This window comes from Uranotaenia lowii, chromosome 2 (assembly GCF_029784155.1).
Source record: "Uranotaenia lowii strain MFRU-FL chromosome 2, ASM2978415v1, whole genome shotgun sequence".
NCBI lineage: Eukaryota > Metazoa > Arthropoda > Insecta > Diptera > Culicidae > Uranotaenia > Uranotaenia lowii.
Genome location: NC_073692.1, coordinates 378,399,990 through 378,616,415, shown reverse-complemented (window position 1 = coordinate 378,616,415; position 216,426 = coordinate 378,399,990). Strand labels below are relative to the sequence as shown.

General features: G+C 35.0%; 6 protein-coding genes and 1 long non-coding RNA gene across 13 annotated transcripts; 3 read left to right on the top strand and 4 right to left on the bottom strand.

Moving 5' to 3' along the window:
* Window positions 1-13,284: 13,284 nt before the first annotated feature.
* Window positions 13,285-23,482, bottom strand: LOC129743218 (neuropeptide receptor npr-1). Its single transcript, XM_055735197.1, has 3 exons — window positions 23,173-23,482; window positions 14,403-14,523; window positions 13,285-14,325 (listed from the first exon to the last, which is right to left on the bottom strand). Exons 1-3 carry the CDS (start codon window positions 23,469-23,471, stop codon window positions 13,285-13,287), a joined length of 1,461 nt encoding a protein of 486 aa, XP_055591172.1. The 5' UTR covers window positions 23,472-23,482.
* Window positions 23,483-31,702: 8,220 nt separating this feature from the next.
* LOC129747527 (sphingomyelin phosphodiesterase) lies at window positions 31,703-109,879 on the top strand. Of its 7 annotated transcripts, none has more exons than XR_008737520.1 (9): window positions 31,703-31,906; window positions 32,210-32,753; window positions 97,120-97,312; window positions 97,391-98,923; window positions 98,976-99,085; window positions 108,092-108,276; window positions 108,349-108,531; window positions 108,794-109,093; window positions 109,158-109,879. XR_008737520.1 is itself a non-coding variant. In XM_055741790.1 (8 exons), the coding sequence occupies exons 2-7, from the start codon at window positions 97,249-97,251 to the stop codon at window positions 108,693-108,695; spliced, it is 2,109 nt and encodes a 702-aa protein (XP_055597765.1). In that variant the 5' UTR covers window positions 31,703-32,753; window positions 97,120-97,248; the 3' UTR covers window positions 108,696-108,727; window positions 108,794-108,933. The 7 variants fall into 7 exon arrangements, 3 of the variants coding, with proteins under 3 accessions (XP_055597765.1, XP_055597764.1, XP_055597763.1); XR_008737519.1 differs by having other exon boundaries at window positions 32,059-32,753; XR_008737518.1 differs by having other exon boundaries at window positions 31,703-32,753; window positions 108,794-108,965; window positions 109,067-109,093.
* Window positions 109,880-111,950: 2,071 nt separating this feature from the next.
* On the top strand, window positions 111,951-150,224 carry LOC129747060 (lamin Dm0-like). Its single transcript, XM_055741074.1, has 6 exons — window positions 111,951-112,749; window positions 142,190-142,637; window positions 142,706-143,164; window positions 143,232-143,453; window positions 143,532-143,636; window positions 148,578-150,224. The coding sequence occupies exons 1-6, from the start codon at window positions 112,340-112,342 to the stop codon at window positions 148,614-148,616; spliced, it is 1,683 nt and encodes a 560-aa protein (XP_055597049.1). The 5' UTR covers window positions 111,951-112,339; the 3' UTR covers window positions 148,617-150,224.
* Window positions 116,829-117,500, top strand: LOC129747061 (uncharacterized). The gene is made up of 3 exons (XR_008737438.1): window positions 116,829-117,061; window positions 117,136-117,267; window positions 117,332-117,500. It is a non-coding gene; the product is annotated as an uncharacterized LOC129747061 (long non-coding RNA).
* Window positions 150,225-150,749: 525 nt separating the features above from the next.
* On the bottom strand, window positions 150,750-156,187 carry LOC129744466 (structural maintenance of chromosomes protein 2). The gene is made up of 5 exons (XM_055736988.1): window positions 155,847-156,187; window positions 155,360-155,782; window positions 152,492-154,002; window positions 152,274-152,422; window positions 150,750-152,212 (listed from the first exon to the last, which is right to left on the bottom strand). The coding sequence occupies exons 1-5, from the start codon at window positions 156,012-156,014 to the stop codon at window positions 150,927-150,929; spliced, it is 3,537 nt and encodes a 1,178-aa protein (XP_055592963.1). The 5' UTR covers window positions 156,015-156,187; the 3' UTR covers window positions 150,750-150,926.
* Window positions 156,188-177,236: 21,049 nt separating this feature from the next.
* Window positions 177,237-189,528, bottom strand: LOC129745565 (sialin). Its single transcript, XM_055738705.1, has 6 exons — window positions 188,880-189,528; window positions 179,256-179,501; window positions 179,115-179,199; window positions 178,667-179,046; window positions 178,229-178,603; window positions 177,237-178,167 (listed from the first exon to the last, which is right to left on the bottom strand). The coding sequence occupies exons 1-6, from the start codon at window positions 189,231-189,233 to the stop codon at window positions 177,874-177,876; spliced, it is 1,734 nt and encodes a 577-aa protein (XP_055594680.1). The 5' UTR covers window positions 189,234-189,528; the 3' UTR covers window positions 177,237-177,873.
* Window positions 189,529-195,162: 5,634 nt separating this feature from the next.
* LOC129743217 (uncharacterized) lies at window positions 195,163-196,993 on the bottom strand. The gene is made up of 4 exons (XM_055735196.1): window positions 196,600-196,993; window positions 196,405-196,535; window positions 196,013-196,355; window positions 195,163-195,959 (listed from the first exon to the last, which is right to left on the bottom strand). The coding sequence occupies exons 1-4, from the start codon at window positions 196,991-196,993 to the stop codon at window positions 195,163-195,165; spliced, it is 1,665 nt and encodes a 554-aa protein (XP_055591171.1).
* Window positions 196,994-216,426: the final 19,433 nt, after the last annotated feature.

Genomic DNA, 216,426 nt, shown 5'->3' with positions numbered 1-216,426 from the left:
AACTTTCTATCCACCAATTTTTGGAATCTTGAAAATTTTCTACTAAACCAACTTAACTTTCACCAGAAAGGTCGATAAATTAAATTAAAAAATAAAATCATGATGGCTTCAAAAATTTGTCTAAAATATGAAGATAAAAAATATAAGTTTTAAACAATCAGTTTTGAGTAAAGTCAATCATTGATATCTCATGCTCACAAACCCACTTGAAAGAATAAACTGATTCTGATTTTTTTACGAAAATTTACTCAATGAAGAAATAGTATTTTGATGGTGATGTTGATTTGAAAAAATCGAATTCTTCAGTTTTTTTTTTAATTTGAAATAACAAGTTTTTCACATCTCAAGAAATTTTCAAAAACAAAAGTTTTATTTAATTTAACTAATTTGTTGGAATTTGCTAAACGATTTGATTTTTGCTTTTTTTTCATATCCGAAGTTCAATGTAGTTAATACTTCTTTGAAAATTCTTCAACAATCAAATATTTCACAGAATTGGGAAAATTAAGTAATTTGTGACCTTAAGTAATTTGGCAAAATCTATTTGAATTTGGAATTGAGGATTTTGAAAAACAAAAATCACAAAATAGTATTGAGGCTGAAATTGGTTTCTTCAAGAATATTTCATATCTGCATGAAACTTGTAATGATATAAACGATTTAAGCCAACATAAACCAATTTTTAAGCCGAGGTAGGGTTCATGACACACAGATTTGAGTTGTAATACAAAAGGTTTATTAAATTGAAAATTGAAATGGAGAATTCAAAATTAGTTTTAATTCTTGAACGTCTTAGATTATCGTTCAATGAAATGTCTCCGGCATAGAGTAAGATAGGATTAAATACCGCCGGAAACATTGTTTTCTAAACACCTTTTCATTTATTGAACTGAAAATTTCACTTGTAAAAAATCTTAAAAGGGGGAGGGGGGTTAAATCTCCTAAATCCCTCCGTCCCCCATTTCGCACGGCCTTGTTTTAAGAGCATATTAGAGAAGTTGCTAACTTAATTTTGCAGATTCTTCTTCAGCTCAAAACAAACTAGCTGAACTCTGTTTTGGTGCGATCTGAAAGTCAACTTTGGGTAATTTATGTTCCGAGTGTTCTCAAATGTTGATAAACAGAATCTTCAGCAACAGCTGAGTTACTCACCTTAGTGCTACTAGACGGTGCTGTTTTGAAAAGGCCGACTATTCATATTCTTACACACGGAATCGAAAATCAAAATGGCCAAAGATTATAAGCATCCTGGAAAATGAAAGACTTGCGCCCATTATTTTTATATTATACATAATTTTGCTTTAATTTCCAATTCATGATGATTATGATTATGATTATTCGGACAAATTTTGTCAAAACCCAGAAATAACTCCATAAAAATCAAGAAAAAAAATCAAAAAAAACTTTTGACAGACTTTGAATCATATTTTAGGCTTCTATAAAACCTTTCGAGATTATTTTTGTATAACTTGCTCAAAAAATTTGTTTTGAAGGCATAAGTATAAAAAAAATACAAACCCATTTTTTTTATTGATTTGCCGAATAAAGTGAATAATCCGGGTAAAATCCGGAGTCCGGACATTTTTCAATTAAATCCGGTCATCTGGGCCGGCCCCGGATTGTTCCCAAATTTTGTATTAATCCCAAATTGTATTATCCAGGAAAACCCGGTAAAATCGGGCAATCTGGCAACCTCATTATCACTAATCACTAATCACTAATCGTACTTCCACAGCCAGAACTTAAGTCTGAGTCCCGAAGAATAATAAACACATGTTATTATTCATCTTGTCTTTGTTTATGCTTTTAATTATGTTAACATAGAAACATTAAAATAATTTAAAACATAAAATGGTCGGGCCTACTGTGGAGCAGAGAACGCAGAGACGTCAGGAACAAAGAAAAGGAAGGAGCGTGGACCACCAGTACCATACGCTCCGAGGGGCATTGCGGTGGAAGCACGAGCTAAAAAGTGCTTCTTGATGATAAGGGAACCTATGAAACATGACCTTTCCTTCAACGGCTGGAAATGAGTTATTTTGTACACAGAAATCTTTAAACAAGGTTCATCATCAGCAAACAAGGTTAATCATCTGGAGAACTAAAAATCATTTAATATTAAAAATGGTGATATCATTTATTGATTTCTGTGTACCATCATTTCTGGTCATCGACCAAGGATAAAGCGCCTTTACTCGCTCTTGAAAGTAAAAAAGAACAAAAAAAAAACCAAAAACCTTTCGAGGTCTTCGAGAGCTCGAAAGGTTTATACAATAATTTAGGTAAGATACAAAAGTATTTTACTTATTGATTTTTCTGTAAGTTTAGTAAAGTTCAAAGTAAATTCAATATAATCAGACCCATCACAAATAAATTGTGTGTTCTGAACACAATGAACAAGTAGAAGCATTCCGTTCAAATTCTAAAAGCAGAATTATTATAAAAGTATTAAATAAACGGCATCTTAGAATTATTTGTTTAAAAAAAGTTTTTAAAAATTTACATTTAATGATACTTATCTTAGTGCAGCTACCTCCCTCAAAACTTCATTGGTACATCAGAAAATGCCGTTTGAACATGACCACCGAAAAAAAAACATAGCATGCCTTTAACCTCCATTGGCAACCAAAGGACGAGCGTGTGGCAAACACATTTCATGGGAAGGAAACAAAGAAACGCACTACCCAAAGTCACCAAAAATTCATTATTTTCAACCGCAGTTTATATCCGGACACTCAAATTTTTAAATATAAGCCCGCACTCTGATATTTTTCGCCTGTTGAATCAATATTGGATGCAATCGTGCATTCCCCTTAATTGGCACAACAGTTTGTTTTCCAAAAACAAAATCTTCGATGCACAAACCCAAAATCACAAAACCACTATTTTTAACATTAGCCTAACACAACTAATGCAACCCGTTCCCGATCACACGGCGATAGTATTTTTCGCGTATACAACCGATAGTTTCACTTGAAAACTGCCCATTTTCTGGAAAAATATGACGAGCACGAAAAAAACACGTTGCTGGCTGGAACCTGATAAGAAAAACCAAGACCCACCCGTTGAGCTACCTTTTTATGTCGTTGAATGTGATAAAATATATTTTACCGGGATTTCTCCGGTAGAAACTTTTACACATTATCCCAGCCTTCACTTTAATACACTTTAAAACGATTTTATTTCCATATTTCGATTTTAAATTTAGTATTTTATAGAATTTTCGCGGACAAAGAGAAAAACGCGTGCGGTCGGCAACAGGCATCGCCTACTCCCCGGGCAATCTGGCAACCTCATTATAGACACTTACTTTAAGCATAATTTGGTTTTCAATTCTGAAAGCGCTTGTTAACACGTTCGTCGCCACCGCACCCATATTCGATTGACGGGTGTATTTCCTGGGGTGTCCCGTCACATCAAAAAGCGTGTGACGCTCTCTTACTTGAGTTTACCGCTCAGTTTCGCCACACGTTTCAAATATGGGAGTTCTCCCTCTTTGCTTTCTCTCTCTGGGCCCGGCTAGTAAAACTACTAAAATGAGCGTGGCGACGAACGTGTTAAAATGAAAGGAAGGTTAATTTGGTGTACCAAAATGTTGTTTTTTTTTTACTGTGTACCGTCAAACGGGGCATCATGCAAAAGCAGGGTTAGATGTAACATTTTTATACCACGACACTCATTCAATTTTTATTTCAATATACAAATTGATGATGACATAGTTTTAAACATCCTGAAAGAGTTTTTAAAAGTTTCTGGTTCTCATAAAAAATTAAAAAAATGGAGCAATAAATGTCCAAATTTTTACATTTTTCAATGCCGTAAACAACTTTACCCAGTATGACGGATTGGCTTAATGATATCACCTACAAACTTCATATTGCTTTCATTATCCTATAGCAACACTGTTGGAGTAAAAATATTTTTCGGACCATTTTTTTTTTAAATAAATATTTTTATAATTCACTTATCAGTCTGGCGCAAAAGGCAACAAAATGAAAATCAGAACTAAACCTCATAAATATCATAATCATATGCTGGGATATGATGCATTATGTGTTTGTTAACATTCAAATTTCATCCATCCTAATATTTATTTTCATGATTTAAGCTAATAGAATATTTGTAGTATTTTTTACCTCTAAATTTATGCAGCAAATTTACACTTTTTCCTTAAAAACATTTTTGATAAAAAAAATGCAAAATTTAATTCGAACAAAACAGAAAAATTACTGCAATTGGTGCATTATGCGTTATGACATCACAAATGTATCAAAAACTTTACATTTTCAAACGTTTTCTTTTGATTTTTCATTAATAACAGAGTTTGTTGCAACTTACGCCTTTTTCTTAGTAGGGTGAAAATCGCATGTTTTTGAAAATTTAAAAATAACTGGTAAAACTAATAATTTTTCTGACTACGTTAATTTGGTGTCCATCAACCTTAAAACTTTTGATGTACAAGAGGAATGATTATCTGTAGGCATTAAGATTTTAGAAGCCTTTGAAGTTGAAAAGTGTTGCATGTTGCCCCAGTTGCGGTACCACCTTTATTGAGGCTAAGTGAAAGAAAAATCAAGTTTGTATCGTTTCTACACCAAATTATCAAAATCACTTCACTTTGAGCTCCTTATTCTGATCTCATATTGAAATCATTTAAAAATCAAATCAAACCACATTGATGTTAAGTGGCTACTGGCTAGCAACACCAAGATGATGCTATCAGTTTGATGTGGGAACCATAATTTTGTTTATGAAACAACAGTTTTGTTGATTCGTATTTTGACGGATATATCGGTGAAATTAAATCCATTAAATAAAAATATTTGAAGTATTGAATATTTTAGACGGATAAATTATTAGAAGAAATGTGGTGTGTAAAAAGAGCAATGAATAATTTTATTGTAGAAACTTTTCACATAATCTTATGTAATTTCCAAAACATGAATTATTCTTAACACAAGTAGGCACTTCAGCACTTTGGGTAAGAACTTTCGAAAAAGAATATTGATCCAATTTCAAAATATGGTTCTCGATTTTATTAATCCACAATCAATTTAAAAAAAGAAAGCTTCTCACTTTTTGCCAAGGCATTTCGTTTCCATTCAATTATCATCTATTTTTTACTTTGGTTTTATTATGGCATTTTATATGCATCTAGTTTTATAACTGTTTTATTATTGTTATGCAAAATGCTTAGATTCTTGATTCAACCATTTGTTTTCAGGTAGTTCTGAAAACGCTTACAAACCTTTTACAAAATATACTGTTTAAGTTGTTTAGAATGAGTTCTAAATGCTCTCTTAAAACTACAACAAAACATAAACTAATAATCATAAAAATTACGGCGATTAAAATCATATAACAAACATAAACTAAGAAGTTTGTTTCAAGCTTTTGTTCGCATGCTTAAAAAGGCACGCATTGCCTGATTTTGAAACCGTAATAAAATTAGTTGACAATTCTCGATCAATATGTCAGAATAGGACACGCTCAGGCTAGATTGCATATATTTGAACTGAAATTCTTATTTTTACACATTTTTGATAAATCATTTGTGTGTTTTTTTTTGAGTTAAGGAAAATATATAAAAATCTTTTAAATACTTCAAATCACCGAAAGAGGTATGAATATCTAAACAACATGAGTTTTGTTTGAAGGGTTCAGCTAGTAGGAGAAAAAAAAATTTGCTTGACGCTATTATTAATCCAAGATGGCGGCTTCCACTTTTTTTTCAAAGCTGTAAATTAATGGAAATCTCATGTAATATCCACAATATGGGTATTGGGTAAAAGGGCTCAACGAGTAGACGTCGAATTTCGCTGTCCGACGCCATCTTTAACTGAAGTCCGATCCTGTATGTTCTATATATGTTGGAAATCCACCAAGGGTGCACGGATTCACCGCAGTTTCTCCCTAAGTATGTGGTCACATGCATTCTTTTAGAGTCTTGAACTTAGGTTTGATCCTCAATCTTAATTTCGATTGTTTAAAATGTTCCATGTTTTGAGTTTGATATTTGTCCCTAAATATACAAATAAGTACTGAAAACACGTTGTTCAAAGATAGTTTAATGAGCTCATGGTTATACTTTCTTGATTTTATTACTGAACTATAAACCTTCCATAGATCATTTCTAACTTTAATCATTCTTAATTCAAAACCTGACATTGAATTCATCTGGTATCACTGTTAGCTGAGTATTTTCTCCCAACTGTCGTCGTATGTACCAAACGTTTATTGGCAGTCGGAACATTTTGGCGGGTACTTAGAACGGCGAGATTTACGACTATGCGGTACCTTCTAGCTCCCCAGGACAACTGCTGCTGCTAGCCTATAAGCTTCCCCTAATAGTAGAAAAATGTAAAACACTTTTAGCGCCTCCCCAACCCCAAACTTTAGATTTCTCACAAGTGTAATGCCAAATGTGTAGTGTACACGAATGTCACTCGTCCCAGGACAAATTGTGCGACAACTCCAACTACAAAAAAAGGGAAAAATTGTCAACTAGTTGGTAGTAAACATAAAAATATATTCACAACAGCAGGAAAAGCACAAAAATTCTACATGAGAGAGAAAGTGAACAACATTTTCATTACAATGTATTGCTTTAATAAATTAGGGATGAACGACAGGATGATGGTTGTGCTTTTCGGTATCGCCTCATATAGGGTTACACATTTCGAGGGACCGAGAAAAGCTAGCCTAGTGGATTGTTTTTTCATTGTATGATTTTTTTCTGCTGATGATAGTGATTTCAAATATTTCGTTGCTAGCAGCGAAAAATTGTCCCGGTAGGATTTATGACAACCGGAAGGATGCTGTTATACGGTGCTACATAGTTGCTTTCAGCAGTAGGATGATTCACCGAATGGGATTGTAATTGTGTATATGTGAATTTGTATGTTTGTGCACGTGAGTATACTCACTTAATGGTGATACTCCAGTTTAGTCAGTTAGGAAAGGGATGATTTGGCAGAGCGCATTAATAATATTCCTACGTCAACCCATGACAGATATGTATGAAACAAAATTGAGAAAGCTTTATCCAGACTTCTAGTTTTAAGTTGTACAGTAGAATCTAAAACACAAATAATTAAAAAAAAACTTTACCTAAAATGTTGCTACACTGTACTTAAATAAAGAAAAAAAAAATGCTATCTTTAATACTTATATGAATAACGAAATACTCTGTATGAACTACATACTAAATATTTGCTTGTATCGTGTACTTTACGAGCCATGACCTAATAACTATTCTTTGAAAGAATATTTATTCACAGCTACACTTATTTTGCAAAACATAAGACATTGTACTTAAAAGTCTATTGATTCAATAAAAATCCGTAAAAAAAATATAAATAGTTGATTGATTGAAATTCGTGTCCGAAAAACTTTCATACTGATGAATGAAGATAATCCATTTCAATTCGAAAAATAACAAAAATGACAAAAATGACAAAAATTAAAAAAATGACAAAAATGACACACATGACAAAAATGACAAAAATGACAAAAATGACAAAAATGACAAAAATGACAAAAATGACAAAAATGACAAAAATGACAAAAATGACGAAAATGACAAAAATGACAAAAATGACAAAAATGACAACAATGACAAAAATGACAAAAATGACAAAAATGACAAAAATGACAAAAATGACAAAAATGACAAAAATGACAAAAATGACAAAAATGACAAAAATGACAAAAATGACAAAAATGACAAAAATGACAAAAATGACAAAAATGACAAAAATGACAAAAATGACAAAAATGACAAAAATGACAAAAATGACAAAAATGACAAAAATGACAAAAATGACAAAAATGACAAAAATGACAAAAATGACAAAAATGACAAAAATGACAAAAATGGCAAAAATGGCAAAAATGGCAAAAATGACAAAAATGACAAAAATGGCAAAAATGACAAAAATGACAAAAATGACAAAAATGACAAAAATGACAAAAATGACAAAAATGACAAAAATGACAAAAATGACAAAAATGACAAAAATGACAAAAATGACAAAAATGACAAAAATGACAAAAATGACAAAAATGACAAAAATGACAAAAATGACAAAAATGACAAAAATGACAAAAATGACAAAAATGACAAAAATGACAAAAATGACAAAAATGACAAAAATGACAAAAATAACAAAAATGACAAAAATGACAAAAATGACAAAAATGACAAAAATGACAAAAATGACAAAAATGACAAAAATGACAAAAATGACAAAAATGACAAAAATGACAAAAATGACAAAAATGACAAAAATGACAAAAATGACAAAAATGACAAAAATGACAAAAATGACAAAAATGACAAAAATGACAAAAATGACAAAAATGACAAAAATGACAAAAATGACAAAAATGACAAAAATGACAAAAATGACAAAAATGACAAAAATGACAAAAATGACAAAAATGACAAAAATGACAAAAATGACAAAAATGACAAAAATGACAAAAATGACAAAAATGACAAAAATGACAAAAATGACAAAAATGACAAAAATGACAAAAATGACAAAAATGACAAAAATGACAAAAATGACAAAAATGACAAAAATGACAAAAATGACAAAAATGACAAAAATGACAAAAATGACAAAATGACAAAAATGACAAAAATGACAAAAATGACAAAAATGACAAAAATGACAAAAATGACAAAAATGACAAAAATGACAAAAATGACAAAAATGACAAAAATGACAAAAATGACAAAAATGACAAAAATGACAAAAATGACAAAAATGACAAAAATGACAAAAATGACAAAAATGACAAAAATGACAAAAATGACAAAAATGACAAAAATGACAAAAATGACAAAAATGACAAAAATGACAAAAATGACAAAAATGACAAAAATGACAAAAATGACAAAAATGACAAAAATGACAAAAATGACAAAAATGACAAAAATGACAAAAATGACAAAAATGACAAAAATGACAAAAATGACAAAAATGACAAAAATGACAAAAATGACAAAAATGACAAAAATGACAAAAATGACAAAAATGACAAAAATGACAAAAATGACAAAAATGACAAAAATGACAAAAATGACAAAAATGACAAAAATGACAAAAATGACAAAAATGACAAAAATGACAAAAATGACAAAAATGACAAAAATGACAAAATGACAAAAATGACAAAAATGACAAAAATGACAAAAATGACAAAAATGACAAAAATGACAAAAATGACAAAAATAACAAAAATGACAAAAATGACAAAAATGACAAAAATGACAAAAAAAAAATGACAAAAATGACAAAAATGACAAAAATGACAAAAATGACAAAAATGACAAAAATGACAAAAATGACAAAAATGACAAAAATGACAAAAATGACAAAAATGACAAAAATGACAAAAATGACAAAAATGACAAAAATGACAAAAATGACAAAAATGACAAAAATGACAAAAATGACAAAAATGACAAAAATGACAAAAATGACAAAAATGACAAAAATGACAAAAATGACAAAAATGACAAAAATGACAAAAATGACAAAAATGACAAAAATGACAAAAATGACAAAAATGACAAAAATGACAAAAATGACAAAAATGACAAAAATGACAAAAATGACAAAAATGACAAAAATGACAAAAATGACAAAAATGACAAAAATGACAAAAATGACAAAAATGACAAAAATGACAAAAATGACAAAAATGACAAAAATGACAAAAATGACAAAAATGACAAAAATGACAAAAATGACAAAAATGACAAAAATGACAAAAATGACAAAAATGACAAAAATGACAAAAATGACAAAAATGACAAAAATGACAAAAATGACAAAAATGACAAAAATGACAAAAATGACAAAAATGACAAAAATGACAAAAATGACAAAAATGACAAAAATGACAAAAATGACAAAAATGACAAAAATGACAAAAATGACAAAAATGACAAAAATGACAAAAATGACAAAAATGACAAAAATGACAAAAATGACAAAAATGACAAAAATGACAAAAATGACAAAAATGACAAAAATGACAAAAATGACAAAAATGACAAAAATGACAAAAATGACTAAAATGACAAAAATGACAAAAATGACAAAAATGACAAAAATGAAAAAAAATGACAAAAATGACAAAAATGACAAAAATGACAAAAATGACAAAAATGACAAAAATGACAAAAATGACAAAAATGACAAAAATGACAAAAATGACAAAAATGACAAAAATGACAAAAATGACAAAAATGACAAAAATGACAAAAATGACAAAAATGACAAAAATGACAAAAATGACAAAAATGACCAAAATGACAAAAATGACAAAAATGACAAAAATGACAAAAATGACAAAAATGACAAAAATGACAAAAATGACAAAAATGACAAAAATGACAAAAATGACAAAAATGACAAAAATGACAAAAATGACAAAAATGACAATAATGACAAAAATGACAAAAATGACAAAAATGACAAAAATGACAAAAATGACAAAAATGACAAAAATGACAAAAATGACAAAAATGACAAAAATGACAAAAATGACAAAAATGGCAAAAAGAGGCAAAAATGACAAAAATGACAAAAATGACAAAAATGATAAAAATGACAAAAATGACAAAAATGACAAAAATGACAAAAATGACAAAAATGACAAAAATGACAAAAATGACAAAAATGACAAAAATGAAAAAAATGACAAAAATGACAAAAATGACAAAAATGACAAAAATGACAAAAATGACAAAAATGACAAAAATGACAAAAATGACAAAAATGACAAAAATGACAAAAATGACAAAAATGACAAAAATGACAAAAATGACAAAAATGACAAAAATGACAAAAATGACAAAAATGACAAAAATGACAAAAATGACAAAAATGACAAAAATGACAAAAATGACAAAAATGACAAAAATGACAAAAATGACAAAAATGACAAAAATGACAAAAATGACAAAAATGACAAAAATGACAAAAATGACAAAAATGACAAAAATGACAAAAATGACAAAAATGACAAAAATGACAAAAATGACAAAAATGACAAAAATGACAAAAATGACAAAAATGACAAAAATGACAAAAATGACAAAAATGACAAAAATGACAAAAATGACAAAAATGACAAAAATGACAAAAATGACAAAAATGGCAAAAAGAGGCAAAAATGGCAAAAATGACAAAATATGACAAAAATGATAAAAATGACAAAAATGACAAAAATGACAAAAATGACAAAAATGACAAAAATGACAAAAATGACAAAAATGACAAAAATGACAAAAATGACAAAAATGACAAAAATGACAAAAATGACAAAAATGACAAAAATGACAAAAATGACAAAAATGACAAAAATGACAAAAATGACAAAAATGACAAAAATGACAAAAATGACAAAAATGACAAAAATGACAAAAATGACAAAAATGACAAAAATGACAAAAATGACAAAAATGACAAAAATGACAAAAATGACAAAAATGACAAAAATGACAAAAATGACAAAAATGACAAAAATGACAAAAATGACAAAAATGACAAAAATGACAAAAATGACAAAAATGACAAAAATGACAAAAATGACAATAATGACAAAAATGACAAAAATGACAAAAATGACAAAAATGACAAAAATGACAAAAAGGACAAAAATGACAAAATTGACAAAAATGACAGAAAACCCAATCTTATCGAGGGGGGCGCATTCTTCAGCGAGGCCCAACAAAGATCGACAACGATATCGCGCTGAACTTAGGTTTATACCTGGGTATTTTTTTTTTTTTTTTTTGAATATCGGTTGTCCTGTTTTTTTTTTATCATCTGACGATTCGCGCCGGGGGTCTTAGGATCTTCCCCAAAATTGAATATTTGGTTCATTTTTATGACTTCAGAATGGGGGTAGGCACGTTATCAAAACATGCGGGAAAATTGTGCTTAATGTTTTGTTTCATTTTTACGTTTTAAAAACACATGTAAAAATACATGTGTTTCTTAAATTGTTATTTTTTTGAGAACCGGTTACATTTTCTTGTAAAATAAAATAAAACCATATTTCAAAGCTACATAACTCTGTCTATTTTCAACGGAAATCATAAAATAGTACATCGAAACGTATTTAAAATTTAACAGCTTTCCAATTAAACTACTTTGCAAATTTTTTAAGGCAGTTTTCTGTAAACACTCTACAAAGCACAAAAAGCAGTATTTTTTTACCTGATTTGATAAACACTTTTGTTATTCGTTGTTAGAAGCGCGCGCTATATTAGAGTTATATTATCATTATTTCTGTCATAACTCTTAAAGGAGTTGTTTCCCTTTGGTGTCTTCAGATGAAAGTTGCATCATAAAAAAAGATGAAAGTTGCATCATGATGTACGTCTCGGTGGTCTAGTGATTAGCGTGGTATGACGGTAATCGCTGGTCCACTGATGACATGGGTTCGATTCCCATCTCGGTACTGGGTGTTAAATGTTAATCTTAAGTTGTCCACGTCATTTATTCAGTCTGTAAAGACTAAATCGGCTAAGACGGTGTATGTCTTTTTATTCGGTGATTCGGGGATGCAGACGGTACTTTTAAACGCCATTTAAAGCTTATTAACAATTTTCCATATTAAAGGTCATTACATGAATTTAGAAATATTTTATTTGGAAAGCTGATAAAATTTCAATGCGCATCAAGCTCTATTTTATGATTTCTGTTGACGAATAACAGAGTTGTGTAGCTTTGAAATATGGTTTTATTTTGTTTACAAAAAATCTAATTGAATCTAACTCGAAAAATAAAAATGTAGGAAATCTGAAAAAATATAGGCGTTTTAAAGTCGCAAAAATGAACCAAATTATCAACTTTGGGGAAGATCTGAAGACCCCCGGCGAAAACCCGCCAGATAAAAACAAAAATCCCCACCTTTGAACATAAACATGTATTTAATTTTTTTTTATTAAAAACTAATTTTCAAGTTAAGACAAAACAAAATACACTTCATCAGTAAGTGTGTTGACTCCAGAATTTTTTGATGAAGGTGCAATTTTTTATTGAAAATAAATAAATTTTGAACACCCCAACCAAAGACTTCCACCAGATTCGCCAGCGTTTTCGTAGTCTACCTTTAGGCGATTTAAATTGGCGTATGGAATTTCTTTTCCTATTTCTCGAGTAACTAATGTTCAATCTGAAACGAACATTACCGGTGCTGATATATTTGAAAATTGTTGCAATTTACAGACTTTTCCCCTTATTATTAACTCCAGTTTCAATCTCCGAAGAATATTCCATCTCGGTGAGATTTTTTCCGGGACGTAGAATGTTTTCGAGTTTGACTGTTAAAACCGGACTTTACCCAACGAACAGTTCGACGGCACGGTTCAACAGTCAACTGTATGCACTTAGTTTTCAGAAACATAGACACCTTGATGGTTTCCCCTAGGAAGGTGTACAGCAGCGGATTTAAGGCTCCGTTGAGCATAGCCATAATGCCAAAAGTGTAGTGCAGCACCCAGTATAGGTTAGTGTTGGCCACTCCATAGAGTTTGACCAGGAGGAAAACCCACGTGGGCAATCGACAAACTAGGAACATAACCATGAGCACAACAATGACTTTGAACATCCGGAGCTGGCGTTTCTTGCGGGTGTTGGTTGCTGAGCTGCGAGCCGTTGATGGATGTGGGGGTGGTGGAGGAGGTGGAGGCTCACGTGGTGGGCTATTGGCATCCAGACAGTTGGAACAGGTGCATCTGTTCTGTTGAATTGTGAAAATTCGGTTCCGATCGTTTGGGGGACATGAACTCAAATTGGTGGTCGTGGTTTTCCGATCGCTAGAACTTTCGTTTGGTGTAGGTTTCTTCCCTTTCTTGCTACGATCAACCGGATTTCTACGTTTCCAAATTTCCTTCGCTATCACTGTGTTAAGCCAGAGAAATGCCAACACCAAAGGTAGAAAAATGATTGCGAAAATTATTCCAAAGTAGTACCCGTTTTTGGTCTTATCAGTAGCACACATTTCAGCCATGAAAAAGTCGGTGATTACATTCGGTTGTTGAGGGTCGGAGATCAGGATGAACACGTGGTAAATTTCGTACAACGTCAACATAGGACTAGATATACCAGCTGCAAGTCCCCAAATCAAAACAGCACACGTCACACAAAACAATCCACTTGGCTGCCAAGTGCCCTTCGTTATTCTCACTACGGCCATGTATCGATCCAGGGCAATCGCCACCAGAGTTATGCTGTTGACCAGAATTGCCAGTGTTTGGAAAAACGGCGCGAAAGTGCACATCAGCTCGCCGAGACTCTATAATTTGGAAAAAAAAAAAGAAATTGTTTACATACGAAATTGAATGATTTGTTCAGTTGAATATTGGAACTAACCCATAATGGACTGTATTCGGTATCGAATTGTGACAGATATACAACGGTTGTAATAGTCACGAACGATATGTCACTCAATGCCAGGGACAGCAAACAAATGCGAAACAAATGACGTTGTTCTCTAGAAATAGAAAAATTCAATTAAAAATTAATTTTTCAATTCATAAGATGCCTTAAATTTTTAAATTACATACATATAACAGCAAAGCAATTTTTACCAATCTTCATTATAGATTGTTGTGCCAATTAAACTATAATTGATCATGACTTGAAGCTACAGATTGTACTCTTGATCAAATTGTTCATTCACGAAAAACTCATGTTAAGCCAATAATAAGCCTATTATAGTCTGCAGCCAAGCTTATCAACTAGAAAGCGAATAACTGTCGATGAAATTTTTAACATTTTCCAAACTTAATTTTGAGCATTTGTGGTTATCGCAAAATGAGATGAACAGGAACTGTAGTGTCTGGTGAAAATGGATTTTTTTCAAAGTTAGAGAAATTCAACTTCTCACAAATCTGAATCAAATTTTTCACAATTTTGATTCAAACAAAAATCTAGTTCTTAAAAAGTGTCGATAAAATATTCGTACTGTAAATTTGTTTGAAAATAAATGTTAATCAGTCTGGTTTACAATTTTAAAATCAATATTTTAGAAATAGAAACCAGAAAGAGAATGCGAATGAAAATTTCAAATACAACCAGAATTTAAAGCATCGGACATAAGAATCAGTGCAGAGAAATATGATATTATTGCCCTTCCTTTTTTTTTCTTCTTAAAAAATATTGACTTAAGTAATAATTGTATAAATAAAAAAAACGAGTGCAACTTCTAAAAGATTAAAGGAAAAGGGTGATACGGTCAAAATTTGGTCAAGGGAAAAAGCATGTAAATCGGTGGAATCGTGTATTTAAAAAATCAAATTAAATTTCTTTTTCAAGTTTAATTAGTATATAATTCAGGAAAAATATTCAGTTAGGCTTCCGTTTTTCCAAATCCGAATTGCCGGGCCTTACGCTTAACCTCTGCCATCAGATTTTGTACAGCCCCCTTGTTCACCTTCTTCGCCGCAGAAAGCCAGTTTGCCTTGAACTGCTGCTCGTCCTTTGCAGTTTTTTTGGTCTTCTTTAGGTTCCGCTTGACAATAGCCCAGTATTTATCAATTGGACGGAGCTCTGGCGTGTTGGGAGGGTTCTTGTCCTTGGGAACCACCTGCATCTTGTTGGCGGCGTACCACCCCATGGCCTTTTTACCGTAATGTCAAGATGCCAAATCCAGTACGGAACAATCGTGTTTCTTCAGGAAAGGCAGCAGGCAAACACTCTTTCACGTAAATTTGACGAACTTTGACAGTTTCATGTGCTTGAAAATATCTGCTACCTTTCCCCTTCCTTTTGCCGTATAAAACTCCTGTCCCGGAAGCTGCCTGTAGTCGGCTTTGACGTAGGTTTCGTCGTCCATTACCACGCAGTCAAACTTCGTCAGCGTCGTCGTGTACAGCCTCCGAGATCGCGCTTTGACCGTCGTATTTTGTTTATCATCGCGATTTGGAGTCACTACCTTCTTGTAAGTCGATAGTCCGGCTCGTTTTTTTTGGATCGATGCACGGTTGTAGACGATACACCCAGCTTATTTGCGGCATCTCGGAGAGAGATGTTAGGGTTTCGCTTGAACCTATCAGCAACTCTCTTTGTCGTCTCAGCGGCTTCCGGTTTTCGATTCCCCCGATCCAGACTTCCTGGCTGTCGACAAACGTTCCCCAAACACTTTAATAACATTTGTAACGGTTGATTTGGCAACTTTTAGCGATTTTGCCAGCTTTGCGTGCGAGTAGCTCGGCTGCTCTTCTTCCTTGGACGGCATTTTGACAACTGAAGAGTGAATTCCAAAATCAAAATAGGAGCAACATTCTACACACACACCTTTAAAATGAGAGGTGTTCAGGTTTTTCAAATGCAAAATTGAAAGAAATACGTCAAGTTGATATTGACCAAATTTTGACCGTATCACCCTTTATGAGGTATTTCAAATAGAATGGTTTTAAAAAAGAAATAGAATTTATAAAATATTACACCAGATTGAAAAAGAAATCAAATCCAAATTGTAACATACATCTCAGACCAGGTTCGAAATAAACCATGATTCAAAGTAAACAACATGTGAAATTTGTCATTTAAATAATCATTTTGTTACTTCGAATCCTTTTCCGAACTTTTCATAGGTTATTTAAAAAATTATTTTCAAGTATTAAGTAAAAAATTATAATTTTCAAGCGCTGGATTTTTAGTTCTAAATTTCAAGCTCTAAATATTTTGTCGCTCTCTATTGGAATATTGAGTCCTAGAAAAGACAATAAGAAGAAACAATTTTTTTTTATCAAAAATTTAGATTTCTAGGCTTTCAAGAAGATTATTTTTTCAACGCACAGAATGAAAAACAAAGAAAAATCTATTGAAATATCACAAACAATTTAAACAGTTTGACTTAACAAATCAGTAAAACTAAAAAAGCGATTCTATAAAATTCGGTAAACTTCTTTGAAATTTGAAACAAATTAAAGAAGAAAAACATTTTTAATACTTTAGAAGGATTTTTTTTAATAATGATGGTATGGTGTTTATAAATTGCTATGATGTTTAGTTGTAGAATGAGTTGAGTTGAGTTTTGAGTTGAATCAATCATTAATAACTGATGAACTAACAAATCTACATCCTACAAAATAAAACTGAACTTGAATATTGTTTATTCATTACTCAAATTGGTTGAAAATTCTTTGAAACTTCCGTTTTTTACAGAATGGGCTGTAGGAACAAATAGAAATTTTCTTTAACTTTTTTTTAGCAGAAGTTTAATGTTACTTCCGTGTGGAAAATATGTCCAGGCAAAATATTAAATATAAATAATGTCACTTATCATTTAAAAAGAATCATTCAATACTGGATTGAAACAGCCATAATTCATCGATTTTTTTTTAAATGAATAGTAACATAATTATTTTATCTAAGACTATTTTGACAAAATCTTAAAAACTCGGAATCATTTTTCCGAGCATTTCGACTTTGATGTTTCGAGAAATTTGTTCCGAAGGAAACATTTAGACGTGTTCAAAACTGTGTCGAGTGGATTTTAATTTTAACTCTGATAAGTTATTTATGTTTAAGGTATCATTTGGATCAACATGTGATCCGTTGATTTTTTATACAGATAAACAAATGTACAAATTCATATTTCATCTTTGCCTGTGCATATCTACTACATTGCGGTCTTGATAAAAGTTGATAATTGGTTTAAACCTTAATTTTAAATTTTTAAGGTTCAATGAAAAAAGGCAGACTTTTCATAAATGATTTTTTTACCATTTTTCAAAAGTTATTAAAAAAATAAAAGTCTGGAAAATAAAACTAATAACATATTTGGATTCAAGGCACCCAAATCAATCAAAATAAGTTCTTCAACACTTTGCACTTTGGAAAAATGTTGCCTTGCGTAATTTTTCAAACCCCTCTGGAATGTGGAGTTGAGCATTTAGGAGAACAAAATTGATTTGTGGTTTAAATTGGTCGAAATATTCTTCAATATTTCAAATAAGCATAAAATTTGAAATTACATTACCATACTACCATAATGCATTACCATTTCCATTTTTGGTAAAATATTACATTTTGCTCTTTTTTAACACCACACAGCACCATTAATTTAATACCGTCAAACGTGGCATCATGCAAAAGCAGGGTTAGATGCAACATTTGTATACCACAACTCTCATTCAATTTTTATTTCAATATACTGTAATAAAGTTATCATTGAATGATAACAAATTGATGATAACATAGTTTTCAACATCGTGAAAGAGTTTTTTAAAGTTTTTGATTCTCATAAAAAAATAAAAAAATCGAGCAATAGATGTACAAATTTTTACATTTTTCGATGCCGTAAAAAACTTTACCTCGTATGACGGATTGGCTTTATGAAATCACCTACAAACTTTATAATGCTTTCGTTATACAATACCAACACTGTTCATGTATAAATATTTTTCGGACAATCACCAAATTTTTATAAATAAATATTTGTATAATTCAGTTAGCTGACTGGGGCAAAATGCAACAAAATGCAAATCAGAACTATATCTCATGAATCGCGTTTCGATATGCTGGAATATCATTGTTTTGCATTATGCGTTTGTTAACATTAAAATTTCATTCATCCTTAGATTTAATACATGATTCAAGATAATAGAATATTTTGTAGTATTTTTTACCCCTAAATGTATGCAGCAGATTAACACTTTTTTCTTAAAAACATTTTTGACAGAAAAAATGTAAAATTTTATTCGAACAAAACAAAAAACTACTGTAATTAGTACTTTATGCGTTATGACATCACAAATGTATAAAAAAAAACTTAAAAATTTTCAAACGTTTTCATAAGTTTTTTTCAATAATAACTAGAGATGTACCGAATATTCGGTCGGCCGAATATTCGGCGCCGAATATCGCCAAAAAACCGTTAAGCCGAATATTCGGCTCACCGAATAGTTGAGCTAAGTATTCGGCCGAATAGGCCGAATAGGCCGAATATTTATTATTTGAAATTTTTCTTAAAACAGACTTCTCAAATTTTTCAACTGATGTTGGGAAATTTATTTAATATGCAAAGGTAATGTTGAACAATCTTCAAAATCATCAAAAACTTATGATTTCAGTTGAACATTTCAGATGAATCAGTGAATGTTTCACTGAAGATAGCTATATACTTTGATTATCGTTTTATCCAAATTTTCTTGATATATTCAGGCTTGCCCATAAACCAAATGAAGAATTCGAAAAAAAGTTAAACAGTCAGAATCAGGATGACCACATATTTTTTTAAACTTTCCGGATTTTACCAGGGTTCATCAAGATTTTTAGCGTGATCAAATAAAAAAAAATCAAAAAATCTTTTTGAAATTTTTTAGATTTTCTGTTACAAAACGATTCTTAAAGTAAATTTATTCGTTTGATACGATTTGAACACTGCTGTTGTAATTCGATGAAAACTTTGAATTTCAAGTAATTTCATTTCTTTTTCCTCTTGTATGTTTAAGAATAATGCTTAGTTTCTGGTCAAATTTCCCTTTTTTTACAAGTTTTTAAAAAAAAATGTTCAGACCCAGCCGTGTGGATACATGTCGTAGAAGGTACAGTATGCCTAAGCTTAAAGATCATCGTCAACTTTTTTGATCACATCTAGCAAAAGTTAGACATCTAATTCTAAGCTTAACACCTGTTTTAACATGTTTTGTCCCCGATTTCACTGGAATCTAATCTCTTTTGTGATAAACGTCCTAGAAGCGACAAGTCATCTAATGTCGTTTCAGCTAATGGTGACATTTTAGAAATCAAAGAGACATCTACTTAATGAAGTTCTGATACATCTGGTTGGAAATAATCGACTGAAAAGCAAGAGGGACATTAAGATGGCAGAAAAAGAAGATTTCTATTGTAAATAGCAGTAGAAATAAAGTATTTGTATTGAAAACTCAATAAAATATTCGACCGAATATTCGGCCGAATATTCGTTTGGCCGAATAGTTGAAAAGGTCAATATTCGGTATTCGGCCGTTCGCCGAATACCACTATTCGGTACATCTCTAATAATAACTGAGTTTGTTACAACTTACCCCATTTTCTTAATAGGGTGAAAATCGCATGTTTTTGAAAATTTAAAAATAACTGGTAAAACCAATCATTTTTCTGACTACTTCAATTTGGTGTCCCATCAACCTTAAAACTTTTGATGTACAAGAGGAATGATTATCTGTAGGCATTAAGATTTTAGAAGCCATTGAAGTTGAAAAATGTTGCATGATGCCCCAGTTGACAGTATATAATCATTATCTGTGTTTCAAAAACATAGTCGACAATTTTTAAAGCGCCTTGAGATGTAATGTTATATTGGCCTTTATACTAACTTCAAAGATTCAGCATTGGATTTGTCAGATTTATATATTTGAAGAAATTACTCGTCTATTTCTCGCTGAGGACTCACTGGAAAATCACTCATTTTCACCGAGCCATGCTTTGCTATATTCAGAGACAAAAGAATCGTAGCAGTTCGTTAGTTTTTTTTTTCAACTTTCTAAAATCACAACCGATAGTTAGGGGAAAACTATACAAGACAAACCAGTTAAGGATAATTGCTGTTTAACTTGCTGTTTGTCTAAGAACCAAATTGAAAGTTTACGACGACTCAGGGATCAGATTTACGTATTATCAAAAAGAATGAATATGATAAAAACACGATTTTGATAATATTTTGAATGCCAAAACAAGTGGACATACCGAACGCACCATACCGAAAGGGTGGTAATAAATGGAACAATGATTAAAAAATCCTCAGCTATATCTCGAAACTGGAATGTCTTACAAAGATCAAATGTTCTAGAAAAATGTGCCAAAATGAGCGAAATAACAATGCTTGTAGTTTAATAAATTTTAACAAAATAATTGCTTGAGTAATTGAACTTTGTTTGAAAAATTTCAAAAATGAAACTTGAAGATCTTTTTTCATCATTTTAAAATGTTCCTTACATGGGATAAATATGAAAAAAATATTTGTTCCAATGTATCAATCGTTCGAGCGTAAAATGAACTTCATAATGCCATATTTTCAAAGCAATGGAAAACTCTCAACTTTTTCAGAAAAAGTTTTCTAAAATGTTGATTATGGGTAGAATTGATCCCCTAGAGTTGGGTACAATTGATCCCCCTTCCAAATAGCATATTCTTCTTCTGAATTGATCGTTATGATTGCTGATTACGAAATTACTAATATTTATCCAAAAACTAATATTTATCAAACATTTGTATGAAGAAAAGAACAAAAATAATTAATTTTCTCTTTTCATTATAAAAAAAATAGCACCTTCAAGTATGCAATGTTATTAGCGTTGAGACAAAGTTATAGAATTTTCTTCTTATGTCTGCTATAAATTGTGAAATGAGAACAAACATGACCAAAATAGTCAATTAACATTCTATCTTGGGGTTTTGTTTGATTTTTATACAAGGATTAGGGCTTCCTGAATAAAAGATCAAGTCTTCTTCAATAGGGGATCAAGTCTCCCCTAACTTAAAAAAAATCGCAATTTTTTTACTCCCACGAAAATGCTTCTAGTTCATCAACGGGTTCAAGTATCGTTCAAAATTTTTGGAGCATAGAAACTTGAAGTTACAAGCTGTCAGAAAATGTCAAAGACGGCGAGTTGCTAAATTTTTCCAAAAAGATATGGTGAAAATAAGAAAAGGGGATCAAGTATCCCCAATCTCCCCTACACTTTTTTATATCCTGATAGGTAAAACGCCTTCAGGTAGGCAACGAAATTCATGGCAAACATGGTGGCAGTTAATTTTTCCCAGTCGAATATTGCACCTTTTTATTTCGAACAAGGACGAAATTTGTTTGTGTTTTCTCGAAAGTTAGCAGCATTCAAAGTTTGAGCGTAAAACACGTGGTCTTGTGGGCATTCTGCCCCAATTTTGGTATGACTGATTATAGTTCAAATTTGTGGGAAGTTAAAGATAAAACAAAATATTTTTAGTCTTATATAGAAGGTACACAGCAAACTTTTTTGTGCTGGAAACCAGCAAAATTCTTTCAGTAACTATCCGGCCAGAATTTAAAAATTGAATAAGTCTGTAAAGTAAGAAAAACATTGTCAGCATTCTTATCAAATTTATGCTAAACAATCTACTTACCGAATGATTAGCTTTGAGAGTTTTTTTTATATTGGACAACTTCAAACTTCGAACTCTTTCTTTTCTATCACCTAAAGTTAACTCTCCAAAATTACAAAGTTCCGAATCTGACAGATCGATTGCTGGTTTTCCAGCAATATGGATCAATTGCTGGAAAATTTCCACAAAAAAGAACAAGCGCTGGAAAAGTCAGCAAAACGAATCATATTAGCTGGTTTCCAGCAAAAATTTTAATTGATCCTGGATTTCCAGCAATTTTTTTGCTGGAAACCGAGGCGAAAATTTACTGTGTATATATATGTAGTAGAGACAACAGGTCTATTATTTTGTTCTATTTGTCAAATTTTTCTAGAACGTTTGATGTATGTGAGATATTCTAGTTTCGAGATATAGCTGAGGAATCAAGTATCCAGGGATAATGTTTATATGTATAATAAAAAAAAAAAGGAAAAACTCTTAGTAAATACCTCCTTTCTGAAATGGCATTCGTTTATCTAAATGTTGCTTGTTTTCCTGAGCTATGTTTTATGTGAGATCAAAAGGTGCCAAAAGGTTATAATTTTTTTTATTTAAATTACCTCATGTGTTCTGGTATCAGCAGTAGTTTATTTTCAGATACACAGTTACGCCTACGCATGGTGCAATCTGTTATCTATTTTGAAAAAGTTAAAATTGTTTCAACTTGAAGAACTTAAAAAATATGAATTACACAATGAAATGAAAATCTAACATGGCTGTTCATGTGATTCGAAAATTCTTAATAGTTTTATAGATTATGGTTTATAAATTATGACGATAGTGAGATTTAGCTCGCCGATTTTTTTTTATAAATTTTCGGTCCATTTAGATTTTCTCGCATTTTTGTGTACTGTGTAAGTTTTTGGTAATTTCTCATTTTTTCAAGTTATTTGATTTATTGATAAATTTTCTTTGCCCTAGAAATAAATGCTTAGTATTGTTGGTGTTCCATGAAAATATGATAAATATGGATGAAAGCTCACAAGTTCCGATTGCAATTATTTCTTACCTGCGAATGTTGGTTATGATCGTCAGAACATTTCCGAAGATAGCCAACACCATAATAAGAATAACCACCACAGTAAAAGACGTCCGCTGCTGCGTGGTCAGAATTTTCACCGAATGTTCCCAATATCCAAGGATTTCCCGCGATTGCGATTTCGACACCATATTGTTTGACGCCCTAGCTTTCCATTCATTTTTCCAACGGCTGGAACTTTCACTATTATTAAGAATCCCAATGATATCCATCCGAGCTGCGAGTAGAATATTTCTTTCAAGAACACTACCGGAACTGATCAGTGGCATCGAAGAGCCGACCGTACTTATTTATCGACTGCCATTGTTAAGAATTTTTCAAACCAGCAGACAATCCGCAACGGAGAGTTTCCCGGAGGCAACGTCCTAAGCCTACAACAATCCAGCGAGATTTACAACCGGATTCCAATATAATCGGTAATATATTGGCATATCGTACTTGCGATTTATATTTAGGGGGCGACGATGGTTGGAAGGTAAACCAGTTGGATTTAGAGATACTTTCTACCAGAACAAAAAAAATTTAAAATTTATTTTCATTAAACCCAATTATAATAGTATGGGTATGAAATTTTCTTTGAAGTTTTCTTTTGTAAAGTATGCTTAGTTTCTCAATGGAAAAACATTAAAAATTACACAAATAGCTCTATAGGACATTCTTCGGCCCATCAAAGATATTTCCGAAAGTTATTATCACTGAATTGCTCGGTTATCGGAAAAACACAGCTGATAACACCAGTTTTCCCCGTTATCGTAGAGGGGAAAAAACTTTTCCTATGGGACAAAACCAGCCACATAATCATCGACAAAGGAGTGTTGTTTTTTCCTGTTATCGGTAGCATTTTATCAATAGGGTACAAATACCCCCAGGTGATAGGCATATTTATTGGTCGTTCTTTGAGGTGTGAGCAATGATAACGATAGTTATCTACCGAACTATTATAATATTTGGATCTAGAATATGTACGTTAAAATCTGCAATTAACAAACCCTTTAAATGAAAGTTTGTGTATTTCAAAAAAAGTTTACTTCAATAAACACTAACAAGTTATCCTAATGCTGTTACAATTTTTTTTGAAGAACGAAACAACTAACAATAGTGCTGATTTGAATTCATGCTTAGCTTACTCAAATTAAACTTTTCAAACTTTAATGTGTAAATAATATCATCCTTGTCATTTTTGTCATTTTTGTCATTTTTGTCATTTTTGTCATTTTTGTCATTTTTGTCATTTTTGTCATTTTTGTCATTTTTGTCATTTTTGTCATTTTTGTCATTTTTGTCATTTTTGTCATTTTTGTCATTTTTGTCATTTTTGTCATTTTTGTCATTTTTGTCATTTTTGTCATTTTTGTCATTTTTGTCATTTTTGTCATTTTTGTCATTTTTGTCATTTTTGTCATTTTTGTCATTTTTGTCATTTTTGTCATTTTTGTCATTTTTGTCATTTTTGTCATTTTTGTCATTTTTGTCATTTTTGTCATTTTTGTCATTTTTGTCATTTTTGTCATTTTTGTCATTTTTGTCATTTTTGTCATTTTTGTCATTTTTGTCATTTTTGTCATTTTTGTCATTTTTGTCATTTTTGTCATTTTTGTCATTTTTGTCATTTTTGTCATTTTTGTCATTTTTGTCATTTTTGTCATTTTTGTCATATTTGTCATTTTTGTCATTTTTGTCATTTTTGTCATTTTTGTCATTTTTGTCATTTTTGTCATTTTTGTCATTTTTGTCATTTTTGTCATTTTTGTCATTTTTGTCATTTTTGTCATTTTTGTCATTTTTGTCATTTTTGTCATTTTTGTCATTTTTGTCATTTTTGTCAGTTTTGTCATTTTTGTCATTTTTGTCATTTTTGTCATTTTTGTCATTTTTGTCATTTTTGTCATTTTTGTCATTTTTGTCATTTTTGTCATTTTTGTCATTTTTGTCATTTTTGTCATTTTTGTCATTTTTGTCATTTTTGTCATTTTTGTCATTTTTGTCATTTTTGTCATTTTTGTCATTTTTGTCATTTTTGTCATTTTTGTCATTTTTGTCATTTTTGTCATTTTTGTCATTTTTGTCATTTTTGTCATTTTTGTCATTTTTGTCATTTTTGTCATTTTTGTCATTTTTGTCATTTTTGTCATTTTTGTCATTTTTGTCATTTTTGTCATTTTTGTCATTTTTGTCATTTTTGTCATTTTTGTCATTTTTGTCATTTTTGTCATTTTTGTCATTTTTGTCATTTTTGTCATTTTGTCATTTTTGTCATTTTTGTCATTTTTGTCATTTTTGTCATTTTTGTCATTTTTGTCATTTTTGTCATTTTTGTCATTTTTGTCATTTTTGTCATTTTTGTCATTTTTGTCATTTTTGTCATTTTTGTCATTTTTGTCATTTGTGTCATTTTTGTCATTTGTGTCATTTTTGTCATTTGTGTCATTTTTGTCATTTTTGTCATTTTTGTCATTTTTGTCATTTTTGTTATTTTTGTCATTTTTGTCATTTTTGTCATTTTTGTCATTTTTGTCATTTTTGTCATTTTTGTCATTTTTGTCATTTTTGTCATTTTTGTCATTTTTGTCATTTTTGTCATTTTTGTCATTTTTGTCGTTTTTGTCATTTTTGTCATTTTTGTCATTTTTGTCATTTTTGTCATTTTTGTCATTTTTGTCATTTTCGTCATTTTCGTCATTTTTGTCATTTTTGTCATTTTTGTCATTTTTGTCATTTTTGTCATTTTTGTCATTTTTGTCATTTTTGTCATTTTTGTCATTTTTGTCATTTTTGTCATTTTTGTCATTTTTGTCATTTTTGTCATTTTTGTCATTTTTGTCATTTTTGTCATTTTTGTCATTTTTGTCATTTTTTGTCATTTTTGTCATTTTTGTCATTTTTGTCATTTTTGTCATTTTTGTCATTTTTGTCATTTTTGTCATTTTTGTCATTTTTGTCATTTTTGTCATTTTTGTCATTTTTGTCATTTTTGTCATTTTTGTCATTTTTGTCATTTTTGTCATTTTTGTCATTTTTGTCATTTTTGTCATTTTTGTCATTTTTGTCATTTTTGTCATTTTTGTCATTTTTGTCATTTTTGTCATTTTTGTCATTTTTGTCATTTTTGTCATTTTTGTCATTTTTGTCATTTTTGTCATTTTTGTCATTTTTGTCATTTTTGTCATTTTTGTCATTTTTGTCATTTTTGTCATTTTTGTCATTTTTGTCATTTTTGTCATTTTTGTCATTTTTGTCATTTTTGTCATTTTTGTCATTTTTGTCATTTTTGTCATTTTTGTCATTTTTGTCATTTTTGTCATTTTTGTCATTTTTGTCATTTTTGTCATTTTTGTCATTTTTGTCATTTTTGTCATTTTTGTCATTTTTGTCATTTTTGTCATTTTTGTCATTTTTGTCATTTTTGTCATTTTTGTCATTTTTGTCATTTTTGTCATTTTTGTCATTTTTGTCATTTTTGTCATTTTTGTCATTTTTGTCATTTTTGTCATTTTTGTCATTTTTGTCATTTTTGTCATTTTTGTCATTTTTGTCATTTTTGTCATTTTTGTCATTTTTGTCATTTTTGTCATTTTTGTCATTTTTGTCATTTTTGTCATTTTTGTCATTTTTGTCATTTTTGTCATTTTTGTCATTTTTGTCATTTTTGTCATTTTTGTCATTTTTGTCATTTTTGTCATTTTTGTCATTTTTGTCATTTTTGTCATTTTTGTCATTTTTGTCATTTTTGTCATTTTTGTCATTTTTGTCATTTTTGTCATTTTTGTCATTTTTGTCATTTTTGTCATTTTTGTCATTTTTGTCATTTTTGTCATTTTTGTCATTTTTGTCATTTTTGTCATTTTTGTCATTTTTGTCATTTTTGTCATTTTTGTCATTTTTGTCATTTTTGTCATTTTTGTCATTTTTGTCATTTTTGTCATTTTTGTCATTTTTGTCATTTTTGTCATTTTTGTCATTTTTGTCATTTTTGTCATTTTTGTCATTTTTGTCATTTTTGTCATTTTTGTCATTTTTGTCATTTTTGTCATTTTTGTCATTTTTGTCATTTTTGTCATTTTTGTCATTTTTGTCATTTTTGTCATTTTTGTCATTTTTGTCATTTTTGTCATTTTTGTCATTTTTGTCATTTTTGTCATTTTTGTCATTTTTGTCATTTTTGTCATTTTTGTCATTTTTGTCATTTTTGTCATTTTTGTCATTTTTGTCATTTTTGTCATTTTTGTCATTTTTGTCATTTTTGTCATTTTTGTCATTTTTGTCATTTTTGTCATTTTTGTCATTTTTGTCATTTTTGTCATTTTTGTCATTTTTGTCATTTTTGTCATTTTTGTCATTTTTGTCATTTTTGTCATTTTTGTCATTTTTGTCATTTTTGTCATTTTTGTCATTTTTGTCATTTTTGTCATTTTTGTCATTTTTGTCATTTTTGTCATTTTTGTCATTTTTGTCATTTTTGTCATTTTGTCATTTTTGTCATTTTTGTCATTTTTGTCATTTTTGTCATTTTTGTCATTTTTGTCATTTTTGTCATTTTTGTCATTTTTGTCATTTTTGTCATTTTTGTCATTTTTGTCATTTTTGTCATTTTTGTCATTTTTGTCATTTTTGTCATTTTTGTCATTTTTGTCATTTTTGTCATTTTTGTCATTTTTGTCATTTTTGTCATTTTTGTCATTTTTGTCATTTTTGTCATTTTTGTCATTTTTGTCATTTTTGTCATTTTTGTCATTTTTGTCATTTTTGTCATTTTTGTCATTTTTGTCATTTTTGTCATTTTTGTCATTTTTGTCATTTTTGTCATTTTTGTCATTTTTGTCATTTTTGTCATTTTTGTCATTTTTGTCATTTTTGTCATTTTTGTCATTTTTGTCATTTTTGTCATTTTTGTCATTTTGTCATTTTTGTCATTTTTGTCATTTTTGTCATTTTTGTCATTTTTGTCATTTTTGTCATTTTTGTCATTTTTGTCATTTTTATCATTTTTATCATTTTTATCATTTTTTTCATTTTTGTCATTTTTGTCATTTTTGTCATTTTTGTCATTTTTGTCATTTTTGTCATTTTTGTCATTTTTGTCATTTTTGTCATTTTTGTCATTTTTGTCATTTTTGTCATTTTTGTCATTTTTGTCATTTTTGTCATTTTTGTCATTTTTGTCATTTTTGTCATTTTTGTCATTTTTGTCATTTTTGTCATTTTTGTCATTTTTGTCATTTTTGTCATTTTTGTCATTTTTGTCATTTTTGTCATTTTTGTCATTTTTGTCATTTTTGTCATTTTTGTCATTTTTGTCATTTTTGTCATTTTTGTCATTTTTGTCATTTTTGTCATTTTTGTCATTTTTGTCATTTTTGTCATTTTTGTCATTTTTGTCATTTTTGTCATTTTTGTCATTTTTGTCATTTTTGTCATTTTTGTCATTTTTGTCATTTTTGTCATTTTTGTCATTTTTGTCATTTTTGTCATTTTTGTCATTTTTGTCATTTTTGTCATTTTTGTCATTTTTGTCATTTTTGTCATTTTTGTCATTTTTGTCATTTTTGTCATTTTTGTCATTTTTGTCATTTTTGTCATTTTTGTCATTTTTGTCATTTTTGTCATTTTTGTCATTTTTGTCATTTTTGTCATTTTTGTCATTTTTGTCATTTTTGTCATTTTTGTCATTTTTGTCATTTTTGTCATTTTTGTCATTTTTGTCATTTTTGTCATTTTTGTCATTTTTGTCATTTTTGTCATTTTTGTCATTTTTGTCATTTTTGTCATTTTTGTCATTTTTGTCATTTTTGTCATTTTTGTCATTTTTGTCATTTTTGTCATTTTTGTCATTTTTGTCATTTTTGTCATTTTTGTCATTTTTGTCATTTTTGTCATTTTTGTCATTTTTGTCATTTTTGTCATTTTTGTCATTTTTGTCATTTTTGTCATTTTTGTCATTTTTGTCATTTTTGTCATTTTTGTCATTTTTGTCATTTTTGTCATTTTTGTCATTTTTGTCATTTTTGTCATTTTTGTCATTTTTGTCATTTTTGTCATTTTTGTCATTTTTGTCATTTTTGTCATTTTTGTCATTTTTGTCATTTTTGTCATTTTTGTCATTTTTGTCATTTTTGTCATTTTTGTCATTTTTGTCATTTTTGTCATTTTTGTCATTTTTGTCATTTTTGTCATTTTTTGTCATTTTTGTCATTTTTGTCATTTTTGTCATTTTTGTCATTTTTGTCATTTTTGTCATTTTTGTCATTTTTGTCATTTTTGTCATTTTTGTCATTTTTGTCATTTTTGTCATTTTTGTCATTTTTGTCATTTTTGTCATTTTTGTCATTTTTGTCATTTTTGTCATTTTTGTCATTTTTGTCATTTTTGTCATTTTTGTCATTTTTGTCATTTTTGTCATTTTTGTCATTTTTGTCATTTTTGTCATTTTTGTCATTTTTGTCATTTTTGTCATTTTTGTCATTTTTGTCATTTTTGTCATTTTTGTCATTTTTGTCATTTTTGTCATTTTTGTCATTTTTGTCATTTTTGTCATTTTTGTCATTTGTCATTTTTGTCATTTTTGTCATTTTTGTCATTTTTGTCATTTTTGTCATTTTTGTCATTTTTGTCATTTTTGTCATTTTTGTCATTTTTGTCATTTTTGTCATTTTTGTCATTTTTGTCATTTTTTGTCATTTTTGTCATTTTTGTCATTTTGCCATTTTTGTCATTTTTGTCATTTTTGTCATTTTTGTCATTTTTGTCATTTTTGTCATTTTTGTCATTTTTATCATTTTTATCATTTTTGTCATTTTTGTCATTTTTGTCATTTTTGTCATTTTTGTCATTTTTATCATTTTTGTCATTTTTGTCATTTTTGTCATTTTTGTCATTTTTGTCATTTTTGTCATTTTTGTCATTTTTGTCATTTTTTGTCATTTTTGTCATTTTTGTCATTTTTGTCATTTTTGTCATTTTTGTCATTTTTGTCATTTTTGTCATTTTTGTCATTTTTGTCATTTTTGTCATTTTTGTCATTTTTGTCATTTTTGTCATTTTTGTCATTTTTGTCATTTTTGTCATTTTTGTCATTTTTGTCATTTTTGTCATTTTTGTCATTTTTGTCATTTTTGTCATTTTTGTCATTTTTGTCATTTTTGTCATTTTTGTCATTTTTGTCATTTTTGTCATTTTTGTCATTTTTGTCATTTTTGTCATTTTTTTCATTTTTGTCATTTTTGTCATTTTTGTCATTTTTGTCATTTTTGTCATTTTTGTCATTTTTGTCATTTTTGTCATTTTTGTCATTTTTGTCATTTTTGTCATTTTTGTCATTTTTGTCATTTTTGTCATTTTTGTCATTTTTGTCATTTTTGTCATTTTTGTCATTTTTGTCATTTTTGTCATTTTTGTCATTTTTGTCATTTTTGTCATTTTTGTCATTTTTGTCATTTTTGTCATTTTTGTCATTTTTGTCATTTTTGTCATTTTTGTCATTTTTGTCATTTTTGTCATTTTTGTCATTTTTGTCATTTTTGTCATTTTTGTCATTTTTGTCATTTTTGTCATTTTTGTCATTTTTGTCATTTTTGTCATTTTTGTCATTTTTGTCATTTTTGTCATTTTTGTCATTTTTGTCATTTTTGTCATTTTTGTCATTTTTGTCATTTTTGTCATTTTTGTCATTTTTGTCATTTTTGTCATTTTTGTCATTTTTGTCATTTTTGTCATTTTTGTCATTTTTGTCATTTTTGTCATTTTTGTCATTTTTGTCATTTTTGTCATTTTTGTCATTTTTGTCATTTTTGTCATTTTTGTCATTTTTGTCATTTTTGTCATTTTTGTCATTTTTGTCATTTTTGTCATTTTTGTCATTTTTGTCATTTTTGTCATTTTTGTCATTTTTGTCATTTTTGTCATTTTTGTCATTTTTGTCATTTTTGTCATTTTTGTCATTTTTGTCATTTTTGTCATTTTTGTCATTTTTGTCATTTTTGTCATTTTTGTCATTTTTGTCATGTTTGTCATTTTTGTCAATTTTGTCATTTTTGTCATTTTTGTCATTTTTGTCATTTTTGTCATTTTTGTCATTTTTGTCATTTTTGTCATTTTTGCCATTTCTGTCATTTTTTTTTACATTTTTGTTATTTTTGTCATTTTTGTCATTTTTGTCATTTTTGTCATTTTTGTCATTTTTGTCATTTTTGTCATTTGTGTCATTTTTGTCATTTTGAAAATTTGTGAAAGATAAAACTTTTCGATCATCCCCACACCCAAAAAGCTCTCTTCTCCACACATGTGCTGATCCGGCTGATCCGCGCCACGCTCTTTCTCCAGATTTTGTGCGCGCGGTTTTGTTTTGGATCCCGTCCCCGTGCTCCCCAAGAGAGCTTCAAACTTGCTATGATGGGCAGGCCCAGGCTGATGATTGGGGCCGTCCTCACATATGCTGGACTGGGCAATCATCATCACTACTCGCCTTGACGATCGATGGATGACGATCTTCAGTCGAGTGTTGACCGCCGTTCGAAGCGGATGACACCGTGCACCGTGCCTCTCGTAGTTTTGAACCCGTTTTCGATACGAATTCCGTAAATCAGTCAGTGCTTTCTCCCACTTCTCATAGCCGCGAGTCGCGATCGTCGTCCGTCATACCTCGATTCCGGGTTTGCTGCAGCTTCCTCGCTCTTTTTTTCTGCTTTTTTGTTCAATCCGTTTGTCTCCGGTAAGTTTGGTTCAATGCAGCCAGCCAGTCCAGTGTTGATTGCTCGCTGTTCGATCGCGGTTGTTTTGTGCGACTTTGAGCTCTGATCTATTTAATAGTTTTTTTCTCTCGGATTTTTTTTTGTTTATTGTATGGGGAAACGTGTGCTCCAGTAACCATTGACTGGAAGATTACAACGGACTCGGGAGCCGTTTGTTGATTATCTTTTCGACCAGAGATCTCCGATTTTGATTGTTTGGGAAAGTCGAAAATCAGGTAGCTACGGGGTGATAAAGTGATTAACGATTGATATCTTTCTAATAGCCTTTTGAACCTGTGTCTGGGTACGAGTGTTGATGATCATCGCTCATCAAGTGTGGTACCCATAAAGAGATGGTAAAAGCGGGCCAATCGGTCGATCAAGTGAAGAAATCGGGTGTTTCTTTGGTGTAGCAAGAAATTTGGAGTTGGGAGTTCATCAATTCGCAGTTTGTTAGATCAGTGACACTGATCTTGGATGTGGCAAGTGGTTTGTGGATGGTGAAAATTGCGAACATTGATTGGCTCGATCGATCAAGGCAGTGTCGGTGTGAAGAGCATCGGAAAAGTGTTCAAGCCGCTGACGAGAGGCTGGGATCCTTGTGAAGAAGAAGATCTGCAGCATCCAACGAGCGAAGAGTCTTTAACAGGTCGTTCTCAGCTGAGGTTTGACGAGCTTGACCTAGCCCCTGGCAGTGTGTGATAATTGGTGTTGCAAACGATAACAACTATCTAGGTCGTTACGAGAGCTCTGGTGTCTGTGAAGAAGATCCAGCTCCAGCAGAAGAGGCTTGTCTATACTCGGCAGTTCTCCTCAGCTCTACTCAAAGTAAGTGTAACCTAACAAAGAGAATACCATTACATGACAGATACGGGACATTTTGTTCTCTCAACGGCAGAGTGCTTGCTTGGTCTTATCACTCTCGGGAGGTTCCTGACTTCTTAACGATCAACGTGTGTTCTGTAGTCTGTTCCAAGAATAACAGAGGCCACCGCTGTCAATGATCTCTAATCTGGTTCGGTTCGGTGCTTAAGCCATCAGACGCATATACTCATTACCGCAATCAGCTCAAGGTTCAAAGAAAGAAACATTCCTCCAAAAGGTGACAGTTTTACCAACTCCACATTAAGACAACCTGACGATTCAAAGTACCCAGCTTTGTAGTTAGTCATGCGGTCCAAGTCCCAAGTCGTTCGCTTGTTGGCTGATGGTCTGGTCTGGCACAATGAAATCGCCTCGGATCAAATACCGAATAATTGTGGGGCCTCGACGACGAACGAACGAGCGGGATACGGGCGTGTGAGCTCGAAAAAGAAAAGTAACTTCACTTTAGCTGAAGCCGAAAGCAGAAATATGAAAAGCGAATTAAAATGCCCAGCCAACCGATATCGACAGTGAATTAATAATGTGTGGTAGTGTAGTGTTGTTGGTTTGTTGTTACTGGGTAGTGTAGATCTTCATCGGCTCAGGGGTGTCAAGGTGGAAAAAGTTTCGAAACACGTTTTTACGAAACTTTTGAGAGCTGTCCTCAAAATAAGATCTCGAAATTTAATTTCGAAAACTTCATAGTCATTTTAAAATTTGAAAAATCTCCTTCAGGCTCCTTTTTAAACGTTTTTTGCTCTTATACCCACCTAGACAAACCGTGAAAAGGTCCCAGGAACCGTGGCATAGCGAAGGAAAAAGTGAATTTGATTATGACGATGTGCTCGAGGTATGAATGAATGAATGAATGGACCTTACATATGTAAGGTACTATATAGACAGACGTTCCGAACCGATCGGTAGCTAGCTACCGTACCTGAACAAATCGGAATCACATTGGAACGCGGTACTCTGGAGAAGTGATATTTTTTCCATTTAAATAGTGGCTTCATGATTCAAAGTGAAATACAATGCGAATCGCAAGTGCACAGGGAGTTCTTTATTGAAGAGTATAAAGGTTACTAGTTGGGAATGTCCGATTCCCATGTGCTAACAACAAGTAGGATTTGTCATGAGAACGTTTTCTAGCAAGAATGTAGACTCGCAGTAGTTCAATTGCATTCCTTGTTACGAGTAGTTGAAGTTAAAATAGACGCAAAACCCAAGCGACAAGCTATAAGACATTCTCCTAAGGAACATCTAAAAGCTTTAAGTGCTGTCACAAAGCCGCAGTTCCGATGAAAAGTTACAATACAAGCGCATGATAAAACCAGAGGGGAAACAGAGGAACGGATTTCCCTGAATTTACATGATTATTCGGCCATGTATCTTGTGACCTGAATATTGTAAAAAAAAAAAGTCAGTCTGGAAATATTTGTCTTTAAAAAAAACATTTGTAAACAGATCAAACGAATTTAAAAAGCAGTTAACTTTATTCGAAAAACTTTCAATGAAAGTTCATTCAAATCTGATTTTCAGTATTTGTAACGAAATGTTCAAAAAGTAGTTGCGTGCCGGTAAATTTCATCAAAATGGTAGAGTATAGAATAAATAAACATTAAAAATGAAAGAAAAACATGTGCCTGTGGAACTTTGTATTAAGTTTACATTGGTTATTTGTTGTCCTTTTGCGTTCTTTTGAATGTAGTTTTTATCGTTATTGGTCATCTCATACAAAAAAAACTAGTTACTGGAAATTTTAACTTGACAAAAAGGTCTCTAGCCTTTCAAATATAACTTTCTTGGTCGTTTAGTTATATCCTACATGTTGACGAGCATTAACAAATGCAAGAACTCTATTTTGACTTCATATAAAATCGTTGTCATTCATATGAGGAATGAAATGTCCATAACAGAGGGGTAAGCCGCGTATGATGAACTTCAGAAAACTTTCAAGCTCGTTACGATGCACACCGCAGATTTTCGAACAAATAAAGGTCATTTTAAAACACATCGAGAGTGGTTAATTCATTTAAACTATTTTTTCTTATGTGAAAAAATGCAAGGAATCGAATGATGTAAAACAGGCATGTCAAACTGGGGGTTTGCGGGCCGCATGCGGCCCGCGTAGCCCCGTCTCAAATTGTCACAAAAAAAAACACCACTGATTTTTATATAAAATATGAAAGGATGTTTTCGACAAACTACAAGAGGATATATTACAGTATAATTTACCTTTGGAAAAGCTAGCTAGTTTAGTATTTAACGGATAGTGCACCAACTATGTTTGGGGCTAAAAATGGTGTTGGTGCAAAACTGCTTGTGGAAATAAGGGAGACCGATAGAAATTTCAAATTTGCTAATTTTCAATGTATTATTCACCAAAAGGCATTATGCGCAAAGCAATTAAAGTTCCAACATGTGTTAAAACCAGTTTCAGATACTATAAATTTTATCCGTTCCCGTGGCTTGAATCATCGTCAATTTTTGAAATTTTTGGAAGACATTGGACATGAATTCGATTGTGTTCCCTACTACACAGAAGTGAGCTGGCTTTTCTTCTTCTTCTTCTTCTTCTTCTTACATCAACATGGCCAAAACATGTAGGCATCCTGGAAAATGAGAGACTTGCGTCTATCATTTTTCTTTTCAACGTATTACCTGTTACATATTCCTATGCATTGCAGATATTACTACGGCCAGGCCAACCATGTGATGAAAACCGCGAAAGATACAGGATACAGGGGCGGAATGAAGCGTGGAGATCCCTACCAAACGCTTCATATAATATTTTGAATATGGAAAGACCTAAATATGAATTTATGTTATTTGGGAAAGTGTATATGGAATATTGATTCCTTAAATGCTGCTTAAATACTTACCAAACATTATACTCACCGCAATAATATTTAGAATATAGAATATTACATTTGAGTTTGAACTGTTCATACATATCTTATCAAAGTTATTTAAATTTATTTCAATGCATAGTTTATGAAGCTACTTAAATGCTTATTTTATATGCGTTGCTAGATGACTGTCGTTCAGTAACGCATTGATTTACTAACAATACCAGCAATCGATACAGTGAGCACACTTTAGCGCACGCAGCCCTCACAAAAGAAATTAAAATGAAAATTGTTATCATTAAAAAATGGTGTGAAATTATGATAAGTCTTAACTCTTAAATGCTTAACTATGTATTTCGGATTTCTGCATTGAGCATTTTTAAGATCAAAGCAATCGATGGATGTTACGACCACCTGCTGGAAAAAAAAATCAAAATTCCTCGGTCGTGGAAATCGAACTTCTGACACATCTTGAATAAATTCATTCACCAAATAAAAACAGGTACTTATCTTATTGTTCCGAATCAGTCAAGAGTTTCTGGGTGTCTTCTAAGAATGGTCCTGGACCGGTCCGGATAGCGTAGTACCAGCCACTTTGATTCGGCCACTTTCAACAACTTCACAAACCGTTACGAAAAGCATTTATTTCACTCCACTGAAGGTTTCAAATTTATAACCAACTTAATATCTTTGAATTAACGATATACATAAAAGATTTTACCGCTGTTTTACTTAGATATTGAAAAATGGTAAGGGAAATATAAATTTAAATAAATCACGAAGTAAAACACGACCGCGGAAAAAAAACAGAAGTGAGCTGGCTTTTCTGCCACAAAATACAAAAAAGGTTTTTTTTTGCTACGAGAATATTATTTTTGGAAATGAAAGGTGAACCTGTTGAACATTCTCAGGCAGACGAGTGGGTTCAGGATTTTGCATTTGCCGTTGATCTCACTGGCCACCTTCAAGCTTTGAACTTAAAACTTCAAAGAAAAAATAATCATAACTGCTTGTGATGATTTAAAAAACATTCAAGCGAAGTTACGGTTATGAATCAACCAAATTTCCAAAACAAACCTTGTGCACTTCTCTACGTGTCAAGAACTGAAAAGATCAAATGAGGCTGCATCATTTGGTAAATACGTACTTCACCTAGAATCGTTACTAGATGCATTCAAAAGCCGTTTTCGTGACTTTAATTCATACGAGCAAGAATTTTCGTTGTTTGTATCTCCATTTTCGTTTGCTCCTAAAAATGCTGCTGATAATTTGCAACTAGAGTTGATAGAGCTGCAGTGCGATTCTTTATTAAAAGCGAAATACATTGAAACAGCCACTTCAATGTATTTCGCTTTTAATTAAACCAAAATTTTACAGCTATTTGCCTGAACGCTACGTTGAGTTACGAAAATTTGTTGCCAGAATTCTTGCTATGTTTGCAAGTACCTATCTATGTGAGCAGTTTTTTTTCATAATGCAAGCTAATAGAGAATATCTGATACAAATGTATCATCAATAATGACAGTGTCAGTGACAAATAAACTTCAACCTGAAATTTTTAAACTAGTATCTCAGAAAAGATGTCAAGCATCAGGACAATTAAACATTAAAAGCTTTAATAAAAATTTAAGGCAAAATATCATTTCAAGTTTACTTATAACTATTTTCTATTGTATTCTACCTAATCTTCGCGAAAATAATAGATATGTTATGTTTTCTAACTGCGGCCCTCTACGTCATAGAAATTTTCAATGCGGCCCGCACACCTAAACCTTTTCCGTGTCATTTTGCGCCACTGGCCACTGAATCCTCTTACAATTAGCACAGTTCGTTCCATTTCTGGCCAGTTGGGGGATAATATTGGCTAATTGGCTGGAATGATGAGGAAAACACTTCGTAGTTCAGTAGGCCAATCTGTAGTAGTATAGTTCTTTGATGTCAACTAGCACAACAAAATGCAATCTAATACTAAATTTATCTTTCTGTTTCTATTCTCATGTATTGCGCACGAAATAAAGCTTATTCCTAAATGAAAAAACAACTCAACCTCAATAAACGAGTTCAGAAAATAGTTACCTTTATTTCGAGGTTAATTGTACCGTTTCGTTCAGCGCAATCCAGGTCAAATCACCTCGCTACCCTCAACCTTTACCTCGAAGAGGTAGAAAGTACTTTTTTTTGGATTTACCTTTTTTTTTGTAGATGAATTTTACCTTTTTTGTCTGCTCGATTCAGGTTAATTTGACCTCGTTGTGAGGTGAGTTTCACCTCGGTGAGGTAAAAATTAACCTTTTTGGATTTCACAAGCATTCACCTGTTTATCTCGGTAATTTTTACCTTTTTATTTTTTTCCGTGGAGGAAGTCGAAGCGGGTGAAGCAGGGGAATGGCATCCCTATCCTTTGTCATTGAATTTGACAACCATCAAAATAACTGGCACACGATTTTGTGGGCCCATAACAAACCTGACATTTTGCTGTCAAGGAACCGGACTAAATGTCAAATCTTAGAGAATTATGAATGATTGCACACTAACACAACTATCATTCTGGTTCCTCATTGGTTGAAATTTTGACTTTTTCTACTCCGTACTGCTTAGAGAGAAAACACCATAGACGTCTCTCCATAAAAAGAAAAAGATTCTTGTTCGCAAGAAGACCCATGTTGTCATCTTCCAGGAGTGAAGCGTTTATACACGAAAAATAATCTTCACGTCGTGGCTACGTGAAAAACTACATAATTTTTATCCAATTGATTTCCACGTAAATGCTACGAAATAAATATGAATGTCACCTACAACATACGTGAATTGTTAGTATATTGGATGCGATGTGATGATGAATGCTGCGTGAAATGTGTATACCACTGAAATGATATTGGGGTATATTCTTTTTTTTGTTTTCTGTAACGGAAACTTAACAAATTTTTACCATTTATAAAATTTATTATCACTTGTTACATTACTTAACACTATCACTACACTGATTTCACTATCACTACACCTAATTTCGGAGGCCTCTAGACAGCGTTTCGGTTTGAAAATTATTTCTGAGAAAAAAATTCAAAATCTTTCAATAATAAAGAATAATTTATGTAAATGATAAATAATTTACCTTGTCAACTAATTCCATATCGTTTTCTGAATGACATTATGCTGGACATTCAATAACAAATATTGATCAGGAACATATCTAGATGACCTGATTGAATAAAACCAATTTGGGTCTTCCTACGGTTTTGCTTAACTATCATCCAATATTTTTTGATTGGGAGAAGTTCTGGTGTGTTATGAGAGTTCTGAACCTGAATGTTGTAAGCGGCATACCACTCCATAGCTTTTTTTCATAATGTCATGACAAGTCATATTTCTTTAGGAAAGGCAGCAAACACTTTCAAATACACTCTTTTAAATACGTAAATTTCCTGGTTGACGGTCCGGGCTTCAACGAAAATGTCGCTTTACAAGCCTCAAATACAGATAACTACCCAAACGAGATATCTTGGCAAACTTTGATAGTTTAATATGCATGAAAATGTCTGCCACCTTTCCCCATCCGGTTGCTGTATAAAATTCTTGTCCCGGAAGCTGTCCGAAGTCTGTCTTGGCGTGGGTTTCGTCGTCCACGCAATCAAACTTTGTCAACAATAGCTTTCAAGATCTTGTTTTTGCTGTAAGGTTTTGCTTTTTATTACGATAAGCAGTCACTACCTTCATATAAGTCGATAGTTCGGATCGTTTTGCACTTTTTGTCGTGCACTTTTTTTTTGTTTCGATTATGGTCGTTTCAACATCTTTATGCCATTTATTGGCAACATCTCGAACGGAGAGATAGGAGTTTCGCTTGAAAATGCTAGCCACCCAAGCAACACAAAGTCTCGTTAAAAAGGTCAAACACAGCTTAATCAGCATAATCAATGTGCTGAAGTTTGTTTCAGTAAAAATGTAAGTTCTTATTGAAACTTTGAAGTTCCATTACAGATGTTAACGGCCTCCTGTCCAGATCTCAAGAAATCGTTTAATCAGCAAAAACAAAAACAAAAATTCTCCTCTTCTCTTTTACTTCGGTCACCACAAGCCCATGTAGTGCTGCTGGTTTCTCGGCATCCATCTTTTTTCCTCCCATCACCTTAATTCAGCTGACTTAATTGCTTTGTTTTTTACTTTGTTCAACCTAGTGAAAAAAAAAATAGTCCTGATACCAGATTTGAACCGCGACCCTTCGAGGTCTTAGCTAAACACGCTGCCACGAAGTCACGCCTAGATGTTGCCTTACAAGCAGCTAAAATTCGTATTTAGTAGTAATAAGCTTTCCTATAATACCTAAAAAAGGCCAGCAGCGAAGACGCAGGTTAATTATTACTCAAAAACATTACGAAACGACATATAAATCAAACATCCTTTTAAATAATATCGGTTTTAAACAAATTGGGATTCCATATTTATAACTTTTAAGCGTGAAATTATACAAATTCTTGAGTTTATATAGATATTTAATTCATGCATTGCTTCAACTGACTTTCAATGTCATAAATTTGTGGTATGAAGTACAGTTGGACGAAATATTTTAAAGTGAAAAATTTACTCTTTTCAAAAACAATACTTTGCAAGTTATCTTAAAGTTGTTCTGAGTTGAAATTTCAATATAAATTATACATTTCAACAATTTCCAAGCTACAGAAAAGGATTTATTGTTTATGTGCCCTTTTGTGATGTTCGTTCACATTTCATATTCATGAAATGGCGGACATGTCTCAAAAAAGGACTATTTGAGGGATTTTTCGGAACTTCAAGTCCATAGAAGGCTATTTGAGGCCCAATTTGTAACTTTTATACTGAATTGATGTGTTTGACATGTCACAAAAAAGGCTATTTGAGGAACTTTTGGGAACTTCAAGCCCATAGAAGGCTATTTGAGACCCCATTTGTAACTTTGATACTGAGAGATGCGATTGACGTATCACATAAAGGCTATTTGAGGAACATTTTGTAACTATCATGCTCGCATTCGAGAAAATTCGGTACCAATTCCCTTTGGAATCTTTGTTCAGCGAAATTCTAATTTTGGAAGCATGTGTTTAAGTAGATATGGGCCTTTTGATTGCTTGGATTCCTAATCTACATTCTACAAAATATTACACCAAGTTATAAATTTTGAGCAGAAGAACAACTCCGAAATTATAAGGTTTTGTTTGACCATCGATTGATGTAGCTTTTGAACAAACAAACTTTCTATAAAATTTTTTCGTCCTGTAAACCAAGGTTACCAAAATCTAGAAAAATCTGTTAATTCAAAGAATTTTAAAGAAAATTCCAATCACAGAATCTGTGTCTCAGATCACTGAATTTTAAAAAATCACAGATTTAACAGACTGTTTTTATTGTTTTTCCCACGCATACATCACTTTCTTATGACTTTTTATCAGGATCATATTAAAAAAATAAGTTTTGTGAATGACTGGACCAAAGAAAGGGAAGTGATAAAATTTTTAAATCAGTGTGAACTATTTCATCGAATTATAAACACAATCACCATTTATTTTTTCTGAGGTTAAAGCATAAATTTTTCATTAGTTTTCTGAATTCAGAACCTAATGAGACCTGTACGGCATCGACAGACAGATAGTCAGAAACTATAATGTTAATCTTTGAAGCTGTTCTTTAATTCCTTGAGCCACGCAATAACAATATTAATAGACGAATTATGCCAATGCATGGACTTTAAATTGTTCGACTTGGAATAAAACTTAATAAGTTTTTGATCGCTACGGAAACACTTAAAGGAAAACACTAACTCACTAACTACGGAAACACTAACTCACTGAATATTAAGTGTCACGTTCTGCGTGGTCAAACCATTATTTAACTATTCGTTTACATTTACAATAAACTAGGTATCACTATAACAGTTTTTCCATATACATTAGACTGAGTCGATTTGGGGTCATTTTTGAATTTCTCAAACCCTGGGGTCTAAAAAGCTTTGTCTTGGTCCAAAACTCATCCATGATTTTTTGTAGAACTTTTAAGCAACGTTTACATGAGTAAATTTTAACTTTTAGGTTTGTATGGGAAAATTGAATATTTTGTACTGAAAAATCATCATAATTTTTTTTTCTCCTGTGGAACCGGACCAGCTAATTGTTATTGTGCTAATTTATAAAATTATTAAAGGAAATTTTCCGCTGAACAACTTTGTCGTAGACCAGTGGTTTTCAAACTTTTTTCACTCATCGCCCCCTTTTGCAAGATTTTCGAGCTCAAAGCCCCCCTGGGTTAACTTTTAGAAAATCTTTAAAAAATGATAATCTGGATCGTTGAAGAGTCATTAACTTTTGGCTTTATTTTGATGTAAGAATTAATTCAAAATTCATTCAAACTTATATGAGGCTCTCAGAGCAAAAGGGTTGGGGGTATTATAAGTGTAAAACTGATCGATTTTGATTTAATAATGTCAAACGATTCTCCATATTTCAAATTATATCTCGTGATTTTTCAGATTTTTGGAATTTTATTTACATACTATTTCCTTCGAAATAAAAATGCATTTTTTTTTCGAAATAAAATTGCAAAGTTTCCTAGACAATGACTTGAACTATATAATTGGTATAAAATCATAACTCTTAAATTTTGGGTAAACAAAATTCTATATTTACCATTAATTTGTATTATTGAATACAGTCTTTTCGTATATGTTTAAGAGTTTTTTATCAAAACCATTATTTTTGGCAAGTTAAAAAATACAATCTAATAACTGTCCAGCCAGTGAAATAACGTAAAAAATACTATAATTTTTTGATATCTGAAATTGAGTCCTGTTCAAAGTTATACAGCATTCACAGGTCTGAAGTTTAAATTAAATTCGAATAACTAAATTCCGGTAATGTTAGTGATAACCGAATATTTTTTTAAGGTTTTATTAATGACACTTTACAAAGGATAACCGAATAGATTAAAAGTTAATCCATTGCAAATGGCACAATTGATTTTTTCAACCAATAGAAATAAAGATGAATGAGTAAATTCTCTTACCTAAAATAATTCTTTCATATTTTCGTTCCAAAAAACTGACTCCTTTTTACACAGATTTTTTCGAAGCTTTTTTTTCTGTTAAAATTTTTTCTGTTAAGTCAATACATTTTAAAAATCACCAAGCATTGCCATCTGAAATTATTCTTTTTAAGTATAACCCAAAATAACCTGACAAAACAAAACCTGTGTCAATTTCAAAGAATATTTTAGATATATTTTTAGAAAAAAATACTGAGATACTGGAACAAAAATTTGCTGACAGCTCTGTGAAATTATCGATATTTAAATCTTCAGCCTGATGTTTAGTTTTGTAACGTAATTTCATTGTTTGGCATCGAATTTACTCGTTGTTATTCAAAATCTACGTTGTTTCGTGATTTGTGAATGTGAATTACGACATCCCCGTCCCCTTGAGCCTTTCCAACGCCCCCCAAATTTCAAAATTGAGCTCACCGCCCCCCCTCGAAGCTCTCAACGCCCCCAAGGGGGCGGTAGAGACCACTTTGAAAACCACTGTCGTAGACCGTATCTTCGTATCTCATTAGACAGAAAAGTTATTAGGTGTTGAATGGGGATATGTCTTTTCGCATTGATAAACAATAAATTCAATTGACATCGTTGCAGGGTGCCTAGCGAGGTATTGCATGACTACTTTTCATGCATACTTGGCGAGGCTCGAGCAGTGATGCCAATTGAATTTATTGTTTACTAGCTGATCCCGTACGAACTTCGTTTCGCTTTAAATCATTGGTACGTCAAAATGAGTTTAGAAAATGAATTCGAAACATTCTTTCGACAATTTTGGGGAAAAAATTCAACAGTGTTTAAAGTCGCTACTATTACTATTACTTGAAATTCAAATTAAACAGTTGATTAGCTTTTTATTAAAATTTATGTGAGAGTGTTTTCTTTTCGATCGATTGCAAAATCTAGACATTATGGCAGAAACATGTACTATTTGTTTATGTGCACGACTCTTCACACTTAAATTCTCATCAATTAACTGCTTCCAACAAAATTATTGCACAAAACACTAAACATTCGATGAAACCCTCTTTTTCTGTCCCATGGCCCGAAATTCGATAATTGAAACCAATTTTACGTTCCTCAAAACTCCCTTGTGCCATTTTTTCTTTTGAAATTATATGTAAAATAACGTCAGGAACTTGAAAACAGTGAACAGTGAATATAGACGCCCCTTTCGCCGAGTCAATTGCTCATAGTTTATAACCCTCATCTGAACATTTTCATCTCAATCCGATGCATGGTCACGACAATATCGCGAAAACAGTGAGCATCTAACATGGACGGCATTTTTTTGATCACGATTCAAAACTTGACACCTGAAATCAATTATCTTTTCTGTTAAACTCCCATGTGTCAATTTTCATTACATTTCTATGCTCAATCAAGAGAATATCGTAAAAACAGTGAACAGATAATAACCTCTTTTGCCGACCCCTGAGTCAAGATTTGAAACCTGAAAGCAAAAGAGCGTCCCTAAAAACTTCTATGCTGCAATTTTCATCTCAATCCAATGTAGAATAACGTCAATATCGCAAAAACATTAAAGTTGGGTATGGACGACTCCTTCAGCCGGCTTCTCCGCATTTCGAAACTTGAAATCGATTGCTCGTCCCTCAAAACACTCATGTGCTAATTTTCATCACAATACGATCTATAATAACACCAATATCGCAAAAATATTAATCAGTAGATATGGACGACCCCTTTGGCCGACCCCTGACCCTAAGTTTGATAACTGTAATCGATTGCTCGTCTCTCAAAACACTCATGTGCAAGTTTTTATCACAATCCAATGTAAAATAAAGCCAATATCGCAAAAACATTAATCAGTGGATATGGACGACCCCTTTGGCCGACCCCTGACCCTAAATTTGATAACTGTAATCGATTGTTCGTCTCTCAAAACACTCATGTGCAAATTTTCATCACAATCCAATGTAAAATAAAGCCAATATCGCAAAAACATTAATCAGTGGATATGGACGACCCCTTTGGCCGACCCCTGACCCTAAATTTGATAACTGTAATCGATTGTTCGTCTCTCAAAACACTCATGTGCAAATTTTCATCACAATCCGATGTATAATAACGTCAATATCGCAAAAACATAAATCAGTGAATATGGATGACCCCTTTTGCCGACCCCTATCTTTAAATTTGATAACTGTAATCGATTGCTCGTCTTTCAAAACACTCATGTGCAAATTTTCATCACAATCCGACGGAAAATAACGTCAATAACGTGAAAACAATATTTGTCTTGTATGGACGACCCCCTTCAAAAGGGGTCGTCCAAAATCTAAAAACATTTTTCATCATTCCTGGTCCTAATGAGCATCCATGCCAAATTTCAGATCTCTAGCTCTTAAGACGGCTGAGTCTATAGAGGACAAACAAACAAACAAACAAACAAACAAACAAACAAACAAACATACAGATAATTGCTTTTTATATATATAGATCAATGCTAAAAGACATACTCCTGTTAAACAGCTAATAACTTTTTTTCCTAATAAGATACGAAGTTACGGTCTTCGACAAAATTGTTCAGTGGAAAATTTCCTTTAGGAATTTTATAAATTGGCACAAAAACCATTAGTTGGTCCGGTACCACACAAGAAACAAAAATGATGTTGATTTTTCAGAACAAAATATTCAATTTTCCCATACAAACCTAAAAGTTCAAATTTATTCATTGTAATTAAAATTCTACAAAAAATCATGGATGAGTTTTGGACCAAGACAAAGCTTTTTAGACCCCAGGGTTTGAGAAATTCGAAATTCAAAAATGACCCCGAATCGATTCAGTCTAATATACATACAGTCTTGTTTCCCATTCGATATTCACGAAAGGAGCATTTTTTCTGCAGTTCTTATTACAACTCCCGGGAAAATAAAGATTTTAAAACGTCATGTCCCCCCCTTATGGTTAGGTATAATCTTATTAAATTCTTACAAAATCTTATAGGCAAAACCTGTTTTTCTCTCTAAAATGGTTTAAAATCTTTTTTCTTCATTTCCAATAACAAACAACTCAATTTGAGCAAAAATTTTATTTTTCAGTATTTTTTTTGCACTGCAAACAGTCAATCATGTATCAGAAATAATTATAAGTAACATTTTTAAACAGACGAACTACATAAACAAATAGTATAGAATTTCTCCAAAATATTCCACTATTTTGTTAAGTTTTTCTACTACAGGTGTTTTCCAATAAATAATCACAATTTAAGCGTCAATTTATTGCACTTTGGTCCAGAAATGAAATTTAGCGGGAAACAATTATAAGCGTCTTCCCCTTAAGTTCGATGCATTTGATGTCTTTGACAAACTTTTACAACAACTTAAGGCGGTCATTTTAATTGCCATATTTTTGGGGTGATTCATAAGATTTCTTAAATCCAAAAACTATTTCCTAGCTGTGATAAGATAGAGGCTTACATTATTCTACAATATTGTAGAACATAATAATTCATTAAACTTTGTCGAAGACGACACACATTTATCTCTTGAACTGAAATTTTATGACAACTTGTTGTCCTATAAAATAAGTTTTTTCTTGATATCATTTCATGGTGATATTTTATCAAAATTATTTATTCTGCAACTTTTTAGATAAATATAATGCGCAATAACTTTCTGACAACCCAAAAACCAGCAAATTTTAGATTTTTTTTTTGTAAAGTTATTAATTTGAGGTTTTGACCACATTTTGAGCCGAAATACTCCTGTGTGCGCCGTCCCTTAAATCAAAAGTTCCAAGCAAAATTGAAAATAGCAAAAGTACTAAACAAAGCAAAACAAATCGAAGGCGCTAAACTCCGTTTGCGCGAAAAAGAGGCGCCAACAAATAACTGACAACCAGGGAATGTTTCTTACACGTGGTGTCTGTCGAAGTCGAGAGTTAGCTACCTGCTGCTTACGATTACTACCTAAAGCGCACATCACATGAATCTCTTACAAATGAAAACAAAACAACAACCACTCCGCGAGCCGCGAAACCGGGCGGAAAATATGTTTTCCCACATTTGCTTTGCCCAGCGGTTATCTTGTTTTTTCTTCTTTGAGCACCTTTCGCTATCTATAAGTACTGTGTTTGTGTGAAGTAGGAAAAATGCATCTTCACATTTTGAGAAGTTTTTCGTTCGGAATATTTTAGGGGTCCAAATGGGTTGAAAAAATTTCTCGGAAACCAACTGAAGTATAAACAATTTCGACCTATAAAAATGGCCGCTTATAATGGTGGTGTGTAAGACGGAAAAGTAACTCTCGTTGAATATTAATTACCAGTTATGTTTACACACCGGCCATAAAGCTGCAGGTACCTACCTTTATGAATATGATCGACATGTTGCAACCACATTCAAGTGTAAGAAGCCTCTCTGGTTCGGCGCCTCGCCAAGAGAGGTCGCTGTCCTTCGATTAAGTAGTTTGTCAAGACTGGGGTGGAACCGTTACTTAGCAAGTGGGCCTTTTGCTATTTCTCTCTCTCGGTGTTCACTCTCGTCCTCAACTCAATGAACAGCGCGCGTGGCACTTTTGTTAGTTACGTTAATATGCAAAGCCGCATTCGATCCATTTTGTTGCACTATGGAACGGAATGGCTCGGCACTTTTTTTTTGTGCAAGCCATCAATTATCTATGAACTTGAGTCAGTTGATTGAATCCAATGTTGACATCCGATCAACAAAGTCGGTGCAGTGTGTGTTTCGTCAGTTCCGAATAGACTTATTGCTGATCAACTCTAAATCATCCTAACTTGTTGAAACCCGAAACCTAATCCACTCCAACTACAGTGACTGGAAATTAATCCACGAGATTTTCCACCCACGCTATCGCAGAGCGTGTTTAAAGTGAAAGTACTAAATACCTTTTTTACGAATCAGCTGCATACTTCTGTTTCTCGGCTCCAAACATGTCACTTTGAAAGGCTGCCTTGCCTAAGCATCTTAACTCGTTTTAAGGTTTTTAAATTGACCTATTCTTCGTCCTAAGGGAAATATTTGGTATAGATTTTTCAGCTCGTACATACATAAGGTTGAGTCATATGTTGACATACTGACACTAACTCATGCCTAAACCCATTACGAGTAGTGATATCATCCACAGTGCCATAGCTTATCGTACATCCGGGGAAAATTCGAATAAATACTAAGGTTGTTACAGTTGCAGAATGTCAACTACCAGAAATGAGCCCGAAGCATGCAAAAGATCAACTTGTTTTTCAATTCATATATCCATCATATATTACTACCTCATGTTGTCACGCAACAAAGCTTCCGCTAACATCGCCGATTAGTAACAGCTGCAGTTGCTAGTAGGTTGATGAATCTGGGACAACTTACTTATTACTTAATCTGTGCATCTGCATCTGCCACTCGGATCTGGAAGTACCAGCAACAGATGCGCCATGGAAAGTTAACGAACCGTTCGGTCATTTGCCATAATTTCTCCGCCAAACGTTCTCTCTTAGTGTCAGTTTCTGCCATAACGGTATAATTTGAAGATTTCAATTGACGGAAGTCGTCTGCACTTTTCGGGCGATTAATTCCGAAGAACGTCTCATTGAACATGTTAGGGAGACACGCTTTGAACTGCCGCAAAATGAGACAAGTTGACGATTGTGAGACAAGTTTCAGACATTTCGGTCAGCCAAAATTCCTGACTGGTAATAAGACACTTGTTCAAGTGACATGTAAAACATTGACATTCCCCCTGAATGTGGTAATAGTAAATATGACTTTTTTGGTATGGTTTATTTAAAGATGAACAACTCCAATAATGTTGAATTTTTTTTTAATTGATCTTTGAAGGGGGGAAGGTGTAGAGGGTTGTAGGAGCGATATTTTCATTAAAATCAAAGCTAAGTTTTGTTGACTACCAAATCAACCTTAAATCATTAAACTTGAAGAACTTAGACATGACCATTTATTTCAAACTCCAGATAGCGAATTTGATAAGCCGTTGCTCAACTTACGCACTTCAAATTCCATGATCGCTGGCGTGGCTAAGCAGAACCAGTTCTACCTCGCCAATGGTTGCTACTCCGAGTTTATCGAGGCCATCAATTTTGTGCAAGGGAGAATGAAAAAGGCGCGGGACTAGCAGTTGATTCACAATGCACAACACTCATGCTCTTCCATTGAAAATGATCAATAACGGCGCCGGCCACGTCCTAGTAGGCAATGAGGAATGAAGTAAGGATTGCACAGTGGTCCAGAACAAACATTTATCGTGACAAAATTAATTACGCAAAATGTATATGTTTTAGACATATCATGTTCTCTGCAAAGTTGTTCACAATTATAAGGGCCGTATTTTGGAAGAATAATTTATTAGAGCGTGTCATCCTCCTGGGAATTCGTAATGCTAATTTCTTTCAGGAGCTAGATAGAGCAAAAATATGTTCTACAATGTTGTAGATTTTAACATTTTAGCAAACTTTGCTGAACACTTAAAAGTCGTTGTCGTTTTATGATTTTTTTAAGATTTACATATTAGAACGTGTCGAAAAAAACAGTTTTTTGACCATAACTTTTTCTAATGAAGTTGTACAGTATTAGTGTATTCTAAACAATTGATCAACATATTAATGCGCACGTTTTTTTTCGAAGACTATAGGGAGCTATTGTTTCATTTGCCAAAGTTAGGAGCACAAATGTGTTCAAATTTGACCATTTTTGAGCTGCAATATCTCTGATTTGTGCAAACTTAAAAATCTTAAATTTATTGCAAAATGTAGCTTAAGATATGAATATTCAATGCTGAAAAAATTGGAGATAGGTTTTTCTTTAAATTCGAGATTTATAATTTTGAAAATCGTAATTTATCATGATTTTTTTTATGAAATTTTATCCAATTTTAATCAATGAAATAAGCTGATCAGAAAGTAATCAGCAACCTTTTGAAGACATCTGTACCAACACGTGAAAAGGATCTATCTCCAAAAGTTAACAAAAACCATTCTCAGTACCTCTTGATAGGCCATTATTTGCACTACTTAACGGTAAAACCCTTTTGAGAAAATAATATTTCGTTACATTAAAAACTCAATTTGAGTAAAGGATCTATAAACATTCTAAAACCAGAACTGCCATCACATTGATATACACTTTTTACTCCGGAACAATTTTTCGAATGCGAGGTAAAAATAAGAAAATAGCAAAGGGTGTATAAACAGGTTAGACAAAATATTACGTGAGCTAGGTTCTATCTACGATAGCGCGTTTTTTTTTGTTCATGAAAATTGATGTTCCTAACATATAGAGGATGAAAAATCGTTTGTCTTTCATAAAATGCAAAAATTTCAAGTTATTTTTAATTAGCGATTTAAAATAGGCTGTATTATTTTCAAATGCGTTTTTCTCGATTCGCCATATATGGAGATACATCCTTTTCATGTGTTGGTACAGACATCTTCGATGTTTGCAACCTTACTGAATTTGCGTGCATGATGTTCTCTGAAACTCTTATCGATTTGTTCCTTGTTTCCTGGTTAAAATACTTGATAAACCCTGACTTTTCCCAAACAGGCATTGAAATAAGCCCATCATCAGTCTCGATTCTTTTGCAAAATTAAGTGGATCTTACTATAAAGAAACTCATGATCTTTCTAGAAAGGTCAACGGATTTAGACAATATATCCGAATCAACGGTCATCTTTAAGTGGAGTTGCGATGGAAGCTCAAACCACTCGAGGTACAAGCAAGTAACTTTGGATAGCAACGCGGATGGAGACTTTGTAGAGTACATATAATGATTCCCATATATTTGCTTGTACTTTGGTGCTACTACGTGTATGAACGGAATTTGTACAATTTGGAACAATGATTATCCATTATCAACAACATTGTGTCGACCAATATAATAGCTTAAAAAAAACTAGTGCGCTCACACAAAGCGAAGTGGGAAAAATTGAAACAGAGATAAAATCGCTGTGACCATTATGCCGCATATCCTCTATCACCTACAGTTGAATTTTCTTAGAGCAATTGAATTTCGTTAATTTTGTTCCAAATATTTTTATAAATAATTAAATGTTTAAGATAATTGTAAAATAAGAAGCTGAACAATTCTTAACAATATCATGCCTCATGGTAGGCTTGTGTATTGGTACTGATTGTGTTTCTGATAAAAAAAGGATTGAAATTGGATAAAATTTCATAAAAAAATCATGATAAATTACGATTTTCAAAATTATAAATCTCGAATTTAAAGAAAAACCTATCTCCAATTTTTTCAGCATTGAATATTCATATATTAAGCTACATTTTGCAATAAATTTAAGATTTTTAAGTTTGCACAAATCAGAGATATTGCAGCTCAAAAATGGTCAAATTTGAACACATTTGTGCTCCTAACTTTGGCAAATGAAACAATAGCTCCCTATAGTCTTCGAAAAAAAACGTGCGCATTAATATGTTGATCAATTGTTTAGAATACACTAATACTGTACAACTTCATTAGAAAAAGTTATGGTCAAAAAACTGTTTTTTTCGACACGTTCTAATATGTAAATCTTAAAAAAATCATAAAACGACAACGACTTTTAAGTGTTCAGCAAAGTTTTAAAATGTTAAAATCTACAACATTGTAGAACATATTTTTGCTCTATCTAGCTCCTGAAAGAAATTAGCATTACGAATTCCCAGGAGGATGACACGCTCTAATAAATTATTCTTCCAAAATACGGCCCTTATAATTGTGAACAACTTTGCAGAGAACATGATATGTCTAAAACGTATATATTTTGCGTAATTAATTTTGTCACGATAAATGTTTGTTCTGGACCACTGTGGATTGTTAGTAGGATACTTTCTAGAATCCTTTATATATTCCAAAGAGTTATTTTGAAAAAAAAAGAAACAAGGTAAGTTAATATCATCAACTACAGAAACTGCCTAGACGTCTGCGAATCTATATTTAAATATACAAGGAAAAGGGTTGTGTGAATAGGTAAAAGATTGTAGATCAGGATCCATTTTGTTGAATGTTGCGATCGAGTTTTCCTTCACCTCCATTGCTCCTAGATTCTTCCTATGGAAACTCCTATTTCGATATTTGAGGAAGTGATAAATAGCTAAATAGTAAAGTGAAAAGTATGTTTCAATTTTCTTTAAACTAACTCATTTTCCTCATTCTTATTCCTGATACACTTCTGTATTTTCAAAAACGACCATTCAAATACGTCCATCGAACTTCGAAGAATATAATAAAAGAAAATATTTTAAAACATTTATTAATGGATGAAGTGATTGTGCTTTTTAGTTCCTTTTAATTTTTAAATTGTTATGTAGGTTGTGATAATTGAATAAGATCGATTTTGGAAACTCGTCGGCGCAATTCAACTCTTCGCCTCATATTGATTTTGCGATTGTACGGAGAAAACAAATCAAATAAAATAGTTTGTTTTTTCCATAGTAAACAAGGCTATTTCATTAATTAAATCAGACCAAAAAACAGCACACTTTTGATTAGAGATAATTTTTTTTATTAGTGTTGATAGAATAAAATTATTGATAATAAATTAAAGATATACTAGGGTTGCCATCCATCCCGTAAAAGCGGAACATGTCCCGCTTTTTTGTTGAATGTCCCGCCGTCCCGGTTTTTCTTTAAAATGTTCCGCTTTTTTCTTGGAAAACTTTCACAAAGTTTATTTCTTGTGTAAGTCAGTGGCACTTAAAAATAATTAAACTTCAGCCTCAATAGGTTCTACACAGGAAAGCTTTCAACTATGCATTTTTTCTCAAAATAAGCACTATTTTTCATAGTTTATACAAGACAATAATGAATAACTCTAATGTTCTTTGCATTACAGTAAGATTCTCATATTCAGTTAACCGTTCTAGTAGCACGTTTAAATTTGGTATGAAGAAAATATTGTTTAGGTTGCTTTTAAATGATTATAGATCTTAATTTAGACTCAATTATCCAAAGTATTCAATTATGAAAGTTTGTTGAAGTTTTCAAATTTTTCAAACAAACTTGAAAAATTTGATATTACAGAACGGTTCTAAATACGCAGTATCAAATCCATCGTTTATATGTAAGACTTAAAATATTTTCTCTTAAATAACGTGTTAATTTGCGGGAACTTTGGAAAATAAAAGTGCCTATTGTAAAAACCTGTATAAAATAAGGTGAAAAGAAAAACTAAACAAAATCAATCCGCGTAAAACAAAACCTTTGTGGACTTTCTAAGAACAACTTTGGCCTATGGCATACGTAGAAGTTTGGTTGAACAATTAAACCTTTTTATGAATTTCTGAAATGTCCCGCTCGTGAAATGTCCCATTTTCTTCTGAAAGTATCTGGCAAGCCTAAGATATACCCTTTTTTGGGGCAATCTCTTGTCATTGAGTAGTTTCAGTTTGTTTTTAAAAATGGGAACACATTCCGTTTTTTTTTGTATTAAAATAACCTTCAATAAAATTTGCGTGTAACTTACATAAGTTGTAACATTTTATCTTTTTCGATATTGTTCAAATTAATTTCAAAAAATAATCAAAATTTCAAAACTTGATCATTGAAATCAATTTAATATTTTAACAGATTTTATAATTTCATTTCAATTTAATTTTCATTTCTCTTTCTACATTTGAACCATTTTAGCACAAGCTCTACTTTTCAGGTAAAGAAAACGATACTTATCTGTTGGTTTTGTAAAAGCTGAATTCTGATTACGCCGTTTTAATTCCGGTCCCAGTCCTGCCGGGTTGAAGATATTACTTTCTACGTCTGATTCTTGCAAATCTAAATTCAATATTTTAGTTTGAAATGTGACTATCTAAAAAGCTGCTATTTGAAAATAAACGAATCAAAACACCGAGAAAATATGAAACTACCTGCAGATTTTTTCTCGTGAAGATCAGCAAACGTCTTTATCAGCAAACATTCTTCATTTAAAATCAATTCCAAATCAAAAATCCATTGGATGATTTTTTGAACCTGCATTCAAAAATTGAATTTTTAATCTGTTTCCAAACTTCAATACGCTTTCTAAAACTTAATTCAAATTCATAATAAAAAAATGAACCAAGATGTGAAATAAATTCCGGAGCCCTCAAGCATGAATCTATAATTATAGATTTTTTTTTTCATCCGACTTGCGAATCTGAATTTAAATATGAGTTTCCAGTTGTGGATGGCCATTTTAAAGCTTGGATATACCTGAATTTAGCATCAGAATTAAGTTCAAGAATTTTTAATCTTAAAACAAAACAAATACTCAGAACGGTGTCTAATATTCTTTTTTTTCGCTATTCTGAAAATAAACCTTTTTAATTTCGAAAATGCATATGAATTGTGAAATTCGTGGATCAAATTTTGTATGAACCACGATTTCCAAACTTTATCTTTCTATCAAAAGTTACCAATAATTATTCAAATTTCAAATCTAAAATCGTAAACTCGTAACAAAAAAAAAATAGAAACAGAAATACAGTAATGATTTTGACAGTTTGGAACCAAAATTGCTGGAATACCAAAAATTGAGTGTTGAGTAAAAATCCTCGCTTGTTTTTCTTGGACCCTCATGGGAGAGGGTTTAACCCCCAAAACGTCCCCCGTTCTTACGGCCATTAACATTCCAATTTAACGCTTCAACCGGGGCTTGCCCAGATTTTTAAAGAAAAAATTTGATGATGCCAGGCCCAGTATGGTTGCCGTATATCGAGGAAAAACGCCCGGTTTTTTCCAGGATTTTTCACAATTTTTTTTATGAAATTCCAAATTATCCACTAATTTTACAAAATAAATTTGCATGCATTTTTTGAAATTGTTAAATAAGATTTACGATTGAGAGTTAATCATTGTAGATTTATTTTAATTAATTTTTTTTTTAACTTAAAAATATTGATAAAAACTTATTTTTGCCAGTTCAAATTTACTGTTTCTTTATGATTTGTCACGGTTTTTACATGAAGGCTACATAATTTCCTTTTTAGAGATTTATACTGGTCAAACAACATTCTACTCCAACAAACTAAGCTTTGACAAGCATTGATGAATAATATTTAATGTATCAAATTGTATTTTTCATCGAATTGGGCGCACAATAAATACTAAAGAATCACATGTGACATGAAATGAGACAATTGAATTTTCCAGATGCATAAAATTCTTAAGACTCGTTCACTTGATGTCATATAATAATTATGGTGAGTGTCCTAAAAAAGCTTTTATAAATAATTTCAAATCCTTCGCATTATCATCATGCAAAGTATTCATATAAACTTTAAATGCACTTAAAACATTGTTGACTCGATTTTGCAAGCGTATTCAAATTGATATACATTCAAACCATGTCAGAAAAGTGGACGATCCAGAAGAGAATCCATGTTCTTGAAGATAATCAGAAACAGAATGAAAAGAAAAATCCAATAGTTAGGAAAAAAAACTCTAACGCATTTGAAGTTACTTTCGTAAACAACTGTTCATTAATTTTGTTTTTTTTTTTTTGCTATTAAAAAATAATAAACCTTTAATGTGGCTCTTTTAAACTCCAAAATTTTGAAAATTTGATGTTTACCAATTATCGAAGTGTAGTTGATTTTTGCGCATCCAACTAGAAATATAAAAATTCAACTACAAACTGATGATTGACCTTACGTAATCAACTATGAATATAAAGTGATCGATCTCGATCGTATTGGTCATCTTGATTTGAGTTATTAGTGATTTTATCGGAACCCCTCGTACTGTTCGCCATAATTTGAATTCTAAATGTTGCCAGCTCGTTATTGTTTTCTGTATTTGTATAAATATTTGAAGCGCCAAAAACTGTAATTTTAGGAAGAAATAAAAGGAACGATCTCTTTCGTTCAACAAGTCGACTAGATAACAAGTTATCCGATTCGCATTCAAACCCCATCCAAAATAGTCTGCCCAAACATAAAGGATTCAAGGCTATTGCTATAAATTATTCAATTGTAAATATGATAGATTCAACAACAATTGTATGATTTATTTTAGGCATTCAACTATAAATATATTTGATTCAACTACAAACTGCAGATTGACCATACGCAATCAACTATGAATATAATAAATTCAACTGTAATGGTATAATCGATTCATTTTTTTATATAATAGATTCAATTACAATTGTATGCTGGATATTAAGTATTCAACTATAAAAATGATAGAATCAACTATACAACTCTGGTTGACATCTCACATTTAACTATAAATATGATAGATTCAATTGTAATGGAATAATTGATTCAACTGTAAATGTGATAAATTCAACTACAATTGTATGATTCATTTCAGGCTTTCAACTATAAATATGATTAATTCAACTATACCTTTCTGGTTGACTTCTAACATTTAACTATAGATATGATTTATTCAACAGTAGTGGTGTTCATGCCAATTGAAATGAGCTTGAAGAATTTCAAAGTTCTAAAATATTCTAGAATTTCCTTGCCGAATTTAGCCATGTGTTTTTGAAGCTTCTGGAATCTTATTTGCTTCGTAAGCATTGGAAAAGGTTCCAAAATCACCTTGTATCTTCAAGAGTGGAGTGCCGGGAACATTCTAGAAAGTTTGATGTGCTAATAAAAGGAGCGCGCTGTTGAGTTTCATTTAAGATTCGCTCGCGTCTGCTTTTCCGTAGTTCGTCGAAAAGTTAACTTTCCAAGTTTTAGAGAATCATTGTCAATTCATATGTAAATTGAAGACTAGACAATAAAGAGAAATTTTTAAGCTGAAGTGATGTCCTATCTCATTTGAAGAGCGATCCCAAGTTACAGTCCACTGCCCAAACAAGTGGTATAATTGATCCAACTGTAAATATGATAGATACACTTACTATTCAATACAATTTATTATTATACATGCAGAAGAAAACTCAATTATGAGCGCTGATACCATAGCAGGCATGCCTACTAGCGACACGTGTCGCGACGTTAAAAATTATAACGACGTACTGCGTGTTTCCTTGGAGACTGGAAACATAGGGACAATTTTCAGTGAATAAAGTAAACGACTACATTGAAATCGAGTACTACATTAGACTGAGTCGATTTGGGATCATTTTTGAATTTCTCAAACCCTGGGGTCTCAAAAGCTTCGTTTTGGTCCACAACTCATCCATGATTTTTTGCAGAATTTTTAAGTAACGTTTACATGAGTAAATTTGGACTTTTAGGTGGACAGCTAATAACTTTTTTGTCTAATAAGATACGAATTTTCGGTCTTCGACAAAGTTGTTTAGCGGAAAATTTCCTTTGAAAAATTTATAAATTGGCACAAAAACCAATAGCAGGCTCGGTTGCACAGAAGAAACAAGAATGATGTTGATTTTTCAGTACAAAATATTAAATTTTCCCATACAAACCTAAAAGTCCAAATTTACTCATGTAAACGTTACTTACAAATTCTGCAAAAAATCATGGATGAGTTTTGGACCAAAACGAAGCTTTTGAGACCCCAGGGTTTGAGAAATTCAAAAATGACCCCAAATCGACTCAGTCTAGTACTACATATCAATCTGCGAATGACAGGAGTCTCGCTAGTAAAAATGTGTCTCTAGTCCAACTGTTGTTATTCGGTTTGGTGATATACACATAATGTATTTATGATTGATTCAATCATACAATTGTAGTTGGACGTATCATATTTAAAGTTGAATGTATGAAGCCAATCATACAAATATAGTTGAATCTATATATATAAAAATGAATTTCTGTCTGTCTGTCTGTCTGTCTGTCTGTCTGTTCCCTATAGACTCGGAAACTACTGAATCGATTTGCGTGAAACTTGGCAGGTGGGGGTATTGGAGGCAGGGGAAGGTTCCTATTGTGGTTTGAGACCCCTCCCTCTCTCATGAAGGGGGGGAGGGGCCTCCCAAACAAAAGACAATTTTTTGCATAACTCGAGAACCCATCAAGCAAATGGTATCATATTTGGCATGGGGTGGTATTTGGGATCGAGGAATATTTCTATGAATATTTGGTACCCCTCCCTCCTTTCAGTGGCGTGATAGGAAGGGGGGAGGGGGGCTACCTTACAATTTTTCATATAACTCGAGAACTAATCAAGATATTGGATCCAAATTTGGCATGTGAAGGTATTTGGATACGAAAAATATTTCAATGATTATTTGAGACCCCTCCCTCTTTCCAGTTGAAAGGGGGAGGGGCCTCTTTCATATTTTTTTATATAGTTCAAAAACTAATAAAGCAATTTGAACCAAATTTGGCATGGGAGGGTATTTGGATACGAAAAATATTTCTATGATAATTTGAGACCCCTCCCTCTTTCCAGTAGGGAGATATAAAGGGGGAGGGGCCTCTTTTATAGTTTTCAACATAACTAAGAAAGTAATTAAGCAAATGGAACCAAACTTGGCATGGGCGGGTATTTGGGAACGTGACATGTTCCAATGATTGTTTGAGACCCCTTCCTTCTTACAGCGGGGAGGAAGGAAAGAGGGAGGGGAGTTTCATACAATTTTTACTGCATAACTCAAGAACTAAAACAGCAAATGGAACCAAATTTGGCATGGAACGATATTTGGGTACGAGAAATGCTTCTATGAATATTTGGTATCCCTCACTCTTTCGAAGAGGTGGATGAAAAGGGGGAGGCGAGGTCTCCCTTACATTTTTCAGTATAACTGGAGAGCTGATCAAGCAAATTGAACCATATTTGACATGTGAGTGTATTTGGATACGAGAAATGTTTCTATTATTAATTGAAGCCGTACCTTTTAAGCGGTAAGATTTAAAGGAAGAAGGGGGGGTTTCCATTTTTTTCCCATAACTCGAGAATTAATCGAGCAAATGAAACCAAATTTGGCATCAAAAAGTATTTGAGTACGAAAAATACTTTTATGAATATTAAGTTATCACCCCTCTATTGAAAGAAGAGAACGGAAAGGGGGATGGTACTCCCTTTCAAGTTTATACAAAACTCAAAAATTTACTACGTTAATAAAACCAAATTTGCCATGGCATGGAATATAGGAAGGGAAGAGGGAAGCTTACATTTAACTTTTATTTTACAAAATCCGAGAAATGGAAAATACTTAACATGGAAAATCATTTTGGTATGACTCTATGATTATTTGACACATCATCCTCCTTTCAGTGAGAAGGTACATGGGAGGAGGGAGGTGAGCCCAAAACAATTTTGATAGCATATGTTCTCAATTTATGCTTACGAAGCCAACAAATGGAAACAAATATGGCATGGAAAGGTACTTGGTTACGAGATATGTTTTTACGATTGTTATAGACTCTTATGCTTTACAGTGTAGAGAGGAAAAGATAGAAAGGGGCTCCATACAATTTTTGTTGTAAAGCTTAAATACTTATCAACCAATGGAACTATATTTGATTTAAGAGGATTTTTGGGAACGAAAAAAATATTTATTAAAGATTACAATCTCCATTCAGCAAGGGGTGAAGGGACGGGCAGGAGGTGAAGGGATGGGCAGGGGGTGAAGGGAAGGGCAGGGGAGGCTCTCTAATCAGTTTTTTAGCATAAATCCAGAACATATCAAGCAAAAACAACCATACTTTAAAAGTTAGATTATTTACGAACGATTAATTTGGGACCCTTCTTTTTTAGGGCGAAACTTAAGAAAACAGATGAAAATTATCAGATCTTTAAAACAAATTTATAAATCAAGATTCAGAATATAAGTTATGGATTGTGTTGCAATTTGAAACTCCAGCTGAAGCTCTCATTTTATAGTGGTTGCTTATTAATTTCGTCATAATTTTATTTAAAATAATACCGAAAACAATAAAAATTTGAATGATTTCTGAAAACATTGATTCTGAAAGGTGTAGCAAAGCACACCGGGTCAGCTAGTATTCAATAAATATAATTGTACGAGAATCAATTAACAATATTATTAAATATAGGCAGAATATTGTTGATCAAACTGTACTTTTTTCTCCGTGGTATCATTTATATAGCTTAGTTCATTTAGAAATGGGACACTTTCTTTTGCTGGTAAACTTATTTTCAAAATTTTAAAATTAACGCATTTTTGAGATAATTACGAGGCAAGAGGAAAACAATAAAAACATATTTTGCACAGTTTCCTGAAAATCTCATCTTTATCAAATCGATATCTGGCAAACCGTCGATTATTTAAAAATTTCCTGTTTGTTTGTGGTGGAAAAGTATTCAAACACTTTTAAAAATGTCCACAAAGCTCAAATCATGCGTTGAAGTGAAGCACATGATCGACAACAACAGTTAAGGGTAATCAGGGAATTCAAGGCTCATACCAAAATGTTTTATATTGAATAAGCGAAATCTTAAGTGAAGATCGCTGAAATGTCCCGCAAACTTTTATCCGATAAGCTAAAAGTGTTGCCTAGCTATAAGTCATTAAAACCTTACCTCAAACACCAATTTTTTGCAAGTTTCAGGAAAACTATCTGAAGGTTTCAAGAGTTTTTTTTACGCAGTACAATGTATGCTTTGAATGCTCGTATTGTAATGTTACTTGTAACTCGATTTCAAAGCTCTGAATTAGAGATGTACCGAATAGTGGTATTCGGCGAACGGCCGAATACCGAATATTGACCTTTTCAACTATTCGGCCAAACGAATATTCGGCCGAATATTCGGTCGAATGTTCTGTTGAGTTTTAAATAGAAATACTTCTATTTTTACAGCAATTTCTAATAGAAATCTTCTATTTCTGCCACTTTAATATCCCTCATGTTTTTAAGTCGATTATTTCCAACCAGATGTATCAGATATTTTTAAGTAGAGGTCTCTTTGATTTAAAAAATGTCACCATTGGCTGAAAGGATATCAAATGACTTGTCGCTTCTACGACGTTTATCACAAAAGAGATTGGATTCTAGTGAAATCTGGGACAAAACATGTCAAAACAGGTATTAAACTATTTGAAATTGCTAATTTTAGCTAGATGTCATCAAAATAATTGTCAAAAATAACGATGATCTTTAACCTTAAACATACAATCTACAACACGTATTCACATGGCCGGGTGTGAACGATTTTTTGAAAAACTTGTAAAAAAAGGAAACATTTGAACAGAAACTAAGCATTATTCTCAAACATACAAGAGTTAAATGAAATAAAATTTCTTGAAATTTTAAGTTTTCATCGAATTACAACAGCAGTGTTCAAACCGTATCTAACAAATAAATTTACTCGATAAAATCGTTGGTAACAGAAAATTTAAAAAACTTTTAGAAGATAGTTGATTTTTTTTAATTTGATTTAGCAAAAATCTGAATAAACTCAGGTAAAATCCGGAAAGTTTGAAAAAAACTTGTGGCTATCCCAGTTAGATTAAACTTTTCTCAAATTCTTTATTTGGTTTATGGGCAAGCCTGGATAAATTAAGAAAATTTGGAATAAATGATAATCAAAGTATAAAGCTATCTACAGTGAAAAATACTCCAATACGTCTAAAAATTTTAACTGAAACCATACGTTTTTGATGATTTTGAAGGTTTTCCAACATTACTTTTGGATATTTAATGAATTATCCAACACCAGTTGAAAAATTTGAGAAGTCTGTTTTTGTATAAATTTCAAATAATAAATATTCGGCCTATTCGGCCGAATATTCGGCCGACCGAATATTCGGTACATCTCTACTCTGAATTGAAAAATAACTACCAGTGTTTTGCTTTTGGTTTACTTTCAAAAATAATTTTTCAGTTTTAAGCACTAAATATCATTCTTTTTGATGATGACATAAATTAATTAAACTAATCCATCTATAGCTATTTATCATCGATCGGTGCAAATGTACGATCATTATTACTGTTCTGATTGCCAAAACAGAACTCACTCACCCGTATAACATTGGCAGACTAATAGGGTAAAATACCATGCATTTCGTAGGATTATTACGGAACACATTTCTTTATACATTTTTCTGATTTACTAGATGTTATATTTTTCGTAACATGTCATAGCATCAATTAGATTACTGAAACATGAGCTCTTACCCTTGAATGGATTAGAGTTACAAAAAAAACAGAAAATCGCCACCCGGCTGAGCAAGGTCGAAAATAACACATGTTTTGGGGCGGTGCTTTACAACAGGAGCAAAAAAAACGTACATTTGGTGTCAAGCATTAGCTAAACGATTAACTACAACGAAAGGTACATGGATACAATTTTTCATTTTTTTATCTTCTTAACCCAAACCGGAAGTTCGTACAACAAGCATTCAAATGACTTCGAAAAGCTTCGAAAATTGTAACATATTGTTAGTGAAAACTACGTAGTAATTTGTTAATTTTAGAATCATAACGTAAACATGACCTTGAAAAAATGTATGACTGAACCTGTATGTCGTTTCTATTTTCAATTCGGAATTTTGATCGACTGTAATGGCGAATTAACATGGAGCGGTTACGGTCGAGAGCTTCCGTTCTTTTGTACCTGGCTATTAGATGATAATCCATTTTCTAATTTGAAATTGAATGGTTAATGCTCCTTAACCGAATTGAAGATCTACATGTGAGCCTTAGTTGTTCTCAGTAATTTTTCGAATTGAAAACATATCCATACATAAAGCCGGCTGAATCACTCAGCGAGCGTCAATGAACGGGATCGCTGATATTTACTATTGATTCTCACCTTTGCAACGCGAATAGCAATGCGGAAGAGCGAGCATTGCAAAACCAAACTGGTATTAATCCTATTTATTTCAGAAGCATTCTCCGTCTTGATGAACCTGCAGCTGTCAGGTATGGTAGATAATTTTCTCATGTAGTAGGACTACGACGATAATTTTCGATTATTTTAAACTATAAATGTGTTCAAATTGAATGAATACGACTTTTTGATTTTTAAGGTGTTATTTTTGCACTATAGGTTTAAACACCTTAAAACTATCCAAACGAAATTCCAGAGCAGCAATTTTTTGCTAGCTTTCTAAAACGAGACCCCAGATTCCACGACGAGTGTGGGAAGAGATTGTAATTGCTTTTCACTGACCGTGTTTTGTTTTTTATTCGAGCTCGAACAGAATGTTTTGTTATTCTTTTTGCTTGTTTATTTTTATCTCAAGATAAACCGGTAATGACCTTAATAAGCGCCAAACAACAGAAAAGTGCCAATTCATCCGTTCCGATAGCGAGATGCTACCGGGTTCGGAGTTACTTCTTCTGTTTCCGATATAAACCTGCCATGAATGACATTTTACTCCTCCTCCGTTTGCGTAGCGTTTTGAATGCTAGCTGCTCAATAAATTTAATCTTAAGCCCCCGAACCGAACTCATTACCATTTTCACGCTCTTCAAGTTTCGCGAAATCGTAGCCACAAAATGAAAGTGATAAAAACTAGCCACCGGAATGAAGCCGCGCATCACCATGTTTCATAATCGCTGGCTGCTGGTGAATATTTAAGTGATGTGATAATTATTAAATTAGTGTGTATTCGTGAGGCTTTCATCGGATTAACTTTCGTCAGGCCTATATCAACACTAATTTGGGTGTATGATTTGCCTTTTATTTAATGGTTTTCGGACAGGGAGCTTCAAACCAGCAATACATGTAACTAAAAGTTTAAAAAAATGGGTTAAAAAACCCTAGAACGTTAATTTTTTTTTATTTTGACAGCTTGTCAAATTTTGACAATTTTGACAATCTTGACAATTTTGACAATTTTGACAATTTTGACAATTTTGACAATTTTGACAATTTTGACAATTTTGACAATTTTGACAATTTTGACAATTTTGACAATTTTGACAATTTTGACAATTTTGACAATTTTGACAATTTTGACAATTTTGACAAATTTGACAATAATGACAAATTTGACAATTTTGACAAATTTGACAATTTTGACAATTTTGACAATTTTGACTATTTTGACAATTTTGACAATTTTAACAATTATGATAATTTTGACAATTTTGACAATTTTTACAATTTTGACAATTTTGACAATTTTGACAATATTGACAATTTTGACAAATTTTGACAATTTTGGCAATTTTGACAATTTTGACAATTTTGACAATTTTGACAATTTTGACAATTTTGACAATTTTTAAAACTGTGACAATTTTGACAACTTTGACAATTTTGACAATTTTGACAATTTTAACGATTTTGACAATTTTGACAATTTTGACAATTTTGACAATTTTGACAATTTTGACAATTTTGACAATTTTGACAATTTTGACAATTTTGACAATTTTGACAATTTTGACAATTTTGACAATTTTGACAATTTTGACAATTTTGACAATTTTGACAATTTTGACAAATTTGACAATAATGACAAATTTGACAATTTTGACAAATTTGACAATTTTGACAATTTTGACAATTTTGACTATTTTGACAATTTTGACAATTTTAACAATTATGATAATTTTGACAATTTTGACAATTTTTACAATTTTGACAATTTTGACAATTTTGACAATATTGACAATTTTGACAAATTTTGACAATTTTGGCAATTTTGACAATTTTGACAATTTTGACAATTTTGACAATTTTGACAATTTTGACAATTTTGACAATTTTGACAATTTTGACAATTTTGACAATTTTGACAATTTTGACAATTTTGACAATTTTGACAATTTTGACAATTTTGACAATTTTGACAATTTTGACAATTTTGACAATTTTGACAATTTTGACAATTTTTACAATTTTGACAATTTTGACAATTTTGACAATTTTGACAATTTTGACAATTTTGACAATTTTGACAATTTTGACAAATTTGACAATTTTGACAATTTTGACAATTTTGACAATTTTGACAGCTTGTCAAATTTTGACAATTTTGACAATCTTGACAATTTTGACAATTTTGACAATTTTGACAATTTTGACAATTTTGACAATTTTGACAATTTTGACAATTTTGACAATTTTGACAATTTTGACAATTTTGACAATTTTGACAATTTTGACAATTTTGACAATTTTGACAATTTTGACAATTTTGACAATTTTGACAATTTTGACAATTTTGACAATTTTGACAATTTTGACAATTTTGACAATTTTGACAATTTTGACAATTTTGACAATTTTGACAATTTTGACAATTTTGACAATTTTGACAATTTTGACAATTTTGACAATTTTGACAATTTTGACAATTTTGACAATTTTGACAAATTTGACAATAATGACAAATTTCACAATTTTGACAAATTTGACAATTTTGACAATTTTGACAATTTTGACAATTTTGACAATTTTGACAATTTTGACAATTTTGACAATTTTGACAATTTTGACAATTTTGACAATTTTGACAATTTTGACAATTTTGACAATTTTGACAATTTTGACAATTTTGACAATTTTGACAATTTTGACAATTTTGACAATTTTGACAATTTTGACAATTTTGACAATTTTAACAATTTTGATAATTTTGACAATTTTGACAATTTTGACAATTTTGACAATTTTGACAATTTTGACAATTTTGACAATTTTGACAATTTTGACAATTTTGACAATTTTGACAATTTTGACAATTTTGACAATTTTGACAAATTTTGACAATTTTGACAATTTTGACAATTTTGACAATTTTGACAATTTTGACAATTTTGACAATTTTGACAATTTTGACAATTTTGACAATTTTGACAATTTTGACAATTTTGACAATTTTGACAATTTTGACCATTTTGACCATTTTGACAATTTTGACAATTTTGACAATTTTGACAATTTTGACAATTTTGACAATTTCGACAATTTCGACAATTTTGACAATTTTGACAATTTTGACAATTTTGACAATTTTGACAATTTTGACAATTTTGACAATTTTGACAATTTTGACAATTTTGACAATTTCGACAATTTTGACAATTTTGACAATTTTGACAATTTTGACAATTTTGACAATTTTGACAATTTTGACAATTTTGACAATTTTGACAATTTTGACAATTTTGACAATTTTGACAATTTTGACAATTTTGACAATTTTGACAATTTTGACAATTTTGACAATTTTGACAATTTTGACAATGTTGACAGTTTTGACAATATTGACAATTTTGACAATTTTGACAATTTTGACAATTTTGACAATTTTGACAATTTTGACAATTTTGACAATTTTGACAATTTTGTCAATTTTGACAATTTTTACAATTTTGACAATTTTGACAATTTTGACAATTTTGACAATTTTGACAATTTTGACAATTTTGACAATTTTGACAATTTTGACAATTTTGACAATTTTGACAATTTTGACAATTTTGACAATTTTGACAATTTTGACAATTTTGACAATTTTGACAATTTTGACAATTTTGACAATTTTGACAATTTTGACAATTTTGACAATTTTGACAATTTTGACAATTTTGACAATTTTGACAATTTTGACCATTTTGAGAATTTTGAGAATTTTGACAATTTTGACAATTTTGACAATTTTAACAATTTTGACAATTTTGACAATTTTGACAATTTTGACAATTTTGACAATTTTGACAATTTTGACAATTTTGACAATTTTGACAATTTTGACAATTTTGACAATTTTGACAATTTTGACAATTTTTAAAACTGTGACAATTTTGACAACTTTGACAATTTTGACAATTTTGACAATTTTGACCATTTTGATCATTTTGACCATTTTGACCATTTTGACAATTTTGACAATTTTAACAATTTTGACAATTTTGACAATTTTGACAATTTTGACAATTTTGACAATTTTGACAATTTTGACAATTTTGACAATTTTGACAATTTTGACAATTTTGAAAACTGTGACAATTTTGACAACTTTGACAATTTTGACAATTTTGACAATTTTGACCATTTTGACCATTTTGACCATTTTGACCATTTTGACCATTTTGACAATTTTGACAATTTTGACAATTTTGACAATTTGGACCATTTTGGCAATTTTCAATCGAATCTTTCTTCCATCTCTCAACATATTGAAAATATTTTTTACTTGTGTTTTCTTCGAATCGGTTTATGCAATAGCTAAATATAGTTTTTCGTAAAGCAACGCATTTTGCACAAACAACTGATAACGATTGTTTATTGTGCAAAATAAAAGGAATGAGAGATTTCTTCTCCCTTTCTTGTTTTCATATCAAGTTCCGGCATTATTTGCAATTTGAATGAGCTCTACAGAAGAAAACAAAACAACAACATCAACACCAACTACTTGTTTAATTGATAAGCGCTACTCAGCGGATCTAAATGCTTGCTAAATAAAGCCTTCATTAGGGTGGCAGCCAAATGGGTCGTGTCGAATTTCGTAAACCGAGTAGTAACATTTTGTAGATAGGACCGAAATAAGACCTGTGCAAAATTTCACCTCAAGCGAAATTAATTCAGGGATGTCTCAAAGTGCGCAAAGTTTTGGTGTTTTTTGACCCTCAAAAATCACCTAAGGAAGAACCAAAGGAAATCGGTAAAATAGAAATTTTAATTTTGATGCCAAATGACTTAAAAATGCATGAAACGTCGAGAGCTGGTGTTATCTCGAAAGAATTTTTTTTGCCATAAATCGACTTTCTGGGACTTCGGGAAACCGTTTTTTCGTAAAATGCGACCGGTTTTACACAGGTCAGTTTTGGGCCAATCTACAAAATGTATATGGTCGGATTTAAAAATTCGATCATGAAATTCTTCCCATACATCCATTGCCACCCTAACCTACATGTATGTCTTTATTAACTAACGAGAGCAATTTGAACTATCAACGAAAGGTCTTTGAGCAGATGTTTATTGCATTTTAATATGGTAAATTTATGTTTCTTGTGAGAAAATAGTTGCCCAAGTAACACAGATCAAGCTAACTAGCATTTCGATGTTTTATTATGGTTTTATTATGGCTTTTTTGTGCAGCACGTTTTATGATGGTTTTATTATGGTCATGCAAAATGCTTATATTCTTGAATCGACCATCTGTTTTTAGATAGTTTTGAAAACACTCATAAATCTTCCATTAAACATACTGTTTTAGTTATTTAGAAAGAGTTAGGAATGCTATGTTTAAACTATAATAAAACACAAACTTAGAAGTTTGCTCCAAGCTTTCTTTTGCATGTTCTATAATAGCACTCAGTGCCTGATTATTAAACCGCCATAAAACTTAGTGACAGTTCTCGATCAAGATGTCAAATCAGGACACGCTCAGATTAGATAGCACATATTTGAATTAGAATTCCCATTTTTACACATTTTTGATAAGTTCTGTGTGTTGATTTTGAGTTAAAATAATAATAAAATATAAAAATCTATGAAAACTTCGAATTATTGGAAGTGGAATGAATAACTCTACAATATGAGTATTGAGTGAAAGAGTTCAAATAGGAGGAACAAAATTTGTTGCTTCACGCCATCATTAATAAAAGATGGCGGCTTCCGCTTTTATTTTCAAAGTTGTAAATAACTGAAAATATCATGAAACCTTATTAAAATTGTTATTAGGTGAAAGTAATAAACGAGTAGAAGTCGAATTTCGTTGTCCGTCGCCATCTTAAATTCCAAGATGGCGGCTACCACTCAACTTGAAAATACTGTAAATTACTGAAAATCGCCTCAAACCCTTACAATATGGGTATTAGTTGAAAGAAATGAACCAGTAAAAGTCGAAGTTCGTTATTTGACGCCATCCGAATTCAAGATGGTGGTTTCCGCTTAACTTAAAAATGTTGTATATGACTTATAATCGTATGAAACCTCAACAATATTGGTATTGGGTAAAAGGGATAAACGAGTAGTAGTCGATTTTCTCTTTCCGCTTTGCTCTGAAATGCTGTATGTGACCCAAAATCGCAAAAAGCAACCACAATACAGACCCCGAGCGTTTTTGGCAACATTCGATTTTGGAAACATCCGATTTTGGCACATGTCCCTAAATCAAACAAATAACAGAAACAACATAACCTTATAGTTTTTGCTTTAATAGGATCAATATAATTTAGACATATTAGCATGATAGACATAATACAATGACATAAATAGCAAATGGCAAAAAACAAAAACTATCGACAAAACACGAAAAGTGCTAAGTACATCGAAAACATGATAAAAAATGTAGTACAAAGTAAAAACAAAGTTGGGGAAAAAATCGTTCGATTTGAACAACACAAAATGTTCGAGCGGGTTGCCAAAACAATCAGGGTCTGGTTCTTCTAGTTTATCCCTTTCAACGAATAACAATATTGTAAAGCTTTCTTGCGGTTTTTAGTCATTTGCAGAATTTTAAAGCTCAGTGGAAGCCGCCATCTTGGATTTCAAGATGTTGATAGAAAACTTCGACTTCTACTCGTTTGGTCCTTTCACACAATGCCTATATTGTGGGAGTTTCATGCGATTTTCAGTGTTTAACAGCATTTTAAAGTTCAGTGAAAGCCGCCATCTTGGATTTCGAGATGCACCTTATAGCAAAATTTGACTTCTTCTATGTTAGCCCTTTTAGCCAATACCCATATTGTGGGTGTTTCATGCGGTTTTTTAGTTATTTACAGCATTTAAAGGTTCAGCGAAAGTCGCCATCTTGGATTTCAAGAGGATCTGATACAGAAATTCCACTTAAACTGATTAAGCCATTTTACCCAATGACCATATTGTGGGAATTTCTAGTGACTTTCAATGATTTCAATCATTTTATAGTTCAGTCGAAGCCGCAATCTTGGATTTCAAGATGACGCCTAATTGCAAAATTTGTATTCTACTCGTTGATCCTTTTCAACTTATACCCATATTGTGGGAGTTTCATGTGATTTTCAGTGATTAACAGCATTTTAAAGTTCAGTGGAAGCCGCCATCTTGGATTTCAAGTTGACGTCCGATAGCGAAATTTGACTTCTTATAGTTTAGCCCTTTCACCAAATACCAATATTGTGGGCCTTTCATGCGATTCTCAGTGACTAACAGCATTTCAAATATCAGCGGAAGACGCCATCTTGGATTTCAAGATGGTGTCGAAAAGAAAAAAAACCGGCTTCTTCTAGTTTAGCCTTTTCAACCAATACCCATATAGTGGTTGTTTAATGCGACTTTTTGTCATTTACAGCATTAAAAGTTCAGCGGATGCCGCCATCTTGAATTTCAAGATGGCGTCTGATAGCGAAATTCGACTTCTAATCGTTTAGCCCTTTCACCCAATACCAATATTGATGGGGTTTCATGCGATTTTAAGTCATTTACAACATTTGAAAGATCAGCGGAAGCCGCCATCTTGGATTTCAAGATGGCTTTAGACAACGAAATTTGCCTTCAACTCATGATTTATTCCACGGGTGATTAACAACCAATCCGTTTTTAATTTAAAATGTCTGTCCTCATTTACTGTACTAAGGATTAACAACTCAGAAATGAGGAACTCGTCCTTAGCGTGTAATTGGTTGGCTTGCGAGAGAAACGTCAAATCGTAGCTTTTTTTGGGGTCATCATTAAACCATAATAAAACTATGAATTGACTCACGCCATGTTGGTTGCAAAATCGAAGCAGAGCTATTAAATAGCCCTGAATCGAAGGGCACAAAATGACATGTTTTATAATAGCTTTTTAAAAGCTTTGGTGACTAATATTGATGACCAACAATGATTGGTCATGATGACGTTCCTAGGATAGGGCCAAATAGCCTGATTTTGGCTTTATTAGAGTCCAGATGATGTTATAGAATTTGCTTTAGCTTTTTATGAAGATTAATGCTATGGTCCAAACGACATTTTGCTGACCATAATAAAGCTAAAATTGTTACTTGGGTGAAGATGGTTTGAATCTAACAAAACGAAGTTTCTATTGTATTTTGAAGTTGATTGAATCATAGTGTTGAAAAAATATCGCTCAATCATTGGTTTTGTGAGAAAATTTGTTGAATCGGCTAAACATGTCTTTTGGCAAAAGACCCTTAAATTTATGTAATAGTCTATTTTGCACCACCTACTAAATGCAACAATTTACACCTTGACCGAAAATGAAGTCTGATTTATCGCCATTTTCATATTTATCGAATTCAAAATCTTTGTTTTCATATTTACTAGAACTAGATCAAAACAAACCTAATAGCAGCTTAATAAAAGAATAAGAGATATTTAGGTCCAACTCATCAATTTTGTATTTTTGGTCCCAAAGTACGTCATTGTTTCCAAAAAAAAGGTTTCCAAAAATCACTATTACAAAATTGACTCGTTTAATCGACATAACAAATCGATTGGATCCTAATTTGTAAGGTCCAAGCCCGCGTACAAACCAATACATTCCACTGCTGTACGCGCAAATATTTCATAACCTCTTACTCAAGCCGGTGAACCAGCTGAGCTGCCAAGACCCATTTTAGGCCACATCTCCATATCGAAAGCTGAATTTGGGTCTACTATTTAGGGGCAGCAGCAAAAAATTTCGACTGCTGTCTGCCAGACGTCTGACGAACGAGGCTTTCACCACACTTTGGACACGGTTCCGGTTTGCGTTCGCGGATTTATATCCCAATTGTTCGCGCCTTTGACGAGCGGAAATAAAGTGTGTCTTTCAAGAGGCGCGCGCGCCCCGACCGTTTGACCTGGGCCAAAGTTGAATGTTAACTCCTCTCGATCAGAGCTGAATGGAGCTGACTTTTAAGCCGAAAAAGAAAAATAGAAAACAAAAATAACTGTGAAGGGGCCCCGGCTTTGTCCATCTCTGGAGCCCGAGGATGAATGGGAAGAAATTTTTTTATCTTCTGTTCAATTACTTTGACGAATAAATTGTTGACATTTTGCAAAACTGCTCAAGCCACCGCGGTGAAAGCTTTCGAATTTCGTAACTATTGTTGTTGAACGAGTTACGTAAAATAAATCATATGGAAATATGAGACAGCTGTGACGACCTAACGGTATTTTTGAGCAGTACTTGACACTATGAAAGCCACAAAGTTGTGCAAGTAGAGCAAACATTTGAAAATCCTAAAAAAAACTTTTATTACAGAAAATCTGCCATCATTGGATACAGAGTCAAAACCTTGTTTCGAATGTCCCAAACAAAATTTATAGCTAATTGAAGTTCTTGTTTTCTCATTACAAAACTTTTTTCATCATTTTTAATAGAAGTATTATGTGGTACCAATACCAGTTTCCATAGTAAATGATAAAAATATATAAGTTTTACAAATCATATGGAAAAATATAATAAACTGTTCCGCCCACCAGAGGGCGGTAGAATTTATGACATTCATTGTCGTTCAAATCGTTTCTTCGAAAAAACACTAACCGAATGTCATTCAGAGACTTCAACAGGAGCAGTGATTTCGAGAATTGTTTGTTATTCAGCTTCAGTATTTAGTCGCTTGTGCTTCTGCCGCTTAATGATTGATTCAGCAGAGAGCAGCATTCCATAAACGATCGAGTGTGGCTTTTGTCACCTGCTCTAGAGCTAGAGAGAACCGTAGATTGGAATCGTTGCGGAAATAGTCTAGCGGGCATTTTGCTAACTAAGAAGTGATACCTACCGCATGGCAAGCGTAGTAAAGTGTTTTTCTGCTTGAGAATACAAAGAAACTGTCACGTAATTTTCAACCGCTGATGGCATTCATGTGAATTGGTATTTTTAATTTTAGAGAACATTTTCCATCAGCTAATAATGTTAGTTAGTTTTTAGATATAATCTATTACCAAGAAAAAACAAATTTTTTCACTAAGCGACATACCAAATTAAGATGCTTTAAATCGCTGTTATCTTCAGATGAGCCTATGGAGGTCACGCGAAGACGCCATTTTTTATTATTTCATCTAAATGACAACAACATCAAGATCGTTGACCTTTTTTTTACAAATTTATCTCCATATCGAAAGCAAAATTTTTACAAATTTAGGGAAATGATGTTATGATATCCAAATTGTTTGTTTCCACTAAAAGTGTTCTTCAACTGCATAAATACACATATAATCAAAGTTTGAAAATGATAAATATGATCTATATTTGTGCGTTTGCTCAGTAGCAGTAGTTTTGGAAGTTTGCTCCTGCTCCTCAATCTCGATTGCAATTTTCCAATCATATCCAGCGTCGCCATCGTACGGTCGAAACTGTCTACACTCAGTTCAAAAACTCCTCAGCGAAGTCACGATTTTCTCATTAGTCGATTGCTGTACCTTCAAAAGTACAATCCCTATCAGGGGGGAAAATTTGCTTTTTGCAAAGTGAACGGAGTGATTCCCAAGGCTGCTAAATATATAGTGAGTAATCTTGTTGTTTATTGTTCTTTTCAAACAACTATTTTACCCATAAACTCATAACAGTGTGGTTCCAAAAAGGATCAAAGGAAACAAAACCTTGAGAGCTGGCTAAAATTGTTCTTTTTAGAAGGCTTTTAGATCATTTTCAGCTCATTTGTAAAATTTGTATAGAATTTTGACATTATTTGTACTAGGCAACCAACCTGTATACACATCTCAGGTGGCGATGGAAATCCCGTACTAAGTGTTATGATTTAATTGAATGATTAATGGCATTTCGGTGAACTATACATTCTAATAGGAAGAATATAAAATGAAAGTAATGAAAATTATAGACGGATAGATTAGATTAGGAAGCATGAAAGGTGTTGAAAATGAGCCAAGAACGTGATTTGAGAAAACTTCTTGCCGCACAAGACCATTTGTCCCACACCGTATTATTGTCTAGAAGAAGCAAAGTCGATAGGCTGACTTTGCATTGATCTATACAATGATACATGGATGGATCGAAGCACGTGTTTTTCGTACCCCGATCGGACAAAAGGAAATGTACGGCCGGCTCAAATGAAGTTTTCTATTGCGAGTGCTGGTTCGATCGATGTGTAAGCTGTTTTCGGGTTCTCGTTGTTTGCACGGCAGCGCTACTACTTTATTGTTTCACGCATTTGAGTAACCGTCAACGTCAACGTCAACGAGAACCCGAAAACAGCTTACACATCGATTGAACCAGCACTCGCAATAGAAAACTTCATTTGAGCCGGCCGTACATTTCCTTTTGTCCGATCGGGGTACGAAAAACACGTGCTTCGATCCATCCATGTATCATTGTATAGATCAATGCAAAGTCAGCCTATCGACTTTGCTTCTTCTAGACAATAATACGATGTGGGACAAATGGTCTTGTGCGGCAATAAGTTTTCTCAAATCACGCTCTTGGCTCATTTTCAACACCTTTCATGCTTCCTAATCAAATCTATCCGTCTTTAATTTTCATTACTTTCATTTGATATTCTTCCTATTAGAATGTATAGTTCACCGAAATGCCATTAATCATTCAATTAAATCATAAAACCAGCGGTGATAATCTGTTAACACAGTACTAAGTGTTAGTAAAAATTTTTTTTTATAAACATTGAAACCATGACAATTCGTGACGTCAGTTGCATTTCCAAACCAACAACCAACAGCGAAAACTATAGAGAAAAAAACATTGCCAACTGCTGATTACGATTCTCGTCTAGGATACATAAACATCCTGGCAAGTGACGTAGGCTTTGTTTACCTTTTTACTTCTTGAATAACGAGTTCTGTATTAGTGTGCGTGTTTCTTCATCACCTTCTTTCCACCACATTGCTAGGCAACATGCTCTGTTCTTATTTTGTTTACTCTTAGGCTTGAAGCCACGCCGATCAGCTCAGAAGGCATGTGTTTTACCATTGAGCTACGGCCCGAGCCACTAAAGGGTGATACGGTCAAAATTTGGTCAATATCCACTTGACGTATTTCTTTCAATTTTGCATTTAAAAACCTGAACACCCCTCATTTTGAAGGTGTGTGTGTGTGTGTGTGTGTGTGTGTGTGTAGAATGTTGCTCCAATTTTGATTTTGGAATTCACTCTTCAGTTGTCAAAATGCCGTCCAAGGAAGAAGAGCAGCGTATCAAAATTTTGCTCGCGCATCGCGAAAATCCGAGCTATTTGCACGCAAAGCTGGCAAAATCGCTAAAAGTTGCCAAATCAACCGTTACAAATGTAATTAAAGTGTTTGGGGAACGTTTGTCGACAGCCAGGAAATCTGGATCGGGAGAAAATGGAAAACCGGAAGCCGCTGAGACGACAAAGAGAGTTGCCGGTAGTTTCAAGCGAAACCCTAACCTGTCTCTCCGAGATGCCGCAAATAAGCTGGGTGTATCGTCTACAACCGTGCATCGAGCCAAAAAACTAGCCCGACTATCGACTTACAAGAAGGTAGTGACTCCAAATCGCGATGATAAACAAAATACGACGGCCAAAGCGCGATCCCGGAGGCTGTACACGACGATGCTGACGAAGTTTGACTGCGTGGTAATGGACGACGAAACCTACGTCAAAGCCGACTACAAGCAGCTTCCGGGACAGGAGTTTTATACGGCAAAAGGAAGGGGAAAGGTAGCAGATATTTTCAAGCACATGAAACTGTCAAAGTTCGCGAAGACATATCTGATTTGGCAAGCCATCTGTACCTGTGGCTTGAAAAGCAGCATTTTCATAGCTTCCGGGACTGTCAACCGAGAAATTTACGTGAAAGAGTGTTTGAATAAACGTCTGCTGCCTGTCCTGAAGAAACACGGTTGTTCCGTACTGTTTTGGCCGGATTTGGCATCTTACCATTACGGTAAAATGGCCATGGAGTGGTACGCCGCCAACAACGTGCAGGTGGTTCCCAAGGACAAAAACCCTCCCAACACGCCAGACCTCCGCCCAATTGAGAATTATTGGGCTATTGTCAAGCGAAACCTAAAGAAGACCAAAAAAAAAGTTAAGGACGAGCAGCAGTTCAAGGCAAACCGGCTTTCTGCGGCGAAGAAGGTGGACAAGGTGGCTGTACAAAATCTGATGGCAGGGGTTAAGCGTAAGGCCCAGCAAGCAATTCGGATTTGGATTTGGAAAAGCGGAAGCCTTACTGAATATTTTTCCTGAATTTTATACTAATTAAACTTGAAAAAGAAATTTAATTTGATTTTTTAAAATAAACGATTTCACCGATTTACACGCGTTTTCCCTTGACCAAATTTTGACCGTATCACCCTTTAGAGCTACGGCCCGAGCCACTGCACTGGTTTTTCGTTTCTTATGAGAAATTTATATTCAACTTAAAGTTATTGTCATTTTTACATAATATTTAATTGAAGAAAAACAAGTATTCCAATTGGATATTCAACACTATAATAACCTTCAGGGCCGCTGATGAGTTTTTGTAAATATCCCTTCAAAAAAATTTTCTGTTCACCGCTGCATTGAAAAGGCAAGTATGCGGCAACAATCATAATTTTCCCCATAGAAGTTTCTAATTCAATTCCAATTGTTTCTAAGACTTTTGTATTGAAAGAAGGAAAAAGTCTAAATTTGAGACGACTATTGATGACAATAGCTACACCCCCACCTTGTCGATCAAGTCGATCATTTCCCAAAATTTTGAAGAAAGTATTGCTTTTCAAGTTATTGTCTGGCTTTAAAAAAGTTTCAGAGATGGCAGCAATATGTACGTTTTGGGTTTTCAAAAATAAAAAGAACTCATCATGGTTAGCCAGCAAAGATCAAGCGTTCCAATTCATAATATTTAAACATCTATTTGGATCCATGAGGGAATCGTAAAGTCATAATAATTTTGTTAGAATAATTAAAAGAAGTTTGGAAGGCTTTAAACATTGAATTTTCATTCAACATAAGTTGCATCATTTCCATTAAATTTTGGTGCAAAAATTTTGATTTTTCCTCAGAAAATGATGGAAAAGAACAAGTATTTGAATTTCGGGGGTTTTCCCAAGCCTTCGCATAAACGTTGAGACTTGGTTTTTTTCCCATTTTTATAAGTTAAACCTGAAGAGGGTAACCCATTTTCAACCACCTCTGAGAACGATAAACAACGAGTCTGTGGCGCAGAATCAGCGCAGGTAACATTAAAATCACTTAGAGCATTACCCAGTCGTGATTCCAATGTAGGCCGAGGCTGACCGCGAACAGGCAGATTGTTTGCCGGCATGACGTGTGGAGACGAAAAAGAGGAAGGAGGAGAAGAAACTTTTCTGAAAATTTGGGATTTTTCCAAGAAGCAATAATTTTTGCCCTAACGGGACCGTCCATGCAATTCGAAGAATGATTACCTGGGCAATTCGCACACTTGAAAAATTCTGTTTGTGGTTTATCACCACCAAAAAGGCATTTAGATTTTTCATGATCGGGTGAGCCGCAAAGCATGCATCTGGCATTCATTCTACAATTTTCAGTGCCGTGACGAAAAGCTTGACAACGACGACATTGCGTAGTATTTGGTAGAAAATACGAAAAGGTTTACGAAAAGGTTCAAATTTGACTCGACAATGAAACATAAGACGAGCCTTTTCAAGAATTCGCAAATTATTCACCTGATCCTTTTTAAAATGGATTAAATAAAGCTCTGGAGCAAAACCAACACCACTGATATTATTCGTGTTGGTTCTTTTCCTCATTTGAATTACTTGAATCGGAGAAAAACCTAACAAAGAATTTAATTAAGTTGTGATCTCATCCGGTGTCTGATCGCCGGTGAGATCACGAAGTACAACTTTAAATGGACGATCACTTTTAGTGTCGTAAGTAAAAAATTGATGTTTTTTATTATTCCTATAATTTATATTTTTTTGAAAATCATTAAAAGATTCCGCCAATATTCGAGCAGTTCCCCTTCGACCGATCTGAAAAGAAATCTTCACATCCTTGACGGAAGTGACGATTTCTTTCCGAAAGGCATTGAAGTCCGGAATCGTGACCGTAATTGGTGGAACCTTTTCGTTTTTAAGAGTGTAAGAAGAAGAAGGTTTCTTAGTACTTTTATCAGAATTAAATATGAATATTTCCTCATCACCGATGTTATGAAGGACATCGAATGAATTGGAAATTTCAATTTTTTTTGGGCGATGGACCTGAATTAGGTTTGGCAATCCGTTTTCTTTCGGCTCTTGAGCCGGCCGATGACTTCCTCATGCTAGAGAGAAAAGAGAAAAATATGAATAAAATAAAATGAAAATAATTTTAGCACTGAAAAGTGCTTATTTAAAAACAGGTAAGGATAAAATAAATAATGTAAAATGTTCCTGCAGGTACACAGCAACGATACGATGCTCCGGCGTACATGTTGACGGCTCAACGGTACAGATGGAAGTGACTTAATTGCTTTGTTTTTGACTTTATTCGACGCACGTCAGTTCTGCTACAAAATCAAACAACCTAATGAAATAAATTAGTCCTGGTACCAGATTTGAACCGCGACCCTTCGAGATGATAGCCAAACACACTGCCACGAGGTCGAGGCAATAAGCTTTCCTGGAATACCTGCAAGGACAACCAACGGCCAGTAGCGAAGACGCATGGTTATTATTACTCAGAAACATAACGAAACGGCATTTAAATCAAACATTCGTTAAAATAATATTTAAAAAAAAAATCGAAATTCCATGTATAAAACTTTCAAACATAAAATTATACAAATTCTTGAGTTTATCTAGATATTTAATTCATGAATTGCTTCAACTGAATTTCAATGTGAGATAATTTCGTGGTAAGTAAATTCAGTTGGACCAAATTGTTTAATGAGAAAAAAATTTCTCTTTTTAAAAACAATCGTTTGCGAGATAGCTTTAAGTTGTTCTGAGTTGAAATTTCAATATAAATAATATATTTCAACAATTTTCACTACAAATAATGATTTATTGATTATATGCCCTTTTGTGATGTTCGTTCACATTTCATATTCATGAAATGGCGGACATGGCTAAAGGCTATTTAAGAACTTTTTGGAACTTCGAGTCCATAGAAGGCTATTTGAGACCCATTTTGTAACTTTCATCCTGAATGGATGCGATTGACATTGATTTTTGGAAATTCAAGTCCATAAAAGGCTATTTGAGGCCCTATTTGTAGCTTTAACACTGAGTGATGTGATTGATGTGTCACGAAAAGGCTATTTGAGGAACATTTTGTATCTTTCATGCTCGTATTCGAGAAACTTTGGTACCAAATCCCTTTGTTCAGCGAACTTCTAACTTTGGATGCACGCGTTTAAGTAGATATGGGGCTGGTTGTTTAGGTATCTAACGACTCCCTCTAAGTTCAAGCCAGAACCAAATTGAAATTGTTACTTGGGATTTCTACCTTACTAGTTTTGATGTTCAAGCCTCATGATTGTCTGTAGACATAATTTTTTAAGAAGTCATTGAACAATTTCCAAGACATCGATTGTTTTGAAGTTATTCATCATTCCATTTATGTTTATGACAACAATTTTTTTTCCACGTGGATGATCATCAACCGCAATCATCCTGAAATCATCGTGAAGGCAGACTCACCACTGAATCATTTCAATTTAGTTCATCCTTCACAATACTCAAAATAATTGAAATGCGGAAGAAAAATTAGTCCCCGAAATATCAGAATTTATAGCTATAAATGTTTAATCAATCCCCATTTTACGGTGCATCGCTCGAATGCAATCGTATTTTGTCCGAAAAAAGCTCACCCAACCAGTCCCTTGCATAACGTGCACACTCATATGTCGCTGTGGACGTTTCCACGCGCTTACCTACTCTCTCCCAAGCGTGTGCGCGCCACTGCTACTTACTTAGTAGCTGCTGATGGCCTTAATTTTTCGCGCGCCAAAATCGTTCACCAGTAATATGGCCTCCCTTCTTCTACGTTTTCTTAACTTTGAAGAAAAAAGTTGCCCTCGCACATAAACGACTGGACACCTTGACAAGTTGACCACATTAAAATCGGTTTTCCATTTCAATTAGTTCCGTCATAGCCGAGGGAACCCGATATTATGGCAGCACTAATTTGAATTTCGAGAGACCGAATTATGGCTGTGGGAATGGAACAAATAAAAAAATCAAAATCTTAACAGCTTCAGCTGACCGGAAGACCAATAGGGGTCATCAAATTTGTCTTATTTAACCTAGGTATCCCACATTTATCGATACCGGTTTTCCGCCCCCTGGGCTTGGGGTCTCGACCGAAGGAAATGTTCGGTCAGCTAGGGGGAATCGCTCAGACTTAGACTCAGACACAGAGAGCGAGAGACACGTAGCGCGCATTTTAATAAGTGGGTCACCGGGCGATAAATAAGGCATCCATACATGATGGGAGCGTCACCGGATTCCTGCCGCAGCAGCACAGAAAGTAAAAATATGTTTGTAAAGATGAAAAATTATGCGAAGCATCCGTCGCCGCCCTTTTCTTCTGCTGACAGACCTCTCAATTTCTCGACTTTAAAAGTTGCAAACTGGTTGTTGTTTGTGGAAGATGGCTACGTTTGCGGATCCGCGATCGATTGAGGTGATGAGTTTACGAGTGTTCGATGAGTAATGGCACATATTTTGCGGTGCTCTTTGGGTGGGACGGCAGAGAAAGTGAAATTTTGACTGGAGATTTACTGGAATGCTAGAAAAGTCAAATAAACAATTTTAATTGAAAATATAAACAGGTAAGCCTATAACTTTCAGACGGATAGAATTTATCATACCTACAATAAATTTACTGGCAATATTATTCAAACAAATATAAGTAACTAATTAGTGCACGAACCTATTTGTCTGGTTATTCACACTCAAACATAAGAATGGAACGTACCTAAACAGCTCGGACAGTTTATGTACCAATCACTTTAAATGAGCTACGCATTGTTTATTCGCTACCTCACAGCATAAGAGTGATTTCCACTACGCGTCATGCCATGTGCAAGACACGAACCCCCTTCTAAATAGCGACAAAATGTTTCGACTTCGACGGAGCTGTTTTATGCAAACAATAATCCGATTCATTCCGCTAATCGATGTGTGTAACCCAGCCCCCAGCTAATGGGTGCGTTTCTTGGGGCAAATGAATCCCTATACCATCATAAAAAAGTACCCCTTATTGTGGGTGGATGACGCTGTTGATGACGCTTGAAATTTCAATGATGGTATAGTAGCAGTAGGTTAGCACCGTTGCGTGACTTGAGTCGGTTGTCGTAACGCGTGTTTACACTCATACGGGCATCACTTTCGGCCCTTGCTGAATGTTTGGAAAATTTACCCCGGTACTCCTAGCAACGCGTCTAAATAACGAGGTCTTTGTTTTTGTGGTGATTAGCTGACCTTCCGGCCATGATGGTGCGGAAGCAATTTTAGGCAGTTTATCAGAAATTGGAATGAGTGTGAAAATTCTTTTAATTGTGGGTTTTAGTCACGAACAATTCACGATTAGAAGTGTTAATTATCGCATTCATTTTTCAACAAAAAAAAAGTTCGTACACCTATACGGAAGTATACTAAAAAATCTTTTTTTTTTCCAGGTACGAGAAAATTATAATTTTCGAGCTCTAGAAAATATCCTTTTTAGATTGATTCACTATCTAAAACTTTAAACTGTCTAGTCTTGTCACAGCTAAAATATCTGAATCTGATCTGATCTGATCTGAAATTTGACATGGATTCTCATTAGGACCAGAAATGATGAAAAATGTTTTCAGATTTTCGCATGACCCCTTCTGAAGGAAGTCGTCCATCCAAAACAAATATTGTTTTCGTGATATTGACGTTTTTTTTTTAAATATGTCTTTATTTGTATTAATTCATCATTACATTTATATTACATTATTACATTAAATTAGGTGTTCAGTTCAATAATGAACTGTCCAGAGCCCTATAGTTATCTAAATAATAAAAATTTATTTATAAGATTTAATTTGCTGAGCGCAGTCAAGTATTTAATGTAGGAGAACATCCTGTAGTGGCAAAAATATTTTAAACTTAAAACTAAACACTATCCTAAAATTAAACTAATTATAAAGAGAACGAATCTCTGCGGTGGAAGACTGCATCGATTTTCCTCTGAAGTTAGAGATGATTTTGTTGGCCATCTCTTCGATCGATTCAATGCACGCAATCCGATGAAGATCGGTGGAAGGTGGAAGCCGCAAAATCATTTTCAGAACCTTGTTCTGAATCCTCTGGATGGCTTTTTTCCTCGTCGCGCAGCAGCTAGACCAAATCGGAACTGCATACATTATCGCTGGTCGGAACACCTGTTTAAAGATGAGCAACTTATTCCTCAGGCACAGCTTTGATTTCCTGTTGATGAGAGAATAAAGAGATTTAGTGTATTTATTACATTGAGATTGAATATCTTCAATGTGATTTTTAAAAGTAAGATTCCGATCAAGTGTAAGTCCCAATTACTTCACGTGATCAGACCATTCTAATGAAACCCCATTAAAAGTTATGGAATGATTTTCATTTGGTTTTATAAAATTTGCTCTTAGCTCATGGGGAAATAAAATAAGTTGAGTTTTGGAAGCGTTAGGAAAAATTTTCCACATTTTCAAGTTATTCAAAAATGAATTTAAATTTTGTTACAATCCACTGCGTACCACCCGTAAGTTCCGACCTTTGGCTGAAGGCAAAGTATCATCAGCAAATAATCTTCTACCTTTTCCTTCTGGTACATCAGGAAGATCATAAGTAAAAATATTGTATAAAATTGGCCCAAGTATACTACCCTGAGGGACACCATGTTACGGATAGATGAGCAGCGGCTAGACCAGCCAAGGCAAGGTACTCTAAGAGTACGGAACCTCAGGGCCGGCTGACTACTGGGTAACCAAGGACATTTACGGATAAAATACAGAAATCGGAAATTTCATGTTTCTATGTTTTTTTATTAAAGCTTTCTTGTGGCGTGTTGTCTGTGTGTATAAACAATGTTCTGTGTCTTGTGTGGCGTGTAAACTCTCACTAACCGTGGGTTTGCTGCTGCTGTTGCTGTTCTGTCGGGACGTCGCAGTTCCGGAAATCCAGTTCCGGAAGCAGGAGGGCCGTCAATGTATTGGCGTATTGACGGGGTGCCGAAACCGTCGGCGCCAGCGGGCGTTGCTGGACTCGGTCGTTGCAGGCGTCTTCCTTCGTTGGCTATTAATCGGCCTGCCCACGAGAGTGCCCCGTATCCGGACAGGCCGAGAAGGATAGTCCTCCTTAATAATTAAGGATCCGCAGAACCCGAGGACGTAGATGCTGATCCTTTACGTTTTAGGCGCGAGACCACAAAGGGTCTGCGGGCCGACCCGTGCCGAAGACACACCGGTATTCGGGTGAATTCCGTGGACGTTCGCAAACACTTTACAGGACTATGACTTCACACACGGACGCCTGATATAGAAGAGACCGATTTTTACGGAAGCAAGCTTCCTTTTCGCCTTCCATTATCTCCTTTTCTTTCCTCCTTTTCCTCCTCTGTGAAATGACAGCAGCCAGCAGTAAAATGTAGCCTACTGTGGTGCTATCTTGTTGTGAGACAGACTGGACAAAGAACATGAATTTTCTAGAGCTAAATATACAAAACTACAAAATGAAAACAAAAACCAAACGATTTGTAACCAACCGGTTAAAACCAGCTCTAATGGGTGTCTTTGCAGAGCATGAATTTTGATAGCTTACTTGTAAGGTTCGGCTAGTCAAATAATTTTGAATAATTTTGGTGAGATATTCAGGAATTCAAATCGAGCGAATTTAGCTACTGAACCTTTGTGCCAAACACTGTCAAAAGCTTTTTCAATATCAAGAAGAGCAACACCAGTTGAATAACTTCAGATTTCCTAGCGTTAATCATATTAGTTACACTCAAAAGTTAATGTGTAGTAGAATGTCCATGACGAAAACCAAATTGTTCATCAGGGAAAATAGAATTCTGATTAATGTGAATCATCATTCTATTCAAAATAACTCTCTCAAATAGTTTTTCCAGGTTTAAAAATTTTTCCAGGTTTAAAAATTTTTCCATTTATTGGGAAAATAAACCATGTAAAAACATTTATTGAAGATTTTGACTAAAAAATTTAAAGTGCTTTCAGGAAACTTTTTAATGAGAATATAGAAAATTCCATCTTCCCCCGGAGCTTTCATATTTTTAATTTTTTTGAAAATCAATTTAAGTTCATCAATATTTGTCTCACAAGAGCTTTCAAATACATTTTGTTTAGAAAGAATTTCATCAAATTCAAGGGAAATTTGAGCACCAAAAAACTGAAATTTCGATGGTGTGAAGATAAAAATTAAAAAATATAAATTCTGCCTCAATTGAAAATTGACGAAGATCCTAGAGACAGTTTTTGCGACGCCGTTCTGGTTGAATCCCGTTATAAAATAGAACGACTGTTTGGCCTTAAAAAAGTATTAGACTCTCTCAATGAAACCCTTTAATGAGTGTAACGCTATAAAATTGATATTTTATATGCTTTGCCTTTGAGAAAAAATCGTATGGAGATGCGTTTCATGAACTCAACACGATTCATTGCCCTAGGTAAACTACCATAAATATCGTAAACTGGGGGAACTTTGATCACCGGGGTTACTTTGATCAACATAAAATTTATTGCAGATAATCATCATTAACTAAGTTTGAAGTTAAAATATCTGAAAACTGCTTTCTACGTTTGAAAACCTTGAGTTTCAAATAGGATAAATTTGGTTTGTAGTTGGAGTTTTTTTTATATTACTTAAAATGTTTTAAAGTTTTAAAATATCAGTTTTTTCGGAGACTCACAAACAAACGCCTCTCCTGATAAAATTATAGCATTTAGAAGAAAATGGGTTGTTTTATATGAAAGTTGAACTTTTTCCTTTGTATAGGTTTAGTTTTAGAGTTATTTTGATGATCATTATATGATAATTTTTGAATATTAAAAAAACGGACATTTTCTATTAGAAAGCCAGTATAGAAAAAATGGCTTAAATTTGGTTAAGTGGTAAGGTTACAATGATAAAAGAAAATAGGAACAGTGAGAGGACCTAGGATATTGCATAATGGTAAAACTTCATTAGTTTTCGAGGCCAAAAAAGATTGAAAAATGTTTATAATTTATGCCCCTAAATGTATGCAGTAACATTGTCCGTCTTTCGAGTATATTTGTTTTTGAAAGAAAACGTTTACAAATTCGATTGAGTCTAAACCAAAAATTACCTTTGTTGATGTTTTAAGACTTAAGTGCTAATTGGCATCAAAACAATAAATTCGAAGATGTTGGGATACGTTAAAACCATAGTGATAAAAGTTACCTCTAAACATGAAATCTGGTTTTAGAACAAAAATTTAGTTATGGCCACTAATGTCGTTTGAATATTCTGCTATCAATGATCATGCTTTATACTCCTTAAGTATTTTAAAATTTTTTAGTGTAACAAAAAAGCAACCCCTTCCAAAATATTCGAAAATGAATTAAAAAAGTGATCAAAGTTCTCCCAGTTTACGGTACATGAATGATCAAAACTGATTGATACCAAACCTGTATGCTACTTAGGGCACTATAATTAATCTTTAAAAACAATAACATTAAGGGAGAGTGGGGCAACGTGGGCCACTCTGAATATCTCAGGTGCGTATTGAGATAAAAATCTCAATCCCACTACTGTCATCGCCGTCGCTTTGCGTAAGCATATTTTTCTATAATTTGTTGACTTAAATACCCATCATATGCTTCTTATACTTAAATAAAAAAAAAATAAATAAAACTCACTTACATAATTAAACAAGCACCCGCTAATTGCATCGATGGAGAACCTAAAGTTTATAACAAAAGGTGTGCTCATTCGCTTATGATCTTCGTTTTGTCATGTTCTTTCACGTGGAAAAGGAATTTTTGAAGAAACATCAATAAGTCACACAAACGAAACCAATTTGCAAATCATAGTTTGTGAGGTATCTTGGGCCACCTATATTTTTATGTTTTAATACACATTCAGAACCAAAAATACGTTTTTTCTATCTGTTTTCTTATGCCAAATGAAGAGTTATGAAAAATATTTTGTCCATCCTCTATAAGAAATTTCGCCAAAACGTTCGCGAGCCATGTTTTTGGAATTATTCGATCATACACAACTCTCTTTTGTATTTCCTCATCTGAAATAGCTTTAAAATAACTAGATGAATAATGAAGTTTCGGTTTTGGGTCAACTCGTAAACTTTGCACGTTATCTAGTCAATTTGGATTTGGACAGAACTCGAGGAAATTTATTTATTTAAAAATAAAAAAAAATGACTGATAATACCTTAAGAATGTAGAAAACCTTTCCATCAATTTTTTTCATTTTATCTTTTTTAATAAAGAAGTTTTGAAGCAAATAAAAAAGTGGCCCATGATACCCCACACTCTCCTACTAATTTTTTGCATTTTTTTTTGTTTCGCCAAATTAACTGTTTTGCCATTTTCACGGTGAAATTTTTTTAAGCGTGCTAAAATCGAAAAAGTACTGTATGTATATTTATAAAATTAACAGCTCAAAGTGTTTGGAATCAAATTACAGCTTATTGCATTTTTAAACGCTTTTCAACTCAACGATCGCATTTGAACGAATGCATGAAGTAGCAATCATTTATGCAGGCATCGTATAAGCCGAAGGTCAAATGTCTGACTACTGCCATTACGATTGTAGCATCAATCAGATAACCGAATCGCGACACATAACACAGGAGCATATAGAAAAAACTTCTCGATCCACCCACGCTTTTGAATCGAATTCGCTGCAAAAGACATGACATGGCAAAATGCTATCAATAAAGTTTTTTTTTCTGCTTTGAGTATTCTTCATTGTATCAAATAGTATAAACAAAAGTATTATGTAGGAATCCATAAATCTGCGTTAAATTGTCTTTCCGTGGTTTTTTTCCTAATTGATCGAATTTCGTGATGAAAAATTGAATTTCTTTACTGTACCATAGAAATGTCAAAAATATTGTCTGTCTAGTAGTGCGAATGTCCTAAACATTCGATACGATCAATCACGATGACCACGTGCTGGCTGATGCTTGAGACACACTACCATCATATACTGATATTTACCAATAACTTGTGTGTAAAATGTGCAATGTGAATGGTATTAACCCAGATTTCTTTATGTTCATTGCTAAACACGTATTTTCGACAAAAAAATGATTACCCTCTGAATTGAATCGAATCAAATGAGAAATATCGCCGGCAAAAAAACCTTAAACCTTTTGGCGATTGGCGCTGAAATAGGCGTAGGAAATCGTTTCTACTTGGATGATCTTCGAACGGTGACGATATTGTAGAGTCAATTTTACGTTCGAATTGACTTTCAATCGTTTTGGAAAGGGATTTCAAACACCGATTCTAAATAAGCATTGATTTAGAATGATATTAGTTTTGATCAACAATTTGCAATCAACCATTTTTAACGAGAATAAAAATCAAAGAGAAATATTAAAAGTGTCTATATGACTTCCTACTTTGTTAATACAGCCGGCAACAACTATGCCGGCTTGAGTGCAGTCAGACAAAGTCCAAATAAGGGTCCCCGGTATGGAGGTTATCGTTTTTTCCCGGCTCATATTTGCTTCCTGATCGAAAGAAGAGGCCTTGCGAAGACGCAAAAAAATGGTAGGTAGTATACTGAATCAATAAAGACGAGATGATGATCTTGATTATCAACATATTTTTCACTCTTCCTTCAATCGTGGTTGCAGACCCACGATCAAGTTTGGATGGTTTCACTTTCGCAGATTCGTATTGCATGCTCTCGTTGTTGTTGTAGTCGGCAAACCAAACCAACTGGACCTTGGATTACTCTCACTGACTATTAACATTACCGATGTGATCCGTTAACAGGACCGAACTTAAGGCAGAATTCATAAGGGTTTCTTTTTTACTCTAGTTCACTTTTTTCTCGGATCCAGTGAAATTAAGAAAAAAAAAATAAACTATTACAATTTTTATTAAAGAACACAAACACATACAGGATCTTAATGAAGCTTGATGTTTCCTCGAAAAGATCCCTTTTTCTTAACTCTAGGCGTACAACTTTCGAGGATATGATAACTTGTATCTTACAAATGTTAAAACCACCAACCCACAGAACGTGTATTATGTATGCCGTGACCGGGATTCGATCTCACGACCATTGGCTTAGAAGACTCCTGTACGCCACGGGTTGCGGCTCTCAAAACAAATGAGTCTGGCTAGATAAAAATTAAGACAGCAGTTCCAAATTATCAAATCCAATTGAAAAGAAATAAAAATTTAAACCTATTGAAAAATAAATTTGCGTTTTGCTATTCAATGTATTTTTTTTTTATTTAATCTAACTAATTTACTCATGGAGGGTTCATTAGAGCAAACAGTGGATTTTTAACTCTTTTAAGTTTCCCAAACATGAACTTCCAGATATTATTCGTAGCCTTCCAGACACACAAAAAAAAGTTGCGGACATGATAGCCACTAAAGAGCCTATATGAAGTAAACAAAGCGACGAAATGTCACGATTGGATTTTCGATTTTCTCTCAGTGCCAAACCACTTAGACCAAAAGAATTCTAAAGTATGGTTATCGTTTGAATGGTTTGAATGAAAAATAGCATAAGCAAATCATTGCTTAGTTATTTCTTATCAATTTCAAACAAAGTGAATGAAGAGCAGTAATGAAGTAAAAGAATATTGATCAACTTTATCCGTTCATACGAAACAACAGTTACAAGAAGTTTAATTAATGGCAATCCTGGACCAAAACTGCCGCCAGCATGGTTGCTGATTGTATTATTTTGAAAGGGATCAGATGGATCCTTTTTGTTTACTATAGTCTCTTTAATAGCCAGCATAATAAAGATTTGCTATCTGATGATTATTCAGTATGTTGAATAACTGTCGATGAAGTCGATGAAAACAACAAACGATTATTGAATATGTTTTGCATGACTTAGGTTAAGTTTTTTTTCAATCCATCAGTCAAATACACACTACATTAAATTAACCCTAATCCGCACTTGAGTGCCAATATGACACTATTGGAAGTTTTTCTGAAAATAATCTTTTGGGACCCGCAATGAAATCATGAAATCTTTAATTTTTTTATGGATTGGATGGATTTCTTATTACTTTTTTACGGACGCTCCCTGAAAGCCCAGACAAAAAACTCTCTAATCCGTCCATGAGAGTCCGTTCGACACTACTTGCTTAAAATCGCTAAATCTCTCATTTTCTCAACCGATTTGTGCAAAGTTTATAATTTTAGAAAACTCGAAATGTAATTCAAATATGATTTTTACACAATATTCAGCTACATCGCTTTAGTTTTTCGTTAATCAAAGTCTAAAACTAAATCCGTAAAAACATGCTTTAGAGCAAGTTCACTGATGTTGGGAAAAAGTGGTAGAAATTTCGACACTTACGGCACATTTTGAAAATTTTGCCATGCAAAAACATTTTCAAGATCTGTGGCCTTCTAGTTTTTTTACAACATGTGTTGTATTTTCGCATGCTATGGTGCAAAAATAGCAATATTTCTATCACATACGGCTGAAATAGAAACAGTGTTGGAAAAAAAACAACGCCCCAAGATCTTGAAAACATTTTTGCATGGTAAAATTTTCAAAATGTCAAAATTTCTACCACTTTTTCCCAACACCAGTGAGCTTGCTCTTAGACTGTAGATCAGCTAAGAAATGCTAATAAAAAATTCACAGTGGCCAAGAAAGCTAAAGTTATGAGCTAAATATACGTTGCGCACAAGGATATATTTTCTGAAATTTTTGATGGTTCGCATTCGCATTCGCCTAAAACTTCGGTTGGCGCTACGCAACAACTCTCCGTTTTATGAAATTATAGTCGGTCGGAATTGCAACATCTTCTCTTTCGAGATTGTGGTACATTTCCTGACTTATAACACACCTTATCTCTAATTTCAATAGAAGTTAGGTCCCTATCTTGCTGTCTCAGGTTATAAAATCTCTTAAAATGGAAAACCGGCCCCATCAGAATGTAGAGACTGTGTGAAGAAGAGGGGAAAGAATGTTAGTCAACGTTTACTTTACAGGCAGATGCAGATATCTCTACGATCGATAAACGTGAGGAGGTTTTGGAGCATTGTTAGTAAAGTTGGGGAAGGTTAACCCAAGGAGATGCTAGGCCAGCATTGCGGGCGAATTTTTTTAAAATTTTTGATGATGACCACAAAAATGTAAAAAACTGATGTAGAAACCGTATTTTGCAATCAATGAACTGTCAAAATTGTTTAGGTCACACCAGATAAATTTAGAAAAGACAATTGAAAAGTTGATATAATTTGGCACATTTTTTGCATTTTTAGATTGTCAAAATATGAACAGAGAATTTTTGACAGATTTTTAAAGATAACTATGGACCCGAATGATAAAAAAGGTCCTCAATAAAAAAAAAACAAAGATGGCTGTTTTTCGAACTTTTTGTCAATTTGTAATTTCTCAAATTTTCTAAGACTTGAAATCAACTTTGCTCTGCAAATTGATTATATAAACGCAATATTTTCGCAATAAATTAATTTACATCAGAAAGACAATTTCATACCAATTCAAATATAGTTATTATTATTATTATTTTTATTAAAGACATTTTACATGGCATGGCATTCGTGTCTGTTCAAATATAGTGGTTTTTGTCAGGAACTCTAACGGGTCAAATTTTTTGGGACGAATGAGGGTTAAGAAAAAATTAAAAATTAAAAATTGTTCAACTTACACGTAAAACTGTATCAAACTTTAAAAACATAAATAACCTATGAAAACTATGTAACGAGCAATTTAAAAAATTTAAAATCTTAATTTAACAATACAATTTGTTTCAAAATATAATCTATTTCAAGCAATGTTTATTTCAATCCTCAGTGCATTTTGACTGCGTCGATGAAAAAAAAAATGTTCATAATCTTGTCAAAACTGTCTGTAGCTACGAAGAACATCAAACTTTTTCCCTATGATAGTGTGTTAGTTTTTCCACGTTGCTCCAAATTTGTACGTACACACAGTAAATTTTTGCCTCAGTTTCCAGCAAAAAAAAAATGCTGGAAACGTTCAGCAATCCAAATGTTTGCTGGGAACCAGCAATCGGTTTTCGAATTGCTGGACTTTCCAGCAATTGATCTAGTTTGCTGGAAAATCAGCAATCGAGTTGTCACATTGGACTTTGTTTTCGTATGCTGAAGCAAGGTGAGACTCTATTTTACGAATTTTGGTTAGATTAATGTAATTATTTTTATTTTTCTCTATGTTCTAGCAACCAGACATAAGTCAAGGGTGAGTTTTTATTGGGCAAATTTCATAAAAGGTACTAATCAGAACTCTTTTCTCAGGTGGCGAATGATCAACACTTTGGCACAAAGCTGCCACTCCAGGACCGGTGTTGGAAAATTTAAAAAAATAAGTCCTTGAAAATAAATGCAAACATAATTTAAAAATGAAAGAAGCATATTCTTTTTCATTGCTCATTATATGCACAGGCAGTAATCAATATTTAATTTAGAATTGAAATAGAAATTTGAAATAGAAAGCGGGACAAAAACCAGCAAAATTTTGCTGGTTTCCAGCAAAAATAAATTTGCTGTGCAGGTTAAATCTGAATTTGACTTTAGTTGTGGATTTTACGCTGTTGTCGTTTTCAAACCCTTATTATGAGTTCTCGATTTAAATTTTCGTACACTAATATTGATTATTCAATTCCATTATATTCGAATAGTTTTTCAAGTTTATTCAGAACAAATTTAGTTTTGATATTTTTAATTTTAATGTTTTTAAGATTCCGTTTCTCTAACTTATTTTAAATGTGAAGTGATTTTTGTTGAAATTTCGTTCCAAAATACTCGTTCACATTATCAATTATATGTGATTAAGATGGATTTATACCTGATTTTCAGTTTCATGGCTTTTAATTGATAATTATCAAGATAGAATGAATTATCTATAATTTTCATAAATAATTATAATGTTTTGATAGGAAAACTCAAGAGTTTTTTCAAGAGTTTCAAAGCTTGAAACTTAACGACATTATATGATCAATAATTTTTTTTTGAAAAGCAATTCCTTAATTTAGATTATACCTTAAAGAAAAGACAATCTTATCTATCTACGACAATTTTATGCATTCAGTTCATTTCTAGGATATTTTCCTTTGAACATCAAACAAAACCTTAAAATGAAGTTTTTGTCCCAAGGAGTGTGACAAATGAAAGCTGTGAAAAAGCTATGCAAAATTTTCCGGTTTTTTTTTTTTGTTAACGTGCCACAATTAATACCTGATACCCGATAATTGAAAGGGATGATTTTTGTCCTGACCATTTTTTGGCTAATTCGTTACTTACCGTCGGAGCATATTTTGGTATACAAATTTTAGAAAAGAGGTCCACCGATAACGAAATAAAAATGCTAATTTTTTATTATTCAAATTAGGGTTTTGATGTTTTTTACATAGTTGTTTATCTTATTAAAACACAATAATTTATCAAATATTTATTACATCACCCTCAATAGTCAAGCCGTCAAAGTAAAAAAAACCTTGAAAATATCATGGAATTTTTTATCTCACCAGTTGTATATTGCATAAAATGGTTCGCTGTCTTCGAAACAAAGTTGTAAAAAGCCAAGATCTACAATTGTCTGATACATTTTGATGATTTTAGAAGTTGTTGAAGCTCTATAGAAAGCAGTGGTTTTCAAAGTGGTCCCTACTGCCCCCTTGGGAGCGTTGAGAGCTTTCAGGGGGGCGGTGAGCTTAATTTTGAAATTTGGGGGGCGTTGGAAGGGCTCAGGGGGGCGGTGAGGTCATAATTCATAAATCACGTAACAACGTAGATTTGAAATGACAACGAGTAAGTTTAATGCAAAACAATGAAATTACGTTTCAGAACTAAAAATCAGATTCCAGACTAAAATTTTTATAACTTTACAGAGCTGCAAGCAAATTTTGTTCCAGTATCTCAATAATTTTTTTTAAATGTATCTAAAAGATATTTTTAAGTTCTCACAGATTTTGTATATGCTCTACATATTGGGGGGCATCATGCAACAGCGGGGTTCGATGCAACATTTATATAACACTACATTATATCAGATTTTTATTTAATGTATTGTAATAAAATTATCTTTTAATGATCACAAAATGATGATGACATAATTTCTCACATCTTAAGCTAGTTTTCTTAAGTTTTTTATTTTTATGTGAAATTTGAAAAATCGTGCAATAAATGTACAAATTTTAACATTTTTTTATGCCGAAAAAACTTTACCCAGTATGACGGATCGGCTTGATAATATTACCTACAAACTTTTTACTGTGCAACAAATGCAACAAATGCAACAAAATGCAAATCAAAGAAATACCTTGTAAATCTCGTTTCCATGTGTTGGAATATGAATGTTTTGCATCACGCGTTTGTAAACATTGGAATTTCATTCATACAAACATTTATTTTAATGATTTCAGCTTTAAGAATTTTTCGTAATATTATTTAACCCCTAAATGTATGCAGCATCTTCATTTTCAGAAAAAAATGTGAAAATTAGTTATTACAGACCCAAAACCTACTGCAATTGGTGTTGTCATGCGTAATGATCTTTTAGGCATCGCTAATATATTAAAAACTATAAATTTTCGTATGTGTTCATAAGATTTTTCATTAAAAACAAAGTTTGTTGCAAGTTACCCCATTTTCTAAGGAGGGTGAAAATCGTATGTTTTAGAAAATTTAAAAAAACTGAAGAAACCTATAATTTTTCTAACTACACCAATTTGATACCCCAGCATCCTTAAAACTTTTGATGCATAAGGGGTAGGATTAATTGTGAACATAAGTTTTTTAGAAGCCATTGAAGTTGAAAATTGTTGCATGTTGCCCCAGTTGACGGTACTAAAAAAGATAAATTAAATCTGTGAGAAAAGGAGTCATCTGTGATTCAGTGATAGAATTTTTGGAAAAAAAATTGAAGGATTTCTTAGGTAAGAGACTTTTTATATTTTGTTTTTATTTGTTCATCTTTATTTCAGTCGATTCAAAAAATCAATTGTGTCATTCGCCATGGATAAACTTTTAATCTATACGGTTGTCACTAACATTGCTGGAATTCAGTCATTAGAATCTAAGTTTAACTTCAAAACTCGCTGCATGACTTTAAAACAGGACTCAAATTCAGATACCATTTTACTATATACTATACTATTTTTAACGTTATTTCAATGGCTTGATAGAAATTAGTTTGAATCTAATAATGCAAATTAATATTGGATATATAAATTTCTTTACCAAAATTTGAGGTATATGATTTTATATCAAAACAAACTAATCAATCAAATGAACCTTTCGTTTTATAAAGAAACAAATTTTCAACAATTCATGTATGGAAAAAGTGAAAAATCGTATTTTATTTTAATTTTCTTTCCTAATTTACCCATCATTACTGACTGTGATGAAATTATTTTTTAGGAAAATAAAAAAAATCATGAAATGAAGGGTTTAGCGATTGTCCAGGAAAATTTTACATAAAATAAAGTTTTTACTGAAGGTTTGATGCGATATGAAGCCTTTGGAGCCAAAACGATATAAGTGCATAAATGCTAATTTCAAGAAAAACGCTTTTAAGTTGTTATGTTGGGTCATTTTCCATATATTTTTCAAAAATTGTCATTTTTCTTTCAAACGAAACAGTATGTAAATAAAATTCCAAAAATCAGAAAAATCACGAAATATTGTTTGAAGTATGAAGAATCTTCTATTATTAAATAAAAATCGAACATTTTTACACTTAAAATTCTCCCTACTTTAATGGCTCAGAGGGCCTCATATGAATTTCAATGGATTTTGAGTTAAGTCTCACAACTAACTACAACATTAAGCCAAAAGCCAATGGTTTTTTAACGATCCAGATTATCATTTTTTTAAGGATTTTCTAAAGGTTTGACCAGGGGGGCGTTGAACTTAAAAAAATTAAAAAAGGGGCGGTAAATAGAAAAAGTTGAAAATACACTGATAGAAAGTATTTAGTTTATTTTATTGGCAATTTTGGAAGGCTCGTCCATCAAAAAGTGCACATTTTTGCAACAATACATTTTTAGTGATTATTTTTTATGATAAGCGAAACCATTTCCATTTCAAATTAGCGAAAATTCTAAAAGAACCATTTCTCGTGCTCTAATCCTTTTCCACGTGAAGGTTGGTATGGTATGAGTATGGGCTCCCTTTTCCTATATCCCCAATGAAATAATGGAGGGGTTTCAAATAATCATATAACGGTAATTAATTCTCGTATCATATCCTCTCCCATGCCAAATTTCGTTTCATTTGCTTGATAAATTCTCAAGTTATGCAAAAAATTGTAAAGGAGCCCTTTTCCAGCTCCTCACTGGAAGGAGGGAGTGATACCAAATATCGATAGTAACTGTTGCTTCAGGCGCATCGAAGAAAGCGCCCTTAAATAGGCTAGCGGGAAGCACACAATCACGTGCTTGCGCCAGATGGAACCTCCTAGAAATTTCTAGCGAGAGCAGCCGTGTTGCTCATTTCGTTCGGTTCTCTCGCGGTCATTCATCGTCGCTCTCGCGTTCTTCAGTCGACTCGTCGGACTGAACAGTAACTTTTTTTTTTATCTCAATCTCCTTCCATGCCAAATTTGTTTCCATTTGCACGATTTGTTCTTCAATTATGTAAAAAATCGTAAGGAAGGACACCTCTCCCTATCCTATTTCCCCATTGGAAGGAGGGAGGGTTCTCATATAGGTACTCAAAAAATGATTTTTCATTATCATTTGGATCAATATATGATCTGTTGATTTAATAATAAATAATAATTATCAAACACCCCCTCATGCCAAATTTGTATCCATTTTTTCGATTAGTTCTCCAGTTATGTTTAAAAATTATATGGGAGTTATCTTCCTCTCTCCCTACTGGAAGGAGTGATTGCTGCGAAATATTCATTCAAACAATGTACAATGTACAATGTACAAATGTATAATGTACAAAATTGTAAGAAAGGCCTCCACCCTCCTTCCTATCCACCTACTTGAAAGAAGGAGGGGGTTTAAAAAAAATCATAGAAAAAATTTCTCGTACCCAAATACCACCCCATGCCGAATTTGATACCATTTGCTTGATAGGTTCTCGAGTCATGCAAACATTTTTTGTTTGTTTGGGAGTCCCCTCCTCGCTACCTGTAAGTGAGAAGATCTCGAACCATAAGGTTCCCCGGCCCCCAATACCCTCACCTGCCAAGTTTCATACAAATCGCTTCAGCAGTTTCCAAGTCTATAAGGAACAGACATACAAACATTCATTTTTATATATAGTTAGATCGATTCATGAACCCGTAGATGAACTACAAGCGTTTTCGTGGGACTAAAAATTTGTGATATGTTGAATGTTAAAGGAGACTCTATCCTTTATTAAAGGAGACTTGATCCTTTCATCATCCTTAGCTTTGGCAAAACTATGCAAAATCTAGAGTTAAAAGTTCTATTGATTTTTTGGCCGTATTAGTTTATATTTCATAGTTTGTAAGTGTCAGAAAAAAAGAATTCTGAAAGCTTATCTACTACCCTATATTTACTGCATTTTTAAAGCCGCAATTTTATAATTTTTAGATAAAAGCAATATTTTTAGGAGTTTTTATCAGGAAATTATTGAATAAATATTAGTCATTGGATAAATATTAATAATTTAGTGCTTAGCATTCAGAAAAAAAATATACTTTTTTGGACTCGAGGGATCAAGTGAACTCATAGCATACATTTTGGAAACCTTCAAATCACATTTTGTTAGATTTTTCAAACAAAGAACAATAACTCAAACAATTAAATTTAATTTTTTTTTTTACATAACAGGTTTGTTGTTTTGTTCTATTAGCTAAATTTTTCTAGAACATTTGATCTATTTATGAAAGATATTCCAGTTTCGAGATAAAGAGCTGAGGAATCAACTATCCTCAGGGTTCAAGTATCCTCATTCTTCCCTATAGATTAATATTATGATATATACATAATGGGGAATCAATATGAAAATTTTCAAAGTTATGTTAATTACAAAAAACAAACCAAATTATAGCTGTATGTATTTAGTTCTATTGCCTCTCAACGAAATTCGCCACTTTTATGGGGTTCCCGCTATTTTTTCTGTACAGGTTTATATTTGAAAGAACTAAGTGAATTTACCTTTTTTAGTACATATCCAACCGAATTACCTATACCACAACTTTACTAGAATTCAAACACTAAAACTATAATCAAACGAAGCTAAAAAGTTAAAAAAAAACTTTTACGCGTAGTTGATGATTTCCTTCCAAATGCTTCTTTCTCATCAGCAATAGTGTTTGTATTAGAGTTTCATACCAATATTTTTTTGGGATTTGGAACTCCGAATTGAACAGTTCTAAAAATTGTTGAATAAAAATCAAATTTTATTTATTTAAAGCTGGATGAATTTTTTAGCTTTCAAACGAAGAAAACATTTTAAAATTTATAAACTTAAAAGATGATTATTGATGATCGTCTGTAGTATTGTATGCTTTACATTTTTTTTTCTTTTTTCTATATTATATTTAAATAAACAAAACTAGCATCTATTACAGAATAAATTTCTACCAATATACCTAGTATTTAAAAAATTTAAAAATTATAAACAAAAAAACTTTCATGTCGGTGCGATAATCCGACCCTGACTAATGTGGTTGTTTCCTGTTTTATTTGCTTTCCAGGGCTTCGGGGAACGTGTATGCTGACGAAGATCAGCAATTGATCACAGCGCCGCGTTGGTTTGATTTGAAGTCGAGGGTCCGTCTGTTGCTGCAGTCACAAATGATAAGGCTAAGCGTTTCGAGATAATCATGAGTCAGTACTACTTCCCGATTGTCCTGGTTTTTCTGCTGGAACTGTTACGAATAACTCACTGTAAGTGCACTTGATTGGGGACGATTTTATGTAGTTATTTCTAAGTGAGAGAAGATAACATTATCCTATTTATTTTAGCACATCCATTCATCTTCAGTGCGTCGTCGGGTCAAACTTCGCGAAGATCTTTAATTGAATGGGTTCAACCGGAGGATAATTGGGACATTCAGACGGTGCCCAGGAGCATACACCCGGTGATAGAGAAACGCCAAAATGATCATCAGTTACCACCGACCACCTATCAGGTGATCGATTCCGAGAATCACGATGAAAAATTGTTGAAGAAAATGCTACAGGCCCGAGATAATGCTACAGCTAGGACCCTTTTCTATTACAACAAGGAAGAGTCACACCTGCCGCCACTTCTAACGAAAACGATAAAGTATTTCAACCTACAACAGGTTGCTTTCGAACTTGAAACCAGTGTAATGTCCCAGGTGTCGTGTACGGCATGCAAAGCTGGTGCTGGTCTGCTACAACATTATATCAAAACTGGAAAGAGCAAAGAAGAGATAATTAAAACGATCTACCACTACTGTGTCAACTTAAAAATTCAATCTCCTCGCGTCTGTGAAGGCGTTAGTCAGCTGTTCGGAGTTGAAGTTATCTATGTGCTGAAACGAGTAACCATAGGACCGGATGAGATCTGTAGCTTCATCATTGGTGATGCTTGTGGTGACATCTACAATCCTTACCACGAATGGGAAGTTGAGTTTCCACCGGTTGCGAAGCCAGAAGTTAAAGAACTTACTCTTCCTACTGAATCTGCTCCGGTGTTCAAGGTGCTGCACATCTCCGATACCCATTACGATCCTTACTATGCCGAGGGTTCCAATGCCGATTGCAACGAACCTCTGTGCTGCAGACTTACAAATGGGCGACCCACAACTCCCAACGGAGCTGCTGGAAAATGGGGTGACTACAGGAAATGCGACACTCCTCAACGAACAGTAGATCACATGCTGAACCACATCGCAGAAACACACTCCGACATCGATTTCATCATTTGGACTGGAGACCTGCCACCTCACGATGTCTGGAACCAAACCAAGGAGGAAAACCTCAAAGTCCTCAAAGAAACGGTAAAGCAAATGTCCGAGAAATTCCCCGGTATCCCAATCTTTCCTGCCCTCGGAAACCACGAGAGCGCTCCGGTCAACAGCTTCCCACCACCATACGTTCAACAGGTGGACACCTCAATATCCTGGCTGTACGACGAACTAGACGTACAATGGCGACGATGGCTGCCGGCTAGCGTATCTCACACGGTCCGTCGAGGTGCCTTCTATTCGGTCCTGGTCCGGCCCGGCTACCGGATCATCTCCATGAACATGAACTACTGTAACAACAAAAACTGGTGGCTTCTGCTGAACTCCACCGATCCTGCTACCGAGCTACAGTGGTTCATCTACGAGCTACAGAGTGCAGAATTCGCCAACGAGAAGGTGCACGTCATCGGTCACATTCCACCAGGGCATTCAGACTGTCTGAAAGTGTGGAGCAGAAACTACTACAAAATCATATCCCGCTACGAGAGTACGATCGTGGCACAGTTCTTCGGGCATACGCACTTCGATGAGTTCGAGGTGTTCTATGATCCTAATGACCTAAGTATGGCGGTCATCTGATGATGTAAATGGGTTTTTAAAGATTTTTATTTTAGGTCGAGCTACAAGCATTGCGTACATTGGACCTTCGGTTTCGCCATATTACAATCTCAATCCAGGTTATCGAATTTACTACGTCGATGGTGATCATGAGCAGACTACACGGGTGAGTTGAGGTTCAGAGATTTTATTGTAAGTACATGTAGAAGAAAACGAGATATTGCCGTGGACTAAATCTGTACGGAATCATGTGATTTGCAATCGTCTACAATTTTTAGAATTTTCTATAATGTTTTATGGATTAATAATCTAGGCCTCTCTAAATGTCCTTATTTGCTTCTCTGGTAAGAAATTTATATTGCAGTAAAATTTCCATTACGAATGATGAATTTTCCTGTGCCACTATTTTCGCATTTTATTTTTTTATTTTGTTTCATAAAGTAACAAAATAACAACAGTTATGCTTAACATTGAATAGGCGACCTTTTTTTCAATTTTATATCTTTTGGTTTCGTATATCATTCATGTTAAAAATAATATAAAAGACAAAATTGAAGGTTTAAATTAGTTTGCAATAAATTTAAAATAATCTTCTTTTACAGAATGCATCCGAAAACTCTATTCCTTTTTAACGTTGAAGATAGCGAAAGTAACTTGACGCTTTATAAGAAAAAACATTCTAATCTCAGAATATCACAAAATAAAAGTTTAAGAAAAACCAATTTAAGGAATTGAGAATTAACTCAAATCGAACAAGTATGGCTTTCAAAAACTCATAATAGATTCATTTTTCTCACGCAATTGTTTGGATATCTACATTTATTTTGGCACCCCTTAGTTTGTATTGGCCCCGGTGTACCTAAGCTTGCCAGATTGCCCGGTTTCACCCGAACTTGCCCGGATATTTGACTTAAAGTATAGGAAAAGTCTGTTCCAGCCCGGTTGTCCCAATTTCGTTGAAAAAAAAAACGGATTTTGTCCGGATTGATCGGATTCACTTTATTAGATAAATCTTACCAAACATTTTAAATTGAGTTAATACTTTTATTGAATTTTGCGTCCAAAATCAATTTTTTGAACAGGCTTTATCTAAATCATGGTGTAGAGGATAGATGAAATAAAGATAATGAAAAGGAAATAAAAAAAATATTAACAACTAAATGAAAGAAATACACATTTTATTAAAAAATATCGAAAAGGTTATAAAATAAGGTTTAAATAAGCATCGTAGTATTATCGTGCATACTAAGATTGTGTGAAAATGAACAAGAGTGCATAAGCAGAAGAAATGGTCAGTTGATTCGCGGCTATTGATGAAAACGGTTGTGTTTCCAGTTGTTTAATTTGTGACTGTGGTGAGGTCAAAGTTAAGAAAAATTCAAATGACTCAACCGGCGAATTCGACACATGGGTGGCCAAATCACGGCATGCGGGCCACATGTGGCTTGTGACCAACATTTTGTGGCCCGCGAAGCTCATTTTGAAAAGGCCATGTTCTAATAGTTTGTCGGTTTCCTTGATCTGCGTATATCATTTGAAAAAATATATTAGAATCTACTCGTACTAAAATCAAAACAAACATCTGAAAATCTCTTTGAACTGATATGAGCCAAAGGGGTAAGAGTGTATAATAACTGATTTCGAGGAAACACGCATGAGCGGGCCTCATACAGTGAGCGAAATAAGAATAGCACCACTATGTGTTTTGCTTGTTAAAATATGAATGATTGATAGTTACGAAAATTTTTCTTCCACAGATTGTTCTGAATTGCTTAACGGATAAATCAAGCATAAGTTTACATTTTTTGGACGTAACAATTGGCGTTGAGGACCAAAAATGTGGAAAAGGGGTGCGAAATAAGAATAGAACCACTTGAGTTTTTCTAACAAAAACAAGATTATTTTCAAAAATTTACTGTGTAAAAAGGAATAATAATGCTTCTACGAGTTATTTGAATAGATAACTGCATTTTAGGAGTTTTCCAGAATTCCAAAGGATTTCAAAGGTTTTAAAATGGGGGTTTTAAAAGATGCTCCTCTAGCGTTCAGGAATTAAATATTTGAGCTGTAATTCTTCATCAAATTACTAACTTTCTTCATTAAAATGGCGTGAAATGATGAAACAAACATTCGGGATTAATTTTTGATCAGAAAAAATAGGATGGAAATCAAACATTTTGATTTTGTTCAGTAAACCACACTTTTTTCCAGTTTCAAGTCGTAGATGGCAGCACTATCTTCAAGTTAACACCAAATTTTGTCTCAATATTGATTTTCCAGGTTTATTTAGGCCCATATTCATCATTTTGAGGTATTTTCCCATTACAGTTTTGTGTAAGTTTACGCTGCAGAAAGCTTTTCCGGACTTGCAAAAGAATCACCAGCACAAAAATGTTCAACCGCCAAAATTCCTGCTCATCTCAACTTCCAATTCAATTGCAAATCATACCAATAATATTGCTAGCCGTCTGGTCCATTAAGCTGCATCCCAAAGTATAACTTTATTCTGATAATCGGTCCAAAAAATTCTCTTTTAGTGACCTTGATGCAATTCAATTTTTTTTTTTTTTAGTGATCTTAAAATTTTCCAAAGTGTTCACACGGTACATGTATTTATTTCTTAACCAAAATCGTCCAGCACTTCCTTATTAATCCCAAATATTCGAAAATGGGCATGAATTTGGTTTAATGGAAAGATAGGGCTGCCATCTATGACTTAAAACTAGAGAAATAGTGTTTGATTATCAAAAAACATTAGTATTTTTGAATTCCAACCTGCTTTTTGGATTCAAACTCAGCCTCAAATCTTTGTTTCATCATTTCGCATCATACTTATGAATGTTAATGAAAAAATCAAGCAGTTTGATAAAGTTTTATAGCTCAACTATCTAATTCCTTAACGCTAGAGGAGCATCTTTTAAAACCTTTGAAATCCTTTGGAATTCTGGAAAACTCCTAAAATGCAGTTACCTATTCAAATAACTCGTAGAAGCATTATTATTCCTTTTTACACAGTAAATTTTTAAAAATAATCTAGTTTTTGTTGGAAAAACTCAAGTGGTTCTATTTTTATTTCGCACCCCTTTTTCACATTATTGGTCCTCAACGCCAATTGCTACGTCCAAAAAAAGTAAACTTATGCTTGATTTATCCGTTAAGCAATTCAGAACAATCTGTGGAAGAAAATTTTCGTAATTTTCAATCATTCATATTTTAACAAGCAAAACACATAGTGGTGCTATTCTTATTTCGCTCACTGTATAATTTTACAAAAAAGGTAACCGTTACTGTATAAAAACAATTACAATTAAAATTTTTGAATTATCAAAATTCAAATTCAAATTAATTCAAATTATACTTTTACAACAACTTCAACCATTCGTAACATGAATTTTATATCAGTAACTTCGTTCATCCATCCGAATTAAATAACTTTGGCAAGTATAATCTGTATTTTTTGTTGTTGTTTTTTAAGCTTTAACAAAAGGGGTACTAAAACCAAATCCAAATATAGTATAATTGGCATCTTGCTCTGTATTTATGAAGGTCAATAATGAAAAACTAGACCGAATTTACTGTTAGGTAGTAAAATTCAACTAGAACCGGTTTGGTACTGACAAATCTCTCAGAAGAACGATTTTTTTTTTAGCAAAATTTGACTTGAAAAAGGTACAATGATTAAAAAAGACTCAAAATCCTATTTATTTTGTTCATAGAAGGCCTGCCAAATTCACGTGTCAAGTCGAGATATTGAAAAATTTGGAAAGAGTTGGATTGAGTTGAGGTTGAGGTCCGTACTTTGAAAAATCAATATTTTTTATGATGCAACTAGAGTTTGTTGAAAAAATTATTCATTTAAATGTCAATACCTGGTAAACGCTTTTTAATCAACAATACCATTCTGCGTTTTTTATTAATTTTTGTCTATCAATTTTTTCAAGGAAAACGGTGAACTAGAAAACTTTTGAAAATGGGCGGTCAATTTCTTATATTTGGAAACCATAAAATTGACTTTATGTCCATTGTAAACCGATGAGATTTTAAATGCCTTGGAAGAGATTGACGTACATATGTTAGGAGGCATAATTCATTTCGTATTGCGTTATATCTATACTATTTTTTAAATGGAGCAAAATTTGTAAAAATATGCAAGTAACAAAAACGACTTGATGAATCTATGATAACGTTGCCAGAGTTCTTTCAGCACGTATCCGAGCCGGAAAAATCCGGACTATTTTCATCTAAAAACCTGGCAAAATCCGGGCATTTGATTTCAAATTGTCGACCAAAACTCCAGGTAATATCAATAGCAAAAAAACTTGAAAAAAATGTCCATCAAAAGTTATCAGCAGATTTTAAATCATATTTTGGGCTTCTACAAAACCTAACATGATATTATATTCATAGAACTAACTAAAAATTCTCATTTTGGATGCATAATTAAACATACTTTTACAATACAATTTTTTTATTTTGTTCGTATTGGCTAAAAGGTGAATAAATCTGAACATTTTTCAATGAAATCCGGCAACCGCGCCGACTCGGACAAATTTTGTATTAAATATCCGGGCAAACTCGGATAAAACCGGGCAACCTGCCAAGTTTAATCTTTACTCGATGTGATCTAGGCAAATGTTTCTATAGCATTTGCAAAAATCTGCTATTATTTTTTCGAATACTCCAGAACAGGGCCGTAGGAAGAACCGACTCATGGGGGGGGGGGTTGATGACTGATTTTTACCTATGATTTTTTGTCCAACAGTACACGAATACAAAGTCAAATGCAAAATCAAAGATTTTAACCTTTGATAAAAATAAATAAAATTTTCAAAAAAAAGTAGGAGATAAAATCATCAGATTTTCGGTTCAAATTTTCTTAATGCAACCTGAAAAAAATTAACGATTTTAAAATGAAATTTAAAAAAACTGCAATATTAACACATTGTGGACCAAATATGAGATATCTCATCTTTCGCTTGCCGCTAGTATGCTTTATTAAAAAGCATAATTCGAACATTATTAATCTAATAATGAAACCTCATTACAAAATTGACCACAACACTTCCCGTTATTCAAATATCTGTATTTAATTAGCAGAATTTTGATTATTGGTTTCAGAAAAATAAAATGCCGAATTTTGGTGTCCCTAACGTGTTAATAATGTTAAACAATACACGGGGAAAATATAGAATTTTGGGCAGATTTGTTAGGCGAAAATGTTTCTTCAACAGCAAATATTTTTCATCAAGAATCAATTCCATAATAAAAATCCGGTGGATGATTTTTTTTAAATGAAATTTGGATTTTTTTTTTCGGACCAAAAACTAAAATTCTACCTTTTATTTGTGATTTTTAACTAAATTCTGTTGAAAAACTAATTTTGTTTTAAAATTGGAAATCTGGAAATTGAATTGACAAGCCATCTTAACACATTAAGAACCACAAAGAAATCTATGACGAGAAACACCGAAATTCGGTGTTCTATATCTCAGAAACCACTGGACCAAATTTCACAAATTTAGCATTTTTAAGTTACAGCAAATGTTGTGTTCAATTTGTCCAATAAAATTAAACACTTAAATTCAGTCCATTCGAGTTATACTTCAAAGTGTAGCACACTATTGGCAAACGAAAAAAACGAGATATCTCATATTTGGTCTGCAATGTGTTAAGTTCATGATCTTTTGAATTCCTCAACAATTGATGTTGATTGCAAGATTTATCTACAAGCTAAATAACCTATTTCTGACTTTTGAATCTGCATTCTGAATCTGAATTCTGAACCTGAATTCAAAAATTGTGCTTTAAATTTGTATCCGATTTTTCATAAGATTTCTGAAACGTTAAAAAAATACGATTTTCAAATCTTAATACAGATCGGAAATTTATGAGCCCAGTTTTAGAGCCCTCATTCATGAATCTGTTGTTTAAATTCTGTAGTTCAGGTTTAATCTTAATTTAATATTTAATTTATTAATTTTTAATCTGTATTGTGAATCAGAATTAAAATATGAATGTAAAAGATCCAAATCTGACTTTTCAATTTTGGATTGTCATTTCTGAATTTGGGGTGAGGATAAAGTTTAAAAACCTCGAATTTGAATATTAAACAAAATTTTTCTATTTTCATATTCGGAAAACAATTATCAAAATATTGAAAATGCATTAAATCTCGAAAAACATGATTCAAATTTGATATGAAATGCAAAACCAAATTTTAACAAGGATTCCAAAACTGCTTTCAGTTCTTATTTCTTATGATTATTCAAACTGAAAATCAAGAATCCTGAACTAGATACAGAACCCAAAAAACGGATAAATTTTGGTTATGGGAATTATGGAATCAGAACCTCCGAAGTGGGTTTAATTTTATTCAAAATTTAATATTCAGACCTGAATTTCGATGAACAAGTGAGTAAATTTTGAAAAAGTGTAGCAGAATTTGGGACTTGGGGTGGGTTTTTGAGGTTTTGGCATTAGTTCTAGTCTAGATTGTTACTATTGATTAACCTTACTCTATTATCATAATTTGGTTCTGAATTTAAAATTTTGAGTGTAGAGTAGATACCTCGCTTGCTGTTTTGGGTCCTCATGGGGGGGAATTTAACCCCCAAACCCCCCCCCCCCCCCTTCCCCCCCCCCCCCGTTCCTACGGCCATGCTCCAGAACAATTTGTTTTTTTTTGGCCCGCCAGCCTATCTCGTTTCTGAAATTTGGCCCGCCTGTTGAAAGTGTTGGCCACCCTTGATATTAATAATAATGAATGATTTTTTTAAGCCTAAAATGCGATTTAATATGATGTAATTTGATGAAAAAAAAATCATTTGTTTTCTTTTTAATTTTAGTTGAATAGTTCTGTGATTTTGACTAAATTTGCCAGAATATTGCCCGGTTTTCGTTTGACAATTTTGGAATAAAATGCCCAGATTTTGCCGTGTTTTCAGATAAAATTGTCCTGATCTGCCCGGTGTATATTGTGCCTCTAATACAATCAAACTATTCTTAATAATAATTCATAGTTTGCATCAAAAATTTTAATTCCTCAACAAAAACTGAAAAAAAATCATGATTATTAAGATGAATTGGTAATGCGAAATTGCTCTGAGAACAACATACGAATAAAATGATGAAAATATATTTTTTAATACAATTCACAAATAAGTCTCAAACATCATGTTCGGCAAATGTTAATGTCGTTTTGATATCCATTTTTGCTATTTTCAGGGAACGGGAGGTTCTCTATTGCGATTTTTTGTGTATTTCTCGATATTTTCAAATTCGAGGGAAAATTATAAATTCAGAATCATAATCAAAACATTATGATTTCAAAAAAAAATAGCTTATCTTACCTTCATATATAAAATTAAAATTAAAATTAAAATTAAAACTTCTTATTGAGCATCACAACTGAAGTTTCAATTTCCTAAATAGATTGCATAATAATAAATGAAGTTATGTTTCTTATGCACAAATTTGTCTCACTCTTGATTTCTCATCCTTCAAAATTAGTTATGAAATGCAAAAGAAATACATAGAGAAATTAATAAATCGTTATTTTAATTTTGAACCCGATTTAATTTTATTTCGTTTCAAATCTATCACATCAAATATTCATATCATGGATGAAAAAATGCAGGTACTGCAAAATAGCAAATTCTTCTAAAGATTTCTTTATTCTGGTTAGCAACAAAATGTGATTATCTAGGCAAAATCTGAAACTTTCGGGAATTTGCCTCAATGCAGAATAATAAATAGATTCAAACTCATTTTTTCGTTTTTCATGTAGGTTATCGATGACTGATTTCACTCTAAACTGAGTAATTTTAAAACTTTTGAGCGCCATACCCCTAAATCTAGAGTTGGTGGACATTGTCTGACAAAAAAAATGATTAGGATGCAAAAATTTTCCAAAATCTGTTTTTCTATTTTTCCCAGAAGTTCCCAGCTGAACTCCAGCTATAAATTCTATTTAAAAAATACATTCTTAAACTGAAACTTTTATTATTCAAATCGCAATTGATTAAGACTTTTCATTAAGGAATAGTTTTAACTATCAGAAACTAACCCTTAATTTAATTTTTTTTTATTATATTCAAAAATTGTACAAAAAATGGAATTAATGTGTACAAATGGAAAAAAAAACTCTTTTTCACTTTTTTCATAAATTCTTTGTAAGGACCGCGAATGACTTCTGGTCGCAGCGGACCCTCCCCTACAAGGAAAAAAAACACCCGTTGAATAACTTTCAGATTTTCTAGCGTAAATCATATTAGTTACACTCAAAAGTTGATATGCAGAATGACGAAAACAAAATTGTTCATCAGAGAAAATAGAATTCGGATTAATGTAAATCATCATTATTCAAAAAAAAAAACTCTCTCAAATAGTTTACATAAAGAGAAGGCATACTAATTGGTCGATAACTTGAAGGCTCTGAAGCACATTTCCCAGGAGTTACTTTAGCATTTTTCCATTCATTGGGGAAACAAGCATTCGTTGAAGATTTTTAACTAAAAAGTTTAAAGTGCTTCCAAGTAATTTTTTTTTGTATATCAATTGAAGTTTATCAAGTTTTGTCTCGCAGAACTTTCAAATACCTATTGCCTTAAAAGAATATCATCCTATTCTAGAGAAATTTGAGCATCAATTACTTACTACCTACTGTTAAATTAAAATCATGAGCAGACTCAAATTGTTGGACTTATTTTTGAGCTGTTTCTGCGTTAGTTGAAAGAAGTTTATTTCCATCTTTCAAAGTAGGAATTGGCTTCTGAAGCTTTTTCAAAATGTTTGTAAATTTCCGAAAAGGATTTGAGATGGGTTTTATGTCCTCTACTGCTTTTGCGAAAATTTTATTGCGGATAACATATAAACGACGTTAGATCTCTTTTTGAAGGTAGCAATAAATATTTTTTTAATAAAGATCTCTAGTTCGTTAATATTGGCGTCGACGAATGTTCTTCAGTCGTATCAAAAACGGAAGATCATCATCGATCAAAGGTTGATTAAATTTACCATTTTATCAAATCGATTGTGGAGGGATTGCTAATTGAATAGAAACAAGTATGCCCTTTGGATTTTAAACAGTATAAAAACAGCTGCAGAATAGTCATTAAATAAAATATTCCCACTGGAATAGAATCAGATACTAATTCAACTGTTTTTTTTTCAGCTCGTGGTTGATCACGAATCATGGATCATGAACCTGAAGGAGGCCAACCTGTACGACTACCCGATCTGGTACAAGCTGTACTCGACCCGGGCGGCCTACGCCATGCGGGGACTGCGGCCAGCCGACTGGGACATGCTGATCAACAACATGACCGACAACAAGGAACTGTTCGATCTGTATTATAAGTATGGGATTTGGGGTTTTCTGGAAGATAGAATTTACTATCGTTTGAATCTTTTTTTGATTATTTGTTTAAGACACTACTGGAAAAACTCACCCGTGCGGCCGGAATGCGACTACGAGTGCCGGAAGCGGATATTGTGCGATGCCAAAAGTGGGCGCAGCCACGACCGGAAATACTTCTGCGAGGACGTGGAGGCCAAGATCGACGAGAACAACAAGGGCTGGCGGGAATGGATTTTCAGCTCGATTTCGTCTTCGTATGTACACTATAAAAAATTATTTTGATCCCATATGCAGATTTGCACTAATTGATCGTAATCGCTTCTTTTTTACCACACCTTACTGTAAAATTTTACACGCTTTACTGTAAATTTACACGCTCACTAGTTTGAAGCTTAGTTTACTTGGAGTTGTTGTCTGATAGTTAAGCGAAATTTTGTTTGTAACGATTATGTAAATAAAAATATATTCAGCTTCCAAAATAAAGTTCAATTTACGGTGATGGTTCAATTTTTACAGCGTCAAATCTTCCGAACACAAATCAGAGCCGGTTGGTGATCTAGCCAATTCACATGAGGACGAAGCTGAGCACCTTCAACGCTTGATTGACGCTGCCCACGAGAAGAATAAGGAGACGCCTCTCGTCCAACTGGTTAAGGGATGAACACGTGTTAAATATACGCATTTAAATGTTAGCATTTGTTTTCGCACCAATTCTTTTTGTAAATAACTGCTTTAAATATGCATATATTTGTAAAATAAAAAAAATCAATGGCTTCTGCTTTTTATTAGGTTGTGGAAATTCATCGCAAAAACTTGGTAAATGGCAGTAAAATTTAAAAAACAAAAAACATTCCCCTAATCCTTGATACTCTCCCCGCAGATTTTCATACGCCCTATCAGGTCTGACGCGGATATTCTGGCGCAAACGATGACCTCCACCAGCCGAAAGTTGAATAGCACCCCGCGGTTGAATGAATGAGTAGTATTTTGGAATTGGATACAGGACGCCAGCATTACCTCCTACTAATTGATATTAGCAAAAATACAATAACAAAAACAGTGACCATCAAACTTAACTGGAAGCTCAAACAGTTTAACAAGTGATTGATCATGTTTTGTTTTATTTAAATTTTTGAGAAAAAGGAAGTAATTGACCAGACATTCTAAAACAACAGATAACGATGCAGGAAACAGACGTCCTTACTTGTACAAATATTAACCATTAAATTGTTCCATGTTCCAATTAGAATCGGCAACGATCCAGTTAATGACTCTCACGTCGCATAACCGCTTTTAACATAAATACAACACCCCATTGAGTTGGATTACGTCCATTCTCTAAGAAAAAAGCTGCTGAAATCGGGGAAATCTCATCATTGTGAAACCCAGTGTTCAATAAATCTACCTTGTTATCGAATTCCGATTAAAGATGGATTTGTAGAATTTAACGAGAACCTTTGGAGCGATAGAGTATTAAAATTTGAACCGCTGAAAATAAAAGTCAACTATATAACTAAACGCATCCTTCAAACAAACGACTGTGTAAATACAAGATTTAAAATTTACCAAAATAAATTATTTCTATTGTACTGTATACTGGGCTTAAGTTATTTTGATGACAATTTCCATAAAGTGTTCGAAATTTTTGTTAGAACCACTCGGTACGTATGTCGAATTAAGATTTGACTCTGGCAAGGAGTACTGGACTAGCAAAACACTATATTTAAAGAAAACTATGACGCATTAACAGGCAACTCCGAAAGGAAGGCCGCAAGAAAAGTCGACCTGAAAACACTCGCGCCTGGAAAACCATAAGAAAAGGTGGTTAGGAATGCTGGCTTAGAACGCCAGTAAGCTAAACGACCGCGAAAAAAGGTGCCTTAAAGCCAGGTCTACAAAGCGCGCCTAGGATAACCTGTCAAAAAATGGCCTAAAAAATATGCCCTTGAAATGCTGCTAGAAAAACGTCTTGGAAAATGCGTGCCTGGAAGACCGCAAAAGGACAAAAGTGCTAAAAACCGTTGAAATTGAGCGCCTGAAAGGCCGCAAAAAACCATGATGAGTAAGTTGGCTTGGGAAAAAAGGAAGGTCGCGTTGGATGATAGCAACTGAGAAAATTGTTTACCATATGAAAATGCGACCCAGGAAGGCCGCATGAGAAGGCGGCTTGGAAATGGGGAGATATGTTGTGGTGTCGTTACAAAATATTCCTCAAGGGCCTATCGATTTGATAGATTTTAGATTTTTAAAAACAATCTCATTCAACTCGGAATTTTCTTCTTTTAATAACATATATTCGTCAATTTTGATTTCGAAAATAAAATTTCAATATACAATTATATTAACAAAAATACGATCACTATACCTTATCGCATTTTGTTATATACCCTCTCACTTGTTTACGTCAATATTGAATTGCTCATCGTTACCGCACCGATGAATGGTGCGCTGCGATCGTGCGAAGGAATACCTGCTAACATTAAACAGCATAAAAGCACTCGAATCAAATTCCAACGGCACGCCGCCCGGTAACATAAATGTCAAAAACATTTTATTGAGCGCCTTCGTCGAGTTCTCACGGCTCTCACAAACTTTTGCACTCTCATTCTCTTTCTCTCGAAAGGTATTTTCGAGCAGTTATTTTACACCGAAAAAAAACTGCAGTCAAAAGCTAGTTTTTCTTTTACGCTTCATACTTTTTTAAGGTTCTATAATAATCCATAACTAAGGTTTTTTTTTAAACAAGCGTGGAAATAGAGGGCAATTATGGGAAAAAATAATTTGTCAAATTTGGGTTTTTTTTATTACTTCTATATAAATTCTATCTTTAATTATTTTTATCATTTTTATCATTTTTGCCATTTTTTCAGTTTTGTTATTTTTAGTATTTTAGCATTTTTAAGCATTTTTTTATTTTGGTCAGTTTTGTTATTTTTGCAAATTTGGCCTTTTTTCCCATTGCTTATGTTTTTGCGAATGTTTATGGTTAAAAAAAACTACCTCACAGAAAAAAAGGTTGGGCTCAAAAATCTTTGAAATGTGGTTTTGCTAGTAGCGATAAGTGACTCGTCCATCATTCCTTAATAACACGTTCTTAAATATTCCATAACAAAATTAATGGTTTATCCGGGAAGTCCTCGATTGGAATAAGGAGTAAATTTCCGAAAGCTGGTTTATGCCGAAATATTATTGAAAGTTCTTGAAGTTTAACACACTGTTATAAAAAATATTCTGGTTCTATTTTCGCAAATCTATTTACGTCTTTTACACCTGAAATGTTACACGTGTTTTTTTTTTAAATAATTCTTCGTTTGAAACGGCTCATACGTTTAAGTTTTAAGGAGCCACACTTTTGTTTTTTACAATCATTTTTTTAGCCTAGCACATGTTACACGTGTTGATAAAAGTAATTTTCAACAATAAACCAAATAAAAAAATGTATTAAAAAACTTTAAATCGAAAATTTTGAATCCGGGATTTACTCAGTGCAGGTTCAGATTAGTGAAGACACACTTATTCGAGCAGTTCCGGTCACTCAAGAAGAGAGGCAGCATAAAATTCGAGTGCTTTTCTCTCCCTGCGTGCTTTCGTTCATATTTTCCTCTCTCGAAAAGCATGAATCGAGGCGTGGGTTTCTCTTGAACTCCGTCGCCTTCATCATTCGTTAAGTACAGTTTCTTCGCGGCGGTTGTGCGTGTGTGAACTCTCACCGATTTGAATTTTTACTTTCAAACCGCAGCGTTCAAAAGTGATTTATCCGGTGGAATTTCGGGTACGACTGGTTAACGGTGCTTCAATTGACCGAGAAGGTATGAATTTAGTTTGTTTAAAGTGTTGAAAATAGTGGAAAAGTTGATTTTTCATCACCGTCTGGGGGAAGCGCGGCTGCAAGTCTGAAATCATACAGGAAGAAAAAGCAAAACCTTGACAGGAAATAAGAAGAAGGCGTATTATTTTTGTGTGGCCTCCATTCTCAAAAAAAGTTGGCCGTTCGGTGTTTGAGCGCGCTTGAGTTGTGTTTGTGAAAAAGTTACATCAGTGAGATAAACCTACCGCTCCTAAATGTCTCAGAAGTCGAAAAGATCCGGCGTTTCGACGCCAGTGCCGGTATCGGCCAGTACCCCGGTTCAGGGAGCTGGCAGTTCCGGAATCCACCATGGCCGCCCTTCGAGTCCATTGAGCCCAACCCGGTTCAGTCGGCTGCAGGAGAAAACAGATTTGCAGAATCTGAACGACCGGTTGGCATGTTACATTGATAGGGTCCGGTTCCTGGAGGCCGAAAACAACCGGCTTACCATGGAAGTGCGCACCTCCCAGGAAACGGTGACCCGGGAGGTTTCCAACATCAAGCAGATGTACGAGCACGAGCTGTCCGACGCACGGAAATTGCTGGACGAAACGGCCCGGGAGAAGGCCAAGCTCGAGATCGATGCCAAGCGGATATGGGAGGAGAATGACGATCTGAAGAAGAAGTAAGTAGTGTTGCTTCCCAATGTTCATGTATTTATTTTCTACTGTTGTTTTTGTACGGTTTCAGTAGAGTTTGGTCGCTTTCCCCACCTCCGAGATCGTGGGGGACAAGTACTCGAATTAGATTCTAGCCAGGGTGATCAGATAAGATACTATAGAAAAATTTCTATCCATTTGATTATTCTCTTTAAAAAAACATGTACAAGCCTAACTATAGTAAGAGCAGACAGTTTTTTTTGTTAGTTTGCTTTGGCATCATTTGCCAAATCAGAATGTCTAAACTATGGGACTTATTAAGCATCACCATGTCCTCCATAGCAGAGTTTGGAATAGTTAGGATGCTATTGGGGACAGATCTAATATTCAAAAATTTACTTGGCATCGCAACTTTTATATATCCTTAACCTTAGCTCCGGTTATTTATCCCGGTATTAAGCACTTCAAAAAATAAATTCATAAAAATCGCTTAAAGTTAACCTTCGTAGAAATCCTTACGCCATATGTTTACATTACGAATATCACGTTATCTAAATTATTCCTACCCGGGCGAACGTCACCGTTCCGAATCATCAAACTATACTTTGTAAAAAAGGTGACATCACCATTTGTTTGCATACGGAGCCACTCAGCGACGACCGATTCCACATTATCCCCAAGTCCCCAAGTTTCTTTTCAAATACACATGCTGCTTGTTAGGAGGAGATAGGCAGTAAGCCAATGCGTGACACAATCGGACAGCAGCTCTCATATTTCTCACACCGAAAGAAATCCCGTCGTCGTCAGTGTGGCTTCACGTGTTTGAAATATTCTCCCCGCACACACCGGCTTCTCCGTATTGCACAGTTTATTGTTTATCATTCCAAACATTACTGCTGACGGTTGGTGAAGAAAAATCTTATTCTGTATACATCCCGGGGAACAGCGAAGCGATCACACACAAAAAAACTGACATTCAAATAAAAGTCGTAAACTGTGCAACGTCTCGGTGTGCTGTTGTATCAACCCCAGCACTTTTTGGGGTAAATACATAACGCGTCGTCCGCTCTGGGCAGTTGGAATGGACATATTTTGAGTTGAGGATTTTTTTTCTGCTGCTGTGTTTCCTATAGTTGCCTGACGTCACCCGCTGACGAAATCTCCTCAATCAGTTGTGACCGGTTCTGTCGCCTGCTTCATTCATAGTAGGTATGTCCCCATCCGATGAAGGACTTGCACGCCTCTGTAGTTTGAGGGTAACCAGTTCATAGAAATGTCTATTGAAAGCTGTTTTCTTAACTTACAGTTCCCTTTCAAGATTGAGCGTTGATCGTCCTTATCTACATTTTAATTTGTTTGAAAAGATATCATTTCTGTGAAATGAACACAGAACTTGGAAAATGTTTCGTAGAATGAGATGAAAAATTCTTTTCCCTTACTCAATGAGTCCAGAACAAATTTCAATTTTTTTTTACCTCTCGGAGTTGGAACATCGCGATGGGGATAATAAAAAAAATGCGAAAAAAACAAATAAATTAGAATAAATTGTACGAAAGTTTGTATGCAAGATTATTATATTATCATTGCAATAAACCTCTATGAATTAAGTATTTTTTTTATCGAAAAATTCAATAAAAATAAAAAAAACAAAAAGGTTAAATAACTCCTATCTTCCAACATTTGGTTTTTGTTCAATTTCAATTTCAAACTTTATTTATTTCCCCCTTTGGGTTTTTCAATTTCAAAGGTTTTTTAAAATGATAATAGTTTTCTTATGTTTCTCCACTATCAATGAGCCTTATCCGTTCCTTCCATACAGCTTTTAAATGTCCAGAAATGCAATAAAGAATAATAGACTAAAAATATTTAATCGGCTATAACGGCATAAACAAACTAAAAAAATGACGTAAAACATTGAAATGGATTAAAAACTTAAAATATTCACGTGATTTACGAGACTTGAAAATTGTGTGACTTAATATACTTAAGAGACTCAATTGCTACATATTTAAAAAAAAAAGTCTGCCATCGTGAATTCTACGAATAATCAAACAAAATAATGCACCTCAGAATTGATCAAAATGGATTTGCACCTCAGAATTTTTCGACGAAAATAATATGAAATGAGTCTCATGACCCACTGCTAACATCTTTCTTTTCGCGTCTCATGTCTAACTTCTCACGCCTCGTTTTTCACTTTTCAAGTCTCACGCCTCACTTTTTATGTCTCACGTTTCACGTTTAGCTTCTCATTTCTAACACTTTACCTCTCACTTTCCATGTCTCAAGTCTCACTTCTCACATTTCTCACGTCTCACTGCTAACGTCTCATATTTTATTTCTGACGTCTCGCTTCCTTGGTCTCACGTACCACGTCTCAGGTCTCAGATCTTGCGCAGGTCTCAAGTCTCATGTATCATATCTATGTTCTAATATGGCAGGTTTCAGGTCTCAGGCTCCAGATCTTAGATTCTGGTTTCAGGTATCAGGTGTAAGATCTAATGTCTCAGGTCTTAGATTTCAAAGTTTTAGGAGCTTCGTAATTAGCACGGCTTTTACACGGTTATCAGGAAAGGAGAAAAACGCGATTTCAGCTATGTTTCCCAATATTTCTCTAAAACTAAAAATTCATCGACAGTTAAAGTTTATCATTTTACAATGTTTTCTGCGCCAGGGTGGCCAGCGAACCGGGACGAAACCGTAGTTGAAAATGGGACCTGGAAAACCGGGAAAAACCTGAAATTTCAAATGAATACCGGGAAAATTCTTAATGGATTATATTTTCCCCAAACCTATTGAATTCTACATTGGTATCATCATGAATGAGGTCCTCAGGATCAGAGGGGTGCCAGTCCAAAATCCTCAATTTCGAGTTAAGTAGTATACCTAACGATTCTTCATGTTTCAATGTACATCATCTGATGCAAAACTCATATTTTTCATAATTTTTTATTTGAACATATTTTTGATTGAATTATAACTGCTCGAATTCGAAAAATATATGAAACATCGAGCACCTTCACAACTCTGAAGCGTGTTTTCTCGAAACTATCATATAGGCATTTGCACTCCTCTGATCCCAAGCGCCTCAAATATTTTTTCTCTCAAAAGCGCTATAAAATCGGAATCTAAATTTCATAGAAAAAATGTGGTATAAAATCAGAAATTTCTTGAAAAATCGTGATATTTCGAGATTTTTTTTTGTGAATTTTCCTAATTTTGACTGTTTTGAATTGGGGTAATAAAAGGAACAATTCTAGCGTAACATTTCAAAAGGGCGAAACTGCCAAATGTAAACAAATCAAGTAAATGGTCATTCCGGATGTACGTAAAGCCCTAAAATAAAAGTGCGGCAGACTGTCACCGCGGAGTTCCAATCGAACTGTCAAAAGTCGTTCCAATCGAGCATAACCATTTTTACCTTTTCAAATTCGTGGGAGGTAATGTAATCTGTGTGACTGAGACTTTAAATTTTTTAATTGAAATTAATCAAGAATGCAGAGAAAATTCATTGGAGCAAAATGGAAAGAAGCACTTCATTTTTATTTTAACAATTGACACAACGGAGAACAAATTAAATAATATTCACTAAACGAAAATCAACTTCACAATCTGCAACACAGTTGCACATCAACAAGAAGTCATGCGAATGTTTACGTTATTGGCAGTGTTGAAAGATTTTAGAAGCTTTTTCAGTGCTACCAAATCGATGAGAAATTGAGTCTGCCGCACTTTTATTTCAGGGCTTTAGATGTACGTGGTTGCACTTTACCTAATTAACGCGGTTTCATCTTAAAATTACTTAAAACTTTCAAAAAATTAATAAAATTCAATTGGGCGAAACTTCCTGTTGATGCATTTTCGTTGGAACGTGAAGTTACGTCTATTCAAAATGGAGTGAATTTTTCTATTCGTGTAGAGCCAAAAGGCGTAACTGAGTTGACTGTGTGTGACAAAACGGCTTAATTAGTTTTTGCGTGTAGGACCAATGGGCGAAACTTCAAAACCAAAACAAAAACTGCCGATCAATTGGGCGAAACTTGCAGACGTACACGGACAAAAGCAAACAACCCACTGTACTACCCACTACTGGGTTGATTGGCATTTAGCCCAAAGTACGTAGTTTTGGGTGGGTGAAATTAATGTACTGAGCGGTTAATCCACATTAACTCAAAATAAGTTTAAAGTACCCACTACATTGTCCGACATTTTGTTTAAACTTTTGAGACGCGAGTGAATTATTTTGCGAAGGAAAAGTTGATTTTTCTACGCGGTTCGTCGTCCTTCCTCGACTCCTTTGGCACAAGATGACGGTAAAACATCGGGAAAAAGATTTGGGTATGTTATTTCATTTTATTTTTTCATTGAAGTGTCACATAACTATAATTTTTTTAATTTTTCATCTGGTGAAGCTTCCTCGGCCGGAGGAGTGCCTGAATTTGCTGCCAGAAAAAAAAACACCAACAGGAGCTGTTACTGCAGATTTCGCTGCTATCAATATCAGAGTATTCGGTAGAAAAACCAGATTTTAGTCATATAAGCAGGTGAGTCATTTTTCATCATTCAATTTTGCCAACATTTTTCATGAAATGTTTTCTTTCCTCCCAGATCCATCAAAAACACCGAAAACCGTGCCGTCCGGGCATTCCTGACGTGGAATTGCTCAGGGTCAGGGGCAAAGAGGGACCGAGTCGATTGGGATACCATCATTATGAAACAGAAAGATAAGGAATATGACGGGAATTGTGCAAAGTTAAGTGAAACAGTGAAAATTGTAATGAGAGCAAATAAAAAGGTTTATAAAATTTCAATGTATTACCGTGAAATTTCAACATTTCTCTCAATATTACCATCCGGAATTCATATTTGAGTTTCTTTAACTAATTTTCCTGATTTGGTACTTAAAAAATCATTTCACTGCATTTTTATGATTTTTTTTTCCGATTTTTCCCAAAATTTGCCAAGTAAGTCATTTTCACCCACTGGTACCTTAAAGCGCAACTACACAGCAAAAAATTTCTAAAAGTACACGGAATCTAATACACGAGTGATCTATTTTTTCTTGAGTGTAATTACAAAAGGATGGAATTTTAAACTTCTTTCGATGTAATATCAGTCTATTTTCCAAAATTGAATAGAAATAAACTGTTTTTATTTAATTTTACATTGCATCATGCAAAAATCAACCGGTCAATGAAATTTATTTCACAAGCAGTGTAAAGTTATATCTGTTTGATTTAAAATTGAATGCAAATATTTAAATTGTGCCTTTTTATATTTCAAGTATAGTTTGCGCGTCGGGCACAAAGTAAACAAGTCGAAAAATTATTCGGAAACGAGTCATTCAAAGGCGTAGCTATACAGGAGCACTTTAAGAGGCTTAGTAGTAAGTATATAAGACGTGAAATGAAGAATATGGTTGAAACTGATTAGTTTTCTCTTCATTACAGCAAGGTCAGATTTTTCGCAGCGGCTGATATCCGGCCAGTGATTATCCGGAGAAACTTTTGTCAGAACAATTCAAGTGTGCAGGATGCTGACCGAAAAATTATGATTTCCGGAACCATTCGAGGATGCTGATCATGCTGATTCGAAAAACCTCTCCGTGCTGGGAGTCATCGGATGCAACAACAATTCCAGCCTGACGCTTTCCGAATGGTGTTTTTTATGTTAAGTTTTGGAAATAAATGTGAATTAAAAATGATACATGCGGCGTATTTATTCAAGACAAAAGCAAAACCCTTAATATGTAGAAAAATATCAATATTTATGATAATAAATTTTAAAATTTACATCCCTGTGTATTTTTACACGAGCTTTTGTGATCCAATCTAGTGCATTGATTTCGATCTAAATTTACACGCCTCAAAAATTACATCCTCGAAAAAAATACACCGTGATAGAATTTTACATCAAAATCGATGTTCCGTTTTCGTGCATCGTTTTCGATCTAAATTTACACGAATTTTTCTTGCTGTGTACCTACTTTTAGGTTGTTGTGCTTTAACCTACTAGTAAGTTCCTGCACTGAAGTGGCGATTTACGTCAAAAGTACCTAAAGTGGGTCGTTTTTTCTGTCCGTGTAACTGGAATCGAAAACAAAAAAAGGCGAAATTCGAAAATCTCTGAAATCGAGTGAAAAAAGTTAAAGATTTTGATAACCATTTGATTTTGTTGAACAAAATGTGGTCGTTTTTTAAATAGGATTTGATTAGATATTCCGAAATTTCAAACGCGTTTTCTCGTTTCGAGCTAACTGCTAGTTTCGCCCTTATGAAATGTTACGCTAGAATTTATCAAAAATCACAATATTCAGTACACATGTTTACCTACCATAACCATGTTTCAAGTTTTCACAAAAAAAAATCTAAAAAAATCAATGTTTTCTGGTTTGTGTTACATGTCAGAAATTATTAAAAAAAATGGTCTAAAAATGAAATTCAAATTATTCATTACGTCGTATGAAACGTTTTAAGAATTCACAGAAAACTGCAAAAAAACTTTTGATTACACAGTGTGGATGAAATCGATGATTTCATTTCAGTCTGGACATAATATTCTATATGTGAAATAAAATTTTTAAAGTTGTTTTGATAACTTTTGTAGCAGTTTTCTGTGAATTCTTAAGAAGTTTCGTACGACGTAAGGAAAGCTTACGCGAGATATTTGTTTTTCAATACTTTAATTTAAAATTATTCCATTCAAACCTATTAGTTAAGATTTACTCACGATGAGTTTTGAACCAAAAAGAAATTTTTAGACCTTGGGTCTAAAATTGACTCAGTCTGATGCCTGCCTTGTAGTACCATGTGATAAACTTAAATTTTTTGTTGCCAGGAGCTCATAAATCCTTATAAAAAGCTGTTTTTAAATTGACAAATTGCTCATTCAACACGATTGCTCGTGTTGGCCGATTTCATCACGTTCACCGTGGTGAAATTGGCTAACGCGCCGTTGTACTGAAGCGGAGATTGCAGATTCAAGTCCTGCCGGTGAAGCGTTATATCTTTTCGAAAAATTCATAAATTAATAATAAAAATAATAAAAATTGGGATTTTTCCGATTTCTTTTGTTCACCCCTTTGGTGATTTTTGAGGGTCAAAAACCGATTGTTTTTTTGTCCGTCTAGCTGAAATTTTGCACAGGTCAATCTACAAAATGTATATGGTCAGTTTCGAAATTCGACATGACCCATCATTCAATACATATGTATAACACACATCAGACAACTTTAAAACGGCTGCTTCTCGGTATTCTAATGCCATATTCGTTTTCATCTGGTGGAAAGATGGTTGTGCACCAACTGCTGTCATCTTCATATAAAAAAAACGTTTTGACAGCACTTGGTGCACTACCGGTGCACCACCAGGATGAAAACGAATATGGCATAAGTGAAAGTGTGGCAGCTGATTTCACAACACACTTATAGAGGTGACGTCATGGAGCAAACAAGAATACTCCATTCCGTTTACAAATACCGGTTGTGAAACTTGACAAGTTTGTGATATTTTCTCGGGTAAAATAACTATTTTTAACAATAATGTTCTATAAAAGCACTAGCTTAAAATTTGACAATTGATTTTACTTTAATTATTTATTTTCATAGTATACCGTCGATTTTACTTTAAATCATTTGTGAAACCGAGAAATGCTGCCTAAGAACTCCCCCGCGAGCCGATTCTATTACAACGAGCGTCCAAGGTCCGGTCCCATTACGATCCAAAGAAATAAATCCATTAACCAAACGCACTTGAACTGGACAAGTTAATGGCCGCTTGATCGATGAATTATATCGACGACGCTGCTGCGAGGTGCAAACCGGGTGAATGTAAACACACCAACAAGCGCTAAATTTCAAGCTTATCTTGCTTTAGAAGCTCTCTTCCGTTTGCCCACAGACGTTGAGTTTTTTTAACCGTTTGTATTACTACACACAGATAAGCTGCCCGATTGACCTAAACCATGATTCGTCATCAAAGCGATGGCGGCAATGTAACGGCCTTGCTCAGGTTCGAGGGAATATTTTATGTGTTTATTTGATTATAAATGAACTCATCGTGTATAATTTCCGCGCTTATCTAAACACATTAGAACGCTTAAATTCAGTATAATTTACAGGTGCCCTTCGCTGGATGGGAAAAACATATTTGCTTTACTTTGATTTGACCACCCGAGGAAGGTGAAACCTGTCAAATACTCTCTTAACCTTTCCGAGCACCTGCGGAAGTAATATGAGAAAAGGTAGAAAAAAAAACGATTTATTTGATTCATCACCGGGCTAAGCTAAGCCCTCGTTCCAGCTTGGGTAGAAACCACATGTTTGAACGAGAATTTACGCGTGATGTCATCCTGATATTTTCAGCTTTCCGATGAAAGATCTCAACCGATCAAGCTTGTGGGAGCCAGCTCGATGTTGTTGGTAGTGTTTTTGATCGTTTTGATGGCTGTCAGTGACGTCATCATTGGGAACGAATGTAAATATCCGATTCGGCCAGGCAACTTCAAAAGTAGTTCAGGGAACATTTATGCCACCTTCTAGATTTTTTTTTTACATAAGAACTAAATTTACCAATACCACTCTTTATCTGATTTCAAGCTGGTACAATATTTCGAATCGGCTCTCTTGCCCATAAATAACACAAATTACTTTACAACCAACCCCGGCAGAATGATTTGCTTGAATGGTTACTTTACGACACCACAAGCTGACAATGTCAGTTGAGTCAGTCGATCCTTTTTGAGAGGGCAATTAAAATACCTAATACTTATACATATGTTAACGCCTAGCCAGGGTCGGTAAAATTTCATAAAAGCCAAACTGCAAAGTGAAATAGACAAGGACGAAATCTACATCTCGAGGAAATGTAATTCCGGAAGTACCTCATACGCTTACGGTACTAGGTGCTTTCTTTAAAAGCGTTCTGAATCGGTAGGGGAGAATGAGGACACTTGATCCCTCAGCTATATCTCGTAACTGGAATCTCTAACAAAATCTAATGTTCTAGAAATTGTGCCAAATGGAACGAAATAACAGTGATGTTACCTTAGAAAATTAAAAAAAAATAAAAATTTCAGAGTTATAACGGCGTGTTCGTAAATTGATTTGTTTGGGTGATGCATCGATTTGTTTGGTAGATGTCAAATCACCTTCCAATGCTTTTGCATACAGTTTGTTTAATTTACGAACGCCAGCATCGATAGAAAAAATCACTTCGATAGAACAAATCAATTTACGAACACGCCGTTATACTTTTGATGAAAAATTTAACAAGATTGACTTAAAGATCTTTTTTCATCATATTCAAATGTTTCCAACATGAACATTTTTTATCAAAAATATTTATTCAGGGTTGCTAGCGAACCGGGAAAACCGGGAAAAACTTTGGAATTTCATCACGTCACCGGGAAACCGGGAAAAAACCGGGAATTTCGGCACCTCACCGGGAAAATTGACATTTTTTAAATTTTTTCACGAAGTTTCCAAAATATCTTAGAATTATTTCAAAATTTAGGAGTATTTTTTAGAGTCTCGATATATGTAGACTTATCTCACAAACGCTTATTTTCGTTCGTTAATAAAATAAGCGTTTATGTTATCACTTTTTTAACTAATTGCGGAGAAATATGAGTTATCTAATTTTTTCGCTCTCCTCAAGTGTGCTACATTTACAAGCATAACTCAAATGATATTAATTTAATAATGAAAATATTATTGACAAAACTTAACTTTTTTTTTCTCATTTGAAGAGGTTTCTAACTTAACCAGGTTCTCTTATAGAGCGTCAGCAACATACAAATGAATTAAAGTGATCTAGAAATTCAACTGTATTTGATAAAAATCCACCTGAAACCAGTTGATGCATCAGTTCGAAGTTTTCTGAGTAAGTTTCAATATGGTACAAAATTGTTATTTTCTCTAATATCCTTGGTATAGTCAGGAAAACGACTCTAGCTTATTATAGAGGTATTACACTATCACTTGAAGAGGTTTGGTTTTGCAAAGCTTGAGACTTGATGTTTTCTCTCACAATAGAGGTTTCTCGCACATCCAGGTTCGGCTGTACCAGTTTCATTTTCGACGTAAAATTATTCAGTGTTCGATATACATATTTCATAAAATTATTTTATGCAAAAACCAAATAATTTGGCAGCGTGAGACGTTTTTAAGCAGAGTTACACCTCTTTTTCATCAGAAAAAAAATATTGGTGTTTCAATGTTGTTGTTGTTGTGTATTTCGTTTGAATTGACCTGAGGAAGGAAGCATTACATCGCAAGTGTTAAGTTTTTAATTCATTATACGTTGAGCTTGCTTGCTTGAAGTTTCAGAAATCTAAGGTCTTAACCCTGATAAAAAATAATATCTTAAACTCAAACAATTAAACCTCAGCCCTGTTTTATACACGGTTTCTCTATTTTCACGAATCTTTAGTTCAAATGACTATTACTATAGTTATTCATTGTTTTGTTTGACATGTCTTTGGATTTGTACAAAAGAATATAACTGGATTTAGAAAATAACTAAATATTTTCATGCAATCTGGTGATTTTAAGTTTTGTAATACAAATCCCCATTCAAGTTGATTTTATAGTATGTTTCGATGTATTGTTACCATATTTCTATTTAAATTATACTTTTTTTTCTAGAACTCTATAGAAATTCTAGAAAATTTATATTGGCTGAAAAGTACAACATTATGGTTTCAAGATCAATTTAACTGGACTTTTTTTTTGCAAAATTGTTGAAATTGTGGAGCAATACGACGAATAGATGCCCAGTTCGTTAGATTTGTTTTAAAAAATCATGAAAACCTGTAAATTTGAAACGAAAAGACTACGTGTTACAAGACGCCGAAGTGTTCACCATGATTTCTTATCGGTTAACAAGTTTTGGGATACAATTATTAGAAATTTGAAGCCGTTTATATTGATTTTGTTTAATCGCCATGATTTTAAATAAAAAGCGAGTATAAAAAATATCGGAAAAATCATCATTTAATACCGTGAAAAAACCTGGAAAAAACCGGGAAAAACTTTGGAATTTCAAAACGAAAAATCGCTAGCAACCCTGTTTATTCCAATATGCCAATCGTTGAGGAATGATATGAAGTTCATAATGCCATCCAATGATTGCCTGGTTTGAAAGACTTTTAAGATTTATTTTGTATAAAACAAAAATTTTCGCCTGCAAGTATGCTATGACTATAGGGTTGTAGACAAACTTTTGCAATTCTCTAAGATTTTAAAATTAACTCTAGAATTCTCTATATCTAAGACTTGAAAACTGACAAATCAAAAATAATATGGCCAGAAAAGTCAATCTACCTTTTATCTTTCGACTTGCTTGATTTAATAGAAAGTTGAAGCGTCTCTAAATGAAGGATCAGGTCTTCTTTAACTAGAAAAAAAAATAACATTTTTTCGCTTTGCGAAAATGCTTCTTTCTAATTTATGTAGGTACGGGATCAAGTATCGTTCTGATTTTTCGAGCATTGATCTGTAGAAGATGGCGAGTTCCTATTTTTTGCCGAAAAAAATATGATGAAATAAAAAAAAAAATTAGATCAACCATCCCCATTCTCCCCTACCAGTTTAAATTTAAGTGCTGCCCTAGTTGAATCGCCTTGACCGGACAGCCAGCCAACCATCATCACGCGATGGAAGATTCTTATCAATCATGGTCGCGGTGCTACTCATTTATTTCAATGTAAGCCCCTTCTCTGTGGGGCTTTCTTTCTGTTTACCTGTGAGTTGCGGTTCTATTTTAAACTTTGTGGCAATGAAAAGAAATGCCGATTCATTCCTTTGTAAATGGCAACTTTGAAAGCTTTATTTTTTAAGGGATCGAATTACAAATGTTGCGAAACTTGATTAATCAGATATTTTTTTACAATAAATGGAACGTGGCAAATGAAAACTGTCACATAAAAACGCAATATTAAAAATTATCTCTACGGTTGTTCTACAATTATTCCATGATAATAGCACTGACCACACTGATATTACACTTAGAACAAAAATCCGATCATTTTCTGTCTAAATTTGCCATTGACAAATATTATCGGTATTGCGAATCTTGCTAAATTTGTAATAAAACGATTACGTTACAAATATCCTGTTTGCAGAATTCGTCAATACAGGATGCTCTATTCTGATATACTTGTAAATCAACGATGAATTTAAACTTTAGGTAGGATTTAAGATTCCTAGAGCATTAGTGTGATGTAATTTTATTCGAATTATTGATTTTCAAAAAACAAGCCCTTTTGAAAATTAACACATAACCATGAAAGGTTCCAAGTGAATTGAAATTATTAGAGATTTCAAAAAGATTTCAAAATTTTCAAATGCGTTTTTCTCGAAACGTTATTTATGAAGATACACCAAGCTTGCCAAAATTCCCGGTTTTAACCGGGTTTCCCTAATTTTTTTTATACAAAATTCTGGAAAAGGTCGGGTTGACCGGATTTCTTTGAAAAAAAAAACCCGGATTTTGCTCCGATTTTTTCAACTTATTTGTCAAATCGAATAAATCAAAAAACAAATTTTGCTGTATTGTTTATTGATGCGTCCAAAACGAAATTTTTTGAGAAAGTTTAAAAAAATAATCATGAAAGGTTTTTTAGAAGCCAAAAATCCGATTTAAAATCTGCTAATAAGTTTTGATGAAAATATTTTTTCTAGTTTTTTTTATTTAGTTATTCCTGGGTTTTGATCAAATTTGCCCGGATTGCTGGTCAACAATTTTTAAATCCTATGCCCGAATTTGCTGAAAAAACTCTTGCAACCTTAAGTTACACCCTTCTTAAATGTTGCTACTGAAATCTTTTTTTATATTTATTCAAAAATATTAGAGAAACGAAATTCATCAAAAGTGAATATTGTTCAGATGCTTTGCATAAAAGGCTATGAAAAGCTTCTGATTATTTTTTCATGCTTACACTTTTATACAAAGCATAGTTGCTGAATTCACAGGAAATTTTATTATTTTACAGAATTTTGAGCAAATATGCATTAAATAATCTGTGTCATAGATCATTTCGGGTATCCTTTCAAAAATTTCCTCATGAAGATTCGATTTCCATCTGAATTTAATGGCCATGTTATGATCTTGGTGGTTTTTCAAAGCGCATATTAAAATGATCTTGTTCCGTTTCGTTTGACGTTGTTTATTTGAAGATTACTGAAAAACAACTTCTGTAATTCAGAAATCGATTAAAAAATTTGAATTTATCAATTATGAATAACAGGAGGTAATCTATGAAGGTTTTTAATAATCCTGCACGCAGAATTTTTTTTATTTCAAAGGAAAGTGTCGCAAAAACAAAGGATTTTTTCCTTTGATTTTGGGATAAATAAAAATTTCTTTGGTTCAAGGACATTTTCCTTTGTTTCAAAGAATTTTTCTTTTGAAAAATCTTTGAATCAAAATCTTAATGCTTTGAAACAAAAAACAGTTTCATTTGATGCAAAGTTGTTTTCGTTTGCTACAATGTAATTGAGATTTAGATTTAAAAGGATTGGTTCATTGAACCATTTTCTTTTTATTCCAATTGGAAGAAATATTTTCTGTTGTTCCTATGTTCCTATTAGGAATTTTGAATAATAAAAAGAAACAAATTCAGATTCAAATTCTTGCGAGGTCCGGCCAAAACATTACTGGACGGTCGTGGGCACGAATAAACGGCAGAATCCGTTTCTGTAGGCACTCTTTTTTGTAGACTTCTGATGTCATTGTCTTGTCAGTGAGAAAGACTTTGGTTTTCTGTCCACAACTGCATATCCCCTGCCAAATCATGTACTTGCGGGCGAATTTATCCGCAAACACGAACTTAAATTTTGCAGGTACATCCCCCCGAGCCGTCGCCAAATAAAATTTTTGACCTGGGATTTGCCCAAAGTCCATCAGAATACATCCGTCGAACTTGGTCAGCACTTGGTTCTACAGCTTTCGAGCACGGATTCTGGCCACATTGTTCTGCTTCAGCGTCCGATTTGGCTGTTTGCTGGCTCGGAATGACCTTATTCCTTCCCGGAGACGAATTCGTCGCACAGTACTGTGAGCGGCCTGGAACTTATTGGCCTAATCGCGGTCTGAAAGATTGGGATTCCTCTTGACGGCCTTGATGACTTTCCCACGCAGTTTCCGGTCGACAGTTCCACTCCGAAGCTTCGAATGCGGCTTCCGAGTCGTCGTCAATGTTTCCTTGTACTGCTTGATAACACGCCATACGGTATTTCTGGGCATTTTAAGCTGTTTAGCTAGCTTCGATGCCGACAACAATGGATTTTCAAGAAAACTGTGCACAATTTAATCTCTCCGTTCGGCTTCCATGGCGGTTGTTTACAAAATGCTATCGTTTGGTGTTATGACATAAATACATGGTGAAAGGTAATGAATTTCCCGACACGTGGGTGAAAAAAGTTTCCAAATTCGTCCACTAGGAGCGCCACAATGAGCAAAAGAATTTGTTCCAATATTAAATGAAGCAGACTTTAAAGGTGTTCATTTTCAGTGATTTTTAGGATTCATTTTTTTTGCTGTGTACTCAAAATCCAGTGCAAAGTTGTATTTAAGTGCAAGAAAATCTGAAAAAATTGCAAATTGACAAAAAGTTCGAAAAACAGCTACCTTCGAAAAATTCGTCAAAAATCCTGTTTTCGGTATTTTGACAATATAAAAAAGCAAAAATGTGCCAAATTACGTTAATTTTTCAATCCTCTTTCAAAATTTATCTGGTGTGACTTAAACAATTTTAACGGTTCGTTGATTGAAAAGTACATTTTTACACTTCTTTACCTTTTTTTGCGCTTTGAAATTTTTAAAAGCATGACCACTAACATGCTTTTAAAAAATTTCAAAAAAAAAAATCCTTCTAGTGCAACGTATAGCTTCTAACTTCAGCTTTCTTGGACACTAATTTTTTTATGAGTTTTCCGTAGCTAATCATCAGTATTTTTCTCAAAGCATGTTTTTTTGGATTTTTTTTTCTTAGACTTTGAATAACGGAAAACTGAAGTGTTGTAGGTGAATAATGTCTTAGCATACGAGGTTTCCAAAACTGTAAGTTTTGTAAAAATCGGTTAAGAAACAAGAGAGATATAGCGGTTTTAAGCAAGGAGTGTCAAATTGACACTCAAGGTCTGATTAGGAAGTTTTTTTTTCCTAGGCTTTCATGATGCGTCTATAAAAAAGTAATGATGCAAAATAAAAGATTTCAAGAACTCTTTGAAGGTCCTCGAGGATTTTTTTATTTAGATGCACCCGTATAAAGTTACATGCCGCCAAACTTCCAATAGTGTCATATTGACACTCAAGAGCGGATTAGGGTTAAGTAAACAAACGGTGATTAACCTCTTCATAAAAGTTTCATTATGTAATTTATTTTTCCATCCCCAAAAACGCAACCAAAAGTGACGTTTTTAATAAAAGTATCTAAAAGTGAGCTTAATTGTTCTATAGTTGTCTCAAATTTGATTACCGGCTTCTAAACGATTATTGTCGTCTAAGATTCGGTGCTACATAAGTTAAAAGAGGGAAGTTAAAAATTTAACAATATTAATAACAAACGCTGAAGGATGTCTTTCATCAAAAATAATTCTTGTCTTCCGTCATCAGCGTCATGAATGAATCATTGAATAAACACTCTACATAATTTTCGGCAATCAGTCAAGCACTTAGCAGCAGCAGCAGCAACGGGAATACCCTTCTTTTTGTTTTTGTTGAACCAACCAACAAAACGCATCTGCTTCCATTCTTCTTAATCGAATTGATCTACACCCACCGATCTTTGCCGTTAGGCTGAAGGCTAATGTGTGAAATGTTGAAAGGGATGCCAAAGTATTTTTCTTTCGACAAAAAGAGAACTGAAATTTTAAATAAAAGAACCCTAAAAGTAACGAACAAGAAACTAAAATCTGGCATCTCGGAAATTGTTAGGGAGTGCCCGATTGAAACGCACCATGGTTTGCTGTCGTAAAAGTAGGTATCAAAATAAAGCAACAAAAAAGACAGGAACAGACCACTCTACTGGTGATCATAGTAGAAATCGAGGGGGATTTCGTTCTTTCGTTCCTCCTGATGCAGGTTTTTAATTGTTGAAATTTCCCGCGTTTTGGACGGCGCGTGGCGTCTTTCAGTACACCATTTCGTTAGAGAGTTAACTTATTGAGTTGGAGTTAGTTAGACGATGGCTTCCATGGGATGAAAATTTGCTGGCTATAGAGTCTTCACTGAAACCCAGTCACAACATTCCACTATTTATATGACGAAGCTAAGTTCTTGGAACCAGTTTTATTTGTCGTATGGTTTTATGACCATACAAAAATAAATCGGAAGCGACTGATCTACAAAACAAGTGAATAAACCGTTGTCGGTTTCAACAGTTAAGATTATTTGGAGTAGTATTCAAATTTTTTATTATTCAACTTCTGAACTATTCTCTTCTAGCTGTGGAGCGGTTTTTATTTAACACAAAATTGAACACGAAAACCTTTAAATCCGTTATGAGCAAGTGTTGCAAATAATACCATCTCGACAGCTCCAACTATTCCAAAGGGGAATTAGTCATTCAACGACATTCCCCAACGACAACATCGTAGAAAGCTAAGAATGGAGAGAAGTGTGCACTCATGAATCGTCCCTGTATGGAACCGCGAAGTGAAATAAAAAGCAGCAAAAAACAATCCCGCGTCTAATCAATGTATTACGTTTTGCCGGCCGGCTGCCGGTCGGCATTTTTGCATCGTCAAGTTGCCAACTGTCAGACGGGGGCAACTCAGTGGAACACATATTAGTGTTTGCTGGTGGTATATTACTATGGACGGGGCCACTTTTCTAATACTAAAACATATGCAAAGAAAATAACCGTCATTTTTCGACTAATACTGAGTCAATTTAATTTTTTATTTATTAGCTCAATAATAATAAAAGGATTTGTCGCAGTCTGTAGACGCTTGATCGTCTAATTTTATCAGTGCACCATTATAGACTGGTCCATAACAATGAAAATCCTTATTTTTGATGCAACACCCCCCAGATTGGTGCCATTAGGTGAAAAAATGACCTACTGAAAGTTTCAGCGCAATTGGTTGAAGCACGACCTGGCGCAATCGACGGCGAATTTGTATGGAGATTCTCGCAAAGTTTATGAAAATACGAATTTGGTACATAGATTTTTGCCAACATGAAAATCATTTGAAATTTACACGCATTTCAAGAAGCAAACAGAGCTCGCGCATACATTTAGCATACCTACTTAAAGAAAAGAATTTTATTTATTTCACTGTCTTAAAAGTTTTTTTTTTCTCTAGCTTAGCTGTTCTGGTTAGTCAAAAAATTAAATGAAACAAAGACACAAATTCATTCAAGATTTTATTTTTATTAAAGCAAGACGGTTGCATCTATGCTATGTGATTAATCTTCTGGGAATATGTGTTTCAATAAAATGTTCTTCTTTCCGGCGATCCGACTCGGCGAACTCCGATTTTCTTTCGAAGGTTCCGTTTTGCCGGATGAATATACTTTTGCATCCTCTCGGATATCAACGCTGCATTTTTCGTGTCCTTCTGTAATATCTGTAACATAGATTCATGATGAAAACTAGCACAATAAAATGAAATATAATGCAAAATTTACCTTTCTGTTCCTATTTCCAAGTATTGCGCACGAAACAAAACTCATCACTCAATGAAAACACAACTTAACCTCAATAAACGGGATCGAAAAGTAGTTACCTTTTTTTCAAGGTGAATTGGTGAAACTAAAAAAAACAAAATTTTAGTCAGCTTTCAACAGCAGGTCGTATTTGCTACATAGAATGTTTCAAGAAAATCGCTGTTGAAGTTTCGTCAACGTGTTATAACACATTCGTCATGTAGCATAATGGAAAAATATCTAAATACTTATTCGCATTGCCTTCAAGCTAGAAGTAAGAAATTTTAAACAATGGGATGCAAAAATGATATTTACTGGAAAATTACTCATTTTGAGTTGTCTAGAATGAGTACTGCTGGTTAAGACCGATCGTCAAGAATGTTCCTATTTGAATCCGATTACCGTTCGAGAAGTGCAAAAATTTATTCCAAAGCTGTTAGATATATTGACTGCCTCAGTAGTACAAAAATAAAGGAAGTGAAATTTTGCCCTGTCAATAGTAACTCTGAATTATTTTTTTATTATTAAGTTTTATTAGTGACACTTTACCATCTTCGTGGCATTCGTGTCATCCTGATTTAATTACACTAGTTTACAGCATTTTTGAACTCAGTAAACTGAAGGTCATTTCTAATGAGAAATCGGGCGCTGAATCCGAAAATGAAATTCAAAAAAATCTCAGTAGAACCGTTATTGAGTTATGCTCCAAATATGAAATTTCGGAAAAATTAAAAAAGTTCTTGTACCTAGATTAAAATATCTCGGACGGCATAACAGTAATTTGAAACCCCTCTTTTGCATATTGAAGGTGAATAAATTTTCTATCAATCATCTGGTTACTGTTTTTGCGTTTGACCAACAGTATTGTTGATATTAGTGACTTTATGAGAAAAAAAATTATAAAAACGCATTTTTTTAGAGAAAATTTTGTTTAAACGAAAGTTTTAGACTTGATGGTAGCATTTAAAAAATCTTATTTTCTTTTGCGCTTGAATGTCAATTTAAAACAAAGATTTCAAGTGGTTATTTATCAAAATCGGTTGAAAATTGAAGAAGTTATGGCTACTTTACCATATTAGTATTTTTTGTAGTTTTTCATAATTTAACGAACCGCAGTACACTTATCATAGTATAGGAAGAATGAAACATGATAAATCTCACTCGCTCCAAGTCAAAATTATTTATTTGCTTACCAGAAGGTCACATGCCAAGTTTCAGGAAGATCTGACCATAGGGAGGGGTTGTTTGAGTCTCAAACGTGAATAAAATTTTGAGGTATTTTGCCCGGAAGTAACGAAAAATACTGGTTTTTCATCAATAACTTCTTACATCACTAGCTGATTGTTTTTTTATCGTTGATTTGCTTAAAGCCTAAGTTGAGACAAATATTTCACCCGAAGACTGTAACTCGATTGGATTTGAAACAGAAAAGTTATTGCGGTTCAAAGATTGTATTTTGGTCAAAAATTCTCGTATAAAACGCAATGCGTAAAAAGTACTCATTGCGTGATGGACAAAATTTGCGGCCTTTGAACTGCAATAACTTTTTTACTTCATGTCCAATCGTGTTGCAGTCTTCGGGTGAAATATTTGTCTCAACTTAGGCTTTAAAAAAATTAATCATAAAAAAAAAACAATCGACTAGTGATGAAAAAAGTTATTGATGAAAAACCAGTATTTTTTGTTCCTCCCGGGCAGAAAACCTTAAAATTTTATTCACGTTTGAGACTCAAGCAACTCCTCCCTATGGTCAGAGCTTCCTGAAACTTGGCATGTGACCTTCTGGTAAGCAAATAAATAAATTTTTTTCACTAGTAATCACTTATCTCGGTAAATTTTACCTTTTTATTATTTTCCGTGTGTGGCAGCGGGATAAAGAACACTGCCACTGGGATACTGGTCCATTATACTGAGTCGATTTGGGGTCATTTTTGAATTTCTCAAACCCTGGGGTCTCAAAAGCTTCGTTTTGGTCCAAAACTCTTCCATGATTTTTTGCAGAATTTTTAAGACATACCCCTGTTAAACAACTAATAACTTTTTTGTCTAATAAGATTGTTGTTGTTGTTCAGCGGAAATTTTCCTTTGAAGAATTTATAAATTGGTACAAAAACCATTAGTAGGCTCGGTTGCACAGAAGAAACAAAAATGATGTTGATTTTTCAGTACAAAATATTCAATTTTCCCATACAAACCTAAAAGTCCAAATTTACTCATGTAAACGTTACTTAAATATTCTACAAATAATCATGGATGAGTTTTGAACCAAAACGAAGCTTTTGAGACCCCAGGGTTTGAGAAATTAAAAAATTACCCCAAATCGACTCAGTCTACTGGTCCATGTCGTTCGAGGCGACTTATCCAGTACTTCCCATGGAATATATCATATTTCTGTCTATTGGAAATCAATGGGTTTTATCTGGGAGGGGGAGAAAATAGGTCAAGTCCAATTATAGCATGCAGAGTTCAGAAATGTTTCAAGTTCAAAACATTGGAAGCAAATGTTTTGAATCTGAACCAGTTTTGAATTCTTGTTGGTATTTTTGAACTTTTGGACCTATTTTCTCTCGAGAAAAATATGCCAATAGCGAATATGTAATACATGCATTTGTACAAGCTGTATTCTTCCATATTATCTTGTGTTGTCAATTTGAATTATGATTTTTCACATAACTAATCTCTTTGCTTTCCTAGTAACTCCGTTTAATAAAATCTCTTCACATGTTTTCAGGTGTGAATCACTTTTAAAGGGTGATACGGTCAAAATTTGGTCAATATCAACTTGAAGTATTTCTTCCAATTTTGCATTTAAAAAACCTGAACACCCCTCATTTTGAAGGTGTGTGTGTAGAATGTTGCTCCTATTTTGATTTTGGAATTCACTCTTCAGTTGTCAAAATGCCGTCCAAGGAAGAAGAGCAGCGTATCAATATTTTGCTCGCGCATCCGGAAAATCCGAGCTACTCGCACGCAAAGCTAGCAAAATCGCTAAAAGTAGCCAAATCAACTGTTACAAATGTAATTAAAGTGTTTGGGGAACGTTTGTCGACAGCCAGGAAGTCTGGATCGGGGGGAAATCGAAAACCGGAAGCCGCTGAGACGAAAAAGAGAGTTGCCGGTAGTTTCAAGCGAAATTCTAACCTCTCTCTCCGAGATGCCGCAAATAAGCTGGGTGTATCGTCTACAACCGAGCATCAAGCCAAAAAACGAGCCGGACTATCGACTTACAAGAAGGTAGTGACTGATGATAAACAAAATACGACGGCCAAAGCGATCCCGGAGGCTGTACACGACGATGCTGACGAAATTTGACTGCGTGGTAATGGACGACGAAACCTACGTCAAAGCCGACTACAAGCAGCTTCCGGGACAAGAGTTTTATACGACAAAGGAAGGGGAAAGGTAGCAGATATTTTCAAGCACATGAAACTGTCAAAGTTCGCGAAGAAATATCTGGTTTGGCAAGCCATCTGTACCTGTGGCTTGAAAAGCAGCATTTTCATAGCCTCCGGGACTGTCAACCAAGAAATTTACGTGAAAGAGTGTTTGAATAAACGTCTGCTGCCTTTCCTGAAGAAACACGGTTGTTCCGTACTGTTTTAGCCGGATTTGGCATCTTGCCATTATGGTAAAAAGGCCATGGAGTGGTACGTCGCCAACAACGTGCAGGTGGTTCCCAAGGACAAGAACCCTCCCAACACGCCAGAGCTCCGCCCAATTGAGAAATACTGGGCTATTGTCAAGCGGAACCTAAAGAAGACCAAAAAAACTGCTAAGGACGAGCAGCAGTTCAAGGCAAATTGGCTTTCTGCGGCGAAGAAGGTGGACATGGTGGCTGTACAAAATCTGATGGCAGGGGTTAAGCGTAAGGCCCGGCAATTCGGATTTGGAAAAGCGGAAGTCTAACTGAATATTTTTCCTGAACTTTATACTAAATAAACTTGAAAAAGAAATTTAATTTAATTTTTTAGATAAACGATTTCACCGATTTACACGCGTTTTCCCTTGACCAAATTTTGACCGTATCACCCTTCAAAATATGTTTTTCCTATCTGTAAAGTTTTCTTATGCTAAATGAAGAGTTATGAAAAATATTTTGTCCATCCTTCATAAGTAATTTTGCCGAATTGTTCGTGAGCCAGGTTTTCGAAACTATTCGATCATACACAACTCTCTTTTTAATTTCATCATCTGAAATTACTTTAAAATAACAAATAACATTGAATTATAAAATTTCAGTTTTGGGTCAACTGATAAAATTTGCATGTTATTTGGTCAATTTGGATTTGATGGTCCACGATTCCCCATAATTTTACAAAATCCATAAAATATTGTTTTTTTTTTAAACAGTCAGAACTTGGAGAAAATAACTTATTAAAAATTTAAAAAAAATTGCCTTATGATGAAAATATAAAAAAACATACCATTTTTTTTTTCATTTTATCTTTTATATTAAAGAAGTTATGGAGCATAGAAAAAAGTGGCCCATGATTCCCCACTCTCCCATACAAAAACAATGGTTTCAAGAAGAAAATTTTGTTTTAGGCTGACCTTCAGACCTATTACTGCAATCACTCAGATGACCAGAAAATCGAGCCAGAACGGTAGGAGATCAAAAAGTACAGATCTATCACCAAGACGTTCGAAAGCACCAGTGATGAAATGGCCAAAACGGATAAACATAAAGCCGTTATGAAAATAGTTTGTTCTATCTTCTGCAAACATGGTCATTAAAATGGGAAAGTTATTTTCTTCGTCGGGGAGGCCACCTTCAGAGATGGTTGGTGAAATAAAAGCCATCGAGAAGTATGTAGTTTGTTCGTCAGAGTTTGTTGATGCCGCACTTATGTTTCGGTGGGATCGTTCCGACCTAAAAATAGACAACCCAAAACGTGGACCATTCCTTGGGCACGATTTATTTGAAGAAGTTCAGCCCTTCGGCTGAGTGGCGGCTCCCCGTTATGTTATGCATGAAATAGCAAAATTTAAAGGTCTCTTCTCTGACTGGACGCTAGACCACGAGGTTCAGTGACCTGGTTTAGGGCGGACGCTTTTCTATGAATGGGATCGTCTGGGATGTTGTTGTTGGTGCTTGACTCACCAAAAGAATGGCGAAAGTAAGTCGCCGTTTTAAAAAAAACAGCGGGGTCTTCCGCTTGGCTGTGATATTCTAACCCGGCGTGAAGGGAGAAAAAGGTCAATGTAAACTACTATAGGACAACCAAACACCCACACAAAAGTTCAAGTTTCGTGTTTGGCTTTCGTGTTGTAATTCTGAAGTTACTCGATCGGGCGCTTTCTCCCCTCATTTTTGAACAGTGAAGTTTTTCGACAATATGTGCAACAACTTCGGTTTACAACGAACGCGTTGCACTGTCGTCATTGGGGGAAAACGAATTGATTGAGCAAGTTTTTCGCTCCCACATAAACGAGATTTTATGACTTTGGCTAGCTGCATACGGGATCGAACCCACATGTCTGTATCCCATGCATCAGTGGTGTTCATTTCCTGAAAACTGCTATACGAGAAACTAACACCAACGAAGTCACTTACCTTCCCGAAGGTTCAGTTTTCACGCGCTTCGCCCAAGATGGGGTCAACATGTTTCTCGCTGCTGAACGTGTTAGTTTGTGATGCTCGCATGTTGTTATTGTTCAAGATAAGTATTGTTATCGCATGTCAGTTAGTCTTTTGTTGATAATTCCATTGTGTTAAATTATTTGATTTTAAGCTTTGATTTATTTATTCTCATTTAACCCAAAATTAAAGGACCTTTTTGAAAGCTTAGTTCTTTTAGAAATGAACAGATACGAATGCGTGTATCCCAAAAACCATTCGTTTGATTAAAATACTTTGTATGAAGGAAATGAAGGTAATCTTATAATAATTCATGAAAAAATTCAAAAAATAATAATCGCTTTTAGTAAGAAAATTCCTACTTTATGCTCGGTACCTTCTGTTCGGGCGGTGAACAAAGTGCGGGTGGACTGTATAAGGTTGGAGTTGGCGTGGGCGTTGGATGATCGGGTCGGAAAATTATTCAGGCGGAGTCGGGTCGGAATGCTTGAATTTCTTCTATCGGAGAGGAAGGTTCCACTTTGGAATGAATAAACTTGTAATTAAACTCAAAACTTTATTACTAAGAGACAAACGAGATTTAGGTGTGAATCGTATAAAATTTTTCTCTAACTGACCGTTATTTTTAACTAGTGTTGCCAGTTAAAATCAGCGGTCATTTTTTGTCGACTTCTTCCGTGCTGGCAGATTGTCAGAAACGGAACACCTTCCATCGGCCGGCGCACACTTTTTCAGTAATGATATTGATCAGTTTTCCAAACTAATACTTTTTCTAATCTGTATTTTAAGTGGCTGCATCCTCTTCCTTCAATTTCTGCTACTTTCCGGTCCAATACTTCTCTTTAAAAAAAACTCTGTTTGATTAAGTGGATATAACTGTTTCGAAATTAACAAAACTTGATTATTTTTGAGCCACTTTAAAGCGTTTTTAATGAAATTTCTGCTGGCAAAATCTGACAATGACGAAGTAAAACGATCATGAGATTGAAATTCATGTATAATCGGTTAGTATAGATCGTTGGTTGTAAAGGGTGCATACAAGATTCCAGTATTTCGATAGCAACTTACTACCTTCTTCAGTGAACGTTTTCGATTGATGAATGTGTATCGTTTCCCCCCCTTATATTGTCCGGGTTAGGTAAGCTACTACTAAGTAGCAAAAACCTCCGAATGCTCGGCAGTTGTGCCGTTGTCTGTTTATTGGGTCTACCTACCCTATTCTGGGTGTTTTCTGGTAGTGCTAAATTATTTTCTACCCGGTTTTGGGCATTGTCAGGTAAATTACAGTTGAATCATTCAACCAAGTAGGCTCATACCACAACAGAGAGAAATTTTTCCACTTTTTTTAAATACCTCTATTCTTTAAGTTTCAGATGGGAAATTACATGTTTTCTCGAATATTATAAAAATAATAAATTACCCAAACCGGTACCATTTCATACATCTTTATTTATTTCTTTGACTTGGAAGTCTTTGACTACTGTCATACAGAATTAATATTAAAACTAACTTATGAATTAGATTGTGATACTATCAACATAAGTTTACATCACGGATTGCATTTTTAAACGTAGATTTAAATAAATTAAAGTCAAATAAGTGCGAGACAACATTCAAAGCTTGACAACATCGGTGTAAGGGGTGATTTTGTCCAAATGCAACTAAATGCTTTTTGGCAACTAAAAAATCAACTGATTACGTAGTTGTCATGCTGGAGCGTAGAGGTACTGGAGCAGTTGGGGACAGTCAACAGCGTTGGTTAAAATTTCGTAGATGAAGATTCGTTGCAGATAGTTTCTTCTTTGACTCAAAGGCGTCATTGATAGTCAGCCACAGCTCTCAGAGTAAGGAAGTAATCGGAAGGAATTTTTTCTGGATTCTTTTAATCCTGTAGCTGTGGACGGAGTGATAGGGTGCCCAAACTGGAACCGCATATTTAAGACGCTGCGTACTAACGAGCAGAATAAAGATTTCAATGCGTACGGGTCTATAAAACTTGACGTATTCCGACGAAGAAAACCAAGCAAAGCGAAGCCTTTGGCTGTAGTCGTCGCGACATGCTGGGCCAAAGTGAGCTTTTGATGAAGTAAATAACCCCAAGATCTTTTATGGAGGTTACCCTTTCGAGTGAGCTTCCACTTAGTCCACTCCACGTAGTCGTAAACGATTGAGGCTTCACTCCTGAAGAAGCATTTCTCTTACCGCCATTGACTTCCATTTCTTGTATATTACACCATGCCAGTAATATGTCGATGTCATCTTGAAGCGCAGCGCAATCCACTTTTGAATCTATATGATTCGATAGATTTGCAAATCTACTGCAAACAGTAGTTTCGGTGATTGAAGGAATGTTGCTAAATCGTTTTTTTTTAGTTGGTAACCACAGGTGGTAAATCCCGGTTTACAGATTGTATTCCAAGGCACGGCGAGCCACCGCGTCCCCCTAGCTCGCTACTCTGGGTCCATGGGTGCAATGGGAAGACTCATGATATACTCCGTGTATACCCCCTACTCCCTAAACTCCACCTGGGCCGCAGACCTGGTTCCCACCTCGAACTGTTTAGTACACTATGCTTCAATAGTGGGAGGTCTATTCGCGCTAATGCGCTCCAAGGCAATACTCATTAACGAAAACAATTTCATCAAAACCTCTCGTCACACAAACCTCTCCTCTTCGCGACTTGAGGCCTGATCTCTCCTCTAAAGACTTGAGATCCAACCCCTCCTCGCATCGACTCGAGGTTCCTCCTCTTGTTGATAAGGGGCCTGATCCCTCCTCTTAAGACTCGAGACCCGACCCCTTATCATAAAGACTCGGGGTTGACCACACAAACCTCTCCGCCTGTATGTTTGAGGCCTGACCTCTCCTCTAACGACTCGAGGCCCGACCTCTCCTCTAACGACTCGAGGCCCGACCTCTCCTCTAACGACTCGAGGCCCGACCTCTTATCTTCAGAGTTCGAGGTTTGCCACCTTGCCCGTCGTGTGCCAGATCGAGAGCAGCTTATCCTAGACTCGCGCCTGTCATGGCACACGCGCGGGACTTAACGCAACGACTCGGATGATTCCCGACGAAGACGTCATCCTACTCCGACTCGAATGGCTCACCCGGCGTCGAGAGCCACTCTACCCGTGGGTATTCCCCGAACGTGGAATAACCCTTTCCCAACGATTTCCACTGCGAAGAAGGTCAAGTCTTATCCCCGCAGCTTCTGTCGTTGAGAACCGCCGAAGGTGGAGCATCCTACGCACGAACGCGGCGCACCCATGGCATCCGCTACGCAGAAGGAATTGTCTTATCTTTGTAGCTTCAAATCGTGGGGTCGGACGCACTCTACTCGACAGCCCCCCGTCGGTCGATGGGGTCAGTCTACTCCGACCGTTGTCCGGTCTTTTTTATCCCCCTTGGCTGGCAACCGTAGGATTTTTGGCCCGCGGATTTTCCTGCCCGATGAGTGCCAGATCGAGAGCAGCTTGTCCTGGACTCGCGCCTGTCACGGCACACGTTCGGAACTTGGAACGCTACGACTCGGATGTTTCCCGACGGTGACGAGATCCTACACCGACTCGATAGGCTCACCCGGCATCGAGTGCCTCTCTACCCGTGGGTATCCCCCGACAGTGGTTAACCCTCTTCCCTCGAGATCCGCTACGAGGAAGGTAAAGTCTTATCCCCGCAGTTTCCCTCTTAGGAAGCGGCACTACTCGAATATCCCCTGACATTGGGGTATCCTACACACGTTCGCGGCGCACCCCTGACCTCTGACCGCTAAATCGTTAATAAACAGCACCAAAATAAGCGGTCCTAAGTGGCTGCCCTGCGGTACACAAGACGGCATGTTAAACACTATGGAGTGAGTACCACGAGTCTTGATGAAACCTCGACAATTAACCATTTGGTTACCCATTCAGGAAAAGCGTAGCGAGTAAGTTTTTCTATGACGATTCTGTGTGGAACTTTATCGCAGGCCTTGGCTAAGTCAATGTATACTGAGTCTACTTGCAGATTCTTATATGTTGCGGCATGCAATTCGCTGGCATAGCACATTAAGTTTATCAACGTTGACCTTTTCTTGACAAAGCCGTGCTGGACCTCCGTGAGTAACGGGACAGCTGCAGTATACAATCTTTCGTACACCAGGACTTCAAATACTTTTGAGAAGCAGCAAAGAATGGATTTTGGTCGGTAATTTTCCAAACGATGAGCGTTTTCAGACTTACGAATTGGAGAAATAGATGCCATTTTCCAAAGAGCAGGAAAAACAACTTCTGATATGCGGGCTTTACTAACAACGTTACGACTTCTCCGGCGTTCAGAGTTCCACCAAGGTTGATTAAATTTTGATATTTCCTTGCTGATGATATTCCATGAACGTGGAAATCATTGCCCTGCTAGTTGGTTGAATCCCGGTTACTACAACCAACTTCGGAACTGCAACTCCAATATGCGCGCCCATGTAAGTAATGCATCCATAGCGGTGAGAAGTCATGATCGATATTACCCACCAGCGATGCATGAATCAGTGACCCCACCGCGTCGTAAAAAATCCACAACTCGATTGTTTGATTTGAAACAGGCAAACAACCGTTGCTTAGGAGAGAGTGAGAAAAAACCGAAGCAGTTTGTTATGCAGATGATGTCATGTTAACTTGCTTGTCTTCTCCCTTCCTTCATCGAGCTGAAGTCACCTAAGGCTGATGTCATGCTGAAGCAACTAGCAACGCGACCTACAACGCAACGTTCACACGACTAACCAGCTCTCATTTGATCTCCATGGAAATCGCGCAGACCTGTCATACTGGTCGCTTTGTATAGCGCGACCAATCTGATGCCAATGTGTTTTGTAGCGCGACTAGTAGGAAATCCAATAGGAATATTGTTTTTTCTCGATTTGAAGCAGTGATTCCGGGTTTTAAGCACAATAGTACGAAGATCTGTCCGAACTTGTGATAATAAACTAAAAAATATCTTAATCGTCGAGAAAATTTTCATGAATTCTTAGTTCCGGCAAAAAACAAGGAATTTTGTCTGTTCAATTTTCGGCATTCTTGCAATCCGGGTCGTGATTTGATGAGTTTTTGATGGCTCCCGAAAGAAAGGAGACGATTCAAAGCATTATCAGATGTAGAGAAGTGATGATTTGTAGGGAATTTCAAAGTGACAGGTCGCGCCAGCATGACATACCAATGCTTTGCAACGCAATCTTATTGGAACGTTGCGTTGCGTTGCGTTGCTAGTTGCTTCAGCATGACATCAGCCTAAAACTGGTCGACGAGGCGTCTCCCGCGTGCGCTTTTAAATTCGACGCTTATTCGTTGGCTACATACTAACGCACATTTCTCTCACTCTTTAGCTTGATGCGCTCGCGCATCGTCATCAGCTTTACGCGTATAGGGTCGGACGCGGTGCGTCCCATGTTTCCTAATGTATATTTGTATGTATTTATGCTGCCCCTGGATCGTATTATGATCGAAAGGAATGCGCGCGCGATTTTGTCTTTAAAGACGGACGTGTGAGGCAAATCAATGAAGGCGAGAACATTAGGTCGGAACGCTTTTAAAAATAAAAATCGCTTTCAATTAAATTGGAATAAATTATTTTTAGGGTAGTTTAAAAAAAACCAAAAAGTTATCGCAATTTCACCGATACCACTAATGCGAGTGCACTTTTATTACGAATGCCCTCATTTTTTTTTCGAACCAATTTGTTATCGTCTTTTACGGCTGCTGATGTCACCGAGCCTTCGAGCTCGGAAATCTCTTAAAGCTGCAATGACGGAGGCTAATCTAGCACCTTTGGGGACACATTTTTATCGATGATGTCAGAAAAGGTGTCGAAGATCTCCATCGTCGTAAAATCTGACAAACAATGCGATCGTTGATTTCTGGAAGTATGCTAATTTTGCTGCTTTTGTCATTTACGTTGTTGTACCTGGCAATTGAAATTTTGGATATGCGGGATTATCTATACCTTTCTGACACAGCAATTATTTGAAAACAATCTTCAGTAGAAATTACGCCAATTAGTTTTTGTTCATTTTTGTTTTTTTACATGAGAGATTAAATTATTTGGTACTTTGAAATCCATTTCAAACTCCAGAAATTTAACATAAACTCCAATGGACTTCTTATTCCAGCTGTTAGAGAACCACAGAGTTGGCATTTATTCACCTGTAGAATAGAATTTATAACTGAGGAGGTCTAACAATTTCTTTACCCTTATTCTTTTTTCAGACTTGATCGCAAAACAAAGGAAGCAGCCGACTTCGAGCGAAGCGCCCGTGCCAACGAAGCCCGCGCCAATGAGCTGTCCAGCAAGTACAACACAGCGATGTCCGAGCGCAAGAAGGCTCAGGATGAGCTCAAAGAGCTGGAGAAAGAAATCGCCCGGCTACGGAAGCAGCTGGAAACCCTACGCAAGAATCTGGAGGAGGAAACGCTGGCCCGCGTCGATCTGGAGAACACCGTCCAGAGCCTGCGGGAGGAACTGACCTTCAAGGATCAGGTGCACCAGCAGGAACTGACCGAGACCAAGACTCGCCGGCAGGTCGAAATCAGCGAGATCGATGGCATCCTCTCGGAGCAGTACGAAGCCAAATTGCAGCAAACACTTCAGGAGCTGCGTGACCAGTACGACGGCCAGATGCGTGCCAATCGGGATGAAATTTCAGATCTGTATGAGGTAAACTCTCTACTCTTGTAAAAGTAAATTAAACGATTAATCTAATCATTTTTTTTCCTCGTTAACAGTCTCGCCTACGTGATCTTGAAGGCCAGCTGAATCTGGAACGTCAACGTCACGCCGAGGAGAAGAGCAAGCTTCTGGACGAAATCGAGCGTCTGCGTAAGGAAATTTCGCTGCAACTGCAGGAATACCAGGACCTTATGGATATCAAAATCTCGCTGGACATGGAAATTGCCGCGTACGATCGATTGCTCGCTTCGGAGGAGGTTCGGTTGAACATCACACCCGGCAGTCAGTCCGCCATCTTCCAAACGTCGACCAGCAGCAGCACCACGGGACGTTCGGCCGCCATGCGGAGGACCCCGCAGAGAGCGGGAGCCAAGCGCAAGCGAACGGTCTTGGAGGAATCGGATGAGCGCAGCGTGTCGGACTACTCGGTCACTTCTTCGGCCAAGGGAGACATCGAGATCTCCGAAGTGGACCCGGAGGGAAAGTTCGTCAAACTGCACAACAAGTCTGCTAAGGTGAGGAAACCCTCAATTTTCCATTAAAAAAAAGCTAACATAATGTTTTCGGTTTTCCAACCAACAGGAAGTTCAAATCGGCGGATGGACGCTGGTGCGCAAGGTCGGTTCCGACGAAACCGTGTTCAAGTTCCACCGAACGGTAAAGGTCGATGGTGGTGCTTTCGTGACGGTTTGGTCCTCAGATCTGGGCCAGACGCACGATCCTCCGAGCACGATCGTTATGAAGGGTCAGAAATGGTTCAGCGGAGACAACATGACCACCGCGCTGCAGAATGCTGAGGGAGAGGTGAGGAAACCAAATCGAGGATTGTGCTCTATGAAATGAGAAAGAAATGACTGACTCGTGTTTTCTCCTCTATTTTAGGAAGTAGCTGCCTCGGAACGTGTAAAACGCATCGTGTCTACTGCCGCCTCCCGCCATCGGGAATACCTCGGTTCTTACAGTGGAGAAGAGCTGTATCACCAACAGGTAGAGTAGCTATTTTAAATTCTTTTCAACACTTTGAAACTCTTGTTTTGTCGTCAGCTCACTCGCAATCGTGGTATCTACTTTGCGTTCCAGTTTTGTATGCAAAATCCTATAGTGGATTTTCTATTTATTCAGGTTTACGTTCAATCGTAGAAAGCACTATTTGCAGCTGTAACTCTACGATTGATCGTTTTATTTCCACTCTTAATGGCAGAGTTTATGATGATCTCTAACCTTTCAGTTCTTTTTTTGATATAGGCCCTCTGCGTACGTCAACATCTACTCCTGTTTAGCTCTTCTTTAACTTATTCAACAGGGTGTGCTCCTTCTACCTGCCTATAACCGTTGGTTTTTTACTAGTTGGCCTGGGTAGGTTAATCTCCGTTTCGGATTGGATTCCAAGGCGCGACAATCCACCGCGTTTCCACCTACTTTTCTTGACGTATCTCGATACAAATCCACTTCCATCAGTAACAACCTCAACTCTCCAACTGATAGTTATCTTAGCCGTACATCTGTAATCGTGGGGTTTACAGACACGTTTGCACTCTGGACCTCGGTGAGGTGAAACTTCATCCCAGAGCACGGCGAGCCACCGCGTCTCCCAAGTATGCTACTCTGGGTCCATGGATGCAATTGGTCGACTCTAGATACTAAGGACCCCTACGCCATAAACTCCACCTGGGGCATCTGGTCATAACGAAGGCTGTACCCGTGATGGGAGACCAAGTTCACACTTCGGCGCTCATCTGCTTACTCGGTTTCAAGTCAAAACTCCAGCATATATACCTTTCTTCTTGTTACGATTCAAGCCTCGTCTGACGACTCGAGATCCGGCCTTTACTCGTAACTCGAGGCTCGCTTGGTTACCACGAATATCGTGTGCTCCGTCTCTGTTCGAGACCACTGTTAGAGACCAATGAGCGCTCCTCTAACGACTTGAGGTCTTGGCTCCGCTTGGTTCGACTCGAAGTCCACTCCTCTTTGCCCGTCCGTTTGCCGAGTCGAAATCAGCTTATCCTGAACACGCGCCTGTCATAGCATACGTTCGGAGCTTTACGAAACTATTCGGATGATTCCCGGCGAAGACGTCATCCTACACCGACTCGAGTGACTCACCCGCCGACGACGTGAAGTCACTCTATCCGAAAGTATTTCGCGGCGTGAATACTCTTCTCCCTACGAGGTCGACTGCGAAAAAGGTAAAGTCTTATCCCCGCAGCTTCCGTTGAAGGAAGCGCGTTCTACTCAGATACTTCGCGGCTGTGGAGGTATCCTACAAAAAGTTCGCGACGTACCTGGCAGCTCGGCATATGCAGAAGGTAATGTCTTGTCTTTGTATGCTTTACTGATAGGTTCGTACGCACACTACTCAGATGCTCCCCGGCGAAGGAGTTATCCAACACCGGTCGCGGACTGGTGCTTGTTCCAACTCCTCTACAGTCCTCTTCACGCGCCAAGTCTTGTCAACCTCTCACATCCTCCGCACAATGTTGTCGACTGTCGTGTCTGGTCCGCAGTCCGCAGGCCGCAAGCATCTTAGTACGTACCCCTTCAACCTCGGACTGTTTAACACTACGTGCTCTGGTGTCTCAACTGAGTCACCGCTGGTTGGGCAGAATGGCGAGGCCACATGTCCAAACCGATGGAGGTACTGCATGAACCATCCGTGACCAGCCAAGAACTATATCATGCAGAAATCCACCTCTCCGTGTCTCCGATCCATCCAAAATCCGACGTTAGGGATCAAGCGATGGGTCCACCGGCCGTGTTCCGAGCGATCCCACTGGTGCTTCCAGTTGGACATCGAGGCCTCTCTGGCATGTTTTCGCACATCGGGCATGTGCCTGGGCTCGTAGCAGAAGATATCTTCCTCTAACAAGACCAAGATAGGCATGACCTCCGCTACAACATCCGCAGCTACCGAAGACACTGTTCGGTTATGCACTGATAACTCGCAGGTTCATCAGACATAGTCGACATGGGTCGTAAAACTCAGCCGTTCCACTATGGGACAGCCCCATACAATGAGGCGGCAAAAAGTATAATTTTACTATTTATGAACTTTTTTGAAGATGAAATGAGGTGTTACATTTGAAACCCAATATAAACTATTTTCGGCTTTGGTTTTTCATGTGTGCCCAGAAAGGACAATAAAATTGGAACATTAACTCGTAAAAATGCATAGTGTAGTTTTGAAACATTATTTTTTTAAATAAACTTATTTCGGAAACGCGTGCATATTTTTAAGTTCTGTGTTCACAAAAAAATATGCGAGAGATTAAAGCAAAACCACTCAGGGTATTTTTGTTCAAGATTATTCAATTTCGTATGAAGAATTAAAGAGTACACTCAAAAAAGTGCAGTATTAAAATTTTATAATTTTTGGGAAATAAGTAGTTTTAAAAAAATCTCAGTTAGTTATACAGATATCAAAATTCTATCATAGCTTTTGGCCACAATCAATTACAATCATCTTCCTGCTCGTTATGAACAATGTTTGCTTAATGATGTTTAACATAAACCATACTATTTTTCCAAAATGGTTAAAAATTACCCATTTTTTGTTTTTATTATATCTTTGAAGGATGCAAATATATGCAACTATTTTTTCTTGCATTCGAATTATTAGACTTTTAGCTATGTTTAAAAGTAAAAAAAAGTTTTGGGAAACGTAAGGCTTTTTCTTAGAGACCAAAATGATTATACCTTTTGAGTAAATCATAAAATTACTCATTTTTTACACTTTTTTGTTAACCGTGTAAAAATGAATAATATTTCGAAAAAAAGCTTAGAAAAAAAGCTTTCGAACGATGTATTGGAAATGAGTGTAGCATTTCATTTAAAGGAGATAAAATTATTTGAATATTATTGGATCAAAAGTATATTTTTCAAAATTTTCTTAGTCTGATGTCTGTGAAACGAAAAGTGCTTATGATAATGATCTGAAAAATTGAGGATATCTTAGTTAAATATATAACTACAAACTGGTATGTGACAAATATCATTACGATGAAGTTAATTTTTGACTTTTTGCCGCCTCAAACCCCATAGTGCGTTCGTCGATCATCACTCCCAAGTACTTGATCGCACGCTTGGATTGGATTGCTCACGGTCCAGCTGCAATCGTCCCTGATTGTTATGAAATCCGGTTTGTGATCAGCACCATCTTAGTCTTGTACTGAGCGAGACGCAAGCTCTTGGAGCGCTACTGTGGCAAATAGCTGGACCTCTTCGGTTGATGTGCCAGATGCCAGGACAAACCACGTCGTCGGCGAATCCCACAAATTTCACTCCTGTGGGGAGACACAGTCTCAGCAGTTCGTACTAAAAGATGTTCCACAATACCGGGCCAAGTTTCGATCCTTGTGGAACCCCTGCTGAGACACTCACTGTTTCCAGTCCCTCACTGGTCATATACTGTAGTTGGCGGCTACGAAAGTAACACCATCCTACAGATATATGCCGGAATCTTCATATGAATGAGCAACGACGCAATCGCTGCCCAACTGACGCTGTTGAAGGCGTTCTTCCCTTCAAAGGTGACAACTGCGCAAAACCGGTCTCCTCTTCTCTTCTTCAGCCTGGCTTCGTCTGTCCCTTCGATGACTAGTCGAATGTCATCCACCGTGCTGCGGCCTTTCCCAAAACCAAACTGTTTATCGGATAGGTCGTTCGCACCTTCTGTGTCGAGCTGTATCCTGCTGTGGACCACATTTTCTAGCACCTTTCCAGCAGTATTCAGGAAACATATCTTGATCCGATCAGAACTTTCATTTCTGGTTCGTGGTTGTTTCTAATAACTTTTCTGATAAGTCGATTAGACCGGGATGTTGACGTCGTTTAACAAGTCACGAAAATAGAATAACTGTCGAAGTAGACCAACGATTTAAGGTACACCGGGGCAAGTGCAAACTCGGGGCAAGTGCAAACGATCAACTTTCCTCTGTTACAAAAAAATTAAAAAATATTTCTTCTTCTAGAAGTTCTTGTTGTTGTCCAAACCAACAATCTGACATAGATAAACTAAACTTTCTTTCAATTATTCACTAAAAACACGGCACTGTTTGATTACACACGAATTCAAGTACGTACTAGACATGAAAAGTATGTTTTTGTTTTGCTTTTTTTGGCTACAAAAAATGGCATTCAAATCCGATTTTTCGTCGAAAGGTGAGTGTTTGGGACTGATATTCAGATGGAAACAGAAAATTTATGATAAATTTTCAGTAGACCCTAAAAATTGTGGAAATAATATTCACTCCTGTCAACCCACACTGCGGGGCAAGTGCAAACGACACTACCGGGGTAAGTGCAAACGCACCTTTAAGCCATGTAACATCAGACATTAAAAAAAATCATCTCAAAAATGGTTCAGCATTATATTAGAGTGGTCAGAAAGGGTATCCAAAGTGTTGTATCTCAAGCGGATATTCAAAATTCCGTAATGCCTTGGCAAATGAAGGTCTTTTGCTTCAAACAACAGTCAGCAAAACTGAAGTTCCAAAAAGTAATTAATATAGCAGAAAAACAGCAAATACATCAAAAAAAGGTAATAAAACATACTGGAACATGTATTAAATTCGTTTTAGTAACGATACGCAGACGCATCTTTGAATAAGTTTGGAAAAAGCATTGCGTTTGCACTTGCCCCCATAAACGGGGCAAGTGCAAACTTAGAAATTTTTTCACAAAAGTGCCGTTAATTTTTTCCAACATTTTTTAATTTTTCACTTTCTACGGGAATTTGTTGAGAACCATTTTAATGATGCAACGAACGATAATTGATAATTTTTGAAGATTTACATATTTTTCTAGGACATGTGAAAGTTGAACTATGGTGAAAACCGTTTGCACTTGCCCCGGTGTACCTTATTCTTATATCCTCAGAGTGTCGTCCTTATAATATTAACCTCTTTATTTTCATTTTTCTCATTACAGGGGGAACCCAGAGGTGAAGAGAAGTGCCGCATCATGTGAACGTGCGAAAACTCCCAACACTTCTTGCAGCAAGAAAAATATTCTGCCCGTTAGCAATTTAGTTTTTGTACACGTACATACGCATACACACAAACAAAACCTATATGTATAAGGAACGAATACAAACTTACAAATACAACTACAACAACAATAACAACGTGGCTATCCCCCGCCAGGCTGCCGGGGGAGATCCGGTTGATACTTATATTCTCGTTTTAAACCAACTGTGTAGCCAGGAAGAATCGGCTGTAGCTAGATCGAGTCCGTCGTTGCCGTTCCTCACAGATTATAAGAATAAGTTATAATAAACAAAACCAACAACAACAGTAACAGCAACAGGATCTATATATTTTACTCTATTCGAGCAAGTGGACAACTTTGTTACAAATAGTAAAAATCCATTGAACTACCAGTTGCTACGATAAAAAAAACTGTAGGCCTTAGTAGAAAAAATCAGGACGCCATCACAAACTACTTATTCTCACACTGGAGATGAACGGATTCCCCTGCTAGAGGAGGACTATTCCGTCTCGTAAAACGAGCAGCACAACCACTACTGAAAGCTATAACTAATTAAACATTGTCTACCGTCTTCTTAACAACAAATGATTCATGTAGCATTAAGGTTTAAACAGAAATGGATCGAAGTATAGCCTACAGCGCATACTTAACACGATATGAAGTCGTCCTATTAATGCAGTAGAGATTTAACCTATGTATTTAATCAGGAAATCAATCAATCACTAGATGATGTCCTAAGCTGAGGGAATGTCATTTTTCATTGCCATATTTTTTTTTACATTTTTTTCTAAATTAATTATATTTTCGTTTCTTTCCGGTTTAGTTTAAATTGGCTTGAACAAAAAGTTTTGATTTGTTTTTAGTTTACCTCAAGTTGTCAGAATTTATTTTCAAAGAAAAAAAGAAGTCTTTGGACCTTGTTGGACGAGAAAAATCAAAACGTTTACCATTTTCTCTTAAAATCTATCGATTCACATGTTGGAAACAATTTCCAAGTTAAAGTGGCTTTTTCGAGCGTAAGTTTGTTGATATTTCACTCGTGAACTTTTTCATTATTAAAAGCTGTTAGTCCTAACTAATAATGTAGCCTGCCAGTGTTGAAAGATGTGCATTTGTATTTTACTTCCTTTTCATTAATTGACAATTTATAAAACTTAAACTGAATACAAAAAAAGGACAAATCGAATTAAAAGAAAAATGTTAATTTAGCATGAAAAACTCCACCCGAAACAAGATTTGTTGTTAAATTTTGTCAGTCATCCATATAAGTATAAATGAATGTTCGTCATATTTTGTCGTTAGAATAAAACTAACCGTCTTTACTTACACACTTTTGGAGAGAGAACAACAAAAAAATGGTGTCATCAGAATAAATTTCATCTTTTCTAATCAGTTAATTAAAAATCGGTTTAGGTACGTTAACTTGGTTTACCATATCTAACACAAATCGACACATAACAAAAGCAGAGAAAAAAATCATTCAAATCGAATTCTAACCCAGTCAACGATACTTTTCGTTAGTAGGGAATATTTTGTTCAAAAGGAATCATGTAAGAAAGATTTTTAAATAAACATAAAAGAACAACATCTGGCTGTGTGGCATTTAAATTTTTTCCGAAAACCACAAATACCAATTAACGTTTCAAGGAAGGCATAGTGACTAGTGACTGGAGCTTATTTTGAGAGTCGAAGGACGCGGATCGTCATATTTTGCCCTCTTTCCAGCCAGGGCTTAAGGTAAAAAATGCCAGTTCAGACGAGCTTCTAAAACCCGTAAAAAAAACTTGTTCAAACACAACTCAAATCTGGCGAAACACGGAAATCGATGGGCAAATTCTGTATTGGCTCGATGCAAAACTTCCTTGCACTGTAAAAAGCATAAGAAATATCACACACTATAGAATGTTCTATCCATCTCCAAGTGCATATTTGGATTGGTGAGTCTCTTGAGAGCTTCATTGATGCCGGTTGTTCTTCGAAGTTCAAAATCTCAATAAGACATTTGTCACCGCCATTCGTAAATTTTGGAACTGTAGAAAGATTAAAGGTGCATCATAATCAAAGTAAAATTAACCTGGACCCGTTCTTTTTCATAGATGTACAAACTTTATTGTCCTTGTAGTCAGATTAGTTAGATTTTATTAAAAGACTTCACAACTTATCTGCCTAAACACAAACACTTTGTACCGTGAGTCTGGCATGGTCATTCATTCTAATCAATAATATGATACTGTGGTATACTGTGGCAGTTCTTTCGTGCCGCCAACAAACCCGATTCCTCGTCGTACATCACCGCTTCCTCAGGGCGGCCGTATTGACCGTCCTCGTAACGCCGGACATGCCGTCGATGAACTTGGTCCGGAATAGCACGTTCGCATTGTTGAACATGCCGTCCTTGAGGGACACGATCACGAACTGCGAGTTGGTGAAATGTGCCTTCAGCATGTTGCCAATGTTTTGGGTGTGCGAGAGATCCAGGGCTGCGTCGACTTCGTCAAGGATGTACAGGGGAGCGGGTTTATACTTTAACATTGCGAGAATTAGGGAGAGTGCTACCAGAGACCTTTGTCCTCCACTCAATTCGGTCAGTGTTTCTTTCCACATACCGTTAAAACCAACTTTTACTTCGAGACCTTTCATAAAATTTACACCATCTGGGGGGACCAGCTGAGCTTGTGTTCCCGGGAGCAGAGTGCTGAAAATACTGCCAAAGTTTTCATTCACCTCGGTCCAGGCTACCTTCAGCTGTTTCTTCTTTTCTTCGTCGAGATCGGTGATGATTCTTTGAATTTTCTTTTTGTCATCTTCGACAACTTGTTTCCGGCGCATCACCTCCTTGTATTGTTCTTCCTCACGTTCCAAAAGTACCATCGCCTTCTGGTTGATATTTCGCCCCATCTTTTCTTTCGATTCTTGCAACTTGTTCAGTTTTCGTCCGGCTTCCTGGGGATCTTCCTTATTGTAATCGTACCTGGTGTTCTTAACTCCGAAAAATTCCTTATCTTCCGTGATCCAGGGGTATTTTTCCTCCAAACCAGCAATCTTGTTGTAACCATCTTTATTTTCATTCCTCACTTTCTGAATTTCGTTTTCCTTCTTCTTGATTTCCAGTTCGAGATCGTCATTCTGCTTTAACAGTTTATCTTTCTGGTGAATCTTCGACTTCAGTTCCTTGTTTTGGCTGTTAATTTTGTCCTTGTGTTCCTTGATTCGCTGCTTCACGGCGGCCACTTCCGATGCCATTTGACCGCAATTCTCGCTAGCCGCTTCCAGCTTCTGCTGCAGTTCGGCTATCGCTTCCTCCAACTTGGTGGCCTGTTCCTTGGAGCTGGCGATACCCTTGCGAAGCTCTTCAATTTCTAGCTTCAGCGTTTCGAAACTCTGCTCGTGCTTCTTCCAGTTTTTGCGACTCTCTTCGCTCTTTTTCTTCATTTTTTTCATATTTTCCTCGGCGGCCTTCAACTCCCGCTCCCGATGTCCCTTGCTGTCGGCGATTTTAGCCGTCAGATCCTTGACCTTGGCGTTCGCTTGGGTTTGCGCCTGGCGCGCGTCCACCATGGCTTGTTTCAACGTTTCTGGAAAAGGATTGAAAATATGTAGATGTACATTATTCTAGGTTTAACTTAGATAGCTTACCGATCTTCTGCTTCAGCTCCTCGATCTCTTGCTGCGCCTGTTGGAACGTGGTTTGAGCCAAACGTTGCTGCAATGTTTGCAGCTCGTACTTCACCATGTCCAACTGTTCCTTCAGCTGGTTGTAGCGATGGGCAACGCGCTCCAATTTGCTGTAAAAAAAAGAAGAATCAAGTGTTAGAATATCTGACAAACTTATCAGTTCCAGATCATATTTTTACCTAATCTGCGCACAGACTTCCTGATATTCAGCCTCTTTCTGAAGAAGCGTCCGCTGAAGTCGATTGATTTCTTCGACCTCCAGCAGAACAGCTCCGCCTTTGGGAGCGGCACCACCGGACAAAGTACCACTGGGATCCACGACGTCACCATCCAGCGTCACCGATCGGCACATGATCTGCTTGTGATAAGTAACCGTTTTTGCCACATTCATATCGTCAGCCAGGAATGAGTGGCCAAACACGAACTTCATAGCCGGCTCAAGTTCCCGTTCGTAGTCCACACAGGACAGAGCCGTAACAGCTCGACCCTTGCCGACCAAATTCTCGGCTACTCGTGCCGTATTCCCATCGATCGCCCGGCTAGTGATTTTGTTCAACGGGATCATGGTGGTTCGAGTTTGCAGCTGACCCTTTTGAAGAAGTTTCTTACCGGTGGTGTCGGAATCTACGACCACACTATACAAACTTCCACCGGCAGCCGTTCCCAAACTGAGCGCATACTTTCTATCTCGCACCGAAACCAATTTCGCCACCATACCGTACACGGAGCCACGATTGAAATTCGGTTCAGGATCACGGTATTGGAATTCCCACCGGTAGGCATTCCTCCTATCCAAGTCACCTTTCAACTGTCGAATTTCCTGCTGAAGAACTTGTTTACGTTCCTGTAGCTGCTCTATGCTACCCTCTTCGTAATCGATCTTCTGCAACTCGTTTGTGATGGATTGTATTTGGTTCTCAACCTTGGTCAACTTCTTCTTGTCATCCAGATAGGCCGCATCGCTCGAATTCATGTCCCCTTGCTTTTCCTTCAACAGCTGTTGAGAGTGCTTCAGCTCCATCTCACTCTGCTTGATCGCCGTAGCAGATTCGGCAGCTTTCTGCTTAGCCGCCATCAACTGATCCTGAAGCGTAGCCGCCTCTCCGTCCTCATTCGTCGACAAACCAGCACTAACAGCCTCAAAGTGCTTCTGTGCATCGGCAAATCCCTTCGCATCCGCCTCGTCAGCATCTTTCAAACTTTGAAACATGTCACCCGTTTTCTGCATCTCCGCTTCCTTCTTGCTCAAAGCATTCTCGTCATCTTTAATACTCTTCTGCAAGTTCTTCAACTTCCGCTGCTCGACTCCGATGTTGTCCTTGGTGCTATTCCTTTCCGCCGAAACGGTGGCTTCCTTTTTACTGGCTGCACTCAGCTCCTTCTCCAGCTCGGACAGAACTCCTCCACCCTCGCCATCGATCAATTCTTGCAGCTCCTTGGCACTCTGATCGATTGCTTTGCTCTCTTCAATGTTATTGGTGATTTTCTTCCTGTTGCCATCGATCACCTCGTTCAGGGTGGCGATCGCTTTTTCCGAGTTTTCCACGTTTTTGACAAACTGCAGATACTTGTGGGAAATGTACAGCCGGGTCAGGTATTCAATGTCTCGGCACACCTTCTGATACTCGATGTAGTGGGCCCGTTCTTTACGTAGCTTTTCCAGTTTGGGTTCGATTTCTTCCCGCAGGACCTGTGTGTGTGGGTGGGAAGAGATTGATGATCATCATTAAAGGCTTAACAAACTAGTTAATAAAAGAGAGCAAAAAATTTATCAACTTTCAAATTGATTATTTCGCGGGTGTTTTTAAGTCATCGACATACATACATACATTAGGAGGGTTGAAAAATCAAAACTTTAAGCGATTTGACGCACGCCTAAATCAAGTCCGATTCAGGTGAAATTTTGGGCAGTGTTTTTTTGGGCTAATCAACAAAATGATCCGTTTTTGAAATTCGATTATGAGATTTTTACCATTCATCCATTGCCACATTAATAATTATGTCACATTTTCGTAGATGACGGAAAGAATTAAAGAAACATAAGCTATCAAAGAACGAAAGAACATAAGCCGTAAATATCATGAATTTTTCGAAAAAGATACAACGGCTCACCGGCAGGACTTGAACCTGCAATCTCCGCTTCAGTACAACGGCGCGTTAGCCAATTTCACCACGGTAAACGTGATGAAACCGGCGAACCCGAGGCGAAAACCTCCATGTGTAACTGGTCTGCTCGGAACCTTGAGCAGCACTGATTGCTTCTACATCTGACCGTAAGTTGCGGCAAACCCGAAGCAATCGACCATGTTCTCGCTCGGCTTAAATCCCGAGTCGATGGGTGGGGTGGGGTTAGAGAAACAAGAGAGATCAATAGCGGGAAAGATCACATGCGCGATATACATTGTGTTTTCGATAGAAGGTCGAGCAGTTGATCGGCAGAGCTCGATTGCTCGGGTTCGCCGGTTTCATCACGTTCACCGTGGTGAAATTGGCTAACGCGCCGTTGTACTGAAGCGGAGATTGCAGGTTCAAGTCCTGCCGGTGAGCCGTTGTATCTTTTTCGAAAAATTTATGATATTTGCGGCTTATGTTCTTTCGTTCTATGATAGATTATGTTTCTTTAATTCTTTCCGTCATCTACGAAAATGTGATTATTTTCAGGTACAAAGATATACCAAACGATTACATAACATCAGCATTGAATAATTATGTATTTAAAAAGCTTATCAATAAAATCTCCTTTAAATTAAACCATCAGTGTTTTATTTGAAAATTTCACCTTACAATCAATCTCAGAATCTGGAGTTAAATTTCAGAATCTGAATTTTGAACCCTTCAAATATGAACTTCTAGTTCTGATATTTGATATTCCGAAACATGAAATTTGAATTCAATGGCAATACCTCAACGAACCAAGTTCTAAATTGAATAAAATCTGATTCTTGAGCATCCCCTCAATTTTCACTCAAAATTTTGATTATAAGCTTGAAGGTTTTGAATGTGTTACAACTGATATGGACATAAGAATTCCAAAAAATATGACTCACCGTATAGAGCTCGTTAAGCTTCTGGTCCTTCTTCTCGATCAGCTTGATCGAATGTTCCCGCTTGTTTTCGTACACACTGGTTCCGGCCGCTTCCTCAATCATCGACAGAATTTCCTGCGGCTTCATGTTCAGCACCTTGGTGATTCGACCTTGCATAATCAGGAAGTTCGGATTGTTCACGTTCAGCTGAACGGAACAGAACAGATCCTGGACCTTCTTGTTTTGGACCGTTTTCCCGTTGATAAGGTACTTGTTTTTGCCTCCAACCACAATTTGGCGCGTTATTGAAATTTCGTTACATTTTTCGTAGCCCAACGGGCATTGGTCCTTGTCGGTGTTGTCGAACACAAGCGTCACCGTGGCTTTAGTGACACCGGCCTGGCCACTTTTGTACACCAACTCTTGAAGGGAAGTGGCGCGAACCTACGAATCAAAAACAGACCAGTAAAAACCATTCAAATTTTCAAATACCCAACAATTTACTCACGTGAACCAAATTGGAAATACCCAGCACGAAGCAGATCGAGTCCAGAATGTTGGACTTGCCGGTTCCGTTCAGCCCGGTGATGGCGTTGAACTCCGGATCGAAACCGGAAACCTCGGTTCGCTTGCCGTACGATTTGAAGCCATCGATGATGATCGATTTGATGTACATGGTTCCGGTATTGATACACACTGCACTCTGGTTTGCGAAACCTTCAGTTGGGAAGCATTTTATTTAACTTTCTGCGGCAAAATAGCTAAATTCTCGTAAAAGCGTCTTCCGGCTAGATTTTTTCGCTGGTATTGTTTGGGCACCGTTTACAGCTTTGACAGCAACGACGGTTAAAAACGGCAAACTGGAAACAAAAAAATGTGTTGGTGTGCGTGAAAGCGGCTGGTTCAATTTTGAATTCACGATGCATGGACGAGTTTTCGAAATAGGTTATACACATTTCGAATCTAATTATTTTAAATTGATTTCAAATTCATCAATTTCTTAAAAATTGTATGGAAAAGTACAAAATGCATAAAATTTAAATTTATTCCACTCATCAACTGTATGAAAGCATAATTCCACGCAACTTGTACGGCCCATTTTAAAAGCAATAAGCCGTTTCGAGAAATTAACAAACATTCAGGTCGAGTAACACCGATTGTGCTATAAAATGAAGGTGGTGAAAAACGAAGACTGGAATTGGCGTAAATGTACGAATCAGATTCAAACTGTATTATTATTTTACATTAATTTGTACAAAGTATATGATGCAACCAAAAAATGTTTCGAATATGGCTACAAAATGAAACGGCCAAGGGCTAATTATCGTGTCTTACAACATTATGCGCCTGAAAGTCGACAATGATTTTTATGGCAGTGAATTTAAAGGGCGGCTTTCAAGAGACCGTCCAAATTAAACGTAACGCTATTTTTTACAATTTTCAATCCCCCTCCCCTTATCAGTAACACAGATACAGTCATCTAATTTTATTCCAAAATCGACTCAACATAACAAACCCCCTAAAAGCTTTACGTAATATCTGAATAGCCCCAAGATAGAACCTTTTTCTTGAATGAAATAAATTATGTAATTTTATTAGGCTAAAAAGAATGCGCAAAATTTCCATTTTCCGAATTCTTCTTCCACTTTAACAATTTGGGTGAATGAAAAAATTTTCCGATAAATATAGAGCAAGTGGTGAATTCGAGTGAAAGGATTAACCAGTCGGTGAAATAGCTGTCGTTATATTTTCTTTCGGCTTTTAACTGTTCATTATTATCCTCAAAATTGAATCATTATTATTGCAGAACACCGTTTAAGGAGCAGAAAATTAAACTAACATTTTAGATAAAGATGTAGATTATAGCCTAAAATAAATCTTGATGCGATGTTATTTCGAAAGCGCCTGAACATAGGCTAAAAAATACTTACATTGGGGTTTATTCTGCGACGCAAGTGACGTGACTTACAAAATTTCATATTGTTTTGCTGGCTTTAATAGCCTCTCTAGCCTCAAAATTTTCGTTCGGATGAACTGTTATTGGTTTTCAGAGCTCATCGATACACAAATTTCTTTTCTGAAACATTTTCTGGAGTCAGAACGAAGAAGTGAAATTTCGTGAGTTACGTCACTCGAGTCGCAGAATAAGCCCCATTGATTCTCCCGCTTATTTGATTGGATTACTTTGAGATCAACAGAGGCATTTTCTAACTGATAATATTTGAAATGACAACGTCTTGTCTGAAGAATAAGAAAGTTATTTAATGTATAGCGAGAAAAAGCTATGCTCTAGTTTTGGGAAAACTAGAGCATAGCTTTTGGGAAAAAAAATTGCCTACTCGTATTTCACGGATCTCAAGCTCAATATTCTCCACCCGCTTATCCAAGTTCCGAGCTGCGCCTGGATGATATGCAAAACAAAAGCAAAAGTATTTGGTTTTTAAAAAAATGAATTTTGTGTAATCGCAACCCCCTGGAAACTTGACAGTTCTGGCGAGTTTCGTGTGCCTGATTGAAATCCGCAGATGCTGCTTGTGTACCGCTTGTTTACATACTTTTTTAAGCCATGCGTATGGAAAGGGCACATCATCAAATGTGGTGCGAATCATAAGATACGAATGAATGAAAAAAAGTTTCAACCGAAATTATTTTTCTCATTGAATATTCTACCTATTTTATATTGTACTTCTACCAAACATCTTTGAGGTAGAATTTAAAAAAAAACTTAAATAGCATAACTACAGGAGCTAAAAAACTTAATTACTACTAGTACTTTTTTTTGTTATAATTTCAACTAAATTTTACAATGTTTTCCTTAATTTTGAAACACATAAAAACTGCTATATAAATTTATCTCTGTAAACTTTTTTGATAAAATTGTTGCACAAAACAGACTTGCTTGAAATTTAACGAACAGTAAATTATGTACATATCTGTAGATCTGTTAAGGTTTTTTAAAGCTCGCCTTTGTATTTATTCCCTCATGACGATTTTGCTCAAAAGTTCCTTCGGAAGTCAAAAGTTGTAAAAAATCTCATCAGGCTGGAAAGAATATCAATTTTTCCTTTTGTCTTCCCCCCCCTTAGAAACTTCCGAAAAATCCGAAGGAGGGAAAAATAAGTTTGAATTTATGTTAATTTCGATAAAAAAAATTTCAATATCTGAAAGATTACAAGACCAAAAAACAAATTTAACCCTTTATTTCATGATTTTTTTTATTGATTCTTAAAAGTTCTTATAAACAGTTGGAAATTATGTGCACATCAAGAAAGCAAATAAAATAAAAAACATTTTTCACTTTTTTCATACATTAATTGTTGCAAATTTATTACTTTATGAAACGAAGGGTTGGAATTTATTTCACCGTTTGTTTTCTTGATTTGATTGAATTATTCGTTAAAAAATTACTTGATTTATAAGTTTTGTGCAACGATATAGTATGAAATTTTGTTGCATACAAGCATCTGTGCAATTTGTTCCAATTTATTTGTTTTTCGCATTATTTTTTATTGTCTCCCCCCCCCCCCCCCCCCCCCTCGCGATGTTCCAGCTCCGAGTGACAAAAGAAGGATTTGAAATTTGTTCCGGCCTAAATTGGACTCAATTATTGCAAGGCTTTTTCAGTTTCATTGCGCGAGTCCTTATCGTGTTCCTATTTGGCTCAAAGCAACAGCAAGGTTAGAGGCAAAATTTGTATACCACAGCACTGATATAATTTTTAATTTTATATAACACTAGCTGACCCGGTGTGCTTTGCTACACCCTCCAAAGATTATTGAAATTTGTGGTCCCTAGTTATTTAACTTTTTATTTATTTGCACAAAATTCTATATTCAATTTAAATATCACAAAAATGTTTATTCAAAATAAAATTGCTACTTTTTTTTGAAATCTTAATTCATTTATTTTTGAATCCGTGCTTCAATCCTTTTTATGACTCTGGATTTCTTTGCCTCTTAAGTTTATAGCTTATGCTAATTTTTTTTATATATGGAATCTTCGCTGTCTTTTTATTTGTAGAGAGGGTCTCAAACTATCCTAGAAAAGTTTTTTGTAACAAAATAACATCACGGGAAACTCATTTTACCTATTCGTTCTCCAACCCTAGTTTAACCCTAGTTTAACCCTAGTGGAAGGAATGGGGTCTCATAACATCAGAAAAACATTATGGCGTCATTCTCGATAAGCTCTCGAGCTATTCAAAAAATGGGTGGCCCTCTCGGCACTTTATATCTCCCCTCTGGCAGGAGAAGGGAATCTCAAACCATCGAAACAACATTACCCGTACACAAATATGCTTCCTTGCAAATGTGGTTCCATTTTCTCGATTAGTTATCAAAATATTTAAAAAAAAAATTATGAGTGACCCTCTCCCCTTTATATCGTTCCATTGAATGTAGAGAATGGTGCTAAACCACCGAAAAAACATTTCTTGTACTCGACTACCCTCCCATGCAACATTTTGTTTCGTTTGCTTTATTAGTTGTCGAAATGGTGCCAAAAAAATTTGTATCAGAGCCCCTCTTGCTGCCTATTATCCCCTATCTAGAAGGAGGGGATCAAGATCAAACCTTCTGTGTATTCAAATACATTCCCATGCCTAATTCTGATCCATTTGCTCGATTGTTACATTGTTTTCATGTCATATTTGGGTCTTAAATAAGCTAATAACCTTTTTACGTATCCAAGTGCTTTCCCATGCCAAAGTTGTTTCCATTTGCTCAAGTTATGAGAAAAATTGTAAAGGAGCCCCCTCTCTCTTTCCTATCACGCAACTGGAAGGAGGCAGTAGTACCAAATATTCACAGAAGCTTTCCATGTGCTCAAAAACCCTTACAAACCAAATTTCTTTTTGATTTGCTGGGTAAGTTCCCGAGTGATGTAAAAATTGTATGGAAGCACCTCCTCCTTTAAGATTTTAAAAATTGAAGAACGGGGTTCTCAAAATATCATAGAAACATTTCTCGTAATCAAATACCTTTCCACACCAAATTTGGTTCCATTTGCTTGATTAGCTATCCAATTATGCTGAAAATTGCAAAGGAGCCCCCCCCCCACTTTTTATCTCCTCACTGGAAGGAGGGAAGGGTGGCAAATATTCAAAGAACTATTATCGTACCCAAATAAACTTCCAAGCCAAATTTGGTTTCATTTGATCGAATAGTTTTCATGTTATGCGATTAAAAAGGTATGAAAGCCCCCTTCTTCCTTCCTGTATCTTCACTGGAAGGAGGGGGGGGGGTCTGAAATAATCATAGAACCATTCCTCGTATTCCCCTACCCTCCCATGCCAAATTTGGTTCCATCAGCTTGATTAGTTCTCCAGTTATGTTAAAAATTGTAAGGTAGGCCCCCTCCCTCCTTCATATCTCCTCACTTGAAGGAGGGAGGGGTACAAAATATTCCTAGAAACATTCCTCGTACCCAAATACCCTCCCATGCCAAGTTTGGTTTGATTTGCTTGATCAGTTCTCGAATTATGAAGACTTATTACTTTTACATCAAAGACCCCCTCCCCCCTTCCTATTAGAGGGAGGGGTCTCAAACCATAATAGGAACCTTCCCCGGCCTCTAATACCCCCACCTGCCATGTTTCACTTAAATCGGTTCAGTAGTTTTCGAGTCTATAGGGAACAGACAGAAAGACAGACAGACAGACAGACAGACAGACAGACAGACAGACAGACATAAATTCATTTTTATATATATAGATAATGGAATAATCTTTTAAAAAATACAAAACGATGATGAAATAATTGTTCACATCTTAAGCTTATATTCAAAAGTTTTTCATTTTCATTTTAAATTTTAAAAATCCATCATTGAGTGTACAAATTTTAACATTTTTCGATGCCGTTAAAAACTTTACCCAGTATGACGGATTGGTTTAATGATATCGCTTACAAACTTTTAACTGGTTTAATGATCCTATTCCAACTCTGTTGGTGTTAAAATATTTTTCGAACAATCACTCATTCTTTTTAAATAAATATTTTGATAATTCAATTACCCGCCTGGGGTAAGATGCAACAAAAGGCAAATCAAAGAGACATCTTGTGAATCTCGTATTCCATATGCTCGAATATGATTGTTTTGCATCACGCATTTGTCAAGATTGAAATTTCATTCATCTAAACGTTTATTTTTATGATTTCAGCTACTAGAATTTTTTGTAGTATTTTTTTACCCCTAAATGTATGCAATATCCTATTTTTGAGAAAAATTGTAAAAATTAATTTCAACAGAACCAGAAATTACTGCAATTGGTGTTTTCATGCGTAATGGCTTTTATGACATCAAAAATTTATCAAAAAATATATATTTACATACATACATACGTTTTCATTAGATTTTTCATTAAAATCAAAGCTTTTTGCAAGTTATCCCTTTTTGTAAATATAGTGAGAATCGCATGTTTAAAAAAAATAAAAATTAGTTTTTCTTAATTAACTACTGTTAAGTTAATTTATTTAGTTTCTAGTTGTTCAAGTACTCAATCTGTTTTGAATCCTTTTTTTGCTTTCCGTTTCCGGCTAATTAGATGATTTTTTTCCCTCTGTTTTCCATATTCTCTATGCCTTTTATATTTAATAATATTTCTGAACTATGTTTTTGAGTTTTTGTTTTATCTCATTTTTATTTTATTTTATAATTTTCTCGATTGCTCATTCTTCAAGGTAACTTCTTTAAATATACAACTATTAATCTTTTTTTTATGTTTATGACTTACTTATACATATGTATTCCATAACCGTTTATTTTAATCATCTTTTATTATCGCCCTTAAATAATTTTTCATCTAAGTTTATTCTTTATTTCTTTCCCCTCTTCAATTTCAATTTTATCGTCTCCTTTTCCTTATTTTTTTGTTTATTTTTTTTTTAAGTTTTAATCACCTCGTCATTCCGGTTTTTTTTTGACAAATTACAAAAAAATCTTTCCGCACCATGTTCAATATTTTATTTATATATTACTTTTTGTTATTTATTTTCGTTTTCTCAAGCTATTTTGTTTCAATTTTCCAGACTTCACATAAAACAACTTGGTTTTATTTACATATAAATTTCCTTTTTTTTAGTGAATCATTTAATGTTAATATGTAAATTATATACTTTTTGTTTACATTCGTTGCTATCTTAAACTTGCCAAATCATTAAAAAAAAGTAAGAATTTAATTGAAAACCTTTTTTTCTAGTTAATAATTTTCGCTTATTCAATGGTTCTTTAACGCATGTTATTCTATTATCCATTTTTTTAAGTTACTTGTTCCATTTTTTTCATTCCTTATTTCTATTTTTCTACTTTCTCTTCTGTATTAATTTTTTTTAATCTCACTTCTAATTTCGTTTTTTTTGTAGTTTAATATTGTCAGACTAAATTGTTTAATCTTGGTTTTTGAAATTTGGATTTGGTTGCATTTTTCATAAATCTGCTTTGAAAGAAATATGTACTTATTTGTATAATGCAAATATATATTTTCCAAATTCCTAATTTAATTATTTTTTTCTTTTATTTTATATACGTTTTAAAAACTTTTTTTTTTCTTTTTTTTATCTGCTTTTCAATTTTTGTCCTACAACATTTTGATTTATTCTATCGCTTTCTCTTTTCTTTATTCAGACATCCTTTAGATATGCTCAATTTTCTTTTTCTTTGTGTGTGTGTATTTTATTTCCTTTGATCTTACCGTTTCTACCTCTTTTTTTTAGTTAATTCTGAATTTCTTAAGTTTTCCCGATGTCTTTTCTCGAGCTTGTACGTTCCTTAAACATTTTGTTTTGTTTTCCCAAAAGCAGAAATATTTTTTTTCAAAGATGGTTATTCAATTTTTTTTCCATTGTTATCTTTAACTAGTCAATTAATTCAAAAAAGTGAGAACTGATTTGCAAACTGCTTTTGATGTGCTTCTATCTTTATCCATTTTTTTAACCCGTGATGTATTGATATTGTTTTGTCTTCATTCCGAACTTTTTTCTGTTATGAAAATTTTTTTTATTACTATAACTTTTACTTCATAAAGATCTTCTCATTTCGGTCTCACTTAATTTCAAAATTTTCTGATTAAATTGTTCCATGATATATTTCAGAATTTGATTTTTTTCGTCCGTTTTTACAACATTTTTCATAAGATTTCATTTCGTTGTTTTCTTTCTCATTTGTGTATTAATTGTTTTATTTTTTCCCCATGTGTTAATGGCAATCGGGTTTCTTTTCCAATTTATCTCACTCTTCAACCATTTCTGCTTTTTATTATTTTTTTCACCTTTGCTTTCGTTTTTTTTTTGCACTATCTGTTGTATTTCATGTTCTTCCTTGTATCCATTTTATATGATTTCCTGTTCTTTATACATTTTCGATTTCCATTATCGGTTCTTCTTTCTTTTTTTATCCCTTTCTTGTTTTTTTTTTGCTTCATTTTTTTAATTTGCAAAATTATCCTTGCGTCCTTTTTTGAACTTCAATTTTATTTTGCATAACTTTTCTTTGCTTTCTCTTTTTTTGCATCATCTTTTTTTTGCATCATCTTTTTTTTTGCATCATCTTTTTTTTTTGCATAACTTGTTTAATTGTGAATTTATGGCAACATTTTTTTTGCCTCTCTGTTCTTCTTTCTTTTTCTTGCATCATCTTTTTTTTGCATAATTTTTCGTGCATCCATCTTTTTTTCTTGCACCTTCTGTTTTTGCACCTTCTTTTTTTATGCATCCTCTTTTTTGTATCTTCTTTTTTTTGCATCCTCTTTTTTGTCTATTCTTTTTTTTTTTGCACCTTTTTTTTTAATCTTTCCTTTTTTTAACGTTTTCTATTTTTTTAGCATTCTTTTTTTTTGCATCATTTAATTCCTTTTATTCCTTACTTGAATTGTGAATATTTTAGGTCAAAATCATATTTTCCAATGAAGTTTCATCTTCCAGCTTTTAGGTTTTTTTTTTCACTTTTTCGTTCATAAATTTCTTCACTTTTTCCGTTTCCCCATTATTACCCATTAATCTTTAATCCACTCTTACCTTTTTGAAGCGTATTGATTGCTACCGACTGCGTCATTGTAGTGATTTAAACTTTTTTTTTTATTTTGTGCCCGCCAAAAAATGGCACAAAATGGGAGTTCCATCAACCCACCTATACTTCGCAAAATAAAAGGAAATTTTGTGCATATCTGTTAACTTAACAGTAGTTAATAAAGAAAAACTCAGGTATAGGCGGGTTGATGGAACTCCCATTTTGTGCCATTTTTTGGCGGGCACAAAATGAAAAAAAAGTTTAAATCACTACACTGAAGAGACCCACTTGACCGTACAGTTTTTGGATTTGATCATTTAATTACTGAAAGTAATATCGAACTGTTTGACTGTGTTAATGGTAAAATGTGTGCGATGTTTTTGTGAAAAATAGAAGCAATCTAGGCGCTATTTTAATCGTCCTAAAATCAAAGGATGGCCACCAATGCCTTCTATGTATAGGAACACTATTGACGAAAAATTATCCGGACTATTGTGTGTCTGCTTTAAATATGCGTTGGAAAAAAAATTAAAATTTATTGCTTGCTAAACGGCATAACACATGAGCTATGCAGTAGAACAATTTATTACACGCTCATTTTTTTTATAACCATTTATGGTTCTTAAATAACCAATTTATAGGTTTTGCTTGTAAACCGTCAATTTGGTTATTTTTCATCAATATTTTTAGAAAGAATTTTAACCATTTGGATAGTTCTCAAGCATTAACCACAAAATGGTTGAAAAAATTGGTATTTCTTTATCGCCATTTTGGAAATGATTGCTTTTGCAGCCGGGTGCGTTTTTCGAAAGAAAATAAAACGAATTTAGGAATTAATCCGTTTTGTATTGCTAGAAGTGAAAATTATACGGCAAACGTTTTTTGCTGAAGGTAAGTCTTTAATGAATAATATGCGAGATACTCGAAATTGATGCGAATTTTTTGTTCCCCAATCGAATGCTGAAATTGCGGGTCTTCCGGGTCATTTTCCTTACCCTCCGGAAAGCAGAATCCGATCGAACTGTCCATAAAAAACCGGCCATACAGGAGCTGGTAGATTCTTTGCTGTCGGTAGCTCGAAATGTCTGGGCGAGGCCCTCACCAACAACACAATCAATCTGCAAATCAACAGCAGGAGCAGCTACAGATTTCCGGATGATACAAAGGCCGCCTGCAGCTGAATCAGAAGAGGGGTCAATTGTTGTCACAGGGCCAGCAGCATTCCGGGGGAATCGTAACGCAGGTGACGAAGGATTCTTGAGGGATCGATGACGAAATGACCCGAATCGGGCAGGAAGAGGAGGAGGTGGTGGAGCTAATCATCGGAGGAATGATTATCGTGACCGGAGATGTATAAGGCTTTGCAAAACTGCCATTATAATTATTTTTATTTGTGAATCATGTAACAAAAAAGAATTATTAATTGAAAAACTCTGATTTTTAATGAAAATTTGATGAGAAATTCTCATGAATCTAAAAAAGTAGATCATTTCAATTTCGGTTGAAAAATAACCATATTCGAACTTCTCCCCTAGAAGTTATTTATGACTTCTCATGGAGAACTCATAAAATGACATTTCCCGGGAAAAGGTCAAAAATGGTTATTTTTGAACCCTAAATGGTTTAATAATTTCTAGCGTGTAGTACCTTAAAACAGGGTAACTTTGATCGCCGGGGTAAATTTGACCAACTATAAACTTTTCCATATTATCATCATTAACTCAGTCTATAGTTTTAATTTTTGAAAACTGTTTCCTACGTTTGAAAGCCTATTATTGAGTATCAAATAGGCAAAATTTGGTTTTTATTTAAAAAATTTTTCTGTTAGTAAAAATCTAATTTTAAAATCCTAAAATATCAAGTTTTTCCAAGGCTCGCAAACAAACAGCTCTTCTGATGATAACCAAAAGCATTTAGATGCAAACGGGTTGTTTAATGTGAACAACTTTTGTATATTAACTATTATAGTGCTATTTTTATAGTCATTTAATGACAATTTTTTTATATTTAAAAAATTCTTTTTTCAAGAGTAAGCCCGTATTGGACAAATGGATAGGAACCCTATCAAATCGTTAAATTTGAAGAAAAAATGAAAATGGGAATAGTGAGAGGGCCTAGGAGAATGTGTGAAGATAAAATTTCATTTGTATTTTTAAGCTCAAACTAATTAGCAATTGTTATAATCTATGCCCCTAAATGTAGGCAGCATCATAGTAATATTTCCGATCAGAAATATTTTAAAATAAAACGTTAAAAATCAAGGTTGAATTGATAAACTAGCACATGTTAATATTATGAAGGTGTTTTGTATCCTTTGTGATTAAGAAAACTCGTTAAAATCGTTAAAGAAGAGACTGATCAATGTCACCACAAAGCATCAAATTCTGAACAGAGACGAAAACGATTTTTAAATCAAATTTAAAGTAGTCTAATAAATTTCTGCATCCACGTTTTACGTTCATAGGAGTCCAGTACTGGTTTTAAAAATATAAAACATGCCACATTACCCTTAACAGAAAAGATAATCGAAATATATTGAAAAAAGTGATCAATCTTACCCCGGATTACGGTACTCGTGTTTTAGATTCCGTATACTTTTAGAGATTTTTTGCTGAGTAGAACAAAAGTTCTAGTTCCTCGCGTTCATTGTTGATGATTTCAACGCGCTAGCATAATTTTTGGCTAACGCTTTTTTCTAGATTAAACGATTAAACCAATACGTTATGGAAGGCAAAAAATGTTTAATTCAAAATCTCTAGAATATTATATATAGAATATATTCTGGCGTTTTTATGATACACTATTTATGAAAAGAATGGAGCTTATGGAAAGAATCTCGCCGAGTAACCAGAATAAATATTAACAGGTTTATGTTAAAAAACATGTAAAAATCGTCTTAAATCTTCAAAGGAGACCATAGCACAGCCTTAAGCGTTGTAGTTGAAATTTGGATCAAATATATCATAAATATCCAATGAGTTAATTTCCCAGAAATGTACATTAACTGTTTTGGAAACTTTCTTCAACTCAAACCATCCGTCAGTGAAAAGGGTCAAAGTCAACGTGTTTCACTTTTGCCCCCGCCTTTTCTCGTTTTTCCAAGCCCAACCAAATTATCAACTCACCGGTTCGTCATAGTGTACAACAAAATATGTACCTCGACCAAAATTGACAGTCTAAATGTCCCGTAAAGTTCAGTTAAGAAATGAGCGAGAAAAGGGAGAAACTTCCTTCGCTCGAACCACCTCAAAAGTTTTGAGGATGGCGAAATACCACATACCCTCCCCAAAATCCAGCGAAGATAAACACACATCAATATTAGCCCTGGCAGCGAGTGGAATTGACCCAAAAAGTCTTTAAAGTGCCGCCTCGCCATGTCCTTTTCAGCCTTTTTCCATAACCCTTCCGCATCCGCTTACCATTTTCGTTGGCCGCGTTCAACTTTTCTGTTTATCAGCTCGACCAAAAGGTTGTTGGTGTTTTTGTGTCCATTTCGTCGGTTGGTTTTTCCTGCATTTGGTGGAACGGAGTGGGGGGGAAATTTTAAAACATATGACAACGGTAGGTGGATGGCCACGTCCCGTGTAATGTGACTCCTTTTTACACATTTGAAGCAAATAAATGTCCCTCGCGGGAGATTTGAAAAATGTCCTTTTTTGGCGACGAAAGAGCTGAGAAAAGACACACTCACACGACCGGTAAAGGAAAAGTTTTTGGGCCGAGTTCAACGAAAAAAGTGCTGACTGAAAAAAACAGGAGCTTTGTAGTGTACACTTTTTGGGAAGAGAACTAGAGAATCATACATTTTAAAGGTATGTTGAACGAAATTAATAATGCAAGAATTCTATATGAGATCTTACCAGAATGACAATTTGGAAAATGTAGGCCCCTCACAATATTTGGTTTAAAATTTAGATCCAAACATAGAAAAAAAAATCGATTTCTGACTTCTTAAACTTTTGAATCTAGATTCTGAATTCGAATTTTGAATCCAAATTCTGAATCTAAATTTGAGTCAGAATTCTTACTTAAAATTTTGAATCACAATTGTGTATCCAAATTCTGAGTTCCAATTCCGAATCTGTAGAGAAATCTAAATCCAGAATTTAGAATTCAGAGTTCAGAGTTTAGAGTTCAGAATTCAGAATTCAGAATTCAGAATTCAGAATTCAGAATCCAGAATTCAGAATTCAGAATTCAGAATGTAGAATTCATAATTCCGAATTCAGAACTCTGAATTCTGAATTCTAAATTCAGAACTCAGAATTCAAAATTCAGAAATCAGTATTCAGAATTCATAATTCAGAATTCAGAATTCTAAACTCGGATTTTGAATTCAAAATTCAGTATTTTCTAATCTGAGTTCTGAATCCAAAATTCGGAATTCAGAATTCAGAATTCAGAATTTAGTATTCAGAATTCTGAATTCTTGAATTAGAAGAATTCAGAATTCAGAATTCAGAATTCAGAATCCAGAATTCAGAATTCAGAATTCAGAATTCAGAATTCAGAATTCAGAATTCAGAATTCAGAATTCAGAATTCAGAATTCAGAATTCAGAATTCAGAATTCAGAATTCAGAATTCTGAATTATTAATTCTGAATTCTGAATTTTGAATTCAGAGCTCAGATTAGAAAATACTGAATTCTGAATTCAAAATTCAGAGTTCAGAATTGAAAATTTAGAGTTCTTAATTCAGAAATGAATATTCGTAGTTAAGAATTCAGAGCTCAGAATTTAAAGTTCAAAACTGAGAATTCAGAATTTCGAAATCTGAACTCAGATTTTAGGATTCAAAATTCAAAACACAGAAGTGAGAATTCAGTATTCAGAACTCAGAATCCATAAATTCCGATTCCGATATCAGAGTTAGGAATCCAGATTCAGAAAACAGAATTCAGAAATCACAATCTGAATTCTGAATTCTGAATTTACTTTCAATGGATTAATTTTAGAGCCGTCTGAACTATATTACCGATTTAGGGAAAAAACTTTGCCATCTGTCGTATCTTCAAACAAATTGATTGCTGCTAACAGATGGCCGTACAGTACAAAGTAACATTTTTTGGTTGGTCGCATTGGAATTATGTATTTAGAGTAAACAAAATATAAGAATCTTGAAATGAAAAGTTTAGCAAAACCGCTAGAAAAGGACCGATCAGTTGGGGGAAACTTCCAGACGTAACTGGAATAGAAATCAAGATAGAGAAAAACTCGCAGACATTAAAAACTTAGGGGAGAGTGGGGATACTTGATCTCCTTTCCTTATTTTTTCCATATCTTTTTGGAAAAATAGCAGCTCGCCGTTTTTTACATTTTCTGACAACTTGTAACTTCAAGTTTCTATCCTCGAAAAATTATAACGATACTTGAACCTGTAGATGAACTAGAAGCATTTTCGTGAGAGTAAAAAAATTGCGACATTTTTGAAGTTAGGGGAGACTTCATCCCCTATTGAAGGAGACTTGATTTTTTATTCAGGAAGCACTAAGCCTTCCCCTGCTAGCGAACGGTAGACAATGTGCAACTCGAGACCCCATACACCCAACCTTCGGGTAGTGGTCATCTTGTCAGCAACTCCGATTCTCTACCTCCCCGTGGTGCTAGCTGGGGTGCGAGCAACCTTAGCGGAGATCGGGTACCCAACCCCGGTGGATGCTTTGGTCGCATGCAGACTGAGTTAGGGGGCTTCGTACGCGTCTGTTCTCCATGTCAGGGGCGGCGTGCGGAGTGCAACAACGTCCTGGTGGTGTTCGGGACCCAAAACAGCACCATCACGACGGTCCTCCTGCGAGATAGTGGGGTTAGCTGCGGGCCTTGCGAGCCCGTGACTACAAAAACATAAGCAACGAACAACGAACAACAAATTTCGGATGGAAATCGGCAAAGACCCACGCGACGAAAAGGGACTAGCGATTGGAAACTTTAAACATGGAACTGCCGATCTCTAAATTTTGTGGGCAGTACCCACGTGCTCTCCAACGAATTGAAGAGCCGCAAATTCGACATCGTAGCGCTGCAGGAGGTATGCTGGAAGGGCTCCACGGTACGAACGTACCCAGATGGTCGTGCCATCTACCAGAGCTGCGGCAACACACACGAGCTTGGAACAGCTTCTATAGTGATGAGAAAGATGCAAAAGCGCGTGATCGGGTGGTGGCCGATCAACTCACGAATGTGCCGGAATTTTACGCGCAGCTGGAGCGTGAATACGACCGTTGTCCAAAACATGATATCAAGATCGTCATCGGGGATTTCAACGCTCAGGTCGGCCAGGAGGAGGAATTTAAACCGACAATTGGAAGGTTCAGTGCGCACCAGCTGACCAACGAAAACGGCCTCAGACTGATAGATTTCGCCGCCTCCAAACGAATGGCCGTACGTAGTACCTTTTTCCAACACCGCCTCCCACACAAGTGCACCTGGAGATCACCGTAACAAACGCAATCACAGATCGACCACGTTTTGATTGACAGCCGGCACTTCTCGGACATCATCGACGTCAGATCCTGTCGAGGCGCCAACATCGAGTCAGACCACTATCTGGTGATGGTGAAGATGCGCCCAAAACTCTCCGTAGTGAACAACACACGAAACCGGCACCCGCCTCGGTTAAACATCGCACTATTGAAGCAACCTGAGGTCGCGGCAGACTACGCGCAATCGGTCGAAGCAGCGCTGCCGGCAGAGGGCGAGCTTAACGAATCCCCTCTCGAGGACTGTTGGGATACCATCAAGACAGCCATCAACAGTGCTGCGGAGAACGTCATCGGTTACGTGGAGCGATCTCGACGGAACGACTGGTTCGACGAGGAGTGTAGGAGGGTGATGGACGAAGAGAATGCCGCGCGGGCGGCAGTAGTGCAAAGAGGCACCCGTCGAAATGTGGAAAATCACCGACAGCGGAAGAGGCAGCGAGTCCGAATTTTCCAGGAGAAAAAGCGCCGCCTGGAGGAGGAGGAGCTCGAGGAGCTGGAGCAGCTGCATCGTTCCCAAGAAACACGAAAGTTCTATCGGAAACTCAACGCATCCCGCAAAGGCTTTGTGCCGCAAGCCGAAATGTGACGGGATAAGGACGGAGGCATCCTGACGGACAATCGTGAGGTGATCAAAAGGTGGAATCAGCACTTCGACGAACACCTGAACGGCGCTCATGCAGGAGATCAAGACGGTGGGGGAAGGTACATCGCCGGCGTAGCCAACGACGTAGAGGAGCCACTCCCAACGATGAGTGAAATTAAAGAAGCCATTCGCCAGCTGAATAGAAACAAGTCGGCTGGGAAGGATGGCATCGCAGCTGAACTCATCGAAATGGGCCCGGACAAGTTGGCCGATTGCCTACACCGGTTGATAATCCGGATCTGGGACATAGAACAGCTACCGGAGGAGTGGAAGGAGGGGGTAATATGCCCCATCTACAAGAAGGGCGACAAATTGGACTGTGAGAACTACCGAGCGATCACTGTCCTCAATGCCGCCTACAAAGTGTTGTCCCGAATCCTACTCCGCCGCCTAACGCCACAAGCAAACAGATTCGTGGGAAGTCATCAGGCCGGCTTCATGGAGGGACGGTCAACGACGGACCAGATATTCACATTACGGCAAATCCTCCAAAAATGCCGGGAACACCAGGTCCCTACGCACCATCTATTCATCGACTTCAAAGCCGCATACGACACGATCGACCGTAACGAGCTATGGAAAATCATGGACGAGAACGGCTTTTCCGGGAAGCTGATCAGACTGATCAAGGCCACGATGGATGGAACGCAGTGCTGTGTGCGGATTTCGGGTAAATTGTCGAGTTCATTCGAATCGCGACTTCGACAAGGTGATGGTCTATCCTGCATGATGTTCAACGTGGCACTAGAAGGTGTTATTCGACTAGCGGTGGGCGTAATGCGGGGCACGATTTTCAACAGATCCAGTCAACTTATCTGCTTTGCCGATGACATTGATATAGTCGGCAGATCATCTGCGGCGGTGGAAGACATCTACCGCAAACTAAAACGCGAAGCAGGAAGGATTGGGTTGATGATTAATACGTCCAAGACGAAGTACATGCTGGCCTGCGGATCCGAGACCGACCGAACCCGCTTGTCCAGTAATTACAAGGTCACGATCGACGGCGACGAGCTGGAGATAGTCGAAGACTTTGTCTATCTCGGCTCACTGGTGACCGCAGACAATGACACCAGCCGTGAGATCCGGAGGCGAATTATCAGCGGAAGTCGTGCCTACTATGGACTCCACAAGCAACTGCGGTCGAGAAGACTTAGCCCTCGCACGAAGTGTAACCTGTATACGACGCTCATTAGACCGGTTGTTCTCTACGGGCACGAGACATGGATATTGCTCGAGGAGGACCTGCGTACACTCGGAGTATTCGAGCGACGAGTGTTAAGAACCATCTTTGGCGGCGTACAGGAGAACGGAGTGTGGAGGCGAAGGATGAACCACGAGCTCGCGCGACTCTACGGCGAACCCAGTATCCAGAAAGTGGTGAAGGCTGGTCGGATACGCTGGGCTGGACATGTTGCGAGAATGCCGGAAGACTGTCCTGCAAAACAGGTGTTCGCTACGAATCCGGTAGGAACAAGACGAGAGGGGGCGCAACGAGCGAGGTGGTTAGACCAAGTGGAGCGTGACCTGGTGAACGTGGGGTGCCCGAGGAATTGGAGAACGGTTGCCATGGACCGAGTGTATTTTAGGAATTATATTCGTCAAGTTATGTCGTGAGACGCAATACTATGTAAATAAAAAATAATAATCCTTATAAAAAAAATTAAACGAAACCCTAAGATAGAAAGTCAGTTGACTATTTTGGTCATATTTGTTCTCATTTCATAATTTATAGCTGACAGAAGAAGAAAATCCTATAACTTTGTCCCAACGCAAATGACATTGCATACTTAAAGACGCTATTTTCTATAATTAAGAGAAAATTAATTATTTTAGCCCTTTTCTTCAGACAATTGTTGAATAAACATTAATTTTTTGGATAAATGTTAGGAATCTCGTAATCAGCAATGATAACGATCAATTCAGAAGAAGGATATGACGTTTTTAACTCTGGGGATCAATTGTACCCATAATCAACATTTTAGAAAACTTTTTCCGAAAAAAAGTTGAGAGTTTTCCATTGCTTTGAAAATATGGTATGTTGAAGTTCATATTACGCTCGAACGACCGATATATTGGAGCAAATTTTTTATTTATACTTTTCCGTGTAAGGAACATTTTAAACTGATGAAAAAATATCTTCAAGTTAATTTTTCAAACAAAGTTCAATTACTCAAACAATTATTTTGATAAAATTTTTTGAACTACAAGCATTGTTGTTTTGCTCATTTTGGAACAATTTTATAGTACATTTGAACTTTGTAAGACATTCCAGTTTCAAGAATAAGCTAAGGAACCAAGTTTCCCCAGGGATCAAGCATCCTCCCTCTCCCCTACTGAAAAAATGCACTATTTTTGATAATCGACGAATAATAATTGAATATTGAGCATTAGTTTTTGAACGAAAGGTTTTTCACTTATTAAAAAGTTTTTATTAAATGTTCGGAAATCTCAAATACGTTCTTCTCGATTCGAGCCAACTCAGGTTTGATAGCTCTACACGTTGGTGGTGACATCTCTTTGTAAAATAGCTTCATCCATCGATCCATTTGCAGTGATGAGTTCTTTAGAAAAATCAGAATCTTTTTTTCTCATATCTGTTTTCATATTTCATTTCATTTCATTCATATCATTTCTTTTTTCATATTTTTGATTTTTGATGAATTCGAATTACTGGTTACGAAGTTTTGTCTTCTGATTGTTTATTTCTTTTTTATGATTTTGGATTTCGATACTTTTGATATTTTTTATTTAAAACTTTTGCTCTCTGATTGTGGATTTTCGAATTACAATTTAAATAAATTAATCTTTCTGATTATAAATTTCTGATTCCAGATTAATGATTTCTGATGTTTTATTTTTGAAATATGTTTTTTAATTTTTGTATTTTGATTTCTCAGTTTGATTTCGGATTTCTTATTTCTAATTTTTGATATCTGTGTTATAATTTCTGTCTTTTTTCGGTTTTTAACTTTTGATTTTTAAATTTCTGTTGTGATGTGATAACTAATTTCTGATTTCCAATTGAAAGTTTCTGATTTCTGTTTTCTAATTTTTTGTCCCTGGTTTTAAATTTCTGACTTTTGATCTCGTTTTAATTTTTCGATTTCTTTATTTCTGTTTTCAACCAGCTCCAATATTCACAATTTAAAAATCAGAGATCAAAACTTTGAATTCTTCAATCTTATTTCTGAATTCAATTTCAATGAGTGATGAGTTCGTGTGGAAAAAAATTCTGTATCTGAATTTGAAATTAGGATTTTAGTTCGCTGATTTCTGGTGTCTAATTTCTGTTTTCCAGTTAATGTTTCTGATTTTTTATTTATGATTTTTGGTTTCTGATTTCTGCTTTCTGATTTCTAATTTCAGATACCTGATTCCAGATTTTTGATTTCAAATTTCTAATGTCTGATTTCCGGTTTCTGATTTCTAATTTTTAATGCTTATTTTGTCATTTGGCTTCTGATTTCCAATCTCTTATTTCTAATTCCTGATAACGGATAGCTGTCTTCTGTTATTTTATTACCGTCAAACGGGGTATCATGCAACAGCAGGGTTAGATGCAATATTTGTATACCACAACACTCAATCAATTTTTATTTTAATTTAATGTAGTAAAGTTATCATTGAATGTCAACAAAAGGATAACGACATAGTTTTTGGAAAAGTTTTTTAAAGTTTTTGATTCGCATGAAAAATTTACAAAATCGAGCAATAGATGTATACATGTTCACATAATTCGATACCGTCAAAAACTTTACTAAGTATGACGGATTCGCTTAATGATATAACCTCCCAACTTTATACTGCTTCTATCATCCTTTAAAATAAAAAATTGGTGTACAATATTCTCCGGACAACCGCCAATTTTTTTAAAATAAATATTTCTATAATTCACTTACCAGTCTGGGCTAAAATGCATCAAAACGCAAACCAAAGATTCACCTTTCAAATCTCGTTTCCTTATGCTGGAATATGATTGTTTTGCATCACGTGTATGTTAATTTCAAAATTTCATCCATTCAAACATTAATTTTTATGATTTTAGCTAATAGAATTTTAAGTAGTAATTTTTACCCCTAAATGTATGCAGCACCCTTATGGTTTTTCTTTAAAAACATTTTTGACAGAAAAAATATAAAATTCAATTTGAACAAAAACAAAAATAACTGCAATTGGTGCTTTATGCGTTATTACATCACAAATGTATCAAATCCTATAAATTTTCAAACGTTTTCATTTGATTTTTCATCAAAAACAAAGTTTTTTGCAACTGACCCCTTTTTTAGTAGGGTGAGCTGTTTTTTATTTCTTATTTTAGATTTTTGAGTCTGATTCTCGATTTCTAGTTTAGGATTTCAGGTAACCGATTTCAGATTTCCAATTTCTTATTTTGATTTTTAATTTCTTCTGTAACTTGGAGTTGAAGCATCAAAGGGGGAGGGAGAATTGGAATAAATTGAACCAAATCTTGCATGCAACAAACTTGCATACAATCTAGGGGAGATGGGGGCATAATGGCCACCTTAAGGAAAACGGTTATTTAACCATAGAAAATAGCTATAATATGGAGGTTACATTATTGTTTCGTGTTCAGACACTTGAAAAGCCTATTCCCTAACGGGCTGAAACGCGAAAAACTAAATGAAAACGTTAAAAAATGCATTTTAAAAAATTTTGCCAAAAGCTGAAAACCAGCCACTGTGGAGGCATAATGAGAACCCCCCCTGAGGCAGTATGAGCACCATTAATCAGAGCAAGATGTGCGTTTTTGCCGGGGAATCTAGCAGCGAATTCAATTCGATGAAGTCAGGTGAGTCGTAGATTCATCAAACAAAGCAATAACAAAATAATCTAGGTCTGTTTGTAGAATACAAACAATTCACGCACGCTCATACATTGAGTGCTTTGTTCGGAGGATGATGCTACTAGCCGTATGATGTAACAATAAAAAAAATCGATCATGAATTGTGAATGGAAAAAAATCACCTCGAACAGAAATCTAACTCTAGTCTTTTGATTACCTCTCCGATACCTTACCAATAGGCTAAATTGTCGGATGAAAACTAGTCAAGGTGTGGCGCTATAAATCAATTTTAATTCGCTGCTAGATTCTACGGCAGAAAATGCTCATTATGTCTCGATAATATGGTGCTATATATGCCCCTAGTCAACAAATTTAAGTAAAAACGTGTTTTAAAATTGATAAAAGTGAAAAATCAAAAATTTTATGATCAAGGTTATTTTAAGATCATAAGAGCTTATTTCGTGGTGCTCAAAAATTATAATATTTTCGTAACTTAAGAACAAAGCTAGTTTTTTTTTAAATATCTCTGTAAAGATGATAAGGAGATTCCTTTTTTTGTGAAAAATTAATACTATAGGAAGTACGAAACAAATCCTCATGAAAATTTATTTAAGAAAATACGCACTTTCGTAGAAAAGCGTAGTTCTCATTATGCCTCGGGTGCTCGTTATGCCCTCATCTCCCCTACATTGCACAAATTTGAAACATCGAGTTATCGAAAGATCGAACTTATCGAAAGATCAAAAAGTTAATAAAATCTCGAATTCAAAAGGCGATACGATTCCCATCTTCTTTAGTATGACATTCGATCTTCACTTTGAATTAACGAAAAAGTTACCGAATTATTCAATAAAATACCTTCAAAGTTAATCATTCCCCCCCTCCCCTCCTCCCCCATTCGGGATTTTCGAAAAAATCGAATGAGGGTTACAAAAGAAGAATTAGATATTATTTCCGGCTTATGATTTATTATGCTTAATTTTTTATTTGTGATTTTGATTTCTAAGTTTTGATTTCATTTTTCAAACTTCTGATGTTTGGTTAGTAATTTCTATTTTTTACTTATGATCCCGTTTTCTATTTTCTGAATTCTGTTTTTTTTTTATTTTTGGAATCTGATTTTAGATTTCTGATTTCTAATTTCTGACTTTTGATCCCGTTTCTCATTATTCAATTACTTTATTTCTGTTTTCTGATTTTTGTTTTTTTTTTTTGCATTTCTAGATGTACATTAAAATTGTATTCTTTTTTCTGGAATTTTTTGTCCGATTTTTGATCAAAGATATCTGAATAAAATTGTTCCCAATTATGAGATCTGAATTATCTGCAAATGCAGATCAATAGATTTTACCATCGATCTGTATTTCAAGGGCGATCTATTACATGTAGATAAATGAACTGAATCACTATAGAATGTTTACTCTTCTACAATACGCAAAGGATTTTTTTAAATCTTTCGGCAAAAAACCACCCATAAAATTTTGCAAAGCCCAAAATATATGGATAAAATTTAACAACAAATGCCAAAAATTTTATAACCCTTTTAATTGAAAATTTCCAACAGTTTTAAAATTTAGAAATTTAAACATCCTACATAATACTGCACTAGCTTGTTTCGTTCCGGTTTTCCTGCTGCGGTTCTTCGACTTGTTGTGATGTCACTGTTGTCGTGAAATTCGATTTTTCTAGCTCGTCACTCCCTTCCTTCTCCTCTTCCTTCTCCAGTTTATCAATGTCTACCTTCAGACCGATCAGTTCATGGACTTTTGCTTCACCATTTTTTTCCTCCGAATCCCATGGTTGCAGCGTCGAATCCGCAAAGAAGATGTACAAGGTACCACACACCAGGAGCATTCCCGCCGTTAAGAGGAAAACGTATTCCCATTGTTTGACTGTTTGCTGAAATTATAACAGATATTCATTTTACCGAAAGATTCGGGTTTAAGGATAACTTGTTTACATTTCCCAGGGTAAGTATTCCGACGATAATTGGTGACACGAAGCCCGGAACAACGGTGATCATACCACTGACTCCGAGTACGATCCCGGCAAACTTTGGACTCATATCGATGATGTTGGCCAGCGGTCCCGTCGAGACTGCTCCATGAACCATCGTGGCCAGCGTCAGGAATAGAATGGCGGCCATGGAGTTACATCCGCTATAGGCTAGACCAAGGATGAAAATACCGTTAAGCAGACAACAGAAAGCGCCTCCCATCTTTCGGACATTTGTCCGAGTCATAAGGTTCTTGGCCAGCAGATGGTCACCAACTATGGAGAAAACGTAGGCAAAGACCATCCGGCAGAGGTGGGGAATTCCGGAGAGAATTCCTGTCTATTTGAAAGAAAAATGCTATTTAAATAAGTTTTTGATAAAATGAGGAAAATTTCCTATTACCATTTCAATGTTCCACCCGTGGATGTAGTTGAAGTAGGTTGGAGCTTGCGTCATCAGCGTGAAGAGACCCCAAATTCCGGCCCATTGAGCTATGATCGTCATCCAGACTGGTTTCGAGAGGATCATCGCCATCCAAGGGGTTGGCTGCTGGTGTTCCTCTTGTTTAGATTTTTCCGTAATTCCGAGGGAATTTTCAATGTATTCTCGCTCTTTGGGATGTATCCGGGGGTGTTCGGCTGGCGTATCAAAGACGTAGTAAACCCACGCGAGGAACCAAACCGTTCCGAATAGTCCACAAAAATGGAACACATATTCCCACGAGGTCCAGGATATGATGTATCCAAACAGAGGAAAGTTTAGTGCTACGCCAATGGAACTACCTTGGAAAAATAGAAGAAGTCGTTAAACCTGGATGACTCGAGCGTTGAAGCCGTAAATGAAACGTTACCTAGATAGGCTGTAACAAATTTGCTACGTTCGTTCGGAGGGATCCATTGTCCGGCCATGTGATGCATTGCAGGCCAAGAGACTCCCTGAAATAAAAAGCACGTTAAACAATTTCTTTAATTCATAAATTTCTACAACTTACACAAATAAATCCCTGCAGCACCCGTAAAAAGATCAGAATTCGATAGTCCCAATACGCTGTCAGCGGCATCAGGAAGCACAGCCAGCTACCGACGGCATTTGCCACCCCGAATACCATCTTGGTACCGTATTTGCGGGCCAGAACTCCACCCGGTATCTGGGTTAGCCAGTGCAGCCAGAAAAAGGCGCCCAGAATGAGTCCCTGTTCGTACTCGTCCCACTCGAAGCCTTCCGGTTTGGTGTCCAGCTAGAAATTAAAGAATTACATTGTAGAAGTATTAGGAAAAAACACTAGCGCGAGGGGGTAACGATTACCCAAAAAGAGGCAAATAACAGGCCGTACTGTAGAAAATGTCCCGAAAAATCGTCTTTTAAAAGTTTTTAAAGAGAAAAGAGAAATATGGCTCTGGAAAGCCCTTTGAGTATTTAAGATCAGGACGAAGACTTCCTCGAACAAGAGTACAGAGAGTTTGAACACTGATCACACTGACAGGACACTTAGAACAAAAATTCGGGCATTTTCAGGCTTTTTTTTGTGTCAAATTTTGAAGGTTCGCAATACCGACGGTAGGTGGCGAACCTACCATTTTCCGATACAAATGCCCTGTAGGAAAAATGTACTTGTTTAGCCCGATTTTATCGTAGGAATTGTCTATTTTTTTGAAAGTTGGGTGCACTTTCTAACTGGGATAGCATTTCTTCGATCGATGCGCACTCTGGAATTGATATTGCGTAATGTTGGAAAAAAATATCAAAAAAAAAATCAGTATGGTCTGCGGCTTAAATCCATTCAGGTAGGGAAAACCCCACTAAACAAGAGAAAAGTAAACAGCAGAACAATCTCGATCGGTAGTTTTGAAGAAAAACGTCTTGAACTGAAAAAATAAAAACGGATTTTAAGGTGGAGTTCGATCAAGATCATTAAATTTTTTAATTTATGGAAATCAATCAAACAAATATAAAAACTTGTTGTTCCATAGATTGCGAACAAATAAAAGTCACAGGAATAATACCGATGACAGGCGTATGCGTAACATTTTCATAACACTGAGTGGCGTTTCAAAATGAGTCGATTATAAAAGCGGCACTTTAATCATTATCACGCCAATTAAGTCAAACGGCTTCCGTTTTCGAGTGCTCAATTTTCGGAGTGAGAATAAAGATGCTCACCAATGGACCATAAATCGTATGCCGGTTAGCTACCTACCTACTATTTATTTTATTTTTTACTGATTTTCTTCTTGAGGCGACACTAACAGATAAGCTCCGTGAAATGGGACTGTCGGAATAAATCTTTCTAAATGCTCGCTAAGTTGATCTCGCCTCGTATCAACAGCTGTGTTGAGTGTTCACACCCCCGCAAAACGGGAGCGGTTTGCGTTCATCTAGTGAATTTATCTCTGCCGGTTGCTAATCTCGACAGTGCTTTTGATATTGTTTGTAAAATTGTTATGATTTAGAGCTTTGTTTATAAGTGACGCTTGTGGGGATTATCTGTTTTGTATTTAACAACCAAAACTAATTTTTTTTTTCAATTTTTGAAATTTGATTTCAAATATCATCATGATATCTGTAAAGTTTCAAGTTTCTGTTATCAAGTTTTATTTTCTGAACAATATATTGATCGTATTTGATCCATTTCTACCATTGATATACTTGAAAATGCATTTTCATTTTTTTTAAATTTACTTCTTTCTACGAGAATCCATGTTATTTAAAAGGGGAGTAGGGTCTAACACTTTCAAAAAATCGATTTTTATTTCAAGAATGTTGTGTCAAACTTTCAAGTCAATCGAAGCAAAACTGTAGAAATAATACTGCATCATTTTTAGAGCAGAAACTTCAAATGCGTTTTTTCGAAAGCACATTTTTAAAGTCAGTGGACATCGTCATTTGAAAATTACTTCACCGATTCTTTTCAAATTTGGAACATATTTTCTACATATAAAATACTAAACCCCTACGATTTTCTTTGGGGAGATTTTACAAATAAAAAATGGCGGAAATTTTCGTGAAAAATCGTAGTTTTTACTTCAAACAGCCACAAAAATTTCATAAAAAAATTTTAAAGTTAAATATAATTGGGGTCCAGAAAAATATTTATTAAAAATATTTTGCTCTGATTTTTTGACTTCAGATGATTCTGTGCTGAGATACAGTGTCCACCGCAAATCCTGTTTTCTAAAAGGCATTCTCGAAAGTGCTCTGTCACCGGTTCATTTTTCAATATTTTTCTACGAAAAAATTACTAAATGTCCTTTTCACAATGCTTTGTATAATGCAAAAAAAAATGAATACATTTGTTCGAACGATAGCTCTAGAAAAAAAATTCGTGAAAATGGTGTTTTATTTACCCGTTAGACCCTACTCTCCCCTTAAAAGAAATTATTTCAAAATACTTAAAAAAAAGAATATTAATGAAGAAAATATAGATGTGCATTTTATAAATTTTGAAAACAATCTGCGTTGATTGAAATTGATATAAAATGTTATCTTAAAATATAAAGGCATATTTATAGTGGCTCCGCTCCAGAGATGTAATATTTAGTCAAAGTTTGAGTTCATCCAAAACGAACCAAGCTTAACAAAAATTTTAGAATCAAAAAATGAAGCAACAAACCGATGTAAAAATATGATGACTTTTGTGATTGATTTTTGAATATCTAGAAAAGAGTTCCCTTTCTGAAGAACTTGACGGTTTTTAAACTACTACTGTCTTAAGTAGTGCAAGAAATAAGCAGTGATTTTTCAAACGTCTTGAGTAGCTACTACATTTCAATGTTAACTCAAGGCCAGATCTCATGTTTCGGAGAAACTTTGCATCATAATTTCTCAGACACGAATATTTTCTATACGTGCCATTTCACGATCGATTCGATTTCTTTTTTGTCTAAGTAATATTTTGCACCTTTGCACCACTAGCATTTAAATGCTAAAATGCTATTGATACCTATGCATAAAATTAGGTTCGATAATTTTTGGTTGTTTTACTTTTTAAACCAAGATCAGTTTATTTTTTTCTTCAAATCTCACTGAGCAATTGAGTTAAGTTGAGGTTTTCTTACACAAGTTTATTTTTAAAATTTCTTTTGTAGAACAAATTCAAAATAGATCACAAAACGACAATACACACAAAACAAAAATTTATCTAGGCAAAGGTAAAATAAACTTTCATATAAACTAAACCATGTTTTTTCACGTGCTTCCGTTTGATCAAAAGTAGTGTTTGTTTCCACATCTTCGAAAACAGATATTTTAGGAATTCAAAATGCCAAGTTTAACATATAATAAAAATGCAAAATTATTATGAAACTATGACTTTTTTTTATAAAAACACTTTCACGTGTAGATTATAGTTATGAGAAACATTACCCTTTTTTTAACAAAGTTATGCATCTATAATTTTCTGCAAACTTTTCAAAATGATAAAAAAAACACCAGCTGACGGTAGGTATAATAAAAAGAAGCGTTTGTTTTTTGTTCAATTTTTAAAAGTTTAACAAACATATTTAAAAAGTTTATTTTATGAAAAATTTGAATCTTATTTTGCTTCAACTGTGAAAAGATTGAATTTAACGCTCACAATCATATTTCCTTTAAATTAATTGTAGATATAGATAATAGACTTATTAAAGTTTGTGTCAATTTTTTGAATTTATGAAACCTTTAGGTTTTTAGATTTCCGTGTTTCAAATCTTATCCAAATTTTTTGTATAACTTCAACGAAATGTTGTCATTTTTTAATATCAACTTTTTGTGTGGGCTTTTTTTTTTAAATTTCGTTCTGTAAAATAAACATAATTTTTTTTCTTCTCTTGAGCCGAGCCATGTAGCCTTTTTTGTGCCAGTCTGTGAAAAAAATTATGTACTTTTTTCAGAATCAAATTACTTGATTTACTTGTTGGAATGCACTCTATACAAATCCACAATGCTTAACCAATCAGCCTGAAATTTTGTACAGTAATGTTTTTGGATCAGGGTAAGGTTTTAGTAAAAGTTCTGAGCAGGGGATTATGTCACAGTCATAAGCCAAAAATTGCGACTAGTGACCAATTTTTTTCCTCAAATGTCATTAATTCAAGTTTTTTTTTCGAAATGAAAGCATGCTCTGAATGATGGTTTTGGTAAAGAAAGATTTTTCCATAAGCTATGGAAGCGCTGCCAAATTTGGGTGATGGTTTTGCATTAGTGCAAGTGGGATGCAGCTTAAATTTGACCCAACTTGTGACAGATCTTACGGGGTTTTCTTAAGGAGAGAAAGAATAATTTTCTTTCCTTTCCGATTCCATCGCCTATTATGTCATTGATCATTGAGATCTCCAAAATTTCCGTCATGATATGATGCCAACTAACAATAATATAAAAAATTAAAATAGGGGGAAGCGTTTTTAGACGCCTTTTGAAATATTCCATTTGGTTCCCGAATTTTTTTCATTGCCCACTCTTCTCATACGTGACATATATTTAAATCATATGAATGTGATTATCGGAATATTTCTGTCATGACATGATCTATGACTGATCTTATTTTCTTGGGTAAAGTGATCCAAAATAAAAAATAAATTTCGCCGTCCTTATGAATGAATGATAATTTTCATGCCTGGTTCTGAGCCCCTTCCACCTAAGAAAAGGAACCCTCCCATAAAACTATCGTTTTTTATTCCCGTACTCGCCTGTTAAAAATAAATTGATTAGAACAAAGTTTTCAAGGACCGAGTGCTGAAAACTAAACTACTTTCAGAAAAAAGCGGGACATTTCAGGCAGTGTTCCGAATATCACTCAATTCTCATGAGAGACACTGAAACGTTTTCAACAGCGAAAGCAAAACCTAAATTGTCGGTTGGTTTATCTCCCAGTGGGGCAAAGATTGTGTTCGACAGCGCTGCTCCGAGAATCAAAGAAATAAAATTTGAAAGAGAGACGTTTCTTCTCCAGTTGGAATTCTCAACTGAGTGAGGAGCTACCTGATTTTCAGTTTCTTTTTTCAGTCAATAACTTTTCTTGCTCAATCACTCACTCACTCACTCGTTTACTGATCGATGATCGAATGCTGTCTGCCTGATACATCTTGCTTTGTTGTTGCTGTTGTTGGGGAGGATTAAAATAGTCATTCAAACACGCAGGCAGTACGTATGAACATATGTTTCTGCCGCTTTGCCAGAAAGTACGCAGGCAGTATGAACCGATGCAAGGCCGCATTGATTGAGTTTGAGTGAGTGAGTGAGTGGATTTTCGAATTGGATCTTGTATCAGTCAGTGTCTCAATCACTTCTGATACACCAGGTAGTGAGCTTGAGAGATCGAATTAGATGCGAGTCCGCTCTCGCTTTTGAATCTTGTTTACATTGACTTCGCATTGTCGCTCTGCCGATTCTCTAGGGAACAACAGGCAGCAGCAATCGGCTTTGAATGTTTCCAACTAGAAACCTATCATGAGCGTTTCTTCCGAGTGATTTTCGGAAGACTGATTTCAGGACAAAAAAGCGGGACAAAGCCGAAAAAAGCGGGACATTTTAGAAACCATTAAAAGCTTAATTGTATTGCCAAACTTAGATGTTTACCATAGTTATTCATAGAAAGTACACTAAGGTCTTTTTAACGCGCATTGATTTTGCTTAGTTTTTCTTACATGACTCCGATTTACACGGTTTTATGCCGGTTATTTTCCACGGTTCTCGCTAATTAACACGTTATTTTAGAAAGTAATTTAAGTCCTACATGTAAACTGCTTAACGTATAAAACCTTTATGCAGTAACAAATATATTTCAAATTTGTTTTAAAAATTTGAAAGTTCAAGAAAACTTCCATCATTGTATTCTATGGATAATTGAGTCAAAAAAGGTGGTGTATGATAAAAAGCAATTTAACTCAGATTTTGTTGAAAAATACGATCTATAATCATTTGGAAGGTACTTAAACAATATTTTTTTCAAAGTTATATTATTGCATTGGTTGAACGTGCTCCAACACGCTTAACTGAATCAGAATCTTACTGTAATTTTAGGGATATTTTGTGTTGAACCAATGAATTTTATTGAAATTGAGGATCAAGTTTGATTTTTTCCAGTTTTAGTCAGTAAACTTTGTAAAAGTTTTCCTTAGAAAAAAGCGAGACATTTTGAGGAAAAAGCGGGACGGCGGGACATTCAACAAAAAAGCGGGACATGTCCCGCTTTTGCGGGACGGATGGCAACCCTATTATAGGGAAAGAAAATTGAATTAAATTTATATTTATAAGCTGCGCGCTACGATTTCAACGCCTCGATAGTCGAGTAGGAATTCAAACAGTGGATAAGACAATTACCGGTGCATTTTTTTTTAATAGTTGAAACCAAGCCCAACGAATGAAACTTTTTAGAAGTTTAATCTGGAATTTTTAGTTTTGTACAATTTAATTTCATTGGACAATTTATAACTTTTGGGCTATTATTGATCTTTTCTACCATCGAGTTATAAGAAAACAAAAAATGTTTAATATTTCGAATTAAAATTGAATTTTAACATTGATCACTCATCATAATTAATGGGATAGTTGTGTCAAATAATGGAAATATTGAAATATACGTCTTTTTCATAACTTTATAAAACGGGTGATTTCGGTTCCGAGAATACGTGTTTTTTGATAACTTCAAAAAACTATCAATGGAACTATCAACTTTAAAAAAATCTTCTTAAAACTGTGTAAAATTAAACCGCAAAAGATACACATACAATTGAAAACATGCAGAGTAAGTTTTCAACATAATTTCAGCGGAAGTCTTTTTAGCAATTTCTTAGTAAATTAAACTTTAATCTTCCATTCTACCGGGAGAACGTCCATTTTAAAAAATGGGATAATCTTCAAAAGAGGTCGTTCGCATACGTTTTCAAGCTGACTTTTCATTAGATAGCACATGGAAAAGATAGCTTCCAAAATTCCGGCAAATCAAAAGACTCATATTTATATTTATTTTAAGCGAACCCGAGCAAGGCCGGATAAAATCGGTTAGTCTATACATATAAAAATGGATTTCTGTCTGTCTGGTCCCTCGGAAACTATCAAACCGATTTGCTTAAAACTTGGCAGGTGGATGTATGTAAGGCCGGGAAAGGTTCCAATTATGGCTTGAGACCCATCCCTCTCACTGACATGGTGGAGGTGGTCACCCAAAAAAAACATAGGCCAAGAACTGAAGGAAGGAGGGAGGGGAGCTCCCTTACATTTTTTTACATAACTCAAGAACGAATCGAGCAAATGGAACCAAATTTGGTATGGGAGGAAATTTGAAGATGAGATATGTTTCTATGTATCGAATACCACTGCCTCCTTCCAGTGGGGAGATAGGAAGGAGAAGGGGAGGGGAGGCTTCCATGACAATTTTGGCATAACTCTAGAACTTATCAAAGAAATGGAACTAAATTTGGCATGGTATGGCATTCGGATAAGATAAATTGTTAACTATATGCTTTTATTGAGACTCCTCTCTCCTTCAATTGCTGATATAGAGAGGGAAGAGGGAGCTGCCATACAGTTGTTTTGGATAAACTGAAAACTTATCTAACAATTGGAACCAAATTTGAAACGGGAAATAAATTTGGTACAAAAATGGTTCTACGATTATCTTAGACACTACCCTTATTCTTACAGTGAGTAGATAGAAAGGAGAAAAAGAGGTCCCAATACAATTTTGTTGGCGTAACTGGATTACTAATCAATCCAATGGAATCGAATTTGGCATGGAAAGGTGTTTGGGTACGAGATGTGTTTCTATGGTTGTTACAGACCCTTCTGCCTTGCATTATGGAGAGGGGAGATATATTGGGGGTTCCATATATAAGCTTTGTTATAACCGTCAAACGGAGCATCATGCAACAGCGGGTTAGATGCAAGATGCAACATCTATGTACCACAGCACTTGTCCAATTTTTATTTTTATATAATGTTATCGAGGAACCATTTAATGACTACAAAATGATGATGACATTGTTTTTGTTTATGTTTTTGATTCTCATGAAAAATTTAAAAAAATCGAGCAACAGATGTACAAAATTTAACATATTTTGATGCGGTAAAAATCTTTATCCAGTATGACAGATTGGTTTTAGATATCATCTACAAACTTGATGGTGGTGTTATTTTCCTAAACCAAGATTTTGGTGTAAAAATATTTATCGGACAATCACCAAATTTTTTTTCGAGTTAATATTTTTATAATTCAGTTACCTGTCTGTGGGTAAATGCAACAAAATGCAAATAAAAATGAGACTTCATCAATCTTGATTTTTGGGGGCTTGTGATATAGATCAGTTGGCAAGTCAGTTGTCTCCTGAGCCGATGTCCACGAGTTCGAGCCCAAGATTAAACACAAAACACAATGTACAGGATAAGTTTTTCAATAACTTTCTGCTAACTGCAACGTTGATATAAAGTCGCGAATGCCATAAAATTGGTAAAACAATTATAATCAAAACACTCAAGATTTCAGCTAGTAAAATGTGTTAGTCATTTTTACCCCTGAATGTTTGCAGCACTAAGTATCAGCGTAATTGATAGAAATAATGAAAAATTTATTGCGAAAAAATCTAAAAATTACTGCAATTGGTTATGTGTTATGTCCTTTGAAGTATGAAAAATTTATCAAAAATTACAAACTTTCCAACGTTTTCCGAATAAGATGAAAATTGAAATTTTTTTAAAAAATTTCCAATTACCTGCAGAAATCGAAGACCGAAAAATTTTTCTGACTACGTCAATTTGATGTCCCATACCATAAACTTTTGATAGATAAATCGTAGAGTGCTATTTAGAAGCCATTTAAGTTGTGTTGTATGTTTCCCAGCTCCCGTTGATTGTTACTTAAGAGTTTTTTTTTAACCATTATGGAACAAAATTTGATATGAGAGGATTTTTGGTAACGAAAAAAAAGTATAATTATTAGAGACCCTTACCTCCTTCCAGCAGTGAGGGATGAGAAAGTAAAAAAGGGAGCTTCCATACAAGTTTTTTTCGGCATATATCGAATATTTTTTAAGTAAAATGCAACATTTTTGATAAGAGATGTTTTTTTGCGTAAGAATAATTTGAGACCCTTCCTTTTTTCAGGGTGGAGTCAGGAATTTTTTAATCATTTTTTTATTTAGCACTAGCTGATCCGGTTGGCTTGGCTACACCTTCCAAAAGTAAATGAAGTTTCTAATTAATATTTAGGTTTAAATTCTTATGTAAGCATATTTATTTCCACCTGATAAATTCATACTCCTGGTTTTGAATGATGTAGCTGTAGAGATGAGATCTCATCCCTACAGATCTCATTCCTACAGATCTCATCTCATCCCTACAGTAGCGTAGCACATCAGATCAGCTAGTACAAACAGAAAAGTTATAATTTACTCATTAAAACGTTACTCAAAGATTCTGCAGAAATCATGTATGAGTTTAGTACCAATATGAAACATTATAGACCTCAGGGCCTGAGAAATTCAAAAATATTCAAAACCGACTAAGTTTTATAAGAAATAATTGGCTTCATGGTGGTTGCCGATTATCATAAGTTTTTAACATAAAACTCCTAAGAGTTAACTGTCGAAATCCGTTTTGACTGTTGTTTGTTTCACAGATCACGAAAGCTTGTTCCCAAACTAACCTTAAGGGCATTCAGCAGAAGCTTCTCTGGAGATGCAATTTTGGGTTCGCTCCTCAAGGATATCGCTCCAGATTTCCCATGCTCCGGCGAATTCGAGTCGTTGGTGGGCACAAAGCACGCATAAACTACCGGCTCATGCTGATCTTCAACCGGTGACGAATTCAATGCTGCACGTGCCGGGTCCATGACGATCAATTTACCCTTGGATGGTTTCACCATAGTAACGATTGTGATATTCATGTTGATTCTGATCATGTAATTGACAGCAAAGCCCACAAATACCAAATACCACAACACCGTACGAGCCAGTACTTTAGGCTCTTTCACCGGATGGTAACCACTTTTTTCACTCATTTTGGCAACTTTTGGAGTAATTTGCAGATCACTTGATTTTGAATTAGGTTGAACTAATCATTTTCAGCGAACACGGATCGCTAATGGCAGCTAAGCTCGTTGCCGGTGTGGATTAAACTTTGGACTTCCGTGCACTGGCCCAGTTCTGATCGTCGACTGAAGATGGTAGAAATTCTTGACTAGCCGGCTGACTGACTGACTTGGCTGTGATTACAGCGCGATATCGCGTGTGTCTTTTCATCGAGCAATACCACAATTAACGCCGCTGAACGATTCTTCTTGTCCACTGCTTCGTCCCCTTCGGATTATATTTGCGCTGCTGGGGCTGAGAGATGTGTCTACTAAACAACTAGTCCTCCAGCAGCCATCCGTTCGTTTCGGCCATACGCGCACGCTTACGCCTAGGCGCAGGAGATAAAGTGCCCATAGAAAACACATCTCCATGATAGTAGAAATACGGCGGAGGACGGTTTTGATTGTGAGAGCTGCGCAAAGACGCTTGCTTGACTACCCCACCATTTCATTGTATGCAAGTTAGACGACGACGGCGACAACGTTAATCTGTTTATTCGGCCGGTGAGACGCCACTTGACGTCGCCGCCGCAATTCACGCGGCTTGACAGCCATAGTTATATGGTCCGGTCTTAGATACGACGGATGACATCTCGCAGTCATAAAAGATAATTCGTTCCGTCATGTTAGGGCTTCCTCACGGTGATAATGACTTTTGAATTACCCTTGGACTTGAAAGGTGGAAGAAAGGTTTCTTCCGAAATCTAACTGGAAGAAAAATGAAACGAAATATAAAATAGAAATAACCTATTTAAAAAAACAAGAATGATTAGAAGGACTAGAGAATAAAGACTAACGACATAAGTATGAGGTCTAAAGACGAAAGACGAAAGACGAAAGACGAAAGACGAAAGACGAAAGACGAAAGACGAAAGACGAAAGACGAAAGACGAAAGACGAAAGACGAAAGACGAAAGACGAAAGACGAAAGACGAAAGACGAAAGACGAAAGACGAAAGACGAAAGACGAAAGACGAAAGACGAAAGACGAAAGACGAAAGACGAAAGACGAAAGACGAAAGACGAAAGACGAAAGACGAAAGACGAAAGACGAAAGACGAAAGACGAAAGACGAAAGACGAAAGACGAAAGACGAAAGACGAAAGACGAAAGACGAAAGACGAAAGACGAAAGACGAAAGACGAAAGATGAAAGACGAAAGACGAAAGACGAAAGACGAAAGACGAAAAACGAAAAACGAAAGACGAAAGACGAAAGACGAAAGACGAAAGACGAAAGACGAAAGACGAAAGACGAAAGACGAAAGACGAAAGACGAAAGACGAAAGACGAAAGACGAAAGACGAAAGACGAAAGACGAAAGACGAAAGACGAAAGACGAAAGACGAAAGACGAAAGACGAAAGACGAAAGACGAAAGACGAAAGACGAAAGACGAAAGACGAAAGACGAAAGACGAAAGACGAAAGACGAAAGACGAAAGACGAAAGACGAAAGACGAAAGACGAAAGACGAAAGACGAAAGACGAAAGACGAAAGACGAAAGACGAAAGACGAAAGACGAAAGACGAAAGACGAAAGACGAAAGACGAAAGACGAAAGACGAAAGACGAAAGACGAAAGACGAAAGACGAAAGACGAAAGACGAAAGACGAAAGACGAAAGACGAAAGACGAAAGACGAAAGACGAAAGACGAAAGACTAAAGACGAAAGACGAAAGACGAAAGACGTAAGACGTAAGACGAAAGACGAAAGACGAAAGACGAAAGACGAAAGACGAAAGACGAAAGACGAAAGACGAAAGACGAAAGACGAAAGACGAAAGACGAAAGACGAAAGACGAAAGACGAAAGACGAAAGACGAAAGACGAAAGACGAAAGACGAAAGACGAAAGACGAAAGACGAAAGACGAAAGACGAAAGACGAAAGACGAAAGACGAAAGACGAAAGACGAAAGACGAAAGACGAAAGACGAAAGACGAAAGACGAAAGACGAAAGACGAAAGACGAAAGACGAAAGACGAAAGACGAAAGACGAAAGACGAAAGACGAAAGACGAAAGACGAAAGACGAAAGACGAAAGACGAAAGACGAAAGACGAAAGACGAAAGACGAAAGACGAAAGACGAAAGACGAAAGACGAAAGACGAAAGACGAAAGACGAAAGACGAAAGACGAAAGACGAAAGACGAAAGACGAAAGACGAAAGACGAAAGACGAAAGACGAAAGACGAAAGACGAAAGACGAAAGACGAAAAACGAAAGACGAAAGACGAAAGACGAAAGACGAAAGATGAAAGATGAAAGACGAAAGACGAAAAACGAAAGACGAAAGACGAAAGACGAAAGACGAAAGACGAAAGACGAAAGACGAAAGACGAAAGACGAAAGACGAAAGACGAAAGACGAAAGACGAAAGACGAAAGACGAAAGACGAAAGACGAAAGACGAAAGACGAAAGACGAAAGACGAAAGACGAAAGACGAAAGACGAAAGACGAAAGACGAAAGACGAAAGACGAAAGACGAAAGACGAAAGACGAAAGACGAAAGACGAAAGACGAAAGACGAAAGACGAAAGACGAAAGACGAAAGACGAAAGACGAAAGACGAAAGACGAAAGACGAAAGACGAAAGACGAAAGATGAAAGATGAAAGACGAAAGACGAAAGACGAAAGACGAAAGACGAAAGACGAAAGACGAAAGACGAAAGACGAAAGACGAAAGACGAAAGACGAAAGACGAAAGACGAAAGACGAAAGACGAAAGACGAAAGACGAAAGACGAAAGTCGGAAGACGATAGAAGACGATAGAAGACGACAGACGACAGAAGACGACAGAAGACGACAGAAGACGACAGAAGACGACAGAAGACGACTGAAGACGACTGAAGACGACTGAAGACGACAGACGACAGACGACAGACGACAGACGACAGACGACAGACGACAGACGACAGACGACAGACGACAGACGACAGACGACAGACGACAGACGACAGACGACAGACGACAGACGACAGACGACAGACGACAGACGACAGACGACAGACGACAGACGACAGACGACAGACGACAGACGACAGACGACAGACGACAGACGATAAACAGACGACAGACGACAGGCAACAGACAACGACAGAAGACGACAGAAGACGACGGAAGACGACAGAAGACGACAGAAGACGACAGAAGACGACAGAAGACGACAGAAGACGATAGAAGACGACAGAAGACGATAGAAGACGACAGAAGACGACAGAAGACGACAGAAGACGACAGAAGACGACAGAAGACGACAGAAGACGACAGACGACAGAAGACGACAGAAGACGACAGAAGACGACAGAAGCAACGGAAGACGACGGAAGACGACAGAAGACGACAGAAGACGACAGAAGACGACAGACGACAGACAACGACAGACGACAGAAGACGACAGAAGACGACGGAAGACGACGGAAGACGACAGAAGACGACAGAAGACGACAGAAGACGACAGAAGACGACAGAAGACGACAGAAGACGACAGAAGACGACAGAAGACGATAGAAGACGACAGGAGACGACAGAAGACGAAAGAAGACGACTGAAGACGACAGGAGACGACAGGAGACGACAGAAGACGACAGAAGACGACAGAAGACGACAGACGATAGACAAAATACGAAAGATTAAAACGAAATACTTAAGTAATCGAGAACTACAAAAAAAGTTTTTGTATCGTATTGAAACTCAGCCAAGCCAAAAATCACTCAATTGAGTTACACTAAAATTGCTGCAGTAAGTACTCAATGAGGTGACGCTAAATATTTTGTTGCTCCAATAAAAATGACGATATTGTTATTGCTGCAACAATTCGCTTTAGCGACGAATAAAAACCGTGATAAAAGCATTTCCGAGGCCGTTGACAGCCAATCAAAATGTCATTTGGTAATCCTTTTATTTCCATCCAAAGACGCTGTAAACCGGGAAGCGCGCAACACCACATCAACCACTTGCTACATGTAAGGACCAAGTAAAGAAATGCGTCAGAGCTTCTTGCTGAAGGCATTTTCACCGGGAAAATTGACGCGCGATAATACCTTTTCACATTTCATATCGAACCACACTCTGGAAGGAAGGTCGGATGGGCACATAAAGACACCACTTTTATCGCGTTTGATCCAATTTCAATTTTATCACTTACCTTTCGGTTGGTTTTATTTTCACGTACGGTACCTCTGCCAAACTTTCTTGCTTCTTTCGTTTGACTTGGTGAGTTTTTTCTCATTCGTTTCGAAGAAAAGCCATTTCCAGGGAGTTATCTCGATTCTGATGCTGATCTGCAATGACATCTTTCTTCGTGTGAATGGGAAGAAAAACGCGAAATCGCGAGGGAGAGGTGCCAATTTTCCGACGTCTTTTTCCCGCTTCCGTACGGTTTGTTTATCCTGCGGATGTCAAACTGGGTAGGGATTTGCAACCGGCAAGATGCGGTATAACTTAAGGCCACCCTCCTTCCCACATGCAGGCACACCTTATACTTACTTAAGCACAAACCATCGATTGGGATCGGATGTATTGAAATCAAATAAACATAAATTTCCGCAATGTATGATAGGTATAAAAGTGTCTTTTACTGCGTTTGAATATTTTATCAGTCGTGTATGCGTATGAACATATTCTTACAAGGAGTTACTTCCTAGAGAGTCGTGGGTGTTGCTTTGAGGAACAGGAATTTTCCTCGGGCTTTACTTATTGGCATATCGATATTCGTTGCTTCCGGTTGAACTATACGTTTGATACACTTACCGTACATTTATTATACATGTATGAACGCATCGTGATGTGATGCATATGCATGAAGCAATCTGGTTTGCGGAATAGACACAGTTCGTCCTCAAATTTGAATAAGAGACTTTTTCAAAAAAACTGAAACAGAAATCTATCAAAATCTTCATTCTGAGTCATGTATCTACTAAAAATTAACTTATAAATTAGAAATAACAGCAAGTAAACCGTAAAGTTTCATAGCTAAAGTTAAGCCTAAAGTTCATTTTTTAAATCTCTGCAATAAATAATTGCTAGGAAAAAAATTTAAAAATCTAGTTTTGTTTCAACTCGATCGAGTAGAAACAAAACTAGAGGAGGAGAAAAATAAATTATATCAATTTGATCTATGTAAATGAATTATAATTCAGCATTCGTAGGATGTTAAAATGTCTAAAATTATATTAAAAAATCTATACGATTATAGCTAAATTATAACAGCTTTTGGTTTCCCAAAAATTGGATTTAATTTTATGAATCTCGGTACGGTTTTGGGCCATTGACTTCGATGTTCGTGTTTCACGGAAAGTTGTATACATAGAAAAATAAGGCATGATTATAATATATTATAACAATTGGAAACAAATTCTTTATCGTTGAAAATGAGTTCAATCCCGATCAGACGAGAAAATCCAAATTATATCAAAATGAGATATTTTGATATTCAATTTTTCAAATCAAAATTAGATAAAATTCAGTACTCAGTATATCTCAAATTATAACAAAAAGTCCATGCAAGAGTAACTAAATTATATCACCCTTTGATAGCATTACAGGGTCCGGCAATTGAAGTGCTACATTGAAATAAACCTATAAATTGATCAAAACAACAACTTTTTATTTCAAATTCATTAAATTTTTCTTGAAAACAAATTACTTTTTCAAAATTCACTGGTAAAGTTCGACTTGTTCGCCCTTGAGTTTAAGCACTCGCCGCAAACGGTCAAGGAACGCATCGTATGAGGCCCGCAGGTGTTCTTGTGGTATTTTATCCCAGGCTGCACGAAGTATTCGTTTTCGGAACAAGGCTGGAACGACGACACGGTCACCAAACATGATGCAGTCTTGAAAAACTTGTAGGCTGTCACGTCTGGACTGTCGTACTGTTGGATCGGCGATTGTTTTCGCAGATTCGGGCCACCCGTTCTGGATATAGTTGAATACTTCTTGAAGTGATGGATCCTCTGCTGATTGTTTGGAGATCATGTCCGATGTAACCGGCAGGTTGGAGATGGACCCTTCGAAAATAGTTCTCACGTCTGTCTCCATCTGTATTGCTGCGATGACATATTCTTCGTCCGATTTCTTGTGGAAATCCATCAGACGAGAGAGAAGATCGGCATGTCCAAAGCTTGCGGTTGGTACGAACTGGATGTCGGAGTTGTGAAGCAACAAAGTCAACGCCCAGCATTGGAGTCGATTTGCTGTGTACACCGGAATCCCTTTCTTGCTGCCGAAAACCTTCAGCAGGGGCTTGTGTCAACGATCTTGAAGCGTAAGCGATGGGTTTGATGGAGCCGTTGGGGAATCGATGCATTATAACGGCACCTAAGCCGTGTTTGGATGCATCACCAGCCACGATGATTTCCTTCCGAGGGTCGAAGTGTGTCAAAAGGAGGTCAGACTGCAGAATGGATTTAAAGCGGTCGAACGAGCTTTGGCATTCTGGAGTCCATTCCCAACGGGCGTCCTTCTTCAGTAACCGGTCGAGCGGCGCACGGAGTTCCTTAATTTGGCCTACAAACCATAATAGTTTATAGCGCCAAGATAGGATCGAAGCTGTGACACATCCCTGGGGTCCGGCATCACAGAGATCGCACGAGTTTTGGCTGGATCTGGGCGGAGACCTTCCTTTTCGATGATGTGACCAAGAAATTTTATCTGAGGAAGAGAAAAACAGCATTTTTCGATGCGTAGATGAAACCCGTAATCACGAATCCTTCCAAGGGTCGCGTTCAGATTGCGATCGTGTTCCTCTTGAGTTCGTCTGGATACCAGAATGTCGTCGAGATACGTTTTTACGCCTGGGATGCCAGCTACCATGCAGTCGATTATGCGTTGAAAAGCTCCAGGTGCCGATTTTATACCTGGAGCAAGACGGTTGTACTGGAACAGGCCCCGATGGGTGTTAACGGTCAACAGCTTGCGTGATTCTTCCTCCACTTCGACCTGGAGGTATGCGTCCGCCGACAGATCGATTTGAGGGAAAATGCGTGCCCCAGGCAGAGGATGCCGGTCGGACCACGACGATGGGGGCAGCCCAATTGGAGAACTGCACTGGAGAAATTATGCCACATTCTTGAAACATTTGGAGTTCAGCATCCACCTTCGGGAGAGCGGCATAGGCTACCGGGCGCTTGGGGCAGTATACTGGTCGGAAATCCGATTTAAGGTAGAGTGTAACCTGTGCTTTGGTACACAGCCCAAGGGAACTCTGGAACACTTCGGGAAACTTAACTTTCAGTCGTTGTGCCGTCGAAGGGGACCGACCAAAGGTTGAACAACTCGATGAGGTCAATACCCAGCACGTCGAGATCGGAGTGGTTGGCCACGTAGATGCACCCTTGTTTGGAGACATTCCGGGTGGTTAGTTCGGTGATAAACTCTCCTTTCAAGTCGAGCTTGTCACCGGAAGCGCTGACAGCAACGATGTCCGTAGGGTTGATTGTTGGTTTTCCGATGCAAGCCCAGGTTTCCGTAGAAATTATGGTGATGTCGGCCGCATAGTCGAGTTGGAGCTTCACATTGACACCGTTCAAATTTACCTCAGCAAATTTGCGCTTTTTGGAGATGTCAACATGTTTCACTAAACTGATGCTCTTCATCTTTCGATTTCTCGGGTAATGCTTGTCGGTTGGTTTCCTCTTGGATTCGGCTGAAGAACGGTACCCTTTTTTGTGACCCTGCGTTTGCATTTTCCGCAGGTGGAATTCTGGAACGAGCACTCACGGACGTAATGGGAATCCCCGCAGAGCCAGCAGTCCGCCTCTGGAACCTTTTTCGTCTTCTTTCCGGGAGGTTTGGGATGGAGGGACACAGCGTTGATTGAGGGGTCCTTCTTCTAAACCATTTGTGGGTCCTGTTTCAGGTTGATGAGCTTGTGGCACTCGTCCACCAGCTTGTCCAGGGTAAGTTGGTAACCTTCGGCAGGTGGGGCGCTTTCTTCAGCTTTGAGCTTACTAATGAGCCGAGTTCGTATGTCAGCATCCCGTGGCGATTGTAAACCACATACAAAACGCAGAGCTTTGAACTGGTCACTAGTAAGCCGGTTGAGTTGAAACGGCTCGCAGTTTTTGTTGATGGAAGCTGCGTATGCGGTAAATTCATCTGCGTCGTCCTTCTTGTACTGCAAGCACTGGTACCTCGCGTAGCACAGCGATTTTTGCCGACCGAAGGGATGCTTGAACTTTGTCACCGTTGTTTCAAGGTCAAAGTCCCGGGGGTGACTCGGCAAAATGCTGTTCAGATACCGTTCGTGGAACTGCGTATCGACTTTCCGGAAGAGCAGCCTGACCTTGGCAGCGTCGTCCGAATGTTGCCCATCTTGCCTGAAGACGTCTTCGTATCGAGCGAACCAGGAGTCGAAAAAAAAACCGCCGTCTGGGTCGAACCGGAATTCTTGAATTTCCGTCGCCAGCGACTCGATGATTTTCTCGCTCCCAGCCTGGGGAACTGCAGGAGAACTGCAATCTGCTGCTGCTGGTTGGCCAGGATATCGTTGAGCCGGAGGGTAGCGTTTTTGATATCCATTTCGGTCATCTTCTGATCGGGATCTTCGAGGTTCTCGTCGCCAATTTGTCGTGTTCCCAGAAGAATAAAAAGACTAAGAGACTAAACTAAGAGATATGTTTATTCAAGCAAGTGCGACAACTGAATGAATCAGGTTTCACATGGGTGGTGGTAATTATACCAGCAGGTACCCCTAGCGTGATGATATTATGCTGCGGCATTCTAGTGGCTTTTGATTGGTCGTTCGGTCGTATCCTACCACACTTATTAAGTTCGTGTTTTGGTAGCCAACCGGAGAAATGTATGAAAGCCCCCTTCCCTTTTTTGTTTTTCCAAAGGAAGCTGAGAAGGGCTTCAAACTATCTTGGGAACTTTTCTTTCACACAAATTCCCTCGTATTACAAATTTGTTTCCTCTCGCTTAATCAGATATAAAATTGCAAAAAAAAGTATCACCTCCATTCCCTCTTCCTATGCACCCCATGCAAGTCAGGAGGAGTCTCTTGCATGCCAAATCTGGATCAATTTGCTTGACTAATTCTCGAGTTATGTAAAAATGGTGAGAGAGACCCCCTATCGCCTTAATATCTCCCCACTGGTAAAAGGGAAGGGTATCAAATATTCATAAACAAATACCCTCTCATGCTTAATTTGGTACCACTTTCTTGAATGGTTCTCAAGTTATGCTAACATTTATCTTTTGCTTGGGAGACACCCTACCCCCTTCCAGTAAGAGGGAGGGGTCTCAAACTGTAATAGGAATCTTCCCCGACCTCGGAAGCACCCACCTGCCTATTTTCAAGCAATCTGGTTCAATAGTTTCCGAGTTCATAGGGAAACGATAGACAGAGAGACAGAAATCCATTTTATAAATAGAAGAGAATGGGGATACTTTATCCCCTTTTCTTATTTTCATCATATCATTCTTCGAAAATTTTGTTACTCGCAATCTTTTGCAGCGTATAATTTCAAATTTATATGCTTCAAAATTTAGAAAGATACATGAACTTATAGAAGGACTAGAAGCACTTTCGTGGTTCTTAAAAAAGTAATACATTTTAAGTTACAGGTGATTTGATCCTTTAACAAACTGCCATTATTTTATTTTTTATTTTTTATTTACATAGTATTCCGTCTCCCGACATAACTTGACGAACATAATTCCTAAAATTCACTCGGTTCATAGCAACCGTTCTCCAATTTCTCGGGCACCCCACGTTCGCCAGATCACGCTCCACTTGGTCTAACCACCTTGCTCGTTGCGCCCCCGCTCGTCTTGTTCCTACCGGATTCGTAGCGAACACCTGTTTTGCAGGACAGTCGTCCGGCATTCTCGCAACATGTCCCGCCCAGCGTATCCGGCCAGCCTTAACCACCTTCTGGATACTGGGTTCGCCGTAGAGTCGCGCGAGCTCGTGGTTCATCCTTCGCCTCCACACTCCGTTCTCCTGTACGCCGCCAAAGATGGTTCTTAACACTCGTCGCTCGAATACTCCGAGTGTACGCAGGTCCTCCTCGAGCAATATCCATGTCTCGTGCCCGTAGAGAACAACCGGTCTAATAAGCGTCATATACAGGTTACACTTCGTGCGAGGGCAAAGTCTTCTCGACCGCAGTTGCTTGTGGAGTCCATAGTAGGCACGACTTCCGCTAATAATTCGCCTCCGGATCTCACGGCTGGTGTCAAACTGCCATATTAGTTCTCATTTCACAGTTTGTAAGTATCAGACAAAGAAAATTCTAAAAGTTAATCTAGTACTCTATAGGCATTGCATACTTTAAGGTGCAATTTCCTAGTTTTTAGATGAATACAGTATTTTTAGTACTTTTAATTGATAATTAAGTGAATGGATGAGATATAAGTAATGTTATGATAACCAATGATCACGAGCCATTCAGAAGAAAAATATATGTTTTAGGAGTCTAGGGATCCATATTACCCATAACATACATTTTGGAAAACTTTATCTTAAAAAAAAAAGAGTTTACTTTTGCTTTGAAAATATGGCAATATTACGTTCATATTACACTCAAACGATTGACATATTGGAATAAATATTTTTATTATAATTTTGTTATGTGAGAAACATTTGAAAATGATAAAAAAAGATCTTCAAATCATATTTTGTGAAATTTTTGAAACTAAGTTCAGTGACTCGAAAAATAAATTTTTTAAAATTTGTTGAGATAACAGCATTGTTGTTTTGTTCTATTTAGCAGATTTTTCTAGACCATTTGATACTTGTAAGACATTCCTGTTTCGAGATATAGCAAAGGAATCAAGTATCCCCAGGGATCAAGTATCCTCATTCTCTCCTAACGATCTTTGGTATAATGCATGTTTCAGCACATTTTTTGCATACAGTTAGCGCCGAAAGTCATTCAAATTTTGCAACCTCTTCTTTGGGTGTATGAGACGATACGTTACATGGGTAGTGTTTCCTAAAATAAGATAGTGAAAATGTTTCTTTCAACACTCTTTCAAATATAATATTGAAGTAATTGCCTGGATCATCATATACTGAGCAATAAAACTTTGTCAGCTTTCAGTATGTACAGTAGACTGAGTCGATTTGGGGTCATTTTTGAATTTCTCAAACCCTGGGGTCTTAAAAGCTTTCTTTTTGTCCAAAACACTCATCTATGACTTTTTGCAGAATTTTTAAGTAACGTTTACATGAGTAAATTTGAACTTTTAGATTTGTATGGGAAAATTAAATATTTTGTTCTGAAAAATCAACATCATTTTTGTTTCATCTGTGGAACCGAGCCTGCTAATGGTTTTTGTGCCAATTTATAAATTTCTTACAGGAAATTTGTCGCTGAACAACTTTGTCGAATATCATAACTTCGTATCTTTTTAGGCAAAAAAGTTATTAGCTGTTTAACCACTGCTTGAGCCCCTCTAAGTATGGCATGAAAAGTGGTCTTGCAATACTTCGCTAGACACCCAGCAGTGTTGTCAATTTAATTTCTTGTTCATCAATGCCAAAAGACATACACCTGTTAAAGAGCTAATAATTTTTTTGCCTAAAAAGATACGAAGTTATGAAATTCGACAAAGTTGTTCTGCAAAAAATTTCCTGTAAGAAATTTATAAATTGGCACAGAAGCCATCAGCTGGCTCGGTTCAATAGACGAAACAAAAATGATGTTGATTTTTCAGTACAAAATATTCAATTTTCCCATACAAACCTTAAAGTTCCAATTTACTCATGTAAATGTTACTTAAAAATTCTGCCAAAAATCATGGGTGAGTTTTGGACCAAAACGAAGCTTTTAAGACCCCAGGGTTTGAGAAATTCAAAAATGACTTCAAATCGACTCAGTCTAATGTACAGTTTTTCTCACTCAAATTCTGTTCAAATTTATTCTAATTAATCACTTATGAAGTCAGTTTTTTTTTAATTCGAAGTTTTGATTACTGGGAAGTTTGAAATAAAAAGTAATTGATATTACTATGTTTTTAACCAAAATAACTTAGCATTCACCAAAAATGTTATTCGTTAAAAAAAACAGTGTTAGATTATTCATTCATTCATTTCTTGACTTATGTAGTTAATCAAAACTAATTTACAACTCCTGTTCTATTAACATGAAAAAAGAGTGCAAATCGTATTTTTTCTTGTTACAGTTTCTTCAAAAAAAAAGTCAGATTATCGGATGAAAAACTTGCAATGGGCCCAACCACAATGCAGGATCGGTTCTACTTTTTTATTCACTTAAAGTATACAAAATTTGAAGTTCCTCTGGGATATTTACGTGTCCACACATATGCACACATGTCCTGTTGTTGTAAATGGCGAAACTCAGGGGAAAAGGGCTGCAAAGCAGCCCTGCCCATTTCTGTCCTGTAGTGAAAAAAAACTCCCCCGCAATGGATACGAATTATGGCCGGAATAAAATTTAATACCGTTACAAATTTGGTAGATATTCATTCGTATTCATAACCCACGAGTCAACAAAAGGACCGCCATTCATGAGTAGATTCAACTGTACGTGGGTTTCCGTATTTGTTTGTGCAGTTGTTTTCAGGTCGATTTTCGAAACCGAAGGAAATAAAAGGATCCGGGGAAGGGGTCGATTTCCGGTCCTGCGGAATGCTTTTTTTCCTTCTCCAAACGAGGTTAGTCCCCGGAATTTTGCAAAACCATAACCACCGGGCCGGGATCTCTCTCGGAAGCTCGGGCGGAATCGTTCTGTATGAATAATGTAGTATCAACGAGGTATAAATCAAATATCAAACAGTATAATTGATTTGTTTGCACGCGAGCGAGTTCAACGGGTAGATATTTCAACGGGTGCCTTTTTCGAGTAGGTTCCGAACCTGGCCATACTAGAATGTGGGGGCGAACTCTTTTTTCGGAACTTGGAAGCGCCGCCGGAAGAGAATTTTGCAAATCGCTATTTTGGGGTACGAATATTTGCAGCAGTTTTTGTTTTCGACCTGTTTTGGGCCACTGGGCCTGGCTTGGCCAGTAATTGTCGCCTGGAGAGTTGGTGGTTTAAGCCTATTTTGTTTATTTTTAGATTCTGATACAGTTGAGGTATTGATGTTGTTGAATGAAGGGTAATCAAATTTTGGAGTCTCTAAAAGGATTAGCAATAAAGCGTTCGCACGCATTGAATCCTTTGAGATCGCTTTTCTGTTATTTGTGTCAGGTATCGGGTATTGCGCTCCCTGCGTTTTTGATGTATTTATTGTTGAAATACTACTTTTTTTCTGCTAGAAATTCTCACCGATAACCCTTTTGCTTTTCAGCATCTCAAATATTCACAAAATATTTATGTTTTTGCGCAATGTACATAGTTGATTGCATTGTTTAAAATTTTCAGTTGGTTTCGAAAGATAATCGCACTATTACTATTAATCATAGTTTACCATCTGCTGCTGCTAAAGTCAGAACTTTGAAATTTAAACACGAAACTTTGTCGATAATGTACAAGATTTTTTTTAAAAAATAAGAAAACAAAATTTAAACACAGCGTTTAAAATTCACTGCCAAACGAAATAGTTTCCCGATCAGGAGAGCATATCAAAATAATAACTCAAACGTATCTCACCAAAATATTTACATATGATTCAGTTATAACTAAGTACTCCAAATTTTCGATTTTAAGTTTCTCCAATCTGAATTATATCTTATTCTGATTGACAAACTTGAATGCGGTTGAGCTCATATTCATTGATCAAGATTTTTTTCGGATTGTGCTAAAATAAAATGATTATATCTTATTTTGATATACGTTCAACTTTTTCTGAAACACGGACATCGAAGTCAACGGCTTAAACCTTACATTAACGAGTTTCGCTCAACAGATTCATAAAATTTAATCAAATTTTTGGGAAACCAAAAATGGGGCAAGGGTTTATCAAATAATGTGGTTTATTGACCTTCCACTAGAAAATTTTCTCGAAGCACTCATATCTTGATAAGTTATAATTTTGATATAATTTGTTCTGTCCAATATCAAACTATGCTATCTGAACGAGATATAATCTTGATAGGAGCATATCAAAAACTGATATAATTTAGCTATAATCGTATAGATTTTTTGATATAATTTGAGATATTTTAACATCCTACGAGTACTAAATTATAACTCATCCAGATAGGAAAAAATTGAATATCAAAATATCTCATCTTGATATAATTTAGTTTTTCTCTTCTGATCGGGTTATTTAAAGAAAAATCTACAAATTTGAGCTCCACCGTAATAATGCAAAAAAAAACTCGAGGCACCTTACCGCAAAAAATCAATTTGCACGGGCACCTCATACTCACAGTTTCTCTCGGTACTATGACCGTCACAGTGAGAATAGACCACAGGATCAACAGAATGGCAAAAACAAGGGAGGACGACGACATTTGTTTATGGTTTTCCATTCTTTATGTTTTTTTTCAGTCATTCTATACGACTTTGAGAGAATAGCTTTTGGTTGCATTCAGGACAATTTAGGGTGACTAACAAGACAGTTTTTGTTGCATTTTCCGGTGCAAAAACTAAATTTGGTAGAAATTTTTTTTATTGACATTTCAGCTCGACCATTTAATAAAAACAAACTAGCTGATCCGGCAAACTTTGTTAAGCCTTTGAATTTTCACAAAAACAATGTTCGTGTAGGGGAAAGTCGGGTAAGACGGACACTTGCAGTTACAAAAAAATACAATGTTTGGCACAAATCTAATGGTGGGAATATGTGTGCCTAAGTGTATCAACATTTTCGAGACCCTTTGATGATTTACAGCAAGCAAGGTCTAATAAAAATAAATAAAACAAACAAAAACTTTGAGGATGTACCATTTGATGTAAATTTGGCTACTCAGAAAATAGCCCATAATTCGCAACACTATCGAAAATTTCAAAAGTTTTCAACGGTGGAGACTTCTTATTGACCAACAGGTGAAATACGCGCCTGTAGTATACGGAATTCCGAAAACCATGTCATTTTGCTAGCAGATTCGGACCAATTGGTTTCATTTTGGTTTTAAAACATTCTCAAATGCTTAACTCACAAAAATATGTACTTGCACAGTAATTTTTCTGGCAATAGCCACCTTTTCTATGCAGTGTCCGTGCAGTGTAATTTGCAAGCCTATTTTAGATTGCTTTAAAACCAGTCTTGATGAAGTAAATTTACTAATGCCAATGGTTAACACGATAGCAAACAACCTAAACTGCCCATCTGCGATGAAAAACGAAATATCCGATTTTCTGTTGGGATTCTACCTTAGGGTGTTAGTCTCACCCGACTTTCCCCTAAGTAGCAACTAAATGAATATTTAAGTTCAAGAAACTGGATTGGTACCTTAAAATGAAGTGAATCGGGACAGTATTTGGACAATTTTTGTAATATTTCTGTCAAATTTTATTAAGTAGTGAGGATTTCAAATACCAATTTTAAAACAGCCATTTTTGTTCACCATGTGTGTTTTGTATACGATCTTTTATGCAATTTACATTCAATAAAATTTATCAGAGTATGAATGATAAAGTTCTGAACGGAGAAAATTAAAACTTCAACAACATTATTCGAAGTCTGATTCAAAGCAACTACAAACTATCATGAATCAACTTTTTTTCAAAACAGTGATTGAAAACTCTTAATTTACGTAGAGAATTAGAGCATCTTATATATAAAAATTGAGGTGGGAATATGTACGTACACGAACTACTCTTGCAGGATTCATCAGATTTGCATGGAATTTTTTTTGTTGTGTTCGTTTTCGTGCTTAGCAGAACACAACGGAGAAATAATTTCTAAAATGTTTTTGTTGAATTTGATAATAAATTTTTAGTTTTTAAACGTATCAAATAAAAATCAGGGCACTCGATATCCATTTTTTTTTTTCACCCAGAAAAGGAAGGTGCCAAGAGCAATAGAGACTTACTTATGCTCTTCAATCTTTACGTATGAAGTTTTGGCGCCCATTTCCATTGCCACTGTAATCTTCACATGGTATCAGTGAAATAGATACTTGGATTCCGTATGGGATGAAATAAAAAATGCAATAAGTCGGTAAGGAGTATATTTCTGAAAATAGTCATTTTTTTCTTCAGAATCAAAACAACTTTAACATTTTCAAGCTGATTTACCCAAAGCTTCAAAATTGCTCGGTTTTTGCCGGATATGTCCGGATATTTGATAAAAAACATTTAAGGTCTGGTCCAGTCGTCCAGATTTATTCACTTTGTCTGCAAAATTAACCAAAAATCTCTAATTAATTAAATGTATTTATTTATTATTTTTGCGTATTATAATGAAATTTTTGAGCAAGTTTCAACATAATAATTACGAAGGGATTCTGGATGTTTAAAATACGATTCAAAATTTGCTGATGTTTTGATGAAAAATGATTCAAGTGATTTTTTGTATAAATTTTTGTTTAGAAGTTTCTGAACTGAGACCAAATTTTCTCGGTATTGCTCGGATTTTGGATTGAAATTTTTTAAATCGAATGCCCGGATTTTGCTTGGTTTTTAGATTAAATAGCTTCTTCCTTTCATGCTTAGATGCCAAAAAAACTAAACTAAATTTGAATAAAAATAAGGTTAATTTTTTTAAACTAAAATTCATAAGTTGATCCAACCCTCGGTATCAGAAGTCAGGAAAAGATATTTGATTCAATAACATCCTAGATTAAAAGAAGCTTAGAAAATTAAAATTAAAAATCCAATACAGAGAGAATAAAAAATTATTAAGACTTACGGAGATTGTTTTTGAATTTAATTTATAATTTTGAAAATACGATCGCAATGTAAAAAATTCTATAACCATTCGATTCAAGGTGCTGTGAGCAAAAATTCGGTAAATATATTTATTGTTCCAATTTCCTTTGTTCAATGCTGAAGTATTCATATCTTGATAAACGATAATGATAAAATTGATATAAAAAGGATGATAATAAAAATCAGAGATTACATAATGCAGAGTACACATCAAATTCATAACAGATAACAAAACACAACCAAAAGTCCCATAAAATAGGTACAAAAGCGCTTACTCAGCCCCATCATTGATATGAAGTACGTTTTATGAAGCTCAAAATTTAAGTTCTTATTGATACTTTCAAGTTCCAAAACAAGTCTTAATGATCTTCTATTCAGCTTCCAGCGGCCTTTTAATGCAGCTTCCAAAAAATCCTAAAATGAGCAAAAATTTTTTCTCTATCTCTACTGCACCCTTGACACACCGGTTCATATCACCTTCTCTTGATTATTTGCTATATTCTGTACATATTGCCGCCATGATGCCACAGGCCGGATTCCAAATTCGACAAATTGCTCAATTGCTTCTTTTCTTTATTGCCTACATATATCGGCTCATCACTCAATTACCAAATTACTTATTGAAAAAAAAAACTTTCCCGGCTTGGGGATTGAAACCCGACCATCGTGATGAGAATCGAACACGCTACCACTAGACCACGCCTAGATGTTGTTCTAACTGAAACTAAAACTCGAAGTGGTGATTTGACTTTGAAAGCACCTCAATGCACTTTTAGTGACTTACCAAATCCCGTTTTGAGCACTTCTGTGACCTTTATGTGACTTAAGTCCCGTACAACGTTCATATCAATCACTTTTGCAGCTTTCAAGTTCATTAATGAGTACATAGAGCTCACTCATGGGAATTGGGCAAAACAAGTCACATAAAACGTACATATTAATCACTTTTGCAACTTTCAAGTTCATTAATGAGTACATAAAGTTCACTTAAGAGAATTGGGCAGTTGATTCTCTTTGTCAGCCAATATAAAATTTTCAATGCCATCATTCAAGTAAATATGTGACTTTTGGTTGCTTGGGAGGATATTTGCTTTTAACTTCGTAGGAAATCAATCTTTTGCGATGATTGTTGCCCCTGTAGGTAGGCACTACGATTAACATTTTTTTGATTATAACTGGGTGACGATACAGGGAATTGTAATCAATAAAAAAAATAAGAGGAAGCCTGATTGCTATAAAATATTTGCGAAGAGAGAAACAACGCACTGATCAAAGTTTAAGATGGTGTTGTTAAGGTCCTCTTAACATAATATGATAGAAATATCATGAAAATAGTACAAAGTATATCTTGATTCGCCCCTTTTTACGGTACCAATTCAGTTTCATAAACATTGACAATTATTTACCTTCTATTGGCTTATCTACATGTTCATTATTTTTGCAAAGGCTCAACAACGTTCGCCGGGTCAGCTAGTTTTCTTTTTTGTTTGCTTTGAACTCACTTTTTAAATTCATCTTTCTTAAGTCTTAATGTCTTATATAATTTTCTCTCTAAGCTTTTGAAATCCTGAAGTTAAATAAATCTCCTTTTAATTTTTCGATAGAACTTTTACGCTATGCAAATGCTTTAAATTCCTGGTGTTATGATAAAAGAATGAGAAATCGAAATTGTGAAATTTAATTCCCGCGTGAGCTTTCATCACGTCGTATGAAACATCTTAAGAATTCATAGAAAACTACTGCAAAAGTTATGAAAGCAATTTTAAAACTTGTATTTCACATATAGAATATGTTGTCCAGGCTACAAATATTCTGAACGGAAAGAAGTTGCGACCAAGTTGTGTATATATAGGAGGTGTATAGATTTTTGAAATTCCCAATTCAGCTATTTTGCTTTAGCTACTGCGGAGCTCGTGGAGTTCCTTTACCAACAAACTTTACTTTAAAAATCAGAGAACCTTGTGTTCTAATAACCTTGGTTGAGACTAGTTCATGACAGTTTTTTGTATTTTTTCCGTAATAAAACTGTTTGTTTACAATATAACGGCGATAAAAATCTGAAACAATTTGTTTTATACGACGTAATGAAAGCTCACGCGAAAATTGATGATTTGAACATTTGTGTGTTAACTAATGATACCATACGTACTCTATTGAGAGTACATGTACTCTTTTTTGATCTAGAAATGAGCGTACTCTTCTGTTTGTGGTATTTTACGAAATGTACTCTATTTTTCAATGAAAGACATTTCCTCCAATGCAGGAAGGATGTGTTCTTATAAAAGAAGTTTCTAACAAAAATATTACCTATCGAAGAGCAAACGTCTTTCCTACGAAAAACTAAGTTCAATTCAACAACACATTAGTTTTCAGAAAGGTAACTTCCAGACGTCGAACTAAACTGTGGAGGGAATAAGCGCCTTGAAGTATGCAATAAATACTCAAACAATAACAATATGAACGAACCTTGATTTTTAACGCTCGTGCACAAATCAAGAGCTCACGAATACACCTCTATAAACACGGTTTTGGAATGTATTTATTTAATAGCTTTAGAGTACTTTCTCAGTAAAATTGATTCAATAAATACCTATTTGAAGAATGTTTGATAATATCAGTATTCTGCTTAATAGGCGCACATAGTCTGCTTCTCCCTTAATGTGAAGTGTTAACCCCATGAAGCTCCAATAGAATACCCATTTATTCCTGGAAACCCTACTGGCAGCCTCCGAGTTCCACACCCGGTTCTCGCTCCACACCGTCATTCGTTGGCGCGTTGATTTTAAATTATAGAATATGGAGTGTTTTGCAGCTCGTGAAAATCTACACGATTTTTCTATACACCTCTCTTCATTCGAGGTTTTTTCCATTCTTGCAACCGGTAGTTGTATTTCTCTGGAGATTAGAAATTTATGTGTACACTTGCATTAAACATGCTGGAACACCGTGTTTCAGGGCGAGCCAGGATACAGAAAAGGTTCCGCGGAAAGGTGGTTTTTTTTTCGGCACTTTGTTGTTTTACGCGGCTGCTCACCGGATCCAATGGTTCATTTTCCGCACATTTTCCGAACTTGCTATAGACAGGGAGGGGTGCGGTACAATTGAGTTGTAAAAAATGATTCCTACATCATATAATACATCCAAATTCGTTGTGGTGGCTGAAATTGCAAAAGGATCAGAAATTAAAAATTTGCACTCCCGAGACTTCACTTCGAGGACGGGGAAAAGAAATGCGGATGACAATTTTCTCTTCGGGGTTTTTTTTCTCTCTCGCGCGCTGCACAATGAACATAATGTTTTGCTACAGGTTATTGCTCACCGGGGTGTGATTGAATTGAATAGAAATAAGTATAAGTTTAGTTGAAAAAAGAATCGATGAATTTACTAAAGCATGTTTCAAAATATTCGTGTTTCAGTTTACATTTAGTTTATCGCAAGTTTAGATCTTATTCGTCTGAAAATCAATGAAAAAAAGTTTGAATTATAAGTTAAAACTCTAAACAGAAAGTATTTGTATCTTAAGATGAACGTAATTGTCTTCTAGCTGTCTTCAAAATTGGTTTGCTATTTAATTTTTCCAATCAATAAAAACAAAATTTTAAATCTTTTGAATAATGCTATTAAGGTTTGTAGAATAACGTTTTTGATGTCAAATCTTTGATCTAAAACTTTTCATTTAGCTATGAATTGGTGTGGGTCTTTTAGATAGGTTAATTCAAGATCCCAAGAATTTGATTCTGGTGTACGTTTTATTTTTTGAGGGCACCATGGGGATTCACTGATTACTGTGGGCAATAATAACGTCAACAAATAATTCAATGTTTGATATCATGGTAACTAAAAAGACATACACCGTCTTAGCCGATTTAGGCTTTACAGACTGAATAAATGACGTGGACAACTTAAGATTAACATTTAACACCCAGTACCGAGATGGGAATCGAACCCATGCCATCAGTGGACCAGCGATTATCGGCTTACCACGCTAACCACTCGACCACCGAGACGTAGAAATATTTTATTGGAATTTTTATTGGTTCTTATGAAAATTTTCTCAAAAACTCGATGAAATTATAACTTTTAAAACAAAATTATACTTTCTTCAAGAAAACCAAAGTTTTTATTTTAGATCAAAGATTTGACGTTTTGAACAACTTTTTTTTTTTTCAAAACAGCCATAACATAACATTATTCAATGAATTTTTTTTTTTTAATAATTATGAGTTTTTTTTCGCTGTGCATAGCGGAGATGGAATGACCTATAATTATTTTAATTTTTTAATTATTAACAATTAATCGAAATTTCCTTATATGTTTGTTTGTTTAGCGTGGAATACGAAATGAATGAATTTTACCAAGGAAAACTTGTTAAAAATTCTATTCAAGGAATCTGGAATATTTTTTGAAATTTGAGCAAAATAACTTTCTTAGTAAAAATTTACCTTTTGCTCCCATATGTTTTTAGATGCCTTTTGGGTCATGAAGCATCCGTGTGAAATTTGAGATAATGTGATCGATTCCTGAATCAGCGCAAAGCGTTTCAATTTTGTGTGTAAATTTGTATGGAAGGTGTTAAATTATCCAGGAAATTCAAATAATCTTGAAATGAAGTTTGTTTTTTTTTTTTTATTATTGGTTTTGTCTATCCTTAAGATTCATTTTTGCTAACATCTCATGTTTCAGCCAATTGTTTCATGAAAAAAGTTATAACTATAACCAATTCAAAATAATAAATCTAAATCATATTAAAAGTTTAAAAAATGGCAGACTTTACTAGCTAGAGCTTTCCATAAGTTCATGAAATGTTTTTGCCAAGGGTATACAAATCAACAAACTCATTAGCTATGCAAAGAAATTTTCGCAATTCTTTATTTTCATCGTACGATTAAAACTGTCAAACTTTCAGTAAAAAGCGCTAAAATAAAAAAAAACATATTAAAAGAAATGTTTATTATTATCAATATCTTTTCTAGTGTACAAGTGAGGTTTGAGGTTTGTTCACAAGAAATAAACTGTAAGAACCAAGGAATATTCAGAATTCAAAATTGAAATTTTATGAGATTTCGGTACATTTCTGGTGATTTTTTGATGAAAATTTTTTGGTTCCCCATACGTGTTTCCAAACAAATTTAACAGCGTTGCGCTAATTCAGGACTGAACAAATCGCTTCCATATATTTTATTTCTTGTTTTCGGCATTAAAGACAATCAAAAAAGTCTATGGAAGGTGTAAAAATGTATAAATTTGAAATTTCCATACAAAGCTTGCTGTTATTTTAAGGACGGAGAATACAAATTCAATATTTGCGAAGAAAACCTCGACAAGCTAATCTATAGATTGGGGAAAAGTCAGAATGACTTTCCAACAAATGAAATCGCATTGTTCTTTAGGAAGATTTCATGAAACATCTTTTCATTCAATTATGCTATTCTAGCGTTTAAGGTTCTCAACTGAATCATCTGGAAGGGGGAAAATATATATCTTTTTTACCAGGAATATATAAAAATCCACTAATCAGTGCAGGTTGAAACCCGAATTTTTTTTAATCTTTTTTTTTTAATTTCTGTCGTGTTCACATTAGTGTCAAATCCGCTGGTTTATCTACTCTTGAATGTTTCTCACACGAATTTGAAGCATCCTTTCTTTTCAATCGCCGCTGAACAACTGCCGTTTTACACACACATAGGATTTTCTGCTCACTCAGAGTATCACGATAAAACTGAGAACTCAATTGCGAACTCAATTTTATAATCAATTTAACTCATTTATTTTATCTATCATCTACAATTAGGTTATAATGTTAATAATAAACAGTGAATTTGAGATTTCAAAAATATGTTTTTATCCCCTAAACAAAGAAGAAGTTGGACCTCAGACGAGATCTTTCTTAATTATTTGATTCAATCATAACTTTTTCAACTGTTACATTCTAAACAACTTAAAATTGCAAATATTCCATTTTTGGGATTTTTTTTCTAAACAGGTGTAGGAATTGCTGATGTTATTGAATTATCTTATCTCAATTCGAATAATCTAAGTATCATTGTATAGATCAATTCAAAGTCAGCCTATCGACTTTGCTTCTTCTAGACAATGATACAATGCGGGAATAATAATCTTGTACGGCAAGAAGTTTTCTCAAAAACACGCTCTTGGCTCATTTTCAACACCCTTCATGCTTCCTAATTCAATCTATCCGTCTATAATTTTCATTACTTCCATTTGATATTCTTCCTGTTAGAATGTATACTTCACCGAAATGCCAAAATCAAATTCGAATAATACTACTGAACAGGTTCGATGATGTAATTTTTAGATTCTATGACAGTTTTCTCTCACCAAAAAACAAAAACCTTCTTTATCTTGAAATTGATAATTTATTTCAGTACAATTGACACAAATTTCACCAAATATTTATTGAGTGCGGGACGATGTTTATGGTTGATAATGACTAAAAGTTTTGACAAAATTTTCAACTTAACTAAAGATTGCATAATTTTTTTTTGGCAATAACTGACATGAAAATATGACTCAGTAATAAGTATAATTCATTTCAATTGATCTGTAGTACAGTTTTGGTGAAGAAAATACTCAGAAAAAAATGTTCCTCATAAATCTCTACGGCTCTAAATAGGGGAGTGTGGGGTTACATGGGCCACTTTTGTCTTTGCTTCATAAATTCTTTATTATAAAAGATAAAAAGAAAAATAAATAAATGGAAAGGTTTTCTAAATTTTCAAGGTATCATTAGGCATTTTTTTTTATTTTTCAAATAAATTAATTCCCCGAGTTCTGACTGTTTTAAAAAAAGTTATTCAGAGTGGCCCACGTTACCCCACTCTCCCCTTCTTAATAAGCAGAAGATAGCATGTAATATGAGAGAGATTGATTGCGTACGAATAAATTGAGACCCCCACTTTAATTTCGAAAACTTATCAGAAAAATGGAGCGAAATGTGACGTTATTAAGATACTAAAAAAGTGTCTTTGGTAGTTCGTCAGCCTTTCCTGCATAATTTGGCATCATTAAAGAATCAATATGAAGCTTATAAGAACACAGTATAATTGCAGATCTTTGAACACTAATTTAGAGATGAAGCTTCAGAAAATTAGATTGAATCATTTTTGTATTTAGTGCAATTTGAAACTCCAGTTGAAGCTCTCATTCTAAAGCGATTGCTTCTGAGTTATGTTAAAATTAGATTTTAAAAGAGGCCAGCAAAAAACATTTAAATAATTTCCTAAAATTTCAATTATTTTCAGAAGGTGTAGCAAAGCACACCGAGTCAGCTAGTTGTTAATAAAAAGTGAAAATTATAAGCGTTTTGTTTTTATGAGATGATTTATTGATTTGGCAAACAACTTTTGCTTAAATGAGGAATCTTCCTATTTTAATTAATGAGAGCTCTCATCTTCTCTTATGTATAAAAATGTATGTTTGTCTGCCTATCTGTCTGTTCCCCATAGACTCGAAAACTACTTAAACGATCGATGTGGAATTTGGTATCTGATAGTATTCGGAGTCAGGTTTCAAATCGTTTTGCCTTAAAGTACGGGGCGGGGAGGGGGGGGGGGAGGTTATCCCATACGAATATATATATGTATAGCCGACTTATACAATTTTTAAGAAATGTCCATGAAATTTCGCCAGAACTAATCGAGCAAAGAAACCAAATTTTGAATGGGATGTTAAACATTCGAGAACGAGAAATGATTCTACGATTGTTTGGACCCCCCCACAATCTTACATGAGGGGAAATGGAAAGTCTCATACAATTTTGTACTTAACTCGAAAGCATAATCAAATCCGGCATAAGATGGTATTTGCGTACCATAAATATTTGTGATTATAATTTTAATGGCATGTGGCATGTGGCAGAGAATCTATTTATAGAAATTTAAAAGAAAGGTGGATAGCAGCGAATCCGAAAAAATGGCAACGTTGCTAGAACTGTTCTCGTATAAGGAAAGCTCAGTAGGACCATGGGTTGTTACGTTTTTGCTCGTTTGAAGTGTGCGTAAAAACACGCTCTCAAACCACTGGGCTCGCTATACATGGGAATTCTCTCTGAGTTTCTCATGTATAGTTAGCTAGTGCAGAGCAAAGGCGGAAGCAATTCATGGGAAATTTTCATCAACATGCCCTCTAGCCTAAAATTTCAACACCTATCAAGCTTTCTCCTATAGGCGCACTAATGCCTGTCTATCCACCTTTCTTTCAAATTTCTATAAAATAAATTCTCTTTAGTTTTCATTCCGTCGCACATGCCATTAAAATTATAATCATAAAAATTACGGCGATTAAAATCATATAACATAAATATTTGTATGACGATTTGGATAACTTATTTGAAAAAAAAAAAAAAAACGACATGGGAGGTGTTATTGGATACGAGAAATGTTACCAGGACTGTTTTAGACCCCTCATTACTTATGATGGGAAAATAAGAAAGGGTGGGGGGAGGCTCCAATTCTTTTTTTTTTTATTCGGATAACTATAGGGGAGAGTGAGGTATTAAGGGCCACTTTTTTTATTTGCTCCTTAACTCCTTAACTTATCATAAAAGTAAGAATAAAAAAGTTTAATAGTATGATTTTCTACATTTCTAACGTATCAGTAGGATTTTTTTAAAAAATATTTTAAAAAATTATTTTCTTCGAGTTGTTTGGAAAAAGTAATTTTCTATTGGATTTTAAAAAAAGGTGGGAAAACGCGGGTCACCAAATCCAAACTGACCAAATAACATGCGAACTTTACGAGTTGACCCCAAACTTTCATTTCACAATTCATTTAGTTATTTGAAAGCAGTTTCGGGTGAGGAAAAAAAAGAGAGTTGTGTATGATCGAATAGTTTCAAAAACCTATCTAACGAACGTTTTGGCAAAAATCGTTTTATGAAATTTATGTTCGTCTCCATCGCATTGAATAAAATCGTTTGTTATTTTTATCGACTTTTTTCAGCAAATTATTGCCGGTTGGTCCAAACGATTCGAGCTTCGGCTGTTCGCTCCTCTGCAGTGGACCTTAAATAAAATTTATGTTTATTCAATTTTGCATTTTAAAAGATTTATTAACTAACTTTATCTAGCTATTGTCTAACTACTGTTTGTTGTCTGTTGTTTGTTTTCGATGTTATGGTTACATTTATCTGTCAGTGTTTTGATCTTGGGTAAAATGGAGTTGTAGACTGATTTAAAATTTATTGAATCTGTTTGTTTGTTAACAACGTCGTTGTCTCCTCTTTTTAATGTGAAACATTTCTGCACAAATTCTAGTGTTGTAGTTCAAGACTTTTCTAAGATGTTGATGTATTTTAAATCCAAAGCATGACCGTACTCTATACTATGTTGAGCAAATCCTGTGCCTTCAACATTTTTGTTTTTTACAACATTTTATGCTGTTCTAATCTTTTAAAAATTGGCTAGTTTTACCAATATAAGATTTCTCACAACCTCCACATTTTATGCTGTAAACCACATTTGTTGTTTTTTTTTCTTTTGGTATTTTATCTATGGTTTTCGTGAAAATTGTGTTCTTTACTTTGTTTTAGGATTTCTAGGCTACATTGATATCGTACTGTTTAAAATATTTGGCTAGGTTCTCACCTTAACCTGCATAATACGAAATTGTAATGTTACTTTTTTTTAAACATTTTTATTTAGAAGTGATCCATGTTTCTTTATGGCCCACGTCAAAAAAGCCAAATGATGCATGTGATGCTAAGGAGCATATAAAAATGTTTCTATGTTAATTTGGATCCTGCTCTACATTTGACGGGAAAGAGAAGGGGAATTCCATGCAAGTAAAACATACATTTTTGCATAACTAAAGTGCTTTTAGAGAAAATTAAGGCTGAGTACTTATTTGAGATTGTTAACAATGATTGAAAATACCTATTTATACATCATCTTGCAATAAGTGAATTGTTTCCAGCACGAGTCGTAAGTTTATCCAACGAGGCTCCATTAATTACCCTGCAAGAAGTGCAGGTCAACAAATAACAACATGTGGACGATCATGATAAGGACTGAAAATTTATGATCATTTAGGTTGTGAAATGTGCTTTTCGACAATGAATTCAGTGCTAAAAAGTAGCACTTTTCTATACTGTTTTCTGTGTCGAAATATTCGCTTTTCAACACTGAATTATATAAAACAAATTTTTAGATGTGGTTTTGAAAACAGAAAAAAATCATTCAAGTAAATTAGAAATAATTTTCTTAGTATTGCAGCTCGAAGCTGACGTAGCAGCTTTCATTTTGAAGAACTATTTTGAAATTTTATTTCGACGTTGTCTTAGAAATAAAAATTATTTTGCAAAGCACACTGGATCAATATCAGCTGTGAGAAAAAAGGCAGCTTGTCGCGTTTTTCATTATTTTTTTAAC

Bases quoted from the DNA above. Each gene is read 5' to 3' on its own strand.
- LOC129743218 (XM_055735197.1), bottom strand. From the start codon at position 23,471: ATGCCACTGATCAGTTCCGGTAGTGTTCTTGAAAGAAATATTCTACTC. The intron at 14,524-23,172 runs GTAAGAAATAAT...TTCTATTTCTAG, and splicing joins ATCATAACCAACATTCGCAG to AGAACAACGTCATTTGTTTC. The intron at 14,326-14,402 runs GTTAGTTCCAAT...TCCAAATTATAG, and splicing joins CCGAATACAGTCCATTATGG to AGTCTCGGCGAGCTGATGTG.
- LOC129747527 (XM_055741788.1), top strand. From the start codon at position 97,249: ATGAGTCAGTACTACTTCCCGATTGTCCTGGTTTTTCTGCTGGAACTG. The intron at 108,277-108,348 runs GTATGGGATTTG...TATTTGTTTAAG, and splicing joins CTGTTCGATCTGTATTATAA to ACACTACTGGAAAAACTCAC. The intron at 108,532-108,793 runs GTATGTACACTA...CAATTTTTACAG, and splicing joins TTCAGCTCGATTTCGTCTTC to CGTCAAATCTTCCGAACACA.
- LOC129747060 (XM_055741074.1), top strand. From the start codon at position 112,340: ATGTCTCAGAAGTCGAAAAGATCCGGCGTTTCGACGCCAGTGCCGGTA. The intron at 143,165-143,231 runs GTGAGGAAACCC...TCCAACCAACAG, and splicing joins TGCACAACAAGTCTGCTAAG to GAAGTTCAAATCGGCGGATG. The intron at 143,454-143,531 runs GTGAGGAAACCA...CCTCTATTTTAG, and splicing joins TGCAGAATGCTGAGGGAGAG to GAAGTAGCTGCCTCGGAACG.
- LOC129744466 (XM_055736988.1), bottom strand. From the start codon at position 156,014: ATGTACATCAAATCGATCATCATCGATGGCTTCAAATCGTACGGCAAG. The intron at 155,783-155,846 runs GTGAGTAAATTG...TTTGATTCGTAG, and splicing joins GTATTTCCAATTTGGTTCAC to GTTCGCGCCACTTCCCTTCA. The intron at 154,003-155,359 runs GTGAGTCATATT...CCACACACACAG, and splicing joins AGCTTAACGAGCTCTATACG to GTCCTGCGGGAAGAAATCGA.
- LOC129745565 (XM_055738705.1), bottom strand. From the start codon at position 189,233: ATGAGTGAAAAAAGTGGTTACCATCCGGTGAAAGAGCCTAAAGTACTG. The intron at 178,604-178,666 runs GTAATAGGAAAT...TCTTTCAAATAG, and splicing joins ACGGGTGGAACATTGAAATG to ACAGGAATTCTCTCCGGAAT. The intron at 178,168-178,228 runs GTAAACAAGTTA...TTATAATTTCAG, and splicing joins GAATACTTACCCTGGGAAAT to CAAACAGTCAAACAATGGGA.
- LOC129743217 (XM_055735196.1), bottom strand. From the start codon at position 196,993: ATGCAAACGCAGGGTCACAAAAAAGGGTACCGTTCTTCAGCCGAATCC. The intron at 196,536-196,599 runs GTATTGACCTCA...AACGACTGAAAG, and splicing joins CTCCGATCTCGACGTGCTGG to TTAAGTTTCCCGAAGTGTTC. The intron at 195,960-196,012 runs GTGATTACGGGT...TCTCTTCCTCAG, and splicing joins CGCGACCCTTGGAAGGATTC to ATAAAATTTCTTGGTCACAT.